The sequence below is a fragment of the Tiliqua scincoides genome, chromosome 2 (genome assembly GCF_035046505.1).
Source record: "Tiliqua scincoides isolate rTilSci1 chromosome 2, rTilSci1.hap2, whole genome shotgun sequence".
NCBI lineage: Eukaryota > Metazoa > Chordata > Lepidosauria > Squamata > Scincidae > Tiliqua > Tiliqua scincoides.
In genome coordinates, this window is record NC_089822.1 from 32,209,118 (window position 1) to 32,497,475 (window position 288,358).

The 288,358-nt window shown below is 43.9% G+C and overlaps 5 protein-coding genes across 6 annotated transcripts; 2 read left to right on the top strand and 3 right to left on the bottom strand.

Moving 5' to 3' along the window:
- Positions 1-21,438: 21,438 nt before the first annotated feature.
- ARHGEF28 (Rho guanine nucleotide exchange factor 28) lies at positions 21,439-160,446 on the bottom strand. The gene is made up of 34 exons (XM_066612545.1): positions 160,339-160,446; positions 122,430-122,571; positions 121,169-121,462; positions 101,776-101,959; positions 99,199-99,379; positions 92,121-92,193; positions 88,825-88,877; positions 86,997-87,057; positions 61,441-61,571; positions 59,484-59,716; positions 57,528-57,735; positions 56,194-56,305; positions 55,043-55,085; positions 53,598-53,715; positions 51,747-51,879; positions 50,767-50,822; positions 49,371-49,422; positions 48,356-48,503; positions 48,148-48,269; positions 45,103-45,243; positions 43,213-43,463; positions 42,586-42,708; positions 41,358-41,475; positions 37,568-37,822; positions 35,948-36,024; positions 34,579-34,757; positions 33,580-33,668; positions 31,641-31,823; positions 29,695-29,826; positions 27,039-27,124; positions 26,325-26,363; positions 26,183-26,230; positions 23,267-23,749; positions 21,439-21,750 (listed from the first exon to the last, which is right to left on the bottom strand). The coding sequence occupies exons 1-34, from the start codon at positions 160,444-160,446 to the stop codon at positions 21,439-21,441; spliced, it is 4,968 nt and encodes a 1,655-aa protein (XP_066468642.1).
- A 9,095-nt stretch (positions 160,447-169,541) lies between these two features.
- UTP15 (UTP15 small subunit processome component) lies at positions 169,542-189,340 on the bottom strand. 2 transcript variants are annotated; one of them, XM_066616131.1, is made up of 14 exons: positions 189,254-189,331; positions 188,438-188,587; positions 187,092-187,250; positions 186,061-186,153; positions 183,594-183,778; positions 182,168-182,346; positions 181,273-181,398; positions 179,205-179,340; positions 178,083-178,167; positions 177,712-177,858; positions 176,517-176,618; positions 175,613-175,746; positions 172,676-172,734; positions 169,542-170,557 (listed from the first exon to the last, which is right to left on the bottom strand). In XM_066616131.1, the coding sequence occupies exons 3-14, from the start codon at positions 187,179-187,181 to the stop codon at positions 170,364-170,366; spliced, it is 1,530 nt and encodes a 509-aa protein (XP_066472228.1). In that variant the 5' UTR covers positions 187,182-187,250; positions 188,438-188,587; positions 189,254-189,331; the 3' UTR covers positions 169,542-170,363. The 2 variants fall into 2 exon arrangements, with proteins under 2 accessions (XP_066472228.1, XP_066472227.1); XM_066616130.1 differs by lacking the exon at positions 188,438-188,587 and having other exon boundaries at positions 189,254-189,340.
- A 6,680-nt stretch (positions 189,341-196,020) lies between these two features.
- On the top strand, positions 196,021-211,554 carry ANKRA2 (ankyrin repeat family A member 2). Its single transcript, XM_066617653.1, has 9 exons — positions 196,021-196,108; positions 199,071-199,452; positions 201,072-201,230; positions 202,063-202,128; positions 204,735-204,832; positions 206,821-206,946; positions 208,119-208,185; positions 208,272-208,352; positions 211,171-211,554. The coding sequence occupies exons 2-9, from the start codon at positions 199,164-199,166 to the stop codon at positions 211,224-211,226; spliced, it is 942 nt and encodes a 313-aa protein (XP_066473750.1). The 5' UTR covers positions 196,021-196,108; positions 199,071-199,163; the 3' UTR covers positions 211,227-211,554.
- A 7,071-nt stretch (positions 211,555-218,625) lies between these two features.
- On the bottom strand, positions 218,626-227,886 carry BTF3 (basic transcription factor 3). The gene is made up of 6 exons (XM_066617707.1): positions 227,520-227,886; positions 226,966-227,034; positions 223,222-223,335; positions 222,870-223,071; positions 220,489-220,545; positions 218,626-218,930 (listed from the first exon to the last, which is right to left on the bottom strand). The coding sequence occupies exons 2-6, from the start codon at positions 227,032-227,034 to the stop codon at positions 218,884-218,886; spliced, it is 489 nt and encodes a 162-aa protein (XP_066473804.1). The 5' UTR covers positions 227,520-227,886; the 3' UTR covers positions 218,626-218,883.
- An 11,354-nt stretch (positions 227,887-239,240) lies between these two features.
- On the top strand, positions 239,241-240,452 carry FOXD1 (forkhead box D1). The gene has a single exon (XM_066612546.1). The coding sequence runs from the start codon at positions 239,241-239,243 to the stop codon at positions 240,450-240,452; it is 1,212 nt and encodes a 403-aa protein (XP_066468643.1).
- Positions 240,453-288,358: the final 47,906 nt, after the last annotated feature.

Below are 288,358 nucleotides of genomic sequence, written 5' to 3' on the forward strand. Positions count from 1 at the left end.
ATGAAGATATTAGGGGAACTATCCCAGTGCAACAAAGCAGCAACACAGGTGTAAGGAATATAAATTATATATAAATATATATTTAATGTGGTGAGGTTGTGGAGAAAGTTGAAAAAAACCAGTGCTTAAATAGCTCTGCAATGGAACTCTCTAAAGGCTAACTCTTGGAGCTCACTGACAGTTAAGTGGTAGGCAAGGTACATAATTGTACCAAGTGTCCTAATTATGTGACCCAAAAGTTTGGTCTGTTAATAGAAATGGCATGAGAAGTCACTGCAAGACCACAACAAATGTTACAAAGTAAGTAACATTTCTCATTTGCTTACTGGTACACACAACCAAACCCCATCATACTTGCAAACAATGCCCATCATATTGCTGGAAAAGCTGGGGTAATTCATATATCCATATATACGGTGATCTTCTCTAAAAAACCAAAGATATTCTGTATAAAGCATATGCCACATCAGAAAAAGAACAGATTATTGTGTTCCCTTCAAACTATTTAGATGCTGGAACCATACCTCAAATAGAAAGAAAATTTGCCTCCCTGTAATTAACAGCTGCTACCCACCAAATCACATCACACTGGAAAAACAAAACCAACAACAACAAATGAATTAGGGCAGTGCTTCTCAAACTGTGGGTTGGGATTGCCTCATTAAGAGCATCTTTATTGTGCTTTGACCACCGTCATATATGTGGTTCATCGTTAAGTGAACAGTTGTAAAGCGGTGCATGCCTGTATGAGTTTGATGCTACCTTGTTATGCAATTGCATTTGAGGAAATGTTACAGCTTGTAATAGTCTATTCAGGAATAGGCTATTGTAATAGCTAATAGGGCTTACTCCTGGGTAAGTGTGGACAGGACTGCAACCTTTCAGGTGTTTGGGAATTTTTTTTTTTTAACAGATAGCAACTGCTTGGAAGGGTTAGGAAGGTTCTACTTTACTTTATATATATTTTTTAAACATACTTATTATAAACTTTTAATTAACCTAATTAAATCAATTTGATTTTTTCATATGGGGTGTTGACAATTTTCCTTATGATGTCATTTCTAGCCATGACATCACTTCAGGCTAATGACATCACTTCCAGTGGGCCCTGACAGATTGTCATTCTAAAAAGTGGATCCAAGAGCTTAAATATTTGAGAACCAGTGAATTAGGGTATAGTAGAGGAAGAGTTGGAAAATTCTAATGATGGAATTTTTTTTTGTGATTAAAGATTAATCAGAGAAGTGGATTAATCTTTCTGATTAATCAATTGCATACAGTCAATCTTTGAGAAAACCAGTTTTCTAATTGACACTGATATTACTAAATAATTTTGTAAGAGTTCTTAGAGCAAGTTGTGTATTTTTAGTCCCATCTATATCAAATATACATAGGTTGAGCCTCATTATTTGTGTGGGTTCCATTCCAAGCACTCACGTGGATAGGAAAAAACGCACTATAGCAAATCTGTTGAGGTCTGAAACCTGAGAAATCCCTCAGGTTTTGTTCACAGGAGGAAAGTTACAGGCACCCTACCTGATGTAGCCTGTTGGTGCTCTATGTATCTAAGTGGCAGGTGATGGTGCAAACCCTGTGCACCTGAGTTTGGGCATGACCCAAGCTCGGATGCAGAGGTCCCCTGATTGGTACACCAGATATGTTTGACGTATAAAGCAGGCCTGCAAACCAATTCTTTTCGGGCATAGGAGATTGTGGAGCCAGATGTGAGCTTTTGTCTGTTTGACCGGCTATGTTGCATCATACAGCTATGTTGCTGTAAATATCTCCTGTAAATATACATTGGTGGTGGATCCCAGCCTTCTGTTTGGAGTGGTTATTTGCAACGGTCATGCCTCCTGTGGGACAGCCTTGAGCTCCGGCTTCATGTTTTTGCGGCGTAGCCGTTTATATTGCTCTGCTGGAAGCTCCTACACTCCCCATCAAAATCAAATTAAAAAACAAAGTTTCTTTGCTCTGGTGATTTAAAAACAGCTTTGTGACCTTTGTGATGTAAGATAAGAGTCATTAAGAAGACAATCCATCAATCAGTCCTCCTCCAAGCACTTACAAAGGCGCTTCACTCAGTCCCTCCCTTCACCAATGCAAAGTGGTCACCTTTCTTTCACATGCTCAGGGGGAAGGGAGGGGTCACCTGGAGAGAGAAGGATTGATGGATTGTCAGCCAGCTGCCCATTCTGTCTCTCATTAAGGAGGCTATTGTTAAAGGACTGCAGTTTTTTAAACTGATTTTAAAGGGGTGCATTTTTCCCCTTCTCCATGGATCAGCACATTCCTTCTTATTTGCAGTGGCCATTTGTGTTGAGTCAAATCCGTGTATAAAAAATCCATGTATAACAAGGCTGGACCTGTAGTTGTGATGCATAGGCTTGTGAAATTCAGCTATTCCCATTGTAATTCTATAAGAGTCTCAATATTCTCTTCTCCATGTTTTTCTTTTTTAATTGCTTGTAACTTTGGAAGATTTTTAATCATATAATTTTTCTTCAATAACATGCTTTAGAACAGGGGTCAGCAACCTATAGCGCGCAGACCAGACATGTCCCACCAACAAAAGTTATCTGACCCTCAGTTGGGAGGCCAATGCCAACCAATGTATGGCACTCTCACCCAAGAGGTGGTGGTGGTACCAGGACTCTACAAAGTTGGAGGTGGAACTCCTTCACACAGACTCCATGACTCAAGTTATACTGGGACACCAGTGCATGGCAAATCAGGTGGGTTTGAGTGGCACTCACAACTCGGAACTTTGACTCCTAAAGCAGCAGAAGTTGCGAACACCTGCTTTAGAAGGTAACATTTGTCTCACAAATTTTCTCTTACTTTCCATAAGCATGACATAAACTTAAAACACTTATGAAACCACACACACCATTTTAGGAACAAAAGCAACTATAAAAATAATTCCAAATTCACTGAATTCGTTCAAAATTTCCTAAAAACAGTAGCCTTATTCCACTTTCAATAAGTTAAAAGGGACATTCAGTGGTAATCATCATTCTGGAGACTGGTCCATAACTTTGGGAAAACTGTAGAAATCTCTTCCCACTGCTTTCCATTTGGGTGATGCAATTTAGCAGGGTATTTAAATTAGGTCTCAGCGTGTGACACCCACCACTTTACATTAATATGTGTTAACTTTCAACTGTGGGTACCAAATACTAGTTTAGCAGTGTGAATCTGACACCATGCACAGAAAATCATGAATTGGCTTGTGGAATGCTGCTAACACCTGAAAAGCTACCCCTGCTCATCATCTGCACCATGTTCTGCATTCACACAATCAACTTGGCACATAGTACATCTGGCTGGACATCAGCAGAGATAGAATTCAAAAGCACGATATCAATGACAACAACAACTAGAAAAGCAGTATGTGAATATGCATACAACAAAACAGGTTCATAATCAGTTTCCACAGCAAAGAAAGAACAAATGAAAGATCAGCTATGAGACTGAGTTGCAGATCAGGACTTCCCTAGTTCAAATCTCACTTCTGCCATAAATTTAGAAGGTGGCCTTAGGCAATCTCCAAGTCTCAGCTTCCCACCTATGATACGGGAAAAATATTCAATTCACTTTACAGGATTATTGTAAACCTGACACCAAGATAATATATCTGAAGTATTTTGCAGGAAACCCGCCAGAGAAGCAGTTGGCCCTCTGGATGGTGAGGGAGGGAAAGGGGAAATAAAAGGAGATTTAGAGATGGCAGAGAAATTGAATGAGTTCTTTGCATCTGTCTTCACGGCAGCAGACCTTGGGCAGATACCACTGTCCGAACAGCCCCTCCTGACCAAGGAATTAAGTCAGATAGAGGTTAAAAGAGAAGATGTTTCAGACCTCATTGATCAATTAAAGATCAATAAGTCACTGGATCCTGATGGCATCCACCCTAGAGTGGTTACAGAATTGAAGAATTAAGTTGCTGATCTCTTGACTAAATTATGCAACTTGTCTCTCAAAACGGCCACGGTGCCAGAAGATTGGAGGATAGCAAATGTCACGCTGATCTTTAAAAAGGGAAAGAGGGGGGACCCGGGAAATTATAGGCCAGATGTTAGGCTAACATCTATACCAGGTAAGATGGTGGAAAAACTCATCAAAGATAGAATTTCAAAACACATAGACGAACAAGCCTTGCTGAGGGAGAATCAGCATGGCTTCTGTAAGGGTAAGTCTTGCCTCACAAACCTTTTAGAATTTTTTGAAAAGGTCAGCAGGCATGTGGATGCAAGAGAACCCGTGGACATTATATATCGCGACTTTCAGAAGGTGTTCGACACGGTCCCTCACCAAAGGCTACTGAAAAAACTCCAGTCAGGGAATTAGAGGGCAGGTCCTCTCCTGGACTGAGACCTGGTTGAAGACCAGGAAACAGAGAGTGGGTGACAATGGTCAATTTTCACAATGGAAAGAGGTGAAAAGCGGTATGCCCCAAGGATCTGTCCTGGGACCGATGCTCTTCAACCTCTTCATAAATGACCTGGAGACAGGGTTGAGCAGTGAAGTGGCAAAGTTTGCAGACGACACCAAACTCTTCCGAGTGGTGAAGACCAGAAGTGATTGTGAAGAGCTCCAGAAGGATCTCTCCAAACTGGCATAATGGGCAGCAAAATGGCAGATGCACTTCAATGTAAGTATGTGTAAACTCATGTACATTGGGGCAAAAAAATCAAAACTTCACATATAGGCTAATGGGTTCTGAGCTGTCTGTGACAGATCAGGAGAGAGATCTTGGGGTGGTGGTGGACAAGTCGATGAAAGTGTTGACCCAATGTGCGGCAGCAGCGAAGAAGGCCAATTCTATGCTTGGGATCATTAGAAAAGGTATTGAGAACAAAACAGCTAATATTATAATGCCGTTGTACAAATCAACTGTAAGGCCACACCTGGAGTACTGTGCCCAGTTCTGGTCGCCGAATCTCAAAAAGGATATAGTGGAAGTGGAAATGGAAAAGGTGCAAAAGAGGGCAACTAAGATGATTACTGGGCTGGGGCACCTTCCTTATGAGGAAAGGCTACGGCATTTGGGCCTCTTCAGCCTAGAAAAGAGGCGCCTGAGGGGGGACATGACTGAGACATACAAAATTATGCATGGGAAGGATAAAGTGGATAGAGAGATGCTCTTTTCCCTCTCACACAACACCAGAACCAGAGAACATCCACTAAAATTGTGTGTTGGGAGAGTTAGAACAGACAAAAGAAAATATTTCTTTACTCAGCGTGTGGTTGGTCTGTGGAACTCCATGTTATAGGATGTGGTGATGGCATCTGGCCTGGATGCCTTTAAAAGGGGATTGGACAAGTTTCTGGAGGAAAAATCCATTATGGGTTACAAGCCATGATGTGTATGTGCAACCTCCTGATTTTAGAAATGGGCTATGTCAGATGCAAGGGAGGGCACCATGATGCAGATCTCTTGTTAACAGGTGTGCTCCCTGGGTCATTTGGTGGGGATGCTGTGAGATACAGGAAGCTGGTCTAGATGATCCAGTGGGGCCTGATCCAGTGGGGCTGTTCTTATGTTCTTAAAAAGTGCTCTAGAAATGTCAGGGATGAGGTAGAGGTCATAAGACTGGGTTGTCAATCTTTTATAGTGCAATCCTATGCATGTATCTAGAGAAGCAAGCCCCCTCTAGTACAATGGGACGTACTCCTACGCAAGTGTGCACAGGAACACAACCTTCATGAGGCACAATGCATGCAATTACGCTACAATCACCCAACACTACAATGGCAAGAGTTTTCAGTGCTAATAAATTAGTCAGCCTTTTAAGCAGCAGCCATAACAACCATGCAAAATACAAATTATTCTGAGAAACAACCCCATACAAACAATATGAATCAGAGATGGGCTTGATTCAAGTTGAGTCATGGGTCTCCACCCTCTTTAATTTGACTCAAAAATGAGTCCTAACGGGTGGACTTTCCAAGTTGCCCAGAGTGTTTGGGGGACTCTAAAAGACTAAGTCCTGAATCTTTTTCATTAAAAAGTCAGCTGCGGCTCCATGGAGAAAAATGGAGCTGCTGCCAGGGTGTGTGTCAGAGTTCTCTAACACTCCACTGATGTCCCCATTCCATCTGTAAACAAGGTGGGAGGGGTGGGTTGAATTGCATAAGAGCAGGGCCAGAAGGGAGGAGTGTCACGAGCAGTAGATGGGCGGCTTACCAGTCTGACCCAATCCTTTGCAACTCAATCCCTTGCAAGTAGTCCCATTGTGGCTGGTCATTCAATGAGCCTGCTGGAGTCATGCCATTTCTCCTGGATGGCTAAGAACTACCTCCTGCCGCCTTCCAAAAACTCACGTCATGACTCAGGTTTCACAGGCACAGCTAAAATATGTGGAACAAGGCACAAAGGGAAATCACCAGAACCCATGACATTTTGTATGCTACAGAAGAACATATAGGTGGAGACTGTTTATCTGTGGATTTTATATATGTATGCCTTTTAAGGCATTCTGAGGCCAGAGAGGGCTTCCCCAGACCTCAGAATGCCTTAAAAGGCACAAAAACGAGGGAAACCGGAAACTGAGGAAAACCAGAAGTCATGGTTTTTTGCCTGTGAGGGCCATTTTGAAGCCCACAGAGGCTGTGAGAGGACCTGTGTGACCTCGGCAGGCTTCAGAAAGCCCTCTGGAGGTGACCAGAGCACAGGTCCAGTCACCTTAGGTGGGTTTAAGGGACCGAAACCACAGATATTGTTATCCATGTTTTTTGGTATCTGTGGGGGTGGTGGTGGTGGTGGTCCAAGAATGGATCCCTCGCAGACACCGAGGTCCCACCTGTACCTGTATGTTTGAGGTGAAAGGGAGAATGGGAAAAAGATAAAATGTTGGCTGTGCATAAGGATTATTTTTTTTTTCACTAGAGGACTTTTCGAAATCCCTCCTAGCTGTATTTCCTAGAAAAACATTTTCATGGCAGAGGCTGATAGTGTGACTTTGTTATTAAATCAGATAAATAGTTACATTAATCCTATGGCTTGTTATTAGAGGTTTATAGTTATAAAATGACAGCTGAACAACATGTTGTCACATGTCGATGTGCTGATGCGCCCAATGAAGTAGACCGCAGGCCACAAAATCAAACTGCTTCATTTAAGGCGCTACAAGACTCTGTTGTTTTTTGAGACATGCCATGACTACCAAAGGAGGGTTGCCCCAAGATATTTTGGCTCCTAAGGAAGAAAACCTTCATGACACCTTGCCTGCTATAATTAAATAATAATAAAATATACAAATAATTTTTCATGCTGTAATTGAACCCATAATCTGCTGTCTGGGATAGTGATATCTAATATGGTGGAACCAGCTCTAAAACATGATGCTGCGGTGAAGGTCTTGTTGTAGCCCCACAATAGCGGGGCATTTCCTGCTCTGAGTAGTGGACTACAAGCAGACTCTGAGTGGTGGACTACAGAGCATATTCACAGAAAGTCCATCATGCCTAATTATGAAGTGAAATCGAGATAATCCCTGCTTTGAGACTAATGTGTTTCAACTCTTTTGCAGCTTACATGTGGGACTAAGGAATTGGCTAAAGTAGACAACTTTGTGCATTCAGTGTTACTTTGAAGGGGTATTTTAAACCATGAATGCTATTATTGAAACTTTTTTAAAGGAACGATAAACCAGCATGCTTACAAGCTTCATTCTGCTTATATCCTCTGTTACAAATTCAAAAATTGATTTTTCAGTTTTGAACATTATCACAACGTAGATTTTTTTTTTGAAGGCAATATAATTATTTTTTATTAACTGTTAATGCTGCCTTCCCTCTGTTCACCAAACCAATTGCAAAACTGGGTTTTTAAAATATTCCCCACTGTTACGTTAAGATTTTACTTTAATTCTTTCCTCCTGCACAGAATAATTTGTGAGTGATGATTTTGTTACAGCAACATCAAAGAGCGCATCCAAGTTTCATCTAGCTCAACAGCACGCCCAAGTGCCAAGAAAGAAAAGGTCTACAGTATGGTTTTTTGGCATTCTATATTTTAGTATGGGTAATAAAGATAACAAAAAAGCCCCCATCCATGATCTTAGTATTATTGTGGACTGAGTTCAGTCACCCTTTACTGATGCAAATACAGAATATTTTTGTATATAAAAGGGGTAGTTCAAACAGTGAGGAAGATGCCAGACTCTTGCTCCCCAATTGGCAATGCAACATTTGTTTCATCATTACATATTTTCAGAAGCGGAATTTCTATATATCTATTTTAATTTAATACCCAAGAGTCTGAAAAATCACAAATCAATGAGATGAGAAAGCAGCTAGTTCTGCATGCCCATAGGAGCCTTAGTCTTTTTTTTTTTTAACAACAGCTTCCCCACCACCACAACCTCCATGTCAACACTGCTTTTGAAACAGAAGTTTGTGCTCAAGTACTGAGAAGGCCAACCCATCTGAAGAACAAGTCACAAATTTCATGGTGCTTCTTCAGGCCTCTGACATGAGCTTAAGCATGTTTCCAGGGTCAATACATATTTTATTTTATCTGACTAGACAAAGTTAGGGCACTGCTGGATGGAGGCTGTGGTGTTGTGCCAGGCATGCTGTCAGATTTGTACAGAACAGGAATAATGCAAAGAATGAGTTGCCAGAATTTTGCCCTCTTCTTTGTTAATGTTAAGATTTATTGGTAATGCAATCAACAATAGAGCCAGGGCTGCATAGTGGCTAGAATGCTGGAAAGAGCTGGCCTCAAGTCCCCACTTAGCCATGAAGCTCACTGGGTGACCTTGAGTTAGGGCACCTTCCTAACCAGGTCTACTCAGAAGTCCTATTTTGTTCAATGGGGCTTACTCTCAGGAAAGTGTGGGTTGGATTGCAGCCTCAGTCACATCCATGATGCCTCAATCTAACCTACCTGTAAGGGTTCTTGTGGGAACCATCCTGAGCTTCTTGGACGAAAGGTAAGGTAGAAACGTAATTAGATTAATGTAATATAAAGTATATTGCTAAAACACTCAAACACAAGCAAAGCCAGTCAAAGGCATTTTGCTACCCCTGTGCAGGTAAGGTATGTGGTTTGAGAAGTATGTCTCAGGACATTGCTCTCTGCAGTGTTGCAGGAGATCCTGAGGTCACCTGGTGGATTGCATGCAACCACCATCAATACCAACACGATCTCAGACACGCAGCCCAACATCTATGATAATATTGCATACAATGCTGGGGCACTTCTTTTAAATGGCACAACAGCACTGATCGCTATCTCCCTCCATCTAAGAGATGCTCCTCAACATGTTGAGCAAAACTTTTGGAAAGCACATTGCTTCCCTTGTGGTTGCTGCATGTGACCTCAGAGAATATATGCACCACCCAAACCTTTTGGCTGAGGGACAGGATACAAATGCAATCATGGGTAGGAACATAAAGGTTTATTTTGGAAGTCATTGTTGAACATTCCTCTGCTAGTCTAATCCAGTCTCAAAAGTGGGTTTTGAAATATTCCCTCTTTGACTTTTAACTTTCTAGTGCAGCTTGTGATGACTTTGTTACAATGCAGAGAGCCTGTCAGAGTTTCTTCTAGCTCAACAGCACACCCAGGAGCTTGGCAGGAAGATGCACATAAAGTTTCAATGGTTCTTGCTACAGCTAAATATTACTGGAAGTAGCTGTAAGGTCTAAGGAGCAACCACCAGCTCCCTCACAACCCACTGGAAACCATCTGCAAAACTTATGAGCTGAAACAGCATTTTCCAATGCTGCATTGAAGATGGTCAGAAAAGAAAGTAAGACGTTCCACTGCATCTATGGGTTATTCTACTCTTCACTGGGTCAGCACAAAACTTTTTACTACTGTCTAACTGTAATCAGTCACATAGAGCACCAGACAGCAACTGGACACCCAAAAGGGAGAGGTACATCTTCCTGAAGATGAGACTATCTCACTAGCAAAAGGTAAACAGGTATATGTTACCTGGACCTAGTACTCAGCTAGGATGTAAACGTGTGACTCATCTGACTAAATACCTCTACATACAAAGAGTCCCTCCACATTAAAAAAAAAAAGTTATTCTAGCTACTCCCTAACACATGAGTTTAGTAATACTTTAGCTCAGTGGTTCCCAAATTGTGAGTCACGACCCACCAGTGAGTTGCAACTTGATGTTTCATGAGTCACAAACCTGACAAGGAAAATGTATTGAGCCCTATGGAAAGCGAAACTGAGCCACACACCACTTTTCTTCATGAGCAGGCAAGTGTTCCTTTGATCTTATCAGAGGCCAGGTGAAGGGCAACTCAAGGCCACCAGAATGTCCCAATCCTGTGAACATGGAACTCAACAAATGCTCCAGAAGGCAGTCCCTCCACCGTAGTAACAGAGACTTCTGAGTTGGCAACCTTCAGTCTCGAAAGACTATGGTATGGCACTCTGAAAGGTGGTTCTGGAACAGCGTCTAGTGTGGCTGAAAAGGCCGATTCGGGAATGACTATCCCTTCCATACCGGGAGCAAGTGCAGTCTGTCCCTGGTCTGTCTCCCTGGCTATGGGCCTTCCTTCTTTGCCTCTTTGCCTCAGACTGTTGGCCAAGTGTCTCTTCAAACTGGGAAAGGCCATGCTGCACAGCCTGCCTCCAAGTGGGCCGCTCAGAGGCCAGGGTTTCCCACAGGTAACAGAGGCTTAAGTTGCTGATAAAATGAAACTTTTATTTTAAGTCTTGTAAAGTTAGGTGGCTCCTGACAGAATGTCATTTTTAAAGGTGGGTCCCATGGTCCAGTCATCCAGTGGCAACCACTGCTTTAGCTTCTCCCTAGCATGCTCATTTTCTATGTGCAGGTCAGTTCTTTTGTACAGAGGAACAGTTGTATCCTGTACATGAGTTCTCACCTGCAGTCTGGTGTGCAATTGCCCAGCTACTTTCACAGACTGATAAACTTTTGCTCTGAGCTTTGCATGAGGAAAGAAAACAAACAATAGTTGTTTTGTATCTCACATTTTAAAAGATAGCCACGTCAACCCTATCGCAGATGAAGAAGTGAATGTGGTGCTGCCGACTGTAAGTCTGGTAATAATCAGCCCTTTTCATCTTCACTGCTAAACAGATGGAACCTTTTGGGAAAACTATTAAAATATTGCCATCTTTAAACACTAATTGGCTTTGATGCAGATTCAAAGCCCTGTTGATTTATTGTTTTAATAACACAGTGCAACACAAAACAAGTGAATGCTGCAGGAGAAAAAGAAATTTATCTTGACTACTTCCAAGTTGTGACTTCTCAGCTGGGAAAGCAGCTTTTTTTTTGGGGGGGGGGGTCAGACATTTCTAATAAGGGCACAGTGATATACCAACCTCCTGTCATTCTGTAAATAGTCCTCTCAGGTTTCCTTTCCCCCCACCTGAGATATCCAATGTATTAATCAGGTTGGTAGTAAAGAGTTTGTCTTCCCCTGCTTGGAGTCAAGTTTTATTGCACAGTGGTATATTATGGCAGATGTGGTGCTGTCAAAAATGGTCTTGTGTCAGGCTCTCCTCTCTTTGCCATAACATAGGTTTCACTTATGCATTACAAGATATTGCCACCCCCACTCCCCGGCCGTATTCTGTGAACGGGGTCTGGGAAATGTACAATGCAATAATATCATATGGGTATATGAAACAACATGCTCCCTTTTTGGTAAAGAGCTGTCGTAACTGATTTAGCACCTGCTTTGCATGCAAAAGAGCCCAGACTCAATCCTCTGCATCACCAGGTAAGGTTGGGGAAAATTGGGTGCTACTGTTACACAGTGTAAACCACCCTGATATAGATGGACCCCATGCAGGGCCGTCTTAAGACCAGGACACCTGAGGTGGCATGCCAGCTGCTTGCACTTTACTCAATTATGCATCAACCTCTGTTCTTCCCATGCTCCAGTGTTCTCACCCAGCACTCTCCACCCCTACATATTTCCTCTTCCTCTCGATCCCCTTCTTCCTTTTCCAATTCAGGGAAGAGAAGGAGAAGCAGCGGAAGCAAGTTGGTAGATAAAGATGGGTACCTTCCTCACAATCTGCTGCCTGATGCAACCATTTCAGTTGGCCTCATGGATAGGATTGTCCTGACCCCATAGTCTGATTCAAAGCAGCTTCCTAAGTTCACATGTTATGGTGGGGGGGGGGGGGAGATGAAACTCAGGGAGATCACCTTCAGTAGTTATGTCATGTCACCCATAATTTGCAGTTTGGTCTTAAAGATATAGACCATTATTTCTGCAAAGGGATTTTCTTTTCACTCCTTTATCTTAATTCAAGAACTTAATAATTGTACAAAAAATAGAGTAAGAGCCTTCCTGCAATTGAAAAAGCCCTATTTGAGGTGGGGAGACAAGAAAGGGTTGCTGTTATGCCAGAGAACAAGAGCATTCCACAAAGAAAATTAAATTTCTCTCTCTCCCTCTCAGAAAGAGAGAGAGAGATGGAACGACAGTGGTGTGGAGTTGACCATGGCGTGACCCAGTGGTTAGAGCGTTTGATATCAGCAGCAATTTGGATACAAAGGTTTACATCTTCTACAAGATAAATCAAAAGCCCCTAAATACTAAGTACTGTGGGTTTTGATACTAACATTTTTGGACAATCTGCAATCAAATTCCACAGCTGGAAAAGATCCTGAACGCTTCAGGTTCCTAAGTTTGAGCCCCCTTTTCCCCCATTGACTTCACTTCTCCCCCAAGTGATTCTACAAAGAGCTTGGACATGAGTTTTAAGAAAATGTGTGCTTCACAATGGATGCTAGTAACAGCAATGTAAAGACAGGTACCACTTGAAAAACAGTCAATTGCTGTGGCCCGCCTTACCTTAATATGGAACATGGTCTGCCAGCTGGCTTCTCCAACTTTCTCAAATTCATTAAGTATGACCTCTCCATTAAGTTGCCTTTGAAGTTTTGACTGTATAATCACACAAATGTACGTGGTCCAATAGGCATTTGTCTAACAATGAACACATGTTTTATTGGCATGCTTCTTTTCCAGCTCATTAAACACAGCTGGGTTCCAATAAGAAAGAGAAAGAAGAATAAAGAGCCCATAGAATGTTTAAATGTATCTTTATAGATTTAAAACAGGCTTCACCAGATGAACCCTCTGATCTAGAACATAAAATCAGGATGGTTCTGACACCAAGGCAGCACACGCTGCTGCCTCCTCCTCCCCACTCCTCTGCTTCATGGTAAAACTGCCCATGTCTGGAACTGGGAAATGTAACTGAAAGTGCAGCATACACCAAGGTTGGCTGAAGGACATCAATGAACTTGAGAGGGAGTGCCCTGCAACCCAAGGTTTTCCACCCACCCAACCACTTCCATCAGCTCTCACCTGATGAGACAGAGGTAGCGACAGACCTTTCTCCAGCTCTGCTGCTGTGAACAATGGTGACAGCAGAACTGAGGGCAACAGCAGGCAGGGCTTCCTCCAGTGACCAGCACAGGTTCGCACAGCTCTGCTTTTTTTCCTCCTTGCCTGCCCAGCAAGAGGACCCAGGCAGGCAAGAAGGAGAAAGGTGTAGAACTCTACAAGCCTTCCTTCTTCTTCCCTTGAGGCCCTCCATCTGATGCCATCCCCTCCTGCTTGCTCTCTACCCAGTCCTGTTGAGACAAACTAGATGGGCAGAGCATGCTGGAGCTGCTAGCATGCTCATTACATTTGTTTCAACAGAATCAACAGAAGTAAATGGAAGGCAGCAGCGATGGATGGAGAACCTCAATGATGTGTCAATGTTATGGCTATCAAACATTTCAGGCAACAGGCGGTCCTAGACCTACCTGGTAATACCAAGGACTGAACGTGGGACCTTTTGCAAGCAAAGCAAGTGTTCTGCAGCTGAGCTATAGCCCCATCTCTAGGTTTCATTGAGATCAATGTGGCTATCCCCATACAACAGATTTCAAGAATTTAGCCAAAGAGGCACTGCAGTTTCACCACTGGCTTTGATGAGGGATGCACTGCAGCAACATTATTTGTTGTTTTTATACTGCAAACCCTACAACATTTCCTGGTATATCCTAAAATATGTTCATAAATAATTAAACCTGAACTGCATTTAAAAGAAAATAAAAATGAGCAAAGCACATTTTGTGGCTAAGTATCATGATTTTTATTGTGTGCGCCTGACTTGCTATTCTTTAAAACTTCATAATCCACAAAGGGTTTCCCCCAGCCATTAGGGTGAATTATTTAATCACTGCATATCTGCTCCAGGTTCTAAAGTGCATTATGAAACAGGCATAAAACCTTGATAAATGCTTAAAATGAACAAAACACTAGCCAGGCCTAAATCAATTCAATGTAAAATATCTAAGAAAGAATGGCCCAGGGTATCCTCCTAACAATAATTTGGGTTCATTGCATAGTTACCTAAGACTTCTGTACAACTCATCTTGATCACTCTTTTTCAAATACTTTCTCCCTCCCTCTCTTACTTTCATGTGTCTTAAAACTGTCCTAGGTTGGATAGTAAATAGTTTGTTAAAATGGAATAAGCCAAGAAGATTTAGAACAGGTGAAGATGCAACTCACAGACTGAGTTCTTATCAACTTTCCATGGCTGGCTATAGGCGACAGACTGGTGTGCGGGGGGGGGGGGGGGCATCTCCTGCCTTTCTGTTTCTGTCTGTCTCTATTGCTGCCCCTGTTTCCACTGGATTCAGAAAGGAAAGGTGAACAGAGTGGAAGAGGAAATGCAGAGAGGAGAGTGTGGGCTAGAGCATCAACCCAACACTGCTGTACTCCAAACATCTTCCATTTTGTTTTTAAATCCAGGAACCAAGAAGGAAAGGACATAGGTTGCAGCTGGTATGCTACTAAATAAGGAAAGGGCAGCATTTGCCATGGTAAGGAGCCAAATTAGATGAGGGGCAGCGTTTGACACATTGCCTAAGGTGCTGAGAGGTTACTCTCAATAACTGTGTTTGCTAGTTCACTCATAAGGTAAACAAAACTCTTTCCAAAAATTGGAACAACAAATTATCCTTCATGGATCACATCAAAAAGAAGGTTTCTAGTCTACCCTTCTCTCCTTCCATACACATCTTCTCCATCTAGCAGTACAGAACACATATCTATGCTTGCATAACTTATGTCCCTTACCAAACTCTGAGAACAATCTACGGTTGCGATGATTCTACTTGATGATATGCCTATAAGAAGATATCTCCTTCCAGCACACTGATGAAATCTAGGTGTTTATAAGTGGGAGTAACTATTCTCTTTCTTCACACACATGTATCTAGATGGCAGAGGCAAAGACATCAGGGGTATTCACATATTATGCTGTACCTAGGTACAGAATGTCTATATATAGGAACGTGTTTCCAGATGAATGACTGTAACCAGACTAATTTTTGCACAACACTCCATGTATACTCTACACATTCCTGCATTTAATGGAAAGTATGAGTCATTGCACCCATGCATAGACCAGCAAAGATGTACTTAGGTACTATTCAGTGTGTGAACAGCCTTATCAAGGGGTACTGGGAAGAAACCGAGCAGCAGGCAGAAGGAAAAGCAGAAAAGGAGCTGTGTGGAAGATACAGACAAGAGTGTTATAGGAATGAGAAAGCACTCTCTTCCCTTCTCTACATAATTTATTAATTCTAAATGTTCTGACGAGAGAGAGAGAGAGAGAGAGAGAGAGAGAGAGAGAGAGAGAGAGAGAGCTCATACCTCCAACCTGACATCAAATTCAATACTTCTTAACTGGGTTCAATTCACAGCTACCAACAGTTAGAGTCCAGAAATATTAACTTGTGTAAATGCATTTGTGAACTGGCACATTTCTATAGAAAAGCTATCCAGGATTTTGTATTGCTGCTGTTTAACTTTTGGTCAGTCCTCCAGAAACAGCCATGCCTCTTCCTCTGCATCTGACACCCCTGAGCAAGCAGATGATACTACATGTGGGTCTTCCAAGGTTTGTGACAAAGAATGGATTAGAAATGACTAAAAATTATATCCCTTGCCTTGCCTGTATCCTTTTCATCACATATCATACTCTACCTATTTGCTTTGTGTAGGAATGGTATCACCTACCTAGTGTATCATGTGAATCAATTCACTCACAATTTAAGAGAATTCCAAAATGTGAGAGTGTAGGTTAGGTTTGTGGGAACTTTATTTTTCCGTAGATTTTTAAAGAGACTAACAGCACAAACCAATGCATGTCTACTCAGAAATAAGTCCCTTTGTGTTCATTGGGACTTACTCTCAGGAGAATATGCATAGGATTGCAGGCTAAATTGAGGAAAAGAAGGAATGTGGCTTTCACATAGAGGCTGAAATTCTAGCACATACAAATGTAAGATTACCTTTGCTTCCTGTATCTAAAGGGCTAATTCTCAACTAATAATCCTCCCTCAAATACTGACATCATTGAAACTGTTGCTGCAAATGCATTTCAACCAGTGTTGGCCAACTGTGCTATTTTTACTTAAGTTAATAGCCCACAGCACATCATTAAATCATACATTTGCAAACACCTAATGGGCTGCTGTGGCTCAGCTGCCAGAAGCACTTCAAAAATCATGAGATGATAATCTAGCTCTTTCCCCCAGAGAAACAAGAAGCTGGGTTGGATTTCTTTCCTATTTCTTTTCAAAACTGAAACAAACCTTTTAAAAAGCCCTTAGACACTGGAAAGTACAGAATTGTATAGGAAGCTCTCTATTTACATTCACCATCATTAAGCAGCTAGCATGTTGTTAAGAGTCATAATAATACAGTTGCTGTCTGAGGCTGCCCCACCCCACACATCCAACTGGAGAGGGGAAGGGGTTCAGGGTGCACCCAGGTCCCTCTCCTCTTCTTTGGCTCTTTCTGTCAACTCCTCTGCAGAAGCAAAATAGGCTGCTCCTTGACACTCCTTCTCTCATTGACTGAACAGACCCCTGACTACATTTCATATATGCATGGAGAGTTCTTCTTCTACCTTGTGAGAGCACTAGCTGGCATTTTCTCCAGGGTGGAGCCTCATCCTTCTCGTCCAGTGGGTCACTTTTTCTCTCATTCAGGCTGCAGAGCCACAACTAGGCCTGCTGCTTTGCCTGGTCCACCTTCTTCAACAAGCCATTCAGCCCATGGCAGGGCAGGAATCCCGTTGGGTTCTGCCACCACACTCACATCTGAGAGTGGTGAGAGTCAATTTTATCTAGATTACTAAAGGAAGGGTTTTCAAGGACAGCTTTTTATGCCAAAATGGATTCACACCATAAAAAGTAGAATGCCCTCCAAAGATAGACCCTAAAAAATTCTCAATGCTCAGGCCATAACATTTTTTCCCCCCTCTCAGGTATTGCACTGACATACAATTTAATTCATTTTTCCATATGTATTAAACAAATGGGGATGTTATTTCCCAGGAGATAGTTCCTCCGTGATTCACTTCCACTAAGAATCCTGCGAGTGATGGTTTATTACAACTGAACATGAAACTTGGGATTCTGCGGTCTGTGACAAGGCTCAAATTTACCAGCAGCAATCAATTATTCAGGGAGACATCCCTGCTGCTCAGGAGAGGTTTTGCAGTCTGAGTGTGCTTGTGCAAGAATAACATTGCCCTCCAGACACCACATTTACCTGCACATTTCATTATTGTTCAATTTTTAAAAATATATAGCTTTGAACAAATATGTCTTTAGTCACCATAACAGCCATCAATTTTCCTGTAACAAAGAATGCTGTGGGAATACAATGTAAGATTAACAGTAAAACATCCATCCTACTAGTGGTATAAACCCTTATCCTCAGGTTCTTTGCCTACTGTTGCCAATAAATTAACCAATAAAGAATCACCTGCTTTTTTGGTAGCTGCCACAATGTCCCATCAGAAGTTGCATTGGTTCAAAGCATTGTAGGAGAAATAAAATACAGTTGCTAGGAAAAGGTCTAGCACTCCTTTACACTTAAAAAAGCTCTTTAAAAAAATCCTCTAGCCCAGTGGTTCTCAAACTGGTGGGTTGTGACCCACCAGTCCGAGAAGCAGTATCTCTGTCCCCTTAAGGGGCAGGGCAGGGGGATGGTGGTGATGCAATTCCCAGGATCAGGCCACCACCAGGGTCAGAGGGGCCTTTCTTTACTCTCCCTCTGTCTGCACCTGCCACCTATGGAGTCCTCTACATGGCTCCCCACACCCCAGAACTCTGAAAAAAATGACATTGCAACCCACTTCTGAGTTGCAATTGCACAACCGGAAATGGGTTGCAATTGCATTTTTCTAAGTTCTGAGGTGCAGGGAGCCCTGTATAGGGCTCTGTGGGGCTCCCCACACCTAGGAGACTGGCACAGACAGCGAGTGAGTAAAGAAAAGCCCCTCTGTCCCTGGTGATGGCGTGATCCTGGGGATCACATCACCACCATCCCGCCACCGCAAAGAATTATAGCAGTGCAAACTCAACACATGAGTTAGAGAACCCGTGCTCTAGCCCACGACAAGCTAAATCCTCCTAGCCATTTCCTTAGTCCCCAAAATGAACAGGATCCAAATAGCTGATATGACATTTGGGTCCCATAGGAATCTTACTTGTGACAAATGAACACTGGACCAAATGGGCTCAATTCTGCTCCGTTCATCACAAATGAATGCACACACCAGTGGTGGGTGGATTAACGCTGGCTGTACAGCACTGAGCAACTCTGTCACAACAGCATGCCAAGCAAGCCCCGAGATTCATGCAGCCATTACTGCTGCAGGGTTTCAGAAGTGCGATTGGTGCTGCATAGTATTACACTATACCAGGGGTGCCCAAACCCTGGCCCTGGGGCCACATGCAGCCATCGAGGCCTCTCAATGCGGCCCTCAGGGAGCCCCCAGTCTCCAATGAACCTCTGGCTCTCCGGAGATTTGCTGGAGCCTGCACTGGCCCGACGCAACTGCTCTCAGCGTGAGGGCAACTATTTGACCTCTCGTGTGAGCTGTGAGATGAGGGCTCCCTCCACTGCTTGCTGTTTCACATCTGTGATGCAGCAGCAGCAGCAAAGGAAAGGCTGGCCTTGCTTTGTGCAAGGCCTTTTATAGGTCTTGAGCTATTGCAAGACTTCATTCATTCATATGTTCATCTTTAATATATTCATTTATGTAAACTTATGTAAATTTTAAATGTAAATTAGTTCTTTTTTTCCTCAGCCCCCGACGCAGTGTCAGAGAGATGATGTGGCCCTCCTGCCAAAAACTTTGGACACCCCTTCCCTATACCAACCCTGGTTTGAAAGATAACATGTGTTCTAAGTCTTTTCTGAACAATAGCAATGAAAAATAAGATGCATGGTACATGACATTGGAAGAAACAAGGTAATTTTCAAATGAAAATGTATGGCAGCAGACACTGGTGTTCAGACCAGTACATGCAAAAATTTAGTATCTACATTTTTTTAAAAAGATCAGAGAATCATAGAGTTGGAAGGGAGCTAATAGGTCATCTAGTCCAACCCCATGCCTGTATTCCAATAAGGATAAATCCCCTATTTGAAAACATATCTAAATGGAGACAAAAAATCCCATTAAGCCTAACCTTGTTTATTCCAATTTCCTAAGTAGTGCACAAACTTTTGTGTTATAGTAATACTGTGTAAATATCTATCAGGTCTTCTGGATACTGACTTAAGACCCTTTGGCTTCCCAGCCTCAGAAAGCAGCACAGCCAGCCACAGGGAGTGGGGAAGATGTGTCAACAACGACGAACAATTCCTGTTTGGCCTTTAGTTCAAGCATCAGCACCAGGGATCTGAACAGTAAGATGTCATGTAATGCTTATCAGTGGCTCATTTGCCAATTTCGAAGTACAACTTTCCAAACTATTTAACTATGCATGAAATTCATTTTCAGTACAACTCCAGGCTAAATATCTAGTTATAGCACTGAGCATTTTTTCTGAGGCATCAACTGAATGTGAGGATGCAGTTTATTCTGTTTTCAAGACAAAGCAATATAAAAACTTTCACTTCCTTCCTGCTTCTAATTATCCAAAGTGATTGTTAATTTACCTGCACAGGAGAAGACGATTTGCCTAGTACGAATGTAATTTTCTTTCAGTCATTTTCTTCCTCCTCTTAAACTTAACTGACACATCTTTTCTATAAAGCGCCTAATGCCTACTGTTTAGTTTTGCATTTGTGGGAATGTGCCCCAATGCTGCTGGCAAAGCTTAGGTACCAAAAACAACAATTTGCAATGAAAGTCGACTGACCTTCTTTCTATTTTGCAGTCTGTGGTCTTCCTGTGCATTTAGTGAGGCTTTCCCCCTTTGCCCCCTAAACAGCAATCTATCCATATGTTACTGGGAATTTAAGATATAGATCACAAACTAATGTAAGAGGGAGGCTGTCAGTTAGAAAAGTCCCCATCTATTCACATAGATGTCTAATTGATGTTGCTATCTGGCCAATCCTAGTAGGGATTCTACAGAGTCTAGTCTCAATCCTCAAATTATTTCAGTCTATTCAATAAAATTGCTGCAATTATTTTCTGGAAAACTCATGTATCATTTACAAAAAGTAAAAGTTGCGCAGCATTGTTATCTGAAATACATTTTAGTTTATCATTATGTTTCCTGAATGCTCTCAGTTATTGAAATTCAGAATGATTTTCAACATAGCTGGAAGAGAACAATTACAAATAACGTTTAAACTTCAGTATATTTTAAAAAAACCAGTTGATATTTTGTTCTGAATTTCCTGAAAAAAATGAATGAAGATCTCAAACATCTTGACACATCTAGTATAATGTCTCTGAAATTATCCTTGTACGTATCCTTATATTATTCTTGAAATTAGCCTTGTATGGTATGAAACAGCCCAATTTTATTTTCTTCAATTCAGCTTTAACTCAACTAGCTGGCTGGCTTTGGCTCTATGGGCACAGCTTTGGTTTGTCCTTCAGAATTGTATCTGCCTCCTCAAAGAGCACCATTTTTACACAACTTCATGGCCATGATCCAAACCCAGTACAAAGATCTCTAGATTTGTTCAAAGATGGAAAATGTTTGGGGTACTCATGAAGAATCTGCAATGTGCACATGGGACATGGTCCTGAAGACTGTTGAAAACAGGACAACCCCCAGCAGCCAGAGCTCTGCATGCACAGCAAAGCCCCTGACTGGCAATTCATTTTGCAGAACAGCTTTTGAGAAAGGAAGTGGGTAAATCAAGACATGCAAAACCTGCATCTCTTCTGCTTCTGAATTTGAGGGTCAGGCATTACCCATCAAGGATCTTCAAGCTGTTGAGCCCTGGTATGATTTGTGTAATTTGTGTGTGAGACGTCCTGAGTTCAAAATTATATCAGCAGCCATAAGGGCTTGAAATTTGCTTTAGGCAGGTAAATAGAAATCCTTGGGAATCTTAAATCTGCAACACGGAACAAATGCTTAAAATACCCAGCCCACAACTATACTTCTTGCATATGTTGCTTATTCGGCAGACCTAATTAAATTAGAACTTACGGTTGTTACAAGCATCTGTATTGCTTGTGCTGGAGGAAGAGATGTGATGGCAGAGTCCTGTGGATTGTGAAAGATCACCAGTGTTCACTTGTTCATAAGAAACATTCATGTTGAGATTGAACTGATTTTCACTAGTCCTTGATACATCTGAGTTTGGCAAGTTTACTCCATGTACTCTGTCCCGGTAAACTAGAGTTGAATTTGATCTGTTGAGATGATTTAGTGACATCTGTACTATGGCTTCATTTATGAAGACAGCACTGTCACCACAAAAACTGTCTGATTGATTATGTCCCATAATCTGTAAGTGAGAAAACAAAACAAATCTAAGTAGCCCAATGCTTTGTTTTTTATTGCCATTATGAATCTCTTTCCTGTGTTTTGTTATTATTCTAACCACAGTGAAAATGACAAAAAGTGATTTTATGCATAAACTTTATTCAACTGACAGCTACTCCTCTTGAAAAGAAACAAGAGAAATGTAGTAAAGTTCGTGATAGGATAAGAAACATTTCTAACTTTTTATATTTACATTTTCATTCAGCATTCAGACTGTTTGGGACAGATTCCTCCTCTTGTGCAGTGTAATACATGACTCCCACTGAGCCAGAAACTCCACTATTCTGCTGTTGGTGGTAATATGTGATGACTCTCTAGGCCTCGATGTTGGTTGAGATCTGGAATTCTATTGTTTTTTGTACTTCCACCCATCAAAGGCACGAATGCTTAGCCTAAAACAGGACCAGCCCAGTAGTGTAGCTGGGGAGGCAGGCACCCAGAGCTGGGAGATGCGATAACACTCCTACAACATCGCATCACCCCCACGTGCCTGCACAGTTCCCCCTTCTCTGCGCATGTGCGGTCCTGACCCCAGAAACAGCCATTAAAACAGGGATAGTTAGAACAGACAAAAGAAAATATTTCTTTACCCAGCATGCAATTCGTCTGCAGAACTCCTTGCCACAGGATGTGGTGATGGCATCTGGCCTAGATCTCTCAGAAAGGGAACTGGATAAATTTCTGGAGGAAATCCCATCACAGGTTATACGCTGTGATGGGTATGCGCCACCTCCTGATTTTAGAAGTAGTCTACCTCAGAATGGTAGATGCAATGGAGTGGTACCAGGATGCAAGTCTCTTGTTTTGAGTGATGTCTGAGAAATCTTATGGGCCGCTGTGAGATACAGAAAGCTGGACTAGATGGACCTTTGGCCTGATCCAGTGGGGCTCTTCTTATGTTCTTACCCATAGTAAGAGCTATCACCCCTTCCCCCCCAGCAGAGATGGTGGAAAACTGCCATTCTGCAGTTGAGAGGAACAATGGACCCCCTAGCCCCAGCTTAGCTACCCCACTGGGCCAGCCTACACACTCTACAATAATAGACTTGAAACTGGTCATAAACAGGAGTGTTCCTTTTATGGGAAAAAAATAGCTGAAGGGGGCCACTCTGTATCAAGCCCAGTGGAAGGGGGATTAACACTTGCCTTCCCCCCACAGGCCACTCTCCCGTCAAAAATCATCCCTGGAGATTGTGGTGGTTTTTATTTTTTCCCTTTGCTTCCATTTGTTTTTTCCTGAATGTATTAACTACAGTAAGTGCAGTGGTGGAGGACATGAGTTGTGAGCTGGGAATCCCTGCTTTGAATTTCACTGCACGCATAAACATGCTACCATCTGTCAGACTCAACACCCCACCGATAGTTCAGGTGTTACTTATGCTGGCTTTTCCCACAGAGTTCCAGAGATAATGTATGTGAAGCAACAAGAACGAGTGCCAGCCACACAGAGCAAATTCTCTCTGGGGAAATCAGCATACCTCATGGTTCCCTGGCGAGATCATTGTGGGCAAACTGCTTTGGCGGCTGTGCTTCCAGCGGTGCAAGATCTTTTGCTGCAGCTTCACGGTTTCCCGTTCCTTCTCCACCATCCTTTGGGTCTCCCTGAGCCTTTCCAAGTTCTGCTGGTACTCTTGCAGCTGGGTATCCAGCTCACCTCGATTTTTGCACAGCAGCTCCTCTTGGATAAAGCACTCTTTATCTTTCTCCAGCAACCAGCCCTCTCTTGTTTCATGCTCCTGTTGCCGCTGCTCACACTCGCGGTGCCAGCGCTGCTGCTCTTGCTGAAACTGGTGCTGCAGTTTGTGTATATTGACCAGGTCCTCCTTCTGCTTAAAGCTTCGGTGTTTTTCTTGTTCTAGGAGGGAAGGACTACGACAACTAGGGCTCCAGCTGGATCTTTCCTGTTCCTGTAGAAGCAGCTTGTGGAGCTCAATGTGACTGTCTTGGATGGTCACGGCTGCCTTTTCATGAAAACAAAATATACTGTCAATTCTCCATCCACATTTAGGCTTATTTCATAGAAAATAAATGTTCATACATTTCATACATACATACATTTAAACCTTGAGTGGTTTACAGGCAGCATTTTTACAAATTTGTTCATCACACAAGTTCAGAACTATATAATTATCAAATAAACCCAGAAAGTCTTAGGTATTTATAATGCTGTGTTAATTCTTCAGTTAATATTAGTTTATTACAGCAGCCCTATGATCAACCAACAGTTTCTAACTTAGGGCCCAATCCTATCCCACTTTCCAGCACTGGTGCAACTGCAGTGCAGCCCTGAGGTAAGGGAACAAATGTTCCCATACGTTGAGGAGGCCCCTATGAATGCCTCCCCACCACAGGATGCAGTGCAAACCCCACTGGCACAGCTGCAATGGCACTGGAAAATTGGATAGAATTGGGCTCTCAACAGACTTCACCATAATCCTTCGCCAACCCTGACTCTCACACATTGGTGAAGACAGATATAAGGTTACTGCCAGATGCAAGAGAATGACAAGATATGGGTGTCTTGTTGTGTGCTCCTTGAGTCAACTGGTAGGCCACCGTGAGATACCGGAAGCTGGATTAGATGAGCCTTTGGCCTGGTCCTAAAGGACTGTTCTTATGGTTGGATTCAAAGGAGCTTCCTTTAGACAAGCTCTGTTTATGCTAAAAAAACTCATAGAGGCATAAGCATCAGGTTGGATTCAGAGGACTTTCCTCCATTAGACAAATTTAATCCTCTGTGAGAAACTTCTGATCCAACTCATTCATTATGAACATATGAAGACTCTTGGTCCATAAATCACAGTATTTCTCCTTTGACTGGCAGCAGGCCTTCAGGGTCTTCAGAGAAAGTCATTCCCATCCCTACTGCCTGAGAACTTTAAAAGTGGAGATAATGGAGAACCAACCTTAGGACCTCTGCTTGCAAAGCATGCACCCCTGCTCCTTCTAAGGAAGAACCCTCCTTCTAAGGAAACCTGAGTCATATGAGAGACTGGAAAGAAGCTAAGTCAACCATTTTTCAATCACTGTGCCATGGCACACTGGTGTGCTATGAATGGTCTGCAGGTGTGCTGTGGGAGTTCAGGGGAGGGTCATTTATTAGTAAGGCCATTGGGAGGTGTGAGCCCCAACAACAGCATGGTATGCTTTGTCAATTGTCAAAAAACTGATGGTGCGCCTTGACAATATGCCATGAGATGTAAAGGTTGAAAGTCACTGAGCCAAGTAGTCCAACTAGACACAATCTCCTTGTTTCCCCAATAGCTCCCCACCTTACTCTGGTGCTCATGCTCTCAGGATTGCCTGAGTGTAGAGCCCACATAGGCCCTCACATTTCAAAGCTCTATCCATGGCTCAAACTGCAGCCTCTTGCATATATAAAACCTGTGTTCTGCTTAGCTACGTGTCCCTTTACAAAATCTAAGCATGACAGAAGTGAATTAAACATTCTAGGGCCCAAAACCACTTGTCAGGACGCAACAAATAAGTGGCAGAACCAGTTTTGCCATGCTTTAGATAGGGATTCTCAAATCCCCCACCCCACACCCACAACCCACCTGTTCTGCACCAAAAAGTGCTGTGACCCACCTCCTCCAGAAACCAGGTCTCCAAAGGCCTCTAGAAGCAACCACAATTCATTTTCACCAGCCCAGAAGTAGACCAGAAGTGACTTTTGAGCTGCTCCTGGAGGCCTTCTGAGGCCTGTGGTCCAGTGGAGACCCAGTGTGGCCTCCAATTGTGTCCATGGGCTCCAATTTGGAGCCAACCGGATGCAAGGGCAACAGGAAGGTCCAACCCAGAACCCACTGAACAGTGAGTCATGACCCAGTTTGAGAAATCCTGGTTTAGACTGTCTAGTCTCTGCCTCAGGAAGTCTTTCAAAGAAAACCTAAACCTTTCTAAATCGTGCTTGCATTTGCAATCCACAGGCAAACCAGAGGAAATTCACCTAGTCACAAATTCACAAATCAGAGAAAATTCTTCTCAAAGCACAAGGTCACAAACCATCTCAAGTGAAATGTTTGCTACAGTAAATGCTGTGTTCCTGTCTGAATTTATTAGAGCACCCAACCAGAAGCAAGGGGGAAGGTGGAATGGCAATGGGAGATCCTCTGATCTTCCTAACAAGATATCCAGACATAAACTCCTTTCCCCTGTTTGCTGCAACCAGTGTGGGCCCAGAGCACAGTTCTAGATCTATATTTTGTGGCGCCTGCACATAAAGGCTGCATAAGGCCCCAACTTTTCAGGAACAGGACAAAATCTACAAAAGGTTTAATAGATAGGTCACTGCAGAGAGTTTAATTGTAATTTTGAAACATCTACAAGCTGCCTTAGATAATCAAATTACAAAGTAATAATAATAATAATAAATGTAAGAAAGCACTGTTCACCTGTATACTGTACAAGAGGCGAGTTAAATTCTGGATAGTCTGTACAATCTAGGGGGAAGAATAAATGAATCATTTGATATCAAGATTGCAAAATATGGTAAAGATAACAATCTTGAGGGCTTTTGCAGCTGAACCAACTCACCTCAGTCTGTGCAGAAGCAGTGAAACTTGTGCTCCCTTCCTATAACCATACAATTGTATTAGATTTTTTGTAGATCTTGACTGCCACCTTCTGGTGAATCTACTACATTGTATGAAAACATTTTCCATTTATAAATCTAGCATCATTGTGCTCATGCTCAATTATAATCATATTTTAATACAGTCATCCAGTGTGCTGGAGCTGAATGCACACACAACAATCCAAATTTGACACTCAGAGTAAATTACATTCGCTTTCATTCAAGGTTTTTATTATGTTGTGTAATTGATTCTGCTTTAAGTCTTGGTTCTTTTTTGAAAAATGCTCTCAGCATGAAAGCAGGATGGTAGCAGGTAGCGAGAACAATGGAGAAAGGACAGGGCATTGCATACCACGTTCTATGCTGCACTGTGCAGCATTTCCATAGATCAGAGGTTCCCGAAGTGTGTGCTGCAGCACTCCAGGGTACCGTGGCACACTCATATGGTTGCAATGCGGTGCCACGCACTTCCAGGCTCACTGGGCCAACATCATGCAAGAATAGCATGAGATTTCATGCGATGTCAGCCCAGTAAGCTCGGAAGAAGAGGCTGCACAATGCCACATGGCACATCTGTGAGTGCGAAGGGCACCACAGACCTGGTAAGTTTGGGATCCACTGCCATAGATGCACAGTCTACATGTATTTGAAAAAAAGTCTATTGAGTACAGTACCTGATCCGTCATGTCAGTGTCAGCCATGTTGTTTGCATCATAAGTATCTGAATCACAAAGCTCTTCGTCTCCTTTTAATTCAGTAACTATTGATTGGAAAGATATGAGTCAGATTTACAAAACCAAATCTATACTATACTTATAGTACAATCGTATGCATGTCTATTCTGAAGTAAGTCCAATTAAACTGAATGGGACTTACTGTCAGGTAAGTGTGTATAGGATTGCAACTTTAATCACATCTTAATACAGGAGGAGGAGGTAAATTCAGCAGGAGGTAAATTTGCCTAGGGATATACATTAATGTCTAGGCCATCATCGCTCCCAAGGGTTGCCTGAGGGAGAGTATATAGCTAATGTTACATTATGGTAACAATTCTAGGCAAATTTACATGGGAATAAATCCTATTGAACACAGTGGGGCTTACTTCTGAGTAAACATGCATAGGACTGCGTTGTAATATACCTTTTACGTTTATTTGGAATATTTGGGTTTCAAAGTAGAAATAAGTAGGAGAAGAAAACACTCCAATGACAAATGTAAAGGTGATTTTTAAAAATAGTCTTCCAGTCCAATCCTAACTGCCTGTTATGCCACAGTGAATGCAGTAATGCAATGTTGGCAAGGACAGAAACTAACAAAGGGCGCAATCCTAACCCCTTATGTCAGTGCTTTCCAGCACTGACTTAAGGGCAACGCAGCTCTGAGGTAAGGAACAAACATTCCCTTACTTTGAGGAGGCCTCCGTGAGTGACACCCAATTGCAGGATGCAGCACATGTCCCATTGGCACTGCTATGCCGTGCTGGAAAGCACTGACGTAAGGGGTTAGGATTGTGCCCTAATTCACTTAAATTCTACTTTTGGTCTTCTCCCCCAGCCCTATACATGCAGAGAACCTAATTCCTTTGTTTTTCCTCCCTAGTTTTCACTTGTTTCTACTGAAAAAAGTAAGTGCAACATTACTGAATACTTAAAACAAAATTAAGTGTATACAAGCAACTTAGAGTTCAGCATATCCACTGATTTAAAAATTTTTTAATATGTGTTTATTTAATTCTGTGCCATGGATGCAGAATTCTGCAATCTGTATCTGCAATCTGTATAAATTATGTCAATTAAGCAAGAATGAGCACATTTGTTTTGCACATTTCAACATGAGGACAAAGAGCTACGTGGGCCATTGAAGCATGGGTGCAATTATGTGCAACAAGAATCATAAAGGTGATCCTAGAATACAGTCTATGTGTGGTGGGGAGCAGTGCATGAGAGTCCATCTCTGTGTCCCACCGCAACTAGAGTGGGCATGCTGGGTGAACAGATACCATCCCATAACACTGTTAACAGCCATCGTATCTACACTTTAAAAAAAATGGCAACAGAAAATATTTACAGAATTTTCCATTACATTCTTACAGTTACTAAGGCCCAAACCCCAACCAACTTTCCAGCACTGGCATAGCAGTGCCACTGGGACGTGTGCTGCATCCCCCAGTTGGGTGGCACTCACAGAGGTCTCCTCAAAGTAAGGGAATGTTTGTTCCCTTACCTTGGAGCTGCATCACCTTTATGGAAAGTGGGTTAGGATTGTGCCCTAAGATGAGTAATGCCTCTCTGAATGTCACGTACCTTGCAACAGCTGATTAGGAAAATTTCAATAGAGAATGACAGAAAATATTTTAAAAGCAAAATATGTTTGCCACGGATGGGATAAAGCCCTGAAAATCTATACCCTGAAATGATTCTTCTGGTTTCAATGGAACCATTTCAGACACAGCTCATTGTTGGGTATAATTTTGAAATCTAAATCTCAGTGGAGCAGAGAACTGAGCATAAGAGTCTCCCATTGTGTGTACTAGGACAGCGTAGTCCTGTAAGTAGCACGCTTGTACTTTCTTCAGAGGGTTTTTATTTTTTTATGGGGGGTGTCCCCTGAAACTCACTTTAAGGGTCTCTAAAGAAACCTTATCTCTTATGCTGGTGCAACTTTGCACTGTCAAAATGACATAACCAAGGAAATGCCATCACTCTGTCCACTTATCTTCCAATTGGATGCCACATTAGCTGCTTGCGAGCAAATAAAGGTTTCTGACGCTTTTTGAGTTGGCAACCTTCAGTCTCGAAAGACTATGGTATAAAGACTCTGACTAAAGAAAGACGGTCATGTCTGGCTATAAGTGCAACTCACAGATATATATGGGCATGAGCATAATCAGCCAGCTCACAAAATACATGTTTCACACATACAAGCAATTTCCAGGTATATGTTTTCAAGAGCAAATGTAATATAAGAAACAGTCGTCATTGTTATGGCTGACAGAAATTCTCAGTTGCTGTAATCTTGAGTATTGAGGCAGATTATAATTGAGGCAGACGGACTACACAGTTCACACATGACATTTCTCACCCAGAGTACAACTAGTATTGCTCACAATGGGAAAAATGTAGGGGGAGAGCAGGGAAGAACCAGTTATACTTTTTTGTGTTGATCCTGCTATGCTATTTCTTTTGAAATGATGGAATTCAAAAGTGCAACAGTTAAATACAGTATTTAGGCCAGGGGTTGGCAACCTTTTAGGGCAAAAGAGCCAGATGCTTGGGAATGAAATCCAGTGTGCAGCGTGTTAGACAATTAAAATTCATAAGTGTTACTAACAATCATTGACTGATTCAAAGACTTCAGCTGCAGTAAGATTTTCTGTCAGGCTCAATTCCTCAGTACTTTCTTCTGGTGACTGACTGGCATCATTTGTCAGTGATAACAGTACTGCCCCGTGGAGGTTTTCAGCTGCAAAGAGATTGAGAATTCAGATATTTAGTTCATCATTTATGACTCTACTTCTAGATACTTGAAAAGTTATATTCCTTATATCAATTATGATATGGCTAGGAATAAACTATTTCTCTCTCCCCCCCCCCCCCAGTAAAACATACAAGTGAACATTTCAGTCATTTTGAATTTTGTCATTTGTTAGATTGCATTTCCTAGTCTTCATTGGTGTGACTCTTCTAATGGTGTCTTATAAGAATGACAGTTTTTCTGGAGTGAACAAAATTGATTATTGTAGCATTTGGTGCAGAAATATGATGAGGCAAATTTTGCAAGTTGTAATAGACTTCCTTCTTAAACCTAAAATACTTTTTCCTACCAAATAAAATAAAAAAGCATCTGTGTCAATTCTCTTATTTCCCTGAAGATATACTGAGACCTAAGCAGTTTGTATCATGCTAAACGGAGATGTTGGAGGGATGTATCTTAACACAGGCCTTTCAAGAATCTATCACTGCTTGTCAAGTGGTTTAATGAGGTCTAGACAGGTATTGCCATCTAGGTGGGACTCTAGACTCATTACTGAGTGACACAAAGAGGAGGGGTGCTGCAGGTGTTGCGGCAGCATAAATGCCCTAAAATATGTGAAAAAAACTGTTTCCTTTAAAGATCCAAAATCTTTAAAAAGCCATACAAAAGAATAAATTTTGTGAAGATCTGTTTTAAGCCATTTCTGCCCAACACTGCATGTACACAACAGGGACCAAATGTGTACACCTGTGGGCTGGGCAGAAATGGGTTAACTGATGAAAATGTTCCACTTGGGCTGTGGTATTTGCATTGCACTTTTAGCTCTTCTGTGGATTGCTTTCATTTTATTGGTTCAGTTATTAATCTGGGGGGAAAAAACACTGTAAAAAATATTTGAAAAGAATAATAAAGACACCAAAATATACTGAATAGCTTAAAGCGGGGTGCCTAAACCCCAGCCCGGGGGCCACTTGTAGCCCTCGGGACTCCCAATCTGGCTGGCAGGGAGCCCCTAGTCTCCAATGAGCCTGTGGTCCTCTGGAGACTTGCTGGAGCTTGTGCTAGCCCTCAGCGTGAGGGCGAATGTCTGACCTCTCGCGTGAGGTCTGGGACAAGGGATCACTCCACTGCTTGCTGTTTCACATCTGCAGTGCAGCAGTGGCAGCCAAAGAAAGGCCAGCCTTACTTTGTGCAAGGCCTTTTATAGGCCTTGTGCTATTGCAAGACTTCCATTCATATAAGTTCCATCTCTAATTTATTCATTTATATAAATTTATTCAAATTTGAAATGTAAATTAATTTTTTTTTCCAGCACCCGACACAGTGTCAGAGATGATGTGGCCCTCCTGCCAAAAAGTTTGGACACCCCTGGCTTAAAGCATGGGTAGTTTCTTCACGCAATTTGGAACCCTGGACAAGAAGGATTCCAAACTGCATGGAAATATCTTCCATGCTTTGTTCAGATTAACATGTGGTTGCCTGGACAATAGGTTAGCAAGTGTGGTTAACAGATGAAGTCCCATTATCCACATTTTCTGAACATGGGGAGAATTTTTTGAAATTGAAATAGCCCTATTGTGCTTCTTCCTTTTTCGGAGTGAGAAAGACGATGGTGAAGAGTTTGCTTCCAATTAAACTGACCCAAAGAGCAGATCACAGTCTCTAAGGAATGAGTGGGAAAACCATGAATAATAGTACTGGAACATAGAGGAACATCTACAGTCAGGGCAAAGTAAGATTTATGACAAGGGGTTTTGAACAGGATCCTTTAAAAAAGAGGGTGGGCCTAGACCCAACCGCACCTTCCTTCAGAGCTGCAGCCAGGAGTGAGGCCACTTGAGGTGTTTCTCCAGAGTCAGATTTTATAAGCAGATGTGGTTCTACATGAACATCTTCAAAGACACACATATTTCCAAGCTTTGTGTAGATATTAAGCTTGTCTTCTAAATAGTTACAGATCTGCTGATCCTGGTTACTCAGGGTGACTGTATTAATACAAAAATCAGCATGGCATTAACAACTGTGCTCATTCATGCAAAAGTAGCTTTATTAGCCTAGAGCAGCAAAGACAAAAATTAAAGGCTAACACGTTTGTTATACCTTAAGCCAGTGATTTTCAACCTTTTTCATCTCATGGCACACTGACAAGGTGCTAAAATTGTCAAGGCACACCATCGGATTTTTTGACAATTGACAAGGCACACCATGCTGCTGGTGGGTGGCTCAAACCCACATTGGCCCTACTCATAAATGACCCTTTCTCCAAACTTCCATGGCACACCTGCAGACTATTCACAGCACACCAATGTGTCATGGCACAATGGTTGAAAATTGCTGCCTTAAGCCTTTGTAAACTGCAGTTTGCTCCATAGACAACATCTCTTGCATCAGATGGGGTGGACTGTAGTTTACAAAAGCTGCTACTGCAATAAATGCATTGATCTTTAAGGTGCTACAAGTCTCTTGTATGTTAACACAACTTATTATAAGTTTTGCTTACTGTTTCATATGTTGGACTCATTAGTAATATCGAAGATAATAATTTTCCTGAAAACAATTATTCCCTTGCGTGTGCATTTTTTTGCTTATCCCTGCTTTTAAAAAATATATTGACTCTTAAAAGCTATAATTAAAATATTACTGCTATTATTGAACATTGCATAGCATCAACAGCATGCAAGGGGATACCTAGAGCATAAAAAGAAACATTGTTCTTGCCTAGAGTGATTATAGCCTACCCGGGCGGGGTGTGTGTGTGTGTGTGTGTGTGTGTGTGTGTGTGTGTGTGTGTGTGTTTACATACCTGCAAACATATAAGAAGCCACTTCTCTGTGATTCAATCCACTGATTTCTGGTATTCACATACATAATACCAGGGGAGAATGACCCCATGCAGCTGTATATACATGTAGCTGTACAAAATTACTATACAGATAGGCTATGGGCCAAACCACTCATGATGTGGGAGATCAGCAAATGAATCTCTCAATAATTTGTTTAAATTTTAAAGAAGGGGGGGAGCCAGTAGTTATTGGAGTAGTGGTGCTAAAGGTAAGCTGTTTAACTCTTTCCTCCTGCACAGTTTTCCAGCTCTAAATCACACGCCCCCCTCCCCCCAAAAATCCTCTATTAGTTCTGTAGCAGACATAAATGCAGATACAACATAGAAACCTGATTCTTTTCTGCTGGGAGGGAAGAACTTGAGAGGAATAATATAGATCTGGAAAACAGTGCAAGGGAAAAAGACTTCAACATCCATTTCCCCAGTACCACTGTACCAATCAAAACCAGAATCCCCTGCAGCTTCTTTTACATTAAAAATAAAATGCAGGATACATCATGGATCTCCCAGATCACACCTCATTTGGCCATAAAACAGCTAGCAAAGGGATTTGGAATTGAGGTATGAGGTATGCCATCAGCAACAAAATTAAGCAATATGGAACCTGGTTAGGTATATTCAGATGGTAAGTGCAGTAACAGGCAAAATTAGGTGAGTTCAGGAATACTAATGAAGTCAATATCTCCCACTGACAGGCACACTCTGTTTTCATTCATTTCCCTTCACCTGCTTCAGTTACTCTAATTCCAAGCACATTTCATAGCTTAGTTGAATATCTTGTGGAATATCTCCTTCTTGGCTAGTATTCTACTTTAATTCTATTCCACACTTAGTTTTCACATACACTTTATCATGGCAGAGAGCTGGATATTTCAAGAGTTCTAGCACAAATACCATACCTTGACATTTTTGAATTTTGGCTGCTTTGACTTCAGCTGTTCTTCGGTCCTCATCAGATTCACTCATCTTTCCTTCTTCCTCTGGACAACTTTAGTGATAAAATGTGCACAAAGCAAAATCAGTCTCTTTTCCTTTTAAAATATTTATTATATTTCTTGAAAGTATTGAAATATACAGGCACAACCCTGTTTTTGTATAGAATATGTGCATGGTTTGAGATATTTAGGAAGTTGTTTGCACAAACAATTGAGATAATCAGGAAATTGCACAAACATTTGTTAAGGCACATGTGCAGTACTGGGAGAACCAGCAGCATAGCTAGTGAATTTGACACCCAGGGTGGGTGTCACCCCCTCCTACATGACACCCTTTCTCCAGATGGAGGAGGCAGGATCAGGCTGCTATTGTGTACGTATTCTTTACTGAGAGAAGGGCTGCCCACATTGCTTGCCTCTTGGTCCTTCCTTCATTGCAATAAAATATACGTGGCTGCCTGTGTCAATTGCTTGTTGGTCCTTCCTTCACTGAATTCCTTCAGTGAATTCCTTCAAGCAACACAGGCAGCCCTGTATATTTTACTGTGAGAGGGGACTGAAATACTGTAAAATATTTTACTGTGAGAGAGGAATTTTTTTAAAAAATAGAAAGGAGCTACCTGCTGGCATCCAGGGTGAACTCCCCCCACTCTGTTGCTACACTACTAGGTAGAGCATCTGCTTTCCACTTCAAAGATCTTGGTTCAAACCCTGGCACATGCAGTTTCAAGACCTTAAAAATCAGGGGCAGGAAACACTTCTGTCTACAGTGTAGGCACTGCCACTCAGGGTAAACTAGAAAGATCAATAATATGACTTAGGATATGTTTCCGCATATGTTTCCGCATATGTTTCCGCAGGTCATATCCACCTTTTTCACGAACAACCTAAATCGGCAAGCTTGCTGCATTTATAAAAAAAATTCTTGCACTAAAGTAAAACAGAAAAACTCTTGGGCCGTACCTTTCTACTGCCTCTTGAACCTGCCTCATCCAGTGACTGCGCTCCTCTTTAGAACTGGTGTGAATTTCATACATTTCTGGTCCCATGGATGATGCACTAATCAGAAACATTCCTCTCTCTTCATTAGCCACTTCTCTGACAATCAGTTTCTGAAGAGCTATCACAGCAGGCTTCTGGTCCTAAACAAAATAAATCACAGATCACATAAGAGTTCAATGTAAGAGGACTTTACTACAAAAATGTTGGGAGAATAATTACTTTGCCAGTCCAATCCTACCTGAACCACCCCCCTTCCACTGATGCAGCCACACCACTGGAGTGCAAACTGCATCCTGCGGGGGGGGGGGGATCCCAGAGGTCTCCTCCAGGTAAGAGAACATTTGTTCTCTTGCCCGAGGGTAAACCTCTCAAGCTGTGATGGGTCTACTTGGATCTGTGCCAGCTATTTTGCTGGCCTAAGTCTGAATGGACCCAGGAAAGTAGATAAGGCAAGGAAAGGTGATAGGATAACAGTGGAGCTGCAGCTGCCAATACCATCCCCTTCCTGGCCTGGACCCAAACCCCTCCCCACCCCAGTCTCTGCCCTGTACCTCCACCCTGTTCCTGCCCCATTCCACCCTAGTTTCTGCCCTGTTCCTCCACCTCCCATTCCACCCGCTCACCACCTATGCCCCCGCACCAACTTACAGGGTTTTTCTGGAGGCCACTAGTGTGTGGTTGAGGCTGCTTGAGTGGCAGCATGGTGACACAGAATGGTGGGTCATGTTTTACAACTGTCAAGAAGCACAACGTGCCTTTGGAACATGAGCTCCAGCAGTGCAACAGGCCCATAGGATTGGATTGTTACATATATGTTTCATGCCTTTCTAAATGTGGTAACTAACAGGAGTAATGTAAGTTGCTCATGGGGCTTTTCTGAATAAAGCAATTGTGAAACACAAACACTGGGGATGATCCCAACATTTTGAAGTGCAAAAATACTTAGTGCATTTGCTTAATTGACATTAATGGTTCTTAAAAACTGCTTAGCTTCATGTTTATCATTTTTACCTGCTGCAAAGAAAGTATTAAAACAATATGTCAATTGCAAACCTCAGTGCATGTTTAATTTCATTCCAATATAGTTATATTTTACAATCAATGCAAGAAATATGACTTCTACCTGATCAGTTCTATGATCAGTATGACTCATACCAGAAAAAAAAAATCACAGAAACAACCAACAAGCAATGAGTTTGGATATGTTCGGATAAACATGTCTGGAAAGAGTCTGGATATCCAGGAAAGAGTCTGGAAAGAGTCTGAATATGTAACTAAAATAAAAAATTAAGAACATTTATAATTAACATGTTTAGATATTCATGCTTACCACAGCAGCAAATATATATTTCTGATCTTTTTCTTGTAAAAACAACATCACATCATTTAGAAGCAGAGCTAATATATCTTTTAAAAGAAAGAAAAGGTATATTGGTTAATGTCTTACGTTATATCAAGTACATAAGTGAAAATATATGCAATTTTAAAACAGATTCAACAAACAAAAATATCTGTAATGCACCAGTATCTACTGCATAAACACTTAGATAACATTCCAAAAACATGTCAATATAGAGCCCAATCCTATGCATGTCTACTCAGAAGTAAGTCTCCTTAGAGTCAGTGGGGCTTACTTCCAGGAAAGTGTGAATAGGATTGGGCTAACATTTGTTAATTGATCATAGGGAATGAACAGAATATTTGTTTTACATTTATTTACTAGTACTGAACTCAGAGTAAAGCACAGAGATTTTCACCCATCAAGGAAACACTAATTAATTGTCTGGCCGGAAAGTAAAGAAGAAACTTTATTATAAATCTATCTATATTTAGTTCTATAGATAATGATAGAAATCTATCATTTTCTTATTATCAAAACAAAATCTAGTCTTTTGTCTTTATTTGCTCTCTGTTGCTGTTTTGATCTTTCTGCTTCTTTCAGTATTGCTGGTAGGATATTATCTGATGGTATTATTATGTTATCCATTTCACCTTTCACCTACCTCAGCTTTCTCCCTGAAAGGACCCAATGTATATAGCTTAACATTTTATATAATTTGTTGTTTTCCATTTATGCTTACATAACCTTGGAGAGCCACCTTGGACTCTCGTTTGACTGGTAAGGTGCTAAATAGAAAATTTCATTTCATTTAACGCCCAATATTCAGATTTACATAGCCAGTAAATCTGAAAATTGTACGTTTTATAAAACTGAAAATCAGCCCCAACCAAAGTCTCCTATGTTGCAATTAGATCCATTAGACACTTAACTTTTATGAAAAGGGATAAATGATCAGTCTTAGTTTGGGGGGGATTTTTTATGTAGGAAAATAAGTGTGAGTCGTTTTTGTGAGTCTCTAACTGCACAATCCAGTCCCCCCTCCCACATTATAGCAGGCAGCAGTGCCAATGGAAGCTGCACTGCATGCTATGGTGGGGTGAGGAGACAATTGGATAGACTGCAGGAGGTAAGTAAAAATATATTTTACATAGGCTGCCTCAGTAGGCTGCCTGATCATCTATGGGTCTCCTTGGATCCACACCAGCCATTTTGCTGGCATAACTTCGAGGAGAGCCAGAGGGCATTCTGGGGAGGGGTTTCAGGGACAGGATCCAAGTGCAAGTCACTACAGCCAGATCCACCTCTGCCTCCCCCAACATACCACCCAATGTTACGGCCAACAACGCAAGGCCTCAATAGGATAGGACCTTAAGCAAAGAGTTTTCAAAGTTCAAAATATGACTGCGTAATGTATTGTTCAAAATATTGAGGTGCATGTTCTGCTACTATGTCCAAATACAAACCATATGTTCCTCCAGAATAGTTTTTCATACTATTGCCTCATGGACTTGCCAGTTTAAAAAATGTAATTAACTTTCTTTGAAAAACCCCAGAGAAGTAACACAGTTGCAATTAACAGGATACTTGGGGGACTGGAATGTCAAGCACCTTTGAAACGTCCTGTCGCTGTTTTCCAATAGACTAAGCCTTCGTGCAAAAGCGTCCTCTCTTTCTTGATCAAGTCCTGCTTTCTGAACACGTGGCCATTTTTCAACTTGGTGTATGTCTTGTTTTCTATTTTACTGATAATCTCCAACAGTTTTTGTTTTTTCTCATATTCGCTGACTTGCAAATCTACTGCTGCAATCATATCCTTGATCAGGCAAAGAGCCTTACACAAGTCTTGGTGTTCTTCTGTTCCCTCTGTATAAAACAAACAAAAATATACCAGTAACCAAGTAAAGCAATTTCTCCTTAAATAATTTGAGTTGCTTTTCACGGCTGATGACCAGAGACAGAGGTCTCAGATTATTGCCTCTGCTTGATTCATACTGCTATACTTATGCTATACTGTTAAATGAAGAGCTCTGTGAATTCTTTGTGTAGTTACTGGAAAGTATGAAAATGAGATATGAATATGAGAATCTGTTCTCCAGTATGAATATATGTTTGTATTAAAACACGTAAATACTTTTAAATCATACTTCCTTGTGGAATATGGATCAGTCTCTCTCTGTGTTTGTGTCCCCTTTTCCTCAAGTCTTGCCTACCCCAGGGGTGGATCCGGGGGGGGGGACATAGGTCCATGCCCCCCCCAACCGTTGTGCAAGTGGAAAGTGTGCCTGCCAGAATGAGGAGCTTCCCAAGCACAGCCAGGAGCCCAGATCTACCCAGCAGGTAGATCTGGGCTCCAAGTCTGGGTGGGAGCCCAGGTCTACCCATCCAGCAAACCTTGGCCACAGAAGCCAAAGTTCAACCAGGAGCCCAGGTCTACCCGCCTGGTTGACCTAGTCTTTGGAGTTTAGTGCTCATGGCCCACTCAAACACAAACACTGGATCTGCCTATCCCAAAGTGCTTCTCCACTGAATTTGGGGGTTTTCTCTATGGGGTAAACAAGGGAAGAGAGACTGTGCTGGGGGCTTAAGGACTCCCTGCATGGCATATAGTAAGATCAAGTTGTGAAGTACATTTTAAAAATATCTACATAACTGGTCTATGTATCCTAAACAATTAGATTTTCCACATTTCCCTGCAACAGAATCTGCCAACTGGGAAAATATCATTTCTTGTGATGCTCTGGCACTGCACTCAGCATATTCGTCCAAAACACTTGTTTGTTTTTACAGTAACCGCTTGAGTCATTTGTTTTCCAAAGCTCCTCAGCAAGTGTCATCCAGATTCAACACCAGTAGCTCAAATTCATTTATGGCCCTTCTTTGTGATTCATGAGTACAAGCTCCCTGCCATCAGGATCCATGACAAAATGTCCTAGAACAATTCCCAGAATAGTCTCATCAGACTCACAACGTTTAAATAAAAACAAAGAGGGCTGTGGGAATAACTAAGGCTGCGGGCCTAGTCAGTCTTACCTGAGAGTAAACCCCACTGGACACAACAGGATTTACTAAACAAGCATAGGATTGTTCTGCACATGGTTTAGTAACACGAGAGCTTTCGGGCACCACAGCAGGGTCAACCTGCTTGCTGCTACATACTAGCCGGGATATCCAGATGGCATTTGAAAAAATTAAATTTGTCATTCTCAGATACAAGAGCTTCTCATGTCTAGGGGCATGGAAAATGTCTGGATATGGAAAAAGACAGGCAAATAAGAACAGACTGATACTGGGAACAAGGGTATAAATGCTTTGGGAAGAAAATCCTGTTGTAGAATGGACGGTGAGAGCATGGGTCATTACTGGAGTCTTGGAGTCAAGCAGGGTTTTTTTTTGACTATTTTCTTAATCTTGCACCACCAGCCTCAGATTTGTCCCTTGTAAAAGTCCCCCACTGACTGCTACCAAATGAGACTTCCCACTTTATTTTCAGCTCTCTGGACATTTCTTAGGGCTGCAATTCTATACACACTTACCTGGGAATTAATGCCATTTAACTCAATGGGACTTCTGAAAAATCATACATAGGATTTCACTACGCACTTCTCATATAGCACAAAATATTTGTTTCTCAGAAGTAAACAGCACATCAGTGTATATAAGCACATTAAGCAGGCAAAAGGGTTCTAATCCCTATGCACATTACTGTAGATAGTAGATTAAAACTACTTTTATTGTTAAGAAATAGGATAACTTGAAATTTAAAAAGAGAAAAGAATATATGTCTAAAAAGCTCTCCTTTCATCTTTATGCCTGATGCCAACTCTGAAGTTGCTCCAAGTCATACAGATGGGGCTATTTGGAAAACCGAAATGGCCAGAAACAGACTTTCTTGGTTTATTTGAACATTCATATGATATCATCAAAAACTGATCCACAGGATAGCTCAAGATAAAAAGGTCAAATAAATGAATAAATATGAAACTAACAAACAGTAACCTTCAGGCTTAAAATAAAAATAACCAACAGAGAATGGAAACAGGTGTCTATCCATCAAAGGCTTGACAGAAAATAATAGTCTTAAATTGTTGCCTAAAACCCAAAAAAGAAGAAGCCAGGCAGTGAGCTCCAAAACAAAATTACAAAAGAAAATACATTCTCTCTCAGTGGCGTCACTAAGGTTTGCAACACCCAGTGTAGGAGGCCAGCGCAGGTCCTCCATGATGGACCTCCTCTCATGCAATGGGCGGGGCAACGCTTGGGTGGTGGGCATGCTGATACACCATTGCCCTGTCCCTACTGGTTTTTTGGCTATAACCTTTGATAGAATAGCGATATTTCAAAATGGTTTGTTTTATTGCATTCTGCACGTAATTATGCATTGAATGATATATAACATTATTATATTCATGGTATTATTCAAAAATACCAAGATTTTAAAAACTTTGGCCAGCAGTGCTGTCAACCCCCTATGCACATCACCCACTGCAGCCTGCAACCCCTGCATCTCTAGTAATGCCACTGCTCCCTCTTATACGCCTCAGACAGAGTATTGGGGGGCATCCAAGGTCCCCAACAACTTGGCACTGGCAGCCATGATTCTTGTTGTTGATTTTTATGGAGACATTGTCCTTGCTAGCACATTAAAGGATCAGATTTGGTATCTCACTCCTACGCACACACAACAGGGAGTTTTATAGCAGTTTGAAAAAAAAGTAAAACAAAAAACCATGGAATGTAGGAAGGAAGGGGGTAGCTAGCAACACGTCCTCCTGATAATCCCTCAAAGCAATCCCCCTGCAGCTGATTTTATAGCACCTAGTTCTAGACAGAATAAAGACAATCCAATGCTTAAGGAAGGAAGGATCTATGTAACTTCTCTCCCTCTCCATTATTGAAGCTCCATGACTTGCTCACCTGAGATTTTTCAGAGAGGCTCATTAAATGAATGTGGAAAGATATGTGTTGACCAACAGCGGCAAGGGTCAGAACTCTACAGACAAGGAGCATGCAGTTGGACCTCTTCAGTCCAGAAAGCCTAAAAACTGGGAAGAGCCTACAGACAAAAGCAAGTATCTTGAACATCTTCTGGGATGATCAAGAGATTTTGGTTACTGCAGTCTGGACACTGAGAATTCTAATGTACGTTACTCATAAAAAAGTAAATGAAATTCACTGATGTGTAGAGGGTTATTCAGAATGTGAAATTGATCTTCTGATCATGATAAAGCTATCTGCAACTGTTAGCATGTGAAGAAGTATTAATTATTTACTTTAGGAGTATATTCTCCTGTTCCCTATATGATGTAATAAAGACAAATCCCTTTGGTGCTTCTACTTTTATTCAGTCGACTACATCTAGAGGATGTCTCACAAAATATGAATAAAAACCACAGCTTACCTCTAGTATACTGCAATATCCTTTCTACTAGAACTGGGTATTTTGTGATTCTTTGAGTGACAAGCAGAATGCACTCTGGGATTCCTCGACGCCGAGCCAAAAGATTACTGTTCCGCAGCTTTAAAAACACAGAGAGGTATTTAACAAAGTCTTAATGCGATCTATTTGATGTACAGTTGTGCTCGACTCTGTTTTGAGTGGAGCTGCCTCTTTTTTCTTTGCTCTTTTGATCCATCTGATAGTAATCTGTTATTCTTTTTATCTAGCTATGGTTAATGCAGACAACCAACTATCTTTCTGTATTAAGCACTTAGAAAGTATCAGATCATTTCCTGAAGCCAATGAAACTGGTCTGAAAGCTTTTAATTAATAGTTGGAAGTACCAATAGGATAGAAAGCTAACACTGCAATGAACAAGAGTTCCTTGGGCACCTCTTTCCATTGAGGGTCTCTCCTGGGTCTCTCTCACAGATTGCAAAGACTGTGCCTTTCTTTTAAATCGTTAGCTTCTTTGTTTCCATCAACCTTGCCAACAGAAAATACAATCTGAAAACTTATGAGTGATCAACTCCCATGAATAAAACTTTAGTTTGAAATACGTTTCACATGGGAAAGCAAAAGTTGCCATGCTATGCCCTTTGCAGAAGCCTCAATGAATGCAAAGAGACTAAAGGTCCAAGCTGATCCACCTTCCCAGTGCCAATGAAGCTGCAAGGCAGTCCCAAGGTATGGGAACAAATGTTACCTCGGGGAGATTTTCCTGACTGCGCCCTTCCCACTGCAGGATGCAGCATACACCCTGCTGGCACAATGGCATCGGTACTGGAAAGTTGGATAGGATTGGGCCCTCAGTTTATAATGAAACTGTACATGACACTGCCTTATACAGAATCAGATCATGAATCCATCTAGCTCACTAGTGGCTCTGCTAACTGGCAGATGCTCTCCAGGTTTCATACATGGGTCTTTCCCAGCCCTGCCTGGAAATGCCAGGGATTGAACCATAGCCCTTCTGCAAGCCAAGCAGGCATGCTAACCACTGAAAGACAGCTTCAATTCAATCTAAAACCCCAAACATTTTTGTTCTTGTCATTTTTTGCCAACACATTTCATTAATGGAAAATTCCTTTAAAAAGTGCTTCTATTGTAGAGATAGCTATGATTTCTAGTTAGGATTCCTTCCAGTCATCTTCTTTACAGAATAGCTTACCTGCAATTACCAACTTACTTTGATGAAATTCTGGAACTTCTTGTTTTGTTGCAGCTCTTTGAAAAGGCTGACCGCTTCTTTCTGATGACTACAAAATTCCCCATATATCTCCTTCATTTTGTTGGCATTCTCTTCTGAAAACTGACAAAAACCAACAATTAAAAGTAGCATTCTTGGAAATATCAAATGCTTTACATTTGCTCATAGTAATCTCGGAAATCAATGGAAGCTTTAACCTAACAGAAGTCAAAATAAAACCTACCTCTGAGTATGGTGAGCAATTGAAATATTTATGAGAGAAAATAAGTGAGGTGGGGATTCCCTGCAAATTGCTTTTTTTGCAGATGGCATCCAAAGGATGGGTGCTGCTTCAGGCTTGAATTATCATATGAAATAAATCACATTAAGAACTAATGTCCCATTCCCATTAGCCAATGAGTGGACTGTAAAATATTTGGGAAAGGTGCAGGCATAACTTATGCTGCACTGCCACTACAAGAGAACTCAGAATATTGCTATGATTAAATTAAGCTGGTTGAGCAGGAAGCATGAGAAGTAAAAGCATCTCATTCTACATCCTTTCTGGGCCATTGCTGAAGAAATGTTATTAGAGTGATGGAAGTATAACTGTATGTAGCACCTTACCTGCTGTACAAGGATGTCTCCAATCCTGCTGATTACAAAATTCCTGTCACTTCCTTCTTGACTTGATTCCTGCCGCCTTTCCTTCATGCTACAAAAAAATTGTTGGTGAAGTTCTAGCAGCTCATCTAGACAGGGGAATATTTTGTCCACAGTGCCATTGTCTAGCTGAAGTTCTTCTTTCATGCCTTTCCGGAAAATTTTAGACATAATAAACAGGGTGTGGATGTGATGAACTTCTGTCTGCATTAGCTCTGCAGTGAAGAGGAAGAAATGTCAAAATAAATAATTCAAACTACATGTTTGTAAGTATATCGTGCCACCTATTCTAAATCGAGTTTCTTATCCTTGGGGGCTTTGCTGACTTCAGCCTGCTGAAGGTTATCCACACAGGCAAAATGGCTGTAGGTGTAATCACATAAGGGAGGGATTTCCTGACACCAAGGCATGTCAAAATGGGAACTGGGTACCTGTGAGAAATCACAGCAAATCTGTAGGTGAGCCCAATGATCACCTACACCCCATTTGAAAACCTCTTCAGCACAAGTTTGCCTTGAGGTTAGGAAATACTAGTGATACATGCTCAGAAGGTGTTCTCACAGATTTGTCTTTGAACCTCTCCTGCAATATTTCTGTTAGTGCTGCTAAAACAGAAGAGAAAGTGGAGGAGAAGCACTTGTATCTTCAAAGTATTACCTCAAAGTCACTCAATTTAGAGCAAACATCATTAAAGATGGATACTGAACTGAACAACACCATAATCAGCAGATCATCACAACTGATTATCCATTCTTTGAAACAGACAAGAACCACAAACACTGCTGCTCTCATATTCTCACAGAGTGCTCAATCAGAAAGACAGGAAGAAAACCAGACAGAGCTGCAATTAGCTACTAGACAGGATATGACCTGGAAAACAGAGCCCTTACACCCCAGTCTTAACCAAACTGCCCACGCTTCCATTCAGTGCCTCCAGAACTAGCCTCTTCTGTATCTCACTCGGGCAGAGAGCAGCTGGAGGTCTCCTCAAGGTAAGGGAAAATTTGTTCCCTGACCCAATGTTGAGTCCCAGCAACCACTATGGGTCTACCTGGATCCGCACAAGCTAAATTGCTGGCACAGAACTAAGTAGCCCCAGATAGGGCTTTCAAGCTTGGGAGGGGGGATAAGATCTGGTGGCAGCATCTGCTGCCAATCCCACCTCCAGTCCACCCACGCCATCCAGTTTCACACCCTCGCTGCCTTCCCCCTGCCTGAGAACACTTCTGCATCACTTGGCTCCCAGGGCCCCTCCAACTGGCACAGAGGTCTAGCACCTGCCCACGCTGGCCTCCACCTGCCTCCTCCTGGCCACCACGAAGTGCTTTACAGCAACCTTGTGACAGCTGTTGCCAGAGCCGCATGCCTGAGACCAGTGCTACAGCCCTGGAGGATTGGGCCATTCGCTTTAGCAGCAAACCTGCAAACGGAATTGTGTCATTAATACATTGGTTCCTGTCACTATACTGGATCTATGACCATCAGATCAAGGGTCTATCCAGGCCAGTCATATTCCAGGGGAAATTCACAGGCAGAGCAAGCTGCAATAGCCCCAGCATCCAGTCAATATCATTCAAATATCTCATTGACTGAGTCAAACCCATTCCAATTTATTAGTAGTCACAAAACAGATGCATAGTAAAAAAAAATAATGGCGCATTTAATTACTTTTGATGTTGTAACTCAAGAAATATTGTCATGTTGCTCCTTTAATTAATGACTTGCTCTGTTATCAGATATCAAGGATTAAGATCTTTATCCTAATCTGCATGCATTTTCATTTTGTTCTCCCAATGATCTTATCATATGATATATCAACTCCTAAACCCCTATAAAAATCACTGGCATACTGACCAAAAATCACATCTTGTCTTTTGATAACATCTTTTCCTTGCTTGCTGCAGAAAGACGGGTCCACCACAAGACTCCAGGATTCTGCCTCAAACTCCAGTGTGTCTGTGCTGAGGTCACTCCACAAACAGGCATCATCAACATCTGCAGCAAAGGCAAAAAATCTCAGATGGGCTGAAAAGCCACACAAGATATGAACATGTGCAGATTTATTTACTAGGCAATTCTAGGCAAGTCTACTCACTGAAGTAAATCTCAGTGAATTCAATGGGCTTATTCCCAGATAAGTGTGTATGTACAAAACTGCAGCCAAAGCAGCCCAAGCCTATTCATATCTACTCAGAAGTAAGTCCCATTATAATTAATGGAGCTTACTCTCAGGTAACACAGGATTGCAGCTTTAGACATTTAGGCATGATTATGTGATAACACAAATAAGGATGCAATCCTCACCCACTTTCCAGCACCGACATAAGGGCAATGCAGCTCCAAGGGAAGGGAACAAACATTCCCTTACTTTGAGGAGGGCTCTATGAGTGCCACCCAACTTCAGGATGCAGTACACATCCCATTGGCATAGCCATGCCAGTGCTAGAAAGTTGGTCAGGATCTGGGCCTAAGACGTGTAACTTTTTTAGTTCACTGAAGTAATATTGATTGAACATTCAGTACTGAATTAATATTATCCTTAGATGTTGAATTTCTAAAAACAAAACACTGTACACCCTCAATTAGCCACTTTTAACATATTGGATGCAGTACTTTGAAGTGCTAATGGGAAAAGAAAACTGCTCCTGACCAGCACCAAATGCACAGCTGATAATCTTGAACTGTCCTTTCTGCAGATTGCTATTGAACTTGGGAAAATCCCTACGTCAGAGCAGTGGCGTCACTAGGATCCGTGTCACCCGGTGCGGGAGGCCTGCGCGTCACCCCATGCAGTGGGCGGGGGAACACTCCAGATGGTGGGCGTGGTGATGTACCATTGCCCCGCCCCCACTGGTTTTTTGGCAGTACCTTTTGATAGAACACAGATATTTCAATGTGGTTTGTTTCACTGCATTCTGCATGAAATTACACATTGATTTATAATATGATGGTATTATTCCTCCAAATTCTAATTTTAGTGATTTTGAAAACTTGTGGAGTCACACACACACACACACACACACACACACACACACACCCATGTCAACTTACTAACACCTTATTGCAGCAGTTCTCATACTTTTAGCACTGGGACCCACTTTTTAGAATGACAGTCTGTCCAGGACCCATTGGAAGTGATGTCATGGCCAGAAGCGACATCATCAAGCAAATTAAAATAAATAATTATAAATAGTTAAATTAAAATAAATGAAATAAATAAGGGGGAGGCAGTCCTGTTCCACCAAGTGAGTTTTCTCTGTAGTCTGCCTGCAATAAACGCCCCCAAAATGAATCAGTGAGATTTCCAGCCCTCCCAGTGCCCAGTTTAAAGTCCTTCTATTTCAAGCACATCAATACAAAGACCCACCTGGCTTTACAAGTCTGAAAGCCCAATCCTTTGCCTGTCTACTCAGAAGTAAGCCCCATTAGAGTCAGTTGGGCTTACTCCCAGGAAAGTGTGGGTAGGATTGGGCTGTGAGGGAAACTTTGCAAGTGCAAAATAGAAAACTTTCCCCTTACCAGTTCAAGCCTCTTTGTTGGTCCTTTCTAGGGGGGGGGGGAAGAGGCTGCCTTCTGGGGCTTTTGTTGCACTCCAGTCCCATTGGATTGGGACCATTCCAGTGTCCTTACATTCTATGCCTGGCCTGACCAGCAGCCAAGGCACATCTGCCTATTCGCGAGTAAATGCTACGTGAGGCTGCTTCGCTTCCCATAGGGCTCCATACACTCACAGCTGGGGGGGAGGGACCTCCTCCTCAAGTGTTTTTGGGGCTGCATTCATTGGAGCAGGACCATTCTGAGTTGGAGTCCTCTCAGCCTGCCCTTTTTGACGGAGCAAGGCAAGGTCTCTTACTCGCGAGTAAACACGGCCATGTGGCTTCCTTTCCATAGAGCTGAACACACTCGCAGCTGGGAGGGGGAACCTCCTTCTCGGGAGTTTTTGGGGGGCTGCACTCATTGGATCAGGACCATTCTGATGTCCTTGAAGTCCTCTCAGCCTGCCCTTTCCGACGGACTAAGGCAAGTGCGCTTAGTCGCGAGTAAACACAGTCACGTGGTTTCACTTGCTTTCCATAGGGCTGAATAGGGACCTCATTCTTGGGTGTTTTTGGGGGGCTGCATTTACTGGATTGGGACCATTCTGGTGTTGTTAGAGTCTGCTCAGCCTGCCCTTTCCAACGGACTATGGCAAGTATGCCTACTCACGAGTAAACACGCACTACGGCTCACTTTCACTTTCCATAGGGCTCCATGCATTTTTTCCTTCCTTTTTTTGGCCATAACTTTTGAATGAAAGGAGCTATTGCAATTCTGTTTTTTGCACTGCACTCCACTGGCTATTCTGCATCCAACGGTGTATGGCATGACACAGTAGCTCATAAAGGCGCGATTTTAGTGTGTCACACCTAGGGCGTGTCACCACCCCAGGGCATGTCACCTGGTGCAGCCCACACACCCCGCACTCTCCTAGCGACGCCACTGCATCAGAGATAGGAGGTAACAGTATGGAAAGTGGCAGGCTCATTAGCACCATTGCCTTAGATACTGTTCTTCGCAGCAGCACTAATTGTCCAGTTTGCTTTCCCCTCTTTCCTGGCAGAAGGAAGTGAGGCAAGTGTTTGGTCACAAACCTGCTGCAGGAAATACATGGTGTGCAAGTATTTGCTCCATCATATGATATCATACGGCTATAATAAAGCCTGCTGTTTAAATTACTGTTCAGTTTGAAGAGATTGGAATACAAATTCAGATCATTTTGTTTCTAAATTTTCAGTCTCATTTTCACTGGACAATTAATAGAACACAAATCACAGTTACTTTTTTTGGAGATTGTGCTATGCCACCTGTTAATAAATTCAGTGTCCTATACAGCCACATTATGTGGAGTTCCCAGTATACCTTCAATTATAAAAGAATCAACGGATGCCACAGTCCCTATTGACTGCAGGAGCTCTTCAGAGTGTGACCTGGCTCTCCAACTGCAGGTATCAGAGTCTGGTTCCAAAGATGCCACAGGTTTGCTGGGGATAAAACCAAATCACACAGGTGTAGTAACCCACTCAGACAGCAATATATTTCATGCAATACATTAGAAAGTCTCACCAACCTTTCAAAACCGGTGTTTGGAACACTTTTGGATAAAGCCGGTGATTGCTGCAAGACATCTTTCTTTATGGAGGATAAACCAATGGGTGTTGAGGTAGAAGGGTGCATTGAGGAGAACGTTGGCTGTGGAATGTCCCTGAAAGATGGATCTGGAAGGTAAAAATTTCAGATAAGGTTCTTTTTGAACAGTTCTGATACAGTGCTTCATGTCACTGACTATGGCAAATTATGGCTGGCATCACAAGAACTAATTTAGACTAATTTGAAGAGTTTGTGCTCACCCAGTAGAATTTTTTTACTCTCTTCTAAAGTATGAGCCATAATAGATCTCAAATTGCTTTTGCATCTTTTCTCAGTTTCAAACACATTTGAAGAACTAGTGCTCAAGAAACAGATCTCAAAAGCAACGCTGGGTGATGGAACTAGTGGAATGAGTCTTTGGATTCTGGCCTAAGTAATTCATGATGATCTGAGTGAAAACATTTTGCAGATTAAAATGTGCCTTTGAAAATATTGTTGTAAGATTTTAGAACTTTGAAAGGATGAACTGTGCCAGTGGGTAGACTTAAATAGCTTCTGGTCCTTCATATCAAGTCAATCTTTGGTCTAAATTCCAGTCTCCATTATTGCTATTACTTTGTTGCCACAGTTTTTAAATAGCATTTCAAACTGTTTTAATTTGACACTCTGGCAAATACTTGCATTAACGTCATCCAAGTTCAAAGCTCTTGAAGAACACATTCTCACACGTGTGCGTGTTCAAAGACTTTCAGTTATGTGGAGAACTGTATAGAACAGTGGTTCCCAATGTCCTCCTCAGGAGGAGGGAACCACTTAAGTCTTTGTAGGGGCCAGAGCAGAGTGCTTCCCTGGCTGGTGGGTCATGACCCACCAGTTTGGGAAACACTGGTATAGAAGCTTAGATCTGCTATTTTATGTTACCTGAAATAATTGTAATTGATTAGGACACAAAAATATGGATGCACATCCCTCTGCTTTCATAGTACAGTGCTTACTTGTCTGGACTGTGGAAATTCTGTTCTTAATATGGCACTTCTCTTGGAATTTCTGCTAAAGAAGAATATTTTCTTATTAAAATGAACATTCAATCAGTTAATCACTTTACTTCAACACATTATCTAACACAGTCCACCACAAAGGCAACCAGAAAGACATGCAAAACATTTTTCCCTGACTTCTACCACTTCATACTTTTATTTTCTTTTACATAATTACCTGGCTCCACCTGGGGGGCATTATTAGTAATTGCATTCAGTTTTGTTAAGGTTTCCTGATTTTAACAAGCCAAGACATTTTCCCAGGCCTGCATGCAGTAATTCACCACCAGCAGTCTCTGTTTTTTGGTCAATTTTCTTTCTGAGTTTTAATAAACAGTTAGACCCCAGTGATCCACCAGTGATCCTCTGGGTTGTCATGCCCGATTGTACACAGGCAGTACTGTGATTTGGTTTCCAACAGAAACACTAGGCAGGAGGTCTGGTCTAGAGGGTAGAGCCTCCATTTGCCTGAAGATTAACATCCACAAGGTCGCCAGTTCGAGGCCACCGGCACCGTGCGACCTTGAAGCAGCTGGCAAGCTGCAGCTGAGCTGTTCCATCTGCTCGGAGCGTGGGAGGATGGAGGCCAGAATGTTAAACCAGATCGGAGTGTAACACCTTGAATGTGGTGGTTCTTGAAAGAGAGAACCTTCTTTCAATTTGTAAAAATCCCTGCGTGGATTTAATAAGCCTGCCTGTGTAAACCGCCTTGAATAAAGTCTTGAATAAAGACCAAGAAAGGCGGTATATAAATACTGTATATTATTATATTATATTATTCTCCTGAGAGGGAAGTACTCCCCCTCTGATTAGTTTTCCTAGCCTGGGGTAGGCAGTAGGTATCAACCAGTAGATATCAACCAGTAAAGGGGTGAAGCAGAGAGTAGGGAAGGGTGCCCTGTGCACTAACCACTAAGCACTACTCCCCTTGGTCAGCCTCCAGTTTTCCTAACAGATGCGGACAGTAGCAGGTTGCTGTGGGTCTTCGGGCAAAGCTCTGCACTGGGCTCCCCATGGCACTCACTACCCTCTCCCTGTTGTGCATTATGCCCTACCACTGTCACCACAGTAAGGATCCAAGGGTTGGCCTGGCCAGATGGACCTCTGATAGGCGTGGACCCCCAGCTAGTGCCCCACCTGGCAGACCCATGATGCATCACTACTTGGGAACCTTTTGTGGTAGAAAGGTGGGATAAAAGTACAGTACATTATTTGAGATACCATAATGTAAACCTTCTCATGTTACAGATTACATATAACAAGGCGACAATACGGAGAGAATGTGGCAAGAGAGGACAAAGCAAACAATAACCTGCTAACGAGTAATTATTTATCGGAACTGTTTCAAACTTACTTTTGTACATGGAGGAACACAGTCTTTACAGCTCTTGTGCACAACTGCATTGCAATCTGAAAGGGAAAAAATGCTGTCTCAAAGAAAGGCTTATTTCAACTGTTCCACTTTTAAAATGTTCATTTCAGGAGACTATGTTTTCTCCCTCCTTAGCAGATCTAATCTGTGCTTTAATGTGTTCTCCAGCTGCAATGATCAAAGAAATGGATTTTCTTTGAAGGGTAAAAGTCATCTGAATAGACAAAATGTACAATCCATATTCCATCACACATGGAAGCGACCAATACATGCATTTTGCATCTAAGGCCACAACTATGCAATGTAAAGAATATATGGCTGCCCCCAGGTAAACATAGCAGGGTCAAATTAAGCATTACTTTAAATGTGCAATGTACCCTTATGCAGGGTCTCTCTTAAATTAGCAACCACAGAGAGAATGGTCAAGATAGTGCACAGGAAGGACAGTTAATTCTTTGCCCCTGCAACACAGTCCCAGTCACACTCCCACAGCTGCTGCTTGCTTCAGGAGCAAAGTTTTTCTCCACTCACCCACTATGGTCCAAATCTGACTGACCTCCCCACCCCTGCTGCTACTTTAAAAGAAACAGCATGCACACATAAACACAAGTTTTGCTTTCAAAGTACTGTGCAATTTCGTCCCTATAATCCGAGTATGTAAAATGTATTCAGCATAATTAAATCAATAGTTGGTTTTTGTTTTTTAATTTGTTGCTCTCCTGATTTGATTTGATTCTGGCAATACTATTTTGTTTCATTGGTGATACTATGTGACCTTCATGAAGCATGTGACCTTCATATTTTTAGCTTCTTACTGTTAGAGGGGTGGGGAAAGCATGGGGTACACATTACTAAATAAATAAATGCATTTACTAGTCAGAAGAGAAACAGACAATATGAACAATTTGTCATGAGAGACACATGGATGTCAAATGGCTACATAACAAAAAATAGTTACTTACAAGAACACTGCAATGAATCTTTCCCCAAAAGTGGTTTCTCGCATGCAAAACATGGCATTAGCCCAGCAAATGTCCCAGAAATGAACTGGTGCCTGTTGAGTTTCTCCCTCTCTTTCGCATCTTTATTTTTTGTCTTTATATCAAACAAACGGGGAAAAATGAATGAAAACAATTGATTAGTACTAAAAATGTCGCAAACACAATACACCCAGCAACAGCAGTGTTTTGCCTGGTCACCACTGTCTCATTCACAGGAATCCAGGAAGTAATTAAAATCTTATTTGATCTCTTCTCAAAATATCAATGTTCCAAAAGACAAGCAGCCATTCCTCATTTTACACATTTTCCTAGTGCTTCTCTCTCATTATTGATGACTTGTCAAATTCCAGTTTGGAGTTATTCATTTGCAAAACGCTACCGAAAGTGATGGCAAAACTTCCCAAAGGGGACTTTGTTTGCCCTTGGTGTTGCCAGCACTTACACAGTCAGATTTGGCTACAATTGTGATATCATCCTATGGGCTATGTAGTCCTTAATGGACTAGGATCACCCATGTGACTATCACAGGAAGAAGGTGACCAGGGACAAACCTAATAATTATAACAAGAGCAATGGAACTAAGGAAAAGCAGTCTGAGGAAACAACGAAAGTGAACAGACTAAAAAAAAGGTGAACGTTCCCTATTAAGGAAATAAGGCAGTGAGGAAGCATTTTTTCTACAAAGTCCTACTTTCATCCCAGCAAGAAAAAAGTTCCATAATGGAAGAAAGGCAGGAGACATGAGAGCGGGGGGAGAGCAGCCTTGACACCAGCCAAAGTGCTCTCTTCAGGCTGGGGAAGCTGGCAAACTGACAACTGCTGAGAGAACAGAGAGACGAGGGGAGATCTTACCCTCCTCCTCCATCACCACTTCTTCTCAATGAATGGGAGAGATTCTGTTCTCAGGATCCTCCCCACCCCCAGTTTAGAAGCAGCAATGGTAGAGGAAGCTGAAGACTGTGAGTGCTGGTTGGTGATCCCAATTGGGTGCAGGACACTTGTGCTAACCAGGATGCTGGCTGGTGTTCATTCCGTGGTGCAGTGGGTAACCTGGTGTGTGCATTTGCTGTTGGGAGGGGGCAGAATTCAGCAGGAGTGGGCAGCAGAATTTGGTGCTACTTCAGGCACCTGATCGTCTTGGGCTGCTCCTGCACAGGAGTGGCTATAAATCTAAGGCAAGGTGGAAGCAGGGGTAAAAAGGGTTTCTGCTATCATAGTCCCTGAAAATTCTATTCATCATAAAATCAAAGTTCTATTCATCATAAAATCAAAAAGTTTGCCCTATCCATAGGACATCTGTCATGGAAAATCCATCTTGCATAATTTGACCCAACCTCACTATGCTCCCACCTCATTCTGCTGAACCTTCAGGCACCCTTCTAGCCCAAGACAGTTTCCTGTACAAGGAAACTCCATGATCTGTAGACTGTTGGCTCTTTAATGCAAATGGTGCCAAATAAAGCTAGGATCTAAAAGGCAGTGGAAGTGAGAATCCCAGAATCACTGGCTTTTGTGAGAGAAGCACTTAGGGAGCACATGGTCTAAGTATTTGGCTCCGGGCTAGAACATTTAAACAACCAGAATTTGTACAGTTGTCACTCAGTTAGGCAGCCCTGTGTGTCCAACCAGAGAGTCCTCATTTTACAGGAAAGAGCCAAAATCTTTCCATGAGGAAAGAGCCAAAATTACAGCCATCTGCTTTAAGACAGCACTAAAAGCCCTTCTTGTTTACCCACCCCCCACAAACTTATTCAGTTTTCATAAGACCATTACTAAGTATCATCATATTACACACATCAAGTTTAAAATTACCTTGGATTTATTCCGTGTGCTGGCCATTCTGTTCATCAGAAAGCTGAATGTACGACTGACTTTACATTTTTCAGATTCTGATTTTGTAGGTATAATGTCCCATTCCTCTTCCTGAATCCTGAAAACACACCAGTCTTTCATTATGTTGCATTTAATGTCTTAATTGATACATTATTTGTACTATTTGTGACTGTATAACTGAAGACGGCACAAAGGACAAGAAGAGCAAGCATTTAAAAGTTAGGATAGTGGAACTTTAATTTTACATTAATAAATTGTGAGAATTTACCTAGCATTTGAGCAGCCCAATCCTGACCTGCCCTGAAGCAGGCAGGCCAGCTGGCCTGCACTGTATCTAGAGCAGGGCTGGGCCGGGTTGCAGCAACTCAGAGTTATGGGGCTATTCGGATCTATGCCACCTGAAGAGGTGGTGCAGATCTGAGCAGCCCAGTGTTAAAGCTAGGCTGCCCAGAAGGGATGTTAGGATCTGGCCTAAGTGCTGGATCCTTGTCCCACCCCATCCCAGGCCTGGTCCTGCCACTGGCCTGCTCAACACCCACCTTCTACCCATCCCAGAATGCCCCCAGACCATCCTCCCCCCACCCACCCCAAACCACCATGCTGGCTGAGGCAAGCCAGCACAATCTTACTGGGTTCTGGCACTCTGGAGGCATTCAGACATTCTGGCATTCAGCCTCCAGAGCCTGGCACACATCTATGTGCTGGCTTGCCTGTTGCTACGATGGCACAGAAGTGCCTTACGGCACTTTTGCAACACCCGGAAGCTGGCGCAAGGGACTTGCACCAACCTAGGGCGATGTTTGGATTGCACCCACAGTCAGCTAGTAAACCATTAGATTAGTGTGAAGTTTAGATTCGTGTGAGATTCATTGTTTATTTTTCAACAAATGTAACTCTGTCCCTGAATGAACTGGACATTGATGAACTGGATGAACTGGACATTGATATTTGATCTAGTTTAAATGTTATATAAGTCCATATGCCATATAAGTGTATATGCCATACTCTAAATAAATAAAATGTGTGTGGGGATATGCTTTAAAAGTGTGAGGGGATATGCTTTTATAAACAACGATGTCACTTATCTCATACTTACCTGGTTCAGGTGTCAAATTTGCCTAGCTTGTAGGGCTCAGATGCAAAACAAATTGAACGCTATTTCTCTCAAATACAGTACAAATTGGATGCTAATTCTTCTATAATACTCAGAAAGCAAATAAGGATCTATATATACAGCTATCAAAGTTTGTACTTTTTACAAGTGTATTGTGAGGCCATGTCCTGAACACAGATTATTGCTTAGACCAAGCTCAGCATGAGTGTTCTCTGCTAATAACCTTTATTGTTAAGTAAAGCAGTTGCTATTACTTGATAGTTATTACAAATAATTGTACAATCTTAAACATGCTTTTAAAAAATCATACCTTTTCTCTCTTGACTGTTTGGGCAAGCTGGACGAACGCTGTTCTACAAAATAATAAATAATACACTTAAAGCAATCATCACCACCATAAATAACAGAGCCTTGTGGTATCTTAAAGACTTGTAAATTAACTGTAGCATGCAAGAGGTGCAATCTCCAGTAGGCAGACTCAGAGGGACCAATCCTATCCAATTTTCCAGTGCTGGTAAAGCTGTGCCAATGGGACACGCACTGATTCCTGTGGTGAGGAGGCAGTCATGGAGGCATGTTTGTAAACATGGTAAAGGCATGTTTGTTCCATTATCTTGGAGCTGCATTGTGATTGCACCTGTGCTGGAAAGTTGGATAGGATTGGGCCCATAGTTGGTAAAAGGAAATGAGTTGCAGTGGAGTGAGTTGCAGAAGAATGAAAGGTTGGTATCATAACAAGCTCAGATGCATACAAGATAACTATGGTGACAATTCACAGTTGATTGTGACAACCTCTTAGCAAGGCTAAGTTATTTAATTCTGTAATGTGATTAAAAACCACTGTCACAATTGAGACCTGCAGAGATGGTGCCAAGTCTCATTATGAACTTTAATTCAGACAGTTTTGTATCTTATCTCTCTTTGAAGTTTTTCTGTCGAATATCTGCAGCAGGTCTTACAACTACCATATTCATGAATGAATACAGGAATGAATACCACTGTATTCATGTTTTTACTTGAAGCACATGGAACTAATCCCTAATGATTGTCTCCATAATTGAATGTTTGTTCTGGCTCTTATGTATGTATTATGCACTCAAAGCACAGGTTAGGCCATCATCTTCCAAACTTGAAAAGGGCTGTATACAAAAAGATGGGTTCTTGAGCCAAGAGCCCTGTGCAGATGATATGTATAATCAACATGAGGATGGCTGTAGCTCTCACTCATTAGTCCCATCCCAGGCCTCCAGGCATTGGTAGGTTTTCCTGCACAGTAACAAGTACAAGTTGTATGTGTCCAAGTTCCCTTGGAGCGATCTGTATTGTGCTTAAAAGTAAAGTTTGTTTTGATTATAAGCATGTTCATCAAGTGGTTAATCTCGGGTTGTATAGAGGTTACCAGCTCCACCCTTGCTCAAAAACTAACGTAACATAACAAATGAAAAAAGAACTGCTGCTCACCATCATTTGAATCGCATACTGGGAAGTCACGCACACCATGAGATTTCCCCAAGAAGATTTTGGGTGAGGTATAAGAATACGAGCGTGATCGAATTCCAGACAGCAGTGATTCCTGGAACACATTTTAAAGAATTCATCTTTAGTGACAACTGCAGCATTCTAGATTTTCTTGTATCATTTCTAACGTTCAGTTCTTCAAAGTAAAGCATTTAGAAAACTTTTGCAAAACCAGGATCTTCATCATAATCCAAATTCTGGAGTCACTCTGACCAGTAATTGCTGCAATATTTGTGATTGCTGCTGCATTCTCTTCCTCTGGTGTTCACCAATTGCTGAAATATTTCACAGTAAATTGCTGTAGTCTGTCTTAAATTGGTGTGGGGCAGCTTTCTCAACAGACGTTTTATTCTACAGTTTATGTTCCATCTTGATCTTAAAATATATTGCCCACCAAGGACCTTTCTAATGTAGTAAGATAAAAACTTCCATAAATAGTATTTTAGTGCTTATTACAACCACCTATTATTACTTCTGTCAAACCTGCTTTCACCTTGCATTTCCTCTCAGAGGATGACCGAAGGGACTCCTTAATGCAAATCATCTGTCTCTTAATCCCTGAACTCTCCTTTGAGGTTATGATGCTTCAACATTACATAGAAATGTCACTTGGTCCCAACAGTGGTGTTTAATTAGGAAACTCTACAATTACTTTTTCAGTCGCAAGTTTCTGCTATCTGCTTGCTAATTCATGGTTCAAGTTTCTATTTTCCCATGTTGTTGAAAAAACGTTTTCTAAAGAGATTGTGCTTTTAAAAGATGAGACACAATTTACTGTGTGGGTTTATCTCAAACACTCAAAAACTGCCCAGATCCTGTTTAAGACACAAAATATTGTGGAAGGGTTACATTGTGGTTTCATTTTTTTTATTACATTTTTTCTTTAATCTGAATACCAGTGGCCCATTACTCAGGACTAGCCAATTAGGAATTTTTCAAGCCTAAAGTAATTGGGGAAAAAATTGAAAATGAGTGAAGCCATCCTTCCATTCACACATCCACTGCACTCTGAGCATCAAAAGAAATAATTGAGAGAGGGAGTTCAATGCCAGTGAACAGCAACTGAATGCAAAAATATAAAGAATGATACAAATATTGGTGTTACTTATGCCTGTTGAAATGGAAAGGTGTTTTCCTTTAATCTCAGGGTCAAAATAGATGAAGCAGTGAAGGATCCTTGACTGGATCTATCATTGCAGCTGTGAAGTGTGTAAGGAAAGGAATGAAAATTCAGATTAAGATGGTGACATTAGGAAAAAAACAGCAGAAACAAATACCTTTGACTGCATATTGTTGGACAAAGGAAGGGATTCTGCCCTGCTTATGTTAAAATCCAGTTCAGGGTTCGTCTCTAAAGAAGTGAATCCATCCTTGCTACTATCCAAAGCCACAGAAGAGTTGAAGGACATTGAAGGGTGGTAGTAATGGGATCTGTGAGAAAATCTTTCATCTCCATTATCGACATCCAAGTCCTCGAGACTAGAACTAAGAAAACAAATTTTAAGTACAAGTTGAATCAGTCATTCATCTCTAAGCAAAAGGTGCTAACAGCCCACAAGGTCTATATAATCTATATCAGGGGTCTCCAAACCCCGGCCCAGGGGTCAAATGTGGCCCGCAGCCAGCCTCTGATCCCCCGAGAGCCTTTGGCCCAGTTGACCAAACACAACCAGAGTTGTGCTTGTGGGGTGGGGAATGGGAGTCCATTTTAAGTGTGCTTTTTATTTATTTCTTGGGCTGTGTTAGTGCTTGGAGAAGTCCTGGACATTTGAGCCCATTCATTTATTTATTCATTTAAGTTCCATCTCTAATGTATTTATTTCAAATTTATATTTAATTTTTTTTTCCGGCCCTCAACACTGTGCCAGATATTTGATACAGCCCTTCGACTGAAAAGTTTAGAGACCCCTGATCTATATCCCCACACCATCTCCAAGACTTTCTATGGCTAACAAATCTGTGAAATTGGAGGTTTGCTAAAAACACTAAGAAGAAATTTTTACCAAACAGCAATCTGTTTGAGTGAAACTATGCATTACCTTGTCCAACAATATCTCCAAATCACTTCTGTCAAGTGCAATCTTTTTTTTGTTCTCCTTAATTGAGCTTGTTTCTGGTTTCATAGCCCAGATGGGGAAAAAGTTATTAAAGACCCACCTGAAAGATCTTTTGTACAAGAGAAGCAATGGAGAGGGGGAAAGTCAAGCACCCCACTTCCTGCACAAGTCTGCCTCTGAATCAGTATTATGAGGAAAACACAGGGTTAGGAACCCTATGCTTGCCTCTTAACATATTGTTCTAGCCTTTGGTCATGCTACTTATTATGGATAAAGGTCCAGAAAATAAATGAGATGGGCTTCAGGCAACTAATAAAATATATTACTTCTTTTATTCCTGCATCAAAAATCAGAAGGGTGTAGATAACCTAAACTAGCAGTTCCCCAGTGCTCTGGCACATGCACAGAGGGAGGAAAATTACCAGAGGAGATCCAGGACAGGAGGGGAACGAGGAAGGAGAGTCACAAATGGGAGATGGGATGGATGGATGGATGAGCAAACTGTGGGAGTGGCAGTTATAATGTGCTTGTGGAACTGCTGAAGCAGTCTCAGGGAACCTCAGGGCTCCTAGAAGCAATTTGAGAAACACCTGCCTAAACTCATGAGTATCTTCTTCAGGAGACATCACTAGTACCTTCATTTTTGTGATATTTGTTTAAAGCAGGGGTGTCCAAACTTTTTGGCAGGAGGGTCACATCATCTCTCTGAAACTGTGTTAGGGGGGCTGGGAAAAAAGAGTTAATTTACATTTCAAATTTGAATAAATTTACATAAATGAATACATTAGAGATAAAACTTATATGCATGAATGAAGGTCTTGCAATAGCTCATGGCCTATGAAAGGTCTTGCACAAAGCAGGGCCAGGCTTTCCTTTGCTGCCACTGCTGCACCACAGACATGAAACAGCAAGCAGTGGAGGGAGCCCTAGTCCCACAGGTCGAGCAGTTGGCCATCACACGGAGAGCAGTTGTATCAGGCCAGTGTGGGCTCCAGCTAGTCTCCAGAGGGCCAGAGCTCACTGGAGACTGGGGGGCTCCCAGTGGGCCAGATTGGGAGTCCTCAAGGGTCGCAAGTGGCCCCAGGGTCGGGGTTTGGACACCCCTGGTTTAAAGCTATGTATGCTTATAAGGGGGATTTTTTAAATGTAATAATACTGTCAAAACAATTCCCACACCTTCTTTTCTTCATGATGGAACAGCGTTGATTTTGTTTACTGGTAAAAGTATGGGTCTTGAGTGGCAAGTAAGAACCTGCTGTATATAAATGAGACGGAAAGCGGGCCGATGGGTTTCTGTCATCCAAGCTCTTAGCAGATGCTACTGGCTCTTCATTTTGGTCTGCCTCTTCTGTGCATGTTTCTGAAGCAGTTTGGACTACATTAATGTGGTCTTCACCACCATCTTCCATCTAAAGCATGAAATTAAAACAAGTTAGTGGTATTGGTGAATGATATACAGTATTAAATAAAGCTGACCCCAATTTGTAGGATGCACACGCAGATTATTCCCAGTGCAAAACAAAGGAACTCAGTGGTGCAATCCTATGCATGTCTACTCAGAAGTAAATCCCTTTTACCAGTAGGGCACTCCCCAGAAAGTGTGAATAAGATTGTAGCCCAAGTCAATGAAATAATTTGGAATGGAGATGCAACAAATACATCTGGCTGAGCCTGTGCTCACTGATGTAACATGCAAGCATTCACTGGTTTCCAATTAGTTCTTTTATTACGCTTTCGCTTTTCCAAAAACATAAAAACTTAGTTCACTCCCCCAAATTCAATGAAGAAGCAACCAAACATCAGTGTGCTATAAGAAACAGCTACCACCCACAACAGGAAAAGCAATGAATCCACAGCAAACTGGAGCAACCCACAGGATGCAGTGGCAAGAAGTCTGAAGTACTGCAAAAAGAATTCACTGAGATTCTTTCGTATCACAACAGAGATCTGACCCTCAATTCTACTCTATGCAGAGATCAATGAAAGACAGTACAATGCTGTCATTTTAGCATGGAGGGAATGTCTTGGATAAGGTTTATAACTGTGGTGGTGCAGCTTTGACATAAACAGTATAAACATAACAGTATAAACATAAATCTGCCTGGGAGAACAAAAGGAAGGAGAGAGACAAGTTGTATGTACATATGCATGTATAGAGCTAGCTGGTACACATGCCCATGAAAGAGAAGTGGACAGGCCACATGAGCAAGGGAGACAGAAGGGCCAATGTGCACATGATGAGAGACAGTCATCTGCAGGAGAGATACAAATAGAAAGATGAGTGGGATCTAACGTAGAGAAGGAAAAAAAATGGATAACATCAAGGGCATTCATCAGGGTGATGGGATGCTCCCACTGGTCACACACACTGGACAGTCAGTAGTGTGGGTGGAGGAAAAGAGTTGTATGTTCTAGAATTACCAACCAAAACATTGGCTTCAGCTGGTGCATATTTTCACTTTAAGAACATAAGAACAGCCCCACTGGATCAGGCCATAGGCCCATCTAGTCCAGCGTCGTGCATCTCACAGCTGCCCACCAAATGCCCCAGGGAGCACACCTGATAACAAGAGACCTGCATCCTGGTGCCCTCCCTTGCATCTGGCATTCTGACATAGCCTGTTTCTAAAATCAACTTTCTTGTTGAATTTATAACTGAAGGGAATTTTAATTAATAAGTAGTACAAAAAATAGTTCAGTATTTCTCAGGAGAACCAAGATTAAAGTCCTGCTTAATATTCCTAGATGTGCAAGAAACTTTAGTGCAGAAATTCATCTGAAAATAAAATACACAAACTTGAGAGAAAAAGCCACAGCCACAATCAACTTCAGAACTGCATAAAGTCCAATGGAAGTCAATGAAACTTCAGCCTATATAATTTTGCACTGGACTGAGGCCAACATGGGGTGGGTGTGTGTGTGTGTGTGTGTGTGTGTGTGTGTGTGTGTGTAAGGCATGTATACATGCACAAAATGGACAGATCGTGAACTGTAGGCTAAAAGCCCGTATTTTTTAATTTTTAAAAGAAGTCGAACAATTGAGGAATTCCATCACCAGATTCAATAAATTATGACATGCTTCATCAGGAAGCCAGCAGAGCATTAGAAAGAGTATATGCTTTGACAATCGTACCTGATCCACTACCATGCGGTTTGCATACACTTCATCACTTCCATTCAGCATGGCAGAAAGTCTGGCTGCAGCAAAGAAGGTGGAGGGATTTGAGGGTCTCTTAAAAGCCTCAAATGGCGAGTGCTGATGAACTGAAATAGAACATATTATTGGAAAACTATTTCCTATACAGTCATTCTCTTATTTAATTGCATCTCATCATAAAACTGGCAACACCTTACTAAGGGTTTCGAAGCTTGGGATATATTTAACAGCCCAATCTTATCCTCCTCCCCTCCCCTGTTAATGCAGCCACATCAAAAAGGCTTGCACTACATCCTGTGGGGAACAGGCAGATCAGGAGGCCTGTGGGAGATAAAGGAATATATTTCTCCTTACCTCCCAGTAAGCCTCCCACTTGCCAATGGGTCTCCTCAGTAGGCAAATGTACTCATTAGCCAGCTTATTAGCTGACACAAATCCAAAGAGAGAAAAGGGGTGTGGGGAAAGGGGTGTGTTGGGAGGTGAGAAAAGGGATAGTATCCAGTGCAAACCACCCCCACCAGGTAGCACTCCCTCCCACCACACCTCCTGCCTTCCCCCCCTTCTGCTGACTTGCCATCATTGGTGGGTGCCCTGTTGTCCTCTGGCATGTTGTGGGTCTTTGCAGCCTCCCCACCAGTGCTCCAGTAATGCATGGCCTAGTGCTATCACAGTAGCTTTTACAATTACCACAAAGTAGCCTCCCTTGGCAGAGGTTAGTTTCATCGCCACCACTAGTCCCATCACCAGTGGGCTATTAGAATACAATGTATAAATTAACCCATTTCTGCCTTGCCCACAAGTGTACACATTTGGATCCTGTTGCGTATATGCAACATTGAGCAGAAATGGCTTGATTCAATGTTTTACAAAATAGGAACATACATATACTCTGTAATTTGTACATGAATCTAAGCTAAGGGTGGCTATCCTGCAGCATGCATGCCACTAGTGCAAAGGTTTCCAAACATTTTAGCACCAGGATCCACATTTAAAATGTGACTTGAGTCTTAAAACAGACTTGAGTCTGTTGGGACTCAACTAGCTTCATGGACTTAAAAAAAGGTTTCTCTTTTTCAGTCACACAAGTCTCTGTTTTTATCTTTTTTACTAAGTGTTTGTTGAGCTTCACATTCATCAGATCAAGACCATTCTGATGGTTTTGTGTTTTCCTTCATCTGGTCTTTAATGAGGCATGTTTGCCTACTCATGAGTAAATGAACATGTATTGCTTACTTTCGTTTTCTATAGGGTTCAATAAGTTTTCCTTGTCAGCTGGGAGGGACTTACTTCTTGAGTGTTTTGGGGGGGGCTTGCCTTCATTGGATCAGGCCTATTCTGATGGTGTCTTGGTGGACCAAGGCAATTTGCCTACTCATCAGTAAACAAGCACATGCTCCCCTGTTTCAGTTTCCATAGGGTTCAATACATTTTCCTGATCAGCAATCAGTGTGTCAGTTTTGCGACTCACCAAAAATTGGTGGGTTCCAACACACAGTTAGGGAACCACAGCTCTAGTGGGCATGTGGACACTTTCAAAGTGGATTTCACAAAGCCGCCTGTCACTGCCATGCTGGTTGATGCAGGGCTCCATGACCACAAGCACATATCACTCCTCCTGACTCAAAGACCAGAAAGGGAGTGACAAGAGCCAGGGCGGGGCAAAGACAGCAGAATGGAGCTTCGGCAGATCACATGGGCTGGTGAAACCACTCAAGCAGTTCGGAAAGGTGGAGTGGTACAGTCAAGATTATGTACGTAAAAAGAGACATGTGCCCTGCTGTGGGTTGGCCACTCCTGGTCAAAGCACTCAGTTGCACCTAATCTTGTTTTATTTTGACTTGACTAAAGTTGTAATTCAATTCAGAAAGGAATTGAATTCCTCACTGAGGTTGTTTGTCTTGTAGGCATAGGTCTTTTCAGTTAGTTATCAAGGGAACCTTGTAGACAAGCAGCATGAAATGGGGAGGGGGGAAAGAAAAGCAAATCACAAATTCAGATGGGTTGATCCTATTATGTCCCATGTCACAACTGGGAACAACAAAGTTCACCTATAACTCAACACACATATAAGTAGCATCCACCAAAGACTCTTCACGTGTTCATATGGTAGTTGTTTAGATCTAATTTAGCCCTTTATTAAACCGCAGGGTCAGGCCTGGTTAGTACTTGGATGGGTGACCACCTGGGAATACCAAGTGCTGTAGGCTTATACCATAGTCTTTTGAGACTGAAGGTTGCCAACCATCTGGTTACATCTTGTCTGTATTTTGAATTGAATGTAAAGCAAGTTGGCGCTCACTCGGCCTCTTCATTTTTTGGGGTTCATGTTAAAATTTGCCAGGTGTATGAATCAAAGTAAATTAGATTAAACAGCGAGGAATTTGAGCATCGGCTTCCAAGTTTTCTCAAAGACCTTCCAAGAGAGTTATATATCCTGATTCTGATTGGCCCCATCTAGCATATAAAGATTTCTGGCTTCCTGTTTTCCTCTGTCTATGCAAGAGCAAATCTATGGAGTAAGACTGCTTTTAAGATTGGCTTTGTAACTCCAGCCAACTTTCTGTACCTCCTTGATCCTGACTGTTCTACATCTTTTGCATCACACACAAAACCTTCATGACTATGCCAAGCTGTGACAAAAGGGGTCGAGAATGCAACCATTGTCTCGACTGCTTATTTTGGCTCAAATATATTTCAGAATGGAAACTGAGGTAATGGGGTTTTAAAAAAACCATCTCAGAGATAAAGAAAAAACTACAGCATGTGTACATGTGTGTACATATCAGCAGCTACAGATACCGCCCCCCCATCTCCCCACTTCAGTCTATTACACAGATGCCTATTCAGCATGGAGTCTAGCCAAACAGTATACTAACTTTGGAGCTTAGTTTACTAATGAAATGACATTTTTCCATAGAGAAGAAATTTACATCTGTTATTGACTAGCCCTTATTAAATAAAATGAATCCATAACCAAAAAGGGGCATGTTGTGGAAAACTACACTTTTTCCTTGTTAGTCTATCATCAGTATATGGAAAAGTGTGCTTTCTGCACAAGGGTGCCAGATGTCTATCACCAATCATAAAGTGAACAGTTGAACAACTAACACTGTAAAGAAGGGTACAATTTGGAAAAAAAAGTTAAGCACTTTGGCTAGTTTACAACCCAAGTTTTTTCTGAAGCTGCAGCACTCTAGGTCTATGAATAACTGTCTTTTTTCCCTGTAATGTCTATGGCTGCCAGGGGCTGGGATGGTATGGGGGAGCTTACCCAGGTAGTTGGCCACAGGGTCCAGCAGACAGATGGACGTGGAGCCAAGAACATTGGTCTGCAGAGCCTGTTTAATCTCATCAAATTCTTTACGTTCATGGGGTCCTGTTACTTCATGGGCCCCTTAACACAAACAGTAGCAGCTTAGGCCTCCAGACAGGCTCCCACCCCTTTCCCACCCCCGCAGTTTTCCAGACAGTGTCCATGGCCAAGACTGGACCTTGAAGGCTGGCTGAGGTTGCAGGTGGAGGTCACCTGTTCTGGCCCATCAGCGGATCATGTTGCTGGTGCTGGAGGTGCCCTGGGGTGGGGTGGTTCTGGCCACCCCAGGGTCTGCTTGAGCCACCTGTGGTTTGTTGGGGTGAGTGGGTCCCCTCCACCACTGCCCATGGTTGGGCTCCACAAAGTCCCAGAGGGTCCCAGTTCAGGGTGCTCCCAGGCCCAGTTCCCATTCCCTGGGGCCACGGTCTCTCGGACCCCTTTTAGGTGAAGAAAAGGACAACAAAGGGTAGGGTTTTTGTCTTGCATGCCCCCTCCTCCGTGCTGCAGCAGCTGAGAGAGGAGTCACCTCCTCCTCTGGCTGCTGGGCTCCCTATGAGCCCAGCAGCTGGCCCAGCCAGCCCCACCCCTTCTGGTCATGTGATTGGCCCAAGATCCTAAGAGATCTTGGGCCCTATTCCCAGTGAGATCCTTGACCTTGGGGCCAAGTCCTGGGAGTACCCACTACTTGCTCCCAAGGACACCCAAACTCCCAAAGAGGCCTGTGTTGCCAGGGCTGGGCCCAGGCTATAATCCCCTACACAAAAATTATGTTATTGGTATGAACTAACAGAATAGAGATATATTGTAAAAACAAAGTTAGAATGCATGGTGATTTCTAAATGCAAGAAATCCAGATGACACTAAAAAAGAGTCCACTAGAATTCAGTTGACTTATCTTCATTTGCTGTGAGATTCTCCTATGTTGTTTTCACAATACTTTAATTGCACAGAACATGTTTTTGTTCGCTGAATTTTCATGTGGCCAATACAGAAGCTTAAGATGATAAACCAAAACAGTCTAGTAAAAATTTAGAATAATGTAAACACAATCCCAACAAGAATGTTGCTATGTTCTTATTGTAAAAAAATCTGGATGAAACCAGATCACCAGAGTAAACACTATCACCGTTCCCCACATGCTGGCCGTAATGGAGTTAATAAGTGATCACATACTAAGTATTGCAATAGATCAAGAATTGAGCTAATGAGTGAAGACTCTGCATAGTTTCCTTCTGGAATGGATTTCATGAGTAATTATTAATAAAAGTCTATTAAAATGCCAAAATCACAATCCTTGCTTCTTTGAGTTCATATTTCCAAGACTATCACAGCTTTGTATGGTTTTGAGATGCCCAGAAATAAACTTGGTTTTGAAGCTCAAATAAGTCATGTGCAGACACTACCCCTCACAGACAGAAGCAAACCTGGAGAGGGACCCAGGAATCAAACCATACCATTTCCTACTAAAGATACACAAGTTACTACAGATGGTCACTGAATGCATGGAGGGGTGAGGTTCAGTGTGCACAACACCCATGGGGTAGGACAAGCGTGGGGCAATCCTGGGATGCCTCCACGCTGTCTACTATCTGCAATGGGCAAATTCTGCAGTGGGTTCATTTTTCATATTACTCAGTGTTAAAATGAGGACTCACTCCTACCTTCCCCTTGTTTTCACCTTCCCTCCTTTTAAAGAGATGTTTGGTTTTATACGTTTTTGTTAATTGACTTTTTTCCCCTCTTGACTACCCTTTCAGGACAGAAAGACCATGTATGCACTTCCAAAATAAATGACTTTGCAGGCAGGTTCATAGGCTACATCAGTGGTTCCCAAATTATGAGCTGTGGCTTCTCGGGGAGCCATGGAAAACTGCCAGGGAGCCACAGAATCCTCACAAAAAACCCACCATCCCAATACACCACCAATGTATAGTATTGTAGCCCTAATGGGAAGCCGTGGCCAATGACCCAGTAGGTCTAGGGAGCCACAAGTCGGAAAAGTTTGGGAACCTTTCATTCATGGAGTAAACTGCAGCTATTCATTGACAGCTGTCTGTGAGAAATTGTCAGAACTGGGATGTAACCTAATGTAGAATGATTCCAAGAGCACTCACTCAATCCCTTTTTCTAGCTCCTTGAAAACATGAAGTGGAAACAAGTACTTTCTATAAAACTTTACCACTAGGAATGATCTCTAAAGGAAGTTGTGTACTCAAAGCTAGTGATTGACACAGGACACCCCCTCCCAATCCAGACCATTATAGCATCAGTCCTTGAATGTCTGAAATCGTTCTTGAAATGGAAGGGACTTGAGCCAACACAGGTCTTTGGGAATCAAATTGCATAAAGCAGTGTTAACTGAAAACTCGGATCATCATAAGAGACCTACACTTTGTGTTGGTTTCTTTTCAAAGGTGAAGCCATTGCCAATTCCAGCACAAGCTGGCAGCTAAAAATCCATAGTAGATGTCTTTGCCTTTCTTATAATATGCCTCAGTAGTTCACCAACTTCCTGTCTGAGCAAAGACTAATTTTGTAATAGAGAAAGTATTTCAAGACTTCACCAACTTCACAAGGCAGCACAATTAATTACACATTGACTACATCAGTTATTTATTTCTACTGGAAGACCAACACAGTTGGAAAAGAGGACAATGCAGCAGCTAATGTACAGGTTATAAATTACATTCCTACAGTTCCACAAATTCCTTTTAAGCATAACTCTGGCACAATCACACTGACTCACAAACTGCATTTTATCTAGATTCCAGGGAAATCTATCACAAGATCCCCACTTCAGTCAAAATATACTCACAATCCACTTGAATAACATAAAATTTTACAACTGCAAACAAGAAGGCAGGTTAAGCACAGGTTTTAAGATACTCAGGCTGCAATCCTAGCCACACTTTCCTGGGTGTAAGCCCCACTGAAAATAATGGAACTTATTTCTGAATAGACATGCACAGGATTGTGCTGCCAGTGTATGTGCCGATTCTGGGGACATCTGATCATCTGCAGTTGGAAATGGAATATTGGGCTGATCCACAAGACACAGCAGCCAAGCAGCCACAGTAGGAAGGAAGGAATTTCTGCATTCTGTAACCCCAGTTTTGCATGTGGTTCTGCTACAAATCAAAAGATCTGCAAATGTAAGAGTAGGTTGTGCACCAAGTGCGACTCTTACATGTACCCCTACACACACATACCATTTGACCTGATTCAGTGGTCATTGACCAATCATGTTTTTTCATCATGAGGACAAGTCACAGTGAGCTTTGGGCTCATGTGCTCCCTTTGTATGCAAAGGGAAGAGGCTGAAAGTTTCCCCTTTCTAATTGGAATAAACCATAGTTCCCCATTATGTCCAAACTCGGGAAACTGCAGTTTGATTCAAATTTGGCTAGATAAGAAACAGGACCTGAAACCATGGTTTGATTTTTGTTTGTATGAATTAACAACAGTTTCCCAAACTAAGACATAATGGGAAACCATGATTTATTCAAAATAAAAAAACTGAAGCTTTCAGTTTCCTTGTGTGTGAAAGAGAAGAGCAAAAGGGAATGAACATAGCTTATTCACAGAATCTCTAAACAATGATATGAAAAGTCATCTGAACCAGGCCACCACAGTGGGGGGAAAAGGAGCTCAACAATTATAATTGTACTGTTCTACATGCTCTAATGATCAAGAACAATAATATTTTAATAAATATATGCAACAGTTCTTTTCCATTAATACCATTACACTGCAGTGTCAGAGCAAAGTGCAGCATGGCATCCTGTCACTATTTTCCAAAACATGAAGGGCTATCTTAAACAAGTTAATGAACTTACATCTTGATGGATGGTAAATAGATGAATTTTGGAAGAATGGAGCTAAATATCAATTCCCAGCCTTGTCGCAAAGACCAAGAGCAGAGTAAATATTATGCAATCATAATTATGTTAAGTACAGTATTTGTTCACACAGCATTGTAACTTTGAATGAATTCACTGTGTGTGGAATGTAAAACCTATATGAAATTACAAACTATTTTCCCATATGAAATAGTTTTAAAGCCCTGTGAGTACTAGCAGCTCAATAATGAACAAGAATATAAGCAAACTGGAGGCCAGAAAGGAAAATGACTAATTTCCAGCAGGGGAAAACAACAAATAGTTTTCAAATAGCTTCCCAGAATTGCCTCCAGCAACCTGAGCATGGGTTAATACATAACTGAAAGAATTAAAGCTATGAAACCAACAGGGATGAAATCCACAGTATTACACATACTGGATAAAATGTATGAGCTTGGACACATAGCGAACATAAGAAAGGCCCTGCTGAATCAGGCCAAAGGCCCATCTAGTCCAGCATCCTATTGCTCCCAGTGGTCCACCAGTTGTCTCTGGAAAGTCAACAGGGATGAAAACTTGAATCGTGTGACTCGGTCCAAGTGGCAAAAACACTCAAGTCAGGCCCATCATTGGCTTCGGCACTGACTGAGCCAATGACTCGGAAATGAGTCCCCCCATGTGCTGACTTGAGTCTGTGTCTGGGTGTACTTGCTTACTTTTTTGGGGTGCATGAAACACCTTGTGAGGCCATAATTTAGACCAGACGGGCAGCAGCAAAAAAAATTCCAGCCAGGAGGCAGGGAAGGGTTAACGTCTTGCATCAAGCAGGAGGCGGGGGGGAGCAGGAGTGGGCCCTCTTGTCCATCTGTGAAGAAACTGTTGATCATTGGACAAAGGATGGGTAGTCTTTTTTTTCTGCGGACAAAGTAGGGCAGAAGGAGAAGCCCAAGGAGGTTCTTGCCTTAGGATTGACTGTAGGGGTGAAAAGGAAGCTCCTACTGGCTTTTCAATTTTTGTGAAAATTTCCACCTCTCTTTCAAGGTTTTTTCCCCACACCCCACTCCACACTTAGACTACACAAACCAGTTTCACCACCACCTCCACCTCCTCCTGTAGGTGGGTGTGAGCTAACCTTCTAAGCAGCCAAAATATTACCTGTTACCTTGATCACCCATTACTTAGCATAAATCGTGGCCAAACTAAAGGAAGACTTTGAATTACATGATTGCATGACTCAAACCTACGCATTGTTTATGCATTAGAAGATTATGGCTTGGATCTGGTGAACTATGAGCAGACTTCCACTAACAGAATGGGGCTTGCCACTTTCTGCAGCCCTTGCATTCCATTCCCTGAAAAGGTGTTCCTAAAGTTGAAGGCACACTTGAGGGTGGGAGCTGCAGCTGAAAGGGAGTTAGCAGAAATTGAGACCCCCCCCCTACAAGAGGAAGTGCCTTTCTGCTCACATAGGGTACAACTGGATCCAAGACAATGTACATGCAAGGCTTTAGACTATTTCTGTAACTTTCCTTACAATCTTTAAAGGCATATACACTCTCAAGAACCCACTCTATTGTCAGTACACTTTGCAGACAGATGTGACATTGGGAAATCCACCTTCTGATCTCCCACAGATCTTCCAATGGCAAACGGAACTGCAGAGAGGCATCCCAAATCAGATCAGGATCAGGGCATGGGAGGAGGGGATTAAGCCTGTCCCTGCACCATTTTCTCAATGCAAATTCCACCACCACCCTGACCCAAAGCTGATATTTGCCCTGCAGCGGAAAGCTTGCAGGTGCCCAAACAGCAATCTGAATTAGGAAAGCAATCTGGGGAAGAGGATTAAACCATCAGCACTGTACCATAAGCACTCCCCTCCCCACCCGTCCATGGCTGCATTTGCTATGAGAAAACAAGAAAAGATTGATCGTGTATTTATCACTGTCATTTTGGCCCTTAGGACTATCACATTGGCTTCCAGTGTTAATTTTGCAATCAACAGCTCCATATTAAGGATGCCAAAGGATTCACCTAAATACAGTTAAGCTTCCTTCTGTTCTGTCTTTTTAAACCATAATTTCTGTCAGTGATGACAATACAATAAAGAACATGCACAAGTGAATGTTGACAAACCCAGGTTCCAACCCTATGTACTCTTACCTGGGATAAGCTCCAAGGAGCATAGCGGAACTTACTTCTGAAGGAACACGTATAAAACTGCACTGCCACTAAATGTTGTGTACACCCCCAAATAGGTACGTATTTTCCCATTTTACAGACACACAAGTAAATACAGACCATTTTACTGGGTGAATATTATATATCTGCTTTCTTGTTAATGTACTCCTTCCTTTAAAACAAAAAAGCATCACAGAACTTGAACTCTTCCCTTCCATGTCTTCACTTCACTATAGCCAAAGCAAGATCTTAATTCTTAGATCCACTGATGACTAAATTCAGCATTGTTCTGCTATCTATACCATGCTCCTATAAAGTTAGTTTTGCATCTATGAGAACTAGTTACAATGATCCAAATCTCCAGGTCCAAAGGATTTCCTCAAAGAGATAAGAAAGCATTCTCTTTAATAAAATATGCATTGTCATCTGAGATTCTGTAAATGAGGTAAGCTCTAACAACTGATCTTTCACTTTAACACAGTGAACTCAGTAAAAATCAGTCGCTTTCCTAAAATCGAACCTGCGAGGAACACTCATTCATACTACCAACTGTAGTCAACTTGGTATATGAAGTTCTGTTCAAAACTGGGAAGTAAATTCCCCTTAAATAACCGAAAATTACTTCTAAATAAATATGTTTAGGATTTGCATTTGGAAGGCATATATTTCAGAATTATGTCAGGTTTTAAAGAACAAGCAGAAGGCAACTTTGACTCCTTTTTAAAGAATGAGACAAAGAGCAACTGTGAATTCCTCAGTGTAAAGATATCTTGCTTTTCAAAACCATTCTGCATCTGCACCACTGAAAACACTTCAACAAGACCAAAACAGGAAAATGCAAGCAGGCTGACACCAAACTTAACCTGACCAAGCACAGAATAAACCAACCAAAGATGTAGGCATAAATTTCAAGGAGGAGGTTTTGTCTACCTTTTGGTCTGGATATCCTTTTTCGAATCCTCATTTTAGGCAAGGATGGCCAAGAGTAATTGAAAGGTGCCTCCGAATCCGAATCCATTCCTTTCCGCTAAATAAACAGAGGTAGACGGCAGCTCTTCAGAGCTGGTCTTTTGCTGGGTCAAGCTGCAAGTCAAGTGATAGAAGACAAAAAGGCGGAACGAGGCAGGCTCAAAATACACACTAAGCCCAGGAGAGGGAGAGGCAGTACAGAAAGCATCAAAGCATGTGGGCAAATATCACAGCAGACACAGGCAAGTTAAAATATGATGGAAGGTTGCTGCATCCTGGTCTGCAGTCTTTGGGAAAGTCACTCTGTGCCAATGAATCATTAACTGACCCTTTCATTTCAGTGCAAATGAAGAATAATCTGACTTGTTGCAGAAAAGGAACTATTTTGTCTCAGCAGGACTCAGAAAACTGATGGAAGCAATGCTTTACTTCAAAAAAACCTAATTTGTACATGACTTACAGTAAGAAACCAGGAAGTCTAGAGGCAAAATCTACATCAACAGTCATTCCAGGATACTGTATATTTCCAAAGATTAGTGGCCCTCCCTTCCTTCCGGACCCCCCAGCTTCTCATCAGAATTTATAGCACTGGCAGACCCGAGTACTTTGTGGATGAAGCGGTTACCAGCAAAATGACCACAGCCTGATTTTTCCTAAATTTAAAAGTGGAGCACAAACATAATCAATCCTTCACTGTTATAAGCCCACTGAGACATTTGCCTTCAAATGACACACTCTCTGAAAACTATTGCTTTTTGTTCATATAGACTCTGAATTTGACAGGCAACCATACGGATTTTCATAAGGTTGGCACCTTTACAGAACTAGTCTGCCCTCCCAGCAAAGTACAATTGAGCTAGTGACTAATTTACAAGTCCCCCATTCTTGCGTAGTCTCCCTGAACAACTCGTTGGCAATTAGTATTCAGCAGAAACTCATTATCCCTCCCCCATCGTTACACTACACAAACTACAAGGTTTTTTGTGTTTTTTTTAAAAGGCTCAAACGTGGCTACACAAAAGCTGACACAAAACTAACATGTTCACTGTTTCTTAACCAAGCTCCATTGACAGTCACCAGGCAGTGTATGAATTTTTGCACTCCACAGAATAGAGAGGGGAGAAAAACAGTGGATTCACTTAAAGGTCAATTTTAGAAGAAGATGACATCTATGCTTGTTAACATTCCTCAGCTACACATCAATTATTTTTCCAACCACTGAGTTTCAGAGAGCTACTTCTGCATAATGCTCAGATGATCCCCAACTCACATTCTTTGTGACAAATAGTTAAAGGAACATGATAATTCAGATAGATTTCAAAAGGCAAAATTATGCAATGACTGGACATGGTTGCACTGATAATTACAATCCATGTTTTGCAAGCTCAAAAAATGAACAGAGTTAACAGATCAATTTTAATCTGTTTTTACTACTGTCTAGTTGGCTCTCTGCTTTATTTACAAAGGTGATTTCTTTAGGACTACATAGCTATAAGTAAAGATACTAAATGTATCTTTATACCATTCTTTGGGCCACCTACGAGAGAGATAGCATTTTGTATTAAGAATGTACCTTGTATTAAACCTCCCCATGTGCACATTACACCATTAACAAATGCATGAGTGCAAAAGTTAACAGTGTTGAGTATTTGCTCAGTACAGGTATATACATGATCCTTATCCAGCAAGGGACATGTAACTCAGTATGGATGGGATATTTTTATTTCGCACAAACACCTTTGTCCATGCAGATTGGGTCCAGCAAGGCTTAAATTAGAATAGTAAGCATCTTCGTTTGTTACATGCCATGGTCCTTTTTTTCTAGATTTTTAGATAGCATGTGAAATTTGATCCTCATTAATGGTTTTTTGATAGCTGGAACAATCTGTGCAGAGAAGGAGAAGCAGCAGGAAGTGGCTAACCTTGGGAGTTGCAAAGGTATACTGTATTGCAAAGGTTCTCAAACTGGGGCACTGAGACGTCCCATTCTGAGGTCCTCCGCCTTTGCCCCTTTAAGGGTTGGGGAGGGAATTCAGTGACCTCAGGATCGTGTCACTGCTAGGGGCTTTCCTTTACTTACAGGAAGGAGCAGCAGCCTTCCAGGGGTGTGGGGTGCCCAGCAGAAGTCTCCGGTTTCACAATCCCAAACCAGAAGTGGGTTGCAATCGTTATTTTGATATTCTCTGCAGTTTGGTGAGCCCCGTAGAGGCATCCGCAGGGCACCCCACATCCCTGGAAAGCTGCTGCTTCTTCCTGAAAGCAAAGAAAAGCCCTGGGAGCAGCCCCAGGATGCTATGTCATGCAAGTAAAGGAAAGCCCCTGGCGCCCCCTAACAGCAATACAATTCTGGGGATCACATTGCTGCATTCCACAAGGACTTACTGCAGCTCCTGAACTTGAGGAGAGTTTGGGAAATGCAGCTGTATTGCTCCTTTGGATCCTACCACAAGACTAGCAGACTTTTCTTCTTTGCTCCATTTATACATTTTTAAACAAAGTATTACAAACACACCACAAGCCACCAGTACTCCATCCAGACAAGCAAACCTTGTTAACACAAATATTACCCTATTGTTCTCAAACATTTTCATTAGCTTGATTATGTTTCAGAATATAGTAAACAGTCTCCACCAATCAAGAAAGGAGTGTCGGGTCTGATTTGTTCCTTCCCACAGATCAACGATTTTCAACCACTGTGCTATTGGATGTTGGTGTGCTACAAATGGTCTTCAGGCGTGCCATGGGAGTTTGCGGGAGGGTCATTTATTAGTAGGTTCATTGGGGGATGTGAGCCCCCCACCAGCAGTGCAATGTGCCTGACAATTGTCAAAAAACTGATAGTGTTCCTTGACAATTACAGTGTGCCAATTAGTGTACACAATTGCCAGTGTGCCGTGAGATAAAAAAGATTGAAAATCACTGCCATAGAGTATTGTTAAAAGGTTGGTTTAGTCACTAACATGGTTTGCCAATACATGGCTCTGCATGTATTCTTCTGCTGTAAGGAAAACTTTTTTCCGAATACTTTGAAATGCTATTATCTGCAAATTGCTCACAAGAGCTGGATGTAGCATCAGGATGTAAGCTTTAGTGATATATATTGTGCCCTATTCTGCCTCTTATCATTGATAAAAAGATATGTGCAGTGTAAACTCAATGTTGCCAAAGGTCTATATAAAATAAGCATTCATCTGACTACATCTCCACCAAGTGCAGCACTCAAAATATTAACACACCAGTACATCTAACTAATTCTAGACAGGTAGCATGATGGACAACATGCAACATCCATCTATTGAACCCCCTTGGTCTTGTCTCCTTACAGAACTATACCCACTGAGAGTTTAAAAGGTCTTCCCCTTTTGCCATTACACTTGGAAGGTTTGGGCTTACACTCCATCAAACTTCTAATTGTAATAAAGTCTCCTCTAAAGTATATAGAAGTATTAGAAACTACTTCAATTTTGTCACGTTTCTCGACAAATATAAAAACTGTTTTTCCTGAATTTAACTCCCAGTTTGTAAATACTAAACACATGACAGGGAGCAATTCTATACAGAGTTAGACTACAAAATCTACTTCTATTTTACATCAGTGTACGTAATAATTCCTGTAAAGGAATCCATAGAGCTTCTGCATTTACAGGTTTTTCTTTTCAAATTTTTGAAAAGTTGAAAAATTTCAAACTTTTCAAGTTTTCTCCCCTTCAAAACTGTCACATAGCGAATGAAATTCAACAGTGCGACTACATCATTGAAGGGAAACGAGGTCCATGAAATTCGACAATGTGACCATCGGCCCAATCCTATCCAACTTTTTAGCACCACTGTAGCCACAACGTAGCAGCGAGGTAGGGAAACCAACATTCCCTTAACTTGAGGAGCTCTCCATGCCTTCCCTCCGCCCACTGCAGGATGCAAAGCAGTCCCCACTGGCACAGCAGTATCAGCAGTGGAAAGTTGGATAAGATGGGGTCCTATGTCACTGAGGCCAAATGAAGCTAATGTAGAACAAGAGAATTACTCCCACTCTGAAGCAGGCTTGTGTGTTCTCAGTCACACCATCATATCATATCATAAATCTCATTGGTAATGTGCTATTTCACAATTTTGAGGAACACTAAATTGAAAAAAAAGACACAGGCCTTTTCAAATTCAACTGACATGGAGCAATGGTGGTCCTTCCAGTTTTACCACCACTCAACCATTCGCTGCCCCCCAACTCAGAAGTAATTGCGGTGACGTCATTGTCACTGCACCTACTTTCATGCCTCTGCCTCCTCCTTAGAAAAAAAGGGAGAAGGGAGGAGGCAGCCCAGGAAAGATGGAGACTTTCGCACTGCTAGCAGCAGCATGAACGCAGTGGTGTAGCTAATTATCATGTAGCCCAGTGCCAAGCTCAAAATGATGCCCCGGAAGTGATGTCACAACCGGAAGTGATGTCATGGCCTGGCTTTTAAAAAAATGAAAATTGGGGAAACCCCTGCCTCCTCCCCCCAGAAGCTCACCACTCACTTGCTCTGCCGCCGCCCCCCAGCCAATGGCATAGTATATCTGTACCTGGGGTCAAAAAAGATTTTGTAGCCCCACCACAACAAAATCAAATTTAATTAATTAAGTAAATAAATAAAAAGTGCACCCCTTATTGGTTAGAGACATTGTACTGGGGTAAAGAGGGACAATTATTCTCCCCCTACTAAGTATAAGAAGTGCACCACTTGAAAGTGCCTCTTTACCCAGTTAGCAGGGGTAACTGTATTATGATACCCAGAAATGAGAGCTGATGCATATTAACAACTTATTGATTCCATGCTGTATCATAACAACATCTCATTGGCTCTCAAAATAATCAGTCTCATAGGTCAGTTTTGAGTTAAAGAAATCCATTTTTTGTTCCATAAGGCAGTTGTGTTTTCATTTTCTGTTTTATTGGCCATAACTTTTGATAGAATACAGATATTCTAATTAGTTTTGTTTCATTGCATTCTGCATTAAATTACCTTTCCAATGATATATAATATGATGGTATTATTCGTACATACCAATTTTTTCACAATTTTGGCCACCAGTGTCAAGATCAGCTTATTTCCCCTAAAGCTTGTTGCCCAGTACAACTGCTACCCCCACACCCCTTAGCTATCCCACTGCATGAACAGCTCCTTCAAAACTTGAAGTGGCATGCACCTCCTCTGAAATCAGAGGAGATGCATGCCACTTCTGGCCAGGTTGGCTCCCCGGCCATTCTGAGGGCCCTGCTCCTCTTGTCCCCTTTCTTTAAACAGGAGGAGAGGGTAGCCCTTAGACACAGTCAGGAACTGCACCTAGAGTGGATGCAAGAGCACATCCATTCTAGGCACGGTTTCCCACTGATCTGAGGGCCGTCCTCCTCTCCTCCCCTTTAAAGGGAGGAGAAGAGGGTGGCTCTCAGATTGGCAAGGAATTGCGCTCACAGAGCACAGCCACTGTTGGCGTGGTTCCCAACTGGGCTGAAAAACTGGGAGGGAGCGGGTCATGGTGCTCACCCAGGTGCCTAAATTCCTGGCGCCTGGGGCATTTTCACTCCTTGCCCCCCCTGGGTAGGCCACTGATATGGACACGAGGTCATTTTTCTTGAGGGAGGGGGACCAACACTGTGAGGAGCACCTGATGGGAAGCCTGGCTGCATGAATGTGTTGTCTACGTCTGATTATGTTCAGACACAGATGACACATTGACGCAACCAGATTCCCCCTGACACACCTGTCAGGTGTTCACACCCCTATCAGGTGCCCCTCCTCCTTTCTAGCCTGCCAAATGACTGACAAAAAGAGAGTGCACTTACAGAAGGAAAAGTGGTTCCTTAAATGTACAGCCCTAGCATCTTTCAGTTCCAACTGAGCATATACTCCTCTGTAAGAACCATTACAAACACACCTAGTCCTAAGATTATGTCTAAGGAGACTCTGCCTGTGAATCAGGAAAATACAGAACACCTTACCTTCTCCTACTCATTAGCTTGTTGCACAGCACAAACAGGATTAGATGCACTAGTGTTTATGGTATTGTGCACCACCTGTCTAGTGGCTGTATCAGGTTAGCAGGTGGCTTAAAAAATAAGTAAATAATAAATATATTGTGGGATTAGGTAGTTAAATGTGTGGAGCAGTGTATCTTGGGGCAGAGAATCAGAGCAGATTATTTTCTGATTCATACCAATCTTTGTCAGTCAATGCTTCCCTGCAACAAACTCAAGATTAACTATCCCAAAATTAACAGGCCATGCTGTAAACAAGTCTCGACGGATCCCACTGGGGTTACATAATATTCTCAGCATGCTGCAAGGGCAGGGTTGCATAAGGGATCCTGTCTCTAGTTCAGAGAAGTTTCCTGTAGCTCTGTCTCCTTCCGATTCAGCCTTGTTCAGAGCATTTTCCCTATTTGAAACAAGAGGAAAAGAACCATAAACATTTCCCCTGCCCCATGATACACACTGGCTCTCAGTGCCCCTAAGACCCCAACACAAGTGCTTTCAAATCAATCTCTTCTAGGTTTGGAGGCTGCAGTATGCAGGAGGTTGAGTCTGCCTCCTTGCAGAGGTTCTGCTATCCTAGACACCTGCTACCAGGTGTGTTGTGAGAACATGACAGATAAACCATCTTTTTTTTTAATCAGTCTTTGGTGGCAGGATGTAGGAAAGTAGCAGTGGTGCAGACCTCATAAGAGTCAACAAAAGAACTTCAAAGGTAAGACCTAGAGAGAATGTACTAGATCAGTGGTTCTCACACATTTAGCACCAGGACCCACTTTTTAGAATGAGAATCTGTCAGGACCCACCGGACGTGATGTTATGACCAGAAATGGCATCATCAAGCAGGAAAATTTTTAATAAACCTAGGCTGCAATCCTATCCACAGTTACCCAAGAGTAAGTCCCATTGACTATTAATTGTTAAAAGAATATACATCATGTCGGCAACCTTCAGTCTCGAAAGACTATGGTATAGAATATACTAGAATATACTAGAATATACATAGAATATACTAATATTCTATAATATACATAGAATATACTAATATATACTAGAATATACATAGTAGCTTGTTAAAAGTACAGGTCCATAACATTTCCTCAAATGCAGTCACATATCATGGTAGCATCAAGGTCATATTAAAAATAAAATATTGAAATGAATGGGAACCCACCTGAAACTGGCTTGCAACCCACCTAGTGGATCCTGACCCACAGTTTGAGAAACACTGTATTATATCATAGGCTATCAGCAAAATCAGTTCTGTTTCATTCTGCCTTAATAAAGACTGTGGAGGGTTTTTTCCCCTTGAAGATATTAAATTAACATAGTATTAGCTAGTAAGATAGTATCACCAGTGACTGTTGTTGTCAACTGATCATTCTGTTCTCATTTTGTACATATTTGGATTCTGGAGAGAAATATCATAGACCTAATGTTACCCTTTGCATTTACGGCCTTTTGGCCCCCCAGGTTTACAAACTGTTTTTTTCCCTCTATGTTCATTCATCACCAAACCCATCATTTGGGAGTGAATTGCAAGGACAGGTTGTGGAGTACAAAATGTTCCTCCAAAAGAAAAGGGAGAGAAAAGCCTAAAAGTTACTTTTAATTTGCTCCTTCCTTGGCTGTTCACAAACTTTACAGTCACAGAAAAAAAAAAAGTCACACCTCTGGAAGTGATGAAAAGTCACTTGATTGCCTAGGGCAGCAGGCAGACTCCCCCAACTTGTCCCGTCCTGTGAGACTGTGCTGATATGTGTAGTTAAATACCTCTTCATCCAAGGTCCCAGTCATGAACTTCGCTATTTTACTTCTTGATTTGGTTTGAACTCAGATCAGTAAACTACGCTAAACTGAAAGTGAAGCCATTTAATGCAAGGGAAGGAGTTTTTTCTTTGAGGTTTGGAGGAGTGTCTGAACCGAGCCACTGTTTCTGGGACATGGTCAAACTTTGCAATGTCTATTTCACAAGTGTTCCCATTCAAGGCTTCTTCATATACAAGTCTTTATTAAGACCACGAAGGAAAAAAGCAAGTAAGTCAGATGAAGTTTTGGGATAAAGAGCTTATTAATGTCAGGATTTGGATGCACCACCACCTGCAGGGCTCTGGAGGGTAGTGCACTGTCCACATATCCAAGACCTCCTTATCTGCTCGTCTATGGGCCTTGTAGGAGGTATGGTCCCTTAGTTCCTATTTTCTTTCTCCCTTTCTCCACACAGACTACTCAGGATCAGCTCTAGGGTTCTCTGTTTCAAAACAGTAGGAACCTCTGATACTTCAGCCTCTGATACTTCTGATTCTTCAGAAGATGTATGTAAGCAATTATGAACTGTGCGTAAAAGTATCTTATGAATCCTCCATTCCTGTGTATGTTTATTGATAGCAACTAATCAGATGGTGTAATTTACTATAGGAAAGCAGTGCTTTTGCTGACTGCTCTGCTTTCTCCCCTTTTCCCAACAAGTAAGTCATCCCTTCCAAAGTTTTTACATTTTAAATGCAAGGAAAAATATGGATCTAGGAACCCAGAATACACAATGCAGCAGTTCCTTTCATCAAGCAGTTCCTTTCTCACCCCTCCCCCCCCAATTTTCTGAAGTGCTGAGATCTGAAGGAAGTCTGGAAAAGAGAGAACATGAAGTGCTTTCTTAATGTTTTTCTTGGAGATTATGTCTTTAAGTTCCGTTTACACTTGCATAATCAAACGTTTTCATACAATAAGAGTTTTTTCCTACAATAAGGGAGCTTCTCTGTCATATCTCCTTCTAACACAAAATTGGGCATCTTACAACCCCCACCCTAATACAATGGATTGTTTACATAAAGCACAATACAACATTCATAAACTCATTTCATTCAAGAATTTGAAACCAGCTTTCATTATTTTGAAAGTATCAGTATGTCATGATTCCAGACTCTACGCTATGCAGTCACAATGCTATTGTTCTGTCAACCATAATAATCCTTTTGTTTTACAGAGTACCACTTGATTCTCACAGACATCACAAAAATGCAATAAATTACCATCCTATTCCATGTACAGAACACAATTTTTAAAACCACATTTAAATATTAACATATTTAAAGTGGGAAGTAGTTTTAGGGAGAAAAGACATGCAGGAGAAACAAACAATTGATGCCCGAAAAATCCTTTGAAAACTGGAAGACTGCGCTCAAGGAACATATTATTTTTCTGACCTGTTTCTTGTACACAATAGGTTCTGCATCAGGCAAAGCCAACCTTGCATCAGCTGCCCTCTTCTACCAAATTGCTCCATCTTCCTCAGACTGGAATATGAGGTAGCATTGACACATTCACCTTACTTCAGAGCAGAGCCAAACTTCACAGTTTCAGGGAACAAGAGATATATGTGGATGTATCAATGCCCTGAAACTTAGTGGTAAAGCAAGGATCCCAAATAAACTGCAGAACAAAACTGGACTTCTCAGAAATGTCACACAGCCATCCACCACCACTGATTGATTGGTATGATTGGCAGGAGGTCTGGTCTAGAGGGAAGAGCCTCCGTTAGCCCTTAGATAACATCAGAAGATCGCCAGTTTGAGGACACTGGCAGCTCCCTGAACAGCTGAGAATGGCGAGACCTTGAAGCAGCTGACAAGCCGAGCTGAGTGATTCCACCTGCTCTTGGTGTGAGCAAGAAGCGTCTTGGCTGACCTCCATGCGAGAGATGGAGCTGCTTGTCAGCTTGCGTGGGAGAACTAGAGGCCAGAAGTGAGATCAAACCAGGAAGATCCATTCTGAAATGTTGTCGGTTCTTGAAAGAGAGAACCTCTATGATTGTAAAAATTCCCTTGAGGGATTTAGAAACACCTGCCTATGTAAACCGCCTTGAGGGCCCCCAAAAGGCTTTTGTCCAAGGGTATTCTAAATGCCTGCATCACCGCTGTGCAGTCTTGCACTGTTTGAGAACAGCTATCCTCAGTTCCACCAGATGACCATTTATTTATCAGTTTGCAGACCGGAGTTTCTGCAAGATGTTCTGCAAAGCAGAAATGTTGCTTCTGCAGTATCACTACTACCTTTATAAAGGTTTGAATTGCTTTGCAGAACCATTAGACAAAGAGGGACAGACAATTTGTTACTATAGACAGATGCCCTAAAAACAGAGTCACAAAACCTGGGAGAGGTTAATCACTGTGCTCCAAATTCTTCCAGCACACCTGTGGAGCTTTTGTAGCACTCCAATGTTCTGTGGCAGATCAGCTGAAAACTGCTGATCTAGTCAATGACTGCAGTGATATTGAAATAGCTTTCAAAAACAACATGCAGTTAAATTTTATTGTACTAATACAGGGGTGTCCAAACCCTGACCCAGGGGCCACTTGCGGCCCTCAGGGGCCCCCAATCCGGCCCGCAGAGAGCCCCCAGTTCCAAATGAGCCTCTGGCCCTCCAGAGACTTGCTGGAGCCTGAGCTGGCCTGACACAACTGCTCTCAGTGTGAGGATGACTGTTCGACCTCTCACCTGAGCTGTGGGATGAGGGCTCCCTCCACTGCTTGCTGTTTCACGAGTGTGATGTAGCACTGGCAGTGAAGGAAAGGCCAGCCTTGCTTTGTGCAAGGCCTTTTATAGGCCTTGAGCTACTGCAAGACCTTCATTCATTCATTCAAGTTCCATCTCTAATATATTAATTTATGTAAATTTATTCAAATTTAAAATGTAAATTAATTATTTTTCCCCCTGGTTCCCGACACTTCCAGACAGATGATGTGGCACTCCTGCCAAAAAGGTTTGGACACCCCTGTACTAATATAATTAGATAATGAAACATCTTAGGCTACTTGTATTGATTGTATTGTATTGAAGTTTTGATTGTTCTGCATTTATTTGCCTTTCCTTCCTCTCCATGTGCACCTTCAGGCTTTCTTGCCCCATATTTTCAGCTAAAGGCCTAGACTTGTAACGATTACTCTAGCTTTGCTGGCTCTGTGTTATCTCAATGGTTACGTATGTCCATGCTTTATCCACCATACCACTTCTCACCTGTATTCAGTTTCATGTTACAAAATAGCTTTCTAAAATGCCAGTTTGGCACATCTGTAGTAAAACTATCTAAAACTCTTTTAAGCCAAACTAGAAGTACTAAACATTTGATGCCCTAAAGTTAATACAGGACGAGAAAAAGAAAACTTAGCATTTAACAACATTGATTTTTTTTTCTGAAGTAAGAAATCCTTTAGAAGAAAATATATGTAAGAATCCCCCCCCCCTTTTTTTTTTACAACTTGTCCTGCAAACAAGCAGTTCACACAGTGGAGCAGATCACTATGCTGAATGCCTCAAAGTGATGTGCGATTAAATTGGAATTACTGAGGAAACCAAAACACTCAAAGGACAGACGCCTTTAAATCTTCTGTGGCTACCCTGGTCACACAGTGAAGGATGCCAAAAATTTGGCCTCAGTGCCTTTTATCTTCTGGAGTGCAAGCTGTGGTTGGTAAAATCTCTCACCTCCTCAGTAATATCAGCCCAGGAGCTTGGCAAAATAAAAATATCAGCTGCCAGGTCACTTGAACAATGCCATTGTGTAAACCAGACTGTTGTTTAAAGTTGTGCAGTCTTTTAACCCTTCCCCTTTTGTAGCAGATGTTCTGGATAAAAGTTCACATTAAACTATTTTAGGTTTTTGAAAATGGAAAATAATAAACTCTTTTGTAGTTAAAATAACGTCTTTATAACTCTTGTGCACTTACATCTGCAGTTTCAGTACATCTTTCAAAAAAAGAAAAAGTTAAACATGTTTGTGTTTTTTTTAAGTATTGCCCAACCAAATGTTCAGTTCTCTACAGCAGGGGTCTCTAAACTTTTCAGCCAAAGGGCCATATCAAATATCTGGCACAGCGTTGAGGGCCAGAAAAAAATTAAATATAGAATTTAAATAAATACATTAGAGATGGAACTTAGATGAATGAATGAATGAATGAATGAATGGGCTCAAATGTCCAGGATTTCTCCAAGCACCAATACAGCCCAAGAAATAAAGCACACACTTAAATGGACCACCCCACAAGCACAACCAGCTGTGTTTGGTCAACTGGGCCAGAGACTCTCAGAGGATCAGACCGGCCAGGGGCCGGATAGAGGCTTGCTGCGGGCCACATCTGGCCCCCAGGCTGGGGTTTGGAGACCCCTGCTCTACAACATCCAGTTCATTACATCTATAAAATAAATGCTCCTAGTAAATCGTATTATATTTAATAATACAGGTCCAGCCTTGTTATAGACGGATTTTTTATACATGGATTTGACTCAGCACGAATGACCCCTGCAAATGAGAAGGAATGTGCTGATCCCTGGAAAAGGGGAAAAAATGCACCCCTTTAAAATCATAGTTTTAAAAACTGCTTTTTACTGTTGCAGAGAGACAGTCATACAAGTGACTACAGGTATAACCTAAGTAGCCACAGATTTTTCTATATCAAAGCTGATGAGAAGGTCCCTTTAAATTAAAGGAAAACAGTCATTTAATAATGCCAGAGAGGGCAGCTGGCTGACAGTCCATCAATCATTCTCTCTCCAGGCTTCCCCCTGAGCAGTGAAACAAGGCTAAATGGCAGCGATTATCACCTTCTCCATTCTTTTCCCCTTGCTGGGGCTCCTGGTGAAAGGAAGGATTGCTACCTCCTAGTGAGCCTAAGCTCCTGGAGAGAGACTGATTGACTCTGTGTGCATTTCAAAAGGTCAGCAAGGCTGTTTTTAAATCACTGGAGGAAAGAGATTTTGTTTTTTAAATTGATTTGCTATAGTGCAGCTTTTACCAACCATGTGAGTTCTTGGAACCATCCCAAATAATGAGTCTCAACCTGTAGAAAATAATCCACTGCCTTCTCTCTTAGATCTTAAACTTCTAAGATCTTCTTATTTCTGCTGTAATTCCAGGAGAGCAGGAGATTTAAAAGGAGACTAAAGGATAGTTCTCTTTGGCTGCAGTCCTAACCACGCTTTCCTGAAAGTAAGCCCTATTGAACAAAATAGGACTTACTTCTGAGTAGACCTAGTTAGGATTGTGCCCTTTGTCTTCTCCATACTCCCCTTTTCCTTACTTTCTCTAGTTCATTCAGTTCCATTTGTTCAGTTTACTATGCTGGAAAATAACATGACTAAAATAGTAATCTTAGTTAAAGGGAAGCAATATACAGCACACATCACATTTTCAGGGCAGTCTGGTGTTGGGATCAGCATCAACAGGCAGCTCTCAAAATTCTGGCTTGGACTTTTCACTGCTGACCCCCAAGGAAAAGGATCAGCAGCAGTTTCACATATCACACACACACAAATTTCACTATACATCTTTTAGCAGAAATATAAGGTCCTCATCAGTACATAATTTGAAACTTCAGTCCATTCATATTTCATGATCAAAACAGGATCATCCACGTCAAGAAACTAATAAATTCTACTCACCCTAAACTGCACTCCACAAATACATAACACCAAGAAGCTATGAAGCATCTGTGGCTCTTATTTGATTATCTTATGCCTCTTTCAAAAATCTCAGAGCAAAAACCTCTACTAGGCCTTCTGCTGGATCCACACTCTGGCGTATCAGTGGTTGACTCCAAGCCCAGTCTTTAATTCTAAGCAAAGAAATGTCTCAGCTGTTCTTGTCATTTTTTTTTTTTTTGAGGTCACTCTTCAGACTCCATGGGGTCTATTTCTAAAATCACCCTGATTTGGGACCCAGATATTGCAATATTGGCCAAGTTTCCAGTTTGTTCCAGGTAGAGAGTCTCAAACACCTCATTTAAATAATGCTCAAAAGGTTCAGATATAGCTGCTCCCCTGAAGGAATTCTAAACACTCATTTCAACGACAGAAACACTAGCACCTGTCTGGTCTCTTTTCTAGTAATAGTCTGCATTTACATCTTATATTACATGGTGGTTGGCAACCTTCAGTCTCGAAAGACTATGGTATAAGCCTACAGCACCCGATATTCCCAAGCGGTCTCCCATCCAAGTACTAACCAGGCCTGACCCTGCTCAGCTTCCGAGATAAGACGAGATCAGACATGTGCAGGGTAACAGTTGCCCTTTTTCCATTTGCACAAATGCTTAACTGCTCAAACACAAAGTGGCAGAGAAGAACTGAACAAAACAACTCAAACATTCAAGCACTTTCCATGACTAACACAACCATTGGGAAGTATGCCTTCGGCACTAATGGCTATGGTTAACCACTACTTTATCCTTTCAAAAAAAAAACAGGTTACAAACATGTGATTGCTCTGTGCTTATGGATGAGATTGCACAGTCTTATAAATAAGTATTCTTGGAGAGATGTACCCCCTGCTCTGTTCATTGTTGACCCATTCAATGCCTACTCAGAGCTGAGAGCCAGCCATCATTTCCTGCAGGAGTCCCACCTTGCTGGGGGAGCTGAACTCAGGACCTTGCCCTCTGCTTCCACAATATACGTTAGACTTGGAAGGGGAACAGTGGTGGTGTCAGGTCATCTTGCCCTGCAAGGAGTGCCTCACACAGAGATTGGCTACTACTGTCACTTGTCAACAGGATGCCAACTGGGCAAGAAAGACCAATACAACTGCCTGACCCCACATGGATGCTTAATTCACACATACAAGTGGGCCCGTGTTATCTGCAGGTTCGGTACCAGCGAATTTCTTCAACTGAGGGTTCCAGACCCACAGGGGAAGGTCCACCTGGGCCGTCTGAACACAACCAGTGCTGTGTTCCAGTTGTGCCTGGAGGGTGTTCTGACCTAACTTTCAAAATGCTTGTTTTGGGCAGAAACTGGAAGACATTTCTAAGCTCTTATAAGGCTTTCTTGGGCCCTCCCCAACCCTCAGAATGCTGCCCAAATCCACATATTTCAACATCCGTGGATTTTGGTATCCATGGGGATTCTGGGAATAGAACCTCCATGGATAATGAGGGCCACCTATATTTCCAAGTGACATTTTAAAGAAGTGCTTACCACTCCATGAGATGCATATATATATGCATATATATAGTATGTATGTTTAAAAGGAGTCAAAGAGAGAGAACATGCATATACCTTGGTAATCAACACAGAGATATAGAGCAAGCTACTGGCCCTCAAGGCAATAGGAAGGGAAAGAGAAAAGGAGGCAAAAAATTAAGGCAAATGTCAGTGATTTATACTCAGCAGTGATAAAGTATAAGGTTGGACTTTAGTTGTTTTTAAATTGACTGAAAAAAATATTTCTCACCTAAATCCAAAAAAAGATCATCTTCATTTTCAGTTGGCTGACTCACATGATCCCTATAAAACTACAAAACAAACGTGAGTTTAGATTATGTTCCTGGTTGTGCTCCATAGTAAACTAAGCTGGAAAATTTCAGAACATGATTTATTTTGTTCAAAGCACTTGCTTGTCTTGTTTTTTTCAGTACACCATATATTAATGTCCAAAGAAAATATTCATCATAAAAGTAAAAGATTTCCCAAGTAAGCTTCTGTCTCACTTCCCAAACATCAACGAAACTAGGGGATTTTATAACACAGTCATTACCTCATCCATTGCTTTGGGCCACTAGGTTTTCAGAATAATGCAAACAAGAAGGTCTTTTGACAGGAAAAAACACCTCTGATTGTGGCTAACTCTTTTCTTTTAAAGGCAACAGGTAAGGAAGCAAGAGTCCCAGAATTCAAAGGCTGGTAGGTAAACAACTTCTAATTCCTTTTTAAAAAAACCAAGAAGCAGACAATGCAAACCACAGAAGACTAGAGCCACCTGCTCCCCATTATAGCCTAATTCACTTCTCATTGTAATTCAGAGACTTGGGAGCCTCCACAAACCACGCCCTTGTTGGAAACAGGTGCAAACATATTGGCGAGAATCCAACAGAAAGGTAAACCCACAAGATCTGTGCTAGAATGGAGCCTCTGTCTGAAATACTATAAATGAAAGAACTTTTAGCCAGTGTTCTTCAACCTTGGGGTCCAGACCCCAATGGGGTCATGAAGACTCAGTGCTGGAATTGTAGCAACTTATGGGAATGAAATAGGCTGAAGACTACTGGATTAGAGCATCACCAGGTAAAGGGGGAGGCATCTGCTGTACCCCTTCAGGTACCAGAGATTGTGTCCCAGTCCTGCTTAGGTTCTTATCAACTGTGCTAAAATAGCTGTCAGTAGTGCCAGGTTTCATAGCAATTCTTTTTGCTCACTCTAATAAGAATATCTGGTTACAGTGAACAGTACTGGGAGGGTCTTACAGGGGTGGGGAGTGGGTGGCAATGGGGATGGCAAATAGGGTCCTGGTAGGGGAGTAGACTCAACAGTGGAGTCCCCAGACTCATACTGTATTTATATATTGGGGACATGGCATGAAAAAGGTTGAACCCCTGCTCTAAGCCTTAGAAGCACAGAGTGATATCTTGGGTCAGTGGAAGGGCATGTGCTTAGCATAAAGAAGATTCCAGATTGGGTTGGATAAAAAAACCCCTAGCTGACTCCATGGAGATCAGCTGGGGGCAGGAAGGATCAATGTAAAAGGCAGTTCCATTATAAATCATATATTGGACCTACTAAATGAGATACTAAAAGTGGCTCCATTTCACCATAATTTTTTCAGAGCTCGCTGCATTTTTCCTCATTCAGACTACACATTTGCTCTGAATCTGAGACATGGTTAGTTACCACCACAGGCTTCTAATCAAAGAAATAAAAATACCAAAGGAGAACAACTGCAACCATATAAACCCCTTCATTCATGGAGGTTGATGATACAGTATGTACTATCACAAATGATCACAAGAACCCTCACTTTATGTCCCAAATCAAAAAGTTAACTCCTTCCCTGTAACTTTCATACTCAGCCATATTGTCTGGCTGCTGTTTTAAACCAGTTTCAAAACACCTTTGTTGTTGTACTTTTGTTGAAATGAGAATAGAAAGAAGCTTTACTTGGCAGACCCGTTTGCCAATTTTATCTTTGATTCTGGAAGGTGATCAGATGCCAAAGCAACAGGTGTGGTAAGGAATGAAAACCTCTGTAGATTTTAGCTAATCATATACAGATAATGAAACTGTACCATCACATCTTCATTTTTCAGAGATGGTTCTTCAGATACAAAGTCCACAGGATCTGTTTAAAGAAAAGTTGGTTCTCCCATTAGCCTCCAGTAGCAGACTATGCAAGTTCATTCTCCCTCTCTTCCCCCCACACCAAAAGGGGGAAGAAGATACACAAACATTGAACAATGTTCTACGACAATCTGCACTACTCCCAAAGTAGCATGCCTGTGGTTGAAATACTAGATGGTTCTACAGTAAGCTGTTGTGTTATTTTAATGTTCTAATTGTAAATAAGCTCTTTTTTTCTTAAAGGGGCATGCCGTGAAAATGCATGTTGAATCATAAAGCAGCCCTGCAGATTAATAAGTACTTGTCGAACAGCACAGACTGCCACAGGCAAATGACAGCGTACATGAGATTCTGACTTTATTAAAAGAAAAGAAAAAAAGAAAGGCAATTTCATGCATTTTAAAAACTAGCTCTTTCCCTTTGACCACAGGGAACAATTGTGACTGCATTATTATTTTGCTTCCTGGCTCCTTTTCAAAACTGTGGACAAAGGACACAGTGCACCAAATCCATATTTAATTCATTGTTTCCCCACTGCCAAAGAGTGCCACTATTATGAGTGAGAGGCATGAATATTCTGTGTTGGTGCACATTTGGTACAATCCTCCCTCCTCTGACCTATGTGGTTAGTTAAAATAAATATTGTTGTCAAAAAGAAATGAGTAGAGTTTGCTCCTAGTTATTTTAGTTATTTTTATCAATTCATTTCTCTGTTTGTACCATGGGATGCAAATCTGTCTTCAGTTTTGAGATACAGGGTGCAAACCTAACCCACTTTCCAATACTGACATAAGGGCAATGCAGTTCTGAGGTAAGGGAACAAACATTCTCTTACTTTGAGGAGGCCTCTGTGAGTGCCACCCAACTGCAGGATGCAGCATATTGGCACCCATTGGCACTGTTATGCCAGCGCTGAAAAGTTGGTTATGATTTGGGCCACAGTGTAATGGGGGCTTCAGGTGCTGCAGAAAAACAGGGGAGGCACAACATGAGTAACATGTCACAATTTTTCCTTCCTACATAATGTCTAAGAACACTCCTGTGATTCACACACCTCTTCAAAGAATGGAAAATACACACATTCCACAACTTGTGGAACTGCTATATTTCACTCACACACACACACACACACACACCAAAAGGCTCAAGAACAGCCTTCAGCACTGAAAGCAAACAGCAGCATTGATTGGTCTGTATTCCCTCATAAAGATCAACTGATGAAGCGTTTTGTTTTTGGTGTTTATTTAATGTCTCTGCTTTGTGTTGTAAAACTGCAGCAAAATCCAAAAGTCACTTGGAGCATGCAAAGCAATTCTGAACATAGCTGCTGTAAGTATCAATTTAATATAATTTGTATATTATAAAACAAGAAGTCCCTCTATGACTCAAAGCGTATCAACCATGGGCACATGTGTTTTTGCAACTCGTGTTTGTTACATTTCATATTTTATCTGCATCATAAACCAAAGCACCAATGCCTTCTGTTCAAATGAAATACTGCCCCACATTCAAGTGTCATGTGCAACATAATCTGATGTCCATTTACTCAGAAGTTGCACTTACTCCCCTTGTAAATGTTTTGGACTGTGGTCTTATTTTGCATCAGCTTCCTGACCCATGTACTTGGAGCAAAATTAAGCACTCGAGTATACAATTTTTTTCATACATGGGGATATTCTCTGGGTACTGAAAGCATCAATCAAGTGAGCCACTGACCAGGCTAAAGACTAGACCTTTCATAGCAACCCACAATTCAACCCACTGTGGGGACTTTTCAGTCTTTCTTCTGTAGAGAGATTTGCATCTAATGCCTATCTTCTGTAACCTAGAAACAGCCAACTGGCGCACCAGCAAGGCACAAATGTGTTCAGATTCACCATCCATATCTAGCAGGCAGAACACTCATTTCATTATCTTTCCTCCACTACAGGCAACCCTCCCAGATCCTGGCTGATGCGCCTTTGCTTCCCAACATCTGAAAGCCTGCAGGTGGCGTGCTGAGTCAGAACACCAGCAAAGCACTAAAACAAACTGCAAATGACAAGTTGCTATCAGCACCGGCAGCAGCAGTTTTAAACATTTCCAAACATGAATACATTTTTATTGCTTTCACACCATATGTACCAACCAGTCAAAAAATAAGGAAAAGGAGGAAGGATCCGAATTTGAGAGAGTAAAATAGATGGGTCCCAAGCAGAGAAAAACATTAAATAAGACTAAAATAAAAATCACTGGTGGACATAGTAATAAACATTACCATCCAAAGAACTGTCCATTAGCTGTATTAAAATACTTCCGAGTACTTTCCCTGAAGATTTAATTCTAGACCCAAACTGTTCTTGGCCATGGATCTGCCTCCAATCTTCTCTTGTAAAGGACTCGTATAGTAGGATATTTTAATTACTGCAGGGCGCTAGGTGGCTGGGGGTATTGAAGCAAAAGTTCAGTTTTTGGTTCTTCATGGCCCTCCCATTCACATCCTGATAGTGTACTGTGTTCACTGTGAATATTCCTCAGGACCTGCCCAAGACCCCTTGGCACCTGAAGTCACATGCCAAATGCCACCTCCCTTACCTGGTGATGTGTCACCCTGGTCCTCCCACTTCCTGGATAGTAAAAGGAAGAGGATGTGCAGGAGAAGAGGAATACTACTCTAGCCCACTACTCTCTTCTTCTTCACACTGTTTCTTCCACTCTGTCCCCCTCTTCCTTTTACAATCCAGGGAGTGGTAGGAGTAGGAGCAGTGCAAGAGAACAGATAGACAGAAGTCTATGCCTGAGGCATCCACTTGGCATCATGGATCGGACTGCCTGGTATTACTTACTGGGACAATACTTGTTTTGAACACTATTTGTATGAGCCACCTCTATCAAGGGGGTTACTTAAAAGTCTTTGCAGCTATGCTACAAACTTCAGTGCCCAGGCAGCTTGAGAAACATTGTCACTATAATAGTAAGATCTGGGTTTTCATTTCAGTGTACAATGTGCCTTCTAAAATACCTTTCACTTATCTTCACAACAAGCCTGCATATACTGTAGATTAGGCTGAAAGACAACTGCCTTAACTGCTAAACAGCAAAACGTTGAATAACATTTATAAGAGAAATGCTAGCATCCCAAATTGCCTGTATATTGGACAGTCCCTCAAAGGCATATAAAACAAAAGCTACTCCAATGAATTTTGTGTCCCTAATTTGACAGTGAATATGGGGATAATATTGCATAAAAACTGAAAGCCTCTACCTTCTGCAGAAACTGTAGAGATGCAAGGCATTTGCAGTCCTCCCAATGTCTCAGCTTGCTCTGGAGTAAGAGTCTTTAAACAAACAAACAAACAAATAAAATTGTGATCTTGTTGAATGACTGTGTGTATATAATATACAAATTATAACACAGATTATAACCATTTCTATCTCCAGTACAGCAAATGCCACGCAAAGTCAGCTGGTATACAGAGGTTCTTGCATATACAGTATATACAGAGGTCCTTGACTTAAGCTGATGCATTCTTACTGAAGCTGAGCAGGTTTGGGTTTGATCCTTGATGAGAAACCACCTGGGAGTCCTTTACAGACGGTCTCAGGTTTCCCTGCTAACTGGAAATGAGACATCTTTCCAAGTGGTGTTTGTCTGATATTCAGTAGGGGGAGAGTAACTGTCCCTTTTCACCACAGTGCAGTGTCTTTTCTGATTGTGAGCCCTTTTGGACAGGGGCCCATTCACTGCCCAATCCTGAACAGTGCGCGCCGGTTTACCGCCACCATAAGGCACATTTGTGGGCCCAACCACCGGGCAAGCACCAGAGCTAGCCCAGCGCTGGCCAGTGCTGAGTTAGTGCCGGGCAGACACCAGAGCTCCACTGCTTGGCAGTCACGCAGACTGCCAAGCAGCAGAGAGATACGTGGGGACGTGGGGGAAGGTGTTCCAGAGGGGGGGGAGGCGGGTAGAGGACGGGGAGGAGGCGTTTCAGGGAGGGGGAGGCGGGAAGAGGGCGGGGAGGAGCAGTGCCAGGGGAGGGGGCAGTGTGGGAGGGAGGTGGAACTGGTGGAGCTTCATTCACTGCCCGACATTGAGGTTCTTGAATCTCTGCAGACCTTTGGGTCAGCGGAGAATCACATAGCCCCACTGTGGGGCTACTCGCTTTACCCAGGGTAAGGGAGTGTTCATCCACTTCCCCCAAGGAGCCGCCGGTGGTTGCCCAGAGTGCACAGGATGCGGCGGCAGCAATTTTCGGCGCCACTGCAACCGCACACCCCAGGCAGCTAAGGATTGGGCTGTCTGTTAGTTGACTTTCTATGTAAACTGCTTTGTGAACTTGTTTTGTTGAAAGGCAATATATAAATATTCTTAATAATAATAAAAATTACCAACATGTAAAACCATGAAAGAGGGACAGACAACCAATAGTTTTCAATAAGGGGTTAGAATAAGGAACTATTAAAGCTGCTGAAATGTGTACAGTAAATTTCATATTATGAGACTTGCACAGACGTTCCATTACATGCAAAACATTAAAAAATGACAACAATATAACCACCAGTTCCCTTAGGGCATATTTGAACTACAAATTTAAATATATGAAAGTGTATAGCTTCTTCCCGTGTCCCAAGAACTGTAGCTTTACCGGTGTTCCGTAAAGACTGACCAAGAGCTTATATGACACAAATTGATTAAGCTATATAAGATGTAGATGTGAGGAGTGTGGAGCAGTTATATGGGCATGTACCCATTTGCCCACAAAAGGCTATTAGTCTCTCCACTTGACTGATGGAAAGTTAGTGCCTTTTGGAAAGCAGCTTTCCCTTTTGGCAGGGAGAACTGGAATCTTCAAGATTTTTGTATAAATGTATCTATTTACTAGTTAAGGAGGAAAAAGTCTGAAAGTACAACTGATGCTCTATTCAAGCATAACTACCGCAGTTACATAAAGCCCCCCCCCCCAAACAGCTTCTCTATTTGAAGTCTTTCTAGCCATCTTTGCTTCAAGAGGCAGAAAAGGAGATTTGCCACAGATCCTGTTTACTAAAGAGGCTGCATTTTGGTAACTTCAAGGAAAGCCTGGGCTCCTCATCATATTACTTTTTCCTCAACAGCAAACAAGCCCTATGAAAGAAAAAAAATAGGGAAAACTTGGAGAAAAGTAAGATGTTTTACTTTCATTTTGCTGCTGAGCTCCACAGTCAATAACCCTGAAAGTCAGAGTTGCCTGCTCGGACTTCCCATCATCCTTAGATGTCAGGATGGATTCAGATGATTTGGAGTCAAATAGCAGAACCACTTAAAAGCATAGTACATGATGCCTGTCATGGCAGAGATCATCTCAAGTTTCCAACAGAGGTGGCCATGCCACTAAAAGGCATGAAACAACCGCCTCAAGTAATCTTATCCATCGAAAAACTACAGCAAGTTGTCAGTTCTTTAATTAATCTGGTATGGGCTGAAGGTCAAGGGGATTCTTTCATTAGGTGGATTGCTGGGAATCCATTGTGATCAATTGATGTTTCTTCAGTGGGAATGAATGGTTAGGTCCTTCTGTGTGCTTGAATGAAATAAACCAGAGGTTCTCACACATTCAGCACCGGGACCCACGTTTTTAGAATGAGAATCTGTCAGGACCCGCCGGAAGTGATGTCATGACCAGAAGTGACATCATCAAGCAGGAACATTTTTAACAACCTTAGACTGTAATCCAACCCACACTTACCCAGGAGTAAGTTCCACTGGCTATCATTGTTAAAAGATTATACATAGTAGCTTGTTAAAAGTACAAGTCTGTACAGGTTCCCAAATGCAGTCCCATACTATGGTAGCATCAAGTCTAATATACTAAAAATAAAATGATGAAATGAATGGGGACCCACCTGAAATTGGCTCGCAGCCCACAGTTTGAGAAACACTGAAATAAGCCATAAGAGTTTGGTGGAAGTGCCAGAACCAATAGCCAGAACAGTTTCGGAGTGTTGGGGAATAGCAACACTGAGTAGTATTCATCAGTTGAGGGAGCATTTAGTTCTCTGCAGTGAAATTGTATGTGGTCCCTTTAATGGTCATTGTAAAGGGTGTGACTTTTGCTGATTCCTCTTTGCATATATATAGCTTCCTGTTTGCTAACTTTTGCATTACAGAAGAGTGTATCTTAGTATCTGTTTTTAGCTATTGCTTTTATCATACTTGCATACATCCAGGGGCAGCTATTTAGGGCTCCTGGTCCTTCAATATTAAGAATCTTGATGTGAGTAAAGTGTAAGTTTCCTTTTTTTAGTCTTAATCTTTGGCCTGAGTTTCTTTTTTGTGCCTTGGTTTGCAAGCAGCCTGGGTAGAAGAGCAATAACCTTTTGCCCTAGTCCAGGGGTCTCTAAACTTTTCGGCTGAAGGGCCGCATCAAATATCTGGCACAGTGTCCAGGGCCGGAAAAAAATTAAATATAAGTACATTAGAGATGGAACTTAGATGAATAACTGAAATGAATGAATGAATGGGCTCAAATGTCTAGGATTTCTCCAAGCACCAACACAGCCCAAGAAATAAAGCACACACACTAAAATGGACCCCCATTCCCCCACCTCACAAGCACAACTCTGGTTGTGTTTGGTCAACTGGGCCAGAGGCTCTCAGGGGATCAGAGGCTGGCTGAGGGCCGGATAGAGGGTCTCCGCGGGCTGCATCTGGCCCGGGGTTTGGAGACCCCTGTCCTAGTCCAACACGGAGATGGCGCCTAAGGTGCACTGGGAGGAAGTCCACCATAGGTCAATATAGAAAGGCAGAACTCAAAGGGACTTACCTCTGAGGAGACATGCCTAGGATTGCACTGTTAGCCAAGTAGTGGGAGGCTATACACGATTGCTGCCCCATGCAGTTATAGGCACCATGAACTTGCAGTGCTCCGCTGCTATTACATTGCTTCTAGATATGTGAATCTATCCTCAGAGGCCTGTCTGCTGGAAAAGATGGGCTGCCAAGTTCGAAAGACCATGCACCTACATTTTGCCATCCGATACTCAAACTAGAGTCTTTGGATAGTGGAAGACAGGAAGGAAACAGAGCATTTCAGACCAAACCAAAGTCTGGAATGCCACATTCCAGGGAGAGCTCATGGCCCAAGTAGAGGAGATAAGGACCTCAGCAATTGTCTCAGTTCTCTCAAATTCTAAACTTCCACTGCTTAATTAATGTCTGTTTATGGTCTCTTCCAAATTCTGAACAGCCTGTACTACTTGTCTGCCCAGGAAATCCTGTTTATTCTACATGCTATGGACTCCTCCAGACACTTCCTAGTCATTTGCTTGAATTGCACAGTAGAAACTATATTGTTGGGTCTGGCATAGCCGAATTCTTTTTCTTAAAATATGCAAACTGCAGGAAGTACCTGATTGCACTGCAAAAAGGGAGCCAGCCAAACCAACGTGTTCTACTTCTATTCGCTTATGAATGTCACAGCTTTTCATTACTGTGACATTAGCCACATCTGCAGCTGAGTTGAAACAACGCTGGAGATGGATTTTACAATGCTGCAGACTGTTTCACCAGAAGACTGAAGAATCATAGTATCCCAACTGAATTTAAAGAAATGGTTATGCTCCATAGCAATTTCATTTCACCGTATCTGTGCCAATGAATTGGTAGAAAGAAAATTCTAATGAGTCTAGTTGAACTGTACTTGCTACTTCCTTGGGAACAATTACTTCTAGGTGAGCATCCAAGGAGCAAACTCTGCTTGCTTATTTTTGCTCCTTAGCTGTTCACAGAAAACGGATGAAAACTGGAAAATTTCTAACACTATGTTTACTGCTCTCTGTGTCTTCCTCATTCAATCAGTTACAAAAAGCCTCCCATGACAACAGCATCTCCAGCCACTATCGCTTTGCTTGTGCTCCTAAGTAAAACATGCTTCTGAGGATACCTGCTGCCCTTTGACCTGCTTGCTGCAGCACTGTGGGCAACAAGGAATATGTCTGTCAGCACTTTTCCAAGGGCACCAAGTCAACAAGAAGCTGTAATGGTGGCAGAGGGGGAGAGATCAGCTGAAAGGGAGAATGGGGCAGGGAATCAGAAAGGGGCAATAGGAGCACTCCTGTGCTTGAGTGCTTCAGCACCGGAAAGTTCAGTCTCCGAAAGTCTTTTTTAAAAAAGTAAACCACTCTAAAAGAGTTTACAACATGGCACCAGGAAGAATTGCATTTTCCCTGTGACCAACATTGAGCTCTTCACACAGGGGAAATGTAATATTTCTATAGCAGAAGTGCCTTCCTGGAGAAAGGTATTCAGGAGTATATAAAACATGTGTGCATTTATTATGCTTTTAAAAGAAAAAAACAACAGAAAGGCCTTCTGTCTGAGTGAGGCAAGGACTACACAGTCTTAGGTAAAAGTTCTCTTTGTTCCATATTCCTGAATTACTTAGGGAGGTGCAGTGGGTGGGGGGGCAGGTGAGGCAGAGTCTCTCCCATTGGGGGTCTTTCAAAAAGCGCCGCCACTGTGTAAGGCATCCAAGCATTCATAACCCACACACTCTGCGTGTGGGTTGAGAGTGCTTGGGCACCTCACATGACAGCAGCGCTTTTCAAAGGACTCCAGTGGGGAGGCTCTGCCTCACCTGCTTCCCCACCCACTGCATGTCCATGGTATTAGTGATAGGAGGAGGAAAGCTTCCCAGATGCACAATAAAAGAGATAGGCTCCTCAGTCAATGGTTAAAGGGCCTCCATCTCTGCTCAGCTCTTACATATTCCATGTATAGCAGTTGAGTTGCTATACAAGAATGAGTTCCAATAACAGAGAACATAAATACTAGGAAGCTCTGCTTGGCTTCTTCATTGCTTTCTCTGAAGGAAGGCCTTTAGGGAATTCAAAATCTGATTATTGGTGAACTTTAACGTGGCCCTTTCTCAGATGCTTTCTTTGGTGTATAAGTTGCAAGACTGCTTTGGTTTTAATCCATTTCTGCCCACCCCACAGATAGACACATTTGATCCCTGTTGCATATATGCAACATTGGGCAGAGATGGCTTAAACTCTTTAATGTTTTGTTTGGTGCTGTAAATTTGCTTTCATCTGAATTTCCGCTACCAACCTTAGATGGGCAGGAGGTCTGGTCTAGAGAGTAGAGCCTCCATTTGCCTGAAGATAACATCTACAAGGTCGCTAATTCGAGGCCACTGGTACCGTGCGACCTTGAAGCAGCTGACAAGCTGAAGCCGAGCTATTCCATCTGCTCTGAGCGTGGGAGGATGGAAGCCAGAATGTGAAACCAGATCAGACAGAAACACCTGAATGTTGTGGTTCTTGAAAGAAAGAACCTTCTTTCATTTGTTAAAATCCCTAGGGGATTTAAATAAGCCTGCCTATGTAAACAGCCTTGAATAAAGTCTTGAATAAAGACCAAGAAAGGCGGTATATAAATACCTGTATTATTATTATTATTATTATTATTATTATTATTATTATTATTATTTTGAAAGAATGTCAGGCAATAAATCTTTTAAGAAACAAATAATTGATGACTGATCCTCCACAGTATTTTGTGTTGATGTTGATATTTTTCAGCTCTACAGCAAGTGTAAATAATTTGGTCCAATGCTTTGTTTTTGTTAAATTAAACAACAGCCATGGAAGTTGGGAGTAGAATCAAGGCTGTGGCATGCAGGAGACGACACTGAAACCTTTCCTGCTGCACCACAGCCCCAACAAAAATCACATTCTGAAGTTGCTGACAGGCCCAGGATGCAATTTTCATTGCAACCACTCACAGAACAAAAATAATTTTTAAAAGCGTCCCCACAGTTCTGTCCTGATCCCTGCTATTGCTTAACTGCTCTTCCACCTTAAAAAAACAAAACTCTTACCCGATTTATCTTGCAACAAACATGCAATGCCAAATCATACATTTTAATGAAATGTGTACTTTGACCATAAAGATATTACATCTATAGAATTCATGCTGAGGACTGATCTGTTATCGTCTGTGTTCTAGATCAACTCTAAACACAATAACTTTTTTTGAACATGGCTTTAGAGTTCTATGCTCCCTCTGCCAGGGATGAAGCTGCTGTAATAAGAGAGGTTACAATCATTGCTTCAGAGGATGTCACCTTGAAGGCTAACAGATTTATTGTGGCATGGACTAGAGCTCACTTCATCAGATGTAATATATCTGGTAGCCTTCAGGGGCCAGAAACTTCTTTGTGTGAAAACAAAAGCTTAATCCTTTGAGTTCTCATCTAAGGAAGAGAGCCACTTAGCAACCATCCATCAATAATAAGGGGATTAAAATTTTCTGCCAAAGAGAGAGAGAGAGATCTGTGTTGTAACTGCTTGGCACTTACCTTGTGAAGAAAATCTCTATCCCAGAAATATTTCCTGAAGAGCTGAATGTCAGATTCTAGCAAATGGTCTGCTGTGCGATTAAATGTCAGAGTCAGAGTTCCTGATGAATGAGCAAATTGTAGGACTGCATCCTCGCCAAGCTCCACTTTAGAAATCTCAAATGGATGGCTGACCTGGGTTCTGAAACGGCACATTCACTGGATCAAAGTAAGAGCGCAGTGCTATATACATGAGCCACAGAAATCCAATGCTGCAACGCCTCAACTTCACTGTATTCCATCATTCCAAAGTCTAACCCACCCAAAGGCATCAGGCAAAAGTTATACAAAACACCTGTGATGAACTCTGTTGCCCTTTACCCACAAATCCAAAAGAAGCCTGTCAAAATTCAAAAATACCACCACCACCATGCTTTCCCTATTATTTAGAAAAAACAGCAGTCCATTTTGTCATTAATGTTGTCACATACAGCAGTCTAAACCAACTGGCAGCCAGCAGGCTTAGTAGCGAGTGTCAGCACAAACAGACTGTCTCAAGGGAACGCTACATTGTTTGAATGTTCCAAACAAGTGAGACATTCATAACAACATGTGTGATAACAGAGTTAAGTCATTGTCTTATGCAAATCAAAGAATGCACAAACTGTATTTCGTGTAATGCCAGGAACAAATGAGCAAGCCTCCAGTACAACAAACATACCACAAAGTTCTCTCAAAAGCGGCCTTCAGCTTCATTCCACAGTCACTTAACAGACCAAGAGCAGAAGTAGAAAAAGCAAATTATCAGCAATCAGCTTAGGGCTAAACCAAATGTTAACCACGGGCTGGTTCAAATAATACTGTATCACCATCAGCCCATATATCAATTACTGTGCATGCTCTCAGAGCCCCTGTATCTGGGGACATTTGGGTCTTTTCCTATAATTGCACATAAGGGAGTCATCCAAATCATCCCTCTATGAGGCTTCAAAATGGAAAAGCCTCAAAGGTGACTGAGGAAAAGCCTCAATACTGAAATTGAAATTTGAAATTGAAATTTGAAACAGAAGACAAACAGGTTAAAGAATGTATGATTCAATGGGCGAAGAATGTGGGTCATGAACTTTCAATGGAAAAATGGGAGAAATTATGGACAAAGCAAATAAAATTTACTCTGAATGTCAGTATTAAGGAAAATGTATACAAGATTGTTTATAGATGGTATATGACACTAAGCAAATTAGCAAAAATGTATGAAAGTATGTCAAGTAGGTGTTGAAAATGTAAAAAACAGGAGGGAACTTTTTACCATATGTGGTGGACATGTTCTGAAGCAAAAAAATATTGGTCACAGATATATGCACAGATATGGTTGATTTTGAAAACAAATGTACAATTGAAACCTGAAGTATTTTTTTGTGCATGATAGATAAATATGTGGGGAAAAGATGTGAAATTTTGTTCTTATACCATACGTGCGGCTAGAATACTTTATGCACAATATTGGACAACCACGGCTATACCGTTGATGGAAGAATGGTGGACTAAAGTGATGGACTTTGCAGAAATGGATAAACTTATGACTTTACTTACAGAGAAATCAACAAAAACCTTTATGAATCACTGGAAACCAATAATTGCTTTTTGCAAGAGAGAGAGAGAGAGAGACTAAAGATTAAATGAGTTCTGGACTTGAAGGTTAGTCATAACAGGGACTGTTGGAGATACAGCATTTGTAAGGGTGGAAATTTAGATCATTAATATAAATGCAATAAGTAATTGGAATTTTTTGGCTTCACTCCTGCTACACTCTTAGAGATATTCTATGTCAGTGGTTCTCAAACATTTAGCACCAAGACCCACTTTTTAGAATGAGAATCTGTCAGGGCTCACCAGAAGTGATTTCATGACTGGAAGTGACATCATCAAGGAGGAAAAAAATTTTTAACAAACCTAGACTACAATCCTACCCACACTTACACAGGAGTTAGTCCCAGGATGAGGTCTCTTGTTATCTGGTGTGCTCCCTGGGGCATTTGGTGGGCCACTGTGAGATACAGGAAGCTGGACTAGATGGGCCTATGGCCTGATCCAGTGGGGCTGTTCTTATGTTCTTATGTTCTTATGTTCATTTACTATCATTGTTAAAAGCATATACAGAGTAGCCCAGAGCTTCTCAAACTAGGGCGTTGCAACACTCCAGTCTGAGGGCCCTGGATTTTTTCCCATAAGGCAGCAGTTTTCAAACTCTCTTGGAGAGTTTGAGCTGCTCTAAGTTCTTTGGGGTCTCTGATCCAGATCAGAACTTCAATGGGAGCAGTTTTGCTTTTCAACCCAATCTTCTGTTTGAGCTTTTCTTCCGCTTATTCTCGAATCTCCACAAATACCGCATGTACTCACAGTCTTTCCACTTAGTCTTCCCTCTAGTGTCCAAAGGGCCAAACTAGGTATGGTATTAATCACATTGGACGCTCCACGTTTGTTTTTGTTAACATTATTCGTGGTCACGCTGCAATAATTTATTGAAGTTTACCAATGGAAGTAGCCATTGAATTTACCTTCTTTGGTTAATATTGTGTAATAGGCCATAGCACTTACCTGGAGAAAACATCGACAAGTCTGGAGTGTCCATTCTGTAAAGCCAAGTCTAATGGTGTGGACCCATCTTCGTTAGGCAGAACGATGGCAACTGTGCCACCTGGCTGAGACAACAGGAACTGGGAAAGTTTAACCAAACCCAACCTCATTGTGAGATGGAGGAGCGTTTCTTTGTGCTTAAGTTCTAAAACAGAACAAAAGATAAATGTATGCATTAAAAATCACCTACTATGTTTTTCTATACTGCATGCGTAGTGTTAAAAATAACTGTATGCCACAAAAATCTGTGTTTATTACAAGAGCAATAGCTACAATTGCATCCATTTTGGTCTCCGATGAGATCACCACCACCACCATCCCAAGTGGCTAACAATAAATTAAAACAACCTGTACTAAACTAATAAAACTAAATTAAACAGTATTGCAGCAACAGTATTGCAGCAGTATTGCAGCAACAGAACGTTTAAAAAATCTGAAGCAAAAACAAGTGTTACACCCACCTTCAGCTGGGGTGTATCCTTGGTAATGCACAGTCAAAATGAAGTTGAGGAAAATCTGGATCACAACAGTTCAGGCAGACAATGGGTGAAGCCAAACAAGTTTGGCCAATCACCTATATGAACTTTATGTACAATCCTAGAATACACGTACAGCCTGTTCATCCAGGGATTTTTCATCCACAGATCTGGCTCAATGCAGGTCCAGACTTGGCTCTACCTGAGCCCTCCGAAGGGGACCAGAGCACAGCTCCAGTCCCTTCTGGAGGGCTTTCGGAAGCCCACAGAAGCAGCACGTGTCTGCCCACTGCTTCTGCAAGCTTCAGCATGGCCAAAGAGGTGAAAAAACTGATGTCTTCCACCATATTAGCATTCTGAGACCTGGGGAAACCTTCCAGACGCGTCCCCCGACTCAGAATGCCTTATATGGTGAAAAATGTTACTTCTGGTTTCCCTTGTGAAAACCCTCGCCTTATATATGTCTTACACAGAATGTCTTATATGGCAAAAAATGCTACTTGCGGCTTCTCTTGTGAAAACCTTCGCCTTATATATGTCTTACATAGAATGCCTTGTTGTTGGTATCCTTCAGTCTCGGAAGACTATGGTGTCACGCTCTGAATGGTGGTTCTGGAACACAGTGTCCACTCCAGTGCGCGAAGCCTGGGTAAAGTAGGTATGGAGGATAGGCTGTTACCCATGCAGCAAATCCCCCCTCTCCACATTGCTGAAATGGTCCAATGGAAAGGCAGAGGCCAATACGGTTGATTCCAGCGGCGTCGCAGGAGTTGCCAGGACGTGACTGTGTTCAGCCATGAACTGCCTCAGGGACTCCGGCTCCAGATATTGCCTCGAGGTTGACTCCTGAAGCCTTTTCCATAACTGGATGTAGCCACAAGGCAGTGGAGGTTTGGGATCAGAGTTTTCCTTCTCTCAGATGAGGTGCCTTCCCAGGCTGACGAGTCTCATCTATCCGGTGGCTGTTTAGTCGCCTCTTACGACAAGTTTATATGGCGAAAAATGTTACTTCCAGTTTCCCCTGTGAAAACCCTCGCCTTATATATGTCTTACATAGAATGCCTTATATGGTGAAAAACGTTACTTCCAGTTTCCCTTGGCAAAACCCATGGGAAACCGGAAGTGGCTTTTTTAGCTGCTCCGGACCATTCTGAACCCTGCAAAGACAGCAGGCAGAGACATGCTGCCCCTGCAGGCTTCAGAAAGCCCTGTGGAGGGAACCAGAGTACAGCTCCAGTCCCCTTCGGAGGGAGAAAGGGGCAGAAAATAGCAGATTTGATTATCTTCAATTTTTAGTATCTGCAAGGGGTCTGAGAATGAATCCTCGTGGATACCAAGGCCCCACAGGTATGTCCCCGAATCTTCTGCAATGCACATGGTTCTATGGCTGACTTGCAGAGGTTCAATGAATCAACGTAGAAGGCTTCCAGAAGGGATATTTTGATAACTATCCAAGTCTTCCTATATTTAAAACTATTGAAAGTTGTTTAGTAGTCTCCGCTTTATCAGGTTAACTATAAGGTTATTTTTAATGCATAAGAATCCTAATGATGCTGTAAGACACAAACCATGCAGGGAGCATGTACACTGCCATTTTTTAATGCCTCTTTTAAACACAGTGACTATACCTGCTTGTTTTTTGTCCTTTGACCTCCCTCTTTTTCTATCCTTTTAAAAATACAAATGGGAAGATCAAAGGACATTGAAAACCCAAATGGAACAGTAAAAAGGCCAGAAGGAACCAAATAGTGTTGCTATCTTTAGTCCTAGCCTGCCATTTTCGAAAGCAAAACAACTGGCATGCACTAGTTGCTTGGAAATTTTCCATACATAACATTTTTATGATGCTCATCACTAGGTTTGTTTGCAGGAAACACATATTCAACTTCTGGCAGAGCTATGAACCTCACTAGGCAAGGCTTTGGGGAAGCCACCTCCTTGCAGGGTTATTGTGAGTTTAAAATGGCAACTCTGAACTCTTTGTTTTCTAAATAAAAAAACTGCCGTTGCACACATCTAAAGAAAGAGTAACCCTAAGTAATTAGTGGAACATGGTTCCATGTACACAGACCTCCAAAAAGAAACTTCACAACCATAGCTTGAGTTCAGGACTACAGTTACCCACAAAAGACAGACCAAAGGGTGAAATCCTAACTAGTTCTCATCCACTTGCAGTCAAATTCCAGTTGCAGCCAACACTCAAACAATCCCTCAACCAGGAGAGAAACAAATATCAATGCCCTTAGGAAGAGCCAGAAAGCCATTAGCTACAGATGAAGGGACAGCCCAAGACCCCTCTGGTACCTGAGGTGGTGTGCTAAATGCTGTCACTTTATCTACTAATGTTCCAGCCTCTGCTCCTTCCATTTCTTGGATTGGAAAAGGAAGAGAGGGATGCTGTAGAAGAGGAAGCGTGGAGGAGAGCAGAGTGATAGGCTGGAGAAGGGGTGTCCAAAGTTTTTGGCAGGAGGGCCACATCGTCTTTCTGACACTGTGTCGGGGGGCCGGGGGGGGAAAGAATCAATTTACATTTCAAATTTGAATAAATTTACATACGTTTACATAAATGAATATATTATGGGTCCCGTTAGGGAGAAGGGCGGGATAAAAATAAAGTTTTATTATTATTATTATTATATTAAAGATGAACTTATATGAATGAATGAAGGTCTTTCAATAGCTCAAGGCCTATAAAAGGCCTTGCACAAAGCAAGGCTGGCCTTTCCTTTTCTACTGCTACTGCATCACAGACGTGAAACAGCAAGCAGTGGAAGGAGCCCTCATCCCACAGCTCATGTGAGAGGTGAAACAGTCGCCCTCATGCTGAGAGCAGTTGCATCCGGCCAGTGTGGGCTCCAACAAATCACCAGAGGGCCAGAGGCTCATTGGAGACTGGGGGTTCCCTGAGGGCCACATTGAGAGGCCTTGAGGGCCACAAGTGGCCCCAGGGCCAGGGTTTGGGCACCCCTGGGCTAGAGCATCTCCAATGATCACTTAGCCCATCACTCTCCTTCTACTTCCTCTTCTGCTCCTTCCCCCTCTTCCTAATTCAATCCTAGGAGTAGGAAGAGGAGAAGCAGCCAAGTGAGTAAACAGATGGAGAACATAAGAACATAAGAACAACCCCACTGGATCAGGCCAGGAGATGGACACTCCTGCCAATCTGCTGCTCAAATTGGATTACTCTTTTGGTCTTGTGGGTGGGCTGGGCTGTACAGAGGTTGCTAGTACTTTTAAGATTATCTTGTTGCACTCCCATGCATTTGTGATCAGAAACACAATTTAAATGTTCTTTTGCCCAATGCAGAAATTAACTGTTATGAGAAAGCAGATGTACAGTGAACCTTCTAACAATTGAATGGCACTATGCAAGTCTTTCTGTGGCATGCACACAAATCAGGAGGAAGCTACTGCAGGTCTCAGCATCCCAAGTCCTATGTCTGAAGCTAGAAAGGCACTCTTCGCACCATTTTTAATTGCCCCTGCAGGCATACTAGAAGGAGCATTACTTCACCTGGCAAAAAGGTAAACGGATCCTAGATAGGGAATGGATGTCAAGAAAGGTCCACAAATGCCAAAAAACAAAGCCAAGCAGAACATTTTAAGCAAACAAGCAATTGCGCCCATTCTTCATTCATTTCACTTCCCAGACTCCCACTCAGTTCAGTGGGAGTTTGAGACCACAATAAATGTAGGATGAGTTTGTCAGCTGAGGTGTATTGTAATTTTACTGCATTTTGTTCAGAATGCTTCCTTTTTCCTCTTTGGAAGACTTCAGTCTATTCATTGTTAGCTCTTTATGCAAAACAAATGGGCTGCTTATTTATTATAGTGAAAATTCCATCTCAATGCTAGTTGGCATTAGGTGCTGTTTTCCCTAATGCCCTCCCACCCTTCTATCAAATTATCTTGATTGTCCTTGTTCTACATGCAAGTAATCCAACACTGTTACTTGTCTAAAAGGCTCTTCCTAGGATTCTCAGCCAAAAGCGATTACGCCTGCATCTTTTTCATCTCTTGCTATTCAGTTTTTATGACGTTGTACTCTTTCCAATGCCAAATCAGGGATGTCCAACATGTTCTGCACAAGCATAGCAGGCCATTGTGTTGCTTTCCATTTTGCTTGCTCTCTGTCTGTGTCCTTTTAGCCTTCCACTTGTGAGCATGGCCTGAGGCCCAGGAAGCTGAATGGAAAGCAAAGAAACATACACAATAGACTTGTATGAGGGCAATGAAATTCCACTAGGGTGAAGTGCTGAGTTTCACCCCACGCTCCCACACTGAAGCCAGGAACATACCATATGCTAATGGAATCAAAGCTTTGCAATTTCACCATATAGGACTACTTCAAACTGGCAAAAATAAATGACAAAGGGCACAACCCTAACCACGTCTACTCAGAAGTAAGTTCTATTTTGTTCAATGGGGCTTACTCTCAGGAAAGTATGGTTAGGACTGCAGCCAAAGTTAAAGATACATCATTAAATGAAGCAAACCATTGTCCCATATGAGTTTCCTCAAGTCTTATGATCCTGATCTCTGACTTGCTTCAATGCAGGGGTGCCCAAACCCTGGCCTGGGGGCCACTTGCGGCCCTCACGGTCTCCCAATCCGGCCCTCAGAGAGCCCCCAGTCTCCAATGAGCCTCTGGCCCTCAGGAGACTTGCTGGAACTCATGCTGGCCCAACGCAACCACTCGCAGTGTGAGGGTGACTGTTCGACCTCTCACGTGAGCTCCCTCCACTACTTGCTGTTTCATGTCTGTGATGCAGCAGTGGCAGTGAAGGAAAGGCTAGTCTTGCTTTGTGCAAGGCCTTTTATAGGCCTTGAGCTACTGCAAGACCTTCATTCATTCATATAAGTTCCATCTCTAATATATTCATTTTTACATAAATGAATTCAAATTTATTCAAATTTTAAATGTAAATTAATTCTTTTTCCCCCACCACAGTGTCAGAGAGATGATGCGGCCCTCCTGCCAAAATGTTTGGACACCCCTGCTTTAATGGAAATTCAGTAGGCAGTTATCAGACAGGATCTTTTCAGGGGTGGACTAGCAGCTTTGGAATCCCCACCCTGGGGAGATTTGCTAAGCCACTACTCTCCTTGTTTTAAACAGAACTCTAACAGCCCTATGCATGTCTATTCAGTAGGAGAGACTATTCAGTGGGGCTTGCTCCCAGGAAAACATGATAGGATTGTGGCCTTAAAAACTTATTTTGATGGATGTTAAGTGACTAGTTTTAATATAGATTTTTAGCTCTGTCTGCAGTTGGACTTTCTGCTTTATTGTTTAATTTCTTTACAAGTGGGATAGTCCCTATTAGAGGTACAGAATCTGCCATAATATGATGTGTCAGGCTGGAACCTAATAGAGTTCAGCCAAGCTGTTGTTTCAAGCCAGGATTGACCAGTCTCTAAGCAGAGAACTGAGGAGGGGACACATCTAGGCAGTCCCAATATCTTCCACAAAAACAAGGATTGTCTCTACTCATGTTTAACCAGACAGGGACACCACATAAAGCTTGGGGTACAGTTTTTGCCCTAAGGACTTTAAGTTCAGCTGGCACATAACTGTTGCCTCTGTTAAAATAAAATCTTATCATGGACTGGGCGGACAGCCAAGCTGCACTTGCTACAGCTTTCCTGTGATAAACCCAAGAGTGCTTATACTGGAAATTGATTCCCAAATATTTCAATTGCTTGACCTGTTCTATGGCATTACCTTTAAATTTCCAGGAAAACTTTTCCTATGTTTTGGCAAAAACCATTATTTTTTATTTATTGTAGTTCAATTGTAATTTGTGATTGTCCAGGTATTCTACGCAACTGTTAATCAGACGGATCAAACTTAGGCATATCTGGAAGATAATTACTGTGTCATCTGCATAAAGCAGTAATGGAATATGACGCGACTCAACTCTACGAGACTCAACTCTTCCACTCTAATTAGATGGGCTGCTAAATCATTTAGGAAAGGGATTAACCCATTTCTGCCCAGTGCACAGGTGTACACATTTGATCCCTGTTGCTTATACGCAATGTTGGACAGAAATGGCTTTTAAACAGGGTCAGTGCTATAATGCATCATTGCTTAACTCCCCTGTTGGTTGGGAACAATTGGGTCAAATCTCCTTTCCAGGATGTTCTAACCTGACAGAATGTGTCTGAATAGAATGTTCTTATGAACAAAGGGAGTCTTTTATCAATTCCTAACTTTTGCAGTTTAGCCCATAAGAGATCCCTGTCTACCAAATCGAAAGGCACCCTTTAAATCAAGAAAGATGGCATGCTGCAATAAGGTAAAGTTCCCACACGCAGAGCTTTTCTTGTGCACAAATACAATATGAATCATTGATCAAGCTTATTCTAGCCAACCACTGCAGTTTCAGCTTTTATGCAATCATAACAAATAAACTTGCATGTCTAGAAGAAACCCCTTAACATTAACACATGAGAACTGTTTTACGGTATTAGTTTTTACATCACTGCCAATCCAGCCATATATTCTAGAGCAGTGGTTCTCAAACATTTTAGCACCAGGACCCACTTTTTATGGTTGGTTGGCAACCTTCAGTCTCAAAAGACTATGGTATAAGCCTACAGCACCCGGTCTCCCATCCAAGTACTAACCAGGCCTGACCCTGCTTAGCTTCTGAGATCAGATGAGATCGGGCATGTGCAGGGTAACAGTTGCTTACTTCACTTTTTATAACGACACTCTATTAGGATCTGCCTAAGTTTACCAGACTTTAAAAAAAGGAGACCTAGAAAAAAATATTTTATTTATAAGTAATAATAACTAGAAAGAAAGATCCATAAACATTTATCTCTACATTTACACATGCTTGCAAACTGCAGGAGCTCAGCTCCTTGCAGGGCATTTAGCAGCTATAGTATCTAATTTTTGAATACCTTCAGGGCTTGAGGCAATTAGTTATTTGATCTTTCCATCACCCTTTGGCAATCCACCAGTGGGAACCCACAGTTTGGGAACTACTGTTCTAGAGACCAGTCAGAAATTGCAGCTAACACCTGACCTGCTCATTCTCTTCTGAAAATCTGAACAACATACAACTGGTTTACTAGCTCCAGAAAGCCCTCTGGGTCAGTCTCTTTCCCTAGAGCTGCTTTTAATTAGCTGAGGCTTACATTATCACAAAGTCTAGGAAAGAAACACCATGACACACAACCTGCTAATCAATTCTGCATCTTAAAATAAGATCATCAAGGAACACACACAATGATCAGAACCTTTTCATAAAATGAAGATGATGGTATAATAGGAATTTTTCATAAACATCTGATTTCAGTTATCTATTAAGTTAATAGCTAGAACCAGAATCGTCACTGATCTTTGTTTTCATGAAAACGTAGTTTGAAATTGGCTAGTCACTGCAATTGTGAAGAGATATGGAAAACATCTCTCTATCTGCTGACATGTATGTGACATCGCAGGTCTATTTGCCCAGCTACTGCCAGTAAATCTACAACTATTTAATTGGACTCTTACCATTCCTCCTGTGCATACTTTGCAGACCATATAACCTTCCCTTGGCCCATCAGGCCTTTAAGGTGAGATGGCTATAGTTTTCTTTAGGGGAGTGAAAGCTGGGGAGAATGGAGGAAGGGACCCTAGAGGAGGGTGTGATGATCTCTGGATTCAAGGAAAAAAGGGGACATGGAAACGAGCATAGTCTGATGTGTTTAGGAGGCTTACTAGTCCCTCTTGCTGCAGAAGAAATCTCTTCGAGGTGGGGGGAGGTCACATAGTGCAGTGACTCGAACTCAAGTCATGAAAATGCGTGATTTTTGCTGACTCAGTGATTAGTGAGTCAAGCGCATGGAAGTCTCTGAAAAAAACTTGAGTCAGGACCCCCCTGACTCAGCACTCAACTCCAGCCATGTTGACTTGAGCCTGCCTGTTTCTAATAATAATAATAACTTTATTTTTACCCCACCTTTTTCCCCGAAGGGACTCAAGGCGGCTTACAACAGGTTAAAACAGATTAAAAACATAATTTGAAACAAGTAAAAACATATTAACACATATCATAAAAACAGCAGTCAGATAAAAAATAGTCAGGTAAAAAGAGCATAGAGCAGAAGCAAATCATAAAAGAATCAGGCCTGTAAAAAAATATTAAAAGATTTTAAAAAGATGTTAAAAAGGCCGAGAACTCAGAAGGCTTGTTTAAACAGAAGGGTCTTCAGGCCTCGCCAAAAAGTCTCAAGAGAGGGAGCCATTCTTATGTCAAGGGGAAGGGAATTCCATAGCGTTGGTGTCACTACTGAGAAGGCCCTATTTCTTGCCACCACCCCACGTACCTCCCTAGGCGGCGGCACTTGCAAAAAGGCCTTCTCTGATGACCTAAGAGGACGAGCCGGATTGTACAGGAGTAGGCAATCTCTAAGATACCCTGGTCCAGAGCAGTATAGGGCTTTGAAGGTCAAAACCAGCACCTTGAATTGGGCCCGGAAACGAATGGGCAGCCAATGCAGCCGCTGGAGAAGCGGACTGACAGAGTCGAGCCACCTACCTCCAGTAACCACATGGGCCGCCGCATTCTGCACTAGTTGCAGTTTCCGAACCGTCTTCAAGGGCAGCCCCACATAGAGCATGTTACAGTAATCTAACTAGGGTTAGATTCTAGGGTTAACCTTGTGGGGTAGCATGCCAACAGCTAGCAGCAGGGAGTTCCAGCTGAGAGGCAGGAAAGGATTAATGCAGCAGTTTTCAAACTCTCAGGGAGAGTTTGAACTGCAGTAAGTCTTGGTGGGGGGGAGGGAGGCAGCAATGCAATCCCCAGGATCGAATCACTAACAGGGCTGTAGGGACTGGGATGCACTCACTAGTCCCTGCAGCAGCCATCCTGGGGTGTGGGGAGCCCTGTGCGAGCGTCTTCAATGATATCACCAATTAAAACTTATATAAAGTTCCCTATTAATGGTAACCATATAAAACCTGTAAACAATATCATTCATGCGCTGATGAACAAAGCATAACTGTCAAATACATATCAAACTTATGGCCTTTTTCAGTGGCATCTATTAGTAAAAGAGCTGCAAGTCTCACTGAAAAGTTCATTCCTTGTGACATTTCTCATGCAACAAATTATCAATGACATCTTTCTAGGGGTTGCACCAGCACAGCCTGTTTTACTCAAGTGTTCCTCAACTTTAACACCAACAACCAAGGATTTGGTACTAAAACTCAAGGATACTGTTCCTTACAGAGGATTTTTGTACAAGATTCAGGCTACACACAGTTGCCTGGGAGTAAGCCCCATTGACCATAATGGAACTTACTTCTGAGTAGACATGCATAAGATTGCACTGTCAGTCTCTACAAATATACCTTGCATGCTCCATACTGACACTTGCCAAAAAGTATGCCTTGTTATTCTTTTCTATACACAATCCAATCAGTGAGGCAACAAGCAAAACAAAAATATTACGAAAATCAAATAGCAGAGGATGAAACCTAAACAGGATTTAATCTAAATCCTAAATAATGGAAGCAAAACCAGGTGGAGCAGGGTCGGGGGGAAACAGAAGGAAAAGAAGTAAAATTCATTTTGTAAAACTAGAAGATTCCTAGTTTTTTTTTTAACTGTTTTTTCATCTATTTCTTATGAAAATAAACTGACCAGATCTTAACTACATAGAGCAGGAGAAGCTGGGAAGCATTAGATAGCCAGCCAGGCAAAGCTGAATTCATAGCTAGACCTCATTTTGCATTATGTTTGAACACTGTAGCCAAAATACACAGTTTGAATGATAAGAGTTCTAAACCGGTCTGTTGAACCTATTACAGAAATGTCTCTGTTCTTTCCTGCACCTGAATCCTTTCCCCTGCATAACACAATTAAAAAACAAGCAGATATTTCTCTAAGAAATGACTAAAATCTCCCTGAATGATGTAGCTCATTCTTTTCCAGGAAGGAAGCTGAAAACTCTAGACGTGCCTTGGAGAGAGGACAAGACATCATGACAGGCCAACAGCTTCCAGTTGTTCCAGGCTTGATCTTTCTTAATGCTATGACTATTGTGTTAAAAGGCATGTACAACCCATAACATGATTTCAGTCTGAATACTAGTTAGCCCCATAATCCCACAGATACATACGTTATTGTCAAAACTTCAGCAGTGATGCCATTCATGGATCCCACCCACTGTAACTTCAAGCAAGGCTGTGCAATCTCAATAGAGACATTAGGCAGACCATTCCACTTTGCATACTCACAGGTGAGGCACTGGGTTGAATGTTTTAATCGCCATCACATGGTTTTACTGCTGCTTAGGGCCCAACCCTATCCAATTTTCCAGAGTTGGTGTAGCTGTGCCAACAAGACCTGTGCTTCATCCTATGGGACGGGCATCACAGAGGTCTCCTCAAGGGAACATTTGTTGCTGCACTGCAGCTGCACTGGCGCTGAAAAGTTGGATAGGATTGGGCCCTTAAAGTAGTAGTTGACATAAGGCAGTTCAGATTAGGGGTGGTACATACCCTCATGACGATATACACCCTGGACACGTATTCTATGGGGCAGAATGTCATGACAAGGGGAAACATCTCCACACTTTTAATCATGTGGTGGAGGGGTTACTTGGAGATGATACTTTCATATCATCTATGAACTGACCCCATGCAAAACCTGGGAACAAGGGCTAATTTACAGGTGCACAGACACAATTTCAACTAGCTGCCTTTTTTCCTGCTTAGAACATACAGGTTACCTGAACTGTCAGATATCAGCACATGCCACAGTTTTCCACCCCAGTACTCAACCCACATTTGAAAGCACTATGACAGCACAGTCAACTACAGTATATGCAGAGTACACCTTTATTATGTTAAGCCTGTGCGAGATGGAAGTCCTTTAATTAATGCTAGCTGACAAAAGCCAGCACACTCTTCACTGGAGCATCTGCTTCTTTCAGCCAGCCCGCAGACAACTGTTCAGTGCCTGGAAATAATGCTGAGACCATAAGTATCTATGACAAAACTGCATAACATATATTCTTTAACCCTAATTGTGATAACAGCTTCCTCTCAGTGGAATTCAGTACTAATCTAAGATGAGCAACTAAATAAAACTAGATATGAAACACTGTCAGGCATAGGGACCCCAGCAGGCTCCATCTTTAGACTAGTAAAATAAGTGCCCCCCTCAAAAAATAATTACATGGTACGGCAGGCCGTGTATGTGGACTGCCAGATCCATAATAAATCCTGTAAACCTGATGTGAGGAATTTATCAAACATGTGGCAGGCCACAATTCAGTGGACCACTGCTTTACAATGGGTTAACAACTTTATGACCACTATGGACTATTCATAGTAAAGCCATGAGAGCCAGGGTGGTATAGTGGTTTAGGAGGTGGACTTAGACCTGGAAGATCCAGGTTCAAATCCCCCCTCAGCCATGAAGCTTCCTGGGTGACCTTGGGCCAGTCACTTTCTCTCAGCCTCACCTACCTCACAGTGTTGTTGTGAAGACAAAAGGAGGGCAGCAGCTGTGTACACCGCCCTGAGCTCCTTGAAGGGTGGTATAAAAATGTGAAAAATAAATAAAGCAAAGTTCATTATGCAACAAGTTATTAACTTTATGATGGGCTCACAATTGCAACCAACTAGATCCCATGGCTGATAGATAAGCCAATCAGCGATGTCAATGCAAGCATCTCAGCCAATAGCAGCATTTTTAACATTGTGGCTGTGTGTATGGAAGGAAGGATAAAGCAAATGCAAATGCAAACCTTCTAGTTAGTGTCTCAGTGGACAGCAGAATTTTTTGCATTGTGGCTGTGCATATTGAGGGAGGGATACAGCCTGGTAATTTGTGTTTTATAATTACAACATTGTATAATTGTGATAATCATGGTCCCTAAAGAGTGCAATAGGCACTTTTTAAACAATCTTTTAGAGAGCTTAGTTCTGGGGCAGAAACTTCAACTACTGAGAGAATGAATTACCAAAAAAGAAAGTTTCACATTACATGATTTTCACCATATACTGGTGTCTCCAGAACAATTATTAAGCAGGGATCCACTATATATGGCTAGCACATCATCCTAGTCTAGAGATCACCTACAGGCCCATTAATCTAAAGCAGGGGTGCCCAAACCCTTGTGGCCCTCGAGGACTCCTAATCTGGCCGTCAGGGTGCCCCCAGTCTCCAATGAGCTTCTGGCCCTCTGGAGACTTGCTGGAGCCCGCGCTGGCCTGATGCAACTGCTCTCAGCGTGACGGCCAACTGCTTGACCTCACGCGTGAGCTGTGGGAAGAGGGCTCTCTCCACTGCTTGCTGTTTCACATCTGCAATGCAGCAGCAAAGGAAAGACTGGTCATGCTTTGTGCAAGACCTTTTATAAGCCTTTATTGCAAGACCTTCATTCATTCATATAAGTTCCATCTCTAATATATTCATTTATGTAAATTTATTCAAATTTGAAATGTAAACTAATTCTTTTATTTCCAGCCCTCGATACAATGTCAGAGAAATGATGTACCCCTCCTGCCAAAAAGTTTGGACATTCCTGATCTAAAGACACTGTGAGGATTTCCACTGACATGCACAACTTGGCAGGAACAGGAAAAGAAAAATCCTGAGCACAGCACATAACAAGAACCATATAAGTATCAAATGACTAAATCTAGTCCCTAAGGGCCAACATACTTATGAAGTCACCAGTTGCTGCATTATGTTTTGCCTCTTACTGGCACTCTGATTATTTATTTATTTATTTCCCTTTCAAGATCATTGTTCCTACATCATGGCTAGACGGTTGGCTACATATAGCCAGTACTATAGTGTAGTTTGAGTCTAGATCAGGGATGTCAAATATAAGGCCCACAGGCCAGGTATGGCCTGCAGAAGCTCTTTATCCAGCCCCTGTGATAATTGAGCTCTCCCATCACCACCATCAGCTGCTCTCAGCGAAGTGACGTATCGGCAGAAGCAGCACTGCTGAAAGACTGGCACAGGAAGAACCCAATTATACTGGCCACCCTTTCAGCATTGCCACTCCACCTGAGGTGTCACTACTGAAAGGGCAACCTGCATAATAACTGGGCTGTCCCAGTGTCACTCAGCAGCACTGCTTCCACCAAGGCGCTGGAAGGGAGAGGTGGAAGGAGGCCTCAGAAAGCCAGGAATGGTGTGGAAGAAGAAGATGACCAAGACAGTTAAGAAAGGAAGAAGGGAGAGCTGGGAGCCAGGGTGCTGAGAGAGCTCAACAATCACGCAGATTGCCCTTTCAGTAGCGCTACTTCTGCTGAGGCACCACTTTGAAGAGCACCCCTCACTTGCTGAGCTGTGAAGTAACGCCTATGCAGAAGTGGCTCTGCTGAAAGAGCAGCCCATGTGATAATAGGGCTCTCTCATATCTTAAAAATATGATCAAGATTTGCACATTTTCTCTCATTTGCAGCTAACGGGTTTGTGAGAAAAAGTGCTTATTTCTGATCATCACCTTTTTAATGATGTCAGTTCCTGTTTAATGACATCATTTCTGGCCCTCAGTAGGCACCATGAATGCTACTTGGTCTGCTGCACGAAATGAGTTTGACACCCTGATCTAGACGTTTTAGCCAGGGTGGGGCTGTTATGGTTTTGCTGCTTGTAAGATTTTCACCTGCAATGGTGAAATTGCCAGGTAACAGAGAAGGGGCGGACAAAGAACAGATATGAGAGAGAAAGAGAGGTGGTAGTTAGAAGAGTAACCTCATAAGAGACTGTGAAAACTGTGATTAGGAGGTGATGAGAAAAGAGTGGGGTTGGGGGATAGGAATGGGATGCGTGGAGTCAGGCGGGAAGGAGCAAGAGTAGGGCAAGATAGTAGAGCAAGATATGAGGATTATATGTATGGAACAGAGAGAGACAGGCAAGAGAGATGGCATAGGGGTGCAAGGCAGGGCCTCTGAGAGGAATTTTATCAGGGGGTACAAAGTTTCCTTTGGGCCCCTTCTCAAAGGGGGAGGGGGTGAAACAGAGTGGGGGTGGCAATGGAGGTGGGCAGAATGGGAGCCAAACAGGCAGGGGGAAAGTGGCAACAGCCAGAATAGTCTTTGCAGCCCAGGTCTACCAGTCTTCCCAATACAGAGCTCAGGTCTACCTGCCTGCCCGGTGCTGGCAACTAGATATAGTAATACGAAAACGAAACACACTCCTAAGTCTCTCTAAAACCTTTCCAATACAGAAAATCATTGCAGGAGATTAGTATCGTTGTATTTAGGCTCACACTAGAATGGAAAGTGTCCTGTGTGTACCAAAACTTGCTTCTGCAGCAGCTGTAGTCCCGCAGCTGTGTCGCTGAACTACTCTACACTCCTTCCTGGTAAGCGAAATCACAAGCCAAAGAGCTACTGCAGCAAGAAAGTTTCCTCCCACATGTGACACTGTTAAGTAATGTATGCATTCCCGGGCCTGGTGTGTAAGGCTTATGGCAGTAGTCGCCGTCATGTGCACACAGTAATGACCCCAGCATCCCACGTGGGCAGTGAGTCTGGGTGAGATTGGAGAATGGAAGATCCCAGGAAATTTCTGGGCCTCCTCCTTTGGCTCCTGGGTCCCCTTTCTGATCCAGGGCCTGGGTAAAAATTACCCCCTTTACCCCCCTCTCCTAGGCCCTGGTGCAAGGCAATTCTCCCATGGAAGCATTGATGGGGGCAATGTGTGCACAGCCTATCAGCCAAAATGCTGGCTGCAGATCTCCAAGATCTTTAGATATTTAGAACAACCTCTGTGGTAACAGACCAGCTTTGAAAGCTAGAACTCATTCAGAACTTTTTAATTACATGAGGGACTACTGAAAATAATTAAATCACTTAAGAAGATCAGATACAAAACTCAGATCCAGAATCTAGAATAGTCCCACTGTGGTGGATCGCCCGCAGCAGTACTGCACTCCAAATATAGTCAGAAATTACAGGATCAAATAAATACAATTACAGTGTTTCCTCAGCGAGAACCATATACTGGTTTACAGAAAAGTATCTCAAAACAGGCAACAGCAATTAAGCAAAACAAGAAAACTGAAAATAAATCATATTGCTGGTCAAGGAGCACCTGTTTCCTTTCCTACAACTTAAGCTGGTTCCCTCTGCAGCTGCAGCTTCCAGGGAGGCAAAAGTGCCACGCCTGCTTCCTAAATCCCATATGACTCAGAAGGCAGGCAGCCCCTAAACTGGCTCTTCTTCCTGGAAAGTCTTAGGGCAAGCTCTGCTATGCCACACCTGCAAAACCTCCTGATAAACACAGGGTAATTCACTGGCAGCCTGCTGTAAGAAATGACAGATTCATTAAAGAGAAAAGGAAGTCAATTCAATTTTCAAGCAGAAAATTAAGTAGGAGGCAGTATTTCCTACTTACATTCATAATCAGAATTTATAATTCATTTTACTAACCATTAGAGCCCAGGAAAATCAAATGTTGTTGCATCTGGCAAATCTCGTAGGATCATATAAACAAGCAATTACTGTCACCCACAATCTGACTACAGCACCAGCTAGCATCTGCCTGGTCCACCTCTCATTGAGGCACCACATGTACACAAGCCTCAACGTACCTATAACAGCACAAGTTCAGATAGCCATGTTTCTTTAACCATCTCAGGGCCCAATCCTATCCAGCTTTCCAGTGCCGGTGCTGCTGCAATGCAGCCCGGCGAGGGAATAAATGTTCCCATACCTCGTGGCGGCCTCCATAACTACCCTCCCACCACAGGATGCTGTGCGCACCCCATTGGTGCAGCTACCCCAGGGCTGGAAAGTTGGCTAGGATTTGGCCCTCAGTCAGCTTGGCCACTTGAGTGGTATGAGTAAGGGTTTACTACGCACAGGTAATATCTGAGCAATTTAAAAGAAAAAAGAAAAACAAACACCAGGCAGCTAGCTCATGTACCCACCATAGAACCTATGGTAAAAGAAAGAAAAGTAACCACAGCATGCTCATCTTTTTGCTTCCGAGTCCTACCTATATTTTAACGTTCTTTACAATGCAACAGAGATGACACATTCCTATAAACACTAGGAAAACCATACCCAAATGATTCTCCAACTCTCACCTATACAGTAAATTGGATACTGCCAGATCCAAATTAGGGACAAAATTAAAGAAAAAGAGAGAGATCATAACCCTGTTCAGGCATTATGCCTCAAAGTGCGGAGGCGGTAAGCAGGAGTGCTCTGAACAATCCCATCCAGGTAAAGAACACAATTCTTCCCAAATGGCTTTTGATAAAAACTTGCAAGGCTAGTTTCCAATGACAGCTCCTAGGGCTTTTCCACACAATCAGTTCCAACCACTTTCCTGTCTTCACTTGACAATCTTGCAAGCAAAATGGGCATGATTCTGTATTTCTTTAGACCGTTGGAGAATAATCCTAGTTTCACCTCACAAGAGCCTTTCTTACAGTGCAGGAGCACACAGCCTCCAAATAATTCAAAACCAATCTGAAAGTGAAAGAAGGTTGTGACAAGGCACAGTCGGGGCAGGGGTAGAATTCTGTCATTCATCACAAGTCACATTGAATCCTATAACAAATAAGGGGATGGGTAACTATGCCATATAGGGCTTGCAAGAGAACAAAAGGAGCTACCAAGGGAGAAAAATCACAATTTACCATCAGGGAAATCCCCAGAATGCACCATAACTTTTGAAGAAAGAAAGATATCAATGTGATATAAATATTTTTGTATTTTGGATTATTCTTCAGAAGAATAGCCATACCTGATATTGTAAAACAAAACAAACCCCTGGCGCCAACAAATTTGATCTGGTTTTTATTATGAAAGTCAGCAGCCATGATCCAAGGCTTGCTATAAGCATCTAAGCCAGTGATTTTTAACCTTTTTGGTCTCACGGCACACTGACAAGATACCAAAATTGTCAAGGCACATCATTGGCTTTTGCACAATTGACAAGGCACACCAAGCTGTTGGTGGGGGGGCTCACATCTCCCAATGGCCCTACTAATAAATGACCTTCCCCCAAAACTCCCACAGCACAGTTACAGACCATTTGGATCACATCAGTGTGCCACGGCACAGTGATTGAAAATGGCTGATCTAAGCACTTCCAGAACCGCCCTCCCCTTCTCCAGTTGCAGCTCCTTGTGATACAATGTCAGAGGTTCTCTGATGTTCAAAAGAAGTGAGAAGTAACTTTTGGGACAGCATGGAAGCCAAGTATGGAAGAAGGGAGGCATCCGAAGCCGCAACTACATACTGTACACTGCATCTCCCTGACCACCTGCATTCTTTTTCTAAAGTCCCTGTAAGTAAGATAACTTCCAAAAAGCTATCATAAACATTTTAAATTCTATTTCTTCTGATGCAGATTGAAAAAATATTCTGACTTTGTTAGGGTTAACAAAGGGTTAAACAAACAATAAAAGGGTTAACACAGTCAGTGGCAGATCATCAGGAATACTATTATAGCAAATAAGCTGTTAGCCAGTCAAAATTCCTGTAGTGCAGCATTCTTTTGAATGTTTTGAGACAATGGTTGTTTCCTTTTTGTTCATGACATAACAATTTTTGAACTGAAGACTTCATCTGCTTGGAATCAAGGTGGTGATATTTTATTAACACTATCTGCATTTTGTTTGAAGAGAGTTTTCATCCATTATTGACATGCATTATTCATAAACTGAGTTAAACCACCAAGAAAACAAAAGGTTAAAAAAAATGGTGAGAGGCTGAATTGCAGTAAGAATTAATAAGGCTTTATGAGGTTACTGAAAGAAAATGAAACTCTGAATTTCCTTATCTGAATGATAATGCTAACATAATAGCAATAATATAAAACACCAGCAGTTTAAAATCTTGAAATTCATTTATGAGACCTAATTCAGGGTCAAACTCTGTTTAAATGCATAGCTTGAGTCTTCCATGCAAAAATAGCATGTACTGCAGGCCCAATTCTGATCAGGACTGCAGTACAGGGGGAAGAGGGTTTTAACTCTTTCCTCTTCCCCGCTCACAAGCTCTGTTAGGGGCCAGAGAGTTATAGTCAGCATGGAAGATACTGGCAGTGCATTCCCAGATATGTTCACTCAGAAGTCCCACAACATTCAACGGTGGGCTCAGTGTAAGTGTGCTGCCAGAGTTTTTTAAGCCAGTAAAGCCTTAACAGTTCCAAGCACATGTTGTTTTATTTTGGGAGAATTCTACAGCAAGTTAGATTAATACTGGATGGATGGATGGAATCCTGCTACCCCATGTTCACCACATAAGTTTGTATGATAACTAATACTAAAAAAACACTATTTCTTCCACAATGTCTCTTCAGATGGTCACACCTTGTAGGGACCACCCCTCAACCTAGTGGTTTTCAAACTCTTTAGGAGAGTTTGCACCGTTATAAGTCATTGTGGGGGAGGGGGAGGCAGCGACGCAATCCCCAGGATCGCTCCGCTCAGGAGGGCTGCAGGGACTGGGATGCACTCACCAGTCCCTGCAGTAGCCTGCTGGCTGTGCAGGCAGTCCGGCACAAGCCCTATACTGCCCGGCACAAGTGGAGCTCCACTTTCACTTCTAACGAGTTGGGAGCCCTGCAGGCGCTCACACAGAGCTCCCCGTACCCCATGATGGCTGCTTCAGGGACTGGTGAGTGCATCCCAATTCCTGCAGCCCTCCTGCGCGGCACGATCCTGGGGATTGCATCACTGCCTCCTCCCTGCCTCCCTCCTGCCCCCGCCCCTTAAGGGGAAAGAGGCCAGGGCCTTCAGGCTGGGGCATTGCAACGCCCCAGTTTGAATACCACTGCCTCAACCTCTTATTATTTGGCAGGGAGAAGCTTTGCACAAAGTAATATGAATCTGGAATGAACAATAGAGAAATAACAAATGGATAAAAGAGAATCACCTACCATTTCCTGCACTACTCCCAATGATATTCCAAGCAGGTGGAATAGCTTCATGAGCCAGAGCTAGCATCAGGTCATTATCCAGTGACTGAAAATCTTCTGCCGTTAAACCGAACCGACTGAGAAGTGTGTAGTGACTAGAAGTGGTGAGGCAATTGGTTTGGCTCACCAGAAAACAGGCTAATTCGGAAGCTATGTCCTGCTTGTAAGCAACACAGGAGAAGCCCAAAGTCACAGTGACACCTTCTTTTGTGTACATAACTGCAGAGACAGAAACATCTTCTTGTTCTCCGTGAGCTAAAAAGTACAAGAAATATTTGCCATTCATTCCCAGTTCGTTTTCATGTAAGGATATATATCTTTCTATTCTCTCTTAAAAGCCATACATCAAACTTACATTATTAGCTTTCTTTCTTTCCAGTCACCCTAAATCAAGGCTCTGTGAAGAATACAGGCAGCGTATTGCCTAAAACATCAATTGTGCCAATATTGCTGCCATTGCCACGCATCTCACACTAGCTGGCGTGTGAGAGTGAAGAGCTAGGACTGGGCCACCACTGGTTTGAATCATCTCATCATGAAACTCAGTGGGTTATCTTGGGTCAGTCACTGTCACTCAGTGGAAAGTACAGGTGGGCCCACTGTATCTGCAGATTCGGGCCCATGGATTTCAGTATCTGCAGGCCCCTGAACCCATGGGGCCTAAACCCTAAACTGACCCTCTGGAGGGTGTTCTGCGGGCTGGGGGGGCCACGCACAGTCTCCCCAGCCCTTAGAACATCATCTGAAAGTGAGGGGAGCACAGCTCCTATTACAGGGCCCCCGAAACCTGCGGGTTTCATGATCCGTAGGTTTCCTTATCTGTGAGAGGTCCTGGAATGGAACTCCCATGGATAATGAGGGTGCCCCTATACTTCTCACAGTTACAGTGAAGATAAATTTGTGGGGACAGGTGCTTCTTGGAGGAAAGGTAACATTTAAAAGTAATAAATAATGCTACAGAGCCTCCTTGCCCATGTGACAGCTTGCCCCGTGCAGCAGCAGCAAGCAGGGAGCACAATTCCACAGGCAGCAAGAGTGTCACAAAAAGAGTAACTAGCTGCTGAAGAGCTATTGCTTCTCCAATAACTCCCTGTGCTGCCTTTGACTTCCATTGTAACAACCATCAAAACATCAGATTTCATGGCAACCTCCCCACCCTGCAAAAAAAACCACTTTGGAGAATGAAAAAGACAACATAATGTAGCATGACTACAACACTGACCTGGAATAATTGATTCAAGGGTGCTCTCAGTAACATACTTCGCAAAAACCACATGTCTCTGTGTTGAGCCACTGTAAACAAAGTAAAATTCAGCATCTTCAGAGACAATTTTGTCAAATTTTCCATATGCAGTGATCTGTCCCTGAAAAATGAACACAGTTTTGTTGAGTATGTCTCCTGTCACATGATAGAAGCTCAACAGCGCAAGCCTAGGCATGTTTACTCAGAAGTAAGCCTCACTGTGTTCAGAGGGCATTACTCCCAGAAAAGTATATATATACATACAGGATCATATATATATGTATGTATATACATACAGGATCACACTACCAGTTTAGTTTCATTTTGGCACCACATCATTTTTCTCTCTACATTGAGGATGCAAAGTAAGCCAAAGGACGCATCTTGCAATGCTTACTCATATGGGGGTCTACTCAGAAGTGACCAAGTCCCATGAAATTCAAAGGAACTTGCTCCCAGGAAAGTGTGCCAAAGGTTGCAACTTAAAGTTCTACATATTTTCATTGGAACAGTTAAGCACATCCTTTAAACTTTTCTAAATCAACACTATTATCAATGAGATTAATTCCTATGCCTGCAGTTCAAAGCAGAATTTAAAAGTGTTACTGGATAAAAATAAGGAATTAATTCAGCTCATACAATTAGGTATGATGCTTTTCTTTTGTTAACACCATAATGCAGCGGTTCTCAAACTGGTGAGTCAAGACCCACCACTTCATGTAAAGCTTCCCCGTCCCTTTAAGGGATGGGGGAAGGCCCATGTTTGCAAAGGGGAGCGAAGGGGGTGTTTTTACTTACTATGGACATCTGCAAGCAAGATGTGGAGAGTGCTCAGTGCTCCCAGAGTGTTAGAATGTTGAGAAACTGTGCATGCAAATCACTTCCAGTTTGCAGGAGGTGGTTTACGAGCACTGTTTCTAAACATTTTAACACTTGGGGAGCCCTGTGGAGGGCTGTGCGGGGCTCCCCTCACTTCCTGCTGCTTGCAGATGTCCAAAGTAAGTCAAAGCACCCCGTTGCCCCCCCTCCCTTAGCAACACAATCCCAGGGATCACATCGCTGCCCTCACCTCTCCCTCACAAAGACTTACTTAGGGAGTAACACTCCCTAAAAGTTTGAGAACCATTGCCATAATATATCAAACAGACTTATAGCACAATCCTATATACAAGTTTGCTCAGAAGTAAGTACCACTGTCTTCAGCGGGGCTCATACCCAGGAAAGAGTGCATAGGACTGCAGCCTTAATTCTTCCAAAGTGGTTTACTGATACATTCACTCTTTTGAATGTATGCTAGTTCATACATGCATCAACCCACACATTTCCTAAGTAACTGAAATTAACAAGCCAAGGCAAGCCCTCCAAGCAAAACTTTCAAAGGAGCACAGTAAAGCGGTTTTTAAAGGAGGGGGGGGGGGTTAGAAAACAATAACAAAGCACTGACACATTTTAGGGAGGAAATTTACACAACTGTTTCCTTAAGTGAAGAAGGCTTGCTTCACTAAAGTTCTTGGCTGCTACAATTTCTTTTAACAGAATTGTCATACAGTGACTCAAGCAGCCTGTTATGGAAAACAAATTGCATCTTTCACATTTCAATAGCAATCTACCTGAACAACAGTTCTCCTAGGTGAATTAGAACAGGGCTTTCATTCTGCTGAGGCAAAACACCAAATTACAACTCAGTTTTCACATAACACATAGCAGGTGTAACACAATGGCTAAGAGAATGAGCAGCACATCAGAACTTCCCTGGTTCAAATCTCACCTATAACATGAACTCACTATTTGGCCTTAGGCCAAGTCACTACCTCTCAGCCTCAGCTCCCCAGCTGCAATAGGATAATGTCCTCATCGTACAGAGTTGCTGTAAGGTTAACATCAAGATAATGAATGTGAAGTGCACAGAACACCCGAAAGTGCTGGGCAAGTGTTAAAACAATGTTATAGTCGATCCAACACCACACAGCACTTACTGCTGCAGTTTCATGCATGAGGCAAAACACACCAATACATCCTGATGTATGTCTATCCTCATATCATTTACAAAAGAGGCCAGAGAGGGTCTGTCCTCCTTCCATTTTGTACCAGCCCTCTGAGCTACTTTGTTTTTTAGAAGACCATAGTGGGGCTTGGTTTGAGTAAAATTGAAGGGGGAGAGACAAGATGGGGTTTGTGAATTTCATGAGGAACTTCTTTTCCTTCCACAATCTGAACTCTGTCTTTATCTCTAATAACTCACTGTGTTCAATGGAACGATCAAGTTCCAACCATCTCCTTGCACCTCCCCAGGAATATTTTGTTAGGGAAAACGTGTGACATCACATCACTGGACTCACAGCTTCCCTGCCCCTTACAGCAGCTGCCAAAGAAGAAGGGTGGGGAGGCAAGGAAATGGAGCTCAACGATGTGGTGTCATGTGCCTTGTTTAATTAAGCACTGTCAAGGAGATAGGGATCAGTGGCAGCCACAGGTTCCTTGTAATATGTATTTGGGCCCGAGGCCGTTGTGTAAGATGGTCAAAATGTTGCAGTAAGATGCAATGTGCTGATGACAGTTATATCTATGCTTTTCATCCAATCCAGGTCTTGCAATCTCAATGCTTATTTGGTGTCTGACTGTGAAAGGGGGACAAGATGCAAGCGAGCTAGCCAATGATGCATTAGACAGGCCTGGAAATGGTGGCTGACACAAGTTCTATGAACTGTGGTTATGAGGCAAGGTTAAGCCTCCCCGGTCTCTCATTTCTTGATGCGCCCCTGGACCTGAATGCCCAGCTGCAGTAGTCAGGAGTGGTTTTCACCAAATGGGATTCCAGGTAATGGCGGGCGTTTTGTGCATAAATGCCTGCTTTTCCCTTATTTTTTGTAAGAGATCCAAACAGCTTTTCTCAGTGAAGGACTTCGTTTCCAGTACAGTTTGAGCCTAGTTATCTGGGGAACTTTCATCCACGGATCTAGTTCAACACGGGTCCCCTACCCACGCTGACCCATATTTGTCCCAACCTGAAGCCTCCAGAGGCAACCAGAGCTGTGGTGCCTCTGTATCCACAAGGGATCAGTTTCTGGACTTCTGTGGATACCAAAACCACAGATCATGCAATCCATGGTTTCTCAGCCCACTAGGGTTCCGAACATGACCAGAGCCTTGCTCCGGTCACCTCCAGAGGCCCTTCTGAGGTCCACAGAGGCTGTACACAGAAAAACCACAGATTTCATTATCTGTATCCATGGGGGTCTGGGAAAGGATCCCCTGCAGTACCCCCTGTACATCCAATTTTTCCCATAAATTAGTGACAATTATGAAGTTGACAAATAATGGACTTATAAATATGAATGTGCATTGTTCATAATGAGTGTTTTTGAGTCAGGTACCTTACCCTGAAATTCTTACTGCTTTGGCAATTAATTACAAGGCATATTCTGAGCTGGTGCTGCCCCACTTTTATGCCTTGCAGTCAGACCCTTTAAGGTTGTTCGCTGCTGATGGTGCATACTTAGAACACAATTCGTTTATCACTTACAGAAGTTCTCTTTTTAAGGGCATTCAGCTCTAGAACTTGCAAGATACACACCTGGTTATATTTACTTAGATGACTTTAGTGCCTGTTGGCAGCATTCCTGAACATGCCTCATCCTATTCTAGCCAGCCCCTAGCAAGCCCTATTAGTGGCTTCTCAAGGTAAGACCACACAATATAGTGTACTGTAAATACATTTTTTTATATATTTCACAAAATTTTCACTACTGATAATAGTGATGTTGAACTTAAAAACAAAACAACTTACAAACAGAGCCCTGAAGCCTAACCTTTCCTTAAGGGGGGGAACTTCTGTACTTGATCTCAGTGAGAAACTGTCCTTCCTTCTTGTTAGCTGCATTTTAGTCCAAGTTTAGTATGTACATTGCTGGGGACTTCCCAATACTTGAATCATTAATCCCTAACAAGCACATGCACCAGAATCTCACCTATGCTGTCAGCAACCAGCATCAGACTCTAGACTGTTCACTCCCCCAACAAGCACTGCAATGCACATATATTCCTTTACCAACCAAAAATGCTGAATAGCTGTCTGCTGTGATGAGCCTGTTCCCCTCTCCCATTAAACAGGAACCTGACAAAATGCCACTGGCAAACCGTTCTATAAGAGTCAGATCTGCTGAGCAACCACTATGACTTTCCATTCTAAAGGACAAGCTACTATCATTTATCACATGTGACCCTGCCTTGAACCCAGTTTGAAAGCTATAACTGGTACTGCAACTTGCCACCTAACAGGGTTGGTTCAGTGACAGCACATTACACTAATGTTCCAGAGTCTGTAAATGTCATCTGTTCAGGACCAAGGTGCATGTTCTCCATCTACTATTTTTGGTGTGAAAATGGGAGGCCTAAACATTTCCTGAAAAACCCCCAAAGGCTTTGTTTTCACACAAGTTCAGAGCTGTTGGCAGTCCAATCACCTGCAATGTCAATACCATTGTCTTTTTGAAGATCAGCCCTTCCGCCTAAGAGTGATGTCTTTCACACAGCCATTCAGATCTGGATATGTAACATCGCCCAAGCACAAACAAAGTTGAGAGAGAGAGAGAGAGAGAGAGGAGGACATTGCCAAAAAGGGGAGGATAAAGAGATCACTTCTTCAGTTTCAGGGAGCCCTGCAAACAGTCTCTCTCCTAGAGAGTTTGAAAACCACTGGCTTAACATATGGAAAAATAACCTAAGATTTCCTTAGAGGGGACAGACTCCGCAATCATCCAATCTTTGCAGCTACCATACTACACCACAGGTCTGTGACATGAACTTGCTCAACCTCTCAGACCTCTGATGTGTTCCAGCACATTACAAAACATTTAGGTGATGCATTTCCATAATGGCTTCCCATAGACATACCCTACTGATTGACCTATGACCTTTCTTCTCCTGTAAGAAGCTGTAGAATGGAGCCATAACACCACACAACAAATCCAAATATTTTACATCACCAGCATGATTCAAATTAGAAATCAGAAGACAAAATTGAAATATGATTTATATTAAATTCAGTGCAAACAATTCCAGATTACAAACATCTCTGCTTATAGAAGGATAATTAATGAATGCTGGCACCTGGGATCTAAGCAATATTTAAATAAAGCCTTTCATAATTAGTGTAACAGTTCCTGGCCTGGAGGTGACAGCTAACTCCATTATGTTAATCTGACACTCCCTTGCACCTGGGATCTACTTTCTCCCACACCTCTTTCAGTCCATCATTCCTGTGTTAATACTTGGGTAAAAACTTCTGAAGCCTAGGTATGAGTGATCCACACTGCCATTTTACATGAGACCCACAATTTTGACAATGGGACTGGAAGCCAAGGAGCTGAAGGATTCCATCAGGCCTTCAGAGCAGACTGCCTGGCTAAAATAGGTCCCTATTCCACATGGAATATGGAATTCCACATGGAAGTTGCCATATTCCCATTTGACATGGAAGTTGCCATATGAAAATTGGGGAAAGTTTCAAAACTTGTGACACAGAGAGGTCTGTTATCCAAAGTGAAAAAGTCAAAAATATCACTGGGTGAGCACAAGCATTCAGGCTAGCCTAAAGTAGCTTTTATCATCCCAGTTCCTGGTGAGGCTGATAACATGGTTCCCTATACAATCCAGATACTGATGCAACAGCACCCAGGGAGGAGAAGGATGGAAGGATCAAGAAGGAAATGAGAAGGAGAAGCCATTGTTGTGGAGTCTCCTACTTCACCATTTAAATGTAAGTTGCAACCTGGCAACCTTATAGCTTCCTGCCGTAGTTCTCAATTGCCCACAGGGTCCTCCCCAAAACAGGTTCTTGCCATACCTGTTCTAACCTTGCCCTCCTAAGCTAGTTCTGTACCTCCTCAACATTTCTTCAAGCCCAAAGACAGACTTTCCTGGGTAGCTATCTGAAGGACTGCCATCTCTCACAAGAACATGGCTGATTATTAAGATACATTGTTTTATTTATTCATCTGGGCATTTATTTGCCATCCTTCCATCTTCCAAGAGGCCCTCAAAGCAGCTCATAAGTGGTTAAAAACACAAAGCACATCATAATCAAAAACAACATAAAACAATCAACTAAAAACACAATACAGTGAGAATTATTTAATACACCATTGCCTGGGGGGTTTAAACAGGGCCTATGAGAGGAATTTTAGCAAGAGGTACAAAGTTTCTTCTGGGCCCCTTCCCAAAGGGGAAGGGGGGGCAATGGGGGCAAGCAGAACAGGGAGGGGGAATAGGGCCTGACAGCCACAATAGTCTTTGGAGCTCAGGTTTACTAGGCTTCTTGATGCAGAGTCCAGGTCTACCCAACCATGCAGCACTAGCAGCTAGATAAAATAATATAGAAAACCAAACATACTCCTAAGTCTCTCTAAAATTTTTGAAATACAGAAAATGGATTGCAGAAAATAAGCATTATTATGTTTAGGCTGACACTAGAATGGATCAAAATTTATTTATTTATTTATTTATTCACATTTTTATACCGCCCTTCCTCCAAAGAGCTCAGAGCAGTTTACACAGCTGCTCCTCCCCTCCTTCTTGTCCTCACAACAACCCTGTGAGGTAGGTGAGGCTGAGAGAAAGTGACTGGCCCAAGGTCACCCAGGAAGCTTTGTGGCTGAGGGGAGATTTGAACCTGGATCATCCAAGTCTAAGTTCACCTCCCAAACCACTACACCATCCTGGCTCTCAGCAGCTGTAGCCCCACAGCGGGGTCCCTGAGCTTCTATACACTCCTTCATGGTTATGGGATCCACAAGCCAAAGCGTTACTGTAGTAGGCCAGTTTCCTCCCAGATTTGACACTGTGTTAAGGAAGGTCATGGATGCTTTCCTGGGCCTGGTATGTATGGCTTGCAGCAGCAGTTAACACTGTATGCACATGGTTATGCCCCAGCATAGGAAAATGTCAGGCCCCAGGAACTTTCCGGGCCCCCCCCTTTGGCTCCTGGGCCCCCTTTCTGACCCTGGGCCCAGGTACAAATTACCCCCTTTACCCCCCTCTCATCAGCCCTGGGTGTAAATAATAAGAAGGCAACTTATAGCAATGAAAGGAGTAGGAGTTGAACCGAGAGCTTGAGAAGCCTTCAACAAGTGGCAGAAAGATGTCACTGAAGGGGTGAACTGCCAGGGGGCCACAACGGAAAGGTCATTTATGTTTCCTAGTTGCACATTAGTAGGAGGAACACAGAGTGGGTTCCCAGCTGAGTACAAAACTGTGTAGACAGATTCATGTGGGAGGACGTAGTCCATCAATATCCTGTAATGGTCACAACCAGCACATCTTGAATATAACCTGGAAGCATACTTGTAACCAGTACAGCCAATGTCAGGTGGGAGGAATATGTTCCCATGCATGGGTCCTATCAGGACCAAAGCCATAGCATTTTGTACCAGCTGCAGTTTCCAGATGCTCAACGAGGGCAGCCCAATGTACGCACGCTGTAATAATGCAATCTGCCTGTAACTAAAGCATCAACATCTAAGGCAGGGGTGCTCAATACGTCGATAGCGATTGACTGGTCAATCGCGAGGCAAAATGAGTCGATCACAGGCTTCTCTCCTGTCCACGCATTCCTGGGAGTGAGCCCCTTTGACTCTACTGGGGCTGACTCATGAGTAGACCTGGAGAGGAGCCACTCGCAGGCTTCTCTCCTGTCCACGCATCCCTGGGAGTGAGCCCCTAGCAGGCTTGTGAGCCCAGGGAGTGAGCCCAGGGAGCGAGCCACTGGCAGGCTTCTCTCCCATCCACGCATCCCTGGGAGTGAGCCCCGTTGACTCTACTGGGGCTGACTCGTGAGTAGACCTGGAGAGGAGCTGCTGGCAGGCTTCTCTCCCATCCACGCATCCCTGGGAGTGAGCCCCATTGACTCTACTGGGGCTGACTTACCTTTCCCGTTTTTGCACTGGTCTGTATGGAGATCTGCCCCCCCCCCCAACTTCCATCTGTTGGTTCTGTGTGCAAGGGGTTTTGCGCTGGTCTTGCTGTGATGTCTATATAGAGATCTTCCCTCCCCCACACCTTTCCCCTGTTTTTGCACTGGTCTGTATGGAGATCTGCCCCCCCCAACTTCCATCTGTTGGTTCTGTGTGCAAGGGGTTTTGCACTAGTCTTGCTGTGATGTCTATATAGAGATCTTCCCTCCCCCACACCTTTCCCCTGTTTTTGCACTGGTCTGTATAGAGATCTGCCCCCCCCCACTTGTATTGGAATCGAGGAAGATCTGGTGAGGAGGCAGATGTGGTGTCAGCAATGGCCCCTTTAAGGGTAAGGCCTGGGCATCCAGCAGAGTGTGCTGCACAGCTGCAGCCACTTGAAGGCAATAGGGCCCTCAGGGATATAAGAGCACCTGAGGCAGGAAGGGCTCCACTTATTTATGTGAGTCAGCCTTTTCCTACATAAAGATCATTAAGTTCCACCATGACTGATGAACATTTGGAAGTGTGCTTGAGGCTGGCTGTCAGCAGCTACTGTCCGGACTATGCATCCTTGGCTGATTCACTTCAGTGCAAGTCATCAAAGTAAACTCAAGTAATTACAAAAATGTTTATAGTTAATTATGTTGTGTTGTGCAATATTGGCTCATGCGGTTATGCAAGGTACACCAACATACATTGTACACATAAATGTTATATGTTATGATGGCATGAACATTGTAAAAAAAACTCTGGTAGATCTCCGGGCCTTGCTGGGTTTCAAAGTAGCTCTCGAGCCAAAAAAAGTGTGAGCACCCCTGATCTAAGGCTCTTCTCCATGTGCCCCTACCATCACGGATTTGGTACAAGATAACCAGGGAAAGAGCCCTTTCAACAGTGGCACTTTGTTATAGAATACTGCCTTCCTGGCACCAAACATAATGGCTTTAAGTGCCTGGCACGGCCTTGTATGCACCATTTTAAATACTGAACTCATTGACATTGTGGCTGTGCTGTTTTGAATACTTTCGTATGTTACATCTATATTCCACCTTTCTTCCATCATGGAACTGCAGGCAGCATATATGAGAATTCCAGTAACCCATCCAGCCACCGACCAGCCCCAGACCTGCTTAACTTCAGCACAATGGCTGCTCTCAGCGCAATCCCTGGGTGATACTGCTGTTGTTTGATCTGTTTTGCTATTTTATCATAATTTGTAATTTGCATTTCTGCACAGTTTTAATTATTTTCTTTTCATGCTATAATCTACCCTGAACTTTTGTTATAAGTGAAAGTCATGCTTAAACGAACAGTTGCAATTTTGTATGACATTTTGAGTTAACATATTCCAAAGGTACCAACTATGGTAATTTAGTTTTATCACCTTTCATCATGCCATAATTTCCTAAGATAACAAGATGCCGCTATGGCGCTGAAATTATCGATAAGTATTTTCCTCCTTTGATTTTGATTGGGAGGAAAAACATGCAATTGGGAGAAGCCATCAAGAACTGTTCCACACAAATCTCAATTTTCCTTGAGTTGTACAACAGCAATCCTTGGAAGAGATGGACAGATCCAAGCCCCACAAGAGACCTCAGCTTAAATGGGCAGAGGACCAACCCTGGCTAAAGCCTTTGCATGACAGTCTGCATAGTTCTCCTTCCCCTGTTGCCTTCAGATTTGCCAGTTAGATGTATCCTAGGCCCATTATTTATTTAAATTGTTCATGCCGTTCTACATTTTGTCTGGGGTAGTTTATGAAAGCTAATATATAAAACAAAACACACAATTTTCCATAAAACTATACACAGTAAGTTCTTGGTTAAAAGGCCAAGAATAAACATTTAAATTAAAATTTCCTATTCTCTCTAAAACTTCATAGCCTGATCCAGAGGAGGACTGAAAACAAACACTTCTCTAATACTTTACACTTTGGAAAAATTCACAGGCACTGACTCTATGCTGCCTGAAAAGTCAAAATTCTTTCAAGATCTGTTCCAGATGTTGCAACTGATGATGCCCTCTTTGAAACATTCCTACATAATGAGAACTCGAGTTTGTAAAATAGGAGAACTGACCTGGAATACCTTTTCTTGGTATGGATCAAAGACACAATTTGGGGGGTGGGAGGAAGAAAAAAGAACTCTCTCGTGGATCTTCTTTTGCTTTTATAAAGGGAAGACCAAATAGCACTGCAGCACTATATGGCTTTAGCAGGTCTCTTGGCCTGAATCTCTGAACTTCCTTGGTGCTGACTAAAACAATTAAACATCCTGTTTAATGGATGGATCCTGTTACTATCACAAACTCTGTTGTGGACTGGATCCCTTTAATCAATCATCATGTCAAGGTAAATGTACTTAAAACTTGGATTTTCCCACCAATTCTGCAACTCAATGGAAAAAGAGACTATCTTAATAAAAAAGGTAGCACATCAGCACACTCATAATATGGTTTTCACCGTTTATGACCATATACACCTTTTACTTAGGAAAGAATGCTATCCCAAGGAGTAACTATATGCATCCCTGCCCCCATCAATCTTAAACAAGTGCTTATTAAAAAGAAAGCAAACGAGGCTGAGACTTGGTTACTCATCTGAGAGCAGGGAAATTGCTGTAGCCCTTCAGACATGCCTTAAGGAGAAAGACTCTCCTTGTGTCCTGGTTTTCATTAAGTGGAGCTCATCCACAGCTTGTCTCACCCCCACTATGAAAAGCATAATGCAGAAAAGATTTACACCTATCTCTACTGGCAGAGAAGACATGGATACACCGAGAAGCCAGATGTGACTGACAGGTAGATAAGGACACAAATCTTCCATATTTCTGAAACAGAAGTGACTTGCAAGATCCCCTTAGACCCACCTCACATTTACCAGACAGGGGGCCCAATCCTATCCAGCTTTCCAGAACCAGTGCAGCTGCAATGTAGCCCCAAGGTATGGGAATACATGTTCCCATACCTTGAGGAGGCCTCTGCGACTGCCTCCCCACCACAGGATGCAGTGCACACCCCATTGGCATGGCTGCACTGGCACTGCAAAATTGGATAGGATTGGGCTCCGGTACTGCAACTCACCCAAGGGAGGTGAAGGCATCATTCCTATCCTACACCTACAAATTTCTTTGAGGCAGGCCTGAACACATGAGGGCTCACTTTGTACTCTCCTGCCCTCCTCTATAATTTTTTGGAAGCAGGGTAAAGAATTGTACAGATACGTCCTCCATGTGGACTGTTCCCTTTGCAAATTATTTTAGGAGTGTGGTAGAAGGGTATCTACCTGCTCCTCCATCACAAGAATAGTTTGCTGACTGAGCAAGGACCTGTAAAGGGTCTTAGTACATTAAAACAGAGAAAGCAGCATTAATGGTCCCAGAGTATAGGTCGAAAGATCAACATGATGCAGCCGCCCTACTGAAGCTAAGCCTGGTCAGAGACTGAATGGTAAATCACCTCCAAACCCCATGTGCACTGCCATAAAGAGAGGTATGTAAAAATACTGGTCAATGACTATTCGCTCTCCACTCTACAATGGATACAAGAGTGTTTCAATATTGGGTAGCATGCTCCTGTGTTGAAACCCATGAGTTCAATCATCACAAAAAAGAGAAGAGTGGAGTCAGCCTGGGTGGCACACTTAGAAGGGCTGTTATGAAACTACTGATTAACCCAGTACCTTTCTTTGGCCTTTACTGTTCCTTGCAATCTGAAGTACTTCTGATGCACCAGATCAGCAGTGTGGGAACTGCTCAGCGGAGAAGAATTTTAAAACCAGAAACAGAAAGCAAAAAGACAAAGAGAGTCCCCATTCTTTTCCCTGCTACTTCACGACAGTTACACTACATTACCACACTACACTACACTACAGTGTAGTCACACTACAGTAACTACAGTTACTATCTGCCATTGGTCCCTGTTTTCTTCAGCACTGTATTTCATCTCAATCTTATCCTCATCAATTATTTCCCATTTCAATGCAACCACCTGGTTTTGATTCAGCTTGACTAGGGAGGTTGGACTCACACTAAATTACGGACACTGGATTTCAGATCCACCTTTGCTCTGAAATCATAACGTATTTTCTAGCCAGATTCAGGCTCATCACAACCCTGTTATCATTAAATCTGGGCAAAGCAAAATCTCAAAGGTTCAATTAATTGAGAACACCCTTTGAAAGTGATACTTCTTCTGAAGCTTATGGATATTTCCCTGTCTGAAGACTGTGAGAGAAACCAATTGCTGTTGCAATGGCCAGGTCCAGAATTAAGTGTTTGCAACGGCTAGCCAAATGGAGATATGAAAAGTTTGCCTTGGCCAAAAGTAATGCCTGGAATTTCAAAATCCATCAGAGGGAAAAGCAGACCGCCAGTTTTTAAATAGAAGGCTGGCAAAGCCTTTCAAAAATATGGCAACAAACTGCCATATTTGTCCTGATACTGCTAATTATTAACTTCTGTCAAAACTCCTAAACATGCCAGAGAGAGAGAGAGACTTACAGGACAAGGCTGTCTTGTGTAAAGCACTCCTGTTTCAGTTGTGAGAAGAGTGTGTTTTGAAAACCCACAAAAGCCTCCCTGAAGAAGGGAGAAATGGGGCAACACTCCACACTGGAGTTGCACCTCAGTACATGTGGAAGTAGAGGAGGAGTCATAAGAAGAGCCTCCGGTAGCAGCTGCTGGGGCTTACTCCAGGTCAAGGGAACAATGTCACCTTACCCCAAGGAGACCTCACAGTCAAAAATCCCTCACAGGATGCAGTGGGAGCTGCACTGGTGCCACTGTAGCACCGGGCAGAGATTTAGGGAGGATTGGGCTGTGAATTTCTAAAGGAACTCAGAAACTGTTTAACAGCCCCAGCTGTTATGTTCAAGAAGTGAAAAACTTTACCATCAAGAATGTAGTGAAGTACCATAAGGCAATAAACCACTGTGTTGCCTACACAATACCATATACAATCAAAGAACAAAAATGTGACCAATTTCTCATTTTGAGCCTATAAATGCCTGGCAGGGTTCAGTTTGGAGATTAGAGCCTAGTGAACATTTGCTGGTGTTTTGTTTAGTAAAAGCATGTGACTACCTGCAAGAAAGAATGAAACTAGATACAGCAAAGCTAAATGGGTATTGAAACAACCACCATCTCACACAGAAAGACAGAAAGACAGAAAGAAAGCACTGTATTATTAAACCATAAAGCGAAGGCAAAAACTTTCTCAGCTCTACATACCTGCTAGATGGAGAGAAGAGACAATCAAGAGTCATGCAGCACTTTAAAGACTAATTTCCTTCAGCATGAGCTGTCATAGATAACAGCCTACTTTGTGTGTAGCCAGCCTTCAGCTGACGCCCAAGTGGCATGGATTTCAGGGGTTTGTATAACACTCCTGGACAAGAGAAGGAAGAACCAGGAGCCTGGGGACAGCATCCTCAGGGCTGAGCTTCGGTCTCCATCTCCCCTGTGCTGTACTGTTGTCTGCTTCTCAGCTCAGCATACTAGTGAGAAAAATCACACTAAGACAGAGGTTCCCAGACGCCCCAGCCAGAGAAGCCCTGTCGCTGCCCCCTTAAGGGGCAGAGCAATGGTGGGACCATCACAATCACACCATCACCAGAAATAATAATTATTATTATTATTTTATTAATTTGTACCCCGCCTTTTTGCCCAACGGGCACACAAGGCGGCTAACAAATAATTTAAAAATACAACATGAAAAACAGTTAAAAACAATTTACAATGATTAAAAAGCTAAAAACAAAACAAACCCCGTGGATTTTCATATAAAAAGCAAGAACGCCAGCCTGTCAACAACAGAAAAAGGGCGGTTTTTGAACTTACTATGGGTAGCGCTGGCCCTCTGGAGGGTTCGAGGACCCAGGGCCCCTTTGCAGGGCTCCCCATGCCTCAGAAATGCTCAAAACTGTGATTGTGACCCACTTCTGGTTTTGTGGCACAAACAGGAAGTGGGTTGCGACAGCAGTGTTGCAGACCCTGGTTAAAGCTAACCACAGTTCCCACTAATGTGGATGTAATGCTGAACCACAATTCCCTCTCTTTTTCAGTCCAAGGAGTGGGAGGAGAAGGCAAACCAGTGGAGGGGACTGGGCATCAATCTGGGGCCTGAGGCAACTGACTCAATTAGCTTCACTGACTAAGTTAGCTTCATTAGCTCTGGTTTAGACTCCAGGTTTCTGTGAAGTCTGCCAGTTTCACGCCTGAACCACAGAGATGCCTCCTGTAAGAAAAGAACTAAAATTCAAAGTCATGTTGCCCAGGTTTATATTCAACCAGACTCGGACAAAGAAGGAATGGTTATCTGCAAGTACAAAGGGATCAAAAGAAATGTTCCAGTGCCTGTACAATTGCAAAAGGAAAGTAAGAGATTATGGATATCAAGAAATAGTAAACTAAAATAAATGTGTACCTTTGTAATTGCAGGCTAAATGTGTGTTGACATCTGATAAAAGAAACTTCATACAACCAGTCATGTGTCCACTAGTTCACACATATATAACAGCCTAAAAATGTGTAACGGGTTAGCCATTACTCAGGATTTAAGGTAATCTAGGCTAAAGCCCCAAATCTGTTTTAGGGCTCCCTTGTGATGTTGTCCACTCACTTGAATTAGGGGTTATGCAGGAGAAACTCCCTAATACTGAATCTAATGAGATGCAAGTTGAAATGCTTTGCATAACCCATCTGCTTTCCCTTAACATGCTACAAGAGCTACCAAGTAACTTTAAGAATGAAAAATCTGATGTCAAGAGAGATTATAGGATTCTAAAGAGCGAGACTACAGTATTAAAGCCATGTTTCTTTTTTCAGCGTTGGGATTTATAAGACACTATTAGTGCCCATCATTTTTCATTTCTAAATACTCGTAGATGTACAAAGGCCCAGAAAAGCTGCCTAGAAGCCCTGGTTTGGATTTAAAGTGCCATTCCACATACAGAAAGCACCTGCCACACACATAAGGGCAGTTTTACATCTTGCACTTGCTTGAGAGCCCAATCCTATCCGTGCCATGCTGCAGCATGCAGCTACGTCATGGAGGAGTGCTACAGGGACTATACAGTGCATAGGCTGCATGCTATGGTGAAGGGGAGATCAGGTGGCTTGGGAGAAGTAACAAAAATTTCTTTACCTCTCCATAGGCTTCCTGATGGCCTATGAATCTACTCAGCCCTACACCACTTACATGGCTGGCGTTAAGTCCAAGGAATTAAAAGGGGAGGGACCAGATGAAAAAGACAGGATGGGATCCTGACCAGGCCCATCCCCTGGTTAGAACAACTGGGGAGGTCAACCTGGGCCCCACGCTTGGAGTGCATTTTTTCCCAAGCTGCCACGTCCCTTTTAAATTTCTCCGTTAAAGTTCCGACTCAGTTGCACCTAGCAATAAGAGTTGCGAGCCAAAGAACACTGGGAAGCATGGGCCCATTATCTTGCTCCTTCCATATGCAGAAGTTCACTCACGTTTCTTTGGATCCAACTCCATGTATTTTGACCTGGAAGGTACACTTCTAATTCCAAATATGTATGGTGAGCTACAACCACTCAGTGGTGAGGGGAAGGCACTCTGTACATGCTTAGAAAGCAATCTAAATTATTATTAGCATATAAGTTCCACTGTGGCCTTCATCACTCCCTCTCAATGTTTTCCAAAACACTGCTGAACGATATTGTTTACCTAAGCTTAAAAAAGGATGACAATGTTTCTAAAAACCACATGGTAATGGCTAAATTAAATGCAGGTTGCCGTAGGTAATAGGCACTTATTTCACATAATAGTAGTTTAGGGTTCAGGTTCAAGAGGCTACTCTGACATGCCTATGGGCCTGTCCTTGCCCAATGATATCCTCCAAGCTTAAAGGTGGCGGTGGATAATGGGCAGTGGGGGAAAACAACTCTTCCCTCCTCACCTTCTGAAAAGGCATGGAGTCTTTGACGTTGGCAGCTCAGCTTTTAAAAGAAAGACCATTTGACAATGGGAAGAACAGAAGGAGCAGCTGCAACACAAGCCTCTTTGTCTTTAGACTCTGCAACTGTTCCTCCTTCACTTTCCCACCCTAAGAGGTCCCATAATGATGGAGAAGCTTCTGGGTGGTGCCCCCACTGGTAGATGGAGGTGTCAGCTAAAGCAGCAAACAAATGGCAACATGACTGCCAATGCTATTGGTGGGTTCATGGTCAACCAGGTCAGACTATGAAGCTGCCTCTGGGAGGAATGGGAGACTGTTATGCCTTCCATATCTCCCCCATCTAGTCCTTCTCCATGCCATGCTTGATACCAAAATATAAATTATTCTTTTTTCTGCAGGATGGAATATGTCAAAGTATATACTCAGATTTATGCCTCTCTTCATTCCCTTCTCCCAAAAAATTAAACTGAAAGTGCAGGTGTTTGCCTAAAAGTAACATCATCTTCTGTTAATGTGGATTCCCTGCTTCTTTTTTAAAAAAGGACTGAAACCCAAGCAGAAGATCACTGCCATCGTCCCAATCTTAGGCAAACATCATGGCTCTTTGTAGACTTTGCAACCCAAATATATAGAATTTCAACCAAACACAACAAGCTGGACATCTATTCAATGGAAATGGACAAAGGAGCCACTTTCAGTGCCTAATTTAAATACAGGCTTAATTGTGCTTCCCATGAAAGGTATACTAATAAGGTAGGAGTTTCTCTAATGGAAGGAACTCCCAAGAGGTTTATATACTACTTTAGAAGGCAATTATGGGCCAGTTCTGACACAGCTCTTTCTGTTTCATCAGTGAAACAAGTAAGACTGAATGATTTCTACATTTACTCATAGTGTAGTGAATAAGACTGTGATGTGACTGTTTCATAAAAAGCCAGGTACTATATGTTCATTTCAGGATACTTTTCACAGGTGGTATCACAGAAGAAGCATGTTCTCTCCAACACATGGGAATACCTCTTTTAGGATGGTCTCTGCACTTACATTTACTTTTTGTTTATTTATATGCAAATGAACACATTTAACTGATTAATTAACTAAGGGCGTAATCCTGCCCTTGACTTGGGCAGGCTGTAAGGCATGTTTGCATTTCCTCAGGAGGAAGCCAGGCCAGCACTCCAAGAAGCGCTGGCCTGCAGAGGCTGATGGAAGGCCGGCTTCCTCCCAGTGCTTTGCATCGGCTTGGATGTGCTGACGCAAGGACGAAAGGTAGGCGGGGGTAGGCGGGGAGGAGACAGGAGGGAGGCGTTCCTGGGCAGGCAGGCGGTGGGCAGCCCCAGGGGTGGGCAGGCGGGGCTGGAATCCGGCAGTTATGCCAGATCCCTGCCCCCATTCCTGGGGAGAACAGAGCAGCTTCAAGCCGCTCTGCTCTCCTCAGACTTGTGCCACCTCAAGAGGACACCCACAGGCACCAGCAGCCCTTACCCGGTGGTAAGGGGAAAAGTTTCCCCTTGCCTCTGGCTGAGCTGCTTGTGGCCACTATCCTGCACTGGGTACAGCACAAGCCTCTTGGCTTGCCTGTTCCAGTACAGGATAGGATTGTGCCCTAAAACCCATATCATTAAACATCTTTAAGTGAGGACAGCCTTACATTTGAAAAAAGCACATTAAAATAAATAAATGCACTAAACTCAAAAACTAATAAAGCAGCAACACCTCAATCCATCATAAAACAGATGATGGGTTGCACCCTAAGAGCATGAATGGAAGAATCTGTCAAGGAAACTTCCCCAATCCTTCTCTGCCCTGAAAACCCACTCCTGAGAGTTGGGCAGGAGCTTTCCAGTATATGGATGTATGGGGCTCAAAGGGTTGGTGATCATTGCTCATTCCTTCCAAAAATGGAATCCATTTCAGAACCCCTGCTGTTAACTGAAAACCACAGATACTGTTGAACATCCCCCCCCCCAACCTCTGGTGGCGAGGGAAGCTCTGCTGCCCTCATCTCCAGAGTATCCTCTGACCCAAGCAGTTAAAAAAAAAGCTACTTCTGGTTTTACGGAGAAACCGGAAGTCACGTTTTAACGCCTTGCAAGGCATTAAAACCGTCATTTCCGGTTTCATGGAAAAACCGGAAGTTGCAGGGTTGTTTTTTTTACTGCTAGGCTCAGATTACACTCTGGAGGCAAGGGGAGCAAAGTGAATCTGTGGATACGGGATCCACGGAAATGGAGGGCCCTGTACACCTTTCCCTCTTTATAACACCTAATCAGTTCCTCAAAACAGCCCTTATAGTGAAAATCTGGATAACAAGTAAACTAATTAGATTAGTTTCAGTGGGAAAACTCTTAACTCATTTCAAAGCCATTACAAGTTCCTCCCCAAATCACCCTAAATGCCTAACAGCATAAGGAAAAACTTGTGTTTACACTGTAAAAGAGAGTGTGTTATGCACATGCCTTGAAGGTATGGAGACACGCTACCCAACGTGCAGTGCGTCTCAAACAGATGCACTCTTCCCCAGCCTTGCTAGTCCTCCTCCGATAGCACTTCTAAAGCTTGCAAGAGCACACTTGAGAACATTCTAAACTTCTGACTTACCTGGGGAAGAAAACCAACATTTGTTCTGACCCCCTGAAACTCTTTCTTGGGCACATGAACCAAATTCATTCCCTTCTCTGTCTCCAGAGCTCAAAGAAAAAGGGACCCATTTGGTAAAATGGATAGAACTTGCCTCTTTGAGAGACTTGGTCCACCCCCCGCCCCAATTTCCAGACTGTATATCAAAAATGTTGGTATGGATCAAAATGGATGCTCATAATATGCGCAGTATGTATAATGAAAATCTGTATAGCGAGGGTACTTATAAAGGGGGAAGAGTGTACTATAAAACTAGTTCCATGCAACCAAGAGGAGTTTGGGTTGCTCAAACAGAACCCTTCAGTGTTTCATGCCAAACTACTTTTGAAACTGACAGGACTTTCAAAAGCAATTCATTGTGAAATGGCGGGGCGGGGGAGGGAACACGACTCCACTGCTCAAAGAAAAAAGGCAAATATCCCTTCAGGGCAGGACCACGCCCTTCTGCACATGTGAACTGGCTCTTTGTATCTGTTTTTAAAATCTCTGAACCATAACAGCGATAAACAATGTGGTTTTATAATATATTCAGTGACTGGTCATAAACTGCTTTGTGCACTCACATCTGAGAAAGTGGGGAATATTAAACAATTTTTAATTTTAAAAGTTGTGCAATGAGCTTTCACAGAAAAGCAAAACATAAATGCATGAATGAATGGCTATCACAGAGTAATTATCTTGCATAACCAGCTTATACAAGAAAATCTAGCCAACTCTCTTTTTTAAGCCCATTGATGCAAATTTTCAGCTGATTACTTGAAAGAACATGAACTAAAGCAAAAAAAAAAAAAAAAAGCAACTTACAAGTCCTTCCTTCAATATTTACCTTGCTAGAGCAAACAAGCAAGGGTCAAAACTTGCCTGGTCGTATCCTAAGGAGCACATTTGCAACAGAGTTCGTGCAAGCTCTCTTCCCTGCCCCCTTCTCCACTGGCAGCTCCCTAAGCCCCCTGTTAACCAGTCCTGAGGGTCAAAGGATCTTCAGAAATCATGTGTAGGTTAGTATGGGAGGGGGAAATGGCCAAAATCTCACCCAGGGGGCAGGTTCTGCAAGGGTGAATCTCCAGACAGCATAATAAAACATTGAGGAATCATTATATAGTCTCTGCCAGCTGCAGAAACAATATCCTTTATTTGCCATTCATGTGGCCTGTGGGGCTATTGTGACAAGGGGGGAACCATTTGTGTTCATAATAGAGATGTATAATGGAAACCACAGTGATGGATTCCATGCTGCAGCTAGTCTCCCCATTTCAAGTGCTGCCAGCCTCAAGGAATACAGAAGTCCAGCAATCTGGGTACCACACAGTGTGAACATTATTTCCTCACTACTTCAGAAACAGGGACCACAATATGCACAAAAGGCACTATTGCTATCATAGCTTGAATGAGACAGTAGCATTCAGTGGCTTAAGTCAGTCAAGCAGGGAACAGAATTTGTTGCTTCATTCCTGCTGCTTCTCAATAAGCTCCTGTTCAAAAGAAAGGACCTTTTAGGGCAGAAGCCTAATGTTGTGGAACTTACATAAAGAGGTACTTCAGTGCAGCTCAATTCCATCGTTACAGCATCTACAAACAGAGTAAACCAAAGTAATTATCACACACTTCATTGCAAGGTATTGACACTATTCTGTGTGCTGTTTGAATCCCATACCAAACTCATCACCATGGTTATCTGAATGGTTCCCCCAAGCAATTTCCTGGCATCTGTCAACCTAGTGCTCCTTAGACAGACAGTTTTCAATAACAAAAGCAACATGGCAGGTGCAAAGGTAGGACTGTGAAAAACGTTGTGCTGTTGCTCAATTAATGACAATTTGATGAAAATTAAATATATTTGCAAATCAAAACTTAAACAGACGTACTAACACCTTAGAAAATTAAGTGAACTCCTAATTTGCAGCTCCATTTAAAACGTGCCTTCATCAATTCCATCAACAAATTGATCAATTTGATCAACCCATTGATTAAAGCATGCATCCTGCAAAAAAGCATGACATATATTTCTGGGTTTTTTTTAATGCAGTATAATTTTTGTAATGTAAACAAGCCAATGGACCATTCCAGTGATAACAATTAAAGAATTAAAATGCACTGAACATACTTTCCTCCATGGTTCAAAAGGGGGGGTATCAAATTTTTATTTTTCATCAAACTTTCATTTACTGAACGTATCACATTTAAAGCTTCACTCACTGACTGCCTTGTTAACCAAATACTGAGGCTAAATATACCAGAATATATCTTTATAATGCATAAACAGATGAGAATTGAAACAAAAAAATTCCAGATGTTCAGAAATTATTGCAACCTATATGGCCAGTTTACCAGAGATTTTTTACTGCCCCCAGTAAGACATACAGCCCAATCCTATGCATGTTTACTCAGAAGTAAGTCCCATTAGAGTCAAAGAGGCTTACTCACAGGAAAGTGTGCATAGGATTGGGCTGTCACTCTCCAGATAGCAGGCCTTGTAGTTGTTCACAGGTATGTTTACTCACAGGAAAGCACCCAGATCTGTTGTTTCACAGGAAAGCACCCAGATCTTAAGAGGAAACATCTAGCTGGCCTTTTTAAAGCTAAGAAAGTAGCTTAAATGAAAAATTGGTCCATCAGTCATGCTTCCTAGGAGTATTACTACTGACTAGCTCAAAGTTTCTTGAGTGCATGGATCCTCTTGCAGGGCAGGGTTCCAGCCTTCTGGATCACTCCACTAGCAAATGTAGCCACAAGTGTTTCAGTTGCTTAGCGTAGCAGGCTGAAGCATTGCACATAAGTAATTCTTCAATGCTCAGAGAACAATAAAGGAAGCTGCATTTTGATTCTAGTATTTGAAATACTGCGTACAGTTTTATCCTATCCAAAATCCTATCCAAATTTCCAGCACCGGTGCAGCCACAATGCAGCCCCATAGTAACAGAACAAATGTTCCCATACCTCCAGGAAGCCTTTGTGACTGCCTTCCCACCACAGGATGCAGCACACGCCCCATTGGATAGGATTGGGCCCTTAGTTGCCACACCTCAAGAAGGAAATTGAAGAGCTTGGAAAGGTTCAAAAGAGGACAACCAAAATTATCAGAAGGCTGGAGCACCTTCCTTATTTTATTTTTCACAGTTGTATACTGCCCTCCCTCCAAGGAGCTCAGGGAGGTGTACATAGTTCCTTTCCTCCTTCAGTACTCACAACAACCCCATGAAGTGAAATTGAGAAATAGTGACTGGCCCAAGGTCACCCAATCAACTTGAGTGGATATCTGAACATGTCCAGTTCCCAAACCACTACACCATCCTGGCTCTCAACGAGGAAAGGCTACAAAATTTGGGTCTTCTCAGCTTGAAAAAAGGCAACTTAGGCTGCAATCCTCTGCACGCTTTCCTGGGAGTAAGCTCCATTGAACACAATAGGGCTTACTTCTGAGTAGACATGCATAGGATTGCAGTGTAAGAGGGACATGACTTAGACTTATAAAATTATGCATGGTATGGGGGGGTGGAGAGAAAATTTTGTCAAATACTAAAACTAGGACCCATTCAATGAAACTGATTGGCTAAAAATTTATGATGGAAAGAGGAGGTACTTGTAATACAGTGCATAATCCATCTGTGGAATCCACTGCCACAAAATGTGGTGGTGGCCACTAGCCTGGGTGCCTTTAAAAGGGAATTGAACAAACTCGTGGTGGAAAGATCTATTGGTGGCTACTAGTTAGAACAGCAATGTGCTAAATAAATAAATAAATAATAATACAGGTATTTATATACCGCCTTTCTTTGGTCTTTATTCAAGACTTTATTCAAGGCAGTTTACATAGGCAGGCTTATTAAATCCCCGTAGGGATTTTTACAGTTTGAAAGAATGTTCTATCTTACAAGAACCACAACATTCAGGTGTTACTTTCTTGATCTGGTTTCACATTCTGGCCTCCATCCTCCCAAGCTCAGAGCAGATGGAATAACTCGGCTCAGCTTGTCAGCTGCTTCAAGGTCGCACAGTGCCGGTGGCCTCAAACTGGAGACCTTCGGATGTTATCTTCAGGCAAATGGAGGCTCTACCCTCTAGACCAGACCTCCTGCCAGCTTCAGGCCTCTGAATACCCACTGCAGGGGAGGAAAGTCAAGAGAGAAGCATGCTTTCTTCTCCTGCTTATGAGATTCCCGGAAGCAGCTAACCCACAAGGATGCCAAAATTCACAGACAATCAAATCAAGATCAGCACCTCTATTTATTTATTTTTTATTTATTGGATTTGTATTCCGCCTTTCTCCCCGAAGGGCACCCAAGGCGGCTTTAAGCCCTCTGAAGGGGACTGGAGCTGCGCTGCCCTCCGAAGCGGATCAGAGTTGTGTATATAAGGCATCCTGAAGCTTACCCAGGCTTCAGAATGCCTTATATGGCATAAAAATGTCACTGTCACCTCAGGAGACCCCAAGAGGCTTTTTTTTTTTGCCTCCATGGGCCATTCTGAAGCCCGCAGAGGTAGCTCTAGATCTGGTTGCCTTCGGAGAGCTCAGGTGGGGCCAAGTCTGGCTCCACACGGATCTGGGAGCCCATACTGAGCCAGATCCACAGGTGCAGAATCCATGGATATGGAGGCCCCACCCGTATAGTAAGAAAGATCAGTAAGAAACCAGAAGAGTCCCCTTCTTCCATTCTCGACAGCGACAACCTTCTTGCCTCACAAATGCACACATGGCCCCAAACAAATTAATGCTTATGGAGGAATGCTGTATTCGATACAGAAAAAGAGCCAAAGAGTCTACTTTTTTCCCAATATGGAAATTATCATCCACATAAAAGCAACCTGTAAAGTTGCCTTCAGTGTGACAGGAACAAGAGCATGAGTGAGAGAACTGGGGTTCCACCCAAGTGTCGCATCCATGTTCTTTGGGACAGAGAAAGTGGTCCTGGAACTTCTGAAGCAGGACAGGATACAAGCAGCTTCCCGAAGGGCAAGAAGTCAAATTCCTAGGGTGTGGACAGTTGTGGAGCATACAGCAGAGTTTTTTTTAATGTAATTGGGTGGTCAGCCTATTAAAAGAGCACAAATAAAAGCATTATAAATCCTTATAAAGCATTATAAATAAAGCAGTTGAAAGCCTTTTGCCGTTTTCTTCCACCACAGTCACAAAAAGCTGTTGCTCAAAATATTCTCTTCTAAATTAATTCATAAAGTACTCAAAACCTTGAGAATGAGACAATGGCTGAATGCACAGAGCAAAGTATTCTTACAAAAGACACATTATTTTAAAAAAACTGAAGATATCTGCCCTAAACTCAAGGAGTCTCACCTTCACTCAAAAGGGGACTTGCTACTAAGCTGAACATTTTCCAAAACCAGTATGGTTCTGCTTTGCACAGGCCGTCACTTCATACCGTGCAGCATGCAAAGAGTCAGAAACTGTTTAAACATTTCTCTTCCTTTGGATGCAGAATTACCCTGTACTGTTTCCACTGCAACAAAACTGCTGTAAGAAACTTCTTGTTGCTAAAAGGTTTTTTTTCCCAGTCAACAAAGAAATAACCTCCGCATACAGAAAAACGTCCTCGGTATCATTCAAAGTGCTGTGTCCACAACCACACTGATCAGAAACCACAACCGCTCTTTTCCCCAAAACATGCTGAACAGGGCACTCACATAAGCAATGATTCCCTCAGTGACTGCACTTGAAAAGTGATCACAGGTACAACACTTCAGACAATGTAGCAGCACAACCATTCTCCATTATGCAAGGATGTACCTCTATCCAGATGCGTTATGTGCAGTGACCTTTATTCATCACATCAATGTAATTCTGTGCCTATGATTTGTAGCTTTCACACAAGCATGGCACAAGGTTGCAACATTCAATGGCCATATCAAATGTAGTATGGCTGACACCAGGGGTTGTCAGATTTGATTTAACCACTGCTACCCAGGCTTCCCTGCAGCATCCTAGGGAACTTCAAGGCATTACTGTAGCTTGTGCACACACACTCTTCACTAGACGGTCATACCCCATGATTTGGAATCATTAAAAAGCTCGTCAATGTCAAGACTGCCACCTGAGTTCCTATATGACCCAAGGCCTGGCCAAGTTGGAGATTTGCCCCAGAAAATCTTACGCTGACCTCTTACTTTGTGCAGGACAGGACAACATGCATTGTCTTCATTTATGTGTTCATGCCTCTCCAAATCTTCAGATCTGGAACCCTCTTTTCCCTACCAAAAAATGAGCGCAAGCCAACTCTTGAAACTTCACTTTCACACTTCATAAATCCTGGAGCACTTCCCCAATGGCAAGAGTGCATGGAAACCAATTTTTGCTTTACCTTGTCATGCTCCAGAAGCCCTTTGGAAAAAAATATTTCTCAACAGAAACCAATCCAGTAAAGTAGAAGTTTTGATTATTCTACCATCCAACACAAGCGCAGGAAAAGCACTGGGAGCAGAAAGTCGTTTTCTGAGTTTTATTTTAAAGAGAAGGGAGAGAGCAGATTCCTAGCTGCAACCATCTGCTTGAAAGTGCCTGTGGAATGCTTGGTAAAACCTCCAAAGCCAGAAGTGTGACTCAGTAAGTTTGGGGCAGGGCTTTAGAAGATCCTGTGTAGCTCCTTGTTCCTTATCCAGGACACAGAATTTTGAATGAAGCAAAGTCAACACTGTCCTGAACACTGCCGAGCAGCAGCAAAATAAGGCTGGAGGGAAAGGGGTGGGAGAAGCCTTGCGTTGATGAAAGGGTGTCAAGTTCTTTTTGCCAAGTGTTGTCCTTAATTATCCTGCATTCAGTCCAGATTCAAAGGTTTGTTTCCACACTGCATATTCAATTATGGCCATGAAGGCTTCAATTGGAGCCACCTGTCTCCAATAATTATCTGCAACCTGAATGCCTGCAGAACCTTATATCAATATTCAACCCTAAGATGGCATACATTCAACCCTAAAATGGCATACATAACATATTGGATTCAGAGGCTCCCTTCAGGGGTTTCTCCCATACATGTCTGTCTGAGTAAGATATATAGGAAGGCCTCCAGCTCGCATTGCATTAAAACACACTTCTTTGCTTAACCTAGGCCACCAAATATCAAGACAAGCAATCCAAGACTGTTGTTTTTATATAGGATAGGGCTATGGTGAACCTCCAAGAGAAAGGTGTCCTTAAAAACGAAGCGTTTGGTGAGCACTGTGCTCTTTAAGTTCAAAGCGGGTTGACAAAAGGTATTAATTATTAGCAGGGTGATCATAGCCGACATTAGGACCATGAAAACAATATATCATTTGTTCCCAGCTACATGCTGCAAGATCCTGATATTTACCCAAACCAACAATCCTGCTGGATCAGGCCAAAGGCCCATTTAGTCCAGCATCTTGTTTCTCACAGTGACTCCCCAGCTGCCTCTGGGAAGCCCACAAGCAGGAGAGAAAGGCAGACTTTTGTCCTACCATTGCTCCCTCGCAACTACTGATTTCAGTGGAACATCTTTCCTAATAGATGTTGGTGTTGCCAAGTATCCAGAATTGGCCAGAAATTTCCAAGACATTAGTATCAATCTCTTGGTGACTACTGAAAGCAGTGCTGGACATTTTAATAGGACCTCCAAGAATTTCCAACATTGTAACCTGGGGGGGAGGGGTGACCACATTTCCAGGAATGGCTTCAGTAAGAACTGACAATCTTTGCAAAAAAATTTCAGATTTCAGCCTTGGACATTCAGACTCCACTCTTAAAACAGGCAATGGTGGCACTTTACAACGAACGAATCCTTGCTTGCTTGACAGCCGAAATGCTGATTTTCCTAAACCAACACTGGGGTGTTTTTTTCTTCAACGAGGTCTAGCAGTGAAACAGACATGTGATATCCATTCTTACATTACACTAGTATGCATTAGATTGGCCTGCATTTCAAGAGGCCTGAAGTTACACCACACTCCCTGGGGTACATCTTACATCTTCCATGCAAAAAAGATAGCAACCATTGTTTTAAAAAAATAACTCTCATTATTTCCGCTAAACCAGTCCTGGTAGAGTCACAGATTAATAATGGTATTTCCTGACAAGGACGTGCAACGGGACACGCAATTGATCCTCTTTGGCTTCCTGCTCTTGTAGGAGATCTTGTTAACAGTTCACCATACGATAAATAATAGTATAAGCCTTTGGGTTGTTTGTGAGTATTTACCAGAGCAACATTATTTAATACAAGGGGTTGCCTCTGAGATTATGTGAAGCTGCTCTACAGAGACTACACCAAAACTACAAAGCAAACAAGGCCACAGGACCGTCAAGTCACACAACTTTCCCTTGAAAAACATAAAAAGCAGCAACTCCTGAAATCACAGATTTCAGCAAGACTGGGGGACAGTGCATATATAATGGGAACTCCATTAATGGCAGCTAAAGGGATGGAGAGCTGGCCACTATTGGGGGCCAAGTTACTTTAAGAGGCATCTTCTCCAGTAACAATATGCTTGGACTTTGAGAATAGCTACAAAGACCCTGCTCTCTGATCCACCACTAACCCTTACTAGTAGGCACAGGGAAGCCAGGGCTTTTTGTGGCAGCCCCACAAATATGGAACTTCCTCCTCATGGAAATCTGATTGGCACTCTCTCTCTTGCTGTTTTTAAACAGAAGTTGAAGACCTTCTTCCAGTGATTGGAACCATGTATGTTCTGAGGTTTATGATATGGTTAACTCATATGTTTCCACTCAGGTGGAAAGATTCAGTGTTTTACTGGGGTATAATACTAATCACTAATCACTAATAATAATACTGTACCCTGGGGGCTGGGGGCTGGGGGCTAAGAATAGGCCCTCAGTTTGGCTGTACTTGTCGTAAGAGGCGACTAAACAGCCACCGGGTAGATGGGACTCGTCAGCCTAGGAAGGCAGCTCATCTAAGAGAAGGAAACTCTGACCTCAAACCTCCACTGCCTTGTGGCTACATCCAGTTCTGGAAAAGGCTTCAGGAGTCAACCTCGAGGCAAAATCAGGAGCCAGAGTCCCTTAGGCAATTCATGGCTGAACACAGTCACGTTCTGGCAACTCCTGCGACGCCGCTGGAACCAACCGTATTGGCTTCTGCCTTTCCACTGGACCATTCCAGCGACGTGGAGAGGGGGGATTTGCTGCATGGGTAACAGCCTATCCTCCATACCTTCTTTACCCAGGCTTCGCGCACTGGAGAGGACACTCCAACTTCGCCATACGGCGTCGGCACAACACGGGAAGCAGCAGTTTACCGGTTATAAGTCTTTGCTCGATTGGCGTAGAGCATGACGCCAGGGGCTGCTTCCGACGGTGGGAGAGATCATTGCATCTCATTGGGCAGCTACCGCCCGCCTTAAGCTGGGCAGTCCCCAGCCAGTAAGGTGTTGCCTCGCCACGGTCCGTTAACCTCATGGGGTGCGTGGGGTTTAGGGTGAAAACCGACAAGCGGATCGACAACTCTGCACCATGCAACAGAAAACAGAAAACTACTGCCCTAAAGCTGGGCACCTGGAACGTTAGGACAATGACACCTGGCTTCTCTGATGACCTGCAAGAAATAGACGACGCACGCAAAACAGCTGTCATCGACATGGAGCTGAGCAGACTGCAGATGGACATCGTCGCCCTTCAAGAGACTAGGCTGCCAGATTCCGGATCTGTCAAGGAGAGAAATTTCTCATTTTTCTGGCAGGGAAAACCACCAAACGAAACCAGGGAACATGGCGTTGGCTTTGCGGTCAGAAATACCCTGCTGAAATCCATCATCCCACCTACTGTGGGAAGTGAAAGAATTTTGTCCCTGCAGCTCCAGTCATCAGCAGGACCTATCACTCTCATCAGTGCTTATGCACCGACTCTGTCGTCTCCAGCAGAAGCCAAAGACAAATTCTATGATGACCTGGCCACCACTGTCAAGAAAATCCCTGTAAAAGAGCCATTGTTCATCCTCGGCGATTTCAATGCTAGAGTTGGTGCTGATAACAGTTCATGGCCCACTTGCTTAGGTCAGTTTGGCACTGGGAGGATGAACGAAAATGGCCAACGCCTGCTAGAGTTTTGCTGTCATCACGGTCTCTGTGTCAGCAACACATTCTTCAACACAAAGCCCCAACATAGAGTCTCTTGGAGACATCCAAGATCAAAGCACTGGCACCAGCTCGACCTGATCCTCACCAGACGCTCCAGCCTTCCCAGCATCAAGATCACACGCAGTTATCATGGTGCTGCCTGCGACACTGACCACTCCCTGGTGTGCAGCAGAGTGAAACTGCAAACAAAGCGACTGTATCACTCGAAAAAGGAAGGAAGACCTCGCATTGATACCAGCAAGACCCGGGATCAGAGAAAAGTGGAGGAATTTGCACAAGCGCTTGAGGAATCTCTTCCAGGCCCGGCCGACGCAAACGCATCCAACAGATGGGAACATTTCAAGAATACCGTTTACAACACCGCCTTGTCCATATTCGGCAAGAAGACCAACAAGGCGGCAGACTGGTTTGAACCCCACTCTGAGGAGTTGACACCAGTCATTGAGGAAAAGAGGAGAGCTCAAGCAGCATACAAGGCCTGTCCCAGTGAGCGCAACCTGCAGGTCCTCCGAACTGCTCGCAGCAAAGTCCAACAGACTGCCAGGAGATGTGCTAACGACTACTGGCTCCAGCTCTGTTCCGAGATACAGATAGCAGCTGACACGGGCAACATCAAGGGGATGTATGATGGTATCAAGCAGGCCCTAGGTCCAACACAGAAGAAAATTGCCCCTCTGAAGTCTGCCACAGGCGAGGTCATCCAGGATCGGGCGCAGCAGATGGAACACTGGGTGCAGCACTACTCTGAGCTATATTCCAGAGAAAATGTAGTCACCAAAGAAGCACTGAACAACATTGAGTGCCTGCCTGTGCTGGAAGAGCTTGACAGTGAACCAACCCTAGAAGAACTTCACGTGGCCTTGGACTCCCTTGCCTTTGGCAAGGCACCTGGAAAAGACAGCATCCCTGCTGAAGTCCTAAAATGCTGCAAAGACATCATCGTCACTGAGCTGCATGAAATCCTCTGTCTCTGCTGGAGAGAAGGTGGAGTACCTCAAGACATGAGGGATGCAAACATCATCACGCTGTACAAGAACAAAGGTGACAGGGGTGACTGCAACAACTACCGCGGCATCTCTCTCCTTAGCGTTGTAGGAAAGCTGTTTGCCCGAGTTGTACTAAAGAGGATCCAGGTATTTGCAGAGAGCGTCTATCCAGAATCGCAGTGTGGATTCTGAGCCAACAGGTCCACCACTGATATGGTATTCTCCCTTAGACAACTGCAGGAGAAATGCAGGGAACAACGACAGCCACTCTTTATAGCCTTCATAGATCTCACGAAGGCTTTCGACCTGGTCAGCAGAGACGGCCTCTTCAAGATTCTCCCCAAGATCGGATGTCCACCCAGGCTCCTCAGCATCATCAGATCTTTCCACAAGGACATGAAGGGCACTGTTGTCTTCGATGGCTCCACATCAGACCCTTTTGACATCCGAAGCGGAGTGAAGCAGGGCTGTGTTCTTGCACCAACCTTGTTTGGGATTTTCTTCGCTGTCCTGCTGAAGCAGGCCTTTGGAACTGCAACAGAAGGCATCTATCTCCGGACCAGATCAGACGGAAAACTCTTCAACCTCTCCAGACTGAGAGCAAAATCCAAAGTCCAGCTGAAATGTCTGCGTGACTTCCTCTTTGCCGACGATGCAGCTGTCACTACCCACTCTGCCAAAGATCTCCAGCAGCTCATGGATCGTTTTAGCAAGGCCTGCCAAGATTTTGGACTGACAATCAACCTGAAGAAAACACAGGTCATGGTTCAGGATGTGGACTCACCTCCCTGCATTACAATCTCTGAGCATGAACTGGAGGTTGTCCATGACTTTGTGTACCTTGGCTCAACGATCTCCGACACTCATTCTCTCGATACCGAGCTAAACAAGCGCATCGGTAAAGCAGCTACCACGTTTTCCAGACTCACAAAGAGAGTCTGGTCCAACAAGAAGCTGACGGAACATACCAAGATCCAGGTCTACAGAGCTTGCGTCCTGAGTACACTTCTGTACTGCAGCGAGTCATGGACTCTTCGCTCACAACAGGAGAGGAAACTGAGCACTTTCCACATGCGCTGCCTCCGACGCATCCTCGGCATCACCTGGCAGGACAAAGTTCCAAACAACACAGTCCTGGAACGTGCTGGAATCCCTAGCATGTATTCACTGCTGAAACAGAGACGCCTGCGTTGGCTTGGTCATGTCGTGAGAATGGATGATGGCCGGATCCCAAAGGATCTCCTCTATGGAGAACTCGTGCAAGGAAAGCGCCCTACAGGTAGACCACAGCTGCGATACAAGGACATCTGCAAGAGGGATCTGAAGGCCTTAGGGATGGACCTCAACAAGTGGGAAACCCTGGCCTCTGAGCGGCCTGCTTGGAGGCAGGCTGTGCAACATGGCCTTTCCCAGTTTGAAGAGACACTTGGCCAACAGTCTGAGGCTAAGAGGCAAAGAAGGAAGGCCCATAGCCAGGGAGACAGACCAGGGACAGACTGCACTTGCTCCCGGTGTGGAAGGGATTGTCACTCCCGAATCGGCCTTCTCAGCCACACTAGACGCTGTGCCAGAACCACCTTTCAGAGCGCGATACCATAGTCTTTCGAGACTGAAGGTTGCCAATGCAAAATACAAGATTTTAGAGGTTATTTGGTTCTTTTAGATAGCTGCTGCTGCTGCTGCTTATAATTTTATTATGTGATGTGCTTTTAGAAATTTGAGTTTTGTAAGCCACCATGAGACTTTCTTACATGCAGAATAAAAATGCATTAAATAGATAATGTTCTGATGTCCTTAATTAACTCATTTGTACAGAAGGAAAGGGTAAGATTACACTTGAACTCTTTCAGGAATATGGATCTTTGGGCATTTAGCATTTATTATTACACCAGCCTCTTTGGTGTCCTTTAGGTGCTGCCTATCCAGAAAATTCCCCACCACTAGGCCTTCCAGAGAGATATCTCCGCCTGAAAACCTAAAACAAAGCCCATTGTGTCAAGATAGTGCACTGGAACCCTTTTCAGTGGAAAAGTCTTTTGTTCACAAACCATTTTCGTTTGCACACCATTACAGAAATCAGATTAAGACAAAGTACACAAAATATAATAATGCTTGGCAAGTTGATCTTTGGACACACAGATTAGCTGTATTTATCCTTCCCTCTTCCTCCTCTGAAACTTTTGTGATGCTATTGTTTAGAGCTTGGCAACAGCCACCACCTGCCAGCTGCTTTGTAAACCAAAGTACAAAGGAATATAGCACAACATCATAGTGATGGTAAAATAACTGCAGAGGAGGAACATAGTACAGATTGAGTCTCATTAATCGTGAGGGTTCCTTTCCCATAACTCACATGGATGGCAAAAGCTGCACTATAGCAAACCAATTTAAAAAATAAAGTCCCTTTGCTCCAGTGATTTAAAAACAGCCTTGCTGACCTTTTGAAATGCACATAGAGACCATCAGTCTCTCTCCAGGCTCTTAGGCTTCACTAGGAGACAGCAATCCCTCCCTTCACCAGCAGCCCCAATGAGGGGTAAAGAATGGAGATGATAATCACTGCCATTTAGCCTTCCTTCGCATGCTCAGGGGGAAGGGAGGGGTTTGCCTTGCGCCTGGAGAAATAATGATTGATGAATTGTCAGCGGGCTGCCCTCTATCTCATTAAGGAGGCTATTGTTAAATGACTATTTTCCTTTAATTTAAAGGGTACTTCTCATCACATTAAGATAGAAAAATCTGTGGATAATTAGGTTATACCCGTAATCAATGACTTTCACGCTCTACAAGAGTAAGAAAAGCAATTTTTTTAAACTGTGATTTTAAAGGGATGCATTTTTCCCCTTCTCCAGGGATCAGCACATTCCTTCTCATTTGCAGTGGCCATTCGTGTTGAATCAAATCTATGTATAAAAAAAGCCATGTATAACAAGGTTGGACCTGTACATGGAGTCAGACTATCCCAGGGCACTTTTTTCCTGTTTGTTGGTCCAGAGAAATATACTACCTGATGGTGGCAGCATACGAAGTGTCTTTCCACAAAGGCCAAGATCCAGAGAGCTGCTACAGTGGAATTTTTACCCCTATTTTCATTTCCTTTGAACAACAAACTTCCACATTATCTCACAATCTGCTTTGAGTTGTCCCTCCATTTCAAAAGTTGTTTCCCATGTGGCTGGGGGACAGGACGGGACTGCTGTATCACAAACACAAGAAGCCTTTTTTGCAGTCAGTATATGCCACACACTAGTCCAGTGGTTCTCAAACGTTTTAGCACCAGGACCCAATTTTATAAAACAACATTCTAGCTGTACAATACTTTAAAAAAAAAAGTTTCACTTTACCAACTTCTCAAGCGTCTGTTTTTAACCTTTTTACTATGGCTGGGGGAACTGCCTTCTGAAACATTCCCCTAGCTTCAATAAGAGCCAATAGCCAATATTCCTAGCTTCAATAAGAGCCAAAGCACATTCACCTACTCACAAGTAAATGCACACATTTCACTTTCCATAGGTCTCAGTACATTTTCCTTGTGAGCTTATGGGGCGGGGGGATACTTCCTTCTCAAGAGTTTGTTGGGGCCTGCATTCATCACACTGAGACCATTCTGGTGGCATTGGTTCCCCTCAGTCTGCCCTTCAAAGTGGACCAAGGCACTGTTGCCTACTTGCAGCACACATGCTGCTCCATTTTGGTTTCCATGTAAGGACAAAAGCAGTGAAGGAAACATGTACATTGTGGAAGGAACCTGAGCTCCTCGGAGGAAGGGTGATTTTAAGAAAAATAAATAAAATTCCTTGTCAGCTTCTCAGTTTCACGACCCACCAAAAATCAGGTCACAACCATTGATGGGTTGCAAACCACAGTTTGAGAACTGCTGTAAACTAGACAAGGGTGCAATTTCAGCCTGGGGGAGAACAAAGATTTCAGTATTGAGACAAGATACTCAGTGAGGTTTGAAGATCCTTTCTTGGATTCTATATTGTCTGCTCTCTGCAAACAAGCAATGTGATACCTTATTTATATCACATTATAATAAACATAGCAAAGTTATCAGCATTGGTCAAAAATACATTTTTTGCTAAAACACAAAGATCTGTGTCTTTGGTAGACAGATACCCATTAAATTGTTTACAAATAATGTAAGTGGGATGACGTGTGGCGTGAAATTTTGGAAAGAATAATACATGCACATTACACACACCATCCCAAATGGTGCCTCTGCTCATGTTATTACAGAATGTTTTCAATGCATTAACTAATTTAATAAAACCAGAGGAAAAATCTTTGAATAAATCAAAGGGAAAATCAACTGGGACCACCACCAAAACCACAGCAGCAGTATTTCTAAAGAAATTTAAAGAATATACAGATTTCTTCATTCAATCCTGTGATTTAAGAAGGATGGGGCTCTGTAGTGATTCAGAAATTATTAGAATTGTAGTCATATCAAGACATATGTATTTGTTTGCTTTCAGCACTCTACCTCTGTTAGGCTCTGCTGGCATCACAGTCTTTGATACTTCAAGTACACAGCCAATATACTCAACTTTTGGCTGAGGCTTGAAAATACGTCAAATTCCTCAGAGACAACAACAAAAATGTAAGGCATCAAATGACCAGTGGACTGGCATTTCCCTTCTTCGTTTTGACTCTCTCAACTGAGTCAAATCTACAATTTCATACATGAGGTTTCAACTGCCTTTGACCTTACCATGCATGATTTATATGACCATATGAACACAGTTAATGCAGGAGACATTTGCAATGTGGATGAGAATCCTGGCCAGTACAGGTTCCACATTCACATGATAAACTGAAAGAAACAAGATCTGCTGTAACCTTCACTGTGAAAGCACTCAAAACTACACACAAAACTTGTACATTTGCAAAGAAGTTCTTCAGTATATAAGAAATTATAGGTGTGCACCTAATACTCAAACTCTTAAACCAGTGTTTCTCAAACTGTGGGTTGGGACCCACCAGGTGGGTCGTGAGCCAATTTCAGGTGAGTCCCCATTCATTTCAATATTTTTAATATATTAGACTTGATGCTACGGTGGCATGTGACTGGATTTGGGGAACTGTTACAGACCTGTACTTTTAACAAGCTACGTACTATGTATATTCTTTTAACAATGATAGTAAATGGGACTTACTTCTGGGTAAGTGTGGGTAGGATTGCAGCCTTGGATTGTTAAAAATTTTCCTGTTTGATGATGTAACTTCCAGTCATGATATCACTTCTGGTGGGTCCTGACAGATTCTCATTCTAAAAAGTAGGTCCTGGTGCTAAATGTGTGAGAACCACTGCTCTAAACTACTTATGATCTTCACATACCATGGTTCTCAGAGAGGTCCTACTGGAACAGGCCAAAATCCAGACTAGCCCAGCATCACAGAGGCCACCCAGATGTGACTGGGAAGCCCAGGACAGATAACTCCCTGTTGTTGCTTCCCAGTGTACTGTCTCTGAACTTGGAAGCAGTATAGCCATAATGACTAGTAGCCATTGACAGACCTGCAAGAAGAATGTGCATTTTTTTTTCTCATTTGTGCTGGGCCAGTGATTATGCTAAGAGATAATGGGAAAAAATAAGAGATGCTATTGGGGAAAAAAACATTTTGGACTTTGAATCTTTTTTGTTTCTGTTTTCTTATATAAAGAGTATACCTAAAGATTATATACCTAAAGATTATATAAAGTGAATTTCCTACATCTTGAACCTGTTACACCAAATACTGGAAATTGAGATAGTCTCCAACTGTGAGTAAACAAGAGCAAATTTAACAGCTCATGTAATTAGCAGCTGCTGGAAGATCGGAAGGCATACCCAGATGTGACAACCATGCGGTGAAGGATTCCATCTGGAAAAGCAGCCCATAGAATAATTATTGTAATAAACTCATTAGTACTCCATGATGGAACTTTGTAAGCCACCTTGAGCATTTGCTTCAGCATGGGAAAGGCGGGATATAAATCTCTCATATAAAATGTAAGAGTCAAAGGCTGCGACTGTACACACACTATCCTGGGAGTAAGCTCCACTGTACACAATGGGACTTACTTCTAGGTAGACATGAAAGGGATTGTGCTGTTAGACTGCAAACAAAGTATCAGTGACTTCCAGAAAAACAGAAAGATGTTTATTGGACACTGGTAAAGCAAAGCACATACTTCTATATACATATCTTATTTATTTTATATGATCTGAATGCAATATTTACTTGCATTTTTAAAATGTGCCGCTACACTGCTCCAAGAGTTCACTATGACACCCCTGTAGTCATACCCTAGTATTACAACTTATTAAGAGTAGAACAAAAGGAACACCCACCTCAAATTCCATCACTAGAATGTTTTCTTCTTCTGCCACTTTGAAACTTCTTAAAACTTCTCTTAAACTTCATTTAAAGAGTTAGTTCAGCGTTTTTCAACCATGTACCACTGATGGTACTTGAGGTGTTATCCATTGGTATGTGTGATTCCCAGGGGACACCCGCCAACAAGACCGCCATGCTTCAAACAGTGATAGGAGGCTCGGCTTGGCAGGCAGAGCTCCAGGGTGCAGTTTTCGCATGCTTGAAAAAGCACACCTGCTTCCCCTGAGTCTCTTACCACTGTTTGTAGCATTGTGTCTTGCCTCCAACCTGGAAGTAACTGGTGATGAAGTCATTATCTGTTGCTTCCTGTGGTACTTAAGATAATTAGACCAGAAGAAGTGGAAAATCAGGGGAGAAGGTTGAAAAACCGAAGCAGTTCATTTCACCCCAGAGTTTCAAGGCAGCACCTGAACACTTCTGCCGATGACAACACTGCTCCTGCTGATGGCATCACCACTTCTGTTGTAGGAGCAGGCCTAGAGTTGTGCTCTCTTTCAACCATCATATCTCCCTCTCCGCCCGGGCTGGGCACAATCCAACTATGGATCATAAGCTCATCGCTGAAGACTAATGGCCTAGAATTAGGATGAGCAACTGGAGACCAAATAATATCTGGTCTCTAATTACCAACCCAAAGAGGTGCAGACAAAGGGACAGCCGCAGCTCTGGGATTTTGGAGGAGACTGCTTGGAACTCCATGAGTTAAACCAGGAGCTCTGAGGTCTGAAGCTGGGACTGAGTCCAGTGAACTACTGTGAATGGTGTGTGCTCAAGAAAGATACTGGGAAAGCAACAGTAGTCCTTGCAATTGATGAGCAAAACAATACAAATCCCCTCAATTGGCCAAGGCTCTTTCAAATACTGGGAGTTTGGCTTTCTGCTTTTGCATGGTCAACAGAGCAGTATGTCCTGTCCACAATAAACCACCCCTAATCATATGCTTTAAACACTGCTTTAAAGATAGTATTTCAACTATGCAATTGGGACAGTTCATATGTTTCTTTTTCTATGTGAATATGCAGGGAGAGAAGAAAACACCTGGGGTAGAGGTAATAAATCTGCTCTTCTTTGTATGATTGACCAGCCGGTATCATCGAGATCAGCCCACTGCAGCCCAGGAAACAAGAGGAACCTACTTCTGTGGTGGGGTGGAAGAGAAATATTTTGATCGCCCTCCTTGTTGTCATGGAGCAAGCAAGCAGGCAAACTGGAGCAGTGTGATGCTCTGGGGCCAATTTGCATAGCAGCTCTGCATGAGGCTCTCAACTACTTCTCATCAAGGTAAGCCATATCAAGTATCATTCAAAATATAACCAGAGCCTTGTTAGTCCAGGCTCCATCTAGTCCAGCATCTGTTTCAGAACAGGACTCAGCCAGGAATCCTAAGAGGAAGAGATGAAAACAGGCTTTCTAAATGGAAATACCAAGGGACTAGCATGGCAGTTGATAATGTACCCTCCGTGAATTTGCTTAACTCTTTTTTACAAGCCACCTGAGCCAGTGACCATCACATCCTGTGGCGAAGAATTCCTTTACGTTAACAGTGAACTTGTTTCATAGCATTTTCTTTTGTCCATATGTATCCCAATCAATTTCAGTGGATGATCCCCAAGTTCCAGGAGAGAGAGAGAAGACAGCCTCTCTCTATCCTTGCTCACCATATCACACCACTGTTTTATGAACCCCCTTCCTGTTCTCATCATTTTTCCTAAACTAAAAAGCACATTCGTTTTTCTTTTGAGGGAAAATGCTCCAACCCCTTGCCTATTAGAGTTGGCTTTTCTGCCCCTTTCCCAACTCAAAAGTATCCTTTCTGAGAAGGAGGACCAGAATTGCACACAGTGTTCCAAACACAGTTGCACACCACAGATTCATGTACAGTAAAGGCAAGATTAGACTGCCCATTTTATTCTCAGTTCCCTTCCTAGCATAGCATTTACCTTTTTTTCATGCCTGCTGCACACCGAGTGGATGTTTGGGCTGTCTACTACAACCCGAAGATTTCTTTCTGTAGTAACTGTGGCCAATTTCTGCTCTGCCTCTAACATTTTAGCAACACCCACTCCCTGGAAACCTGTATCATCATCACCATCTTTTCTGCCTTCCCAGTAAAACCAGGCTTCATGTTTCCATTCACAGCTCTACCTTTTTCCACACATCATTCTTTATGTGAAAGTGTTCCTCAGAGCCAGATTGGCCAAGTCTCTCCTTATGCATGTTGATTCTCACTTCTTTTCAAATCTTACTGCTGCAATCAATCTTATACAGAACAGCAGAAAGATACGTAAATACATCTTCAATTATTCCCATTCTCTGCCTCCCAGAACACAAGCGCTTTGACAACGGACATCTTTACACATTGAGCATCAGAAGTAATACCAGTAAATCAGTTTAGTTTTGTCAAAGAAAAATACAGCACAAATTTAAATCTTGCCAACAAACGCAGAAAAAGCACTCCAGGTGGACTTTTTATTTGCCTTTGGAAATTCTTTAACTGGGCAACTTTATACATTTAAATGTTCCCTCTAACTGTGGGAACTGAACTTGTTTGATTGTTTCCTCCTTGGTACAGTTGCAATAATTCTCATTTACAGTTTAACACGCTGTAAAGTAATCCTTCAAACTGGCACCGCTCAGAGAACATGTGCCAGGAGAATTTGCATAATATTTAATTAATGGATCTGTAAATCTATAAGCATTTGGCAATCGTTTTCAGGCACCTGACTCGTTAACAGTATGCATCATTGTTATCCTGTTACTTGCTTTGTTCCACCCAATGGCCACCTCATACAGTAACTTCAAAAGTTGGACACAGATAATTGAATACAAAAGACTTACACACACAAGTTCACAAATATATACATTCCATCGGTTATGAACACTACACGGCACATGTCTGTAAGTCACAGTGTTTTCCTTCTGAAAATAAACACAAAAGTCACTGATAAGGGATCACAGAGGGGATCTTCCATATATTTTACATGGAAAAGCCACAATGTATATACATCCCTCTTCATAATGGATACAATCTGTACAGATTTAGTATTTATACTCAGAACATAGTGCTAAGAAGCGGCCCTCAGTTAACAAGGGCTGTTTACACCAGTACTTCCAGAACTCTGATGCCAGAGTCACACTTTATTCCCATCAATTAAATGGAGAGGCATTCTTTATTCTCTACTCCAGTGGTTCTCACACATTTAGCATTGGGACCCACTTTTTAGAATGAGAATCTATCAGGACCCGCCGGAAGTGATGTCATGACCGGAAGTGACATCATCAAGAAGGGAAATTTTTAACAATCCTAGGCTGCAATCCTACCCACAGGTACCCGGGAGTAAGTCCCATTTACTATCATTGTTAAAAGAATATACATAGTAGCTTATTAAAAGTACAGGTCTGTAACATTTCCCTAAATGCAGTCACATACCATGGTAGCATCAAGTCTGATATATTAAAAATAAAATGTTGAAATGAATGGAGACCCACCTGAAATTGGCTCACGACCCACCTACTGGGTTCCGACCCACAGTTTCAGAAACTCTGCTCTACTAAACTAAAAGGTTTAGTTTTAGCACCCAACTAGATGCAAGTTCATCATGTCACTGGTTCAGGCATGCTTTTTTATATATTTAAACAGCATGCCCATGGAGTCCTTGATTTATTTCAGGACTGAGGTGGTGGTAGGGGAATGAGCTTCAAGTCTACTCTACACTGACATGAACTGGATCAGGAAAACCAGCCCAGTAAGTATATTATTTGCCATGGGGGAGGGGAAACTCCCATGTGAATAATGGAAACTGTGTAAAAATTAGAACATAAGAAGAGCCCCGCTGGATAAGGCCAAAGGCCCATCTAGTCCTGTTTCTTGTATTTCACAGTGGCCCATCAAATGCTTCAACAAGATTCATCTACCCTTAGAGAAATCTTACCCTGTAAGTCACTTTTCTGGGCGCCCCTCCCCCCAACTGGAGCCAAGCCAGAGCACTGACTAATTCAGAGATGCAACAGGCATTTTGAACTTCTTTCTTTCTTTCTTTCTTTCTAACAATTTCTCATAGCGTACACTTTGGGAACAGCTGGGTTCCTTCAAGATCAAACAAGGTCATGGTGAGATAGTTGGAGTTTGACAGGTATGCCTCTTCTGTTAAAGTGACAAAGTAAGCAAAAGGCTGGGGATCATTCTAGGAAAGCACTATTCCCCCCTGCCCCCCCCCTGCCACAAAAAAATGTCTAAAAACACTTAGTTGCTCAGCAGCTGCAACTGACAGTGAGATGACAGATGAGAACTCCACCCAGAGTAGGAAGACCTAACAGAAAATGCCTTTGGGGAATGGAGGAGGGTAAGGAGGTAAGGACTTCCAGGACTGATCCACCAACACATGTGGAGCTATAGAAGGTGCTTCCTTAGGATTGCACGTTGATTTTCACCTGCTGCAGTATCTGTTTGCACTCAGTTTGTTGCACTAAAATATTATTCAAACTCTCCTCAGTCTGGGACAGTTTTTAGTGCAGCATTTCAGATTTCCAGGTGTGCCTGGTGCAGATACCACAGGTGAGACATGCATGAAATTCACTGTGAAATCAACTTTAACATGCTTTATGGCACCAGTGCAGACAAGCCCTAAGTCAGAACAGCAAGAGAGGAAGCTGTTGTGGCACTGAACTGGAAAATAACTCCTTTGAAGATGTATACAAGTCCCTGAGTGACACACAATACTCCGGTCAGGCAGGATGGAACATAAAAGTCTCAGACACTGGTCTGAGTACCACCATTTCTATGCACCTTGCCTCATCTGCCTATGATCAAATGTATAAAGACAGCTTCTTTTTAAACATTACACTATATTCCAGTGGTTTCTAGCATTTTTTTCACTTGCATACCTCTTGGCAGTCCATTTCCGTACATTGTACCCCTCCAGTTAGCAGTGTTTGTAATTAATATCGCTGCTGTTATTTCAAACTTATAAGTTTTCAACTACTGATAATACACAACTTGATGCCACAAAACTAGCAGTTGCTGGGACTTTCGCAGCCTTCCTTCCTACCTTGCCAGCCCTGCAAGGCATTCTTATACAAACCAGCCTTTTCCCACCACATTTTTCAAGTGCCCCTAAAGGTCCTGGCAAGTAACCCAGAGGTACACGTACCCCAAGTTGGGAGCCACTGCTAGATTCAGTTAATGTTAATGCAATGCTTTCAAATCACACAGAACTTTTCAGAGAATGAAAATACAGTGTATCTTCGAACAGTATTTGCAACCATGTAAAATAATATACAAGATACCCCCACTGCATAGCTCACTTTGCCAGACCTGGACTCTGCCAAGAGGCACCTTTCCCTGGTACCCAGCTCTACACCATCTGACCACCTGCCTGCCTGGCAGGCTCCCTGTTCTTTTCATTGCCACCTGACAGGCAGGCATTCACCAGGAAAATATTCCCCTGGTCCTTCCCCACTGCCTCTTCACAGCTACACCAGTTAAACTTCTGCACACTGGTCACATTCAAGGGAGAGGAACCCTGATGGGGGGAAGAGAAGATGGCAAGAAGACACCTGTTGGGTCCAAGTTGTGGAGGGGGAGAGCAAGAGGTGGGCAGCAGCAGGAGGCATCCAACCTGCCGGAGCCGGCCCCAGAAACGCCCCCTCGCCCACCCCACCACCTCACCTCACCTCACCTGTCGTCATCCCTTCCACCACCAGCAAAGTCCCGGGCGCCAGACGCTGCCCTCGAGGGGGAGTCTGCCCAGAGACACCGCGGACGGCTCCGGCAGTGGCGCGGCTCTCGCCTGCTGAGGGGAGGAGCCGGGCCCCGCCGTCCCTCCCAGTCAGACCTGTTGCTTCTGTGCGCCGCTTCCAGGGGCGAGGGAGGGGCCGGGCCGGGCAGGCTCCTCTCCGCAGGCTCCCAGCAGTCGCTCGCGGCGCAAAGCTCTCGCCAGGGCGCGCTAAGGTGGCGCTTCCCAGGCACCGCGCCGCACAGAGGCAGAGGAGCGGCGGCCTCTAGCGGGCGCCTCTTCTGCCGCGCGGCTGCAGCTGCTGGGAAGGTGGACGCGCGTGGCACGAAGGGGCGTCCGCGCTGCAGTCCGTCTCTGCTGCCAGGATGCGACTCCCACGAGCCATCGTCACTGCGCGGCAAGCCCCACTCCTTCCCCGCAAGCGGATCCCCAAGCCAAAGAGCTCCTGCAGCAGGCCAGTCTCCTCCCAGGGGTGAGGAGGCAGGTGAGGCAGTGCCTCCTCACTGGAGTCCTTCGAAAAGCGCTGCCGCCGTGTGAGGCACCCAAGCACCTCTGCGCGTGGGTTGTGGGTACTTGGGTGCCGCACATGGCGGCGGTGTTTTTTGAAGGACTCCAGTGGGGAGGCACTGCCTCACCTGCCTCCCCACCCACTGCACATCCCTGAGTGTCATGTATGCATTCCATGGCCCAGCACATGTAGCTTTCGCACCGAGCAGCAGCCATGCACCCAGCATGGGCAGCAAGTCTTCCAGCTGAGACAGGAAAACGTAAGTTCCCAGTTCCCTCCTTTGGCTCCTGGGCCCCCTTTTGGACCCGGGTACCAACTTACCCGCCTCTCGTGGGCCTTGGGTAAAAGATAAATATAAATTTACCTTTACCCCCCTCTTATGGGCCCTGGGAGAGCTGCTGATAGTCCATGTAGATACAACTCTATCTGCACCAATGGTCTCCGGGGAAGGCAGTTTCATGAGCTCAGTGGGATTTGTGTGAGACAATGTGTTTAGGGCTGCCACCTTATTACACAAAGATGCATCTTTGAGGCCATTTTCTGGCCACTCACCCCATGCATTTCACAAGGGTAGGGGGAATGTGACGGCGGAAGAGGGGCACAGGCCTAGGTCAACTTTTACTCAGCTGGTAAGTGTAACAAATTTAGGTACGCTCTAAAGAGAGTTTCGTTTCATGCATGCAAGCATGTTGCTGATGCGGAAGTAGCTCCTTCCAAGGTAGTGCACTTGCTAAGAGAGTGGCAAGCAGATGCAAGTATTTTGTTGCCTTGTGTGCTCCCTGGGCCACTGTGAGATACAGGAAGCTGGACTAGATAGGCTTTTGATCCAGTGGGACTCTTCTTATGTTCCTTATTGCTCTTCTTATGCAAACATATTAATAGTTAAGCACACTACTAAGTGTGCTTAAATTGCAAACTGAATTACTTAAATCAATAAAAAGGCATGGGGCATTCAACTATACGCAGACTCCACTATGAATAGGTCACTGTAGAGAGAAAAAACAAGTGCCAAGTCATCCTAATAAAACTTACTTAGCTGTTTTGATTGATCACACAGCTGGGACTTGCTTCTGAGAACTTTTTATGATCACTCCATACAGTTGTGGCATTTCTGTAAGCATATAATCACAGTTCCGTAACAGCGCTACACAACAGGCAGAAACAGTCATGTTGCCACTTTTTTATTACAATAGCTCCAGAAAAAGCTTCACCTGCTGAATATCTGCCTGTTAGACAGCTAATAAAATATTTTTAGAAAAAGGAAGCAAGGTATGTACTGTGTATAATTTAACCACATCAAGTGCAATCATGATGGCAAAAAAAAATGTTCCAGTACGATATATTTTTCATGTATAGCTCCCCCCACCATGTATAAAGCAACAAAGAAATTTGTAGCACTCTAAAAACTATGCATTTTGTAGTATTCCAGAATGCTTCACAAGGCACACATGCCATTGAACACAGTGGAACTCACACTGAGAAACATGCATAGTATGTGGATGCTTGCTTATGAAGAGTGGCGTAACAGGGAGGAATGCAAGCAGTTGTACAGACAAGCATCCCTGCAGTAGAACCTGTAAAGTGCCAGGACATACAATCAGCATATCACTTATGTAATTGTTGCAACTTCCCCAAATTTGCAGTCTTTGCAGTTAGAAAGAAGTTTTCAAGTGTTATAAATCAAACAGTATATGGAAAATGCCTTCATAGCATATTTACATGCAGTGAAATAGACCTGAATGCAATGGTCATATAACTGATCTACATGCAGTTGTCCCTTTTTTCCTCCAGTGTAAACATTTTTGCAAAAGGCATGAAAGTGGTATTGGTGGTTGTGCTTTTCTTTTTTGAAAAATTAGGGCTGCCAATATTAACATATTTTAACCAATTGCATATACTTCCAAATCCATGATATAGGTGTATCTTCAGATATTGAAGGAAGTAAAAGTTACAATTATTTAAAAAATGCACACAAAACAAAACCACTCCTGCTCATTGCAAGGTTAAGCCACCTTAAAATGTTCCTTTCCATTCCATTATAATCATACAGTGCAATCAAACTGGTCTGTTAGTCTTGCCATTTAAGTCTGACCTGCACCAAGTCAGCAAAGAAAGCATTAGAGCTGATCCATCTACAGATTAAAGCTTGTAGCTGTCAAAGGAGGCATATACAAAACAAACAGAAGTTTCATGGCAAGAAAACTTCCAGCTCAGTTTTTTTAAAAATTGATTGTGTGTTTGGTAACCATCCTTGAGCTGTAGCACTGGAATGGTTAGTCCTGATGAAAGCCAGCACGCCAGTGGTACACTCTGCAGGCTTCCCCAGTGACCCTGGAGGTGTCTTGTGTTTCTTATCTTCACTGAAACTGCTTGGGTTGTATTTCATGACCATCTCTGTGTCACTGTGCAATGGGGAGGGAGGAAAAACCATCACCTCTAAACGGATCTCCTGACCTTTCTTCACTTACTTTAGCAGGAATTCACCTTGTGAACATTATTTGAAAAGAGCCAATTGAGAATGCTTTCTTAATACCATGGGAGGGGTGTGTATAAATGCCAAGAAGTCCAAATACTAGAGAGGCTTCCTCTGGAAACTACAACATTATGTGATTGAGAGAGGAACTTGCCATGAAAAAAAGCAATTGCATTGTGTGTTTAACCATGTCAAGTTAGTGGCAGCAGAAGAAAGCATTTACTTGCAAATATTCCATTACTACTGAGAGGACATCAGCCTACAAATGAACGGCTCTAAATAGGACTCAGCCTGAGAGGAGATGTTAGCAAACAAACCCCCATAGCAGTCTTTCAGGGCTAGGAGCTGCATTCTCTGAACTGTTCTAGCAACATGCCCTAGTAATTCAAAAAGAACAGTTCTTTAATCTGGTTTTAAAAAAAAAAAACGGTACCCATGCCTGACCAGCTTTGACTGAGGAAAAAGTCTCCATGCACACAGCAGATGCAGCATGTCACTGCATAATTCTTCAAGGTAGAGAATGTAGAAGGAGCCCTCTGGACCAGTGTTTCTCAACCTGTGGTATGGATACTACCAATGGTACTTGAGGTAGTGTCTGGTGGTACTCATGGAACCACTGGACACCTGCCATCCAGCTGCGAGACCTGGAATGTGACACAACAAACAGGGAGAGGAGGCTCGGCTTGGGTGGCAGAGCTCCAAAGCACCATGGCCACTCTGAGCCTCTTACTGCTTGTTGTGTCACATCTGGCCTCCCAACCCAGAAGTAACTGCCGATGATGTCATCACCAGTTACTTCTGGTGGTACTTTGAATAGGTACAGTGGAGAACAAACATTGAGAGACACTGCTCTGGATCAAATCAAAACCATTGAGTCCTGCTTTCTAACAGAGATCCAACAGATGCCTCTGGGAAGCCCATAGGAAGGGGAATGAAGGCAGCAGCCATCTCCTTGCTGTTGCTCTTTAGCAACTGGTATTCAGTGGCATATTAATCTGAAGGCTCTGTAGAGCCACTGAAAAGAAGATGCAGCTGCCAAATTGTCCTCTTCTACCCAGCTATTAAGAGTACAGGAACCCTGCACTCTATTGCATCTGGTCACGCTAGAAGGGTGTCGATCTAGTGAGAGCTTTCAAAACTTCAACAATGAATTTGACATATGCTGTGTCACCTCACCAGAAGACTTGAAGATAATTATAACCTTCCAATTGCTGTTTCATCCCATAATTTTCTCAGAAAAATGGGCTCTGTCATTCACATAAGCAAAACAATACAACTTTACTTATGCAGTCAGTAATTCAGAATGGAAACAGAGGGCAGCTTTGTATTTATCCACAGCAGCACAGGAGCCACTTCTCTTTGGTGTGAACTAACATGGACTAGATTGGGGTGTCAAGCTCATTTCATACAGAGAGCTGAATAGCACTCATTAAACTATTAAGTGGGAAGTGACTTCCCTGCTGTTTTCCAAACACCTCTCTCAGGGTCTCCCCACTTCTTCTCAGCTCATTCATCTCCACCTCCTTCCACTTCCCGTGCCTCTCTCTTCCCTCCTTTTTATGTCTCCCAGCCCTTCTTCATCTGCTAAGAACTATCTTAAGCTGGTAGAACAGTAACAAAGTATTCAGGCATATTATGAACATTCTGTTTTCAATGGCATTGTGATCGAGGAAGACTTTAAGTCCAACTTCAGCATTGTTATCAGCATAATTTCAGGCAAACAAGTTCAAATGATTTCACAGTATTTCTACATTGAAACGCAGCCTAGATCTGGAGTAGGATTTTAAAGCACATTTAAATGCTAGTGTTTTTGTAGCAGAAAGAATGCTATTATCACACCAAACAGTTGTGTGATTGGGACTTTAAAACCTTCTTAAAAGAGACAAAGACTGCTAAACTGTAGATTTGCCTTATGGCATGCAATACTATGTTTTCTGTTAATGGCTATATTCCTTTTTTGGCACACAAATAGCACTTCAGCCCCCAAAATCCTACAGCTTTTATCCTACAACTGAAGCACAGCTAGATTTAAACTTCTCCCATATTTGGCAATTTGATAATACTCATTAGCCATTTATGGTCCTGACAACATTGTACAAAAATGACTTGTCACTTGGCTTAGAGATCCTGAATAAACACAGCCTTTGGTTGACTCACTGTTCTTATTTGTCTCATGTAAATGGAAAAAGACATCTATCAACAATGTGTATAACACAAACATTGTGAGTTGACTAATCAGCGGAGATAAGAAAGAACATAGCAAAAATCAGAGTTGATGTAAAATGATTACCCTTAGAATTTAAAAGTTATTTTTTAAAAGGGAATGTAAAGTACTTGCACCTTTAGAAACAGTTGAATTTGAAAAATAAATCTTGTTTGAATGTACATAGTAAAAAACCTTGAAGACCATCAAATATAGGCATGTCCCAGTATCCATGGGGGGGGGGGGGGTTCAGCCTGCAGCCGCCAGGAGACTCAGAATAGCTAAAAAAAATGCTACTTAAGGTTTCCAGAGAAAAACCAGAAGTGACACTTTAAATGCCTTAAGGCACACCTGTAATCGGAAGTAGCTTTATTTTGTCTTTTCAGCCATTCTGGGGCTCATGGCAGCTGCAAGCCATCACACACGGCCTTTGCAGGCCTCAAAAGACCCTCTGAAGGCAAGGGGAGCCCAGTTTCCCTCGCCTCTGGAGGGGGCACAGGGGGCTGGTGGATCCAGTCTGCAAATATGGGATCCATGGATATGGGGCCTCCCTGTACCCCATTTTCCCAACATCATATCAAAACACAGATGGTCACATGCAGGAGTTATGAGACAGAAAACCATGCAATCTAGCTCTGTTAAAGTCGTGCCATATTTATTACTTTGAGTTGCTGGTAATTTGATAGATAACTCTTCAAGTCATCTATAAGACGAAGCTATTTTACTTTATGATCATGTCAAAATAATTAAAGAGCCCAGTGAATCTGTATAAATAAAGTCCAACTTTATACAATATTGGCATTGTAATTCTAACTATTAAATAGCTCTAGAATAAAAACCTTGACGGCACCTAATATTTTCCAAGGAGTCTTCCTTCTTCAATCACCTGTCACATGCATCCTTCAACGGGATACCTTGATTTTTTTTCTCCTCCTCCTTTAAAACAATCTATTGTGAAAAAGGTGTAAACAGACACCAGATGAAGAGTCAAATGCAATTAATTCTCGGGTGAAATTGTCCACTAGTGGACATTGTTCCAGAGTCCTCTATAAACTGTCCATTTTGTTCTCCTCCAGGGGTGAGGGCTTTTTTCTTGCCATAGTAGCAAAGAGTGCTTCCATCATTCCCAGGACTTCTAGTAATTCCCCTTGATAATCAATCTCTCTCTCTACTATATTTTGAAGTTTCACAAATTGCTTATCAATAACTGCAGATTGTCCGGCCACAGGCATGTAGATATCTGGCAACAAAAAAAGATCATGTTTATGTAATTTCTCTGCTTAATATTAATGTATTTCAAGCATGTCAAGAGTGGCTATTTGAATATTCATGACTGAAACAATTTTACTGAAAGCAAGTGAGCTTTTGCAGGCAACTACTTGTTTATCAGATACGAACCAGCAAGTAGTAATAGAGCTTATAAAATGCAGCTCTTAACAATTCAGCCATAAAAGTCAGGAAATATCTTATTCAAGTTTTCTCTTACCATTAACCTGGTGGCCTTGGACAAGCCATACTCTCTTGGCCTTAGCCTTGTGCACAACTCCACTGTTTCAATTTGTAATATGGGGATAAAACTGACACACTTTACAGAGTTGTTGTAAGGCTCACATGATAAAACAAATAAAATGATTTGAACATTTGGAAGCACAATAGAAATGCTTATTATTACTATTTTAATGACCACAAACACTTGCATTCTTTCAATAAAATCATTTTAGTGAATCGTGCAGGTATTTGAATAAATGCACACAACTCATGCAACTTTTATAAGCAAGTACAGGTGTGTGCCCTTAGCGATGTTCCGGCAAACACCAGGATTGCATAATGGATGACCATGTGTGGTCACATGATCGTTGGGGGTGCACACCCAAACCCTCCAAAAGCAAGGGAAGCTCTGCTTCCCTTCCCTCCCCTCCCCTCCCCTCTGGAGGGTTGTCTGAGCCTCCCAGAGGCAGCGCACATCCAAGCGCTGTCTCTGCAAGGCTCTGACTGAGGGAAATCACATCTCTCCTGTGATTTCTGGCTTCCTCCGTAAAACAGGAAGTTGCACTAGAGATGCAATTTCCTCAATCTGAGCTCCACAGAGGTAGCAAGTGGACATGCGCTGCCTCTGGGAAGCTCTGGAGGGGAGGGGAACGGAGCATCCCCTTCCCTGCGGAGGGACCGGATTGCGTCAAGAGCTGCTTGATGACAGGTATCTCAGTCCCAATCCCTGTTGTTAAGCAGTGCACAACTGTATTTACAAATCTTGCTTTTTAACAATGTATATACATCCTATAAGCCTTTTGCTGTGGAAAGCAAAGCATTTTTTTTTTTGTTCAATTATGCAAGCTATGTGCAAGCATCCATGGTCTTCAAAAACAGCAAAGTGATTTTCTACTTAGGTGTTTGACAAATAGTCTCAAAAATGGCTCAGATTATACTTTGTGTTGATCCAGCTAGGTTGGCAGGATAAGTCGTCAGTTAGATACAGTGCAAATGCTACACCAATATATAGCAAGTCCAAACAGAAGGTATATATTTGTGGGGCCATTTTGAATTCTATCCCTCTTTGAGACTAACCCCAAAACCAACATACTATTTATTTTATTTATTTACTGAAGTATTTATATCCCAACTTTCTCATAGACTCAAGATGATTTACATTGGCAGGCTAAACATAAACCTAATTTTTCAGTGAGGTTTTCATGGTGAATCTTATAGAAACCTCCATTTCTCCAGGTGTTTCCCTTCATATTGCAGTTGTAATCCTGGCTGCCAGCTTCCTTGCTCTTTCTCACAAGCACGTACTATTGACCACTGGTTCTCAAACTCTCCAGAACTTTGAGAACCAGGGTGAGTCTTTGCGGGGGTGGGATGGAAAGCAGTGACACGATCCACAGGATTACGCCACTATGGGAGAAGGAAGGGCTGTTTTTAAACTTAACTTGCCTGCTGTTAGAGTCCGGTGGTGTGAGTAGTTCCGCAAAGCCCTCTGTAGGGATCTCTGTGGCTTATAGAATGTTAAAAAAATGATTGTGACCCACTTCTGGGTTGCGATCACTAAACTGAAAGTGGGTTGCAATCTTTTTTTAAAATATATTCTACAATTCAGGGAGCCCTGCAAAGGGCTCCATGGGAGTCCCTGCAGCCCCTGGACCCCGGCAGCAATTATGTTGGAAACAGCCCCCCCTTCCCCTGCAGTGGCAAGATCCTCAGGATCATGTCACTGCTTTCCCTCTGCCCCCACCCCTGAAAGGGAAAACAGCAGGGGTTCTCATGCTGGTGGGTCATGACCCACCAGTTTGAGAACCATTGCATATTGACTATTTAGCTAGGAGTCCATTAATGAGTGTTGTAGGATCTTAATACTTACCTATAATCAATTCTGCAACATTTATCAACACAGGAGCAAATCTTGAATCAGTCACATATCTGAAATTAAGTAATGAGATCAGCATAAATAAATCCAGAAAAGACTTACCAGAAAAGAGATAGTGGAAGCTTTGCTCTCCTTTGACATGCATACTAGAAGCAGAGTGAAAGCACTGGCTACAGAAAATCTACCTCTCTTTCAGTCTGACAACAAATAACCTCCCTCCTTCAAAAAATGGGGTAAAGGATTACCCTTAGCCACCACACTCAACTCTGCACTCCAAAGAGACCAAAAAGAGGACACACCATGAGCCAGGTGGTATTATTATTATTAATAATACAGTGGTGCCTCGCATAACAAAATTAATCCGTTCCGCGAGTCCTTTCGTTATGCGAGTTTTTCGTTTTGCGAAGCGCGTTTTCCCATAGGAATGCATTGAAATTTAATTAATGTGTTCCTATGGGCAAGAAAAGTCAGAACAAAGTCAAATTTGGTTTACAAAGTGTTTATTAAGTGCTCTTTAAAGGCATACATACTGTACAGAGGATTTCAAAAACGGGGGGGGGGATGCTGAGTGGGGAGCTTGAAGGCTGTAATCCTGTGCACACTTTCCTGGGAGTAAGCACAATGGGACTTACTTCTGAGGAGACACGCACAGGATTGTGCTCTAAGCTGGGGAGGACACAGCAGCTGCACTCGCTTGCTTTTGCTGTGATCATGGGGGGAAACGTGAAGGAAATGGGGCAGTGAGAGGGTGAATGAGCGATGCGGGGATGCTGAGTGGGGAGTTTGAAGGCTGTAATCCTGTGCACACTTTCCTGGGAGCAAGCTGACATGAAGATCCTCCCCTTACTAGGGTGGACAGGATCATAAAGTGACATGAAGATCTGCCCCTTACTAGGGTGAACGGGATCATAAAGGGACATGAAGATCCGCCCCTTACTAGGGTGGACGGGATCATAAAGGGACATGAAGATCCCCCCCCTTAAGACAAACCAGAACAATAAAAAAAATTCGTTATGCGAAGCATAAGTCATAAAAATTCGTTATGCGAGTTACCAAACTTCGCACACCGCTTTCGTTCTGCGGGTTTTTCGCTGCGCGGGGCATTCGTTATGCGAGGTACCACTGTACTGGTATTTATATACCACCTTTCTGGTCATCGGATTACTCCTCTGACTTTATTCAAAGCGGTTCACATAGGCAGGCTATCTCTAAATCCCGGAGGGGATTTTTACAATAACAGAAAGGTTCTAACTTTCAAGAACCGCACAACATTTTAGATGGATCTTTCACGGTCTGGTATCGCTTCTGGCCCCCAGTTGCCTCCCACACTGGCTGACAAGCAGCCCCTTCATCTCTCACTTGAAGGGCAGCCAAGACGCTTCTTCGCTCACACCAAAGAGCAGATGGAATAACTCAGCTTGTCAGCTGCTTCAAGGTCTCACCCTTCAGGGAGCTGCCGGTGGCCTCAAACTGGGGACCTTCAGATGTTATCTTCAAGCTAACGGAGGCTCTACCCTCTAGACCAGACCTCCTGCCCCTAGGCAGTATTAGGAATAACTGTGAACCCTGAATTTGAAGTTAAGTCTGTATTAAAAAGTCTAATACATGCTTTTTTTTTGCAACTGAGCAATGAAACCACACAGCATGCCCCCTTCTGCACATTCAGCTTCCTCCATGCAGCTAGACTGGTCCAAGAAGCAACGTAGGCTCTGCTGGATGCTCAGAAAACTTAACGGTTTGCAGACTAACTTCGGGAGGGAAAGGACAGGTGCCACTTTGCCTGAGGTGACAACCTTCCAAGGGGCCAGCTAAGAAAGAGGAAGTCTAAGGGAGTCCCAAGGCAAGAAGGCTATAGGAATGGTGCACAGCAGGCTGCCAACTGAGGAAGTAGGAAGAAGGATATATGAAGAATGCAGTTTGAGGAATAAACGGCAGAGGTTTGAGGCAAGAAGGGACAGATCTCAAGAGGTCAAGAAAGGCTGTGTGATGCCAAGGGAACAAGGAGAGCAGAATGATAAGATAGCTGCTAAAGAAGAAGGTGGCAAAACAGGTCTATGGTCTGAAAAACAGGGACTTATGGAAAACAGTAGCTAGTGGAGACCTGGAGCAGAAGAAAAGAAGAAACAGGACAGGAGCTACACACTATTAATAGGAAAGACGGGAGTCAAAACTTTGTTGTTTATTATCTAGGATAGCAGTTATCTAAACCGCTATTATTATCTAAACCATTTATTATCTAAGTTAATGCGGGGGACGAGGGAAGGCATCAATGCGATTCCCAGGATCACACTGTTGCTAGGAACAAGGGGGTTTCCACTTACCTGCAGGCAGTGCCAGCCACCAGGGCGATCCAGGGAGCCTGCAGACCCCTCTACAGGCTCCCCAAGCCTTAGAATATCTGGAAAAAGTAAAAAAAAAACACACCCACTTCCTGTTTTTGTCACAAAACTGGGTGTTTAACTTTTTCTAGACAATCAGAGGCTTGGGGACTCCTGCTGAGAATTCTGCAGGCTCCCCGGACCCCCCAGGAGGCTGGCACTGGCTGTAGGTGAAAAAAAACCCTTATCCTTGGCAGCACCATGATCCTATTGCTGCTTTCCCCCTTTCCCTGCCCCTTAAGGGGCCAGAGACGGGTTTCTCGGGCTGGTGAAGTCCTGATCTAGGGTTAATATTGCAGACCATGGGGTTTACTGAGACAGAAGGCAACCCTTAGTGAAAGTTTAAAAGGGGGGGGGGGACACCAAATTTTATACAGATAAGCCATCCATATGTCTACCTGCAGGTTTCAAGTTCGCATTTAATAATAAGTAGCACTGTACTTCCACTAATTTTAGTACTCCCTTGGCCATCCAGTCTCAGTTTTCCACATCTTGACAGTTGTTTCCTGTCAATTTAGAGTACCAAATACTGGCCCAGAGAACATGACAATACCTTATCACGAAAGCAAGGAGACGTCTGAGCTGTCGCTCATCTCGTCCTGCAAGTGCATTTTCCAAAGTTCCTCTGCGGTTTAATTCTTGCATGACAGCAACTGTAACTTCAGGTGGGTTCACTCTTTCAGGAGTCTAGAAGCACCAAAGCAACAGTTCAGCAAAGATGGATCACATGCATTTAAGGCAATTCGAATGTTCTTCTTAGTTCACAAGCAAAAAGATGTTCATTCAGATGGCTATAGTTCAAAAGACCCCAGAGACGGGGCAGAAAGCATTACTTTTTATTCCTGCTCTCATTCAGTTTTAGCTTCATGATGATGAAGCCAAATCAGACTGAGAGCAGGAGCAGAAAGCAATGCCTCATATTCTCAACTGGGATCTTCTGGATAATAACGCTGAAGAATAGAATGATACCCATCAGCAGAAAGGAACACAGTCACTGACATTGCCCAGACCATGAGAATAAGTAGTAGGAGCAAAAAATGGCTGGGAGACAAGTTATCATGAAACTTTTTATGCCCCCACAAACCTCTGGTTCATTAAAAAAAAAAAGTTATTTACAGACCATTTACCTCAGTTCCAGTAAATATACAAAACATAAGCACTGCTCACAAAATGCAAAGGGTATGTGTGTGGGGTAGTTCAATTTTTCCTTAAATTACATCTGCATGTGGATATAAAATGACACCTAGAATCCCTAGGATGAGGAGGAAAATGTTTCCTAAAAACTAATTTCATGGAGTTTTGCGCAAGCATTTCCACACTTGAAGCTGGTCTGCAGATTTCAAAGAACACAATACCAATATTTGTGGTCAGCTTGTGGCAGATTCATCTGAAAGAGCTTTACAGTTTGACAGTGTACAGGGAACATTCCAATCAAAAAGAGACTCTAGTAACGTTACCTTAAGTACCACATCCAAAGCTTTTGAAACCTGGAAACTTTTCAGAAGTTTGTCATATTTTTTCAGATGATTTCTTACAGGCTTACTGACAAAGAAATCCTCCTAAAAGATGAAGAAAAAAAATTCCATATTTTATAAAAATTATTACTTAAACCTTTTCATTTCCATTTGTTTTATTTTAAACTGTTTCTCCCAACACAGAAATATATGGTCAGATATATTTCGTTTCTGTCATGGTTTCTAGATGGTTTGTAATGCAAGCAGGAAAAAAATACTCTTCACTGTAGTTAGAGGAAAGAAAAAAGTCCTCAGATTTCTTAGCCAAATAAATAACTAATTTGGTTAACTTCACATATGAAAGCATATTTCTGTTTTTTTGATGGCACCCTTTTAAGCAAAAGGCACCATTATGGAAGAGGCATTCCTTTCTATGTCACAGAGGAATGCTTCTTCTAAGATGGTACCTGTCCTGCCACTGTGTTTTTTTATAAGGTTTTTTTTGTTTTTTTTTGAAAGTTTAAAATGGGGGACACTTTAAAAACAACCAACCTTTACTCAACTCACATTTACTCAACTCAGAGCCCAATCCTATCTAACTTCCCATGCAGTGATGCAGTGGTACCAGCATGGCATCCACTGGATCCCACAGGGGAAGTTTCAGCCTCAAGAGGTCTCTTAGGAGTAAGGGAATATTTGTTCGTTTCCCCTGGGATAAGCCCCTACAAGCTCAGTAACTCAACCCAATATTGCTGGTGCATGTCTGTGTGGATCTGTGAGGGCAGATCATGCCAGGGAAAGGGGTTAGGATTCAGAGGCTGCCACCAAACCCAGGCCCAATCTGCCTATCTCCTTGCTCCTATTTTCTCCCCATTCCACCCACCCTTCCCAACCCCTGCACAGGTTTACCCAAGACAGCAGGTATCCATCGCCATGTAGACCTAGTTGCTTACCATTTTGGACAGTGGCCAGGCCGCATTCTCCAGAGCTGCCATATTTGTGACAGCTGGAAAGCATGTTACACTACCAGAACACATGTTCCGGTCATGCAACAGCCAGTTAGGATTGGGCTGTAAATGTTGCAGCCCAACTGATTTCCCCTTAAACATTTATTACTTTAAACACCACAAGGCATATTAAAACATGCAGTTGGCTAGTAGAAGACGAGGCATCAGTTGTGCATCCTTTCCTCCCATACCTGCTTTGGCAAATAGTTTCTTCCTTTCACAAAGGTTCTATATGCAGGCCTTCTCTTCCTATGGAAAGACTCTCTTTCTTCATGCTTCCGATGTTTAACATTTAATATTCCATTTGTCATGCCTACAGCTAGAGTTTCATCCTCAGGCTAAAGGGGGGAGAAAAAAGACAATTGTCCATAACCAGGAACTGTTGTCCGAAAAATTTCTTGGAATTTTTTTTTAAGTTTCTATTTGTTTGGCTCAAAGTTGAGTTCTTGTGTTAATATCTTTAAGCTTAGAGCAGGGAGAGCATTTTTGCAAGTTAGCATGCTTATCAAATTGTCATTCATTACTCATATGACAGAATCAGAAACTATGTTATAATACTTACTGCTAATGCAAGACTGAGTATTGATGCTTCATAGTTAAAGCTGTGAACTACCTTGTAGGAAGTTGTACTGTAAACCTTTACATGCCTGCAAAGAGAAAGTGAATATTTAGCCAAGAGCTGTGGCCAATGCTTATAATGCCAGTAAGTAACAATCTCATCACCTTGGAAGTAAGAGATTTTAAGGAGAAATGAAATGAACAAACCTTCAGGTCTGTTCAACAATCTTCAAACAAGATTGCTTGCTTCCTCATTGTAGGAGGGGAACTACTTCAGCCCTCCTACAATGAAGAACCAAGCAATCTTGCATTCTCCAATCATTCTTAAAATAATTTGTTTAGAATTGCAACTACTGTTCCAAATTAAAATGGGTTCAAATGGGAAATAAAATTTTGGTTTGGAGATTCAAAAACTGCAGGTGAACTGGCCAAGATATATTGGCACATGAATCACATGCTGATTCAAGTAATGCTCCATTTAAGAGAAAATGCAGAAGCAACAATATTTGTTTATGAAGTAGGATGTATCTCTGTTTTGCTTACAATGCTCTTAGACTGCAATCCTATAAACACTTACCTGAGAGTAAGTCCCATCAAACTCTATGGAACTTATTCCTGAGTAAACATGTCTAGAATTGCATTATTATTCGGTCAACAAGAATGCAGAGAGACATGCAGCTCATCAGCCTAGCCTCTCAAATGCAATGTCTTGATAGAAACAGCTCTGCACTAAAACGTCTACTTAGGTCAACCCAAACTCTGTGCCATGAAGCCTATACAAAACCATGCACATAAAATATATATTTGCATATCATTTCATCTAATTGTGTGAAAAGGTAGGGCACTGATTATAAAAGATTTTCTATAATCCTTTCCTATAATCTCTTTCTCTAGAGATTCATCAGGCACTGCCCATACCTTCAAAACAAGCTGGATGGGTGTGAAAAGAGTAATGAGAGCATTCATGCCAATATTTTGGGGGTGCCGAGTTGTTTGCCCCAATACCACATTTTTCTCTTGCAAACCACAACTGCAGAATACACATGGTTCTGCATATGAAGTTACTCATCTACATGCAATATACCATATAGAAAAGGTAGGAAAATAAATGGTGAAATATACAAACCGATCTAGTGAGCCAGAGAGCAGCCTCTGACCAGAGCTACTCAGACACAAACAAGTTACAGTTTTGTGATGATTTCTCAAGGACACCAGCAACTGTCCTCCTTTAAGGATATCCCAGACTTTAACATAACGGCCACCTGTAAGAGAGACAGACGGGAGACACTTTTATTTTTCACATCTATTTTCTTACAAACAGTAGACAAGGAACAAAGGAGACAAGCAAGTACAAGTGGTTAAACATAAAGTACCATCAGTCAGTTTATACAACCTTTGTATGTGTACCTGTGTGTCAGTAGTTGGTCGTCAGAGTTTGAAAGAAGGTACTTGTGAGCCCCAATTTTAAACATGGTTCCTCTTTGGATGGAAAAGTATACATAGTATAGGTACACTAAACAAAGGGAAAGTGGATTGTGTGGTGCTTGTAATGAAACTCTAGATGCTATAAATACATAGCAGAAGGAGACAATACAATGAATGAATCTTCTCAAGGGGTGGGGTAGGGGTGGGGAAATGCTTCTTATTATAGATAAGGATAAGGGAGACCCACCTCTTATTGTGGGTAGAAAAAAACTTGTCAAATAAATTTCATTAAATTCCAAGACATGTGAGAAATACAGACAAAGGAAACATACTAGCCATAGACATTTAATGCATACTTTAAAGGAACAAGACATCTTCTACAGAAGTACACACAAATAAAAGTGCCAACATATTCACTCATTCCTGACCCTTTTAGTAAGATACTGGGGGGGGGGGTCTTTAAAAATTGAGATATTTTTCCATTAAAAACTCAAGTTTACAGCTGGAAGAAATAATTGTGTTTCAATCTCAGTACACAGAAACCAGCAGCATCTATTGTTTAAACCAGGGGTGTCCAAAGTTTTTGGCAGGAGGGCCACATCAGCTTTCTGACACTGTGTCGGGGGCCAGGGAAAAAAAAGAATTTACATTTTAAATTTGAATAAATTTACATAAGTTTACATAAATGAATATATTAAAGATGGACTTATATGAACAAAGGCCTTGCACAAAGCAAGGCTGGCCTTTGCTGCCACTGCTGCATCACAGACATGAAAGAGCAAGCAGTGGAGGAAGCTCTCATCCCACAGCTCACATGAGAGGTCAAACAGTCGCCCTCACGCTGAGAGAAGTTGCGTTGGGCCACTGCGGGCTTCAACAAATCGGCGGAGGGCCAGAGGCTCATTGGAGACTAGGGGCTCCCTGAGGGCCACATTGAGAGGCCTCGAGGGCCGCAAGTGGCCCCAAGGCCAGGGTTTGGGCACCCCTGGTTTAAGCTATACAGAATATGCAATAAAAATTAGACTCAAGAAAATTAAAAACTTCACTAGATTAAAATTAAGGAATAGATTCCTTGATAAATCTCAGTTTCCAGTGTATCTGTCCATGGTCCAACTCTAAAACAATCACATTTGAGTTGCAGGATGAAACAAACTGGAGCCAAGGAGCACACATTTTTTATTGCTGCTTTTATATAAAATATTATGCCTGCTTATTGTTTTTAATGGGTTTATTGAAATTTTTAGCCAACTTTGGGGGGGGGGGGAAATAGTGATAATGTGTCTCAAAAAAAAAGGCCTATCACAACTTGTAATCCATCAAAGTCATCCATTGTGGCCCCGGCTAGAGATTTTGACAACCCACAAAGGAATGTAATCCCTAAAGAGCAAACAAGTATTGGTCTCTAAGTTCTGAAATCATCCACCAGTGGTGTTCCCTGCAGGGGCAAAGAGAACAAGTTTATATGGGGCCCAAGACTCTGGAGGCTGTGCCATCTTCCTCGCTCCCCACCTGGGGGCCTTTGGAGGGCTAGAGAGGTGGTATGTGGCATATTCAGCTCTCCAAAGGCACCCAAACGGCAGGAGGTGGCACCCAGCGGACTTGGCCCTGCACAGCATAGGGGCCAGTATTGCCAGTGTCACTGACCATCCTATTTTAAGACAGAGGACAAAATCTGGGGATTCTCAACCCATGTGTAATTGCAGTTAAAAATAAAAAGATAGCCTTGTAGCTAAACAGGAAAAAAAAAGACTAGTTATTTGATAAAATACCTGCAGTCGCAAGAAGACCTCCAGAAGGGAAGAGATTAACACTCTCAACCGGATGCCCATGTTCTATTGTCATTATGCTTTTTTCTGTCCGTGTATCAAACATTTTCACAGTATGATCATATGAACCTAGAAGGTGCCCCAAAACAAGAAAGAATTTGAGACTTCATGCATGTTAAGTGTACGAATGCTGCACTAGGTGCAAATTGTGTGTTCAGAACAGATATATTATTTAGCCACTGACTCACAAAGGAACATCAATGATAAATCATCATCCCCTCGCCTCAAATTCACAAAGGGAAAATAACTATTTTGAATTCTAATAGGTAAATACTATTTTACCCAAGCACAATGCTCAATTCCAGAAGTTAATAGTGGGGAGTTAAAAGAAATGTAAACTGCACAGTAAAGTGTATAGCAAACAGCTGTGGGGTCTGTTTATTCATTTTATTTTAAGTCAGCCACATACAGTAGTTATTTACCTAAATTACACTATCACACCATGATGTCTTGGCTGCAGTCTTTTTAAAGTCAATGCTTTGATTTAGCATTTATCTGTGCCTAATATTGCGGCTCTAGGCATGTTTACCCAGAAGCCCCATTGTGTTAAATGAGACTCACTCTCAGGAAAGTATACATAAGACTGTAGGAAAGCATGCACAGGATTGCAGCCCTAGACAATCAGCATGATTCTTGGAGTAAAGAAAAATGGTACTAAATACAGCCTAGACAAAGAAACCAACATAAGAAATCTCTTCCCCGTGACAACAGAATTGAAAACAGAAAGGAAATAAGTAGCAGTGAACATGAACCTCCTGTACTTAAATGGTAACATCCACAAAGAGAATATAAAGGCCACTAGACTCAGATGTAAGCAAGTATAAAACAAGTCACAAACCTGTTACAAAAAGATCTGAATGCAGTTTACTAGCGCAGCCACATCTCACGTAGTCTGTGTGCTCTTTGTAAGATACCATTTCTGTGACAGATGGGATGTCCCACACCTTTGATGAGTAATCATCTGCTCCAGATACTATCCGGTACTTATCAGACAAAAAGTCCACAACATGCACAGCTCTAAAAACCAAAATTCAAAATATAAATCAACTTAATCCACATATACAAACTTCCAAGTTTATCTACATTGCCACTAACCAACACAATAAATACATAGAGAGGAAATTCCTAACTACATATTCAGCAGCCAGAAGTCTGTCTGAAAAACTTTTGCTGAGCTGGGGTGGAATCAAAAGCCTGAGAGCTATGCACAGGCACAATCCAGCTTATCAGATTGGATTCCAAGTACTGCTTAGTATTAGTCAACTTTTCATATTGTACTGGTCCCAAGACAACAGTCTAAGGACATATCATACTATCACCTTCTTGACATTAAGCATGTCTAGGTCTGGTCAGTGCCTGGATAGGTAACCACTTGGGAGTCCCACATGTGCCACCATGAGAGAAAGAAATGTGGAATATAAACACTACTATTTGTGTACTTTTTATTTTTTTATTTTTAAAGAAACTAATATTTCAGTTTTTGCTTGTTTTTAACTTTTCAGTCACATATTTGCTGCTCTTTTGCCAAACACTTCCAAGAGAACACACATAATGAAAATTTAACACTATGAAAAAAAATATGCCTCATTAAAAAAATCCACTAAAAGAAAACAATCAAAATATTAAAAAACTATAAACAGTTACGTTTGGGAGTTCAAAGATGTTAACATAATCAAATTAAAGTCCAAATGATTTTTTTTAAAAATGGGATTTTTTTAAAAATGGGATTTAAAAAAAAAAATCATTTCATCTCTTTTCAGAAGTCTATGGGGATGGGCCAAAGTGGATCTCCTTAAATAACAAGTTCCAAGGAGACACCACTGTGAAAGCCTTGGCTGGATTACTTACCTGTTGCACCTCTTAAGGTGATGGACCCCTAAGAAGAGTCCCTGCTCTTAGCCAAGAGAGGACTTAATGTAGGTAGGGGTGCAAAATGCAGACTGCAAGTTTGCTAATCACATCATTGTGACATTAAAACTATTCTTTAGATACATTCCTAAGTTCAGTGATATGAAATGGAACATAAGAACTCATCTTTGCAGACTGGAACTAACAGCTGGGGAAAAATACCAATAGAGTTGTAATATAATGAAGTTGCAATGTCACATTTACAATCTATGTCAACACAAGTTGGCTACGGTTGAGAAACTACTCGCTTCACAATAGCTTTTTTACATCCAGCTGAAGTTGACAAGCTTACTTCAAAGATAAGTTGTAGTTTGAAGCTATAATGCATTTGTTTAAATTAAATAATGTTTTCTTACTTAGTATGCCCCTCGAACTGTCTCAGTGGTGCTTTCCCACCAATATCAAAGAGTCGAATGCTGCCCTCTTCACAGCCAGCAACGAGCAATTTTCCATCATCTCGATACGTAGCACAATACGCTATATCTTTGAAGCGAGAGAATGTTTTGATTGGTTCTTGTGAATATCGACCATAAATGTGAATCTAGAATAAAATATCGTTTATACACTGTCATGCAGCGAAGTGAAAAAGCAGGAGAAACAATCGACAGCCTTCTCTGGCCCAAGAACTACAGTGCAGAACTTCCATAGGTGCATACAAGAAGGATGTCTGTGTGCTCTATGAAGACAGACATTGTAGTTGACAGCCCTTTGTGAGATCCTTCTCAATAGAAGCTAAGCCACTTGGTGTAAGGGTGAGCAGGTGGAAAGGTTTCCTAGTCACTTTCATTATATTACCTTGCCACTACTACTCTTATGTTCCCCTCTCCTATTAATGGAAAATGACAACCATTCATTTATGTGGGAGAAGGGAAAGATGGAACTAAAGCTGCCTCTAACTGGTGTAACTAGGATGTTATCATTCCCCCAACAATCTTGCCCACTGTATCCCATTAGCTTTGTCTGATAAGTGCTATCAAGGTGCTAAATTACAGTAGATACTTGGCCTATTTTTGCCAAGTAATCAAGCTTCGACTTATCTCCAGGTCAATCAGAGGGCAGAGCCTTTCAACTCTGAAATATTTCTTGCTAAAGCCGGTCATTAGAAGCAATGCAGAGATCATTTGTTTCTATAGTACCTTTCTTGGGAAATTCCAGCCAAAGTTAACCTTTTATTCTCCTCCCTTACCTTTTACAAATGCGGCTGCAACCTGGTTCCTTTTTGTAAATGCATGCATGCATTTGGCAGAGGTCTCTTTTTTTCAACACCAGGATAGGATCCTCTTTCCATTTGAAATAAAGTCCCAGGCTACAGTTCAGTGCACCATTATTTAAGAATAACTCCCATGGAAAGCAGTGGGTCTACTTCTGAGTAAAAAGGGTTGCAAATATATGCAGCTGCATCTCTCTGCTGTGAATCGAATTGCACACTCCCAGTTATGTGTTATGGGTTGTATTTTGTATGTAGAGCTTCTGGCTTAACACATCAGACACCTTAAAGGTGGATTTGATTCATGGATCTCCTGCAGTGGTTCCCAACCTTTTTCACTTGCATATCCCTTGGCAGCCCATTTCCATAAATTGTACCCTTCATATTAGCAAAATGTTTGTAATAATACAAGCCCTCATCTCCTCTCTATGAAAACCCAGACTTCATGTATTCATCACATATTTTCTCTTTTCATCTATTTGAAGAACAGAAGACTCTGCTTTTGCACTGTTTTGCACCAGAAGTGTGCTGAGAAATTCTGGGTGATTGATCACTTTACATATTATGTTTCAGCTTTTTTACTGTGCTGGTTTTCAATCACTGGGTCATAGATGAATTGATGACCGAAAACTAGCTATTGGTGGGGCTTTTACAGCCAACTAGCTACCTTCCTTCTGGCTTTGCTGGCCCTGCAAAGCATTCTGGAGCACGACCTGCCTTTTTCTGCCATTATTTCATTCTTTTTCAAGTACCTCTAAAGGTCCTGTTGAATGTCCCTGGGAGACCATGAATACCAGGTTGGGAACCACTGTTTTACTGGTATGTTGTTTATAGTGCACTTACTCTGATAGTGTTTACAAAAAGGTGGTGAAGATCAGAATTTAAAAAGAATAAAAATGTATCTTATGATCTTTTATTATGTTTTTAATAAATTAGAGACTACAGTTGTTAGGTAACAATTAGTGGTAGGTTATTTTTCAGGATCTGGCCTCAGGTAAAATCAGACAAAACTATAGTCAGACACCCCCCTGTTTAACCCCCGACTTATCTGAGGGTCATAGAAAATGCCATGATTTTGGGCTCAAAATCTGCCTTGCCTGTGGGATCGACTTATAGGTGAGTGTCTGCGGTAGGTGCTGGTGAGATTAAGCCCAATTTTAACTGCATAGCTGTGCTCTGGATTCTTGGACATACTAGAACGCCATATAAAACCATCAGTTTGATATATATGTACCAATATATCCTACCTTTTGCAACCCACAAAGACTCTTTGCTGCTACAGCCACAGTTCTCTCCCATCTTTCCCTTTCCAAGCATATGCTTTTCCTTAATGTAAACGCATCCATAATTTTCTGTTTATTTTCTATGTTATCAACCTATCTTAAGTCCCCTATATAGTATAAAGACCATTCACACGGTCTCAGAGATGGGTTTTTTGAGGACACAGGAGAGAAGGGTTCAAGTTTTCCTATGCACACAAGGACACCACAATCACTTCAGCAGCTGAAGTGGGACCCTACAGAAGGCAAATTCAGCGTAACATCCATATAAACAGAGTATAGGAGCAGGGAATGGAAATGACCAAGAAAGAAAAAAGAGGTTGCATCTTAACTCACCCTTGATGAGGCTGTCACAGCATAGTTATATGGAGGAATAGGAGAAAAGTCAATTTTATTCACGGCACCAAATTCTTTTATCTGAATGGGAGCCTAGAAAAACGGTATCACAATATTAATAAGTTACCTTTTTAAGAAACTTTCATTAGCAGGATATTTATAAATGCGTGAGAACAAAACCAACTCCTTAAAAATATAGACTTCAGAAGTATTTGATTTTTTAAAAGTTCTAATTTTTCTTTATTTTAATGCTGCAGTGAGAACAAATACTGTAATTAAGATACATTTCAAAGACTGTATAAGCTTAAAAATATCAAATTATCCCCTCTAATGAAATCCCTTTAAATAATGAGTACTACTCAAATACCAAGCTTGTATGTAATCTTTTCAGTATCAAAGTCAAATCAGACAGACAACTTTACAAATTTACATTTCTATACATCTCTATGAAAAAGTAAGTCCCACTGACTTCAATGGGACTTATAACCAGGGAGGTGTGTTTAGGGTTGCAGCCTAATAGCCCAATCTTATCCCCAGCGGAGCCACCGAGTGCAGTGGTGCCAAAACAGCCAATGCAGCATCCAGCTGCACCACTGGGGCCACTGGAGATCTCTTTCCCTTAGGAAAGCCCCAAGCTCTGCAATGGGGCTTCTCAAGTCTGCGCCAGCTATTTTGCTGGCACAGACTTGAGAGCCTCCATGTTGGGTCTTGAAGCCCGACACAAAGGATAGAATCCAGTGAAGCAGGGCTCCACTGGTCCCACCCCCCTACTGCCCCTGTTCCTCCTCTGCACCGCTTTCTCCCCCCCACCCAACAGACCTTACTGTTGCCTGGAACTCTTCTCTTGCTACATGCGGCATCTCTTTGGCATAGGTAGCACTGGGCCAGCACCAATGCTCCCTGGAGGGTGCAATAAATGAGCTTTATGGCACATTTACAACACCCAGTGCCAGTGCTCAGCACTGGTACTGAGGGCCTTTAGGACTGGGCCCTATCAACTTCAATCCCAATAGTTGTTAATGCATTTTTACCTTGTAATTCTTCCAATACAAAGTATCCTTTGTGACTTTCTCACCAAGTTTTGGCAAAGACTGAACTACCAGAGGCTTGTAGTTCGCCATTATTTCTTAAATAAAATTTCTTCAAATAATAAAGTACAATCTTCTAAGATCGTAGTCTTCACAAGCAGCCTTTTGAAAAAGAAAATAAAAAAACCTTGCTGAAAATACAAAGGTGCACAAGATTTTGATATTTACAATATTAAGTAAACAGATTGAACTCAAACACAATTCACACAGTTGTCACAGATATCAGCTAACCTACCTACCTTCCTCCATTTTGAAAAGAGGGGAGTGTGTGCTCATGTTTTGGCCAGGGAGTCCCATGTTCAAGACCCCACTAAGCAACAGTTCTCATTTAGGGTTTATCAATCTCTCTCAGCCTAAACTATGTTACAAGGATAACACAGGGGACTCCACATCCACCACCAAGAACTTGCAAATGCCATTAAAGGCGGAAGACAGATGTGAATCATAATTTTAAGTGTCATCTAACAACCCATTCTGGGTTTTTTTCCAACCAAATAACACCAATATTTAGCAGTTGTCCATATGAAATATAAAATGAAGTGTCAGCACACATTATTTTAACACAACTCAAGTTCAATATTTCAGCTAAAAGGCAAAAGTTGTTTTTAAAACATTTTGTTTTTTCCTCAATACATAACATATTACCATATCAATAAAACACAGGGAAGGGGGTGGTGGTGGTGAAGAGAGACTCTCCCAACTGGCGCATCCATCCCAAACAACAGCCTCCTTATACCTTTTAGGCTATTTATAATTTCCAAAAAGAAATAGCATTGACTGGCCACAACACAATGCTCTCATTGCCTTGCAGTAGATGTCACTCAACCCAGAAGAAAAAGTGCTGAAACAAAACAGGCTAAAAAAGCAGTGCTGACAGAGGTAGTACTGCATTCATAATGGTTTGGAGTTAAGAATAAGCATCAAAGCAGCCAAGCCAAGTAATTTAGATGGCACCAAATTACTCAAGATGGGGAAGACCGAAGGAGACTGGAAAGAGAATTGCTTCTTCAAATTCAGCAAAAATTGCAAAATTCATACACTAAGATACATTTTAAAAGGAAATATACACAATGTGCAGAGAATAGGTTTACTCTACTGGCATGATGGCTAAATGAAACCTCCATGTTCAGAGGAAGTGTCTCTTTTAAACACCAGGTGCTGGGGACAAGAAACTGAAGGAGCTGGCTGCTTTTACTATATATCAGTGGTTCCCAACCTGTGATTCACAGGTGGTCCGCGAGGCCCTGAGAAGTGGTCCACAAGGTCTCAGGAAAAAAACATAAAATTACCTTTGATTTCTTCTAATGTCTCACCAAGTGAGCACTCACAGACCGCTGAAGTGTCGGCTGTGGCTGTAGGTAGCCGGTTTTCCGCCCTTTCTTGCAGTCCAGCACTTGCCGAAGTGCCAGCTGCAGAGGGTCCGTTCTCCACCCGGTAGCCTGTGGAGGAGCACTCACTCAGCAAGATACTTCCTCGTGAGCAACCAGAGAGGGTGGAGAATGGATCCCCACAGTGTCTCGCCGAGCGCACTCTCATGGGCTAACAATTTGAATTGTGTGTGTGGGTATGTGTGTGGTGGGGATGAAGGGGGTTACATTTGGTTCACAGCAGTTCCAATGTTTGCCTCAGTGGTCTTCTGAAGGGTGGAAACCACTGCAAAGCAGGGACATGTGGTGGGTGGGGAGGCAGGGGAGGCAGTGCCTCCCCACTGGAGTCCTTCGAAAGATGCCGCTGCCATGGGAGGCACCCAAGCACCCACAGCGGCAGCGCCACCTTTCAAAGGACTCCTGTGGGGAGGCACCGCCTCACCTGCCTCCCCACCCACTGCACGTCCCTGCTTTGCAGAGACTCCGCCACCTGCCTCCCCACCCAGGCAACCTAAAGACAGGGTGGTAGGCCTGGCTCTACCCACTAGGCCCCCCTGCCCTGCTGAGGAGCCTCCCTGTTGGGACACTGACTGCCCAGCAAACCCCCCACCCCCTGCAGCCCGCAGAGGCACAAACCACCAGCAGAGGGAAGTGTGGCCCCCCTGAGACAAGGGACCAACCCCCTGGGGCACCCAAAGCAGGCTACCCACCTCCACCCCTCCCGGAGCCCCTCCTCACCTCAGCACTCCACAGTCACGTTGCTTCCCCAGGAAGCCACCATTCCAGCAGCCCAACTCCGTCACCACAGCTGCGTCACAACGTCGGCGCGCTTTGATTCTATCATCGGCGGTCACACGCTGGATTATTCCCCCATAGAGGTGAGGTCAAAAGATTACAGTCACGCACAACGACCCACTTCCGGCATCCATGCGAGCGCTACCATTGATGAGGCGCCAACACATCGCAGCACTAAACAGCCGTTCTTCCCTCCCAAAACTCTATGGCGCCTCGTGGAATGCTTCCGCTTTGGTCGTCCCTCGAGGTTCGGCAGAGAGGAAAAGAGGGAGGAGCTATGGCAGTGACGTCAAAATATAGCCCCGCCTCCAAAGCTGGAGAGGTCAGGATAAACATAGAGAGGGAAAGACTAGAGTGACAATTCCATTGTCGATTGAGGGACGACTCAGTCCCTATCCAGTTCAGTGGCAAGCAACAACTTGGGTTCCTTGATTAGTATGGAGAGGTCTGAATTTTTTGTTCGTGTTTAAAGACTTGCACAGTGCCAGCCAATGGGAGTTCACTTGGAATTAAGTTCCAGCTGTTTCAATGGGATTTACTCTCCAGTAACTGCATAGGACTGCAGCCTAAATAAATAGGGCAGTGTTTCTCAAACTGTGGGTCGCCAGTCAATTTCAGGTGAGTCCCCATTCATTTCAATATTTTATTTTTAATTTATTAGACTTGATGCTACCCTGGTATGTGACTGCATTTGCAGAAATGTTACAGACCTGTGCTTTTAACAAGCAACTATGTATATTCTTTTAACAGTGATAGTCAATGGGACTTACTCCTGGATAAGTGTGGGGAGGATTGCAGCCTAGGATAGTGAAAAATTTTCCTGCTTGATTATGTCACATCCACTCATGACATCACTTCCAGTGGGTCCTGACAGATTCTCATTCTAAAAAGTGGGTCCCTGTGCTAAATGTGTGAGAACCAGTGAAATAGGATGACCAGATACAAAGTGGGGGGACAGAGTGCCTGCACCTTTAACCAGTGTATAGAAGAGGGCATTTGGGCAGGTTCAGCTCAACATGAAAGAGTTTGAAAAGGAGAATAAAAAGGAACATAAACTGTGGTAAAAGAAATGTAAGAAGGTGATATGGGAGGCCAAGAGAGACTATGAGGAACGCATGGCCAGCAGCATTAAGGGGAATAATAAAAGCTTTTTCAAATATGTTAGAAGCAGGAAACCCACCAGAGAAAGCTGGATCCCTCTGGATGGTGAGGGAGGAAAAGAGGAAATAAAAGGAGATGGCAGAGAAATAAAATGAGTTCTTTGCATCTGTCTTCATGGCAGCAGACCTCAGGCAAATACCACTGCCCGAACAGCCCCTCCTGACCAAGGAATTAAGTCAGATAGAGGTTAAAAGAGAAGATGTTTCAGACCTCATTGATAAATTAAAGATCAATAAGTCACCGGGCCCTGATGGCACCCACCCAAAAGTTATTAAGGAATTGAAGAATGAAGTTGCTGATCTCTTGACTAAAATATGCAACTTGTCCCTCAAAACAGCCACAGTGCCAGAGGATTGGAGGATAGCAAATGTCACGCCTATTTTTAAAAAGGGAAAGAGGGGGGACCCGGGAAACTATAGGCCAGTCAGCCTAACATCTATACCGGAAAAGATGGTGGAATGCCTCATGAAAGATAGAATCTCAAAACACATAGACGAACAAGCCTTGCTGAGGAAGAATCAGCATGGCTTCTGTAATGGTAAGTCTTGCCTCACAAAACTTTTAGAATTCTTTGAAAAGGTCAATGGGCATGTGGATGCAGAAGAACCCGTGGACATTATATATATGGACTTTCAGAAGGCGTTCCCTCACCAAAGGCTGAGGCTCACATGGTCCCTCACCAAAGGCTGCTGAAAAAACTCCACAGTCAGGGAATTAGAGGGCAGGTCCTCTCCTGGATTGAGACCTGGTTGAAGACCAGGAAACAGAGAGTGGGTGTCAATGGGCAATTTTCACAATGGAAAGAGGTGAAAAGCAGTGCGCCCCAAGGATCTGTCCTGGGACTGGTGCTCTTCAAACTCTTCATAAATGACCTGGAGACAGGGTTGAGCAGTGAGGTGGCTAAGTTTGCAGACAACACCAAACTTTTCCGAGTGGTAAAGACCAGAAGTGATTGTGAGGAGCTCCAGAAGGATCTCTCCAGACTGGCAGAATGGGCAGCAAAATGGCAGAAGCGCTTCAATGTCAGTAAGTGTAAAGTCATGCACATTGGGGCAAAAAATCAAAACTTCACATATAGGCGAATGGGTTCTGAGCTGTCTGTGACAGATCAGGAGAGAGATCTTGGGGGGGGGGGTGGACAGGTCGATGAAAGTGTCGACCCAATGTGTGGCGGCAGTAAAGAAGGCCAATTCAATGCTTGGGATCATTAGAAAAGGTATTGAGAACAAAACAACTAATATGATAATGCTGTTGTACAAATAGATGGTAAGGCCACACCTGGAGTATTGTGTCCAGTTCTGGTCGCCGCATCTCAAAAAGGATATGGTAGAAATGGAAAAGGTGCAAAAGAGGGCAACTAAGATGATTGCTGGGCTGGGACACCTTCCTTATGAGGAAAGGCTACGGCGTTTGGGCCTCTTCAGCCTAGAAAAGAGGCGCCTGCGGGGGGACATGACTGAGACATACAAAATTATGCATGGGAAAGATAAAGTGGATAGAGAGATGCTCTTTACACTCTCACACAACACCAGAACCAGGGGACATCCACTAAAATTGAGTGTTGGGAGAGTTATGACAGACAAAAGAAAATATTTATTTAGTATGTGGTTGGACTGTGGAACTCCTTGCCACAGGATGTGGTGACAGCATCTGGCCTGGATGCCTTTAAAAGGGGATTGGACGAGTTTCTGGAAGAAAAATCCATTATGGGTTACAAGCCATGATGTGTATGTGCAACCTCCTGATTTTAGAAATGGCTATGTCAGAAGCAAGGGAGGTCTGGATGCAGGTCTCTTGTTATCTGGTGTGCTCTCTGGGGCATTTGGTGGGCCACTGTGAGATACAGGAAGCTGGACTAAATGGGCCTATGGCCTGATCCAATGGGGCTTTTCTTATGTTCTGTATTGGCAACCTTCAGTCTTGGAAGACTATGGTATCGCGCTCTGAAAGGTGGTTCTGGCACAGCATCTAGTGTGGCTGAAAAGGCCAATCCGGGAGTGACAATCCCTTCCTCACTGGGAGCAAGTGCAGTCTGTCCCTGGTCTGTCTCCCTGGCTATGGGCCTTCCTTCTTTGCCTCTTTGCCTCAGACTGCTGGCAAAGTGTCTCTTCAAACTGGGAAAGGCCATGTTGCACAGCCTGCCTCCAAGCGGACCTCAGAGGCCAGGGTTTCCCACTTGTTGAGGTCCATCCCTAAGGCCTTCAGATCCCTCTTGCAGATGTCCTTGTATCGCAGCTGTGGTCTACCTGTAGGGCACTTTCCTTGCACGAGTTCTCCATAGAGGAGATCCTTTGGGATCCGGCCATCATCCATTCTCACAACATGACCAAGCCAACGCAGGCGTCTCTGTTTCAGTAGTGCATACATGCTAGGGATTCCAGCACGTTCCAGGACAGTGTTGTTAGGAACTTTGTCCTGCCAGGTGATGCCGAGAATGCGTCGGAGGCCGCGCATGTGGAAAGCGTTCAGTTTCCTCTCCTGTTGTGAGCGGAGAGTCCATGACTCGCTGCAGTACAGAAGTGTACTCAGGACGCAAGCTCTGTAGACCTGGATCTTGGTATGTTCTGTCAGCTTCTTGTTGGACCAGACTCTCTTTGTGAGTCTGGAAAACGTGGTAGCTGCTTTACCGATGCGTTTGTTTAGCTCAGTATCGAGAGAAAGAGTGTCGGAGATCGTTGAGCCAAGGTACACAAAGTCATGGACAACCTCCAGTTCATGCTCAGAGATTGTAATGCAGGGAGGTGAGTCCACATCCTGAACCATGACCTGTGTTTTCTTTAGGCTGATCGTCAGTCCAAAATCTTGGCAGGCCTTGCTAAAACGATCCATGAGCTGCTGGAGATCTTTGGCAGAGTGGGTAGTGACAGCTGCATCGTCGGCAAAGAGGAAGTCACGAAGACATTTCAGCTGGACTTTGGACTTTGCTCTCAGTCTGGAGAGGTTGAAGAGCTTTCCATCTGATCTGGTCCGGAGATAGATGCCTTCTGTTGCAGTTCCAAAGGCCTGCTTTAGCAGGACAGCGAAGAAAATCCCAAACAAGGTTGGTGCAAGAACACAGCCCTGCTTCACGTCGCTTCGGATGTCAAAGGGGTCTGATGTGGAGCCATCGAAGACAACAGTGCCCTTCGTGTCCTTGTGGAAGGATCTGATGATGCTGAGGACCCTGGGTGGACATCCAATCTGGGGAGAATCTTGAAGAGGCTGTCCCTGCTGACCAGGTCGAAAGCCTTCGTGAGATCTATGAAGGCTATAAAGAGTGGCTGTCGTTGTTCCCTGCATTTCTCCTGCAGTTATCTAAGGGAGAATACCATATCAGTGGTGGACCTGCTGGCTTGGAATCCGCACTGTGATTCTGGATAAACGCTCTCTGCAAGTACCTGGAGCCTCTTTAGTGCAACTCGGGCAAACAACTTTCCTACAACGCTAAGGAGAGAGATGCCATGGTAGTTGTTGCAGTCACCCGTCACCTTTGTTCTTGTACAGGATGATGATGTTTGCATCTCTCATGTCTTGAGGTACTTCACCTTCTCTCCAGCAGAGACAGAGGATTTCATGCAGCTCAGTAGCGATGATCTCTTTGCAGCACTTTAGGACTTTAGCAGGGATGCTGTCTTTTCCAGGTGCCTTGCCAAAGGCAAGGGAGTCCAGGACCACGTGAAATTCTTCTAGGGTTGGTTCACTGTCAAGCTCCTCCAGCACAGGCAGGCACTCAGTGTTGTTCAGCGCTTCTTCGGTGACTACATTTTCTCTGGAATATAGCTCAGAGTAGTGCTGCACCCAGCGTTCCATCTGCTGCGCCCGATCCTGGATGACCTCGCCTGTGGCAGACTTCAGAGGGGCAATTTTCTTCTGTGTTGGACCTAGGGCCAGCTTGATACCGTCATACATCCCCTTGATGTTGCCTGTGTCAGCTGCTACCTGTATCTGGGAGCAGAGCTGAAGCCAGTAGTCGTTAGCACATCTCCTGGCAGTCTGCTGGACTTTGCTGCGAGCAGCTCGGAGGACCTGCAGGTTGTGCTCACTGGGACAGGCCTTGTGTGCTGCTTGAGCTCTCCTCTTTTCCTCAATGACTGGTGTCAACTCCTCAGAGTGGGGTTCAAACCAGTCTGCCGTCTTGTTGGTCTTCTTGCCAAATATGGACAAGGCGGTGTTGTAAACGGCATTCTTGAAATGTTCCCATCTGTTGGATGCGTTTGCGTCGACCGGGCCTGGAAGAGATTCCTCAAGTGCTCGTGCAAATTCCTCCACTTTTCTCTGATCCCGGGTCTTGCTGGTATCAATGTGAGGTCTTCCTTCCTTTTTCGTGTGATACAGTCGCTTTGTTTGCAGTTTCACTCTGCTGCACATCAGGGAGTGGTCAGTGTCACAGGCAGCACTCTGATAGCTGCGTGTGATCTTGGTGCTGGGAAGGCTGGAGCATCTGGTGAGAATCAGGTCGAGCTGGTGCCAGTGCTTTGATCTTGGGTGTCTCCAAGAGACTCTGTGTTGTGGCTTCGTGTTGAAGAACGTATTGCTGACACAGAGACCATGATGACAGCAAAACTCTATGTTTTCTATATAGAACTCTATATAGAACTCTTATGTTCTATATAGTGGTTAAAGGTAAAGCCACACTGTCCTCCATTGTATCAGTTCACTGTTGCAGTGACCCTTGGGGGAGCAACCAAAGCCCAGGGGTCAGGTTGCTGGATATAGGTGCGAGAGCAGAAGCAATGAATGGTTAGACAGAAAATCAAGAAACAGCAGACATATTGAGGGTTGAGAGTGCAGAGAGAGAGAGAAGCTGATTCTACTAGCCTCCTCCTGCGTTTTTATTGTACTTGCAACATTGCTACATTCGGTTCTCAGATAAAGCCACATTAGAATCTCATACAGGGGTGAGAACAATGGGTGCTTCTTCACAGAGTGCTGTATCAGCTATTGTCACACTTCAGCCTGGGAACTAGCATTCCTGTCGGTTTGCCAACAAGGGAGGGTTTGCCCGTAATTGCCATCGCACCAAGGCTTTCTGTGTGCTTCTGCTTAAGCACTTAAAAACACCACAGTTCACCCTACCTATGATGGCTTTTTTGTTCATAACTCTCTCCAATGATCCCGTTTTAAAGACATCTAGTCAGATGCCATCACAACTCCCTGTGGCAAGGAGTTCCACAGAATAATTAGATAATAAATTAGCTACCCTAACCTCCCCACCCCCCACAGCTGCCCTGATTTGAAGGATTACCAGATGCAAACAGGGCCAGGGTGCCCTACCTTTAACCATTGCACAAAAGGGGAGATTCTGGCTTGTGCAGCTTTTCAAGCACTTCCATGCTCAGCTGCCCCTGCCCTACCCTGCCAGCATCTCCTGCTTTCCGGTCACCGCTACGCACAGTTCTGGGGGTCTCCATGTTTCCCGTGGGCAGCTGTCAAACAGACCCAATTTGGCCTCAGACTGAAACCCGGAAGTGAACCTCTTCATGCGACTCTAGACATAGTGTGTGGTTTTAAGTCTATGGCCAGGGCCGTGGGCGGAGTCTTCCCCTCCGCTGCGCGTTCGGCGGAAGTGACGTCACAAGACAACAATAACAACGGCTGCGCTGGGGTAGAGTCGGCGAGGGTGGCTGTGCGGTGCGTGAGGCGCAGGACGTGGAGCGGGTGAGCTATGCGGCGCGGCCCGTCGTGTTTACTGGTTGTGAGGAGAGCCACGTTCGCGGCCTGTCCAGCCGCAGGACTCCGTGGGCGCCTCGAGGCCTGCCTGGAGCCCGGCCTCCTCTGACAGGCGCTGGGAGGCGGCACAGGGGCCGCTCGAGGTTACCCCGAGGGCACAAGGGGAGCCCCTCCTGCTTCTCGCGGGGCCCGCCAGGTGCCTTGGGGAGCAGCAGGAGACCCGCCCCCTGTGGCCCCCTCTGGCCTTCCGAGGGAGCCAGGAGGCAGCACAGACCCGTCCTGCTTGTCGCCGGTGGTGGACTTTCCCTCCCTCAGTGTGCTCTCTTGAAGGCACCCAGGCTAGGTGCCACCACCTCGTGTGGCAAGGAGTTCTGCAGGCTCTTGACAGGCGGGGTGACTAAGTGCTTCCTTGGAGAAGTACTGCCACCTGCTGGGCCAGACCAGAGGCCCATCCAGTTCAGCTTCCTGCGTCTTGCAGTGGCCCCACCAGGTGGTCAGGGAGCATGCAAGAGACCTGCATGCTGCTGCCCCCCCCTTGCACCTGAGGTGGCCTCCTTCTGAGATCAGGAGGTTGCACGTGCGTGTCACGGCTTGTAACCTGTGATGGGCTTTTCCTTCATCGATTCTGCCCATTTAAAGGCATCTCAGCCAGATGCCATCGCATCCCATAGCGAGGCGTTCCACAGATGAACTACACGCTGAGTAAAGAAATATTTTCTTTTGTCTGTCCTGACTCTCCCAACATTCAGTTTTAATGGATGTCCCCTGGTTCTGGTGAGGTGTGAGAGGGAAAAGAACATTCTTCTATCCATCCCTGCATAAGATGTTGTTTGGCACAACTTTCACCTCTGCACTAAGAACCTAAGAAGAGCCCTGCTGGATCAAGCCCAGGGCTCCTCCAGTCCAGCTTCTCATACCCCACAGCGGCCCACCAGATGCCTCAGGGCAACAAGAGAACTGCATCCTGGTGCCCTCCATTGCATCTGGCATTCTATCTACCCTCGAACCCCCCCCCCCCCCCCAGTGAAGACAGCAGACTGCAGCTTGGGTTTAATTTGGGCCACTTTATTAAATACTATTTTCTATTTATTGTTCTTATATGTTGTATATTCTAACTGGAAATTGCAAGCCATCTTGGACATCTGCTTCTGCAGAGGAAAGGCGGGGTAAAAATCTTTTAAGTAAACAATCACAAGTGACCAATTTTTAGAACATGAAATCTTAAAGAAGGGCATGAAAAACATCTGTGATAGGGAGATGGGATTCAAACAAAATTTCTCATTCACTGGACCCCACAACCATCTGATGTTGGGTATTGTATGAGCAAGGGACAAGTATGTACATCTAGCTTTGTACTTTTGTTTGACCTTGCATTATAACATCCAGCTTAGTTGCCCATGCAAGGGGACCAACTCTTTAAGGGCACAATTCTAACCTCTTATGTCAGTGCTTTCCAACACTGGCATAGCAGTGCCAATGGGACATGTGCTGCATCCTGCAGTTGGGTGTCATTCATGGAGGCCTCCTCAAAGTAAGGGAGTATTTGTTTCCTCAGAGCTGCATTGCCCTTAAGTCAGTGCTGGAAAGCACTGACATAAGGGGTTAGGATTGTGCTTTAAATGTGCTACAGCCTTCTTATCCTCTCCCCCTAATAAGTATTTTCAAAATACACCAGAAAAATCTTGTTTAGATCAGTTCTACTTCTGAAAGTTCAAACCTTACAAGCAAAACTTATCTAAAAAAATAAAAATAATAATAATAATAATAATAACAGGTATTTATATACCGCCTTTCTTGGTCTTTATTCAAGGCGGTTTACATAGGCAGGCTTTATTAAATCCCTATTAAATAGGGATTTTTACAATTTCAAAGAAGGTTCTTTCTTTCAAGAACGACTACATTCAAGGTATTTCATTCCGATCTGGCTTCACATTCTGGCCTCCATCCTCCCACACTCAGAGCAGATGGAATTGCTGATGGAATCTGCTGATGGAGCAGATGGAATCCACTCCCCAACACTGCTATGGAACTTGGTGAATCTAATTGCAGCATTCATATGCATTCATTATAGGCGGAACAGACTATGGACCATAGGATTTATTTTCAAAGCATTCCCTCCAGTGTTTTTGTTTTTTATTTAAACATTATGATCATTGCTGAATTGTACACAAATTTATTGATTAAGCCAGGGCTGTTCAAACTGGGGCATCATGATACCCCAGCCTGTGGGCCCTGGCCTCTGCCCCCTTAAGGGGCAGGGCAGCCAGGAGGCAGGAAGGAGGCATGATCCCCAGGATTGCGCCGCTCAGGGAGCTGCAGGGGCTCGGGTACACTTACCCAGGAGGCTGCAGGAGGTTCTGGTAAGTGCACCCGAGTTCCTGCAGCCCCCTGAGCAGTGCAATTCTGGGAAATAGCTCTGCTGACTTCCCCCCACCCCCGCTGCCTCCCTCCCACCCCTACAAGAACTTAATGTGGCTTTCAAACTCCCTGAGAGTTTGAAAACTGCAGGATTAAGCTCTTAACATTATTTGTCCATTGCAATCAAATATTTTTCTTCACAGATAGTATAATAGCCAGGTAAGTAAGAAAGAAGTAAGAAAGAAAGAAGTAAGAAAATGATTTCAATAGACTATGATTTCAATAGACACTTTCCTGAGAGTAAGACCCATTGAACAAAATAGGACTTGAGTCTGAGTAGACCCGGTTAGGATTGTGCCCTAAGTGAACTTAGTGTTTACATAAGTGTTTACTTAGTGAACACGTATAAACCTCTGCTACAACTGTATGTAGCCTACAAAAAAAATGGGAGTAGCTATGGGATTTCATACCAGACCTGAAGAGTGAGTTATGCTTGCTCAAAATAAATAACTGCAGCTGTTCAGAATAACCTTTTAAGTGTTTTGCCTTATGAGTGAATGGCATTGTTAACCTATTAATGTTTTGTTTTCAGTTGCAGATTGTTGTAAATCAACTGAGATTTTTAAAAGACATGCTTTAGAAGTCAAAGTTGTATAAAAAACCTGATGTAACTGGTACTTGGATAATGGAATCTTCAACAAATCTAGATGTTGGTGCCCAGTTAATTGTGGAAGACTGTGCTAGCAACTACAGCTTGTCTCACATGCCAGATATTAAAGTGGAGCATCACCTCGATTCCAGTGTAGAGGAAGGACCAGCTCAGAGTGTCGCTATGGGAATGAAATTCATTTTACCCAATAGGTTTGATATGAATGTGTGTTCTCGATTTGTCAAGTCCCTGAATGAAGAAGATAGCAAAAACATTCAAGATCAAGTGAACTCTGATCTTGAAGTGGCTTCTGTATTATTTAAAGGTGATAATTTTTTAATATTTTTAACTTTCACTATTTGTATAAGAGGGATAACGTGGCATATGTCAGCAGATATATACAGTTGTACCATTTCCTTTATATGGAATGCCCTTAATGTCATGAAAGATTCAGCCCACAGAAATGTTGAATCCTGGTTTTCTGAAAACCTGGAAGGGCATAAGGCAGTGGTATTCAAACTGGGGCGTCACGACACCCCAGCCTGTGGGTCCTGGCCTCTGCCCCTTTAAGGGGCGGGGGCAGGCAGGAGACAGGGGGAAGGCAGTGGTGTGATCCACAGGACTGTGTCGCTCAGGGGGGCTGCAGGGGCTTGGGTGCACTTGCCCAAGCCTCCTGCAGCCTCCCGGGGGTGTGGGGAGCCTGCGCAACCTTTGGCAGGGCTCCCCAGGTCAGGAAAAGTGAAAGCGGAGCGATCGCGCCGCACTCCGCAAAACCAGAAGCAGGGCACAATCACTTTGCTTTCCCTTCTGACAGGGCTGCAGGGGCTGGGGTGCACCCTCCAGTCCCTGCGGCAGCTGTCCCTGTGTGCGGGGAGCCCTGCACGAGTGCCTGCAGGGCTCCCCAGGTCAAGTAAAGGGAGAGTGGGGCAGATCACTCCACTCTCCCTTTCCCTGACTTGGGGCGTCCTGCAGGCGCTCGCACAGGGCTTCCCACACACAGGGATGCCTGCTGCAGGGACTGGAGGGTGCACTCCAGTCCCTGCAGCCCCCTGAGCAACACGATCCTAGGGATTGCATGGCTGCCTTCCCCCTGCCCCTGCTGCCCCGCCCCCCCCGCCCCTGCAAAGACTTACTGCGGGTTTCAGACTCCTGGAGAGTTTGAAAACTGCAGGCATAAGGGAAGGGGGAAGCATATATATACTGCAGAGGTTTTCAGACTGGGGCATTGCGATGCCCCAGCTTGAGGGCCCTGGCTACTTTGCCCTTAAGGGGCGGGGGCAGCCAGGAGGCAAGGAGGAGGCAGCAATCCTGGGGATTGCGCCGCTCAGGGCTACAGGGGCTTGGCTGCACTCACCACAGCCTCCTGCAGCCTCCCTGGGGTGCGGGGAGCCCTGCATGGCTGTCTGCAGGGCTCCCCGAAAGTGGGGCGATCGTGCCCCACCTCTGCTAAACCGGAAGCGGAGTGCAATCGCTCCACTTTCACTTCTGACAGAGCTGCAGGGACTGGGGTGCACTCACCAGTCCCTGCAGAAGCCTTCCCTGGGTGCGGTGAGTCCTGTGTGACTATCTGCAGGGCTCCCCAGGTCAGCAGCAGTGAAAGTGAGCAATCGTGTTCTGCCTCCGCAAAACCAGAAGTGGTTTTTCCCACTGCCGCTGCCTCCCCTCGTCCCCGCAAGGACTTACTGTGGGTTTCAAACTCCCAGAGAGTTTGAAAACTGCAGATGTACCGGACTGGTTTACGTAGTGCTAAATTATGAATTTGGTTTACATCTGAACTCACCCAGTATTGTATCTTGCATCTGTTCCATTTCTTGGTCAATGCTTAGCTCTTTTATTGCTGGTGTATGGGCCTTTCCAACTGCCTTGGATTATCATCCTTAGCATATTGCTTTTATTTAGTTATTCCTACAGCTGTTGCAACTTTTATTTTCTCTCTTCATTTAGCGGAGTGCAATATCCATACTTCTCCTTCGCCTGGGATTCAAGTAAGACATGTCTACACTCCATCAACTACTAAGCATTTTTCACCTATAAAACAGTCAACCACTTTGACAAACAAACACAGAGGGAATGAAGTCTCTACAACACCTTTGCTTGTAAACTGTAAGTGCAAGGGGGAATAGGGATCAGCCCATGCAAGGCAGGTTTCTGAGAAAATGTGCAGGAGTTACCTTCTTCTCCAAAGTTGATTGGACTAAGATGAATATAGATTAAGAATAGAAGGTGTCTTTGATAGTTATAAGGGATGCAAGGATACATAAACCCTGTTCACTTACTGAGGGCACAATCCTAACCAGGTCTACTCAGAAGTAAATCCTATTTTGTTCAATGGGGCTTACTCCCGGGGAAAATGTGGTTAGGACTGCAGCCTGAGAGTCTTATTTAGGGCTCAATCCTAACCTGCACTGGAACACACAGGCCACCATGAAATGCCTCTCCCCACATCCATTCTGCCCTCCCTAAACCTTCTCCCACCCCCTATGCCATTCTGCCCATGCCAGCACAGACTCACACTGTCCTGGTGCCTCACATACATGTGCTGGCCCAGCCAGTTCCTGAGTAGCCACAAGTGTGCTTTACAGCATGTTCACAGCACTTGGGAGCCAATACAAGGGACTTGTGCCAACTTGGGGGAGGGTAGGATTGCCCCACCTGTTCCCTTTCTGGGTTTTGGGATTTCCGCAGCATTTCCCATGCTCTTTCAAGTGTATTTTTGTGTGATATGTGCTAGAAACTTGTCTGTCAATGAAGGCTGAGATTGCCAGGAAGTAAATCCTGTGACCCACTCCCATACCATGTGCTTTTTTTTTGTTCTTTCAAAATCTTGGTGTCATGACCTTTATATTTTAAGCCACCCAGTCAACTTTATAGTTTTCAGTTCACAGTACGATTGTATAGCAGATTGTAATATATCTTTCTGTGATTGTTTTCGCAGCTCTCTCTGTTCATCAGCTGGCAGCTCAAGGAGAAATGTTGTACTTAGCTACACGCATTGAGCAAGGTGCTGTTTGCATAAATAATTTCAATTGTTCTTCACATGATACATTCTGTGAAAGTGATTTTTAAATGTTTTAGCTTAGTGCAGTGGTTCTCAAGCCTTTTAGCAGCCCTAGATTCTGCTGCCTGATTTATAAATGCCCTGAGGTGTGGCTGTAATGGTAATTGGGCAGCAGTGCCCCCTCCCCCAGTAGCAACTTGTCTAACCTCTGATGCACATAGCCTGATCTGCGCTGTCAATCCCGCAAACTACCAAAAATTGGGTCATGATTAACTGGTGGCTCCCACCAGTTGAGAACCACTGTTTAGTGGCTCATAGTGTCAAACTTCTCATGGACTATCATGTAAATTCCTACTACTAGGGAAGCAGAGAAGTCAAATATAGCAGTGGCTTTGTGTTTTCACACTTTTGGGAGGGATGTGGATTTAATAGTAAGCTCTTTTTCTGGTGCTCTATCCTATATGTGTTTACTGAGTAGTAAGTCCTACTCTGTTCATTGGGGCTTACTATCACATAAGTATGTATAGCCTTTGTTTAACACTGTAACACTCTGGTTGGAGCAGTAATTCAAGCTTCCTGTGATTCTGGTGAAATGCAACATGGACAAGGGAAACATTCCAAATGTTAGGAGAGGTTAGTCCCAACTGGCCCTTTTGCTTTTTCTTATTCAGTCCTGGCACTAATCTCAAGAGGCATTACTTACTGTGCAATGCTACTGTGACAAGTACCACAAATTTTAGCTTGGCCTAGTAGCCAACTATTACTTTTTCTTAAAACCAACTGAGGACCCAATCCTCTCTAATTTTCCAGCACTGGTGCAATTGTACCAATGGGGTGTGCGCTGCATCCTGCGGTGGGTGGGCAGTCAATGGGACCTCTTCAAGGTATGAGAACATGTATTCTTTTACCTTGGGGCTGCAATGCGGTTGCACCAGTGTTGGAAAGTTGGGTAGGATTGGGCCCCCAGTGCTCAGTTATACTGGAAATGTGAAGGAACCCTGAATGAAATCAACAAGTTCTGTACCCTAATTCCCCCCCCCTCAATTTTAGCCAAATCATCTCCCTCCATGTAGCTTTCTAAAATGGTGGTCTCCACAAAAGATATAGGGGCCAGGTCCTTTCTGGCTCCCTTATAATTTGAGCACTGAACAAAGTCCTTCCCTCCTTGATTGTTCTTTGGGTCCCCAGAAATTAAAGCAAGGCTTCTCTTGCTTTATACTGGTCTTTAAAGAGAAGCAGAAAGAAACTCTCACTGTTTCTCTGTCTCTCTTTAAACCCTAGCATAAAGCAAGATGAAACCTGACCCCCTACACTGAATCCCCTTCATTTCTCGAAGGACTTGGAGGTACTGCAGGTTATTATCCAATGTGCTCAGCACAAAGTGAGAGACCTCAGTCCCTGGAAGTTCTCTGTGTTGCATGGAGACTTCTGGGCAGGTGAGGACATCTCTCACCTTTTGTTTTGTTTTGACATTTTGTTTTGGACCTACAAGGGGTCATTGCTAGTCTCCAGATATGGTTGTCACTGGCAACTGTATTTGTGGTCGCCTGTGCAGTGGTGCTCCAGTCAAACCTACCGTGCCTGAAATTCTGTTCAACCCTTTATTTGTAGCCTTAATTTTTCATTTACTTTCAATGAGAATTGAAAGTAATTGGCTTTGGATAAATGGTTGCTAAAATAGGACTTCCAGTTCTGGCACAAAGGTATCTCTTTCATGTCTGCTAGCTGCAGGTTTCTGCAAAGCTTCTAGCTGCAGGTTTCTGCTCCCCACTTCAGGATGATAGAGCCAGGAGTCATATGGTCCAATAAATAACTTCCTGTAGTGCTAACAAGTGTTTTTGGGAACTCTTCCTTTATAAGTTCAGAACTCTGCTTATTTAAGGTCAGTATTAAAAATAAGCTTTCTTACCTATAATGTGAAATGTGTCCACATCTGCAGTATCATTATGAATGGCAGCTGCATGATGGTGTACTCTTGACTGAAGATGAAACAGGTCACAAGTGTGAGATGAATTCTGATACAGTATGTCACTGTTGATTTATTTGCTGCATTTATAGTTTCAGACAGATTCATAGTATGGCCACCTGGCTTGAACAGAGGCTCACTCTCAATCTTCTCTGTTTTCTTTTTACTGGTCACAACTGCCCACTGGCAGTGGCTTTCAAATTGTCATCCTGTGCAGTTATTGAGGAGAAAGATTGCTATTAACATTTGATGGTGGAGAAAAAAAAATCTAAAATGCTTCTGGAAAGCAAACATAATAAAGATGTGCATACAGAAAGAGATTCATGTAAATGCTAAATTTCTTTAAACAAATGTTTGGTATACTCCCACAATGTGTAGGAAAGCACTTAAAAATATTCCAGACACCCCTGCTTTAAAAATAGTTAAGGCTTACATTTTTGGATAAATCATTTGCTTTTTATGTTATGTTTATCTGTGAGAATGCAAAAAGCATCAACATGTTCCATTTTTTAAATGGTGTTTTATGCATGATGTCATCGCAAGACAGATTTAGTTTTAGACTCCTATGCAAGTTATCATAATATACTCCAGCATCAAATGGATTCCAGCACTAAAAAGTTATATGCTGTATTTTGTTAAACAGAAAATGTAATCAACCATACAGATGAAGAAGGCTTTACCCCTTTGATGTGGGCTGCAGCTCATGGGCAGATAGCAGTGGTAGAATTTCTGCTTCAAAATGTAAGTGAAAATAGTTCACTTTATACTTTAGTGACACATTCATTAAATGTAGTGTTTCAGAAAAGGCAATTGCTAGTAGGATTCTGAAGGTTCTTAAAGGGCACTTTGTATACACTTGTATACAGGAAGTCATAGTGTCACCTGATCTGCATGAGTTAAATCCCAGGCTGGAATTTTTCCTCTTGATTTGGTCATTACTTAATTACGTGCCAGATTCAGAGGAGAGTTGCCAATAAAGAGCTTTGAAGTGCATAACGTCTGAATATATTTATGCATAACTTCTGAATAAGCTGCATACTTATAGTCTAGAGCAGGGGTGTCCAAAGTTTTTGGCAGGAGGGCCACATCGTCTCTCTGACACTGTGTCGGGGGCCAGGAAAAAAAAAGAATTAATTTACATTTAAAATTTGAATAAAGTTACATAAGTTTACATAAATGAATATATTAAAGATGAAGTTATATTAATGAATGAAGGTCTTACAATAGCTCAAGGCCTATAAAAGGCCTTGCACAAAGCAAGGCTGGCCTTTCCTTTGCTGCTGCTACTGCATCACAGACATGAAACAGCAAGCAGTGGAAGGAGCCCTCATCCCACAGCTCACGTGAAAGGTCAAACAGTCACACTCACGCAGAGAGCAGTTGTGTCAGGCCAGTGTGGGCTCCAACAAATCTCTGGAGGGCCAGAGTCTCATTGGAGACTGTGGGCTCCCTGAGTGCCGCATTGAGAGGCCTTGAGGGCCGCAAGTGGCCCCAGGGCCGGGGTTTGGACACCCCTGGTCTAGAGCAGTGATTTTCAACCCTTTTCATCTCAAGGCACACTAAGAAGGTGCTAAAATGGTCAAGGCCAACCATCAGTCTTTTGACAATTGGTAAAGCGCGCTATGCTGCTGGTGGGGTCCTCACATCACCATTGGCCTATTAATATATGACCTTCCTCCAAACTCCTGTGGCACACCTGCAGACCATTTGCAGCACACCAGTGTGCCATGGCACAGTGGTTGAAAATGGCTGGTCTAGAGCAGTGTTTCTTAAACTGTGCTCCGTGAAACCCTAGAGCTCTGCAGGACCCCTTTAGGGATTCCTCAAGCACACTGCCATAAGCCCCACATGTTTCACTGGTGTTCTCTTGGCCACCAAGAGCTTGCAGCAGCCCCTGCAGAGCTCTGCATGAGATTGTATTATGCAGGTGTCAAAGATCCAAGCAACCTTGTCTTTCCTCATGCTCATAAGAGTCGCATTTTTCCTCATGCTCACTTCAAGGAGGCCAGCTTCTTTTTAGGTAGGAATTTTAGAGAAGCAGATCTGGCATTCAGATTCTAGACAAGATTCTGTGCAAACTTACATGGGAGTAAGGTCCATTGAAATATGATTGATATTTGTTCACCATCCATTTTGAGACAAAAGAAAGTATTCTCAACTTTAAGCAAAACAAGAGGAAAAAAACACTAGCTGCTAACTCAAAAGGAATCAGACAAAGTGATCATAGGTAGTGCCTTGAAAAGCTCTGAATGACCTAGGTCCCACTTTGGACTTGACCTTCCAGGGGATCCACAGGGATGAGGTGGATATCAAATGCTACCCATGTCTGCTCCAGGTGCTTTAACTGGATTTGGTACTCCTCCCTCCTTCCTCACGCACTGCTGTTTGCGGAGGTGGGGGGGTGCTGCAGGATTGTGAAAGAGGAGATATGGCAGTTTTGCAAAGATTTGGAAACTCTCATAAAGAAAATGGGGAGTAAATGTTTACTTGGGCCAGAGCCAAGAAACAATAACTTTAAGCCTCAGTGGAGCCATCACTTAATTGTCCAGTAGAACAAATTATTTACAGAACTTTTTGAATCTTTTCTGCTTTTAAAAGTAATAGCTAAGCATTGTCAGAGGTTTAGTTCACCAGAATCTTCATCAGATTGTCCCTGAGGGATTCCTCCCATCTATAATTTTGTGACTGATATACAACAGCACATTTATCATGAATGCTTTTTCTGCCAGGGTGCTGACCCACAGATTCTGGGGAAGGGGCGAGAAAGTGCACTGTCATTGGCATGTAGTAAAGGATACACAGACATTGTCAAGATGCTGCTTGACTGCGGAGTTGACGTAAATGAGTATGACTGGGTAAGTTTCCTACATGGACTGCTGCTCCCTTCAGCTGCTTTTGCACCATGAACTTGGCATAAATCTGGCTGGGGATTGAGGGTGAACACACTCACTATAGTTTGGGTATTGATTATACTTGCTTCCACAACAAATCCTTCTCCAGTGTTGGAACGAAGTTGTGGTGAGCTGGTTATTTAAACACAGGTGGCTCTCTTACCTGCTTCTGTATCCATCTGGCTGTTCATACCAGAGAACTGGCACAACCTCAGTTCCTCTCTAGGATTCAAGTGAGTTATGTGTTCACCACCAGCTGATTGTTGGAGGTGGTAGCTCGTTCTCGTTGGCAACCTTCAGTCTCGAAAGACTATGGTATCGCGCTCTGAACGGTGGTAGCAGCTCAGTGATTAACTATTGTGGACTACTAATTGTCCAGCTAAGGGGGCAATCTTGCGTCAGCCAAGCTTGGCTGATGCAAGGCTCGGTGCCTCCATCGGCACAGAGGCTGAATTCAGGCCAGACATCCCTGAGGCACGCTGGTCTAACCAACTCACGAGGAGGCGCCAGGCTAAGGGCACCTCAGGATTGCACCCTAAGAATGATAGTTATTATGAAGTTAAAAGCTTGATTTTAAAGTCGGTGTCAGAAGGTGCACTTTGTTCTCACCACCCCTTTATTCCCCAGTACAATGCTTTACTCACCAAAGTTCCCCTCTGACCAGCTACCACCTGGCTCCTCTCCTTCCCTTCTCAGTGGCCATCCCACCTGTTAGTTACAGAAGTTTTGCATTCGGTTGTTTTTCTCTTCCCTCCCCATGTATTCTTTATTTTGTATAATGCCTATTATGTTATTAATTTAAGTAGGGTCTGTTACTTAATTTATGGTCCAAATGGAAGCCCTCAGATTCAAGTCTAAAATTCAGAAACACTTCATTGTTTCTGGGAAATACCTCCAGGAGAAATGCAACATTGGGCCTGAATTGCTGCAACTTGCCTTAAAAATTATACTGAAAATCATTTTAAAAATTACATAAATTCTTCAAATTTCATATACTCATTTTTAGGGACTTTAGGGACCTAGGATTTTTTTAAAAGGAGCTTTTAGGGACCAAGTATGAGTCCTGCTTTTAGTGTGATGTACATAAACCTGTTTTGGCCATTGAGTGACCTCTAAAATATCCTAACTTTTTACAGAATGGTGGCACACCCTTGCTGTATGCCGTTCATGGAAACCATGTGAAATGTGTCAAAATACTCTTAGGTGAGTATTTGAAGATGGTACTAGCCAGTGAGAACCAAAAGCAACACATGACATTAACAACTTAAACTTTGCATTGTTTTTAACAGAGCATGGTGCTGATCCAACAATAGAGACAGATTCTGGATACAATTCCATGGATCTGGCTGTAGCCCTGGGCCATCGCAGTGGTATGTATTCAAGTACTTTAAGCTTTACCTATTTCACTGGCTGTTGCTCCTTCTTTCTGTATAAGCAGGTTACAACTTTAACATTTTTTCTCTCTCAATTGTATGGTAATGTCACAAAGGAGAAAAGTTACAGTTTGTGACTGCACAGTTGGGGAAAAGTGTACTTTGATTCTCTGTACTGTTCCTCAACTGACTATGCTGTGTGCGTTTGTGTCTGCAAACACCCACACCCCAGAACAGATAGTTAAGCTGTCTAGGGCTAAATTTGTCTTTTTCCCCACCTTGCCATGTTACAGACTAGTCTGCTTAGAACTCAGCGGAAAGGTCAGGGCACTGGGAACCGAGTTTGCCTTTATCTGCATGTAGTGCGGCTGTGTTCCACTTTTTGGTCACTCTAGAATGTCAAGCATAGGGCTGAAGGCTAGATATTGCCCATGGACACTCTTTATCCAGACCACATGATAATCGGGCTCTCCCCAGCATCACCATCAGTTGCTGAGCTGGGAAGTGATGCATTGGCAGAAGCAGCACTGCTGAAAGGATGGCACTGATAGACCCCTATTATCATACAGGCCACTCTTTCAGCAGCTCCACATTTGCTGAGGTATTACTGCTGAAGGGGAGGACCACATGGTAATTGTGCCCTCCCACAGACATCCTTCAGTAGTGCTGCTTCTGCTGAGATGCTGAGAGACAGAAGGAGGCCTCAACAGGCAAGGAACAGTATGGGGAAAGAGGCAGACCAGGGCAGGTGAGAAAAGGAGAAGCTGCCAAAGTGCAGGGAGAGCCCAGTTAATACATGGGCAGCCATGCCGCTTTTGCTGAGGCATAGCTTTGCAGAACGCTTTCAGCTGGTGGACTGCAAAAAGATGCCTTGGCAGAAGTAGCACAGCTGAAAGGATGGTTTTTGTGATAATTGGGCTCTCCCATATCTTGAAAATATGGTCAAGATTTGCATATTTTGTGTCATTTACAGCTAATGAGATCCTTCTTGAGAAAAAGTACTTATTTCTGGCCATCACCTGCTTAATGATGTCACTTCTGGCCCTCAGCAGGCACCATGAATGCTATTCAGCCTGTTGTATGAAATGTATTTGACACCTCTGCTCTAGAATGTAACCAAGAGATGGACTCAGAAGTGACTTATAGTTAAATGCCTATCATTGTAATGGGGCAAAGGAGAAGGTTGTGGTGAATGTTGAATGCCTAGTTAAATGCCTGTCATTATAATGGAGCAAAGGAGAAGGGTGTGGTGAATGAGCTTATTATTAGAAAGGACCATTGAAAGTGCAGTGTGCTTTTTGCACAAAGTCATATATCAGTCCCCAGCTGATGGTGACTGGGCCACCCACTATTGAGCTGCAAACAGCTTTTGCCTTACAACAGTGTCCCCAAGTGCAGCACTTTCCTTCTCCATAGGAATGGTGTCAGCCATTCATAGATAATTACAAAGAGAAGTGGTACACTTAAATAAGGTTACCAGATATAAAGGGGGGGGGAGTGCCTGCACCTTTAACCATTGTATAGAGGAGGGAATTTTGGCAGGTGCAACTCAACATGGAAGGTTTAAATAGCCATACCTGCCAAAATTCCCTCTTCTATACAATGGTTAAAGATATAGGTACTGTCAGGGTTCCTCTCCTCCCACAGGCCCCCAACTTACCCAGTTAGAAGACTTCTGGGCCAGAGGATCAGGGAGGAAGCCGGTGGAACATAGGGCCACCTCCCCATACGCTGCCTGGGCACTCCTGTGGGCGGCAAAGCGCAGCAGAGGAACAATGCGTGCTGAACCCCCCACTTCTGCTTCCGCCTTGGAGGAGGGAGGGGGGAGACAGGACACAGGCCATTCGGCTGCTAGGCAGCTGCCCCTCCCCCGCCTCAGGGGAGAAGGGCAGCACTCCCTTGCCCAGCCAGCCAGGACCTGCCTTGCCAGGCAGGGCACCTGGCTATGACATCGGGAGCCCACAGCTGGACCTCCTGATGTCGTCTGCAGAGCTACAGGACCCAGGTGGGCAGGGCCAGCCCACCCCCCAAAGGCAGAGACCAGAGCAGAGGCAGCAGCCTTCCCAGCCCTCTCAGGAACAAACCTGGCAACTCCAGGTAAGAGGAGGTGGGAGGGAAACAGAGAGAGGAAGAGGAGGAGTTGTGGTAATCCCAGGGGAGGGCAGTCCCAGAGACATGCCCTTTTTGTACCATCCCTGTGAGGGAAGGGGAGGGGCCAAAGGGGAGGGGTCTGCCCTACATAAGCCTGGAGGCCAGGGATGACAAGGCACTTGGGAGTTAGAAGAGCAGGCAGGAGGATCTGCTGGCAGCAGCTCCTGACGATGGCAAATGCTGCCAACTCAAAGAGAGAGAGCCGGGTGACACAACCCCCTTTCTTCTGGTGAACTAGCCTGAGGCCTCCACAAGGGGGTCCCCCTCGGAAAGACTGGGCGGGCCCTCCCCTCCCCCCACAGGGAGGCCTCACAGGTACTAAATTCCCCTTTGTTTTTGGGTAACCCTACATTTAAAAATTACATTGAATGGGGGGAACTAATTTGTTTAACTTTCAAGTATTACAAAACAAACCAAATCTTTGAACACATTAAAAATATAGACCAATTACAGATACAATAAATGGGGGCCTCTTTGCCATCCTGTAGTATGGCAACGGAATGTTGGGAACTGCGATGTGAGATTAGCATCTAATTGTCGTACTCTTTGTGCACCCTTCATTCGTATGGTAGTCAGTTTCTTCATACTCTCCCATTTATATATCCAGGATAAACTACTACTTACAGTAAAGGATGAATACTAACCATTTTTTCCCTTTCTTTAGTTCAACAGGTTATTGAGTCTCATTTATTAACACTCCTTCAGAACATCAAAGAATAATGCCATTTTAGTGAAGATTTCATATATTATTTGAACTGTTATTTTAGCACTGTTCAACAAGATAAAGACTTGGATTTTTTTTTTACTTCAGTCCAGTCATTGAGGCGGGAACCCCCTAATTACTTACCAAACAAGAGTGAAAACTGTCAGTTTTCTGTTGGAGGAGAAGAGTGTGCAGAATGGGCTCTCCTATACAGGCAAAACTGCAATAATTTGCAAGGCCTTAAGAAGCCCCCAGGAGGAGATTCCTCCCAGTTTTCTATCCTTCCCATTCTTCAGTCTGACTTTTACTTGGAGTCCGTGCACCCCAGCCTTCAAGGATCCTACTGAGGGATCCTACTGAGGGATCCTACTGCGCTTGCTCAAAATAAAAACCATAGAAAAGGTTCTTCTTCAGTTGAAGATAATCTGATGAGTGTTCAGTACTCTTTTTTATGCCTAAATAAGATGGCGACTGGAGAACCATATCAAACCTATAACACCTCAAGTTCACTAAATGCTGCAAATTTGGAATGGAAACTGCATGCGCCATCATAGAAGCTGTTCATCTCCAAGGTTTCCTTTCATTAGTCAATGTGACGGAAGCTTATTTTCACACCCTATATACTGAGACAGTCACAGATTTTTACGGTTTGGTTACAGGAATTGACATTTTCCATTCTGAGCACTCCCCTTTGGCCTCTTAACACATCTTTGCCCCAAAGGCATTTATATTCAAAAAGATCTGAACATTTGTCTTCTATGCTCTCCACCCCTGGAACTGAGCCTACCAACAACCCTGTAGTGCCTGAGGGACCATAGATTTCAAAAAGCCACCTACAGCCTAACCAGAATGCCAAGGCAGACTCTCTTAAATCAGCAAGACCTAAACCCTTCAGAATGGAATCGGCATGTATTTGCAGCAGTCCAGAGGTGCTTCAACTGCCTTGCTGATGTCCTTCCTCTCTCCAGCAAATTAAAACTAGTTGTTCTGCAGGCTCTAACCAAAAGAGCTTATCCCCTCACAAACCTATGGCCCCTAGGGCTCTTTTGTGCCTTTCCTCCCACACCTCTTTTTTCCAGAGTGCTCAGGAAAGCATGCAAATAACAAGCAAGCCTGATTGTGGTGCTCTGTGCTGGCCTTGCTGGCTATGGTTCTCCCATGTGGTTTGCATGACATTACACCCATTCAGGTTCTTTCCCTCAGCCATGTAACCACCTAGGTCAGAGACCATTCATCTTCATGAATCCAGCATGGCTCCTTTTCACCATCTGGAAAAGCTGCTTGCGATTCTTACTCTGTTCTCGATAGCCTGATGGCATCAAGAAAACATTCCACACATTGCATCCACCTCCACTTTCACCAGATACTGCAAATTACATACTTTTGCCACTGTACAGGTCTTGTTCAGAAGGAGGCTTGCAAACCACAATAGCAGCTGTGACTTACTCTACCCAGATTTTCTGTTAGATTGGTGACTCATATTCCAGTCTGGATGCAGTCCTTCACCAACTGAGAAAGGAACATTTTGTACTTCCCATGAAGTTTTGTTTTTGGTGGAAAAGCAATTGGAGCCACCCGGAGATGTTTTCTGCTCCGCATGTTAGATGATTCCCTGGCTGTGTCCAAAGACAATGAGGCCAACACTTGTCTCACTAAAGACTCTTGGAATCTGTTAGCTGATGAGGTTACTTACGTTTATTGCTCTATGCATTAAATTTGGTCTAGTTGCACCTCAAACTATTGTACATCCAAAGCTGGGAGAGATCTCATCCTGGGAGGCTCTTAAAGACTTTGCTAACTATCGTAACACCTGAGTAAGTGAGAAGAGATACCTGTTCTGGGTACCCTTCTTCCACCAGTAAGGTATCTTCACAACAAGCACAAGTGTCCCTTTTGAGGAACACTACAGTCCTAATTTGATGTTTTGGCAGTTCCTGCTTGCATGCTTGTTTTTTTTGGCGGATACTGGTTGTACAGACAATAGTTAGCAGTACCACATCCTGGTAGAGACTACCCATTTCACCCAGCAGGCTTGCCTGTGCCATAGTGTTTATCATCCTTGCATGACTTGGTGTGAAAAAATGGCTGCAGTAGGAATTGTTTATAAAGAAACTACTGCTTTTCAATATTCAGCAGAGACTGTGGATACCAACATAGTACATGTATTTCTACCATTTGACAGTTGGATTCAGGCAATTTTTCTCCTGGGTTGCTCAGTCTACATGTCATCTCTTTGGTAAGAGTTTGGCTGTTTGTTTCATAGTTCACTGATGTTCATAGAGAAAAACCAAACCTCTCCTGCTTGTAAATATTTAATGTAAAATTTGGGAGAAGAATTGTGGAGTTCAGATTGTACAAGATCTTATACCTCATTCTATCTTATGTAATGTAGTTTTATGCATTTCTTTTAGGGGGTAAGAAGTCTTCAGAACAAATTAAAAACATACAGTATCAGTCAGAGGAACTGCATCTGTTGCAGCCAAAGGGCTAATGCCAGTACTGTAGACTTGTGAAAAGTGAGAATTTTCCACAGGTTAAGAGTTAATTGTCTGAAAATCTACAGCAGTGGGAAGGGGGGGGGAAGAGTAATTCCACCTAGAACCACTGAAACAGCAATAACTATCTTACTCCTATAATTACTCAAGTGAAATATGTAAAAGAATGAACACAGGTATTGGAACAAAATAAAGGTTGGTTTTATATAGTACAGGCCTGGTTAGTCTAAATGTTCAAACTGCATTTATTTGAAAGCAAAATACATTAAACTAGTATCAACCTCCAAATAAATGCCTTTTGAATTATACCACAAGGCTGTCAACAAGGCATCCTCTCCCAGATGAGCTGTGAATATTGACTTGATAAATGTTTGCATCATCTCTGAGACTGAAGTTTTACTTCTTTGGTTTATTTATTTAAAAAGAGACAAACATGAAGAAGGTGGTAAACTAAGTTTCAAAATACCTTAAAAATGTATTTCCGGTAATAAAACACTTTTCTGCACAACTGAGGGATAAGAGTGCAATATTAGATATGTAGTAGGTTGCCCCTTCTCTGAAGCTCATTAGCCAAAGAGAACTATTTAAATTCCTTGTGTGGGTCCCAGTTAGATCTTTGCAGATGTATCCCTCTCTAATTTATTAATCTAAAAAAGTCAAACTGTTTTTGTTCTCACATAATTCAGATAAAGTATTGTCTTATTTTTGTAAGATTGTAATTGACTTTGGGTGTTTTCAGATTTCTGTTCTATATAGTGCAATTAGAATTTTAATAAAACTTGAGTAATGCAATTTCTTTTCATTTGCGTGGCACTCAGATCTCTCTCCTTAGTAACAGTAGCAGTAAGACACATTTGTGGAATCCTGAAGTAGCTACTTCATACCTCCATGTCCTCTTAATTGGCATTTAAAGAACATAAGAACAGCCCCACTGGATCAGGCCATAGGCCCATCTAGTCCAGCTTCCTGTATCTCACAGAGGCCCACCAAATGCCCCAGGGAGCACACCAGATAACAAGAGACCTCATCCTGGTGCCCTCCCCTACATCTGGCATTCTGACTTAACCCATTCCTAAAATCAGGAGGTTGCACATACACATCATGGCTTGTACCCCATAATGGATTTTTCCTCCAGAAACTCGTCCAATCCCCTTTTAAAGGCGTCTAGGCTAGACGCCAGCACCACATCCTGTGGCAAGGAGTTCCACAGACCGACCACGCGCTGAGTAAAGAAATATTTTCTTTTGTCTGTCCTAACCCGCCCAACACTCAATTTTAGTGGATGTCCCCTGGTATTATGTGAGAGTGTAAAGAGCATCTCCCTATCCACTCTGTCCATCCCCTGCATAATTTTGTATGTCTCAATCATGTCCCCCCAGAACTGGACACAATACTCCAGGTGTGGCCTTACCTTACTGCTGATTTGATATCAGCAGTCTGAATTTTAATGCATTTCTAATAGGATAACCCAAGGAACTACTTAAAGATAACATTACATTTTGAACTAGTAAGATAGGCAAGTGTTCTCTATCATATCTACCCCTTTTGAACTCTTTTCTATATAGTAAGTTATTCCTCTATCCCAGTGATTTTCAACCGTTTCTGTTGCACGGCACACTGATAAGGCACTAAAATTGTCAAGACACACCATCAGTTTTTTTTTACAATTGACAAGGCATACCATGCTGTTGGTGGGGGGGCTCACACCCTCCAATAGCCTTACTAATAAATGACCCTGTCCCAATTCCCAAGGCACACCTGCAGACCATTTGTAGCACACCAGTATGACATAGAGCAGTAGTTGAAAATGGCTGCCCTATCCAATAAGGATGATTAGAGGATGAGTCTGATTTTGTTGTGTATCAATATGGCATTTAAAGTGTAAACTGACCTTTGAATGAATTTGATGCCTTTACTAAATCTGTATGGGTAAGGAACGATACCCATTTTGATTAGAAACTGAAAGTCAGCCAAATAAATCCTTTGTATGACCCATGTAGAGGATATCCCTGCTCTCCTTCCCTGGCCTTTTAAGATCCAAGTCCTACAATGACCGTAAAGGTAATCTTAAAAAGTTCCTAGAACTTGTTCAAGATACTAAGCACACCAGATTATGCCTGCAAATTATATTGCACTGAGTTTCTCTCCAGACTCACAAAACCTTTGTTTCTAATTAAGTGTTCTGTCTCGCAGCTAAGACATAAACATAGTTGTAATTCTGCTGTAGAAAGAGCAGTCCCTTCACAGCCACTACTTAAATAAGATGACAGGTTTTTGGGTTGTTAAATGTCATTGGGCACAACTACACTGTGTTTACAAAGAAAAATAAGCCAGAATAAGCTACTGTATTCACAATTTGCCAATGTAATGAAATTGTATCTCCAATTTTATGCAAGTCCCACTGCACTGAATAGGACTCTCTTCAGAGTAAGCATTCACAGGCTTGCACTCTAAATCTTTCAACTGCTCCATCTTCAAAGATTATTTCCACATAGAAAGCAAAACAGCAACCAAAGACTATGTCCAGAGCATATATTGTTGGAGACTTCAAGCTATATCTTTGTGTGATAGCAGTTTCTCTTGCAGTCTGCAAACATTGTGTGGCTGCTTGTGTTAAGGACAGATATCCAGTAGCAGTGTCGTCACTTGGATTTGCATCACCTGGTGTGGGAGGCCTTCGTGTCACCCTATGCATGGGCAGGACAACACCCCAGGTGGTGCGTATGGTGATGTACCATTGCCCTGCCCCCACTGGTTTTTTGGCTGTACTATTTGATAGAACACAGATATTTCTATGTGGTTTGTTTCATTGCATTCCGCTTGAAATGACGCATTGATTGATATATAACATGATGGTATTATTCCTCTAAACTCTGATTTTAGTGATTTTGAAAACTCGTAGTCACACACACCCGTGTCACTAACACTAACACCTAAATGCAGCAATTCTCAAACTTTTAGCAGCGGGACCCACTTTTTAGAATGGCAATCTGTCCAGGACCCATTGGAAGTGATGTCATGACCAGAAGTGACATCATCAAGCAAAATAAAATAAATAAAGGGGGAGCCAGTCCTGTTCCACCAAGTGAGTTTTCTCTGTAGCCTGCCTGCAATAACACCCCCCCCCCCAAAAAAAAGAAGGATCAGTGAGACTTTCAGCCCTCCCCAGTGCCCAGTTTAAAGTTCTTCTATTTCAAGCATATCAATACAAAGACCCGCCTGGCTTTACAATGCAAAATAGAAAACTTTCCCCTTACCAGTTGAAGCCTCTTTTTTTGTCCTTTTTAGTGAGGGGGGGGGGCAGGGGGAGAAGAGGCTGCCTGCTAGAGCATTTGTTGTGCTCCAGTTCCATCGAATCAGGCCCATTCTGGTGTCCTCACATTCCCCTTTGCCTGGCCTGATGACAAGCCAAGGCACGTCTGCCTACTCATGAGTAAACACAACTGTGAGGCTTAGTAGTTTTGCTTTCCATAGGGCTCAATACATTTGCAGCTGGGAGGAAGGGACCTCCTTCTTTGATATTTTTTGGAGGCTGCATTCATTGGATAGGGACCATTCAGGTGTCTTTGGCTTCCTCTCAGCCCACCCTTTCCAATGAACTAAGGCAAGTACACCTACTCGCAAGTCAATGCATGATATGGCTCGGTTTCACTTTCCATAGGGCTCCATGCCTTTTTTATTTTTCTGGTTTTTTGGCCATAACATTTGAAGGAAAGGAGCTATTTCACTCTGATTTCTTGCATTGCATTCCACTGGGAATTCTGCATCCAATGGTATATGGCACAATAGGGTTGCTCCTAAAAACCGCGATTTTAGCACATCATTCTCCCAGTGGGCATCACCTCCCTTGCGCATCACCGGGTGCAGCCTACACCCCCTTAGCAATGCCACTGTCCAGTAGCAATGTTTTTGATAAGAAATTTTAAATCAACATGAACATGTGTTATCAAATGGCACACAGAGGTGCTACAATTAGAGGAGCCAATTCTGCCTTATTCTAGATTAATAAGAGCTACTGCTATCCTTTCCCTCACCACTCTGATCTGACAATCTACATCCATTAGGAAAATAGTTGTGGCTGGTTAGATCAAAAGCAGTAATGAGCTTGAGCATTCTCTCCTTCTCTCCATTCCTCCCCCTTGTGCACTTGGCTTCAAAAAAGACTTCATGGTTCACTAGAGCACCTTGCAGTCTGTTCTCTCATGCCATCATTTATGCCTGAGCAACCTCCCAGAAAACCTCCCCTGCCGCCGCCGCCTCCCCCCACCCCCGCAAGGACTTACTGTAGGTTTCAAACTCCTGGAGAGTTTGAAAACTGCAGCCTTAGACCTTCTCCCTACTATAAACTTAAGAACGTGCATCTGAAACAACTGCGTATTCATCCCCTGCTTACCCAAACTCTGTTTCCTTCCCCTCCTCTGCTGTATGTATTTAAGCCCCTTCGACCAGGGCCTATCATTCTGTACAACACAACATATATAAATAGTAATGTCTCAATCAGAAAACAAACCAGGAATCCTATGAAAACAAGTTGTCAAGGAAAGAAATCCACAGCAGCACTCATGTGAGGCTCACCACTTGCTCCTACTGCAGACCATCCTAGTTTGTTGGACTAGAAAGGCAATGTCTGAGCCAGGCAAGTCAACTACCTGGTTGTGACCTGAGCTCAATTCACTTTTAAGCTCCATCAGATGGTTGAAAAATCTATTGTGGATTGCTTTACAAGATATTGCATATAGTAAACCACTTTGAATTTTGTTGAAAGGTGATATATAAATATTCTTAATACAGCCGGAATGAATTTTACAAGACACTGCAGAACATTATAACTCATTGTGACCAAAGCAAAATAGTTTCATTCTCTAACTGCTCAAAAGTCACTAAAGATCCATCATCTATGTACAAAATGCTACTAAAAATATTTGCCTAAACATTTAATCTTTATTAGCATTTTTACTTAATACTTTTCAATGTTGTGTAGTTCAACCCAGCCAAAGATAATTAAATGGTTCGTGCACCAAGCAATAACTGAAGAGAGCTGCATTTTGAGGGAGTTTCCAAATATTACGGATCTTAGATTTCTTAAGATCAGTACAAAAATGTTACAAATAAAAGTCACAATATAAAATAGCAGCTCCATATAATTTTCAAGTTTTACTCTTGCTCAAAAAGTGACAGTTCAGTTTGCCTCATTCTTTGATGCCTCATCGAAGTTCTCCACAAGATCTGAAAGAGTTAAGAGCAAAAGTCAGGCTTTAAAGGGATTTCACTGGCTATTTACAAGTCTTTGAACCTAAAAATCAATAAGCGTATTTACATTTAACTGATCCTTGACAGGACATTAACCCCCCCCCCAATTATGCACATCTGCTACTTTAAGACTAGTAACACCATGTACTTCAGAAGACAGGAAAAACACCACATAAGAGGCAAGCTGCGCTCTGGTCCATCTATTTCATTTTTCCCCCCTCTGTAACCAGAATCAGATACCTCATTTTTATGATGATAATTCTGGTGAACAGACAACTTATGTGATGAACTCTGAAGCTGGACTCACCACAAACAATATCCAGAGCAATATTGCTATGCCATGACAAAAGCTGTTGTCTTATACCAATTAACATGCTTATGTGCTTGCTGGAGGTCTGCAGTTTGACTCTGTCACACTCTGCCCCAGTGGCAACACTGGATGCCATTTCTTTTCAGGGCCAATTCAAGATGCCAGTTTTTACCTTTAAAGCCCTAAACCAGCATTTCTGTGAGTTGGGACCCATGAGGTGGGTCACAAACCATTTTCAGGTGGGCCTCCATTTCAATATATTTTTTCTAATATATTAGACTTGATGCTACCATGAAATATGACTCCATTTGGGGAAATGTTGCACATCTTTTAACAGGCTACTATGTATATGTTTTAAACAATGATAGTAAATGTGAATTACTCACAGATAAGTGTGGGTAGGATTGCAGCCTAGGACTGTTAAAAATTTTCCTGCTTGATGTCACTTCCAGTGGGCCCTGACAGATTCTCATTCTAAAACGTGGGTCCTGGAGCTAAAAGTTTGAGAAGCACTGCCCTAAACAGCTTGGAGCTAGCGTATTTGAGAAACATGTTCCTCTGTACAATCTGGTCTGTTCTCTTAGGTCACTGGAGGGGGGGCCCTGTTGGTTGTGCTGCCACAGAAACAGAGCCTCCTCAATGGTGGTGTCTGAATTATGGAATTCCCTTCCCTTTGAGGGAACTGAGGACAGTTTCCTCTTTGTTAACCTTCCTGCAATGCTGAAGACATTTTTTTTTTTCAGAAAAGCCTGAGGCCCTGTAAATAGCCTGCTTTTAGGAATCTCATGTTTTCTATTGATGTCTTTTACTGCTATCCGCTTGCTTTTTATATTGTCCATTTTTATTGCTTGTTTTATATATTGTTTTAACTGGATTTTACCCTTTTTGTATACTGTAAACTATTGTTAGCCACCTTGGGTGCCCTTTGGGGAGAAAGGCAGAATACAAATCAAATTAATTTGGAATAATTCTTAAGTTCATTAAGTAGAATGCAGAAAAACCAAAACCCGACACATCAAGCTGTAATGTTTTATCTGAGTGAGTGCAAGACATTTTCAAACATCAATCAAAAGCACTATCATGGACTGTACTTACTACTTTCCTGTGCAGGTTAATTTTGTTCCAGTTATGAATAGTTAATCTGCCTAATGCTTTTTAAATTCATTTTCTTGCCTAAATAACTTGACCAGAAACTAAGCAAGACAAGAAATTAGCCGTTCTTACCTGGAACTTCATCATCATCATCCTCACCAGTAGCAAGAGGTGCTTTTCCATCCACAGCTGTAATTTAAAAAAAAAATAAAGACAAAAAGATGAGATATCTTCCAGCCATGTCTTCCCATAAATAATTCAAATTGCAATTAAGTGGTAATATGTTCAACAGAAGCAGGATTTACCCAACAAGCACAAGCCCATCACTTTCTTCCTTTTTTAAGGGAGAACATGGCTCCTTATTAATCTGCTGTGTTAGATTACAGCCTTAGATACCAACTCCACAGCTGTATCTAAGAAAGCAGATACAAATACCGAACTTCAGTCCTACACAGACCTCAAGTAAGACAGCACAGGTATTTCTCCTACATTTCCCATCAAGAGGAACCTCTGAGTGGATGCATTCTTATTAATAATTTCATTCCTGTATCTACCAACAAAACAGGAGATTGAGCCACTGAGTACAGGCATATAAAAATGAGACTCCCAACATAACAGCCAGGACAAAACTTGGGTAAAGTGGAGATCATGCTGCAATGCCCATCAACCATATTCCCACTGATGCCAACAGCTGTTATCCCCCTGACCTACAGAGTGCATTCCACATTGCCCACTAGCTGATGCCCTCATGAAGGTTCCTACCCTGAAAAAAGTGGGCAGCACACAAGCAAAAGGGATTCTGGAAAGTCGCTGTGAGAGAGAGGCACAGGCTCACGGCAAGGACAAGACCACCAGATCTGAGACACCACTCAACCAATGTTTTCCACAATGTTTTCCAAAGAGATTCCTGGACAGGACTGAGAAGAAATTAAGCCACAAGGCTGGTAACATTTCCTAAACCAAGCTCCTGCAGTAAGAAAAATGAATGGTCTGGTCTCAGCCAGCTATTGTTCCTTCTTGGGAAGACAAAAAAAACTTCTGGTCTAGTCATAAGCAATGTATTAACCTGTTAAAACTTGCACATATGCTCACTGCAGAAGCAGGAGAAAGAATGTCTCTAGGAAGAGAGGCATCTTAGTCTAGCCAAGCTTTTCTTCAAGAGACCTTGCCTCACAGTGGATGGAGTGGATTTACTATGCCAGTAAATGAGCCAAACAAAGTAGTGAGAGCAAACTATTTTAAGAAAAGCAGCTTATTCTAAGAATCCTAGTTCAAAAAGCAGTGAACAAAGTACAGACAGTCACCAATTGCTTTCAAATGTAGTACGTGAAATTGGTTTTGCATGTATATAAATCACCTTTCAAAAACACTCTAAAAGCAGTGGTACTCAAACTGGTGCAACGCCCCAGCCTGAGAGCCCTGGGGTCTTCTCCCTTTTGTGATCAAGAAACAGGAAGTAGTCGTGATCATGTTCTGCAGGGGTCTGCGCTGCATGGAGAGCCTTGCTATGGTTGGTGCCAGGCTCCTCCAATCCTGGTTGCTGCAGGTGGGGTTGAGTGAAAGAGCCCCTGCGCCCCTCCACAGCAGCGCAATCCTGAGCACTGTGTCGCGGCCTTCCCCCTGCCCCCACTGCTTTCCTCCCGCCTACGCAAGGGACTTAACAGACTCTCAGACACTACCACAGAATTTGAGAGCCACTGTGACAAACATATAGACATTATCTTCCTAAATATGCACCTGTGACATGCAATTTAATAAACATTTCAAACAATTTTAAGTTCTCCAGGTTTGTTCAGACTGGGATAGGGAAAGGTACACAGAGCAGCTGTTGGGCTTGTCTTTATTTGCATACATGGACTCTGACAGAGTTTGAAACTCAGATGAGGGAAGGAGAGTGAACCTCAAGTCCCACTGTCATTCCATTGTAGATTTCTGGGGTGGAGCAACATCTGTTAAGATGTTTTCAATTAGGCAGCTATCACCTCCTTTTCCACACAATTCATAAGAATATAAGAAGAGCCCCGCTGGATGAGGCCAAAGGCCCATCTAGTCCAGCTTCCTGTATCTCACAGTAGCCCACCAAATACCTCGGGAGGCACACAAGACAGTAAGAGACCTGCATCCTGGTGCCATCTCTTGCATCTGGCACATCCGCAATTCACATAGAGAAAAGATTTAAAGAACATTTGACCAACCAGTACAGCAGAGTGCTATACCACCTGAGGAAGACTGAACATCAATTCAAAGCTCTATGGAATACTACAAAAGTTAAAAAATGAGTAAATTCAACCAACTCCTCTTACCACCACCAACAGCCCTCCAATCTGTAGCAAGTGGACAAAGGCTTCAGATTCTTCGTGGGCACTCATACTATGGAACTCACTCTAATAGAATCCCAAGCCTGAATATTCACAACCACTACAGCCTATCTTTTTAGGTTGCCATTCAATGACTATGGCCTCAAAGTTGTTAGATGAATTCACAATTCTAGTATGTCCTCAGATTCTACTTACGTTGTTTTGGTAGAGCCTCTGCTAGTCTCCTCAGGCTTGTCAGACTGTCCGCACCAAGCTGATTTAAGATGCTGGGTAGCATTTCAGTCAGCTGCTTCGTCTCAGCATGGCCTGTGATAGTGAAAGTGTTTGCAGCTAAAGATGCTTGAACCTTAGGGTTGTTGAAGTGGATGACTGTACCCTGGTTGGTAAACATATTGACCTGCAAAACAAGTCAAAGCTATTTGAAAAAGTCAAACTTCTATAGTTATGGTAAAAAAAATTCAACAGCCAGTTTCTCATTAAACCTTATTTTTTTAAGCATTTCTCATAAATGCTTATATTTCCCTAAGAACATTTTAAAAGATGTTACCTCTTCAATACCAGAGATGTTGTTTACTCCCAGCTTCTTTAAGGAAAACTGAAGTTTTTTATCATCTGCAGTAGCTGTTCTATGGACAACCTTCTTCTTTCTGCGAGCAGTACCCTATGGAAAAGAAATGTTTTCCTTATTGAAGTAGCTATCCAACTAGGATTTTTAAATCCCCTCCAAAGTATATTACTTTTAGAGAAAAAAGTAGCTTGAGGAGCTAAATGGTCAGCAACCACTACTAACACTAGCTGCAATTATGCTTCTGCTTTTACTGCAGAAGTATCTAACTCCATTCCACCAACAGCTAAATACAAGGAAAAGTCCTCCTGCTACAATTTTTACAAACAGCAGTTTAAGACAGGTTCATAAGTAAATAATAATCACTCTATGCAAGCAGGAGTTCACAAACAGGAAGAGTTGGTTCTGTTGCTTTCAAAACATCAACATGACACAAATGAGTAACAGGTATATGAACATTACAGTGAACATCTGAAGGTTAGAGTAATAATGATGGTAGGGCTGTCTGTAATACTGAGTTAAGACCAAATGTTTGCATTTCATCCTGTGTCCACTCTTAACTAATTCAGTTTTAACAGAGGTCTGCTTGTAACTTCAGGCATGAAACTCAACTTGGCATTTGGTTTAACACAAAAATTCCGTGAAGAAAATGAACCACTGCCACACATTGCTGGCAGAATTCACACCACAGTCCAGAGTTAAGAAATAAAACAATAACTACAATAATAATTACAACATTTTTTTAAAAAATTAGGAAGATATAAATGAATCAAAAAGGGAGCGAGCAGGACAGGGAGAAAAGTCCACCCTGAAGATCCCCACAGCCTCAGGAAGGTGTTTGCTGGCTTCCTCAATACAGTAAAAACCTTCCGGAAGCAGTAGGAACTTCAGGAATCTTTAAAGTGGACTTTCCTCCATCTCACCCACTCCCATTTCTGTTTCTGTTCCCTTTGCCTGCTTCACCTCCATGTTCTGGATAGCAGGAGCACCACCGCAACAGGTAAAAGAGGAGGGAGAGCAAAAGAAAGAGAAGCAGATGGTCTTATGGCTCTTTGTTCCTAGAAATCCTGGGGCAAGATGCAGGCAAGATTGGATGGGGGGGGCAAACTCTAAAAGCAGCTCTCCAAGCTCTGGGGCTGCAAGCCCCCACTCCAGAAGATGGAGAACAGCAGCAATGAGCATGACAAAGCAAAGGCTGGATATGCAGCTTTGCTTGTGGGGAAGGGAGTTGGAGACCTTCTTTTCCTGCAATGAAGGCTGAGAGGAGCAGGTGACCACTACTTTGGCAATAAAAATACAGTCAGTTCTTGTCTTCTGAATCTTCCACGAGCCAATTTAAAGGGCTCTGAGCTGGTTACAGGCACCACTTTGAAGGTCTTTGCAGCCTCCAGGAGGTCTCTGCTGGCTTCCTGAAAGCTTTAGAGAACTTCTGGGGCAACAGCAAGCATGAGGGGTTGTTTGATGAACTTCCCCTGCACTTCCTCAATTTCAGAACCACAGGGATGTTACAGGTAAGGAGAAAGGGTTTGTAAGAAATGTGAAGTAGGTCACTAAACAGCCCCTTATGGATACACAAATTTGCAAGTTGCAAATGCATGTAAGAGGAAAATTGACTGTAAATATTCCTAATATTTTTTTGTAACTCAGTGCAATTGCTTTTATTATGAAGATTATTAAGACAAGCCATTTTAATTAAGTTGACAGCAACTACCTCTAAATAGTCTGCATGATGAAAATTATAGGCTCCTGCTATGAAGCATTTATCATGCATTCTTGAACCTGAAATTCTAGAGGCTCCACCTTGATTTGAAGATAAGTTTCTGATGCAAGCTGTAAGTATCAAAGGCTACACCTTGCTTACTGGGAAAAGAGGCTTTTTTCAATTGGTGATTCTCTTATATTTAGCAGGGGGAATGGAACTGTCCCTCTTCACCCCAGCACAGTGTCTTTTCTAGGAACTATTTGCTGGTGGTGCTCTGCATTTTTAAAGATTGTGAGCCCTTTTGGGACAGGGAGCCATTTAGTTATTTGATTGTAAAAATTCTTAATAAATATGTCTAACCAACATTATTAGGGAAAAATGGTTATGCCATTGTTAAGAATAAAATGGGTATAAATTTAAATAAAACTAAAAAGATGTGAAATTTAAGCTCATATCATCTTTAAATCTTTACCACACAATACCAAACACATTCTCTCAAACATAAGTCTCAAGGAATTAACCAAGGCATGCTTTTTACTAGGCATTAAACATATTATAGGGAATTTCACTGAAGGCATGCTTATTTACAACTGATGACTATCTATGTCACTTCAGTTTTACAGAGCACCATGTCAAATGCCTCCCATAAGAACACACAATTTTATCAGCCATTGAAAGCTGTTAATACTACAGCTTTGTAGTGTTATAGGAGTATTAATAATACTTCTTAAACATGCGGGGCAGCATTCCTTATGCTGATTCAGGCACTGGCAACACAGTCAGATTCCAAGGTAGTATGCTTTCAGAAGAGTTGGCTTCAAAAAGTCAGCAATTAATCTTTTTGTGAATACCAACATGACTCACCATAGGAGTATTCTAGTTAAAGACAGCTAATCAGAAAAGTATATTTTAGTACTTACATTCTGCCCATCCTTCCAAGGAGCTCACATGGTTCCCTCCCCCTTCCTTATTTTATCCTTTCAACAGAATCTTCACAAAAAAACCCACCACCCAATAGGATTGTAACCCCACTGGTGAGCTGTGGCCAATGGCCCAGGAGTCAGGGGAGCCGCCAATTGAAAAAGTGTGGGAAACTACTGCTATAAGAGGTCAATTAGGATGAGAACTATTGACTAGCTCAGGTTCACCTAAGATCATGGTTACACAGTGATCTGGACTTTTGTCTCTAAGGTTAGTTGGTATTTAAATAAGCAAGTTACTATTACCATTAAGTAAGTTAAATGAGTAAGGCTGCAATCCTAACCAACTTTCCAGCACTGACATAAGGGCAATGCAACTCGGAGGTACGGGAACAAACATTGCCTTACCTTGAGGAGGCCTCCATGACTGTCCCCCAACTGCAGGAAGCAGCACATGCCCCACTGGCACAGTTACACCAGTGCTGGAAAGTTGGTTAGGATTGTGCCCCAAGTTCGTTTGACCTCCACTATAACACTTCACATGGTCCACCTATTCGAAGTACCACCAGAAGTACTGGTGCCAACGACCAGTGCCAACAACATCATCACCAGTTACTTCTGGATTGGGGGCCAGATGCAACATGCCAAAAACCAGTAAGAGGCTCGGCGTGGAGGGGAGGGTTTTTCACGGACATACTATGGAGCCTCCTACCACTATTTGTTGGGTTGTGTTCCTGGTCTTGCTGCCAGACAGGAGGTGTCCAGGGGTCCTGCGAGTACCACCAGACACCACCTCAAGTACCACTGGTAGTACCCTTACCACTAGGTTAAGGAACACTGGTTTAAGTCACCATCCTTACACCACATGAGCTCACTACCATTTCCTGGCATATATTTAAAGCTCCATTTCAGTCGGTTCCTGGTCTTCATTCCACCAAAATGGCTTCTACAGAACACAAGCGCCAGAGTGTGGTTGGCTGCTAAGCACAGAGTCCAGAGAGCAGCTGAAACAGAGGAGGATCTCAAGGGAGCCGATCCAGCCACTAAGGAAGTCAGTGTGCAAGCAGGATGGGCGCAGGGTGCAGGCCACGGCCTCCTCCTTACCTTCCCACCGATGCGCACTTGTGCCTGGAGCTTAGCCAGCTTCTCTTGGTTCATGATGGTCTCTTTCATCTGGAGGAGAGAGCAGAAGCGGAACCGTCAGGGGGCCCTGAAGCTGCCCTGTAGGCCCACCCTGTGTGTGCCCACTCAGAAGGAAGCCCCACTGTCTGTGGTGTGGCTGGGGGGGAGCACCCGGTCTGGCAGGGAGCGGGCAAGCAGCCCGTCCCTTCGGAGCCATTCCCGGCAGGGGGAACAAAACGGAGCCGCCCCCTCCAGCTACGCCACTGCCCATTGTAACCAATGGGGCTTACTCTCCTGTAAGTGCGGGCAGGACTGCAGCCTGCGCCCGGGACCGGAGTGCGGCTCAGGTGGAAGGAAGCGCTTCCCAGCCACAGGCCGCTTCCAGGCTGGCCTCCTCCCGAGGGCCAGCAGCCCCGACGCCAGGCCTGCCCCGGCAGGGGGAAGAGCGACGCCGCCCCCTCCCGACTCACACGAGCCTGTCAGGCGAGGACGCGCCCCCTCCCCGGTCTCCCCGCCTCCCCCAGGCCCTTTCGTACCTTCTCAGGAGGAAGCGCCCGGCCTGGGCAGGGCAAGCAGCGGGAAGCCGCGGTGGGGAGCGCAGAGCCTGGCGCGCGCACGCGGACGGGCCCAAGATGGTTGCCAAAAAGGAAAACGAGACGCCGCTGCGGCGATGTCGTGACGACAGCGGACGTGACGTCTAGCGTGCGCGCGCCCGCTCTCCTGACTCCGCCCCCCTCTCTCCACTGGGGCGCGAGCCCGCAAGCGGTCTTGACTCCGCCCCTACTCTCTTTGCGGGGGCGCGCACGGCCTTCGAACGTCGCGGTTAGTGCGTAGTAGGCCGCGCTCCTTCATTCGGGCCTTCGCCCCTTGTCTTTGTCGCACGCGGGGCCTGTCAGGGGGCACAAAGTTCATTCGGGGCTCCTTCCCATAGGGGGAGGGGAGGGGAGGGTGAAGCAGAGTGGGGGCGGGGTGAGGGGACAACAGGGAGAGGGGGCAGAGTAGGGGTGGGGGGCAGAGTAGGGCAGCGGAGGAGGGGGCAGAGCAGGGGCGGGGAGGGTGAGGTGGAAGGGCAGAGGAGCAAGGGAGGAGCGGGGGAGGGGCAGAGCAGGGGTGGGGCAGGGGCAGAGTCTGGCAGGGGAGGAGTCGGAGAGGGTACAGAAAAGGGGAGAGGGAGGGCAGAGGGGTGCTGGAAAGTAGGATAGGATTGTGCTCTAAGGCTGAAGTCCTGCCCACACTTTCCTGGGAATAAGCCCCTTTGACTATAATGGGACTTACTTCTGAGCAGACAAGCATAGGACTGAACTCTCAGTCTCTCAAGTTTTTAGACAGAGTGCTGGAACACTGGTCTGCTATAGTGAGGGAATTCTGTGTAGACCTTCATTGAATCTTTCTAATCTCAGCCATCTCCCTGCCTGAACATGTGCCAATGTCAATAATATTTGCTGCATAGTTTCTCAACCTGAAACCAAGATGGGCAGAAATTGGTGGGTGACCACTTTTCAGTGGACCATGCAGACCTGCTGGTTGCTGGATTTTGGATTACGGCTAAAAGTATTTGGAGCACAAAAGATGACAGATTTTGTAGTAAATGTGGGTTGGAATCAGGCTGTAGGCATTTCTCTTACAAGGAACTTCTTATGCCTGACAAGACTTTGCAGTGCATCATGGGATTGCACTGCCCCTGCACTAATCAGTGACTCAAGAAGCACACAAGTCCACAGGCAGCAACTCAGCACACCCAGCCCAATGCACTCTAGTGTCACCACCTCCAGACAGCTCTAGAACAGGAAGTCTCCGCTTAAGGTCCCCCAACACTGGTATCCTGGTCCACTGACCATTTGTGATGCTGATACAGGTAGATTTAATTATTGATCTTGGTGTGTTTTTTCTCTATGTTGATTTAGGTCCCAATGCCCTCAAAAGGGCATAGAACATTAAAAGAATACCACACAATAAAACATGATTAATCAGTTTTTATTTGTTATTTAAAAGTACAAATCAAACAGAGTTTTGTGTTTTTAAAATTGAATCAAACTTTAAAAACACAAATCTCTGTTTAATCTTTTTTTCAAAAAGTAGATTTTATGAATCATCAGAACACAAAGAGAGGAGCTGTTCTGACAAGAGGACATTTCAGAGCCTAGATGCCATGGAGACCCTGCCCTGGGTAGCCATCGATCCCCATTGCAGATGTCAACCACTCTGAGGATCTTAACACTTGAGCAGGATTATATCGGAGTAAGCCAAAAACCTTGTTCATGCAGATCTCTTCAGGCCAAACCATTATGAGCTTGAAGGTAATAGTTAGCACCTTGAACTGGGCCCAGAAGCAAATCAAGAGCAGCTGCAGATTGAAAAGTATCAGAGTGCTCAGCTATGAATAACAGTCCCTTGGTAACATCCTGGCAGTAGCATTCTGCATATGTTGTAGTTTCTGGACACTCTTCAAGGCCCACCCCATATAGACCATATTGCATTAGTCTAAGCTGCATGTAACCAAGCATGTGTGATAGTGACTGCATCTATCTTTTCTAGGAAAGGCCACATTTGGTGCACTAGCCAAAACTGCAGGGGTGCTCTTGGCCACACCATATAAACAACCAAGAGAAAAGCTCAGCCCAGATGTATTTTCAAGCAGCACACCTGGAGAGGGAGAGATACCCATCTAGAACAGACACAATACCCATTCCCAGATCAGCTGTCCCACTGATCAAAAAGCATAGCTGTTTTGTCTGGATCCAGCTGAGACAGAACTGCTTTTGATCAGTGGTGGTCACAGCTTGTTAGGCCTACATCCACCCCATCACAGCATCCCAAAACCAGTTACAGCATATGTTTAATTTCCCATACCACCACAGGTTGTATTTTCAATACAGGATGACACAGGTGACATAAGGGCATTCCATTGAGCAAGGACAAAGGCAGCAATCCTTGACCTAAAGCTGTGTGGCAAGGTGCACAAGAATGTTGTCTCTGGATGGAAACAGCATATAGGGGTCTTCTGAAACAGAACAACTCATTTTCCCAGAGGGCCAGGGATACAACCCTAAAGCACAGAAAACCATAGGAGTTTTGCCTTTGACTTGAATGGCAGCACACACTGTCTTTAACTCACCCATTGAGCCACTTCCTATTTCTCACAATGGAAAGGCCTTCCAATTTTGTACAGCCCTGGGTGGGGAGATCTGCCTTTGAGCCCATCAATAGGTTCCTTTGTGCCACAAACAAAATAGAATAGGAAATGCTTTGAAGCCAGTTCCACTTCCTTTGCACCAACTCCATCCTAGTTAGGGAGAGTTTAGCAAAAAGACCCACAAGTCTATGGTTTTAAACCCTGCTGCCTAGCTGCCATGCTCCTGTTCAAAGCATAATAACAAATAATGCAGCCTTCCCTTTTCCCTGACCCCTTGATCAGGAAGATTTTTCATGTTGTAAGCAGTCATGGCACTTCCTGAATCATAAGAACATAAGAACAGCCCCACTGGATCAGGCCATAGGCCCATCTAGTCCAGCTTCCTGTATCTCACAGCGGCCCACCAAATGCCCCAGGGAGCACACCAGATAACAAAAGACCTCATCCTGGTGCCCTCCCCTGCATCTGGCATTCTGACATAACCCATTTCTAAAATCAGGAGGTTACGCATACACATCATGGCTTGTACCCCATAATGGATTTTTCCTCCAGAAACTTGTCCAATCCCCTTTTAAAGGCATCTAGGCTAGATGCCAGCACCACATACTGTGGCAAGGAGTTCCACAGACCGACCACACGCTGAGTAAAGAAATATTTTCTTTTGTCTGTCCTAACCCGCCCAACACTCAATTTTAGTGGATGTCCCCTGGTTCTGGTATTATGTGAGAGTGTAAAGAGCATCTCCCTATCCACTCTGTCCATCCCCTACATAATTTTGTATGTCTCAATCATGTCCCCCCTCAGGCGTCTCTTTTCTAGGCTGAAGAGGCCCAAACGCCGTAGCCTTTCCTCATAAGGAAGGTGCCCCAGCCCCGTAATCATCTTAGTCGCTCTCTTTTGCACCTTTTCCATTTCCACTATGTCTTTTTTGAGATGCGGCGACCAGAACTGGACACAGTACTCCAGGTGTGGCCTTACCATCGATTTGTACAACGGCATTATAATACTAGCCGTTTTGTTCTCAATACCCTTCCTAATGATCCCAAGCATAGAACTGGCCTTCTTCACTGCCGCCGCACATTGGGTGGACACTTTCATCGACCTGTCCACCACCACCCCAGGAGTAAGGGGGCAAGCCTCTCCTCTCTTAATAGTTGGGAGTAAGCACTGTTGGACGGTGGAAATTACTCCCAAGTAGATATGCAGAGGATCCAGTTGCATATCCCATTAATTTCTGCCAGGGCACAAGCCAGTTTACCTAATTTCTAAGCTTTCATAAAAAAGAAGAGCACTTTTCAACTGGGCTGAGGCTACCTTGTTGGCATCCTTCAGTCTCGGAAGACTATGGTGTCACGCTCTGAATGGTGGTTCTGGAACAGCGTGTCCTCTCCAGTGCGCGAAGCCTGGGTAAAGTAAGTATGGAGGATAGGCTGTTACCCATGCAGCAAATCCCCCCTCTCCACGTCGCTGAAATGGTCCAATGGAAAGGCAGAGGCCAATACAGTTGGTTCCAGCGGCGTCGCAGGAGTTGCCAGAACGTGACTGTGTTCAGCCATGAACTGCCTCAGGGACTCCGGCTCCGGATTTTGCCTCGAGGTTGACTCCTGAAGCCTTTTCCATAACTGGATGTAGCCACAAGGCAGTGAAGGTTTGGAATCAGAGATTTCCTTCTCTCAGATGAGCTGCCTTCCCAGGCTGACGAGTCCCATCTACCCGGTGGCTGTTCAGTCGCCTCTTACGACAAGTACAGCCAAACTGAGGGCCTATTCTTATCCCCAGCCCCCAGGGGAAGCTGAGTGGCTACCCCAGGGGAAGTGGCTACCACACCACTGATTTCTAGGGTCAGTAGTCTCTTGTGCCAAAAACCAAACTCATTTCAACATCAAAACCCATTTATTTCAACATCAACTTTCATGGACTACATTAGCATCCTTGCATTTGATGAAGTGGACTGTAATGCACAAAAGTTGATGCTGAAATAAATGGGTTTGATTGTTAAAGATCCTTCAAGACTGGTGTGTGGACTCCCCCTTCTGATCTTTTCTGTTGATTCCAGAGGAATTCATCTGTTGTAGTGAAATCTTGGGGCACTTTCAAGACTGACATGCTTTCTGTGGCATAAGCCTTCATAAGCTTTCCTCAGCCCACAAAAACTGGTGCCACCACCCCCCAAAAAAGTCTTTAAGGTGCTACAAGACCCTTCTTTTCAGGCCTTCTGGATGGATCAGAGTATGAAATCCACATACAATGATATAATGCAAGAAGGCCCATTCCAATCAATTGATGTTTTTGCCTTGATTTGAATGAGCTGTGCCTAGAGGTGTAACATTTCCAGAAATGTCGCAATGGGGCTGGAATTGAGTTTTCCCCATGAAAATGAAAACTGAAATGTGTACAAGACTTAGGGGACAAGCCTAAGCAGGTCTACTCAGAAGTAAGTCCTATTGTGTTAAATGGGACTTGCTCCCAGGAAAGTGAAGTTAGAGTTGCAGACTTAATTTCTTCTCGAACCTGAATTTACTGGACTGTTTTAAGAACATGAGTTGTATGTGATTGAAATAAGAACATAACATTATACTGCTTGGCACATTAATTATAAGCATATATAGGAGAATTTACACTTTATTCAGAAGATAATTGCACATACCAGTGCAGGAGATGGAGCTGCAAACTGCCATGTACCCTGAAGTACCCCCAGATCCACAAGGTCTAATTTAAACCTTTCACATTTGACCTTCATGGATTCAGAAAATGAAAGGTTCACTTGATTCAAACAAGCTTCCTAACCCTTTCGCATGTTAGTTTTAGTGTGTGTGCATTTAAAGTCCATCCATTTGTTTCACTTGATGGAAAAGTTAGAGGAATACAAATGGGGGGGCAGAAAGACAGGCTGGGGTGTCCAAAAACGGCCTGCAGCAAATTGATTAGCAGGCTCCCAAGCTGCAATGCATGACAGTACCCAAAAGTGTTCTGTATTCTGTGGCATTTGCCACATTCTTTTCCAATGCAGTCCAAACAGTGCTGATTTAGGGCACAATTCTATGCATGTCTATTCAGAAGTTCCATTATGTCCAATAGGTCTTACTCCCAGGAAAGTGTGCATAAAATTGCAGCCTTAGTCCAGCCAAAGTAGTAAACCCCAATCACAGTAGCATAGCTAGAGTAGTGTGACCACACAGTAGCGTAGCTAGAGGGGGGTGCAAAGGACTAAGTTTTTCAGGGAGCCTCACCACAGCATGCAATCAGCCCCTCCCCCTGCAAAACTTAGTGCTTTGCACCCCCTCTAGCTATGCCACTGCTAACACTTGGATTTTGGAGCTAAGATAGTTGAGGCAACTCAAAGTGGGCAGTAGCACAGTTTTATTTGAAAACGCTACTTCAAAAAGTTTGAAAAGAAAACAAAGATCTCTGAAGAGGTGCCCCCCCCCTGGTTTTCTTCACATTTTATCAGGGAAATTCCCCCCCCCCACCGAATTTTCCCCTGGGTCCCTCCTCCTCCTCCCCATCACCCATCTCTAAGGCTACAATCCTATGCAGCCCCCCCCCCCGCTGCTCTGAAAAGGATGGAAAGGACACTGAGCCCAATCCTGGCTATATCTACTCAGAGGTAAATCCCATTGTAGTCAATGGGGCTTACTCCCAGGTAAGTGAGGATAGGATTGCACCCACTGTCTGTTCCAGAGTGCAGCTCCGCTTCCACTGCTCCAGCTGGATGGCACGGGTGGGTGAGTGGGTGAGCAGCCGGAGTCTAGAGGACATCATGGCCAATCGTGGTCCTCTGTGCCTCCACCCAGCTGGGCGCGTCAAGCCATGAGGTGTCCCTTGGGGATGTCTCAGTTTCTTTTGCAAAGGGAGAGGGGAGGGTGGTGATGGGTGAGCAAAATACGGGCAGGAAGGGGTAAAACAGGGTGGGGGGAGAGTAGAGACAGTTGGAAAAGTCTTTGGGGCCCAGGTCTACCAACCCATGTGGCATCAGTAGTGTCCCCAGCATCCCCAGTCGTGGTAGTATCCCTAGCATCCCATGCGGGCAACACGTCTGAGGAGATAAGAAAACGTAAGATCTCAGGAAATTTCTGGGGCCCCTCCTTTGGATAATGGGTCCCCCCTTTTACCCTGGGCCCAGGTACAAATTACCCCCTTTACCCCCCTCTCCTAGGCCTTGCTCGGGCGCGCCTGCGTCGGCCAGTGATGCTGCTTCTGCTCCCAGGCGGGGGAACCCAGCAGGCTCTGCGGCTCGGGACTCCTGGCCGCTAGATGGCATCCTTCACCCGCACGGGATTCTCTCCAGCTGGGGAACGGCGTCTGCAAGATGGGCTGCAGTCCTGTCTCCTCCTGCGCACCCGTGTGGAGCCCAGCCCGGCTTGCTTCGCCTACTTGCTTTCCCCGCGGTCAGAGTCCCAGGTTAGGTCCAGCAGCAGCAATAGCCAGGAGAAAGAGGAGAGTGTCGAAGTACCTGGAAGGCACAACTCCTCCGACCAGCCTCAGTTGGTCCATGTCTGATTGCAAGTATTGGGTCCCTAACAGTGGCGTAGCTAGTGGGGGGTGCAAAACACTAAGTTTTGCAGGGAGCCTTTCCACTGCGTGAAAGCGGCCCCCCTTCGAAGTACTCGCCTCCGCTTTGCTCCCCCCTCCAGGAATGGCTCCGAAGGGGAGGGACGCTTGCATGCAGGGGAGGCTCCCTGCAAAACTGAGTGCTTCGCACCCCCCCAACTACGCCACTGGTCCCTAATGAAACTCCACCCTCGTTTCCTATGGCCAGCCTATGTGGTTTAGCAGCAGAGCGCGATGGAGTTGGGCGCGGGAGGCCTGGGTTCAAATTCTGACTTGCCTTCTCTTTCTTAGCCTAGCCGACTTCACCACAGCTTAAAGCCTTTGGCACCTTCTATCCACGGAAAGTCCAGATAAAGTGTTTGGAAATAAAACGCTTCTTGGAGGAAGGGTCACTAGAGGTGCGATCGGCCACTTCTAAGAGTCAAGACCCCGCAGCGCAAGTTCCATGGCTGGGCCAGTCCGACAGCACAAGTCTCTGCGTTTCTGCTGAGAAGTAAGTTCCATTATGCGAAGTGAGGATTACTCCTATCCCAGGAAAGCAAGCGTCCGATTGCAGCCCTCACCAACTGGCTTCTCCCTCCATGAAAGATTTTTAGCATTTCTCTCAGCTCAGCCCCCTCCTCCGCGTGGAACCTGTGGATAGGAAGGGAAACAGGCTGGAACGAGACACCTGCCCGGACGCCTGGGACGTTTGCGCAAAGTGAGGCCAATACTGCTGATGGGGAACAGATTTATATCGCGCTTTTTCCAACCGAGAAGTTCACAAGCGGTTTACAAAATAAAGACGCAAAATAAATGACAAGGGGGTTTCCCTGTTCCAAAAAGGCTGCGTAGGAAAAGATGCTGGAGAAACTCCAGCGAACAACCGAGAGAAGCTATGTTGGAGTGAGGAGGGCAAGCATAAGAGGAGCCCCACTTTCAAAGGCGCTTCTTTGCCCAGTTAGCAGAGGTATGGAGGCGTGCAACGGTTTAATACTTGTATTCCTAGTATCATTTTAATTTGTCGAGCAGCGACCCTGAAGATGGTGACTTGGAAGCAAGTTCTATTCGAATTAGGAAGTCTGACATCCAGCTAAATCGTTTCAGAATCAGGATCATTCCCCTCGCTCCCCCCATTTTTTTTTTCATCTAATGGATGAAAAACTCTTCACAGTTCCATTGACATCCGTTGGAAAGTTAAGCGCATCCTTAACTTTCCCCTTTAAATAAGTTCTTTGGTTGCACGTAAAAAGCTTTGTCTCGGATCAACTCCTATAATGACTCCTAAGACCCATAAGCTTGAATCAGACATCTTTCCAAATACGCCTAGCACTCAGTCTTCCTTTTCTTCACTTAATTCCAAACCAAGCACTCAAATATTCTGAATAATAAAGAAAAATAAATAAATTTATGTATTTTGCAATTCAAGGCTTTTATATTTCGTTGGGCACACATTGTAAGAAATAACAATGACTAACAAGAGTATTGATGCTGACAATGTCATCCGCCCAAATAAACTGCCCGACTTTGGGTTCCTCCACTATCTATTCGTCCAACTACTCTCCATTATAGAGAGTACCTATCCCCACCCAAGAAATAATGGAAGGAAAGGATGAAAGGAGACAGAGACATCGTCACCTGCATTATAGAAGTTGGAACATTGTGGCTTCTATTATGATGATAAAGGCAGACAGAAAGGATTACCAGACAATTTATAAAACCAGAAATAAGGGGCAAATAAGCTTTCAGTCTAAATCCCATTGAGTTCAATGAGACTTAGGCTGCAATCAAATGCATACTTTCCTGGGAGTCAGCCCCGTTGAACTCAATGAGACTTAGTAGACACGCACGGGATTGGGCTGTTGTTAACTTCTCTGGGTAACCCTGTTCACGATTGCGCTGTAAGGCTAAAATCCTATGCATTCTTTCCTGGGACTAAGCCCTATTGAATACAATGGGTCTTACTTCTGAGTAGACATGCCTAGTGTGTTTGTGACTCTGCTGTTAGTGTGCAAGATTTCATTTTAGCAATCCTTTGTCAAGGCTGCCATCATAAACGAGAAGATGATGATGCAAAACTGGAATTGATTATTTTATGGGAAAATACTCATTCTGTGTTATTTGCATCAGGGAAGTATTTTTTTTTTTCTTTAGATAAACGATTGAACATGATGGTGGCAACATACAGATAAAGATATTTTCCTTTCCTAATAAACGCAACCAGTATAAAATATTTCTTGGTTGGATAGAAAGTCCTACTTTAAATGTTGTTGTTTTTGTGTTTTAATTTATAATTATTTTTCAAAGCTCTCTACATTTTCAATTGCCTTTTCTTTCCCCGAGTGCCTCAATTATCCCGTGAGGTCATTCAAAACTTATGTCTTGCCTAAGAAACTATTCATTTAAAGGAGGGAATCTAAATAAGCAACCTAGTTGTATTTTTAAAATAATCCCTCATTGGCTAACTCAATAATAATAGAGGAGACGGTCGGAGGACGGAACATGCCTGCTTGGAAGCAAGTTGCAGATGTAGACAATAAATCAGAATGGCGTAGCTAGAAGGGGGGCAAAGCACTCAGTTTTGCAGGGAGCCTCTCCGCAGCGTGCAAGGGGCCCCTCCCCTTCGGAGCCATTCCGAGTGGTGGGTGCAAAACGGAGGCGTTTTGGCTTCTAAGGAGAGGGGCCCCTTGCACGCTTCGTTGAGGCTCCCTGCAAAACTGAGTGCTTGGCCCCCCTCTAGCTACCCCACCGATCAATCAATTGATCTTTCGGAGAAATTGATGCTGATGAACGCCTCAATCAGACGGCCTCACTTGACAGCGAAATCCGGGGAAGTGAGGCTAATATTCTTACTGCCTTAAATCAAAGGAATGAGGGTTTCAGCCCCCTCCTACCTAAGCGATCCCATTTTCTTAGAAGTAGGCTCAATTGAACACAGCGGGACTTACTTCTACTTGTTCTCATTTCATCTCTCATTTCTGTGTTTACCATCCCACCTACTGTATACCCTCTTACAACACAACGCTGTGCTGGGGGGGGGCGATTTTTCCCCGCGCAAGCCCCATTGAAATGACTAGGAACTCCGATTCATTTCAATGGAGCTTGCAGAAAAAACTCTGCCAGCAGGATCGCGCCCTGGGGTTGCAGGTCTGTGTGCAGAAATAGGAGACCCTTCTGATCGGAGGAAAAGAAAAGTTATTGGGAGGTCCTCCTCTTTCCACCCCAACCGCTGAGTAACTTCTGGGGTCGATGGAGAACTTGCCAGTGGAATTATTTGGGCGCAGAGGACTTTTAGTGGATTGATTGCCGAAGTTTACAACACTTTTCATCTGATCGCCTTGGCTCGTTTGTTTATTTTTCCTCCAATTTGAACTGAAATTGCTGAACGTGAACCACAGTTAAACAAATCCTCAGGTACGATTTGCTCAGGTAGGGGGCTTCCTCCCCATCTCAGCAGGACAAAACTGTGAGCTCAGGTTCAGCACACTTTAGTTCATGTGAACAGTCCAATGCCTGGTGTCTCAGCCTCCCTGGACCAGGAAAGGCTGCTTGGAACGACCCGTTTGGGGTTCGGCTTCTCCTCTCCTTTCCTCCCGCGCTCTGTTATGCTTGGCAAGGCTGGAGACCTGTTCCAGCAGCACCGACAGATCTGGGCGCTTTCTCTGCGGGAAGAATCAGGGGGACGGAGGGCACTGATGGATTTCACTTCCAAATCGCTTTTTTCCCCTTCCTTCCACGATCTCTCTCTCTCTCTCTCTCTCTCTCTCTCTCTCCAAGCAAGAGAGGAGGGAGAAGGAGGGGCAGGGGAAGGCTGAAGTAGAGGCTGGCAAGAGAGAAGGGGCAGGGAGAGGGAGGGGCAAGGGGAAGGCTGAAGGAAGGGCTGGCAAGAGACAAGGGGGAGGGAGGCGCAGAGGGCAGACTGAAGGAGGGGCTGGGAAGGGGTGGCACGCTGGCCGCTGCCAGGGGAGGGATGGAGAGAGAAGGGGGCCAAGGCAAGGCTGGGTTCTTCCCCGAGGCCTCCCTACATGGCAACAAAGGGGCTATTCAAGGCCCCTATTCAAGCTGGGCCCTGGTGTACTTGTTGGGTCTTCCCCCCCCCTCTGCTCCCCAACCCGCCCTTCGGAGGACTGTTTTCCCCTTTGCGGCTCTGACGTCCGGGGCCATGTGACGCCCCCTGGTTCGCTGGGGCAGCGGAGAAGAAAAGGCCGCCCCCTTTCGGACTCGGCCCCAGCCGTGCCAAGATCTTTCTCAAGACTTCGCCGCCGCCGTAGCCGCCCCCTCCCGATCCTCGCCCTCCACCCTCCCGGCTAGTAGCTGCTCCCGCCTCCCCCTCGGCTCCATTCATGTCTGAAGGCAGCGGCAGGAAGGAGCCAACTTCTGCGGGCGCACCCAGGCGGCCGGCTGGCTGCGGAGGGTCCCTGGCCTCGCTCTGGTCGCAGTCCGGCTCCTCGGGCGGCCGCTTCGGCCTGGGTGGTGGGAGGCACTGCGGGGCCGGCGCCCGTTCGCTCCCCAGTGGGCAGAGCAGCCCTGTCCCCGCCGCAGCTACCCACGCCCACCCTCCTCCCCCTATGCCCGGCTGCTGCAGTGCCAGGCGATGACTCTGAGCGCGGAGATGTCCGATGCCGCCTCGGTGCTGGCCGAAGAGACGGACATCGACGTGGTGGGCGAGGGGGAGGACGAGGAAGAGGAGGAGGAGGAGGAGGAGGAAGAGGAGCCCCTCCGCCGGCGGCCCTTCGAGGAGGAGGAGGAAGAGGAGGAGGGCGCGCTGCTGCCCGGCTCTCCCCAGGCGTGTGCAGCAGGAGGGTCCCCCGGCTCCGGTTCCTGCTCCGGCTCTCCCTCGCCCTCCTCGTCGGCGTCCTCCCCCTCCAGCCAGCAGGGACCCTTCCGGGCGCCGTCGGGGGGCGGCAAGAACAGCCTGGTGAAGCCGCCCTACTCCTACATCGCGCTCATCACCATGGCCATCCTGCAGAGCCCCAAGAAGCGGCTGACGCTGAGCGAGATCTGTGAGTTCATCAGCGGGCGCTTCCCCTACTACCGGGAGAAGTTCCCCGCCTGGCAGAACAGCATCCGCCACAACCTGTCGCTGAACGACTGCTTCGTCAAGATCCCCCGCGAGCCGGGCAACCCGGGCAAGGGCAACTACTGGACGCTGGACCCGGAGTCTGCGGACATGTTCGACAACGGCTCCTTCCTGCGCCGCCGCAAGCGCTTCAAGAGGCAGCAGCTGCCCCAGCCTCCGGATCTGCTCCTGCGCGGGGGGCTGGAGCCCGCAGCCTTCCTCCCCGGGGCGCAGCAGCCCCACCAGCACCAGCAGCCGCCCCCGCAGCCCCAGGGTCCCCCTGCGCTCGCCTACGCGCCCTACTGTGGCTACGGCCTCCCCCTCCAGCCCTACCCCGCGCACTCGGCCCTCTTCGCCTTCCCCGCAGCCCGGCAGCCCCCTCCCGGGCCCGTCGTGCACGCGCCGCCCTCCCTGCTGCCCGCCCCGGCCGGCAGGACTAGCAGCTTCGGCTACCCGGCCCTGGGCACCTCCCTGCACGCCAAGACCGGCTCTGGCCTGGCCAGGTCCCCCTTCTCCATCGAGAGCATCATCGGGGGCGGCCTCAGCCCCGTCGCCGGGAGCACCTGTGCCTCCCTCCCGGTTCTGGCCAGGTCCCTGATGGCCTCTTCGCCTCTGCCCGCCGTCGCCTCAACCCCCGCGGTTGCCGCTGCCGCTGCCGTGGCTGCCGCCGCCTCTTTGGGAACCCTGCACCAAGGGACGGCCCTGGCCACTGTCGAGAACTTTTCTGCTAGGATTTCCGATTGTTAATTGTCTTGCCGCGGAAGGTAGGAGGATCTGGGCTCGCTCGCTCTCTCTCTCTCTCTCTCTCTCTCTCTCTCTCTCTCTCTCTCTCTCTCCACAAATGCAAAGCTACCTTTGCTAGGCTCCAATCCTATACAGACTTATCTGGGAATAAATCTCAATAAAAATAAATGGAACTTACTTCTGAGTAGACCTGCATGAAATAAATGGAACTTACCTGCATAGGATTGCAGCTGCTACAGCACAATCCTAAGGCGTGTCTACTCAGAAGTAAGTCCCATTAAGTGCTATGGAACTTCCTCCCAGGTAAGTGTATATAGGATTGCAGCCCTAGACAGATTTTTTTGGGATGTGTTTTTGTCTCTCCCGGTTTACTCATCTTCAGTACCTCTATTTATGCAAAGCCATTTCTATATGCTGCACAGAAAGACAATTAGCAAAGGAGTGGTCCTTAATTTTGACAGACACTTAAGCCATTTCTGCCCAACGTTGCATATACGCAACAGGAATCAAATGTGTACACACCTGTGGGCTGGGCACATATGGGTTTAAAAAAATCCCTAGGATTCCACTGCAGAAATTCTTGGGTCCAGGGATTAACAGCTCGATCCTATGCGTGTCTACTCAGAAGTAAATCCCATTGCTTTCAGTGGGGCTGACTTCCAGAAAAGCATGCATAGGACTGCAGCCTAAGAAAACAACTAAAAGCCTTACATTTGCAATGTGTAAAAAAAAAAATCTTAAAGGACAACCAAGCAACCCCTTCCATTATAATTAACTTGTCTTATATACTCATGTATGAAAAAGATTAACATGTTTACACAGAAGAAAGTTCTGATTATCATTTCTTATTTTAACCTGTGTTTTGTTTTTGTATGATAATCGGCCTATGGAGTTTTCCTTTTATTTTGTACTTTATGCATATTTTTTACCAAGATTGTTGTTAAGATTATTGGCAAATGTTCTTGTACCATCTGAATTGTAAAGAACAAAACTCTTTTTTTTACACATTTTCAAAAAAGAAAATAAAAGCAAGTAATTTGCAACAAAATAATTACCACCATTTGGCTTTAGGCTTTCAGATTTTAGCGCTTTGCCCTGTGAATTTTTGCTTTATCTGTAATACTTGATTTATGAGTAGTGTGGACTCCAGAGTAGATGGATAATCTATTGTTGCAAGATATAGACCCAAATACTTTGTTGGCCAAATGTTAAGCTCAGAGAACCAGCCACAGTTAATTGAAGAACCTGTATTTAAGTCACGTGGACCCCACAGTGGGACTGGCACCCCACATGTGCACACTTACTGAGATTCACACTCTTCTTCCCTTTGGAGTTCTAAATAAGTACTCAGGATCACAACCATCTTGAAGGAACTCACTTGGGAGTTCAGTTGGAATCCATGGGACTTCCTCTCTAGTTAAATATGATGCCAATCAGCTTATTGAGCGAATTTAAACTTTACCCACTCCATGGATCTGGGTATGGAAACTTCTGATATATCAAGCCTGGAATATGATCTTCACGCCTTTGTAAATAAAAAAATACATTAAAACAGAATAAGGACTAACCAAAGAAAACAGCAGCAATTTTTTTGTGGATGGATAATTTCAGTTTACTGCGGGTTATAATCTTCTTTAAATACAACTTTTGTATCTGAATCAAATAAATTTAGATTCTTTTAATAACGTTAAAGTGTGCTTTACGTTGCAAACGCACCACAAGGGTCTATGATGACTTTCCAAAGGGAAAAATGCATAATTGGGGAGGAGTTCTTGTTTGTGTGTTTAAAAAAATCTCTAACTTCTTAGAGAGACAGCACAAATAATTAACTACCATCCTAGGTGTTCCTCCTGGAAATCTAGACATAGCACATTTGTGCATAATCAAATATACAGTTAAGTAGTAAATTGACTTCAGAGTGGCATTAAACACCTGACATTTTAGTGTTAAATATCTGAAGGGCTGGCAGAAAAATTTGGGGTAGTTTTTCACTTTTAAGCAACTTAAATGATTAATTGTAAGCTATATTAAAAAAACAAAAACAATGTTGCCAATGATTGAATGGAAGACAGTTTTCCTACATATCACTGACTTCCAGAGCAAATAAAAGGAATTTTTCCTCCAAGAGTGAATGTGTTTTGGACTGATTCTACAACCTGGAGGGAACAGCTTCCTAGACAGCTGTAGTGCTTTACGAATTTATGGTCCAGTTTTCTTCTTTGAAGCCTGTAGTGAATGCAGAAATTATACGAAGTCATTTTAGGTCGAGTAGTTTCTAGGAACACAGAGCCATGACGGTTTAGGCTGCAATTCTAACCACACTTTCCTGAGAGTAAGCCCCATTGAATAAAATGGGACTTACTTCTGAGTAGACCTGGTTAGGATTGTGCCCTTAATTAGTTAAATGATTTGTAATGTCCCAACTTTCTTTAAATTTTCTGAAGTAAAAGTCAATGAGTGATTATGGGTTTCCCAGAGGGCTGCATGTTCACCATATACTGTTCAGTGAACAATATAGTCCAAATATTTTTCCCTTGTAGAAATATCACACTGGGGAAATATAATATTAAACAACATAGTAGAAATAGTATACTGGGAAGATATTATGAATGCAAGTGATTTATCGAATAGTTTTTGGAATATTTACCTGTCTACGTTTGTTTTTTATTTTATTGTATTTTTGAAAGTGTAACGTTTACTTCCTGGGATTATTGGAACCAGGAGAGGATGGATAGTGTGTTTGGCGATCAGGACAGTTGCCTTAGCTGGTTAGGAATCGCGAGTATGGAGATCATAGGGCAATTTTTTCCCATCTTCTGGGTAAAACTTTGAGGAGGTCTGGACGGAAGTGGCAGGTGCTGAGCAGGAAGACAGGAAGCCGAGCCTTCCAGCCTCCTCTTGGCAGCCAAGCGCGCCGCCTTCAATGGCTCTGGCTTTCACTGTGTGTGTGTGTGTGTGTGTTGTAAGCATGGCTTCTGTGAGCTTTTTTTATTTAGCTGCTTAACTCGAATCTCCTCCTTGATGGAGAATTATAATTGCAGGCTGATTGCTCTGCAAGTCAAGCTTCACTTCTGAACATCTTTCCTTGGGACGGAAAAAATTCCTCTTCTTTCAGTGCGATGCTCGGCTTCCATGCGAGGAAGCGCCCTTGAGGCCACTCCCAAGGACGATCCTATCGAAATAAAGCCATGTACTGAACGTGGGAAGCATGGGTTGGCCGCTTCAAGCCACTTCTGCCCAACGTTGCGTATACGCTACAGGGATCAAATGTGTACATCTGTGGGTCGGGCAGAAATGGGTTAAAGGTCCAGAATCTGTGTAGGTGCTTAGATATGTTGTTGTTTTCTTAAAGATGCAGAATACGGTGGCACTCTCGCAGCGCAAGCCTATGCATCTTTGCTCACAAGTAAAGTCCCATTGGGTTCAGTGGGTCTTATTACCGGGTAAGTGTGTACAAGATGGCAGCCTTAACCCTTTCCCCTGCTGCCCATCTCCAAGTGGTTTGCATAGGCCCGGTGGCGTAGCTAGTGGAGGGAGTGCAAAGCACTCAGTTTTGTGTAGGCCCGGTGGCGTAGCTAGAGGGGGGCAAAGCACTCGGTTTTGTAGGGAGCCTCACTGCAGCGTGCAAGGGGCCCCTCCCCTTCGGAGCCATTCTAGGCGGGGGGAGCAAAACGGAGGCATTCGCTCCGAGTGCTTTGTCCCCCCTCTAGCTACGCCACTGGGGGGAGGCGAGTGCTTGCGTGCGTGCTCTTTTTCCCTGGGGCTTCATAAGAGGCAAATCGTGTTCTTCCAGGGCTATTTCAGGGAACTCTGCAGCTTCGCTGCTCTTGGGCTTCGTGATGTCGGTGGTGCTTGATGGAATCTGGACCGACTGAGGCTTCCATGTGACAGTAGCTGCTCTGGGTTGGCCTGACCACTGTGGGGGGAGATGCTGCCCGCCTGGAGTGTTTAGTCTGCTTGCAAAAAGGCCGCCGCAACATCTCGTGTTTGTTGTGTCTGGGTCTCTCCAAGCGAGCCTCCGCTTCGCCTCCCGACGACCCTTCGCCCTGGGCGGGTCTGGGCGCCTCGCTGAACCGGCCACAGGGTCTCCTCGACTGCTGCTGCTCCTGCTGGCTCCGTCGGCCAGAGCAGGTGCTCCTGCAACAAAAGCCGAGCGGCCTTTGATGGGGACGCATTGAAGAGGGGCTCCTGGCTGAACAGGGGCTCCCCACTGGCATGCCAGTGGAGTCCGGGGTCCCCCTTCGCTTTGAAGGCGCAGCCAAGGGAGATTGGCCCGAGGGATCAAGCCCGGCCAGCTGGTGGGCTGCTGGACCCCAAACACCAACTGGTGGGACGCGTCCAACTGCCCTCTCGCCCCACCTTCCTCCTCCTCCTCTGATCTCCCCCAACTACAAAGTGGGGATTCATTAACCCGTCCCTTTCTTCCTCCCCAGAGCCCCCGTGGACCTGAAAGACACATTGCTTGGCCTGAATTGGGAGGGGATGGCCGGCCTATGGACGAGCTAATGTTTCCATCGGCGCCCCCAGAAGGACCACACAAAAAGCAGCCTCTTCGTTTAGGGTCCCATTATGTGGCCTTTGAAGTGAGGGACGGACTTAACCAAATGTTATCTATTGGGGACTTAATGAAGCCCTGATGTATTCAGCTGGGCCTTGACAAATGCCACACACGGCGTCTGGTAACCATAGTTCTCCTAGCCACAGAGAGCACATATATAATTTTCTCGTTTGTGTGTATGTACACGTGTACACGCGAGAGAAAAATGCGTTCAAGACCAGTGTGATTTGATCAAAACTACTTCTTTAGAATACACACACACACACACACACACACACGTGTGTGTGCGCGCGCGCGCGCGCATATATTCTAAACTATGCGTGTATGTGTGTGTGTATACACACATAATGTATGTGTATATATATATATATTCACTAAGATATTTATACAGTATATGAGATCTGACCGAAAAAATTGAGGGGATGAGTGTGTGTATGTATATTTATATGTATGTGTGTGTATTTATAGTATGTTTTCGGTCAGATCTTGGACTCATTTTTCTCTTGTGAGTTGTGCTCCTTAATTTTGTTGCAACAACGAATACCAATCAAAGGTCCACTTTCTTTGCAAGCGGAGGGACTCTGCTGCCCTTCCCAGCTGCTAAACAGGATGCTGGGTTTTCTGGGAGTATGATGGGTTAGGGATGGATGGGGGGTTACCACTGCCGACTCTGCAAAGCAGCTACGCCGAGGTGCTTCGATGTAACCGGTTTTGGCTGGGATCCAACGCACACTTATTTCAAGAAGGGATTTCCATCCAAATCGGTGCAGTCTACATCCATTTCATACTTTTTAGGGTCCACGTGTTTCGTGCTACTGAGTGAGGATGTTCTGATATTTTTCCGCCCCCCGGATTGTTCCTTTGCTGATGGAACAAGCGGTTTTGAAAAAGGAAGGGAACCTGTTTATTTCTGCCATAACTAAACACCCACACGCACTCAACCCGGGGGTTCCCCTTATAAACCATGGAACAGGAGAATTTGCCCTTTCTTCCTGAATCTTTCTCTCCTTGATTCCTGATGAACAACTGGCTACTTCCTCTGAGGATCCAGATTTCTTGAGTCAAGGCTGAAAATGGAAGCGGGCTGGAATATCCCCTCTGCACCAGTCTCTTCTTTCCTCCGCATATGCTGAGAAGCTGTTGGCGCCGATTCCCTGCACCTCTTCGATCCGGTGCAGTCGTCTTCTCTATATGGAAGAGATCCCAGTTCCAGTTTCATCGCCTCCAGTGCGGCTGCAGACCGGCTGCAAACTGAGCCTGGCGTTGTGGATTTCCCCTGCCCGGGATGATGGACTGAGCCTCGCGCGCCCTTCTGCGCCTGCAACGCGCCCCCCTCCTCTGCAGTCAGGGTAAGCGTTTTGATTTTACAGGGGAAAGATGGAAAGGGGCGATCGTGACCATCTGCTCCTTCGTGCTTGGATTTATGCTGCAATAACTCAACCCCACTTCCCGTCCATTAGTACTACTATAGCTTCTCCCATTGGTGAAGTTTATTCTGTAGCTGCCTTAGAGCCCAATCCTATGCATGTCTACTCAGAAGTAAGTCCCATTATAATAAATTGGGTTTACTCCCAGGAAAGCGTGAATAGGACTGTGGTCCTCCTAACTCGGGAACGGAGCAGAGAAATGCTTCCTAAAAGCTGAACATAGATTGGTTTTCCTGGCCAGATGAGTTTGCTTTCCTCGGAAGTTCACGTGCAAGTCGCTTGTGATGTATTCCCTATGATCACACACATCATTTGCCCCCAGTCTAAAGTGTAACTCGTAACTACATAGGTGTTTTTAAGTCTCCTACATAGGCCTGGTGTTTTTAAGGCTCCTACTCACAACGGAGTGAGGGCCCGAACCTATCCAACTTTCCAGCACTGATATAGCCCTGCCAATGGGGCATACACCGCATCCTGTAGTGGAAGCTTCCTCAAGGTAAGGGAACATTTGTTCCCCTACTTTGGGGCTGCATTGCAGCTGCATCAATGCTGGAAAGTTGGATAGGATTGGGTCCTGAGTCCTTGATAGTGCTCCTGTGTCGTTTCCTTATTTGATCATTTTTCCCCCATTGGCCTTTAGCGACGTCCAAAGAGCTAAGGGCCTCTCGTCGTGCTTGTTCGGCTTTGGCTGCAATCGTATCCATACTTTCCGCGAGCAGCTCCATTGAACATAATGGGACTTACTCCCGAGTAGTCATGCACAGGCTTGGGTTGTAAATTCGGTGAAATGTACTAGATGCGACCTGAATAGAAAGTAAGTTAGTGGCCAGTGGCTTTAAATCCCTCCCCATTTAAATAGCTGGCTGTAAAAAGCTGCTTTACGTCTCAAGCTGCTTCTGGAACTCCTGGGTTTGCCATGTGTGGGGAAAGGTACCTGTGACAGAAAAAGATGGATGAAGCCTCCTCCCTCTCCTTGGCCTCTGGGATCCCCTGCAGAATGAGGTGCCCACCAGATCAGGCCTTTAGTCGTTTCGGGGCTGTTTGGATCCTATCTCATCGGCCGCGGTTGGCTTGCAGGTCGATGGAGAGGGTAGCGAGAATTCTCACGCAGAGCCTGACTGTTCCAGGGCCCTGGAAGCCTGTGGACGCGTGTCTTGGAAAGAAACCCCCGGGTTTTCGTGGCACTCTCCCGCTCCAGATGCGAGAAAGGACATTTCCGCCCCTGATTGAGCATCTCTCTGTTTTATTTTCCAGCAGAAAATAAAGAATATTTTCCAGCAGAAGAAGGCCTGGGAGCTCTGAATTCGGAGTCTGGGCTGCTGCCAGTAAACGAGAGCCCCCCCGCCAGGAAATGGACCAGATGCACTGAGAAAACTGCGCCTCCTATTCATCCCTGGCTGCTGGTAAGACACTGGTAAGACCCCCCCCCCCTTTTTTTTTAAGGGAAAAAGAAAGGAATTGGGATGAAGGGGTGGGAATTGCAAGAGAGGATGACGAGTGTCCAGCAGGCCATTTGATGAGCGTGTGAAAGTGGAAATGGAGGGCTGGAGGCCACCGCCGGAGCGATGCCAGGCGGAAAGAAGCAGCGCCGCGTGCACCAGGACCAGCCCGGCTAGCAGGCAAAGGCCTGTGACGTAGGACAGTCATTCAGTGTCCACCACATGCTGCGTTTATTCAGTGCTCCAGTGGCGTAGCTAGTTTTGCAGGGACCCTCACCCCGGCGTGCATGCGGCCCCTTCCCCTCCACTTCGGAGTCATTCCGGGTGGGGGGAGCAAAACGGAGGCAATCGCCTGCAAAACGGAGTGCTTTGCCCCCCTCTAGCTACGCCACTGCGCTGCTCTGCCTATGGCCCACGCGTGCTTTTGCGTTCCGCTGGATGCTGGCCTTGGTGTCTTCACTGGGGTCAGAGCCTTTTAACTTTCCTTGTAAGAGGTGGATCCATAACCCAGGACAAAGAAAGAGGCTGGAGCAGACTGACTGGAGAAGTCACGCGCCTTGTACTGTTCAAGGGGAGAGGTTTTGTTCGAACAAGTGATGGGGATGGGACATACTGCAATCTATGTGACTCGTAGGGGGACAATCCCCCAAGAGGGCAACAACGCTCTTAGTATGCTGGACACTCACCATCCTCTCTTGCAGTTTGCATCCCTCCTAGAGTGGCTAACAGTCCGCATAGATCTGTCATCCACAGGCTTGGTATAAGGCACTATTTCTTATGGATCACTCCTATGCATGTCTATGGACTTACTCCCAGGAAATTGGGCATAGGATCGCAGCCTGAACGATTTATCAGTGCTTTTAATGTAACCGTGGAATAGAATACAGGTGTTTGTGAGTACAGTAGTAACCCCAAGAAGTTTGAAATGTGGAGTTTCACTCCTAAACAACGCCCTGGTGACTTTTTCTTTCTTCCATGGCCATGGTGACCGGACGCCCTCTTTTTTCAGGACGTGTGTCCTGGAAAAGTACTTAAATGTCCTCCTTTTCCCTGTGAGCAGGCAGCACAGAGCCTTCTTGGAATAAATAAATTATATATAATATAGTTTTAAATTATTTACCTAATATAGTGTTTAAATTAACCACATGAAATCAATACACTGGTGTTCTTAGCTTTTATTTCGTCATGTCCTACATTTTTCTTGGGTGTCCTACATTCCTCTTTTGTGGATATCTGGTCACCCTACCTGAAGGCGATTACTAACAGTTCATACCTGACAGACTGACTTGGAAGAAGGTCCCACGGAGTTTCCAGGGTCCGTGCTTGAGCTAAGATCAGCCGGACTTTATTTGCCAGTTGGCCTGTGGCTGTGCGAGAGGAGTGGGTGCAAGTGGGAGCCTTCAGTGGGCTGAATCTCAGGCTGAAAGGCGCTGCTGGTTGTGTGACTCAAGCTGTCCAGTTCGGGGTGGACGCGGTTTCTCCCCAGAGAGGAGTTGGGTGGAGGCAGGACAGATGGGAAAGGACCCCAGGGAAAGCCCGGTTGGTGCTGGCTACATCAAAGCCTATCTGAACAGCCACTAAAGGCCTCTTGATACCTTCAGCTCTCCAATCAGACTCAGAAGCAGTGAAGTCTTGGGCTCAGAAGGTCACTTTCCCCCATCCTGAAATAATGAATTTTGTCTCTTCCACCCCCACCCCCAGTTTCATAGGGAGGGGAGCAAAACATCAGGAAAAGGTTTCTTAAAACACCCTACACTGAATGTGGAACAAAACGTTATTCAAGTGATGAGAGAGACTAGAATCCTGAGCAATGGGGAGAAGAAAGCTTTATGGAACCCATAAAACTTTTGGAGTCAACGAGCCAGGAGTTGGGGTTGTTAGAACAGACATAAGCTGCAATCCTTCCGATCCACACTCACCTGGGAGTAAGCCGTATTTACTATAATGGGATTTACTTCTGAGTAGACATGCATAGGCTTGGGCTCATCGTTTCTTAAGGATTATGTTTTTCCTCTCCAGATAAAAATGGGAAAGAATCTGCCAAGGTCCACCGCGTGGATTGATCTTACAAGTCACCTTATTCATCGGGCCATATGGTTTGGTTGTTGTTTTGATGTGTTATGTATTCCGCATTCACATTTCAGGCATAAACAGGGTTCCGGGTTGTTCACATAAATAATGAACACCCCCCCCCCCCAAAAAAAAATCCCACTACCACCAGAAATTAAAAAAAAAAAAAGACAGAGAGATAACTACCAAGGAAGAAGCTAAAGATCCACGTGAAAGCTGCTAGAATTCGTGTATGCTGGTCTGGATTGTACTCAGCAAAGGGTTATTTATATACAACCTATGGCAGGTAAATATGTTCAAGACTGAACTGTAGGAATTTTCTGCCCCATCCTTTACTTGGAAGTAAGGGCCCTTGATTTGAACCGGACTTACTTCCGAGCAAGCATGATTAGGACAGCAACCTTAAAGCGATATGGGTTAGAGACTGACTTCAGCACAATATAAACGACTTAAATCCATTTCCTTCCATTAAATGAGCTGTTAACTGGCGGAATAATTCATCCGAGTAGCTAAGTAATATATTGCGTTACTAAATCAAAACAAAATCAAGCTGATTAGCAATGGGATTAGCTGATCTGGGTATTGATTCCAAGGAAGGTGGAGTGTATATTTTTCTCTCCGTGTGTATCTTGCTCCGAGGTTAGCAAGTGGGGAAAACCTTTTTTTCCTAGTTTGATTTACTGTGAGTGTGCGGCCCTTTCTCAACCAAGTCGCCCTCAAAGAGGCTCACAAAACCAAAGTGAGTCCATGCAAAACAAATCAGTAAGATTTCAATCGATATTCTTTGAGCAACAAATACGTGCTTCAAAGCCACCGGACCTGGGGGGGGGGAGGGAGGACAAGGGTGAACTCATTCTGGTGATTTGTCACAAGTGCAAATCCTGCCTGAACGGGAGAGGGCTGCTGGGCGCTTCAGAGGGCCGAACGTTCCTATGGAAGTAAGTTCCACTCAAATCCAAGGAAATTTACTACCCAGGACACGTGTGTTTCGGTTCGGGGAGGGGCCAATCGCTGACTTGGGTTGGGCGTTCCACTCAATTCACCAAGAGAGGGTTAGGCAGGCCCCTCAGAAGAGAAATCAACTGGACCTGCACCTCGACCTAATTTATCTACTCGGAAAAAATGTCCACAGACTCAAGTGGGAGTTTACGTCCAAGTGCAACCCATAAAACTGCTGGCTCGTGCTCCAAATTTCCAGCGGTTGGGAGGAACGTCGTCCAGACTGGATTTCACTCTGGGACTTGGCTGTTCTGAGAAGGTCAGTTTCAGAGGACGAAACTGACATCGCAGAAATGAACAATGGTTTCTCATCAGTTTCTCTGTTCATGCTGTCCGCGACACCTCTCACTGATTCTCATTCAATTACCAATTATACTCAGGCTTTACAAATCCGGTGTGTGTTCCTTAAAAGCGCTTTGGTCGACCTGCAAACCACTGAAAATAGAATGCTTGACTTTAAGAGCCCAATCCCGTGCCTGTCTGCTCAGAAGTAAGTCCCATTAGAGTCAATGGGGCTTACTCCCAGGAAAGTGTGGATAGGACTGGGCTGTCAGTCGGTTTATAATTTTCCTGAAATCATGATTGTTTTGAGAAGCGAGGCGTCTCTTGTGTTAAGTGTAATTGGCTTGTTATTTGGTTGCTATTATCCCACTTCAAATATAGGTTCTAGTGCCACCATATTGCTATTTTTTCTCCCAAGACCTTCGTGTTTAAATGCCAAGAGTAGGCTGCAGGAGGGTTCCTGGTTGCTCTAATAGTAGCAGTTCGGTAAAGTAGATACAGTACATCTCGTTAGAGAGATTTATGTTTAATGTCTCCTGCAAATAAAACACACCATCAAAGCACGTGTAAAACCAACCAAGCCAGTTAGACTCAACAACTTCATTTTTCTCCATTTTTAGGGGGAAACCACACTCCAGTTCTCATCCACCACCACTCCCTTAAGTACTTCACATTGATCTGGATTAAATTTTTCCTCTGTAAACCGCTTTGTGAACTTCCAGTTGAAAAGCGGTATATAAATACTGTTAATAATAATAATTAATAATAATTTAAGTATCTAGACATCCATCCCTGTGTCAAGGAACGGGGTCTTTGTGAGCATGTGTATTCCACCAACTTCACCCCAGATTAAGGCTGCAATCCTATACACACTTTCCTGGGAGTAAGTCCCATTGAACACAAAGGCACTTCAGAGTAAACATGCATAGGCTAGTGCTGAAAGAGACAGACCCATCGCCATGGATGTGAGATTTGCCTTTTTCCTCCCAGTGATAGGTGGGTCCCATATTGATAATGGAAGCTCTTTAAGCAGTGGAAGATAAGCCACAACCAGGAGTCTCACAATCACAAACCAGACGCCAGTGGCGTAGCTAGAAGTGGTGTAAAGCACAAAGTTTTGTGCTTTACACCACTAACTACACCGCTGCCCAACCCGTCCAAAGTGAAACTGAAGCAGTTTGCTCTTCAGGCAGATGAAGAAGAGAGTCCCAGAATAGTACCTTGGTACTGTGAAACTGGCAGAAAGATATTACTCTTGACCTTTGAGACCTGATGCAGATTTCTTCAGTGGATCCACCCTTCCTCTGTTGAGGCTGGAATTTTGCTTGCCACTGCACTGTAAGAGGCTGCTGGAGAAAGAGACCTACCTGAAGTAGTTCGGTTTTGAGAACTTAGGCTACAATCCTATGCACACTTTCTTGAGAGGACACAGCGGAACTTACTTCTAAGTTAGACAGGCATAGGATTGTATGGTTGCAGTCCAATCCTAGGTCCAATGGATTTACTCCCAGGTAAGTGTGTAGTATAGGATTACAGCCCTAGACTAACTTACTCCCATGAAAGAGAAAGATATGAAATGGGCACAGAACTGGTAACTTGTACATAGAATTTAATTCAAACAGCAAAATGGGACCGACTTGGGTGTAAATGTAATTACCTGTATGAGTAGGTTATTTAAAAAAAATTCATGCAGAGGCCAAAAATCTAAGATACATTTTGTTTGTTGTAGCAGAGCCTGAGTGAGCAGGAAGCAGGTATTTCTGGGTTCATATTGGCCTTGGCTAGGATCCTTCCAGGTAAATTATGAATTATATAGTAATAGGATATTTGTGGACAGGATAAGATTGGAAGTCCTTTCCATATTCACAAAGCTATTCTATCTATCCACATTCACTTGAAAGTAAATGGCCCATCACTTTCAAGGTGACTTACAGCACAGGCCTATTCATTTCTACTCAGGAGTAAATTCCTTTGTGTTCAGTGGGGCTTACTCCCAGGGAAAGTGTGTATAGGATTGCAGCCTTACCTTCTTAGGTCGAAATCCTAATCACACTTACCTGAAAGCAAGCCCCATTAAATACAATGGGACTTCTTAGTAATCACATGCTCTGCTAGCAACACAATCCTATGCATGTCAATTCAGAAATAAGTTCCATTGTGTTCAATGAGGCTTATTCCCGGGGAAGTGTGTATCAGATTGAAGTTGATGTTTGCTGCCTAAGTGCAGGGTTTAGGATTGCAGACAGATCCTAAACTGTGTTAGGCATGCCTAGACCCATTGAAATCAGCGGGCTCCTTCAGCACCCCTATTTTTGCATGGAATCCAGCTATGTCCACAAGGTAGGAGTGCTGTAGAGTGAGTGCTTTTGTGACCTGCTGCCAAAATCAAACTTGGCATGTGTCTGCTTCATAACCGAAGACACATATTTAGAGGGGTATGTGTTTGGGAAGAGGAATTCATGGCCTAAGGAGCTCACTCAAATCCCTGCCCCAGCGAAATCTGGATCTTTGGGTTGAAAAATCGGCTTCCTTCTATGGAAACAGTTGACAGGAACCTAGAGGATTAGGTGCATTCCACTCCGGATCATTTTTTTTTTCTGGAAACATTTTGAAACGATTGATCCTTCCCAAAGCCATAAACAATGTCCAGAAAAAAACGATCTAACTGGGCTTTCCGTCTTTTGCCTTTCGGCCTCTGAGTCCCTTTGGTTGCTTTTGCCAGAAAGTTGAGAGGGGACTTTTGACAGCCACTCTGGCTCCTTCATAAAATATTTTGGTTTAAATCCTTCACTTTTGGTTTCCCTTGGTGCTCTTTCGTTTCCAGTTCTGCACTCTGTTTTGGGGAGGAAAGGGAGTCTGTTTTGAGGAAAGGGACATGATTGAGTCATACAAAATTATGCAGGGAATGGACAGAGTGGATAGGGGGATGCTCTTTACACTCTCACATAATACCAGAACCAGGGGACATCCACTAAAATTGAGTGTTGGGCGGGTTAGGACAGACAAAAGAAAATATTTCTTTACTCAGCGTGTGGTCGGTCTGTGGAACTCCTTGCCACAGGATGTGGTGCTGGCATCTAGCCTAGACGCCTTTAAAAGGGGATTGGACAAGTTTCTGAAGGAAAAATCCATTATGGGGTACAAGCCATGATGTGTATGCGCAACCTCCTGATTTTAGAAATGGGTTATGTCAGAATGCCAGATGCAGGGGAGGGCACCAGGATGAGGTCTCTTGTTATCTGGTGTGCTCCCTGGGGCATTTGGTGGGCCGCTGTGAGATACAGGAAGCTGGACTAGATGGGCCTATGGCCTGATCCAGTGGGGCTGTTCTTATGTTCTTATGTGTTGAGCAGTTGGCGGGGGACTGAACTGGCAACTGGAAGGAAAAGGAGATATTTGTGACAGCTTCAACAAATCCTCCATCCCACGTGGTCTCAGATGGGAAAAGGTAGCCTCCCTGTATGTTCTGCATTCTTGATACAGGAGCAACACAACAGAAATCAGTGCCTGACTGTGGAGGGCTCTGGAAACTTTTATGCAGGAGGACCAACTTAGAAAATCCATGTTAGCCACCACAGATCTGTATATTTTTCAGTGTCACAAAGAACTAGATCCCACATAAACCCATCTCTGGTCAGGGGAAGAGGACGCTGTACTAGGACTGCAATCCTATGCAAAGCTACCTAGGAGTAAGCTCCATTGGCTGTAATGGGACTTACTTCTGAGTAGACATGCATAGGCTTGCACTGCAGATGGAATTCTACTCTGATTCCAGCAGTGCTCGTTTGATATACAGACCAATCTGTGCATAACTACCAGAAAGTATGTATTCCCAAGGATTTATTCCGGAAGAAGTATTCAGATTTACGATGGCATCCTCTGTTATGTTTCATTATTAGATACACACTTGGGATACAAGTGAGAAGCTGGACACTCAAATTCTATTATTTAAGCATATTTATCTGGAAGTAAACGGATGAGTCTTATTTGTAAAGCATAAACCATCTCCAAAAGGGTATTTACTTAAAAACGTGTTCCATCAATTCCAATGGAACTCAAGTTCCAAACACGGGCAATTTGCTAGATGCAAGGGAGGGCAGCAACATGCTGGTCTCTTGTGTCTTATGTGCAACCTGAGGCATCTGGTGGGCCACTGTGAGATACAGGAAGCTGGACTAGATTGCCCTATGGCCTGATCCAGCGGGTCTCCTCTTATATACGTGTGCTTAAAGAATGCAAGCATCCAATCTTATTCTTCCATTTGCTGGGAAGTTCCACAGCAATCAATGGGGGGGGGGGAGCAGAAACACATGAATACATCTAGCCATGCCATGGAATTTTACCTTCCAGTCAATTATACAGGTTTTACTCAAAAGCAATTGCCTTTTGGATAGGGCACCAATAAGAAATCTAAAAGGATTAAATCAAATACTTCAGTAGTTGGAGGGGGAAACACCCGAATTGGAGTATTTGGATCCAGTGGCGTAGCTAGAGGGGGTGCAAAGCACTCTGAAGGGAGCCTCATTGCTGCGTGCAGGTGGGCCCCGCCTTCCCTTTGAACGCATTCGGGGTGCTGGGAGCAAAACAGGCGAATGCCGCCTGGAATAGCTGCGAAGGGAAGGGGCCACTTGCAGGGTGTGGTGAGGCTCCCTGCGAAACTTAGTGCTTTGCACCCTCTCTAGCTACTCTAGCTACTATCCACTATTTGGATCATAGCCTATACGGCGTCCCTCCTGCATCCTATCATCCCCTCCAGTCCACTCTGGTTTAACTGGGAAGGGGATCTTTCGGCCTTGTGTGGCCCCCCCCAAAAGTGGCTTGTGCAGTGTGCACAATTTCTATAAGTAAAGAAGAAGGCAGAGGTAAACTGGCCAGGGACACCTATGGATGGGTGGCTGCAGGGTGAGCAGATGACCTTTTGTTCCAGGAAGTGTCCTTTTTTTGAGCCTCATGCCCTGGAAAAGAACTTAACCGTCCTCCTTTTCTCGGTGAGCAGGCCCCTTCTGGCAGCGCAGAGCCTTCTTGGATTTAGTAAATTATGCGTATTATAGTTTTAAATGTAATAATAAGTAGTATTTAAATTAACTCCATGAATCCATATAGGAGAGTTTTTATTTTGTCACGTCCTACATTTTCCTTGGATGTCCTCCATTCGGGGCGCCTGGTCCTCTTTTGCGCTTATGACATGTGGTCCCCCTGGGTGACTGGCCGTGCCAGTGGAGAGGAGGCGAGCGTTGCGTGCAAGCGCGTAGGAAAAGGCTTGCGTGCACGGCTGGGGCTGCCTGGCTGGTGCCCTTCCCTGCGGATTGCCTTGCACGATCTCCCCCCAAGAAGAGTGGGAGGCGTGGCTCTGCATGCAAAGGAGGAGGCGGGGCCCTGGGCGAGGAGCCGAAGGTCTCGCACACTCCCTGCACTGCGGGCTCTGCCTTCGTTGTGCTGCCGCGCCCTGGCATTCGGACCTGCCTTGGCTCCGTGGGCGGCGCGCAGCCAGCCTGCCTCTCCCTCTGTTTTGACACCTGCACGCCTGCTTCGCGCCCGATTAGAAGCTCGGCTTTGCTGCGCCAGCTGCCCGCTCAGCTCCCTTCCAGCGCCTTCTGAAAGGCCGGAATGCAGCGACGAGCCAGGCGCAGGCCGCTCTTGCAAAGGCCTGGCGTTGCCAAGACCTGACTCTGGTTCTGCAGATGGGTCTCAGAGTACCCATAGCATCTGTCCCATAGGTCCTGGCACCAGGCCTGGGTGGGGGGCCGGGGGGGGCAAAATCTCCTGGGCCTGGAGAAACTATGCGGATCTGCATTTCCACTACTGCTTTGACCCACTTTCAATGCACTTCTCTTACCCCAATGCATGTAAGAAGGGCCAATAATCACAGGCATCTTGCCCCTAGCCCAGTGCCAGCTCTCAGCCTGGCATGCAAACCCAATGTCCTTGGATGGAAAAGTGTGCAGGTCATCCAAAAAGTGTAGGTCATCCAAACATCCTAAGGGTCTGCAGGTCCAAGAATGGACCCATAATGGACCCATTAAGAATGGACCCAATGCACCCATTATGAGTGCAGCTTACTTAGAGACAAAACAAAGAGGAGGAGAAAAAAAATAATTCTGTCAAACCTTGCAGGGTTATTTTCAAGGCTACATGGTATTACCATTGCAGTATAGCTATGAGCAACAATTTTGGCATTGGATTTATTGAGTTTTTATAATGGGGGACAGGCAATACAGGGCCCAATCCTCTCCAACTTTCCGGCGCTGATGCAGCTGTGCCAATGGGGTGTGCACTGCATCCAGCAAGGGAGGGGCAGTTATGGAGACCTCATCAAGGTAAGGGAACATTTATTCCCTTACCTGGGGCTGCACTGCAGCTGCACCTGTGCTGGAAAGTTGGATAGGTTTGGGCCTACAGTCTCTAATGGACTTCTTGGGAACGCTTTTTATTTTTAGCACCTCATTCTACACATGGAGCCCAATGACATAGTAGAATGGATTGTACTGTATGACTTCAGATTGCAGGTGAGGAAGCACCTTTTAAAAAATGCACCTTCTGCAAAAAGCAAAATTTAAAAATGTGACTCATCTCCCTGCAGTTTCAAGTGATAGTCAACTCTACATCCCATTCTGTTGAATATGTAGGCCAGGCCCTAAAACAGAGTTCTTACTTGTACGTAAAGCCCAATGAAATCTGACTACTGGTATCATTTGCAAGATGTAAATATGTTTAGAACCCCAAGAAAGATAACAAAGCTTACAGAACAAAAACCAAGTCAGCAAATCAGTAGTATATATTTTATTTATGAGGCATTTCTGTCCCATCTGTCAGTCCCTCAGAAGGGCTCCTAGGGAGATTTACAGAAGAAGAAAAAAACATAATAATAATACCAGTTAAGGCAAAGTAGTAGTCTTTACTTAACCACAAACCCTATACACATTTACCTGGGAGTAGGCCCCATTGATGTAATGGAACTTATTTCAGATAAGACTTGCATAGCTTGGGCTGTTAGCATCTTGTAAAGCTCCATTAGTGCTCTTAAGCCAGGAACAACAAAGGTCCCTAATCCAGTTCACAATAAAACCTTTTAGTCCCCAAACAATGAAACCCATCAGAGTACAAATTACTCCCATTTATTTCAACACACTAAAATATGCTTCTACATTTTGAGCAGGCTTCAGACATCACTGAACTCATTTTTTGTCTGAAGGCTGAACATGCTTTCCTGGGAGTAAGTCCCATTGAATTTAATGAGATTTACTTCTGAATAAGATTGCATAGAGTTTGTGCTGTAACTCTGTCCACTGTGGCTGAAATTGATTGGATTTGCACGGGAACATAAGAAGAGCCCCACTGGATCAGGCCATAGGCCCATCTAGTCCAGGTTCCTGTATCTCACAGAGGCCCACCAAATGCCCCAGGGAGCACACCAGATAACAAGAGACCCTCCCTTGCATCTGACATAGCCCATTTCTAAAATCAGGAGGTTGCACATACACATCATGGCTTGTACCCCCTAATGGATTTTTCCTCCAGAAACTTGTCCAATCCCCTTTTATAGGCATCCAGGCCTGATGCCTTCACTGTTGGAGGAATCTAAAAAAATTAGTTTCCTCTTTAGGGGGAAGCAGAGTAGCTGCAGCAGCAGACCACCCCTCTTGCTGGGAATCAACCCCAGGGAAGCTCCCACACCAGGCTGACTGCTAATCAAGAAAGACAAACGACAATGACTGGTTGAAGTTGCAAAAGAAAGTCATTAACTCATGGTTCCATAGAAGCATATGTTATAGCATCTGATTATGATCAGAGGTTACACTAACTTGGGATAACAAGGCCATAAAGCTGCCTTGTCCTGCATGTGCCATGTGGTCAAGATGGCATCACCAGCAGAGCCCTGCTGGGATCGATCTTGTCAGGTCAGTGTTCAGTGAGGAAGAAAGAGAAAGAGAGGGCATGCTCGGAGGGAAGGGAAGGTTATATAGGGTCGGGGCCACACTCCCACATAGGTCATCCAAAGGGGACAGGTAAAGTGTAGGGTCACTGGGCCATGGCTTAACCCTTTCAGGACATATCCTGCCACCTCTGGACAGCAAACGGAGTTGCGCCAAACTCCAACAGTTACCACATCCTGTGGCAAGGAGTTCCACAGACCGATCACACACTGAGTAAAGAAATATTTTCTTTTGTCTGTCCTAACCCTCCCAACACTCAATTTTCGTGGATGTCCCTTGGTTCTGGTGTTATGTGAGAGTGTAAAGAGCATCTCTCTATCCACTTTATCCTTCCCATGCATAATTTTGTATGTCTCAATCATACATGTCTCAGGCGTCTCTTTTCTAGACTGAAGAGGCCCAAAGTAGCCTTTTCTCATAAGGAAGGTGCCCCAGCCCCGTAATCATCTTAGTCGCTCTCTTTTGCACCTTTTCCATTTCCACTATGTCTTTTTTGAGATGCGGCGACCAGAACTGGACACAATACTCCAGGTGTGGCCTTACCATAGATCTGTACAACGGCATTATAATATTAGCCGTTTTGTTCTCAATACCTTTTCTAATGATCCCAAGCATAGAATTGGCCTTCTTCACTGCCACCGCACATTGGGTTGACACTTTCATCGACCTGTCCACCACCACCCCAAGATCTCTCTCCTGATCTGTCACAGACAGCTCAGAACCCATCAGCCTATATCTAAAGTTTTGATATTTTTGCCCCAATGTGCATGACTTTACACTTACTAACATTGAAGCGCATCTGCCATTTTGCTGCCCATTCTGCCAGTCTGGAGATATCCTTCTGGAGCTCCTCACAATCACTTCTGGTCTTCATCAAAAGTTTGGTGTCGCCTGCAAACTTAGCCACCGCACTGCTCAACCCTGTCTCCAGGTCATTTATGAAGAGGTTGAAGAGCACTGGTCCCAGGACAGATCCTAGTGAATAACGTGTTTAATTTTGTCTGAATCGTGCCCATTTTTTAAAAAATTCTTTCCATTTCCTGATCATATTTATGGACGTTCAGAACTGAGTCCTGCAGATTTAATGGGAATTACTCCCAAGTGCGTGTGCACAGAGTTTGTGATTGGGCGCCAGATGGGTTGGAAGATATGAGGGCATTTACTACAAGGGCATCTGGGTTTGGGTAGGAAAACAGCGCAGAGGTCATTCCCTATTTCAGTGTCCAGATGGCCTGCATGAGTGCTACTTTTGAGTAACGTTAAGAGCCGCACCCTATGTTTGTCTACTCAGAAGTAAGTCCCATTTTCTTTAATGGGGCTTACTCTCCGGAAAGTGTGCCTAGGATCGCAGCCTCAACCAGTTCAGGTCTGATTGTTCCTCCCCATTAAACGTGCTTAAGATCCCCTTACGACCATTTTTTAAAGGAATTGGGAGCAGGATTCCCAAGACAGTCCACGCTGGCTGGCATTTAAGTCCTTGGCTTTAATTGATCTTTCTTTGGTCTAAGGGCTGGCTCTCCTTCTTGTCTTTAAGGTAATCCTGACCCACCCGGGAAGAGGCGGGAGACGGACCCGAAGACCCATCGATAAGGGTGGCCTCTTTGAAGTCGTGCCCAGTCCCAAAGAAAGCCGGAGGTCGCTTTTCGCCCCCAGATCGCCCCATTCTTCTCCGGGCCGGGCCACGCCGGGAATCTTTGGCCACCGTGTCAGGCTCCACGACCTTTTCCTTAGAGAGGCTTCCAAATGCGGACTGGCAGCCAGGACTGAGTTTCTCCCCAGCCTGCCTCCCCTCGCTCAACCCACCTTTCTAATTAGACTAATTAGGAGATCTGTGGATGGCTGCGGGCCCCACAAGCTCAGCGCTTGGAGTTGCTGAAAAGACCCCTGAATGCCCGCCCTGGGAGGGCGGCTTTTCAGTGGGGCGGCAACAGTTGCCACCATTTATCCCTCCCCACTGAAAAGAGCTCGATTAAAATGTTTGGGAGTTCTCGCCACCCCCGATCCCGCCCTAATTAGGGGCCCCGGAGAGATCACTGGGAGGGGGAAGGGAGGAAGAGCTCCTCCAGGCACTGCCTTCTTGCCTCGGCCGGGCAGATCTGAGCCCTGCGAGGGAAGGCGGCCCTCCAGCGCCGGAGGCGAGAAAGGCACCGGTCCCCTCCCTTGATCTCGGCCGCCCTCGAGGCAGTGTTTAGCCGCTCTCTCCTGCCTGCCACCCCTGAGAGCATTTTGGGGGCCTGCCCCCGGATTTAGCCCCTGAACCGGCTCTAGAAAGGGGACAGCAGAACACAGTGCTTCTGAGCGCGTGCGAAGTGCATGACCCTCACCACACAGCACAACCCCCCCCCCAACAGAGCCCAAGCCTAGGCTTGTATACTCAGAAGCAAGCCCCATCGAGTTCAATGGTGCTGACTCCCAGGTGAGTATGTAGAGGACTGTAACCTTCAGGCGACAGGGCTTTCGGCTGCAGGGACGTGCGGTGGATGAAGAGGCAGGTGAGGCAGAACCTCCTCACTGGAGCCCTTCGAAAAGCGCCCCCACCTTGGGAGGTGCGCAAGCACTCTCGGCCCACAGTGCTCTCAACCCACGCGTGTCCGTGAGTGGGTTGAGAGTGCTTGCTCGCCTCCCACGGAGGCGGCACTTTTCGAACGACTCCTGTGCGGAGGCTCTGCCTCACCTGCCGCCCTCCCTCCGCTGCATGTCCATGTTTGGCTGCCAAGAAAGCTCAGGTTCCCAGCACAGTTGGGGGGGGGGATGTCTATTCAAGGAGACAAAGCGGGGGCTGATGGAGACTGAATATTCCCAGATTGCTGGTGCATTATCTGGAGAAACTCGGGGCAGAGACTTCATCACTAACGCCTGTCATTCCAAGCCAGCATCTCGTTTCTCCTTCTGACACCAGAAAGTTTAGGCTTGAAGCGAGCCATCGTATTCCTATCGATGCCTGCTCACGGGCTTCTGCTGTAGGGATGGTTTCTGGATCGGCTGAAAGCCTCCCTGAGGCTGCAATTCTACACACACTGACCTGGGAGTAAGTCCCATTGAACTAAATGGCCAAACGTGCAAATCCAAAGTGTGGAGAAGTCCCCATTTCTTCCAGGGAGCTCTACAGAAACCACTGAGATTTACTCCTAACTAAATGGTGGAGCGGGGCCAGGCCAGAAAAGACCCAAGAGTGGGATGAAGTTCCGTTCAGGTTTGGGTGACTGAGAGGCCAATCCTATGCGCGTCTCCTCAGGCATCATTCCCATTATAGTCAATGGGGCTTACTCCCAGGAAAGTGTGGGAGTATCCACAGGAAAGTGTGTGCAGTAGCCACACTTTCCTGGGAGTAAGCCCTATTGACTATAATGGAACTTACTTCTGAGTAGGCAACCATAGGCTTAGACTCTGAATTGCAGCAGGCCACACCAGCAGCGTAGCTAGAAGGGGAGGTCAAAACGCTAAGTTTTGGCTTGCAAGTGGCCCCTCCACCTCCCCTTCAGAGCCATTCTGGGCGGTGGGAGCAAAGCGTAGGCATTCTGTTCCCACCGCCCGAGGGGAGGTGGAGGCAGGGAGACCAGACACAATGGACAGCGTGGCTATACCTTGAACCATTGCATAGCATAGCAGGTGTAGCTTTTTAAACCCCTTCCGTGTTGAGCGGCACCTGCCCAAATTCCCTCTTCTATACAATGGTTAAAGCTATAGGCACTCTGTGTCTCCCCCACCCCCGTATCTGGTCACCCTGGATGGAGGAGTCGCTTGCAGGGCACGTTCAGGCGCCTGTCAAAAACGTAGCGTTTTGCCCCCCCATAGCTACGCTACTGGGCCACCGACCATCTCCAGGCCCCTTGGCTTCCACGGTGGGGAGTGCGCCTCCTGGTGCCCAATTTACCCCACTCATTCCTGCCTTGGGTGGGCCTGGAGCAGGGTTACTGGGGCGGGGAGGCTCTCCGCAGTTCGGGAGAGAGACACCCCACTTCAGTTCAGTCTTGCCTGGTCAGTTTCAAGGGGGGCCCCGTGGGCCCCGCGGAGGGTTCTGCCTGCCAGCCAGCCAGCCAGCAGGGCAAGATTTTCCCCAGTCCGCTCTAATCCTCCTTGATGGAAAAGAGCCAGGCACACAAAGAAATATCATCAGGTCAATGTTCTTAATCTCGTTAGGTTAGAAAAAGGGAACCTCGGCAGAAAATGTTATTAACGCGATGTCAGTCCCGGGCCGGCTGTTTGCAAAGCCCCTTGAACCAGAACCTCTCCCTGGAAGAGAAGGAAGGACAAAATCCGATCTAACTACTGTAAGTGTAACGTGATCTCACAGCCCCGGCTCTAATACCCCAGCTCGGCTCCAGCCCACGCCTCTGCGGAAGGCGTCGCAGGCCTTTCCTGGGAGTAAGCCCCATTGACTATAATGGGACTGACGCCTGAGTAGACATGCAGAGGAACGGGCTCTCAGGAAGAGGTTGGAGGCGCAGGGAAAAAAGTAAGAGGCTTTCAGCACAAGCCTATGCACGTCTACCCAGAAGTAAGTGTCATTGAACACAATGGGACTTACTCGTAAGAAAGTGTGCATAGGATTTCAGCCTTTGGGGCTCCAAGGCAGCACTGAACCAGAGGAAGAGAAAGTCTATTGGTTTTCTAAGGAGGCAATATTATTAGCTGGGGGGGGGGAGAAAAGAAAAGCCCCCCACCCGATTTCCTCTCCATTGCATCATGTGCTGGAGTGTGTTCCTACGGGTTTGGGTTCCACAAGTCCTGCCACTGATTCAGTGCCCTGTAAAAGCAGATCTTTTCGCACCCCTGTGTGCATTTTCTCCCCTTGTGACTGCCAGCTGAATGTGTGATGCGGTGCCCTGACACGTATCTGAGATTCAGGATGGCTCATTCACACGCGCAGGTCACCCCCACCACTTTCTGCTGTCCTAATTATGGGATGCGTGACACGGGTGTCAGCCAAAGAGTTTCTGAAGGAGACAGAATATGAGCCGGGTAGTCTGGCCCACAACTTGGCACTTCCCCGTCGTCACAACCTGGTCTAAACAAGGCTCCTTGAAAGTTGCCTGCACAAGCAAGGGTCAGGACGCTGCAGAAGAGAAGCGCTTCATTTCTGCTGTACGGAGGTTATGATTCAGTTTCCACAGTAGGCAGAAGGATTAAATATTTCAAGGCGTCGGTGTTTGACTTTTACGGCTGTGGAGTACATCCAGTGGCAGCTGCCAGTTCGCGAGGGCAGTGGCGTAACAAGGGGGGGCAAAGCACTCAATTTTGGCAGGGAGCCTCACCGCTGCGTGCAAGGGGCCCCTCCCCTTCGGAGCCATTTCAGGGAGGGGGGAGCAAAACGGAGGAGTACACCTGGCTCCAAGGGGAGGAGGAACTCTTGCACTAGGGTGAGGCTCCTCGCAAAACTTGCAAAAAGACAGTGGGATTTTTCTGTTGAGACAGCACGCATCAGATTGGACTGCAAGGTTTCGGAGGATGCCTTCTAAGCTCAACCTGAGCTGGGACATGTTTTTATTCCAAAGGTTCTTGCTAGAAAATATGGATCAAGTGAATCTATCTACATCAGTGGTTTCCAGCCTTTAGAAGGCCGCAGACCACTGAGGCAAAAAGTGGAATCATTGTGGATCACATGCAACCCCCCACCTCTGTGCACAAAAAAATATGTTTAAATTTGTAATAATTAGAGAAGATTTATTAGAGATTTATTCTTTCTAGAGAAGATGTGCGTGCCACTTTTGTTGCCGACTGTGGGCTGTCTGTTCTCTGCCCTCTTTGGTCATTTGTGGGGAAATGTCTCCCAAGTGAGCACTGCTCCATAGACTACCAGAAAGGGCAGAGAACGAACCACCCACAGTCACAGCTGACACTTCGGTGGTCCTTGGGGAGCACTTGCTTGGCGAGATGCTGGAAGTGATAGAAGGCAATCTTTTTTTTTTTTTCTGAGACCTCACACACCACTTCTCAGGGTCTTGTGGACCACCTGAGGTCCATGGACCAGGGGTTGGGAACTACTGATCTGCATAAATGGCTTTGGGGTTGGAGAACACACACAACCAGGAGTCCTCCTCTTAGATCCTTTGAAAATAAAATCATTCATGCAAGGAGCATCAAGATAGTCTTATAACAACATTCCATCTTTGCCCTGCTCTTGCCACTGGCAGTCAAGACCTGGAGAAACGTGTCTTCTGTGAGGCAGTCAGACTAATGTGAAAGACACAGGAGGAGCCAAGACAGCTGGATAAGGAGGGAAGGGTGTGGTGGGGTTTCTACTTTGTGTGCAGAAGACCCCAGAATATCTGCAGGTGGAAATGGCTGTTGGAGGAATCTTAAAAAAATTGGTTCCCTCTTTTGGGGGGAAGCAGAGTAGCTTCAGCAGCAGACACCCCCCCCCCTTTGCTGGGAATCAACCCCAGGGAGCCTCCCACACCGGGCTGACTGCTAATCAATAAAAGACAAGACAATGGCTGGTGGAAGTTGCAAAAGAAGTCATTTACTCATGGTTCCATAGAAGTATATTTACAGCATCTGATTAGGATCAGAGGTTACACTAAACTTGAGATAACAAGGCCCTGGAGCTGCCTTGTCCTGCGTGTGCCATGTGGTCAAGATGGCGGCCGCAGCAGAGTCCTGCTGAGAGCCATCCCATCAGGTCAGTGTGGAAGAGAGGCAAGAGAGGAAGAAAGAGGGCTTGCTCCGAGCAGAAGGAAAGATATAATGTCTGGGCCACACCCCCACATAGGTCACCAAAAGGGGACAGGTAAAGTGTAGGGTCACTGGGCCATAGCTTAACCCTTTCAGGACAGTATCCTGCCACCTCTGGACAGCAGATGGAGTTGCTCCAAACTCCAACACTGGGGAGGACCCTCCTCTCTAAAACCCTGGAGAGCAGCAACAGTGCAGACAATATTAAGGCAGATGGACCTGACTCAGGGTCCAGGGTCCCTATCCAATGTTCCAGTGCTGATGCAGCCTTTCCAATGGGGCCTGTGCTGCATCCTGCAGTGAGGGGGGGGGGGGAAGAGAGAGTCATGGGGCCTCTTTAAGATAAGGGAATGTTTGTTCCCTTCCCTTGAGGCTGCATTGCAGCTGCACCAGCACTGGCAAGTTGGATAGGATAGGGCCCTCAGTAGCAGAAAGGAGCAGAAAGGAGAGGGCCATTTCCAGAGAACTGTCTTGTGTCCGCTGGGATTCTTCTTGAAATAACACAAGGCTGGGTGGCTCTTGGTCTGATGATCCAGCAAGCATTCCTAGAGCAAGAGTGCAAACTCATGATTCACAGTGAAGAGCTACTTAGTCTTGCATTTGTGACAATAATACAGGATGATATATCTCCAGGAGTTGGCCAAGGAGGCCTGGGAGGGATCCAGTTTCTGCTCACCATGTTTACTACTACTACTACTACTACTACTACCATCATCATCATCAACAACAACAACAGTATTTATATACCACTTTTCAACAGAAAGTTCACAAAGCGATTTACAGAGAAAATCAAACAAACAACTGATGGCTCCCTGTTCCAAAAGGGCTCACAATCTAAAAGGATGCAAAAGAACACCAGCAAACAGCCACTAGAAAAGACAGTGCTGGGGTGAGGAGGGCCAGTTACTCCTCCCCCACTAAATAAAAGAAGAGTACCCACTTTAAAAGTGCCTCTTACCCAGTTGGCAGGTTACTACTCAATCATCGTATGCTACCACCTCTGACTGAGCGATGGGGCCAGCTAGTGCAACATCAGAAATTCTGAGCATGCGCTCTTGCTTCTCTTTGCAAATACTGGTGAGCCACCAGGATGTTAAGGAAGGAAAACAATATTAATACTGAGATGCCTGCTTGGAATTAGCCCAGCACTTCAGGCCAGTCAGCCCCAGAAAGTATCCACAGGCAAAGAGTTTACCTGGCTACCCAATTGTTTGTACAGTATTGAGCCCAGTTGCTGGGTAGAAGCTGCGTGTTTTTTAACCCTACTAAGAGCCCAATCTTATGCATGTCTACTTAGAAGTAAATCCCATTATAGTCAATGGGACTTACTCCCAGGTAAGTGTGGACAGGATTGCAGCCTCAGTACTTCAGATAGGGGCAGAGAGCTTTGTGAAGCAATGTCACCTGAACTTAGCTTGCCTATCCAAGCTATACCAAGTTACTGAGAGCACAAGCCTAGGTGTGTCTACTCAGAAATGTCCCATGGTGTTCAATGGGACTTACTCCCAGGAAAGTGTGTAAAGGATTGCAGCTTGTGTTGATAAATTCCAGCACCCTCAGTGTGTCTCTGAGAGGAAGAATGGCCCACTCTCAGTTCTCAGTTCACACACCCTCATTGTTTTAGCCTGAACATTTCTTGGGAGTAAAGCATTTATATTGCTAGATCTGTGTTCCTACATTGTTCTCAATGTGAAAAAAACAAATAATGCAAAGTATGGGGAAACATGTTGAAAGAAAGCATTTATAAAAGGATTTTGATGGCGACTGACACTAGTGGGGTGTGTCTAACAGAGCAGTCCTGCGCAAAGTTACTCAAACTCAATTCCCGCTGAATTGAGTGGAACTTACTGGATTGAGTGGGCCTAAGGTTTCCTAGGACCACCATTCTACCCTTGCAAGCCTATCCATAGTTACCTGAGAGTAAGCCCTACTGACCCATTGAACATAATGGGTCTCACTTGTGAGTAGACATGAATAGGATTGGGCTCTTAGTCTGCAATCCTATGCACATCTACTTTGGAGTAAACTCCATTGAACTCAATGGGACTTACTTCTGAGTAAATATATATACTTGCAGGCTGTAAACTTCTAGAGGTAACCGGTCTTTCTTCTCATCTCATGACCTAGAAACTACTGCTGGGCAGTCGATATTCAGTCAAAGGAAGGTGTCAGGCTTTCAAACCCCTTCTTCTTGCATAATAATAATAATAATAATAATAATAATAATAATAATAATAAACAGGGCTGGCAAAAGGGCAGTTTGACCAGTTTGGCCCCATGTTTGGAGGGGCCCCGCACAGGGGTGGCAAGTGGAATGTCCGCAGCTGCAGCCAGCACCTTGCTTTGTAGCTGACACTATTCCATGTCAAAGTGTTGTAAGGAGAGAGTAGTGAGCATAGCATTGCTGCTAGGTAGCCCGCTCTCCCACCTACCCCTGGGTCAGATTGGTTTGAAATCCCCCCAGAAGCAGTTGGTGGTGACACCGCTGTTGGGTGCCTTGCCACTGCTGCTCATCCTGGTGAACAGGGGACTCTGCGGGTGCGGGAAGCCCCACAAAAATGTTTTGCATTGGGCCCCGAAGCTCCTAAGGCTGGCCCTGTGTGTAATCCCATTGGATCAAAGGCCTTCTTGTGCTGTTGGTAATATTGTGCCCATTGAGTGCCTTTTCAGCCTGTCTGTGGCTCAAACTGCAGTGAGATTGCTGCTGTTGCTGGGAGCTTTTGCGTGTGAACAGGGAGGAATTTCGGGTCCTGGGAGTGGCGCAGGCCGAACATTCTCTTCTCAAGCAGCACCATAAGATTGTGTATCTTTCCCTCTGCGCTGCTGTTTCAAATAATTGCAAGGCAAACACTGCAATAAACCAAAATAAATAGATGGGTGGAATCTCAAAACTCGCCAGGGGAGGGATAAAATGTGAGGAGTGGAATGGGCTGCTTTGCAGTCTCTGGGGAGCAATCGCTTCTGCTTTTCTTTGGAGATGTGTGCCATAGAACAGCAGGCTTGCTGCTTTTGGCCCATGTCCATCCGGAGGGTTGTCTCCTTTGTTCCTGGGATGGCTCAGCTGCCGGGCCTGGAGCAGCTGTCTAATGGGGGAGATGCATCTTTCCATCTTCATGCTGGGGTAAGGTGTACCTGCTGAGTATAAGGGTATCTGTAAAAGGCAGAGAAGCTCCGATTGTGCTTGGTTTCTGAAAAGTGCAGGGGACTCAGGTTCTGGGAAATTCCCCTCCCTAATCACAGAAGTGAACAAGCAAGCTTCAGTTACTTCCTGGTTAGGGTCTTGTGCTCTGCTTATGCTCGGAAGGTCCATTTGTCTGTTTATTGACTTTATTTGTAAACTGCCTTCCAGGCTTGGCCTCCCAAAGCAGTTTGCATGCAATTAATTAAACACAACAGGGCAATCTGGCTTTCTCCTCTATTGATTTTTTCCTCTAACCCCCTGGCTGCCACCTCTTCTTCCTCTTAGCAGCTCGTAACAATCCCCAGCCCAGCCCAGGTGTTCTGGTGGCTGCTGGCTTTGGGAAGCCCAATCCTGAGCTGCCTGGCACTCAGCTGCTGCAGCATCTAATGCTTGCCAGGCAGTGCTAGCAGCTCCTTGGAGGAAGAGGGCATTCATCCCCTTCCCCTGGGTAAGGGAGCAGGCCCTGTAATGGGGCTACTCTACTGGCTATTTAGCCAGTGCAGAGACCCCATGTCAGGCCAGGAGGCCTGATGCAGCGTTCTGGATTTGGCAGTCCTGCCTGGACTTGGAGCCCAAATCTGCCGGCCTCTGTGGCCAAGGTTTTCTGGGTGGATAGACTGGGCTCTCACCTCGACTTGGAACCCAGATCAACCTTCTGGGTAGACCTGGGCTCCTGGCCATGCTTGGGCTGCTCCCCATACTGGCAGGTGCGCTTCCTGCTATTACAGCAGTTTGGGGGGAACATGCACCCATGACCCCCCCCCTTTGATCCACCACTGCTTACTAGGCTCACCCTGGTCCCTGGAAGAACCAGATAGAACATAACAAGTTATGTTACCTTATGTACTCCACATAAATCAGATTACTGGCCAGATTCTTTTTGTGAGCTCTGAAAGGCCTAGCCTAACATTTCATTCTTACTAGAAAATTAGAAGAAAATTAGAATTACTAATTTCTAAAATTAGTAATTAGAAAATTACTAGAAAATTAAAAGAGGGGTTCCATGAGCATCATCAGCCTCTAGGCAGTGACCCGCATAATCTTTTCCTCCAGGCAGGTAAGTTGTAGGAGTCAGTTCTAAAACACGAGCTGTCATGGCTTTTTGGAAGCTGCGGCCTATGACCTGGAAGCCCTTCACTGCAGTCAGAGAAGGAGTGGGACATGCTGGCGATTATTCAGTGTAGGATTGTGACTTTCTGTGCCGCCCTGTTCCTGTCCCTTTAACAGCAGCCTGCTGTACAGAACTCTAGCAAGCAAAACTGTCCCTGGTATGGAAACCCCAAAAAAGATGGGAAAGTATCACTGGCTAAATTTCTATGTGTCAGGCTTTGTGTAAAAGGCACTGCAATCAGGCTTTCAGTTGCCAAGACTCCAACAGTTTCTGGGCTTTAACCTCCTCCTTCTCAGTGTCTCCAGGAGTGAAAAATATAGAAGTGAGAAGTCAGAAATAAAGGGGCAATTAATTTTGCTCTGAACCTGTCCCCATTGTTTACCCCATTTATTTTTAGAACTATTTGTATTCTACTTTGAGACCCTTATGCTGGCTAGCAGGTCTGAATAAAACGTTAACATATTACAACCAGTCAGCAAAACCAGAGAAGAGTCACTCACCAAAACAATTCATCATTGTTCTGCTCCCCCACTGAATGTCTTACCAAATTGCTTCATTTTTACACATTGATGAAAATCCAATAAAGTTTACACCAAATGACCACTTAACTGTGATTCTGTACTCACCCACCATATCTTAGATGGTAGAGAAAGGCCTCTAATTTTGATGCCTTTAGGATCTTTAAGGTCAAGACCAACACTTTAAATTCGACTCAGAAACAATGAACTCAGATAACCAATGGAGATGGTGTAATATTGGAGTCCTATGCTCAAGGTCTCCCTAGACTAGGGGTCTCCAAACTATGGCCCGGGGGCCACATCCTGCCTCCCACAAGATTTTATCCAGCCTGCAGCAATTTTGTGTTTTTTTTTCTTTTTGTCAGAACATTTGCTAATGTTTGATATTTTTTACTCATTATATATCATATAATGATATATGGGGCAAATGCTCTGGGCACGGAGCCTCACACGCTTTTAAGACTCTGCAGAAGCTTCTCTGAGGATCCAGACAGGGTCAGAAACTGTGCTTCCGGTTTTCCGGAAGCACAGTTTAAAGCGTTGGAGAACCCTCAGAAGGCTTCCCCAATGTGGCTTGGAGTCGCCTGAGGCTCCATGAGCTCCAGGTAAGTGGGGCAGATGGATTTGCACATGAGGGGGCAGCAACATCCTGCAGGGAGGGTTCCATCGTGTACATTTGCCCGGGGCGTGGGGCTGGGGAGGTCTGCCACTGTCACATGTAAAATAATATCACAGTTGTCCAGCCTGCATGGAACTACAGAATGAGCAACTGGTCAAGTTTGTCTTCTCCAGGAAAGTTCTCAGCTGGAAAAACACCCTAAGCTGCTAAAAGGCACTCCTAGCTACTGCTACCATCCAAGCATCTAACTACAGTGGTAGCTTTATTAGGACCACCTGCTTGCAAATGTAATTCTTAAGACAGAGCGCAATCCTGTCCAAGAAATGTTCTGTTTTAAAGGACATTTTGCAAGGCACCATCAACAAATGAAGACTTTGCTAATAAACCCACCTCCTGAGCCACCAGGCACCTCCACATTGTGACTTACCAAGCTTTTCCCTTTGCTTCAGCAGGCACCACTCATGGGTCTCAGAATCTGAGCTATCTAGATACCCAGCAACTTTACCAGGGTCTATGAAAAGATGGCAATCTTAACTCAGCAGTAGAAGGGAAAAACTCTGCTTATGCTGAGCATAAGAGGCACCCTTCCAATTATTACTTCACATGTTGTAGGGCTGAGGCTGATACTAAAAACCAGTGGTTATCAGCTGGTGCATCCCAACTCAAATTAAGTGCTTAAATTAGTATTAGCACCAACAAAGCTAGTAGTAGTATATTGCTTTAATTAACAATATAAAGTTCAAGACATTTTTTATGGGACAATCCTAAAAGACATTTCCCTGGTAAAAAAGTTTTCAGTATGCAGGGGTTTTTTTTTTGGTCCTGTAGGTAAACTTTCAGCTAATATCCAGTGTGTAGCCCAAAGTGGTCCAAACTTTGTTTTACTGTTTCTCCTGCTGTTTGTGTGAGCTAAGCCACAAATCCAATCCTAAAATTATTAGAGCGAAGATGCCAAAAGATTCAACTTCCAGCTGGGGGTTGCCATGGTTGTTTTTAGCCTGGAGGATGGATCAAAACATTCTTTGGCCAACTCAGGGCAACCTAAATAAAATGCCCATCCAAAAACTAGCGCTGAACCTTTAGAACAGAAGGTAACCAGATTTGGAATGGCGACAGCTTTGGGGAAATAAAATGGAAACAATCTTAATAGGAACAGAGAGTCATGAGAAGGAAAAGTCACAAATCATTAGCTGGACAAAGTTGGCTTTCTGCCCACATTCTGCACAGGTATGGGGGAAAAGATGGTAAATGCACTGTTAATATCTACCCACGGCCAAAATTTGTATATAATTTATTTAGACAAAGTGTGTGAAGTATTTGTATTTGTTCTACAGTGGGCTGTCTCACCTCTGTGTGAACTCCCCAAACCAAGATCTCCTCCAAAGAGTGCAGCTCTCCCTTTCTGCACACTTGCCTCCAACGTGTTTGCTTTGGCAACTTGCATGTTCTTACAAGCAACCCTTCCAAGGGCATCAATCACTCTTGCACCCAAAGAGAAATACTGCACACTCAATGTGATGACAAAATGAAACATGTTTGAAGCAAACCATGTGTTCCCATGTGCCAGGGATTATGTTATTTGCTCAAGGAACATGTTCAGAATTTTTCAGCTTCTGTTACTCCGGTGCTTGTAAATTTTATTGTCTGGCTTTGGAATTTGAGTTCACAGACAATTTTAAAAAAAGTTTCCACTATAGATGGATAATTTCTAAGTGTAAAAATATGTGTGATCTAGTGAGTGTTTGATGTTCAGAATTTGGTGACCATATATGCTTCTTTTTTAAATTGTTCGGAAAGCTCAGCATGCATGTATGAATGTTGGAGGCCACAGTTTATAGATGATTGTTTCACTCTATTTTCCAGTCTTGGGTAGAGACAGATTCAAGATCACAGGAGACTTAGCACAAATATATCTTGCGCTATATTCAGCTCAGCCTTCCCAGGTGGAACAACCTATCAGGATTCCCTTTGATTAATTTCCCAGGCCTCACAAACAGTGGTTGAACTTGGCATGCTCATATATAATTGAATAATACCAAGATGGTGGCATAATTAGTGAGGACATAGTAACAAATTCTCTGTGTTTGATGGGATTATTCATTTAAAACAACAAAGAATCCTTTAATTTCATAAAGATCAACATACAGGTATTTATTTCACACCAACTTTAAGCGGTCAAAATCTTAAACTAAAATAAATGTGTTAATTTTTAATAAGTGACATGACTTTGTTTTTGCTGCAGCAGACTAAGGGCGCAATCCTAACCCCTTATGTCAGTGCTTTCCAGCACTGACATAAGGGCAATGCAGCTCTGAGGTAAAGGAACAAACATTCCCTTACTTTGAGGAGGCCTCTGTGAGTAATATCCAACTGCAGGATGCAGTACATAAGAACATAAGAACAGCCCCACTGGATCAGGCCATAGGCCCATCTAGTCCAGCTTCCTGTATCTCACAGCGGCCCACCGAATGCCCCATTGGCATTTGTCCCATTGGCACATGTCCCATTGGCACCGCTATGCCAGTTCTGGAAAGCACTGACATAAGGGGTTAGGATTGTGCCCTAACATGGCTACCTTACTGCCAGTAATCAATGTTTCTTTCTCTGAGGACCACCACACATAGGACTCAGCCATTGGTAGCATGCTGTCCCAGGTATTTATTATTTCTTCCCCACTACTCACATTCACAAAGTGGCATCCACTGAAAAGTGGGAATAACCTAATAATACAGTAAAATATTGAAACAATAAGCTGTTATATAATGGAACAAATTGCATCATAGCAGCAAGATTAGAAAACCACAAACCCATAAAAGAGTATAAAAATATCAGTTTGGCATGTCTTTTGGAATAAGAACATTTTAAAAGGTCCATTTCAAAGCAGTGAGTGTGGGAGCTTAGTGGATCTCCCCAAGGAGGGAATTCTAAAACTGCAGAACTGCTTTTGAGAAGGTCATAGGCATTCAGACAATTTCCACAAAGCAGCTGTTTGTTATCTGATGCCCTTTGTGCATGTATCCACCTGCAATGCTATGCACACTTGAATGGGAGTAAATCCCATTGAACACATGGGGCTTACTTCCACGTTCATTTGCACAAGATTGCACGGTGAATGTACAGCATCAAATTACCCAGTGTTACATAAAAAAAGAAGTGGACTGTAGTTCATGAAAGCTCATGCTTATATAAATTTGTTCACCTTTAAAGTGCTACAAGTGCTACACTTGTTCACCTTTAAAGTGCTACAAGACTACCTGTTTTCTCTGCAACAGATGGGCAGCCTAATCCTATGGGCACAGGCACAGCCACGTGCCATGGAGGCCACTGGAGATCTTCTTGGGGGAAAGGGGATGTTCATCCCTTTCCCCATAGTAAGGGTGCATGCCCCACAATGGGGCTACTCGAGTCTGCACCAGCTATTTTCTGGTGTGGACTTGCAAACCTCTGTGTTGGGTTGAAAAACCTGACACAGAGGACAGGATCAGGTGGAGGAGGATTACCCCCTCCCGCTCCGGCCCCTCCCCACAATCCGCCCTCCTCCTGCCCTGGAATGCCTCCCTCCTGCACTGAACAGCCACACCAGCAGTGCCACTTACCACTGGTCAGCATCCTTCTGGTGCTGGGCCAGTGCCAACTGGCACTGACCTGGCATTGGTGATCCCTCCTCTGCTGCTGCTTTACAGCACGTTTACAACACCTAGCTCAGCACCAGTGCTATGGGCCAATAGGATTGAGCCCTAACACAGCTACCCCTCTGGGAGCTGTCACACAAAAAGAGGCAATGGTTTTGATTGACTGGAATAGAGATGACTGGATGGCCATAAGCCTGGGTATCCCCTGCTTGTTACCTGGATGACCTTCAATGCTGTTATCTGGCACTGCCAGTCTGACATGAAAAAACCAATCCTTTGCTATGTTTATAGTTCCATGATAGTGCCTTCTGTAATATTTTCCAAGTGGTGACTCTCTCCAGCATCAGACAGTGCAACTCCCATGCCCAGTGCGAGTCTTCATCCAAACCTCCCAGTTCTGTGGCTTAGGGCACAATCCTAACCAACTTTCCAGCACTCAGGTAAGGGTAATGCAGCTCTGAGGTAAGAGAACAAACATTCCCTTATCTTGAGGAAGCCTCCGTGACTGCCACCCAACAGCAGGATTCTGTTGGCACAGCTATGTCAGCGCTGAAAAGTTGGTTAGGATTTGGGCTTTATGGGGTTAAAATAATTCCCACATCACATTTCCATCCCTTCACTTAGCCCTTCTCCTCCATGTCGCTTTCTGAATTCTTTACACCAGACTTTTGCAGTGCAGCTCCACTGCTCATAGTAGTGTCCACCACTGCGGTGCCTGCAGTTCAGTAGACTGGCCTATGACAATAATGGACTCTCTATGTCAGCAGTGAGGTGTATCACTGAGGCATTGGTCTGCGAAGGGTATTAATGGAGCAGGAGCACCAAGGTGGCTTCATCAGTGGCGTCATTATGGGGGTGCAGGGGGTGCGGCCCGCACCAGGTGACGTGCACAGGGGGTGACGCGCACTGGGGGGTGACACGCTAAAATCGCGGTGCTTAGAAGTAACCCCATCATATTACATACCGTCGGATGTGGAATTTCGAGCGGAATGCAATGCAATAAACCAGAGTGAAATAGCTCGTTTCTATCAAAAGTTATGGTCAAAAACTGGAGAACAAAAAATGCATGGAGCCCTATGGAAAGTGAAAGTGAGCCGTATCGCGTGTTTACTCATGAGTAGGCGAACTGCCTTACTCCTTCAGAAAGGACAGGCTGAGAGGAATCCAAGGACAGCAGAATGGTCTGGATCCAATGAATGCAGCCCCCAAAAACACCTGAGAAGGAAGTCCCTCCTTCCAAGCAGATGAATGTATTGAGCCCTATGGAAAGCGAAACTAAGCCTCACAGTTGAATTTACTCGTGCCTTGCAAACGTGCAAACGTGCCTTGGCTGGTGTGGAAGATCAGGTGAAGGAGAGTGCAAGGCTACCAGAATTGTCCTGATCCTATGCACCTGGAGCTAAACAAGTGCTCCAGAAGGCAGCCTCCCCCCCACTAAAAAGGATCAAAAAAGAGGCTTCAGCTGATAAGGTGAACTTTTTTGAGATTTGCAAAGCCAGGTGGATCCTGACAGTAATCTGGTTTAAACAGAAGTTCTTAAATTGAACCTGGCACTGGGTAGGGCTGAAAACCTTACTGGTTTTGGAGGGGGGGGGGTGTTACTGTAGGCAGGCTACAGAGGAAATTCACTTGGTGGAACAGGGTTGGCTGCTGCTTATTTCATTATTTGTTTTACTTTAATTATTTATACTTATTTATTTTAATTTGCCTGATGATGTCACTTCCACCATGACATCACCTCTGGTGAGTCTTGCACAGATTGTCATTCTGAAAAGTAGGTCCCAGTGCTAAAAGTTTGAGAACTGCTGCAATAAGGTGTTAGTAAGTTGACACCCTTGGGGTGTGTGTGACACCACTAGTAACCAAAATCACTAAAATCATAATTTGGAAGAATAATACCATCATGTTATAGATCAATCAATGCGTAATTTCATGCAGAATGTGTTCTATCTTTGTTCTATCAAAAAGTACAGCCAAAAAACCAGTGGGGGCGGAGTGATGGTACATCACCACGCCCACCACCTGGGGTGTTGCCCCGCCCACCACATGGGGGGGTGACGCGCTGGCATCCCACACTGAGTGACATGAACCTAGTGACGCCACTGCTGCAAGTTCAATCCTATAATGGTAATGTTTATAATGCTAATATGACAATGTTCTCTTTATAGAATGTGAAACATAATACTACTTTCACCAGCACTGCCATCCTCTTTTTTAATTAATCTATTCAAAAGATTATAAGAATTCTAAATTCATGTGCTACAAACGTATAACCGTTTCTCAGGAGGCTGCCTCCCAGAATGGCAAATATAAAATATCAATAAAATATAATAATCAATTATACAAAACAATACAAAGCAGGAGTTGGAGGAGGAGATGCTGTGATGTTCAGACTGATCCTGGATATCAGCTTTGCTTCTTTTCAATTTAGACCACGTTGGAGAAGTTTCCTGGAGACTCTCGTTTTTTAAGCACTGATTGCATCAAGGGAATTCAGGTGGTTATGACCGGCAATCATGTCATTCTTTGTTTGCAAAAACTCAAATATGAGATCTTGTTCATATTTCATTTCGGCACTATTTTCTTTGAACTTAGTGGGGCTGGCCTTACCCCAGCAAGTTTTCAGGCTGTATTGTTTGCTCAGCTGTAACAAGAAGGCAGCATTTTGGTTGAACAGAGACCTCCACAAAAGTGCTATAGGTGGTTTTGTTTCCACTGTCCTTATGCATATAAGATGTTTTGGAATGTCTGGCTATGTACAGTGCACTTGTTTATGTCTGACGGCTTAATGGGATCTAATTTTGTTCAATATAACACTGTAAGGACTCTTTCCTAAGCACAGATATATAAGTAAGTTCCATCAAAATAAACAAGACTCACAGCATGACCCTAAACATGTTCTTCTGAAGTAAATTCCACTGAGTTCAATGAGACTCACCTTCTGGTAAGTATACTTGGAACTGCTATCTTATTGTCATCTAATGTGTTGAGGACCCATAAGCCAGAAATGGTCTTTTATGACAAATGTTAATTAGATTAACAGCCCAATCCAAGCCCACGGGGCTGCTCATGCTGTGGTACAGCAGTTCCAAAACAGCCAACGCTGTAATCTGCAAGGGCAGGGAAGCAGCCAGAGGTCTCCTCAAGGTAACCTTAGTTCCTTTACCTTGTGTCAAGCCCTAGCCTGCTCAATAAGGCTACTCGGATCTGGACCTACTCAATCTCTGGCGCAGAACTGAATAGCCCCATGTAGGGCTTTCAGGGCTGGGAGGAGGGTTAGGATCCGGAGGTCTCCTTCACTATCCTTGCTCCTCTCAGATCTGAACCACTCCACTCCCCACCCTCCCCCACCCAGTTTTTCCCCTTCCTATCTCCCCCTGCTCCAAAATGCCCCTGTGCCACTCAGCGGCAGACTTACCGCTGATGGCTCCCGGGGCTCCTCCAATTGGTGTGGAGGTCCAGCTCCTGCCAATGCAGGTACCTCCTTCCACCTGATGCCACTAAGTACCTTATGGCACTTTTGTAACAGCCATCTCCTGGCCAGCGTTGGACCGGGCTGTTAGACTGAAGTCCTGATCCATTATAATCAATGGGAATGTTGCTGTGGTTCACAGTGGAATCCTGGTTGCACCCCTTTTTTGTATAAGCAGTAATAAATGAATACATGCAGGCTGTGCAGCATGGCCTTTCCCAGTTTGAAGAGACACTTGGCCAACAGTCTGAGGCTAAGAGGCAAAGAAGGAAGGTCCATAGCCAGGGAGACAGACCAGGGTCAGACTGTACTTGCTCCCGGTGCGGAAGGGATTGTCACTCCCGGATTGGCCTTTTCAGCCACACTAGATGATGTTCCAAAACCACCTTTCAGAGCGCAATACCATAGTCTCTCCAGACTGAAGGTTGCCAACATATTATAGATGCAGCAAAAATCCGTCTTGCCATTTCATCTGTTTATCTGACAGAGTGGAATTGATGTGCACCATCTATCATTGCCCTTGTGCAAACAAAGTCTTCCAGAGAATAGGGCAGAGTCTGAGGTCAGCCACATTGACAGAAATCTGGGGCAAAGACAAGAACTAGATTTAACCTCGCTGATGTCTTCAGATATTTTCTAGACCTGGACCTTTATCTGGCCACAAGGTCTGAAGTTCCATTGCTACTGTAGGTTTTGTTATAATGCTAAATATTGCAGCATAGAGGATATATCTGTCTTCCTAAACGTATAGTTTACTTCCTAAAGTATAGTTTTGTGATATAGAAGAATACAATTTTATCCTTCAGGGGACCAGTTAAAGCTTTTTATCCCAGAAGGCTTTTCACTGTTGCATGAACTAAGATCTCAGATTTGAATGCTGATCTTCCTAAATGATCTTACTAAATGTTTTAAATGATGCTGTACTGGGTTTTATTGGGCATTCAATTCTACTGGTGTTTTTGGACTGTTTTTGTATTTTGATCTGATATGACTTGGTTGCCTCATGCATCTTCTTTTGGACTGATAGATAGGGGTATTCAAGGAATAAATACAAACCACTGCTCCAAAGGCAGCCCCTGGAAGCTGAGAGATTGCCTTGTGTTCAGGTGGCTAATTTGGTTTGTCTGGAGTGATGGAGAAAAGGGAGGGGAGCTTAGTAAGGTCTGCTGGACAAGTTGAAGGAACCTGTCAGTGTGAAGAATTAGAAAAAGATTTCATCAAAGTTCTAAACAGGGGTGTCCAAACTTTTTGGCAGGAGGGCCACATCATCTCTCTGACACTGTGTCGGGGGCCAGGGAAAAAATAATTAATTTACATTTAAAATTTGACTAAATTTACGTAAATGAATATATTAGAGATGGAACTTGTATGATTGAATGAAGATCTCGTAATAGCTCAAGGCCTATAAAAGGCCTTGTGCAAAGCAAGGCCATCCTTTCCTTGGCTGCCGCTTCACAGACATAAAACAGCAAGCAGTGGAAGGAGCCCTTGGCCTGCAGCTCACATGAGAGGTCAAACAGTTGGCCCTCACGCTAAGAGCAGTCGCATTGGCCCAGCATGGGCTCCAACAAGTCTCTGGTGGGCCAGAGGCTCATTGGAGACTGGGGGATCCCCACAGGCCATATTGGAGGTCCCTGAGGGCGGCAAATGGCCCCCGGCTGCGGTTTGGGCACCCTATTCTAAAACAACCCTCAGTCTTTTTGATATCCCTGACTCAGCCTATATTTGCTCAAAACCAGTTTGCTGGTTGGTGTAGTGAAACCAAGAAGGAGGCCCAGTATGCTTCAAAAATTCACCAGCCTTGTTTGCTTTTGGGAGCATGTGGTTAGCACATAGCGAGCTATGCTGTCCAATGCTGAAAGATGTGCTTCTAAGTGCTTATTTTACTCTAATAGATATATTCTCACCAGTGATTGATCTCCAGAGTCAGGACAGAATAATCTGTACCACATTTGGCTTTGTAACAAATTAATACTGCAGTCTATATTGTTTAAAGGGAAAGCAAAAGCCAAAAGTGAGACCTTGTAAAAATAAATACTCATCAGCAAATATTTTCATTAGGTTGAGATACTTTAAGTGTCTAACTCAGAAAGAGAGATGGGGAGAGAGAGAGAGAGAAAGCAAGAGCCGGAGGACTAGAGCCAATATCAAATGATTCCCAGCTTATCCATTCAGTTCATTTTGAGGCACATCTAAACTATAATTTTAAGCTAGCTTGGCAACCAGATTTAACAGTCATCAGTTGCACACAAATGCACACCCCTGAGAATTTTAGATCTTGTGAACATGCTGAGAATTCTTTCTTAAAATTTATCCTGGCTTCCAGATATGGAAAAGTGGGAGCTCTAGCCCCTAGTGTGCCCAATTTTCCATGCTGAGGAGCCAGGATAATTGTAAACAAGATTGGAACTGGTTTAAATTTATAATGTAGACGTGCCTTAATTTATAGGGCAAGTTTAGAAACTGGTGGAACAGGCAGTCCAATCTTATGGATGTTACTCCAATTTGAGTGCCACTGAATACCAATGGGGCTTACTCCCAAGCAAATGCACATAAGATTGGCCTTAACTGTTATTCAATCAAAAAACAAATTTTACTGGCAAGGGATGTGAGAGTGTGCCTGTATTACCCATTTAAAGCTGTTTCATGCTGTCATATGTCCTGACCAAGAAAAACTGGACATCATATGAGGCTGCTTAGCGGCCACACAAACAACACATTTCCACTCACTTCATAAACCCTCCACTTGTCATAGTAGTAAGACTGGTTCTGACAATTCCTCTCTTGCTTTGATGAAATGCCATCGCCGTTACAGCTGGCTTAAAGTTGTGTTTGTTGGGCTCAAGCCATAATCCGATGTCCTCTTAATGTGGGAGCAAAGGCGCACTGAACCTGGTGGGACTCACTTCTGCGAAAACAGGGATAAGATGTGTCTGTCAGCAGACAGCGCGGTGTGTTGTCTCTTGTGCCACTTTCTTCTTTGCGCACTTGGACCCAGTCTCCTCAGTGGTACCTCCTGCTGCAACAGTAGTTTCTAACACCTCCTCAATCATGTAGACTCCATCCTTTGCCTCTCCCGCCCCCCCATCCCCATGCACTCGGGTGTGTGGCTCCTGCTATAAGCAATCTATAGGCTTCTCGGTTTTCTGAAAGGCTGGAAACCTTAAACATATGCCCTGAGTCAGCCCAACTCCCAGGCCTGACTCTTTCTCAACGTCTTTCCCTTCAGCTCTTTATTAACTACCCCCAAGGACAGCGGCTGTGGCTGCTGCTGCTTCTCTTGCCTGGTGGTGGTCTGGCTCCTCCACGAAGCACACATGCTAAACAGATTAACATGCTTTGGCTGACCCAAACTTCACAAACCAGGGATAGAATTTCTACAGCTCCATGTGGAAATTAACCTATATGTAGCACTGGTCAGCTGCGAAGAGGGAGTTCCAGCTTGGGCCAGGCAATCTAAACAACCGATGTTCTTTGTTACCCTTGGCCTTTTCCTCCACCCCTCCCTGAAGCTAAATATTTATTAAAAAAAGAAAAGCATTGTACTCTTTGCTCAGATTGGACCCAGCTCTGGAAAAGCTTTTATTTGTAAATGATTTTTGGCAAGTCTGAGACTGTTTATAGACTTGTTAAAGACCCTTGAAGGGCTGTTTAGATATAAATTGCATAACAGAAAATGTCTGATTTTCATTAAAAGATCTGTCTTGCTCTCCCCTCCTCTCCCCTCCCCAGCAGTTACAATGAAAAGCACACTGCTCTGTAGATCTTTTTGTGGGTGGGAGGGGGGTGGACAGTCAAGGGATTCAACAGCATTGAGCATCCTGTTGCCCTGAAATAGATCTCCAATAGTCAGTGTTATAAAGCAGGATCCAAAAGCTACTTAAGCAAGTTCAGGTCTCCTGATATCAAGAAGACTTAGAACAGCCCCATTTGCAACATGGTTACATAAAATTGTGATTCATATCACAGACGGTGCTTTTACCTATCACTACAAATGTATTTACATTGTGTTTACATTTATTTGGAAAAGGATCTGTACAATTAGGCTGCAGATGGAACTTTTTATCCTATAAATAGTACTGGGGGTCTGATAGAATCTGCTCTCAGGGTCAGAACTGCAGCCAGAACAAAATCCTAAAGCTCTCTTACCTCTGACATGCTAGCCTCTGTTTGCCCCCCCCCCCCATGCACTATTTAAATCATAATAGCAAAAGACCCCAGTGAAATGACACTCTCTCCATAACAAGTAGTTTGGCCCTTATGTACTACTTTTTACATTCTGCAACACAGTATCTCCAAAGCATCTCTGAGTGGTGGGCCAGTAAGTGAGCATCATGCATTTCCACTGCCACAAGAAACACCAATGTTAACATTTGCATTTCTTTAGCAAACCCACAGTGCGCAGATATCAGGCATGCATCTTGACACATCTGCACACATTCCGGTATAATACTGCATGACACATTAATGTTTCCTCGATGAGTGCATGCAAGTGAAGGATGTCTCTATATTGTGAGTTTTCCGCAGGAAGGACAAGGTAAATATCAATGTTTTAAGGCCTGTAGCCAGGGAGACACACCAGGGACAGACTACATCTGCTCCCAGTGTGGAAGGGTTTGTCACTCCTGAATTGGCCTTTTCAGCCACACTAGATGCTGTTCCAGAACCACTTTTCAGAGTGCGATACCATAGTCTTCCAAGACTGAAGGATGCCAATGATGTGGCAATCATAATATAGGGATCTGCCCAAATGTTTCTCTCTTTGTTGTACTGAGAACTAGCAACCTGCTCAAGGTACATAGCCTGACTGAACCCTTGAGGCAAAGTCCCTAGCATTCTAACCAATACATGATCTTTCCAGTAGAATAGAACATTTAAGCCAATCTCCCTCCATTTGGCTGTAGTAAGTCCCAGTGAAATCCGTCACAATTCTGAGTTATGTATTTTGAGTTGTGGCCTCAGTCCTATATCTTCTCCCTGTCCAGAGTTCATTTACTTGGAATAAATTCCACTGATTGCAGTGCAATATACCTGGGTTTTAATTGGCAGCAGGATTCGACTTCCAAACTTTTCTTTCAATGACAGTCTTCAGCTTTGGAATTTATGAGGTTCTAGAGCATTTTAGATTGTGTGGCACAAGTCCATGTCGACTGGTGAAAGTGGATTGGACCTGGGAAGGGGGTGAAGATTCAGTCACCCCCTTTCTGAGTCTGATATGCCCTCCTCCCAGTCCCACCCACTCCTGTCCCCTTTCCACCACCATCTCCACCTCCCATCCAATCCTGCGTCACTGCCTGTGGTCACACACGGACCTGGCTGCTTGCCATCTGTGGCAACAGCCGGGCCATACTTGCTGGCACTATCAGATTTTCAATAGCCATAAAGTTGCTCACGCTGTGGGAATGCTTGTTCTGCTGGTGTAAACAGCCCTTAGAATTGGGCTGTACCTGTAATTCTCACTGAACTCCACAAGATTTACTTCAGAGTCTACATGCATAGGACTGCAGTGTACGAATCATGATCGCTATCAAAGTCTTCATGAAATCCAAGTCGTTCAGTTCAACTGGATTGTGGTTCAGGTTGCGAAGGATTTTTATTTTTATTTTTCGTTTTTCAAGCAGAAGTACTCTAGTTTGGATGTACTGTGGATTGCAGCCCCAGATTTTGCTTTGCTTTCTCCACGTGGAAATTCCCCCTCCCCGTTTAGCAGAGAAAAAGAGCAACAGCCGTAGAGAACAACAACAAACAAAAGTCACTGTTGGCTTGTGTCACGAAAGGCTGTCAGGGTAATAAAACACACAGTTTCTCCTCCAGGAATTCCTGATCCTCCCTGTGTGGCTCTAGCCCTGTGGATAATATCATTACAGGCCTAAACAAATAAACAGTGTTCCCGAATCAAACGGGAGGCACTGGGGATTACAATTCCTCTCTGCAAAGATGATACAAGTAAATTTACACTCATGACTTGGAGCCTGTCCAGTAACTATGAATAGATGTTCAGTTCTACAACACACTGGCTCTGAGCTGGGATACACCGTTCACGCTCTACACTCGATTTGCTGCCATCAATGTGAGCCATTCAGAGCTGTGTTTTCCTTCCTATCCTCTGCTGAGAACATTAAGGACCAGCAACACTTTTATGAAGCCACACTCTTCTGAGCAGAAGCATTTACTACAGAGCGGACGGGATGCAAAGCCAGTCACATCAGTGACAGCTTAACGGACTCTGGCCAACCAGCACTTGAATGTCCTAATGGGATTTCCTGCACTCCTTGATAAACACTCTTGGTCATCCAATGCATAGTCACAATCTTTCAAAATCAATTTTTATTCTTTATTTTAAAATAAAAAGCCCGCAATTAAAAATAATGTAGGATCAAGCTGCGATGGAGATCCTGCAGAGGCATTTTAATAGCTGGCTATAAATTCAGATGCCACGCCGCCATAAATAATGTGACTGACATATTGGAAACGGTCAGGCCTTTAAAATAAAGTCTTAAAATAGTTCATGAATCAGGCTTATCTCTAAGAAACAGATGGAAACGCATAAAAATCTACAGCAGTCCTGAATGTTTTTTTGAAAAGGCAAATTAAATTATAGCCACTTGTTAAACCCTGTATCTCTGTGTTTGTTATCTTATGCATTTCCCTTGTTTCCCACTTCAAGTGTATTGAAATACTTTTACAGATGGTCATAATGTTGATTCCATACTAGGAAATAATAAAAAAATACAGTCTTCTATGACCTAACCTGAGAAAGGCTTCAGATCGGTCTTTGTTTTAATGCTCCCCTTCTTCTAAGGAATTGAAGGTGGGGAGTGTGGAGGTGATTCCTTTTCAACAACTCTGTGAGGTGGGTTAGCTTAGGGCCTAATCCTATCCAATTTTCCACTGCTGGTGCAGCTGTACCAATAGGGCATGTGCTGCATCCTGTGGTGGGGTAACAGTCACAGAGGCCCCCTCGAGTTAAGGGAATGTTTTTTCTCTTTCCTTGGGGCTGCATTGCGGCTGCACCGGTACTGGAAAGTTGGATAGGATTGGGCCCTTAAGAAGTTATCTGCCTATTTTCTGCAAGTACAGAGCTCTACCCCCTCTGGGCATCTGTTCAGAGTGTTTCTGCAATGTGTGAGTGCATGTATGGCATAGGCAGCATTCTGCATGACTTAGAACCCTGAAAAAGCATACCCTCGTACATGCAGAGGCACACTGCAGGTGAGATTTGAACATACATATGGCAGGAGCTGGCTGCCTCCTGCAGTGTGTGTGTTCATAATATTTGCATGGAGGATGGGTCAGGCAGCAATACTTCTGAATAGGGCTAGGGCTGCTGTCCCATGGCTGCTCAGTGAGCTTAATGAATAAGTCAAATTTGAATCCAGCTCTCCTTGGCTCCATGCCAAAGATTTAGCCATTATATCACATTGGCTTGCAGTGACAAGTTAGAGCAATTACAACTTATGCATACAACTGTGACTGTCAGCCAGCACTACCTTCCCTATAAGCTCCTTGTATTCACTGTAGTCTTGCTAAAGAAGAAATTTAGTTCTTTGTTACATCCATTTCAAACTGCTGTCCAGGATGAACTTAATTTCAGCCAGACCCAGAACCTGTTTTCTTTCCATGCTATGTCTCAACCCTGGAACACTGGAAGTCACGATAAATGAGAGAATGCCCCTGTGCAAGGATGCCAAGTGATCTCAGCCAATCACTACACGCTTGAAGGAAGAGTTTCCGTTTTGGAGAATGTGGATTCTTGACAGGCTTCAGTCCCTCCACTTCCCTATTGATCAATTTGTCAGTGTTTATAGGATTTTTTTGAGGTTTGATGTAGCTAAGGAGACTTGTTCTAGCTGCTCAATGGCAATCTACCAATTGTTCACTCCAATGTAATATCAATGAAGCCTACTGGGGAATGCCACAAGTATCCCAAGAGCAAACGGCTTTTTATTCGGCATCCTTTGGCTCCAAACTGACCATTTCAAATATGTGCAAATAAAATCTCTCGTTTTATAGCCTCTTTGGATCTGATATTTATTTTTAAATATCCTTTCTTTATAATGTCTGGAAAAGACAGACAAGTGAGGGCGGTATCCCAAAGAACTGCACAACTAGTTCCACATGCCCAAGAGGAATTTGGGCTTGAGATTCTCAAAGAGCAGAGCCACATGGCACACTGCTTGTGAAACAGAAGATTTGGAAAAGCAGATTGTGAAATGGCATGTATTGGGGGGTTGCAGTTCAGAGAAAAAAAATAATGAAAAAATCCCATTGGTTGTAGTCAAACCTTGGGTATACCCAAAGCAGTTCTTTGGACCTCAGCCACCAGGGTGAGAATTCAATACCTGGCTTAACTGAATCAGATCAAGTCTACCCAGCCACCCAGTATATCGTCTTCAACAGTGGCAATGAGATATACAGAGAGTGTTTGCTCCTATGGGTGTGGAGACTGTTTACTGAAGTGGAACATTCATTGGCTGACCGAAGAGAACTGCACTGTGCAACTATTGACTGAGAACAGAGGGAGTTTTAAATGTTGATAGATCTTGGGAAGGGTGAAGACAGTCTCTTAGAAAATCTAAATTATTCTGTAAAACTTTTATATATGTATTCTGGAGGTAGATTTTAAATAACAGTTGGGCTTGCCAAATGAAACATGTTTGCGGTTGATCCTCTTGGAACCTGTTTATTTTGAAAAACCTGGCAGGAGAAGATGGGCAAAACACCAGTACAAAGAAGAAGTGAGGTGGGACACACACACAGAGTCATGGTTCCCCCCCCCCCCACTGTATTCCTGTGCCAACCTCTATAGAGTTGTAACATTGGTGACAATCCTAAGCACACTTGTGAGGAAACGCATCAGTAAAGCAGTTACCATGTTTTCCAGACTCACAAAAAGAGTCTGGTCCAACAAGAAGCTGATGGAACATACCAAGATCCAGGTCTACAGAGCTTGCGTCCTGAGTACACTTCTGTACTGCAGCGAGTCATGGACTCTTCGCTCACAACAGGAGAGGAAACTGACCGCTTTCCACATACGCTGCCTCCGACGTATCCTTGGAATCACCTGGCAGGACAAAGTTCCAAACAACACAATCCAGGAACATGCTGGAATCCCTAGCATGTATGCACTGCTGAAACAGAGACGCCTGCGTTGGCTCGGTCGTGTCATGAGAATGGATGATGGCCGGATCCCAAAGGAACTCCTCTATGGGGAACTCGTGCAGCGAAAGCGCCCTACAGGTAGACCACAGCTGCGATACAAGGACATCTGCAAGAGGGATCTGAAGGCCTTAGGAGTGGACTTCAACAGGTGGGAAACCCTGGCCTCTGAGCAGCCCACTTGGAGGCAGGCTGTGCAGCATGGCCTTTCCCAGTTTGAAGAGACACTTGACCAACAGTCTGAGGCAAAGAGGCAAAGAAGGAAGGCCCATAGCCAAGGAGACAGACCAGGGACAGACTGCACTTGCTCCCAGTGTGGAAGGGATTGTCACTCCCAAATTGGCCTTTTCAGCCACACTAGACGCTGTTCCAGCACCACCATTCATACCATAGTCTCTCGAGACTGAAGGTTGCCAACAAGACTGGACTGTGCCACTGTGCAGGCTTTTTCTTTCTCTCTCTCTTTTTTTTAAATGGTGGAGCATGCCTTTTCTTGAACAGAGCTGTTTCTAGCTTTCAGATTGATATAGCTGCAAATAAATCTGTTACTCAGCTGGCTTCCCAAGAAGAAATCTGATTGGTCCACCCTGTTTTCTTGACTGATTGTTCACATGGTTTCATTGGAAGGACTTCACACCCAGGACAGCAGAAGATGCACAGGAGCTGCAGTGTTGCTGGCTTCCACACCTTTTTTCCATTAGTAAAGCATACAACAGCGTCATTAACTCTGGCCTCCTTTCCACTGTAATAAAACTGGAATAAAAGAATGTAGTTGCTTTTATTGGCAAAGTTGCAGATAAACCAATGAGGTAAGAATGCAGGAAGAGGTGGAG

Coding starts and splice junctions, on each gene's coding strand:
- ARHGEF28 (XM_066612545.1), bottom strand. CDS start 160,446: ATGTTAGAGGCAGAGCAGAAATTGGCCACAGTTACTACAGAAAGAAAT. Junction 61,572..86,996: donor TGATCTTTTTTTGGATTTAG/GTGAGAAATATT, acceptor GTTCTATTTCAG/TTCATCAGCACTCGCCATTT. Junction 31,824..33,579: donor CAAAATTCAAAAATGTCAAG/GTATGGTATTTG, acceptor GTATTAATACAG/TCACCCTGAGTAACCAGGAT.
- UTP15 (XM_066616130.1), bottom strand. CDS start 187,181: ATGGCGAACTACAAGCCTCTGGTAGTTCAGTCTTTGCCAAAACTTGGT. Junction 183,779..186,060: donor CTGTGACAGCCTCATCAAGG/GTGAGTTAAGAT, acceptor ATTTTATTCTAG/ATTCACATTTATGGTCGATA. Junction 176,619..177,711: donor GAAACTATTTGCCAAAGCAG/GTATGGGAGGAA, acceptor TTCATCTTTTAG/GAGGATTTCTTTGTCAGTAA.
- ANKRA2 (XM_066617653.1), top strand. CDS start 199,164: ATGGAATCTTCAACAAATCTAGATGTTGGTGCCCAGTTAATTGTGGAA. Junction 202,129..204,734: donor AGCTACACGCATTGAGCAAG/GTGCTGTTTGCA, acceptor TTTGTTAAACAG/AAAATGTAATCAACCATACA. Junction 208,186..208,271: donor ATGTGTCAAAATACTCTTAG/GTGAGTATTTGA, acceptor TGTTTTTAACAG/AGCATGGTGCTGATCCAACA.
- BTF3 (XM_066617707.1), bottom strand. CDS start 227,034: ATGAAAGAGACCATCATGAACCAAGAGAAGCTGGCTAAGCTCCAGGCA. Junction 220,546..222,869: donor AGAGGCTCTACCAAAACAAC/GTAAGTAGAATC, acceptor TTTAAATTACAG/CTGTGGATGGAAAAGCACCT. Junction 218,931..220,488: donor TGATGATGATGAAGTTCCAG/GTAAGAACGGCT, acceptor TAACTCTTTCAG/ATCTTGTGGAGAACTTCGAT.
- FOXD1 (XM_066612546.1), top strand. CDS start 239,241: ATGACTCTGAGCGCGGAGATGTCCGATGCCGCCTCGGTGCTGGCCGAA.